Source organism: Macaca nemestrina, chromosome 13 (genome assembly GCF_043159975.1).
Source record: "Macaca nemestrina isolate mMacNem1 chromosome 13, mMacNem.hap1, whole genome shotgun sequence".
In the NCBI taxonomy this organism is placed as follows: domain Eukaryota; kingdom Metazoa; phylum Chordata; class Mammalia; order Primates; family Cercopithecidae; genus Macaca; species Macaca nemestrina.
Genome location: NC_092137.1, coordinates 56,049,177 through 56,309,326, shown reverse-complemented (window position 1 = coordinate 56,309,326; position 260,150 = coordinate 56,049,177). Strand labels below are relative to the sequence as shown.

The following is a 260,150-nucleotide window of genomic DNA, read 5'->3' as shown; positions in this document are numbered from 1 at the left end:
CCCTAAAGACGAATCACTGGACTCCAGGCTCTTCACATTGCCAAGTTGAACAGAGTTCAAATGTTCTATCTAACCAAACTCTAACTTACAACAAAGCCACATATAGTAGATGATGTGTAAGATATTCCGAAAATACCAAGGCAACAGGGAAAAAAATCTGTGTCATCAAGAGGTCCTCCCAGAACGTCTTGTAATCTAGAATAATCATTTTTATCAAGCTCCTGTAACCTAATCATAGCACACATGTGTATATATGTATGACTAATAACATAAATCAACTTTCATTTTAATAATGTATAACTTAAATTTTCTCACATCCAAAACAATTAGTGTTGCCAAATTTAAGATTATTTCTCTACTTTAGACATCAGAACATGCACAAAGACTTGAGGAATACACAAACCCAAGAAAACAATCTTATCCTGATAAAGTAAAAATTTTGAATAAATTCATAAATCATTTAAAACACAATCTTATGAAATTAGCCATTTCATAGTATGTTATGAATGTAAAAGCAGAACACAGAAAAGGCATTTTCCAAAAAGATATAGGACTTACTAGAATTTCCTTTTATGTTAAAAAAATGGCCCATGGAAGAGCAGTTTTCAGAACGACCAGGGCATAGTCGGACACCTCTTTCATTGGAAGCTTCACCAAAGAGCACACTTCTCCTGAACTCAGAATTTTGAGTCCAGACCCAGCTCTTGCCAAACTTCACTGGGAGTTTTGCTAAGCTTCAAGGCGATCCCACCTCAAAGCTCTTTGGAGACAAAGTTAAGGTAAGTTCCCCTTAATATTTCCAGAACTGTATGAACATATAAGCAAACTGTGTAAGGCTACATAGAAATGATTGAATTTTGATTTCTTCAAACTACAAACACTTTAAAGACAAGGATTCTCCTCTCCATTTATTTTGTATTACTGGCACCAAGAATAATGCATAGCACATAGTTGATACTTAATAAAGTCAATACTTGTATAAATAAACTGAAAAATTCTCACAAGACCAGTGAGGGCAGTTTTACGAATCTCCCTGTAGCCCTGCAATTTTCAAAGGTTTCATCACGTAATTCCCCTCACGACTTTTTGGTTCACTAATCATAAAGCCACACAGGCAGAAAGGAAAGAAATTCCAGAGACCAAAAAGCCGTTTGTTTTGTCCATCCGGTCACATATGTATAGGGTTTTAGAGCTAAAAGTGGTATTAGAAGTTGCCTTTGAGCAATCTCATTTTACATGTGAGAAAACTAAAGTCTAAGCTTTTGGGTTAAGTGACTGAGCCTTGATCACCCAGCTGACAGGCACCAAAGCACTTCCCGTTATTATTTCCTACATGTTCCTCTGCAGTTAGCCCCCACCACCTCCACCAGAAAGTATTTGTCTTTAGGTATTTCCTTTAAAAGTCTCAGATGACTTTACTTGGGGTGTGGTGGAAGGGACCACGCTTTTATTATAATTTACCAATAGCTGGGAGTTTTGCTCCATTAAAAAGTATGTATTGACTGATCTGCTGAATCTTGCTTTGGGGGAAGGTTTTTTTTTTTTTTGAGCCCATTTGAAAATGTTAAATTTTTCATTACTCTTAGATTATTAAATGAATAACTCCAGGGAAAAAATGTATCATTGGTTTCTTACGAGTATCAAGACAAAGAGGCAAAACTTTCAATTTGGCCACAAGAGGGCAGCTACAACATTTCCTCCTAGGTCTTTGCGGTTCTAAACAATGACAAACAGCATTTGGGGACTCAGCTTGCCATCGACTTCCTAATAATACCTTTCAACTGAATTCCCAATATGTCACAAAACATTCTCTCATGGTGTTTCCTGGGACGTTTTTTGTTTTGTTTTTAAAGAAATTATTTTCCAACTTCTTTCCAGATCTAGAGAGTCCTCTGCAATAGAACTCTGTGCCAAAGTCACCATCTACAAAGATCTTTGGAGACCAGTAAATTGTTAGGCTAATTAGAAAACCCACAGAAAATGTTTTATTTTAATTAAGTTTGACTCCAGATAAAAATAAAAACTGTAATGATTATCTGATTCCACCACACTTAATAAAGCTTGCTCTAAGTGCTTCACAGGATTTGCCAAATATTTGCCTCATCTCAGCCTTCATTCGTCATTCCCATTTTCATGATATCCTAAAATCTTTCAAGTCAAAATTTATTGTGGAATTTTATCACTGAGCTAAACGGTGGGAGGTCTGAAAACAAAAAAGCAGAGATTAGTAATAGCTACATTCCATATTCTTATAGTTGCACAAAAACATAAATTCAAACTTATTTCATCTTTTAGGTGCATAAAGAGTGGGGAGTTAATTTGAAAAGTAAGTGCTATATTTTATATGTACATATGTGTATGCATCTGTGTGTAGGTGTGGCTGTGTTTGTATACTCATTAATTTTTTTGTTTTTTTGCTAGTAATTATAGATAAGTACTTTGGAAATTTAATATTGATGTTTGTAGATTTTGAAGATGTACATAGTGATGTATTTCCTTCACATTTACCGTGGAGCCTTTCCCCTAACCATCTTATTTAAAATTGCAATCCCTGTCCCCCTTACCCCCACATATCCTGTCCCAATTCCCTGTTGTATTTTTTCTCTTATCAACATTTGACATACTTTATATTTTACTTGGTTTTTGTTCGCCTCCTTCACAAGCACCCCCTCCCCAACTAGAATAAAAGCCCTATGACGAAGACAGAATTTTTTCTATTTTGTTTATTGCCATGTCTTCAAATCTTACAATAGTGCCTGACACATCAGGGGAACTCAGTAACGCAGCAACATAATAAAGTCACAAAAATTAAGCATTTTTACTAGAAACTGATATTTTAAAATATCTGGCATTGCTAATTTACTTGAGTACACTTAAGGAGACCTCCTAAAAAGAGATAATAGCCCACTATCAGAACTCAAGCACATTTCCTAAAGCAAGTATCTGAAACAATACTTGGGCTCATGATTATGGCTGAGCGTATATTCTTGAATGCTCAGACTCAGCAGGTCCTGTTTCCCAAAAGTCAATCAGACCTGGACTGAATTATCAGCAAAAGTGGCCTCCAAGAGTTGTCACAGTATCACACAAGCAAAGCAGTGAGATAAAGGAAAGAGCAGTGACCTATCAATAAGGAGCCCATAGTTCTAGTTCTGCCTCTGCCACTAGCTAGCCAGGAGTTAAACCATCTATTTACATTGTTAGTGCTTCGATGTCCTCTAAAAAATAATGGATATAACACCCTGTTTATATCAAAGAATTTTGGAATCTAGTGAAATGTGAAAGTATTTTAGTAAGTATGGACTATTTTTCAAGTAGAAGATGTTATGAAAATCAGTGTTTCCTGTACTGTGCTATGTAATGCCACCATATGGTGTGGCCAATCAACAATTTAATGGTTTAATGAATAATTCTAGGTTGGATCCAGTTCTATCAGTCAAGTGATGGTTTGTCAGGCCCTTCTTGGTACTGTAACCCCTAGGCCTTCTTCTTTCCACTGTTGGGTTTATTTGACCCCAGAAGCTCTGCCCCATCCTGCCTCTATGATCAATCCTAAATAGAAACAAAAGACACTAAGGGAGTTCTATCTCCATAAGGAGGAATTCACATCATGTCACCATACTTACTTAGTCCAGCCCTGATCATATGTCCCAATGCTGATAACTGGGCATCTTCTTTCTTCTCTTTCTGATAATCACATCAAGAATTCGCCTCCTCTTGGAAGCATTTTCACAGTAGGTAGAAATATTTGCTAAAGGAATGACAAAAAGGCTTTATGCCAGTGTCCCTCTTGGTTTAGAGCTCTGCCAGGTCCTTGTCAGTACATCCTTTAATCCCTTACCTCTTCGCTCCTGGCAGCCTTCCCTGATGCTGGCTGACCATCAGTAGCCTATATCTGAGAGCATCAGAAGTACAAGATATCTTCCTCGATTCCTACTGGTATGTTCAACCACCTTTAGGACTTCTCACTTATTCCATTAGACTCTGTAAAGCCAACTGCTTTTCTGATCCATGCTTGGTTGCCATACCCAGTGGACACCACCTTCTATTTGCCAACTGTCCTCTCTCACGGTCTAAAACAGGTCTCTATCCTCAGGGCCTGCCTCACTTGGTTCCTGTTCCAGCTCGTGGCTTAGCCATACCACAGGACTGTCACTGGGTTAACTGGAAGGATGCTGTCGAGTCATGCCTACCCTGGCAGAACCCTGATGGCACACAAAGCAGTACAAGTAATGCTCAGCTTCAAAAAATGTTACACTCCAAAAATATGCTTGCAAATAGACTCTCTAGCACTTGGGAACGCATATCTCTACACCAACAACTCATACACTTCAGGAGTCATTCCTTCAAAGACATTCACCAAGTATCTTCTTACTTGGCACTGTTCTTGGCACAGTAGAAGAGAAAGTGAGACACAATCTCATTCCTCCAGAAGTTCACAGAAGAACAAAGGAGACAGTGATAGAAATGATACGTATGCAAGGCAGCATGTGGAAAAATAGAGGACTATCCACAGTACAGTGAGAACAAGAAAAAAGAGGTGAGCCCTCTGCCTGGGCGGATCAGGAAGGTTCCACAAAGAGACATTCCACTGAGGCCTAAAGAATGAGGAAGTATGGACCAGGCAGATGAGTGGAGAAGGGTGTTCCTGGTATGTGGTTGTCAGGTTGCCAGACCAACACCCAAGTGTCAATTTAACCCCAACTGTAGCTCCACCAGTGCTGCAGGCTTATGTCAGAAACAGAAATGGAATAGGTTTTTGTAGGCCAGCCTGGAAATACTTGTTTCTGTTGGGAGATTAGTTCTAAGACCCTTAATAAAAGAGAGTTGGCCCTGGGCTTATGCCAACACACATGTACCCACTGCCACTACCACCAATCATCACCTGGGGCAAACAAGAAAAGCAGTTAAGTGTCAGGAGGAACAATTCTTGCACTTCCACTTTCTTTCACTAGCTGATCTTATGAATGCAAGGTCATGAGTAAGGCCTGTTGGGGACTGCACGTACGAGACAGATCCACACTCCAAGGAGCTTAACAACAGGCTATGCTAGGACAGGCGTGGTGACCCACACTTGTAATCCCAGCACTTTGGGAGGTCGAGGCAGGAGGATCATGAGGTCAGGAGTTCAAAACCAGCCTGGCCAACATAGTGAAACCCCATCTCTACTAAAAATACAAAAATTAGCCGGGTGTGGTGGCACACGCCTGTAGTCCCAGCTACTCAGGAGGCTGAGGTGGGAGAACCGCTTGAACCCGGGAGGCAGAGGTTGCGGTGAGCTGAGACCACACCATTGCACTCCAGCCTGGGTGACAGAGACAAAAATAAATAAATAAATAAATTAATTAATTAAATAAAATAAAAACAACAACAGGCTATGCCGGCAAGACCTGTGCATATAAAATAACTGAGAGTCCAAGGCAGTAGCTGCCAAAATAATGATGCATTCTGTAAGTACTATACTCCTAGCCATCACTGCTTTATGGAGAGAATAATTCAGCTTAGTTCAACAAGTGTTTTACATTAAATGCCCACTAAAGATCTGTTGATTATGTAAGGCTGCATTCTGAATTTCACAAGGCAGGATCCACCAAGTTCCATAAATGCAAATCAGTTTTCCTCCCAAAAGTAACAGGGTAAGTCAACCCTGGAAAGACTGTGGGGAGTTTAATTAATAGGAATTCTGGTTTACTCAATACAAGAAACACATCAAACTGAAGAGGTATGAAAAAGAATTTCCCACCAGTTGAAGCTGTCTGAATTAAAATGAACCACCTTGGGAGGTAATAAGTTTCCCATCAGGCTAAATAATTACTTGGCAGTGATTTGGTAGGGGTGATGCAAGCATTCAATGACCAGTAGGCTCCCTTCCAGTCCTGCAATTGTGTGAATTTCTGCAGCTCCCCTTTAATAACACAATAAACAAACCTGGGAACCCACAGTACAAGGTTGTCAATGTTGAAGATTAGCCATGGGTTAGGCTTACTCAGGGTACCAGAGCCCATTCTGAATGGTGGTGAGGAAACAGAGAATGGGAAGGTCGAACTTCTACCGAGAACTTGACCAAACTCCCAGGGTGCTAGTCAGTATCTGGGAGAGCTTCAGAATGCCAAAACTCATTAGTGCTCAAAAAGGGTCAAAGTTATTAGACAAGGGCACTCCAAGATGAAGACGTAACTAAAGAACTAAAAAAACAGCTCCTTGAAGAAGAGATGTGTAGGATTCTAGAGTATTTTGAAAGGCTCTTCCGATGCTGACTCCTGAGGGGCCCTCATGAATGTTAGGACATTCAGATTCTTGGGAAGCTCCAAGCAAAGCTGTTGTCAAAGATGTGCCCAAGAAGAGTACCTCCAAAAGTAAACAAGCAGGGGGTAGACAAGACAGTTATAGAGGTCAGCTGAGTAAAGTATACAGGACTGAGATGGTGAATGCAGAAGAGGAGTAGCAGCCTGGGGGGTCCTGGACAACCAAGAAACAGGTTGTTTAAAATCCTGGCATCAGGCAGTACCTCAAAGCAAATTGCAAACGATGTCATTGGCTGAGCCCTGGGTATCCTGCCTCTGAAACAATGCCACTGTGTAGGAAAAACAGCCCATGTTTGGATCCATATTCAACCAATGCCGGGCTCTATAACTGATACAGTTTTTAAACTCCCATGGGCTTCAAAAATCAGGGGACTGAATTAAAAATTTTTCACAAAGTCCCTATAAGTCCCTTATAGATCTAACTCTAGGATCTATAATCCCCATACACAAAAGAGAACATGTTATAGGAGAAGAAAACAGTTATCAGCAGGTCATTCCAAAACATGCTGGAAGAAACTAAATAAAGCAAAAAGTCTTGATTTCTGATCTTGTATCTATGACTTCTCATTTTTTTCCATTTTGGGACTAAATTGTGGTTTAAGTAGTTAAGCCAAATGAATAGAAGCGAAACCAATACACTACACACCAGCAGCATTCTTATTTTTGTGGAGAAAGAAAACAAATATGTGCTATTTGATCGTGCAAGAAAGATAAATCTACAAAGCTTCCACAGACAAAGCCCATTAAATCAATAGAGGTTCTGCCCAGTGCCCAGGGAAACCCATCAAGAGAAGCCAAATTATTTCTTTAAAAAAAAAAAAAAAGCTATCAACTTAACATTACAAATCATTTGCTGTTCTCAAGAGAATTGCCTAGTATTGCAAAACTTGATAATTACTGATTCATGACTGATTTAGGAAAAACATCGGCTTAAGTAATCAGGCCAGAGTACTGCTGCTGACCGCAAGGCTGGCAGGAAACCTAGCCTTTCTTTCATCATTTCTTTCATGAATGTTTAACATTTAACAAAATTTAGCTTTTAGCATATCACCAGTGGTTTGATTTTTTCAAAAACCTGGGAATACAGAACATACCAGTTATGTATTATCAAGCACCTAGCTTTTCTCTAACTTTTCTTCAAGTATCACTAACCAGAAATGCAGTGAATTATGAGAAAGTGATTCAGAAATCAGACTTGACATGGACTCTTTGCTATAAAATGGTAGATCTCAGGCTCTTTGAAAGAACTCTACAAACACTATAAACTGACAGTACATTCTGTATAAAATAGCAGGAAGAATTTAATTAATGTTCTGAGCCAATCCTACACGCCACAGGCTACACATGCCTACATTAGGACAATACATAAAACCCTCATGTAAGCTTTGCTAAACAGTCACTTCACGTGGCCAGCAGAAAACAAGTATATCAGAAAATGTTCATCTGTACATGCCCCGGGAAGATATTTTCTATAAGGATACATGAATATCGTATCTGCATAAAGAAAACTATTCCCTCTCTGTTGGAATTGTTTTTCTGCTTAAAATTAAGACATTAAGAATATTTTCTTATTCTGGAGAGGAATTACAGAGAAATGTTATCCTACAGATTCAGAAACTGCCTCTAATACCATATCAAATTTTCTTTTCAGATCTTTTCTTTTTTCTCTAAGATTCTGCTTTCAAGTAAACATGCTTTTGTTAGTAAAAGCCAGATTCTTGTCGACTTAGTTTCTACTAACAGTCCTCTTTCTCTCTCTCTCTCTATATATATATACACAATAATTTTATATATTTTGTAATATATCTCTATTTTGTAATATATAGATAGATATACATGACAAAAATATCCAAATTCTAGGTCTCTTCACTAAGAAGACCTACATCATCAATGTTCTTGCAGGAAAAAAGTCAAGTATTTAAAGAACAGAAAATTTAAGTAAGCATTTAAGGGCAGTGGTAAAACAAGTACTTATAAACTGCTGATGTGCAATTTGGTATAGAACACCATATAAGCAAATTGACAATATATATGAAGGTGTAAAATGATTATACCCCAGATCCAAAAATTCCACTTTGAAGGAGATATTATTTTAAATACAACTACAATAGGAAAAATTTTATGCACAAAGATATTTACTGCAGCATTATTTTTAATAGAAAAACAGAGAAACAGCATTTATGTTGAACAGTAGGAAAATGATTAAGGAAAAAAATTACAAAATCTCTCAACAGATTACTATGTAGCTATGAGAAACACCTATGAACACTGGTAATAACATAAAAATGCTTATAATATTTTAAAAAAGAGAAAACAAGCCAATATTATAGATACACATACATATATAAAAATGTTTGCTTATAAAAATAAACAAAAGAAAACCCTTCATGTAAAAAATAGATGAAAGGAAATATTGGATGCTTTTTTTCTCCTCTTACTTCTTCCGTATTTTCTAAATTTTCTTCAATAAGCTCCTTAAGGAAACATTTTGAGTAAAACAAAAGGAATTCCAAACAGACATGGATTAGAATTGATGCTTAATATTCCTGACCAAAATTATACTAGGTCTGAGAGAGGGCAAATTTGAAGAAATTTTTGTGGCATTACTGTTTATTGAATTAATTCATAATTAATTCATTCAATGAATAGTTATATAAATTGTCTGAGGGAGAGCGGGAGGGAATCATAGAAGTCATTGTTAACCCAAGAAAATCATCTCGTCTGCATTATTCAGCAGCAGGAAGAATGAACCCTAGAGGGACTGAAATGTAATTTAAGAATTGAAATAATATAGCAGCAGAGAAGTCATACAAAGAGAAACTTCGAATAAAGCAGAGAAGATCAGAAATGTTAGTGCTGCAGAGATACACTGAGGTCAAGGAAAACAAGGAGAAACAAAAAGGCACAGGAGTTAACAAGTTAAAGACTACTTGGGAAATTAAAGCTAGAAATCAAGTCCTGGAGGGTGAGTGGTGAGGAACTGGAGGCAGTGGGTGCAGAGGGAGATGAGAAGGCAGCAGATTAGACCCAGGATCATTTGCTTCATCCTTTGCAGAATAGGGGGTATGGGCCTGAGTTTGGAAGCAAGAGTGGGGGAGACAGAAGATTGGAAATGTGGAAACAGCCCAGAACCATCCTGTCCCCTGCACGCCCCCAACCATCAGAGGCTGCCCATGTACCATATATGGCTGTGCCTGGCACGGAAGTACACCTCAGCTGGCTCTAAACATCTTTGAGACTTTATCTCTAAACCATGCCTCACCACAAGTCATCTCTCCTAATCAAGCCATTCTTGTGCTACTCCCCACCTGCACACACATAGCCTTCTCTAACTCTGGGAATGTTCCTCCTCTGCCCCTTTCTCACGTCCTCATTTCCTGCTATCCTTAACTGTCAGATTCCAGGGCTCATCCGTGGTCCTTATATTAATCTTCTAGGGCTGCCATAACAAAATACCACAACCTGGGTGGCCTAAAACAACAGACATATTCTCTCACAATTCTGGAGGCTAAAAGTCTAAAATCAAGGTGTGGCAGAGCCATGCTGTCTCGGAAGGCCATAAGGAGGGTCCTTCCTTGCTTCCTCTTACCTTTTTGGAGGTCCTGGAAATCCTTTGTGTTCCTTAGTTTATACATGCATTACTTCAATCTCTGCCTCTATCTTCACATGGCTTTCTCCATTGTGTGTCTGTGTCTCTGTTTTCTCTTCTCACAAGGACATTAGGCATTGGATTAGGGCCCACCCTAATCCAGTATGACCTAATTTTAACTTAACTAATTACAACTGCAGAGACCCAATTCCAAATAAGGTGACAGGATATGAGGGCGATCTGGCCGCAACATCTGTCACCCCATTGATCACCAGGGTTGATTCAGCTGATCTGGCTGGTTAGGCAGGTGTCTCCTTCCTCCCACAACTCCATGTGCATCCCTCCAGAAGCTGCGCACTCGGGGGAAGAGGACGACCATCTGGATAGAGGAGGACCGGTCTTTGGTCAAGGATATACAAGTAGCTGCATTCCCCTGCTAGAACCTCCAAACAACCCCAGATAAGGTAAGGATCTTAGGTTCTGGGTAGACATAAAATCAAGGGTCGGCGGCGGGGGGGAAGTCTTCAACCCAGTACAGTCCTCATCCAGCCCCAGAGAATGGCCATTCCCCTGTGGTCTCATCTGCTCCCAGTCCATCTATTCCCTGCTTGTTACTATGAAATCTGAATCCCTGGCCTCAAGTTCAATGCCACTCTTTGGAGCCATGCTTCCCACTGCCCGCTGGACATAGTTGATTCAGAAATCCACAGGCCCTTTAAACAAAACAGCCACTTCCAAAAGAGAGTCCAAATCCCATCATGGCTCCTGTGTTTTCTATTTTAATTCATAACAAATCTATCTGTCCTCCCAAGTTAAGAAGCCTTGGCATTATCTTCAACTTTCTCTTCTTCCTATTCCCCTCCCACCACATCTGATCAGAAAAATAGTCCCTGTGGATTCTACCTCACAAACCTCACTCAAATGTGACCTCTTCTTTCCACTTCCGTTGCTAAGGCTTTAGTTTGCTCTCAACCTTTCCTGGTTTGCTTTCCAACCTTCTAAGGAAAGGTTGCCTATATAGGCAACACAAAGGCTCAATTCAGTAAAATATAGCACACCTATGTGCTAGGTGCTGGACATACCAAGAGGAATTCAACACAATCTTGCCCTTGTGTAGCCCTCAGCCTCTTATCTGGTCTCCCTGCCCCTAGGCTTAAATGCATTTTCTTGTCAGAAAACAAATCTTATAATGTCATACTGTGGCTTCCAATTCTCTTTTCACTCTCTTTTTCCTACAAGGTGAAATGCAAATCCTTCTACAGTCATGGAAGATATTTCCCAGTCTGCTTCCCCCTGTGCCACACCCTTCTCATCCAGCACTTCATCTCTGCCATGGTGGGCTTCTTGTTCTTTCCAGATTTATTCCTGGGAGCAGTGTTTTCATTTATCCAAAGAGCCTTTTCTCCCTTCATGCCCTGGGAAGCTCCTACCTACCTTTAAAGTGCTGCCCAAATGACCCGTCCTTTCTTACCTCTTATCAGAATCCCACAGAGTTCCTCCACACCCCATGCCCCTATAAGACTTTGTTCAAATCCCTGTATAATCACATTTGCCAGATTGTTGAAATTTGTCTTTTTCACGGTGTGTCTCCATCACTAGACCAGGAGCTCACAGAGGACCAGTACCAGGCAGCATTCATGTATCTCAGTCTGAATGAATGAAATTATGAATGCACCCTGCTCTCTGTGTCTTAATCCTACCCAAGGTTCCAAGCCTGGCTCAATCCCAAGCCCCTTCCCTGGACTTTCTCAGTCACTCACTCCAGGCTATGAGTGTCTCCCTTCTCTGAAATGGCCACAGTACTTACTCTATGTATCACCAGCTTGATGCTTACAACATGGTACTTTGTGTGATTGAATGTCCCAGTCTTCCCTTTTGATACACTTCAAAGTTTCTTTTCCAAACTTAGTCCAATAATTTGCACCATAGTACATGTTCTGTGAATATTTGCTAATTGGTTTTTCAGTTTGGCAATGAGGGGGTGGAGTCCTAAAGAAAATGAGAAAGGGTGAGTCCCAGAACAGGTGGTAGTATGGGCTATAGAACAGGTAGAATATATTTTCTCCCACGAAACTAAAAGGAAGGGAAGAAAATTATAGGAAAATTGTAGAGGAGAATACAAAAGTCCTAATTAGGATAGCCTTGGTCTTATTTTAAAAATAAGCATGGAAAAATAATATGCCGATTTAAGTATGCTACATAAATCTTAAATACAGCCAAATAAAAACAAATCAACATTTACCATCTACAGCTAGAAAAAGAGAAGGCAAGAGTGTGTGTAGTTTATATAAAATGGAACACATCATGTACACACTTTATGTAAACTTGCCTCTACACGCTTATTGGAAAAGATGTGAGTAAAAGAACTGTAAAGTGTAGGCAATTCTGCCCTCCGGTCCACTGAAGGAGCATTCACTCCCCATGTGCCCCTCGTAGTCTAAGCAGCTCCTGATGCTGATAAAGTCAAGCCCCCTTCTTTAGTGATCTGTGTCTACAGCAAAGGAAAAACTAACTGTACAGCACTTGCAGAGAGAGAGTGTTAGTATCTAATGTAGCACATATTTGTGATGGGATATACTAAAATTTATGAGCAGTTTAATAGTCTTTCAAGGATATTGACTTTGCATAATTTTCATATTGTATATTGACTTTAGTACCAAACCCCTAAGTAAGATGTGACTCCACTGTGTAAGTCAACTGGCCTCTACTGATACATAACCCCCATTAGGAACTTTTATAGTATTTGCTATTTATACTACTCATTTTGGCATATAGTTGTATGCTGAACTGCTGGAAGTTCAGGTGTAAATATGATCTTGTTATCTAGACTATAAGTTCACATTATCTAGACTGTAAGTTGGTGACTGTAGCCACATCTTAAGCTTTTATACCCCACAGTGTGTATGGCACAATGCCAAGGACCAAACAAAAGTTCTTAATTACTGAAAGGCCATTTTATCAATGTCACTTTCTCTCTAATCAAACTCTGAATCTAAAAAATTACTAAACATGTCTTATATTCTCTGTTATGCTTTCTAGGGTCCATTTTTAAGGAAGAGGCCCTTGTTTAACTCAAAGTTACTCCTTAAATATTAAATAATTGGCTGTTATCATATTCAATTAGGGAGGCATGCAGAGGTTCAGTACAAAGAGTAATTTAAAAAGTTATTGTCATCAGCATTTTTCTAGAAAGATAATAAAAATCACTTGGGAAACAAGCCTGCCTTTATTGGTGGCCTGGGAAGAAACATCAAATCAAGCTAAGACCCACCCACTCCTTTACAGAAAATATAAAACATGAGAGTAAAATCTCCATGGAATAATCAACAAAATACAGATATTTGAGAAGATGAATCAGGATTTCTTCAGGTTTAAATAAATTATCATGTATCATCTCTAATTTAAAAACAACATTTTTAAAGTAAAATGAGCCTTTCATTGCTGATTCCTAGCATACTATTTCCTTAAATCCTTTCATTTCATTAATATAACTCAGTTCACAGTGCAGTGGGGATCAGATGAAGATTGAGCAATTACTGAATGTCATGGGATTATAAAGATAAGCTATTTGGATAATTTAAGCTAAAAAAAAAAAAAACTCTCCTTTATCTCCAGGGTGGGTTTGGGAACTTTGGTTATTCACTGAATTTGGCCAGCCTACATTTTATATTACCAGGAAAAACATTCTAAATGTGCTTCCAACATTAGAAAATTATTTCTGTTTTCAACATGTTCTGTGATGAAGAGATGTAAGATTAAATATCATCCCAGTTAAAAGTAAGTTTGCTGCCATTTTTACTTTATTGGTCAGCTAGCTCCTTTTAACTCTTGAGTCAAAGTTTGGGGAATTAAAACAAATAAATTCACTGTTTTTTCAAGCATAAATGATATGCAATAAGCCTCAGAGAACAGAGGTTACTCACTCTGGTTATGTTTTACTTTCTTGCAAACACATACTCATGCTCAACTGAACTGCCTCCAAGTGATTTTTAAGCATTAAAGGTGAACACAGCCCTCATTTTTCAGGGATATTTTGGGCAGCTGTTGTAAAACAAAATGCAAATCATTAAAAAAAAAACCTGATGTTAAATTAAAAAGCACTAATCAAGAAATTACCCAAAGTTTAAGCTCACATAAAAACCACCTAAAATGAATGATGGGTAAATGCCTTGTAACATTGAACAGGAAAAACATTTAGAACTCTTGACAACGGGTTCAAATGTCCTGACCTGCTGGACAAACTCCCCTTTCCACATCTTTCCTAGATTCCATCAGATCCTGTTTTTCTCTCTATAATAAACTGTCATTTATCTAGAATGCAATCAAGCAGAAAGTTAAAATAAACAGGGTGGTGTTTTCCTATGCTCCCTTTTCCGTTAATTTGCAGGTGTTTATTGAATGCCTACTATGTTCCCAACACTGTGTTGGACACTGGGCATATGAAAGATGTTGCAACTGTTGCTTAGAATTCTAGAATTCTAAGAATTCTGAGAATTCTTAGAATTCTCTTTAATGACGAAAGAATAACAAGCAAACAAGCTTTCAGAAATGTAGTCCATAAAGCAACTTCTAATACGTCTGTAAAAGCAATCCTGTTTGCATCCAACCTCTAACTGCCTTGTTCACCTATAATTACCAGGCTAAGCAGTAACAGTCAAAGCTCTCTGACTGTAAGTAGAAAATACTGTAAAATCCAGAAGTTCCAAAGAGGGTTGAGTCTCTTCCATACAGTTTTAGTTTCAAATGTATTTCTATTTTTTGACTTTGTTAATGTGATTAATCATTCATATGTTCTATTAATAAAACTAACCTGTTCTCCCACATTATACATAAATGAGGACTGAAGTCTCTTCCTACTCAATGCAAGGCCCAGCATGGAGTTTCAAAGGATCAACAAATAATTTTTGAATGATAGAGATTATGTCCATAATGCAAAACCCACATTATTCTTATATGGATCTGTGGCAATGTAAGCTACAAGTTTCAATTAGAAGTTAAATTTTACTTCTCAGTACAGTGAATTTCTATTTTGCATGGAAATAATTGCATGGGAAAAGGGAAACTTGACAAAAAAGCACAAATTTAATCTATGAGGAAGGGCATAATAATATTCCATAGGGGTTATCCATGCACCTCTGTCTCCATCCTCATAGCCCTCATTCCTGGGAAAATAAGAAAGTCCAATTTTCCCCATCCAAATTAATACATATCTGTTTCTAATTCTCTACTAGACCACCAATAATTATGTCACATGGGTAAATTCAATATATACAAGGTTCCGATTTTAGGAAAACAAAAAACATGGAGTCAGCAAAAAATCTTTTGCTCTCCAGAGTCTCCTATTTTAATGTTCCATTTTATAGTATACTGGACATATTTTAGAAAAAAAAATTTCTGTTGGAGACACTGGTGAATAAACCAAGGAATTGAAAGTCCACCCTCTTTCAAAAAGTACAAAGGAAATCAACATACTTTTAAAAAACACAAAATCATTCATTTTCACAATTGGTTTTCTATGTTATGCATCTAACAAGTATGCTTGTAACTTCAATTGAAACACAATCCTTTTCATTACTAGTTATACCTTTAGCCATTATTATTTTATATTTCTATTTTTTAACAAATTACCTAGATGTTGGGACAACAAGTTAACTATCTGAGAAAATAAAATAAAATTAGATTCCTACTTTTCACATTTCATCGAGATTAACTCCAAATGAACTAAATATTTAAACACTTAAAACGTAAAACCATGCAACTACAATAGGAAAATACATGTGAACATTTGGATATTCTTGAAGTGGAGTAGGACCTCGCAAGCTTAACAATGAAAACAAAATTCATAAAAGAAAATACTGATACACTTGACTACCTCAAAATTTTAAATTTCTAGGTTTATAATTCTAACAATATGGTGTATCCCAAAGAATTTTTCTGTACAGGATACCTAAAAATTCTGAACAAAACATTTTTTAAAACATTTTAGAAGCATAGCTTAGATGGCAAGAAAATAAAGGAATTTGCAGAACCAAAAATGATTTAAAAGCTAGAATCCAAAAAGGTAACCAAGCACTCAACAGCACAGTTGCCTGGAGGCATTTGCAGAAATTTGTAATTTCTTACAGTTTGGAGATTTCAATTTTAATGAGGAATAGGAAACAGGACCAACCTAAAACAGAAATTAAGATCAAGACATTTCCACAAAGCTGAAATAATGAAAGGAGATATTCTCAATGGAAAAGGTAAACTAAACAAACAAACAAAACTATCCCACTTACTCACAAAGCAAGGGCTCTGGATTCTGGTTTCTGCATAAAGGAAAAAAAAGAAGAGAATTCCTAAGAACTTACAGTCTCAGGCAAACTTTCATTTTGGTTTGGTAACAAGACTCAAATTATCTATGCAGAGGAAAATAAAAGATTACAGACTAAAGTAGCTCTTGATTTCATTTCCATTTGGCTTGCAGAAGCAAATTTAAATTCTTTCTATGGAAGGTAACTTTAACCCAGGCCTCAGATTTCCCACAGATAGAGTTCTAGTGATTATGAGCTCACAAATAAAAATCACAAAACAAATAAGGAAACAAGCCACTATGAACAAGAGTCAGCAGAATAATTACACAATTCAATCAGACTCACAAAAATTTCTGGTATTGGAATTATCAGATATTATATTTAAAAATACATGAGTTTAATGTGTTTACAGAAAACAATACTGAAAATGATGAAGAAACAAGGGAGTATAAAAAACTAGACAGTCGTGAAAAAGACAAAACGTTAAACTGGAAACTATTGTAATATTAGAAACTTAATTGTCAAGCTAATCTTCAAGTTAGAGCTGAAGAGAGAACCCATGAGTTAGTAGATATATCTGAGTACCCATATGCAGCAACAAGAATCAAAGATTGACATATAAAAGAGAGGTCAAGAGACTTGGAGAAGAGAGTCAGAAGAGAGAGACATATTTAATAGGCTAGTCAAAGATAACAAAGCAAATGAGGAGATGCAAGAGAGTGGAAAGGCATAAATCTTCAGATTCAGAATTATAACAATGCCAAGAAGGAAAAATGAAAATAAATCCACACCTAGAGACATCACGAGAAATTACAACATACCTGAGTTCAAGAGATCTTAAAAGAAGCCAGAGAGAAAAGAGAGATTATCTACAAATGAACAATTATTAATAAAATGATTGCTGACATCTTAGATCAACCATGAAAGCCAGAAGATTGTGGAATAACACCTTCAACATGCCAAATCACAATAACTCTCAATTTGGAATCTTATATCCAACAAAAGTATCTTTCAAGATAAGCATGATGAAGACATTTTCAGACAAGCAAAAAGGGAGAGTTTACCACCCATATATCCTTTCTAAAGGAACTTCTAATGGAAACACTACAGAACAAAGAAAGATCTGAAATTCAGAAGGAAATACCAAGAGAGAATATACTAAACATGTGGATGAAGTTAATAAACATTAACTGCAAGGACAACAATGTCTAAATTGTGGGATTTTAGAAAGATAGAACAAATATAAAACAACAGTAAAGGAGATGGTTATCAAAGTTAAACTGTTCTAAGGTCCTGAAGATAGCGATGTCCTTTGAACATTTTTAAGCTAAATATGCATAATAAAAATTTTAAGATAACCACAAAATTAATAGAAACAGTAGGTACAACTAAAAACAAGAAGAGGAAAAAGTAGAATGGAAAAAACAGCATAACAACAAACCAATCTGAAAGAATGAAAAAAAAAAGCAAAGAGAAAATGAAAATTAAGATGGTAGCAATGAATTCAAAAGCAACAATAATCACTATAAATGAAAATGACTGAACACTCTCCTTCAAAGAACATACCAGACATGAGGGATAAAAGACTACAAATTGGCCAGGCGCGGTGGCTGATGCCTGTAATCCCAGCACTTTGGGAGGCCAAGGCCGGCAGATCACCAGGTCAGGAGATCGAGACCATCCTGGCTAACACGGTGAAACCCCATCTCTACTATAAAAAAATACAAAGTTAGCTGGGCACAGTGGCAGGCGCCTGTAGTCTCAGCTACTTGGGAGGATGAGGCAGGAGAATGGCGTGAACTCAGGAGGCGGAGCTTGCAGTGAGCCCAGATCATGCCACTGCACTCCAGCCTGGGCAACAGAGCAAGACTCCATCTCAAAAAAAAAAAAAAAAAAAAAAAAGACTACAAATTGAGTTCACTGTATACTGCTCAGGTGATGGGTGCACCAAAATCTCACAAATCACCACTGAAGAACTTCCTCATGTAACCAAATACCACCTGTTCCCCCAAAAACCTATGGAAATAAAACATTTTTTTAAAAAAGAACATATCAGACAAATACTAACCAAAGAAAACCAAAAGACTTGAGTCATTGCTATATAATAAGAGAGACAATTGGTTTTTATACAGGAAAAAAATGAAATTGGATCAATACCTGTATCAGATAACTATTGTTACAAAACAAACCACCTCAAACTCAGTGGTTTAAAGCAGCAATGGTTTATTATCACAGAAAACTCTACAAGTGACCTGGTGTTCAGTTGAAATCAACTGGGCTTAGCTTAGGCTGTGTGGCCGGTATAGCTCACCTCCTGGGCCTAGTGGACTAGCTTAGACATATTCTTCTCTGAGCAATGGAAGAAGCAGAAACACACAACGCCTCTTAAGGCCTGGGCTTGGAACTCATGTCTGTCTTCTCATTCTCTTAGCCAAAAAAAGCCATGTTACTAAAGCCAAGAGCTAGGGAAGTATCATCTAACTTTACAGGAGAAATTTGAAACCACATGCCAGAGGATATGGTTACAGGGAGGGGTGACAAATCGGGATCAATAATACAACTACCACAGTGTGTGAAACCATGTACAAAAATTGCAGATGTGTAACTGCAATTGAATAATACAAAATAAATAAATGTGAAAGACAAAATTTTACATCTTTCAGGAACAAACAGAAGAATATCTTTATATCCTCAGGGTGGAAAAAGGCTTTAAACAAGAAATCAAAAGCACAACTCATGAAGTAAAGCTTGATAAATTAAAGAACGACATCAAAAGATATCAAAGGAAATGGAAAAAGTAAGTCATAAACTGAGAGATGGCATTTTCTGTGTTTTGGGGGGTGGTGTGTGTGTGTGTGTGTGAGAGAGAGAGAGAGAGAGAGAGAGAGAGAGAATCTTGCTCTGTTGCCCAGTCTGAAGTGCAGTGGGAGTGATCACAGCTCATTGCAGCTTCAACCTCCCAGGCTCAAGTGATTCTCTGACTTCAGCCTCTCGAGTAGCAGGGACCACATCCAGTTAATTTTTACATTTTTTTGTAGAGATATTTTTATGTTGCCCAGACTGGTCTCAATCTCCTGGGCTCAAGTGATCCTCCTACTTTGGTCTCCCAAAATGCTGGGATTACAGGTATGAGCCACTACACCTGGTCAGATGGCATTTTCACACATAAAACTGACTTAGGATTAGTGTCCAGAATTTATGAAGAATACTTTGGAATCAGAAAAGCAAAGGAAAAACAAACAACCCAATAACAAAGTGGTCCAAAGACATGAAAAGACATTTATCAGAGGACCAATAAATAGATGAAAAAGATGCTTGCCTAATCAGTAATCAGAAAAATGCAAAGTAAAACCACCATGAGTTAGCATTTTACAGCCACCACTGATTTTAAAGTCTGAAAATATCAAACATTAATAATAACGTGAAACAACAAGAACTCTTAAACACTGCTGGTGTGAGTATAAAATGATACAAGCCCTTTGGAAAACAATTTGGCTATTTTTAAAGAAGAAAATATGCATCTCTTATGAGCCAGCAATTCTAATCCAGGAATACATCTTTTGCACATATGTACAAGAAAGTTTATTGTCGCATTTTTGTAATAAAAGAAACTGGAAACAACAGAATGAAAAGTGATATGACCATAGAGCATAATAACATGCATGCATTAAAAAGATGCATCAACACGGATGATACTGAAAGGATAATGAATTTCCAAAAAAAAAGGAAGTCACAAAAGAATTTGTAAGATATGATTATAATTACATATAGTTCAAAAATGAATAAAATTAAATAAGACATTGTTTAGGAATTATCTATATGTGGTTTCTAAAACTACAAAGAAAATAAGAACAAAATTCAAAACATCCATTATCTCTGGAGAGAAGAGGAAATGTGATATAATAGGAGTTCATACAGGCTTCAAAGTTTTGAAAATGTACTATTCCTAAACTGGAATGTGAGTATAGGGTTACTTGTGTTATTATTATTCAAAGAGTACATGTATGTTATTTATATAGTCTTTTGTATAATTTATATATTTAATTTTAAGGTAAATGTTAAAAGTTTAAGCTGTATATAAAAATATTACAAACATTAAGACTAATGAAAAACTGAAAAATTTTTGTATAATGTCTAATAAACAAAGAGTTGTTACTCTTTAAAATTCTACAAATAGATTCAATAGAAAAATAAGCTAAACACTGAAAAAGATAATCCTTCACAATTACAGATATACAAATAAATATATGAAAAGGCATTCAACCTTGTGACTAATAGAAATCAGAGCAACCAAGTATATGAGTGAGTATGAGTGATGAGTATGAGTGAAAATGACTCTTGCCATTTTCAACTGCGAGAATATCTTAAAAAGAAGAGTATGGAATGAATGATCACTCATACTCAGGAGGAGGGATTATCCATGGGTGCAGTATTTCTGGGGAACAATTTGGTGAGATAGCTAACCTCCTGCCTTGGCCTCCCAAAGTGCCAAAATTACAAACGTGAGCCACCATGCCTGGCGTCCACTTTAAAAATGTATATATTTATATGGATAAATAGAAAGATATTAAAGGATGTATTTCAGAATGTTCACACTTGTTACCTTTGGATGGTGAGATTTGAGATGATTTTAACTTATATCTTTTGGCTTGTCATCATCTTCGGCATAATCACGTATAAAGAATAACTTTTATGATGTTAAATGTAGTACTTAGGAAAATAATATTGTGTGTAAAAAGCACCAGAAAATACAACTTTTTAAAACTTTACACTTGTCTTTATGGTGAAGCTGGCACTTTTCAAAGGGAAGACCTTCAGGCTCAAGAAGGATTGTGGAATTTCAGAATAACTACAAAACATAATGAAAGTTACCAATGAAATGATTTTTAAATGCCGTAGCATCGTATGGCCACAGATTGAATATAAAGGAGCCAAGAAGTCATAAAAATTAAAATTCACTATCAGCGAAACAATTAGAAACTCTGCAGAAATTTAGCAAATTAAGAAAAAGTTATCTAGAGTTCAATGATACCATGTATTAAATATGAGCACCCTAAATATAGAATGAGGAATAATTCTAAGTTATAAATTGGTTATGCCTTGTGCTTCCATAATGGGAGTCTGATGTATCCCTTGATAAGACACTGTTAATAGTGTAATGAGAAGAAAAACAGAAGGAACCTAAGAGGCTAGGGAGATTAGTAATAAGACCTATGGACTTTCACTACCAGTTTATTGTTTGGAATTTAGCCTAGATCAACAATGACTTAGAATTATAGCCTGCACTTCATTCCCAGCAGTTGCATGGCCCCCTGCTCAGAGAAAAAATATTCAATCCAAAGAGCTACCTACCAAGGTGGTTCTTCTACCAGTACCCCACAAACACTGTAGAAATAAAAAAGGTCAATCCTGACTTTTGCCCATTCTCTAAATAACTACACATATGCGAAAAGAGGAAATAAGGACATGAAAAGTTTGGTGTGGGTAGCATAAATTCCAAGCAATACAATCATCCAGTTTTAACTTTTCACACAAGTGTTGGTAACTTTTCATAAAACCATTCAATGAAAATGAAACAATTTTCATTCTAAACCACACTGTAATTAGAAGACAAGCCTGGTCAGTTCAAATTCTTTTTTTAGATGTCATTTCAAATTTGATGCCCTATTATAAAAAGTCCAAGATTTATATTGCATTTAAAGCATGGCATAAACTCCCCAATCATTAACTCCCAATAAGTATTCCCACTCACATATTTTATATATTCATAGCAAACATTTTCCCAATTGAATTAAAAGTTTTTTTAATCAGATAATGAACAATCATACTGCAACTTGCTAAAAAACATTCCTTAAAGTAAAAACCCAATTAGTTGAGTCCATTTGACTCATGCTGGTTTTTTATTCAGAGACTGAATTTATGTGGTTGACACCTGTTCTTTCCTACAGATATGACTTTGAATGGTGATTGAATAATGCAAAGTACATATGGCTAGGATCCCAAAATCTGACAAATTGAGATTATTGCTTATAGAAATTTAAATTCCAGCTGAGAGCATCTCACAGTTCCCAAGGGCCATCACAAACTGTTATTTATCCATGACTAACTAAGGCAAAATTAGAAGGTAGGGGGTAAGGGGGCAGGGATGGGAGGTTATTGGAGGGATAAATCTGTCAGCTATTTAGGGTAAATATAACATTCAGAAGCCATTCTTTCAGCTATAAAATGATTTGGTAAATTTCTAACAGAAGACTTTTTTTCTGGTTATTTACGAAATACAAAGACCTAAAAAAGTATCATAGAATAACATTATAGAGTGCCCTCAAAAATTCACTGGTTTCAAACCAATATCCTACCAAACTTCTCAAGAAAACTGTATAATCAGAAAAGAAAAGGAAAAAAAGACAAAATCAACTAAACCTACTTAAAAGAAAGATGTTACTAAAACTAAGTAGATTTTGCCTGACCCCAAATGTTGACTTTTTATTTTTTTCCAAAAATCAGACCTCAAATTTGAAATGTAAAAATGAACTATGCTTGGAGTGTGGAGTGCTCTTTAAAAATAAAGTATTGCTGGGAGAAATTGGGAGTGGGGAGTTTAACAGTCTTGAAAAGGCCTGTAACAAACAACTAAACCCCTTCCAGGCTTCTAGAAAGCATTCTGAAGACCAGGGACCAGCCTGAAAATTCAATCACCACACAAGGATTCAATTAAATATACCCTTGGTTCTATAGAATAACATGACTCCATTTGGGCAATATAAATATTTTGATGGCTAGGCAAAAAATGGGATGAGCTGTTCTTCAGGTACTCATGGATGGCTTTAGAATAAATGAGATTCCTACTCTGGTTATGTCTATCACAAGCCCTCCTCACACTGAGTATTCCAGTGACAAAATCAGTCTTAGGCTGTTGTGTGACAACAGGTATCTGGGTCATATAAAAAACTACTCAAGGAGATTTTTATTGAACGTTTTGTGTTTCTTTTTTCCCATTACCGTAGGTAATTTGGCCCCATTTCTTTCATTTTATTTTCCCTGTACCCTTCCTTTCTTAAAAAGTTCATTTCTTGGTAATCATTCAAATCTACTAACGCGATTCTGATTATGGACAACCAGTGGATTTTGGGGTTGTCTGATGCCCTCTTGGGTAGAAAACAACAAAACCCCTCTGGTATAAAAAAGTAATCTAAAATGTGCCAATGTAATAAGTTGTCTTTCATATATGCCAATAATGCCACAGATGGCTCACTCTTAAAGAGAAGTATGCCTGGAGTCCCTTTTCCTGTGTGGTCCTGGATACGCCCTGAGTCAGCCATGGCCTCTAATAGTTCCCTCTGACCAGAGGCACTTGACTTTAGGTCCATTCTCTGTGAAGTTAAGTTTCTTCAGGTATCAAACAGACAACACTGACCATTTTAACAGTGTATATTGACCATTTGAATAATATTGTACACAGCAAAGTTAAACACATTCTTAATAGGCAGGCTCAGAGTCTCAGTCTACAGGCCTCAGCTTCCTTGCCTGTATAATGCAGATAGTAGAAGGCCCCACCTCATAGCATTGCTGTGATTAACTGATGCCTAGTGAACAGTGAGCCTCAAAAATTGTGGGCTCTTCCCAGATAACAAAGCTATGCAACAATAAAATAAATTAGTTGTAGGAATTTCTTCCTTTGTTGGTTTTCAAGAATATTCTCTACTGATTAGCACCTGTTGAAAACTTAAATATGTTTCTCTCTTCAGCAGTCTACGTCTGTTTTCTTAATAAAGTTCAAAGTAGAAGCATTAAATAATTACATAAGATTCTCTATGCAGGCATTGTCTGTTATAAAGAAATCAGGGCAGACCTAGATATTTATGGGTTTGAAGCATATGCAATTTGGAGGCCCTCTTTACAAAAAAGAATAAGAGATTATAAATATAAAATTAGGTACAAGGCCTTAGAAATTAGAAATACAAAATTAGGTACATACAAGTAAGGGGCCCTGAAGTTTCATTAACTTCATGGTAAATCTACCCCAAAAGCAGTTTTCACATTAGAAGCATCATCTATTAGTTGCATTTTTTTAATGCTTATAACTTGAAAAAAAGATAATTTGTATTGAAAGGTAGGCAACATAGAACCTGCAGCACAGATAGGCTGCTTTGCATAATATTGTGAAAGTGGAATTGTTGTTAATCAAATAATTTTACATGTATAAAAGAGCCAAAGAAATTCTACAGCCAGTATCTTTTATAATGTCAAAAATTCTTGCATGAAATGAGTTGTCTACTTTCAACAATTAGATTTCTATGACTTGTTTTGTTTATTCCTGTGACTATAATCTACTTTTGAGTTCTCTCAATTAGTCACTATGAGACAGAACTTCATGGAAACTTATTTAATCTCATATGCATCATAATTCTTAAATAAAAGACATTAGCCTTGATCATAAAAAGATACTTGATTTTGGAAGAAACATTTTTTATCACCTAATTTTTTAAATAATGGTCTTGGAAAATAAAAGTGGCATACATTAAGAGAGACATTTACATCTTCTTCAGAAGCGGTCCATAAACTCTGATTCTGAGCTTATTTATTTCAGGTCAGCATCCTCCATTCTCATGCAGTTAGAAAAATGATTAAAATTAACAAATGACAAGAAACTGATACAAACTATTGTGTATGATGGTAGACCTATCATTTGTCATTATAGTCAACCTGTAGTTCCATACCTAATTCTGAATATTTCATGACATACCAACCTTAAATATTTCATAAATCAAACAATTTCTGGACTTGACAACAACCACTGTCTTTACTCCATCAATTTTTATTCACTCTTCAACCTGATACAGTCTTGTTTCCACTCCCAGTCCTCCATACACACAAACTGTTCTCTTCAAGGTCAACAGTGACCACTGTTTCTAAATCTAGTCTACACTTTTCAACTGAAAAAAAAAATCTCCCTGAAACCCACAATATCACCCTTTCCTGGATCTTCAACTTCATCCTCCACTATTCCCCTTACTTTGCGCCTACATTTAAACAAAACCCAATACAGCACCTATACAGAACCATGCAGGCCAGCTTGCCTAGTTTAACAAACAAGGGCCTTCATGACCAACCCCAGTTTACTTCTCTGGCCTTATTCCCGTTTTCCCTTCTTCAATCTCTCTCCTCCTTTCATGATGAACTGCTTATGGATCTCCTGAAGGGTCTCTGCATCTTCATGAAGTCCTTTCCTCCCTTGGCCTGGTTGATGGTTAATATTGAGAGTCAACTTGATTGGATTGAAGGATGCAAAATACTGTCCCTGGGTGTGTTGGTGAGGGCGTTGCCAGAGGAGACTGACATTTGAGTCAGTGGACTAGGAGAGGCAGAGCCACACTCAATCAGCTGCCAGCACCATCTGATCAGCTGCCATCATGGCTAGGATAAAAGCAGGCAGAGGAACGTGGAAGGACTATACTGGCTAAGTCTTCCGGTCTCCATCTTTCTACCGTGCTAGATGCTTCCTGCCCTCAAACATTGGACTCCATGTTCTTCAGGTTTTGGACTCTTGGACCTACGCCAGTGGTTTGCCAGGGGCTCTTGGGCCTTCAGCCACAGACTGAAGGCTGCACTGTCAGCTTCCATACTTTTGAGGTTTTGAGACTCAAACTGGCTTGCTTGCTCCTCAGCTTGCAGAAGGCCTATTGTGGAACTTCACCTTGTGATCGTGTGAGTCAATGCTTCTTAATAAACTCCCTTTCATGTATACGTCAATCCTATTAGTCCTGTCCCTCTAGAGAACTCTGACTAATACGCCTGGATAACTTGTCCCCAGGACTCCTCTTAGACGTTCCTCCTTATGGGAAGCAAGCATTCCCTGGACTCCCAACGTTGAGTTGATTGCCTCTTCCTTGCATTCTCTGTTTGCCCCATCAAATTGAGTTATAATTGCCTGCTCAGATGTTTGATAACTCCTCCAGACTGTAATATCATTAAGAACAAGGTGGTAAACCCTGTGTTTTCCAAATATCTGTAGGAAACTAAAGGCCCAAAAAATTTTTAAAAAACAATCGTAAGTATAATAACACAAATCCACACACACAAATCATCCAGATGATTTTACACAGAAATTTGACTAAGTTTTTTCCTTTTTTTTTTTTGAGACAGAGTCTCGCTCTGTCGCCCAGGCTGGAGTGCAGTGGCGCGATCTCGGCTCACTGCAAGCTCCGCCTCCCAGGTTCACGCCGTTCTCCTGCCTCAGCCTCCCGAGTAGCTGGGACTACAGGTGCCCGCCACCATGCCCGGCTAACATTTTTGTATTTTTTTATAGTAGAGATGGGGTTTCACCATGTTAGCCAGGATGGTGTCAATCTCCTGACCTCGTGATCCGCCCGCCTCATCCTCCCAAAGTACTGAGATTACAGGCCTGAGCCACCGCACCCGGCCCTATGTTTTAATTCCTACTCATAAAATTCAATTACAACAACCAAAATATATTTAACAATTTCAAATAAAATGCATTAGCAGTTAGCCAGCACATAATCACCTAATTAATTCTGATTATCAAATTAAAAAGTATCTCTGCATAGCAGTAAAACCAATAGTTTAATCTACATGACTGCCCATAAATAGTTTGACTATTAGGTTTTCTTTTTCACAGAATTTACTGACTTAATAAGCTACTTGAAGGTCATACAGTCATTGGCTTTATAATGATTTTATAATTTAGGAACAGCCTATTAATCAGTTTCAAATCTATAATTCAGAGCTTTCTCATGTAAACCTTATTTCCACAAATTGGAGGCTAGTCAGACTTAATGCATTACTGCTTACAAATAATATTGGAAATACGAGTTCATTTTAGTTTGCAAAGGACTTTTGCATATGGGTGTGTCTTAAACATTCTATGTGTTTTAAAATCTCACCATCGTCCGAATGAAATAGGGACTCAAAAGAATAAGACACATTTGGAAATATGCACTTTAAGAAATCTAACTGGAAAGACTAGGCCGGGCATGGTGGCCCATGCCTACAATCCCAGCCCTTTGGGAGGCCAAGGTGGGTGAATCACCTGAGGTCAGGAGTTCAAGACCAGCCTGGCCAACATGGTGAAACCCCATCTCTACTAAAAATTCAAATATAAGCCAGGCATGGTGGCAGGCGCCGGTAGTCCCAGCTACTTGGGAGGCTGAGGCAGGAGAATCACTTGAACCAGGGAGGCGGAGGTTGCAGTGAGCCAAGATTGTGCCACTGCACTCCAGCCTGGGCAACAAGAGTGAAACTCCATCTCAAAAAAATTTTAAAAATCTAATTGGAAAGACCAAAACATATACAAACTGATGCTATCACACTTCCAAGATCCATTAAGCAAGCAGTCTCTTCAGGTTTTTCAATATTTCAAAGAAAATGGTAGCAAACTGGAGTCACAAAAGGAAGATGATAAACATTTGTTAAAGTTAATTAACAAAGGAATGGGATAAAGGAAGCAGTTTTCTTGACAATATCTTCATGTTGTGCATTCTGTGAGATTCTTCAATGAAACCACAGCTTCTTAGACAAACCTAACTAGTCACTCAATAATTCATCAAATAAATTTTTGTTGAGAACCTATTTCATGGCAATGACACAGAAGTAGACAGGACAGAAACAGCCCTTGCATTCACAGAGTTTAGATTTAGATGTAATGAATATCTGACAGCAGCTTATTACTGCAAAAATCAAACAATCTCTTCACTCTTAGTCCAATCATGTGCCTTTATCATTTTATTCTGTTATTATAAACAATTCCTCAGGGCTGGATAACTATCTTTCAAATGCATATTATGTGTCTTTTTTTTTTTTTTTTTTTTTTTTTTTTTTTGAGACAGGGTGTCACTCTCTCACCCAGGCTAGAGTACAGTGTTGTAATCATGGCTCACTGCAGCCTTGACATCCAGGGCTCAAGCAATCCTCTTGCTTCAGCCTCCCTAGTCGCTGGGACTATAGATACACACCATTATGCTGGGCTATTTTTTTTTTTTTTTTATAGAGACAGAATCTCACTATGTTACCCAGGCTGATCTCAAACTCCTGAGTTCAAGTAATCCTCCCACCTCAGCCTCCCAAAGTGCTCAGATTACATTTGTGAGCCACCGCACCCAGCCTATGTGTCTTAAAGCCAGTATTTTAGACCCATTTCCAATTAGGAGAATAAACAGTCCTCAGTGCTCAGGAGACTTCAACGGCTTTTCTCTCCTTCTCTTTCATTCCCAACTCTTTTTCTTCTCTGGTTCTTCCTCTAGTCTACTGGCTAATAACACCGTCATCCACCTGTTCTCCTGAGAAAGAAACCCAGGAGTCATCTGAACTTTCTTCCTCTAACTAGCATCATGTCCTGAACAGCCTGCTTCCTTAACATACCCCAGCTCTGATATCTTCTCTCCATCCATTATCTGAAAATTTCAGATAGGTTTCCAACTGCCTCTAACCTCACACCTCTTCTCAAGAATTCACCCACCACTCCCTCTACCAGCACTGTAATATTTATAACATTTAAGTCTGAGTTATCAGTCCTCTTTCTAAACTCTTTAATGGTGCCCATCAACCACAGACAAAGTCCAAGCCATTCCTCAGGACCCACTAGTTCATGCTTTCCTGGATTTTCAACTTCATCTTCCACTATCCCCTCTACCTTGCACCTATATTGAAATAAAACCCAAGTGTTCATGGTTGCCATAAGAATGTTCCGATGTCTTTGTGCTTTTGCACATGCTGTTTCCTCTCTCTAAAACATGCAATAGAGGGTTTGTGTGGTAAAACCCTATCTTCCTGTGAAATCGGTTTCTGAATGTGTTTGAAAGAAGACTAAGTGAGAGAAACTCCGCATCGAGCATCACTTGCTCTACTAGCCTTTGACTCCTCAAATAGAATTAAGCATTGTCCATCTCCCCTTCCATATTAGGATGGGCCAGAGACTGGGCCTTCTTCGTATCCCTCACACTCAGATGAGGGCCTGGAGCAATGCAGGTGCTCAAAAAGCCCTCAAGTATGAAGGGAGGGATGAATATTATATGAGATAAGAAGCAAGAAAATGGGATTCCTGACCCAGCTCCGCTATTACATGTGAGAGTGGGTATGTGTCTGCCTGTCTGCCTGTGTTTCAGAAATTCTATACAATGGAGGAGTGGTATTAAAGCCTTCAGATCTGAAGTCGAATCATAAAAAGAACACTAATGGCTTAGGAGGTCAAAGAATTAAAGATCTAGTGCCTGTTTAATGTCGCTGGGACTTTGATAAATATGAGAACATTGGAATAAGAGGGGTCTGAAAAATGATCCTCAGGCTGAAATATAGGAGACAGAAAACCAGCTCCTTTTACACAACTATGCAATGTTTTATTTCACTTAAACTAATTAACTTCTTCAACTCTAGTTTCAAGGTTAATTTTAGAGAAAGAAGTAAGAAAAAAGGAACAAAGGTAAGCCTTATTTTCCATGACCCAGTTGTTACTTATGCCATGTAGGTGCAATGATGTTGGTTTAAGAAACCTGGCATTTAGGCCGGGTGCTTTGGCTCACGCCTGTAATCCCAACACTTTGGGAGCCTGAGGCAGGTGGATCACAAGGTCAGGAGGTTGAGATCAGCCTGTCCAACATAGTGAAACCCCTACTATTTTTTAGTCTCTACTAAAAATATATAAAAATTAGCCGGGCATGGTGGCATCCGCCTGTAATCCCAGCTACTTGGGAGGCTGAGGCAGAAGAATTGCTTGAACCCAGGAGGTGGATGTTGCAGTGAGCCAAGGTTGAGCCACTACACTCCAGCCTGGATGACAGAGCAAGACACCGTAAAAAAACAAAAACAAAAAAAACAAAAAAAAACAAAAACAAAAAACAAAACAAAAAAAAAAACCCAGAAATCTGGCATTCCTCAACAGCTAGTAGAAAAATTAATGAAGGGATAAAAGATCTTAGGAAGGAAAGACACATAGAAGATGCTATGAAAAGGAGGAAGATATAGTGATTAGGCACGGCAAATAAGAGCCAGCATATAGCCAGAACAGCAAAACTTCTCAAAGATAATCTCAACAGAAGTCTGAAATTCACAGATATTCAAAAGATCTTCACTCTGTGATAAAAGTTCAAAATCCTATTTTTTATCACCAACTAATAGGTCACCTTGCAGATTCAAGTATAATTTGATAGAGATAGTTAAACCATGTTTTCCATTATAATTCAGACATATATGAGTTTGAATTGAACCAGTGTGGTGGGCCTGCTGCAAAGTTATTTGCATTAAGAAACTTGGAAACCTCTTAGGGAAAACCCACGCTTGATCCAATAACAGACACAGCTGTTGGGAAGGAGGAAAAGAAGGTAGCACCATGAACTGAGTGCAACCCAGGTTTGTTCCCCTGGCCAAAGCATCACACACTGGTTCTTAAGGAAAGGTGCTTATGAGCCGCTAGGTTCAAGAAGGTGTTTCTGCTATTGACTATGTAAATAGTGACATCTAGTGCAATGCCACTTTGGTGCCTATGTGACTTTGTACACAGAAATACATACATAGAATAAGTATGGAGAGAGAGAGGAGAAACCCAATGGAAACACACAGAAACTCTGCAAAGAAATACAACAATGTTAACAGTGGTTAATAGTATTAAGCCATTTTTATTATGGATGATTTTAATTTACATCTTTATACTTTTGTATGTTTTATAAAATGTCTACATTGAACATCTGTTACTTTTATAATCAGGAAAAAACAAATATTGCTAATGAGTCAATAGGAAAAAGAAAGCTACAGAATATTTAGAAACATAAGTTCATTTTTAAATGTTGGCAAACCGTGGAAAATAAACTTTTAATCAAGGTGGTCATTTTTAAGACTATTGTTATACTTGCTTAATATACTTCAGAAGAAAAAGAAGTACTATTTTGTCTAAAATATAGCTTATTCAAACATTATTTTTAATTTGGTAGTTATTAGTTATGAATTAGCTCTAGCCCCGGATTTCTGGAAGTGTTTGAAAGAAGACTAAGTGATAGAAATTTACCATATATGTATAGTATAAATTCATTTTCTTCACTGATTAGATAATTCCTTGGAGAGAAAAGAACTCCTTAATATAGCATAAATTTATATTCAACTAAGTCTTCACAACACACAGATGAGAAAAATGCAGTTATTCATACAATTTTCCAGATATTTAAACCAGCTATCTGGAATTTTAAGACTCAGATTAAGTTTTATTTATGAATCTGAGTGTGACCAACTGAACCATAAGCTATTTTATATCACACGTGTGGTATGTAATATGGTCTCTCCTAGCTAAACATTCAATTTAAAAAAAAATGAGGAGGATGAGGACAAAGATGACATCATGAACTATCTTTATGATTTATTTTAATAAACATTTGTGGAGTATCCACCAAGCACCAGGTCATGTGCTTTTGCTCAGCAATACAAAGATAAGACTATCAATTTCAGCTCCCAGACAGGTGAGGCATGGGCATTAGTATAGGCTGGGGCCAGTGTCCTGGAAGTTTGCAGCAGGGGCAGACATAAGGGTCACTAGCCCAAGGTCTGCAGAGCAGAGCATTGAGCAACAATAATGTCAAAGGTCATCTCTAGGAGAGATGCCAGAATTAAAGCCAGGCTGGCCAAGTGAATTGTCTTACAGAGGGGGTATAAGCTGAGAAGAAGACTCCTAGTAGGAAGCAATGGGACAGAAATCAAACAGACAACAGGATTCATAGTAGAGGGTCAGGTGGAGAAATTTCCCAAGCAAAGCGCATTCTGCATGAAGCTTTGTCGAGCATATACTGCAATATGGGCTGCTAAGGAAGTAGACAAATATAGTCCCCGCCTTCCAAAAGATCACAGCCTAGCAGAAGAGAGAGATAACACCCATTTCATTCATGTCTACTCCACCCAACAGCTCCCTAAGGGCTGGAAACATGCCTCAGTCAAATGTGAGTTGGATAGATGGATGATGATAAAGAAGATTAATTATGTCAAATAAACAAAAGAGGCTGTAAATAAAGAGAGAGGGCAGGGAAGTGGGGAAGTGGAATGCTCCAAAAATGAGGAATTAAGACTTGTGGTCCTACTCTTGGTTCTGCCACTTACTAGAGTTAACTTGGGTAAGTCGTCTAAGCTTTAAATTTCATGAGGGAGTTGGAGAAAATGGCTGCTAAGATCCCCTTTTTGTTCTTTTTTCTTTTTACCATAAAATGAAATTCACCAGTTTTAAAATCTGATTGAAAAGTCCTTTCTGATCCCAGCATTTTTCCAACTGAATTGAACAAATTGAAGTGTTTTATAAATCTTGGCCCTTTTAAAAATTAACTATAATTGAAGCATCTACTTGAACAGAGTTCTTTACAAAACACACACACACACACACACACACACACACACACACACTTAAATCCAAGCAATTTCCTTGCAGTATCTCTCTGTGGATATATAAACTTTTAACCTCTTACCTTGAATAGAGTTTCTACATTTGCCCTATTTAGTCAACAATAAAAGTCAAATATGCCATTTCTTATAAATTATCTGCTAGCAGCATATTATAAATTTCAAGCAGGAAGGTTTGTGGGTTATTTTTCAAGTCTTTCCACATTCTACAGTGAGACAGAAGTTAGAAGTTAATGCTAGTTTATCAAAATAATTTATGCTTTAAAGTTCCTTGAAGAGCAGACAGAAAATAATAACATCCATTCCATTTTTAGGCTTTGGTCTCAGCAGTTCCACTGGTATAGGATATGACATATTAAAAGGAAAAAAATCATAAATCAGTCTTACTAATGCTATATATTTTTTTAATTCTAAATATCAGCAAACACAAAATATCTATGATTTTGTTTAAACCATTGTTCTCTAAAAATTAATTTAAATATTTTCAAAGATATTTTAAAATCTGTTTTGTTATCTGAAATCAGCATCAAGATATAAGATTAACTATTCACAAAAAGACAGATGAAGAGCATTTCTGTGCTTCTCATCCACTAACTGAAGGAAAAAATAATTCAAGTAAGGTAAAATAAAGTTGGAAAGTAGACCAAAGAAAATTCTAAAAATCAACAAAATACTATGAAAAGGTTCCAAATTGGCAAAAGTGGAGTGATGATCCAGTTCTTTAAATTACATATTGAAATAAAATTACTTATTTTCATGGATATTATTTTTAGTTTCATGCTCCATAATACAATCATCCTGAAACCCCATCAGCCTTGATTAACCAAATGAAGTTTCCGGAATATCTAAGTTTGAAAAGAGAGAGAGAGGAACTTGTAGCTGAAAATAACAATTAAAAAAAAAAAAAGTTTCACATCTGTGTTCGCATCTGAAGTTGCTCTGTAAGATCTGATAACTTGTTAGAAAGCAATCTTTTTTGCAAGGCGTGGATTTACATCATACATTTTTATCTCTCCAAGGAAAATCTAATTACTGGTTCCAATCATTTCTGATTGATTTGCTTTTTATTCTTCCAAGGTATTCTCTGCTTTATGATGAAATCAAGGCTTCAATAAAATCCCAAAAATTTTAGAACAATTTACAAGCTCCAGATGACTGAAAGTTTTCTCATGTCCGTTTGGCATTCAGAAAGAGAGTTTCACCAAATATATTCTGAAGAAGAATACATCTGGCACTCACTAAAACAAAGAACTCACCAGTGACATACTTGAGGCAAATTAATGTTGCATAAATGCAAATTTGCCAATATTCTTTAAGGCCAAAGCTGCACTCCAACCTCCATGTATTTCAATGAGTTCTCTTCTAATGCACAGGCCACCAGTCACATGAGTGAATGTTGGGGGCATATTTTAGCAATCAATTTAATAACTACACATTATCTTCTATGTACAAATTTAAAATTGCTTATGTGTAATGTGGATTTTTTAAAGAAAAGACTTAGCATCTGTTGAAGGCTCACTTAAGTTCATCGCTTCTCTTGGCCTGATGCAAACTCCAAATCATTGACAAAAAGACAACATAGAAACAAAGAATTTTAGCCCTAAAAAAAAAATTAAAAACCATCTCTTTCAAAGACTTGTTTCAGTCATATACAGTATATCAGAAATCCAAATGTGTATTCATCATGAGAATATTTTCATGGATAATAACGGTAAATTCTGCTATTCAAAAATACTGAATTTTTATACATCAATAAGAAAGCAGTCCAAGAAAATAAATTTTTTTTTTTTTTTTAAGGCGGAGTTTCACTCTTGTTTGCCCAGGCTAGAGTGCAATGGCATGATCACGGCTCACCGCAACCTCCGCCTCCCAGGTTCAAGTGATTCTCCTGCCTCAGCCTCCCTAGTGGCTGGGATTATAGCCATGTGCCACCACGCCCGGCCAATTTTGTATTTTTAGTGGAGATGGGGTTTCTCCATGTTGGTCAGCCTGGTCTCGAACTCCCAACCTCAGGTGATCCGCCCGCCTACGCCTCCCAAAGTGCTGGGATTACAGGCGTGAGCCACCGCGCCCGGTGAAAATAAATGATTTAATCAACATTATTCTTGCAAGAGTCCATTACAGGGCTATCAGCAGTCAATGATCCATTTTTATCAATTCAGTAAGAATACAGTGTTTTTAAATGAATTCTTTCTGTAAGAAGGAGAGGGTTTTTTCCATCAATTCTAGTTCCAGCCTTGGCTTCTTCTTCAGCAGTTTCCTAGGAGAATACACTTTTACAAATCAAGTGGACCCAAATGTTGCCTGGTTTGGATACATGGCCAGAAACTGCAGGCTAATTCTGTGATTCATATCTTGGTCTCTAGCATGCCAGAGATGCCCAATGTGGGTCCCTGTTGAATACAGTTATTCTACACCTTGATTAAGCACTCTTAAGACTCAGCCACACTGAGTGTGTGTGATTCAGACACACACTCCAAAGGATACAGAGACACAGAGCATAGTGCTCAGTGTGTGATCATCAACATCTGTGAATCTCTTCTAAAATTATGAATTTTTGTCACCAAATACATTTTCAAATCTTTCTCTCTCTCTCTCTCTCTTTTATTTTTTATTTTTTTTATTTTTTTTATTTTTTTTTTTGAGACAGAGTCTTGCTCTGTCACCCAGGCTGGAGTGCAGTAGCGCAATCTCGGCTCACTGCAACCTCCTGAGTAGCTGGAATTACAGGCGTACACCACCATGCCCAGCTAATTTTTGTATTTTTAGTAGAGACGGGGTTTCGCCATGTTGACCAGGCTGGTTTCGAACTCCTGGCCTTAAGTGAACCACCTGCCTCAGCCTCCCAAAATGCTGGGATTACAGGCGTGAACCACCGTGCCCAGCCCAAATCTTTAAAATCTCAGATTCCTCTGATCTCAGAGCAATTTAGGAAGGTGAATTTGCTGCAATCTCCACTTGCATTCTGCTCAATCCATGCATCCAGTTTGAATCCATAAAGTTGGACTCCATTAAATAAATCATCCAGCAGGGTGCGGTGGCTCACTCTTATAATCCCAGCACTTTGGGATGCCGAGGCAGATGGATCACAAGGTCAGGAGATCGAGACCATCCTGACCAATACGGTGAAACCCTGTCTCTACTAAAAACACAAAAATTAGCCGGGCGTGGTGGTGTGCACCTGTATTCCCAGCTACTCAGGAGGCTGAGGCAGGAGAATTGCTTGAGCCTGGGAGACGGAGGTTGCAGTGAGCCAAGATCACGCCACTGCACTCCAGCCTGAGTGACAGAGCGAGACTCCAACTCAAAAAAAAAAAAAAAATTCATCAAAATTTAAAATGTTTGCTCTCAAGAGACAGCATTAACAAATTGGAAAGACAAGACAAACACCAGAAAGAATGTTCAAAAAATATAAATCTGAAGAGGACTTGCAGGAAGACTATTTTTAAAAACTCTTACAACTAATAAGGCCAAAAAATAAAGAAATGAACAAAAATTTGAAAGAAAATATATTGATGGACAATAAGCACATGAAAAGCAAAATTCAACATCAGAGACATCTGGACATCAGAGAAATGTAAAATAAAACCACAATGAAATACCATTTATACACCCACCACATTGGCTAACATTGTAAATTACTGACAATACCAGGAGTTGGCAAGGATTTCGGGCAAATTGAATCTCACATATTGCTGGTAAGAACATAAAATAACACACTCACTTTATAAAACAGTTTGACACTTTCTTATAATGTTAAACTTACTCCTACCATATGACTTAGCAATTTCACTCCTAAGCGTTTATCTAAAAGAAAACATATCCCAACAAAGACTTATATGTGAATGTCCGTAACAGATTTATTCATAAACAATCCAAGTATCTATTAAGATGTAAACAAACAAATCAGGGTACATACACACAATGGAATACTACTCAGCAATAAAAAGGAATGTGCTTCTTATACACCTGATAACAAGGATGCATCTCAAACATGCTGAGTGAAGGAAGTCAGACCCAAAAGAGTATGTACTCTATGATTCCATTCATATGAACTCCCACTGCAAAAAGGCTGCAGGAGAACAAGGTTGTAAACAAGGAGACCAATTAGGAGGATGTTGCAATAATACAGGTGGAAAATGGTGGTAGTTTAGACTAGAGTGGTTGCAAAAGAGGTGATGAGAAGTGGTTCCATTCTGGATATATTTTGAAGGTGAAGCCAACAGAATTTTCTGAAGGATAACATGCAGGATATCTCAGAAAAAGAGAAAACAAGGATGACTCCATGGTCCTGAATCTGAGCAAAAGCAATGATGAAATTGCTTTAACTGAGATGGTGAAGGTGGGTGGAGTAGGTTGGGGGATGATAATAGCAGTTGCGTTCAGTTTGAAACATCCATTAGATGCCCAAATGAAGATAGCAAGTTGGCAGTTGGATATATAGGAACAGTTCCAGGCTGGAGATATAAATTTGAGAGTTTTCACCCCATTTTTCTGGAAAAGTGGCTGAGAACAGGTAGAAAGGGTTTAAGAGAAACAGGAAAAACCATGTGCACAGATCTACTTACTGTACAAAAAGCAAAGATTCATTTAAAAAAATCTGGAGGTCATTAATGACTTGGGGAAAACACTTACTAGAATTTTCATAGTAAAAATATTCAATACCATTACCAAAACCCTGTATACTCAAGTAATGTTTACGGAGGGTTGTACACCTCCCCTCTGATCTCGTCCAACACTGTGTGGCTTGCTACCAAACTGGCAACGTCTAGGTAACCCACACTGGATACCCTAGAGATAAAGAGAGCAGCTTCCACTTGATAACCTCCCTCTCCTGCAGTCTCTACCACCCTCCCACCTTTGGTCAGCAGGAAAGGAAAGGAGCTGTTCCTCTCCTCCTAAGCTCTGCCTCCTGCTCAAGGACAGAGTCAAAGTCTTTAACCCCTTCAGTTTGTAAGTTGTCTCATTCATGAAATTCTATTTGGCCATTTGCTTCCTAGAAGACAGATGCCTTAGAAGCAAGCTATCACTGTGACTTTAGAGTCGGAGCCTTCAGAGGTAACTGCAATTTGTGTGGTATGATTTGGTAAAGACAGAAAAAAAGATTTTTCTCTCCAGATTCCTGAAATTCCACTGAGTATGAAAGGTGAAAGTGAAATGCCCAACTTTGAAAAAGCAGTATTGGAGATTTCACTAAGTCAACAAGTGAAGAAAAGAGAAGCTATAGATGAAAAAAGAAAGCCATAAAAAGGGAGGCTTTTTATTATATATTGACAAATTATAGTCATATATATTAAGAGGGTACAAGGTGTTATGATTTTTTAATACAATGTGGAATAATTAAACCAAGCTAATTAACATATCCATCACTTCAAATATTTGACATTTTTTGTGATAAGAACATTTGAAATTTACTCTCTTAGTGATAATGAAATATACAGTACTCAATTATTGGCTTTATTAACAACGCCGTGCAATTGATCTAAAAAAAAAAATCAAACTTATCCTGTCTTTTTTTTTGAGATGGAGTCTCACTCTGTCACCCAGAGGGACAATCTCAGCTCACTGCAATCTCTGCTTCGCAGGGTTCAAGCGATCATCCTGCCTCATCCTCCTGAGTAGCTGGAATTACAGGCACACGCCTAATTTTTGTATTTTTAGTAGAGATGGGGTTTCGCCATGTTGGCCAGGCTGGTCTTAAACTCCTGACCTCAGGTGATCTGCCCACCTTGGCCACCCAAAGTGCTGGGATTACAGGCGTGAGCCACCGCACCCAGCCCTTACTCTTCCTATCTAATTGAGGCTTACATTCTGTTATCTCTCCATTCCCTGCAACCCTAGCCTCTGGTAATCACCATTCTACTCTCTGCTTCTATGAGTTCAATTGTTTTAAGTTACATTCAGATACTTGAGAACATGTGGTATTTGTGTTCCTGTATTTGGCTTATTTCACTGGGCATAATGTTCTCCACTTCCATTCATGTTGTCACAAATGACAGAATTTCTTTTTTAAGGCTAAATAGTATTCCATTGTGTGTGTGTGTGTATACACACGCACACACACACAATGGAATACTATTCTCTTTTAAATTTTGTATGCCTAATAATTCGTGGTTAAAGGACAAGATAATAACTATTTTTGAGTACCCCACTGTGGAGACACGATTTCCTTTGATCCTTGCGGCAAAGTGTAAGGTAAGTGGCATCATGGTAGAACTGAAGATCAAAGAGACTGTCTAACTTGCTTAGGGCTACATAGCCAAGTGGTGAAGCTAAACTCAGTCTAGGCATACTTAATAGTACACTGACATTAAATGTCTAGAAGTAAATACCAAAAACAAACTGCAAGTCTTCTCTATTTACTCAGTTCACAGAGTATTCAAGTGAACTGCCATTTTTGCCGGGCTTGAAAGATACTTTTCAAAAGAATGGGCTCATATACACACAGGCACACTCACACACACACAATGGAATACTATTTAGCCTTAAAAAGGCATATATATGTGTGTGTGTGTATAGATAATATATATAGATAGTATACACACACACACACATATATGACACATTTTCTTTATCCATTTATCCCTTAATGGACACTTAGGTTGATTCCATATCTTGGTAATTGTGAATAGCGCTGCAATAAACATGGAAGTACAGACATCTCCTCAACATACTGATTTCAAATCTTCCCAGTAAATACCCAGAAATGAAATTGCTGTATCATATGATAATTCTACTTTCAGATTTTTGAGAAACCTCCATACAATTTTCCATCATGTGTGTACTAATTTATGTTCCACCAACAGCGTACAAGCGTTCCCTTTTCTCCATTCTCGCCAACACTTGTTATCATAAAGGGAGGTTTGAGAGACCGTAAAACAAACCCCACCTCACAGTTTTGTTAGTGCAAGTTCTATTTGGCCTATACCCAACACTTAGCACACAGTAGGTGGCAAACATTTGTTGAATGGATGAATTCTCATTTTTCTCCATTTGTGGAAGCAGACACCTCAAAAAAAAATCTGAAAGAAAAGGTAAGGAAACAGTTCTATGAATGGGGTTAATTTACTCTCCTAGCATTCACTTACTGGGAAAAAAAATTAACAGCAATTTCTAGAGACCCTCTGGTCTCTGAGGGAGACCCTCCTTGGAGAACAAGAAAACGCACTAGAGAGTGGGAGCATCCCCAGGCTGAAGCACACCCAGGACATCACATGTCAACGTGTCCTCTCTGGCCTGGGGTCCCCGCGAGTCTGGGAAACGAGGGGCTGGCAAGGGAGGGCAGGCTGGGGCGGCAGAGAAGGCCCCTGGCGCAGGGGGCGCAGACCTCGCTGCGCTGCGCGCTCTACCGCCCGGCTCGCAGCGCTTGGCTCAGCGCTTGCGCCTCCCTCAGCTCTGTCCTCCGCCCCCCTTCGCCCTCCCCCTTTCCCTCCCTTTCTCCTCCTCCTCCTGCTGCCGCGGCCGCTGCCAGACTTCGCCAGATCAGACCCACGGGGCTGCCCTCCCCTGCGCACTCCCCTCGCCGCCCGGGCCCGGAGCGCAGCGCGGCCGCGCAGGTAGGAGCCCCTGACGGGGTGTCGCCCCGAGCGAGCCCAGTGCTCACGGGGCCGCGCGCGGGAGAGTGAGTGAGGTGGGGTGACCTGAGGGGTGCTGAGTACTCGAGAACTGCCCTGGACTGTGCAGGGTGTCTCGGGCAGAGAGGGAGGTGGAGGTGTGCAACCTCGGAATGCGATCTGTCAGCAAGTGCGAGCACTCGGGTGACATCTGTTGGGATGGGCATGTGTGTGCGCGCCCACAACCAGCCGGCAGGGCTTTGCCCATAAACGTGGTTTTGAAAGTTTAGGGGACCAGTGTGCAAGATTTAAGCCGCACCTGGATTCCACAGGAGCTGGTCAGAAGCTGGGACGGTGAGCACCTCCAGGGGACCGCCGCGTTAGCTTGCTGTTAAGAAAGGGGACCTCATCTCCCTCCCGCGCCAGGCCGCCCGCCAGAAGCTGGTACCTCGGGTGGCGGTGCGATCCCTGGTTCCGCTCCTAGGCAGCCTGATACCAAAGGTAGCATGTCGGGGACCCAGAGACTAATAAGACAAAAGAGAAGCACTCGCTTTGGGCTGCCCCTCCACACAACCTGGGACTTTTAAACAAAGCTGTGCGCAAAGAAAGGCGTGGAAATGCCACTTTGAGAGGTTGTGCTGGGGGATGTGAGAAGCTCTGAGAGATGTGAGGTCTAGTGTTCTACTGGAACTGGGAGATCGCTCTCTGAATTTTGTATTGTTATTTTGTTTAAAAAATGAAAAGCCTGAGGCCAAGGCAATTCATATTGGCTCGCAGGTATTTTTGCTGATCTGTGCGAGGAACCTTGCTAGCTCAAGGTGAGCATACTGGGAAAGCCTTAACGTTCTAGAGAATAGAGTTTTGCAGCCCCACCTCCATCCCCGGGGGTGTGGGATTGGGGGGCAGGAAATGCACCGTCCCCTTTGAAATGTACTGTTTTTTCCTTTCGACCCCCTCTTTCTGCAGCCTGGTTTGTAGGTGCAATATAAAATGCACGCTGAATGTCTTTTGTATGTAAACAGCGTAGCAGGATGGAGTAACGTGAAATGCAATTCTGCAGCAGTTTTTACGTCTTTGCTGCCTTGTTCGTTGGCTACCGAGAAGGTTCAGGAGGGGGAGGGGAGATGAGAAAGCAGATTGGAAGTTGAGTATGGTGGAGCCTCAGCCTCTCCCACTCTCCCTTCCTCGCTTGTGTTCACTGCTAAAGTTTTGTTACTTTCCCCGCAGCAGATACTAAACATCAGTTTGTCCTGTATTTTCTTTGAGATTCACAATGTTGAAAGCCCTTTTCCTAACTATGCTGACTCTGGCGCTCGTCAAGTCACAGGACACCGAAGAAACCATCACGTACACGGTAAGGGGTGATGGAATTTGAAATAAGTACGGTTCAGCGGGATTCTGTGACCAAAAAAAAAAGATTTTACACACCCCTGCCAGTGTATTTGGCCTATACTGTGCGGAGGGTGATAAATTAAACAACACTTTATTCATGCTTCATATCTAAGATTCGTTGTAAATTGCCCCCTTGATCCTTTCGAAAGTTCACTGGGCTCACCACCTAAGATAGGGACCAACATGTAATCATTTGTGCAAGTCTAAAAATGGGATCCGTTTAAAAACTCAAACCAAAGAAAGTTACATATTTCCAAAACATTCAACAAATTAATGGGTGTAAGGAACTGGAAAACCTGGATTCCTACCACATGCAGATAAAACCAATACGTGCAGAATAAGACTCAAGTCAACTAAGAACATTAAACACCATAAAGACACATGGCCTCCTTTGTGTACATGACAGACATTCTCATGTAAGTGGCCTTTATTGAATTTATAAAGGCTGTATATTCATTCTTTTTTGTATAACTGTAATTCTAATAAATAAAAGCAGACACACTTTATGTGTTACCAGGATGCATACTGGCTAAAGTGGTTTTCAAACATAATGTGTGCAACTCTGTTTTGCATTTTCTAATTAGCATCTCTGATATTTCCAAGTAATATTTGATTAGTTAATTGCATAGGTGTAACCAATGTTTAATAAAATATTAAAAAGATCATCTGACCCCTCCCACTGCTACAAATAGCTGTGGTGAGAACAGAGAAGGACAGTACTGACTTCACTTCTGGTGAGTTTGTTTGCACCTCTGTTTTGTGTTTTCTTGTCTTTAATCAGCGTGAGGCAAATGACATTTGTCCTGGATAGGAATATGAAAAACACATTTTTCTGCTGCTCCCAGTTTAAAATTAAGTAATCCTACTGGAAAGAATGTGAAAAATTTCTGAAAAGAAAACTCTTAAAAATGAACTAATGTCAATTACTGATAATAAACATTATCTCACTTTTTGGTACCACATTATCCCTAGAATGTTAGTATTCATCTGGCAAATGTTCCTTTCTGTTGTTCAGATCCACTATAAATAAAATAGCTTAATACAAATATTTTGTTAACTTCATGTTAAATGCAGTTGCTTCCTCTGCTGAAGATAAATAAAGCAAGAAAAATGAAGGCATGTGCTGTTTATCTTAAAATGAAAATGTTTTGTTATTCAGACTAAACTTACTGCCTTCTCATGGAGCTAAAATTAAATTCACTACCCACTTTTATAATAATCTCATAAAAGATTTTACTTCTTTTCCAATTGCTTATCTTCTGTGCCCTTCCCTTTGCTAATCACCTAAATCTTACCCATTTTTACCAGAGAAGGTTCCCTGTGGCTTAAACATGGTAGTTTTAAAACCACTAACTAAGGTTCATTATTATTGTAACAAATTTTCCAGATATGTTACCCTTTTGTGCTAAGATTGGGCCTATTCTCCTTTAAATTTTATATGCCTAATAATTCATGGTTAAAGGACAAGATAATAACTATTTTTGAGTACCCCGCTGTGGAGACACGATCTCCTTTGATCCTTGCGGCAATGTGTAAGGTAAGTGGCATCATGGTAGAACTGAAGATCTGAGAGACTGTCTAACTTGCTTAGGGCTACATAGCCAAGTGGTGAAGCTAAACTCAGTCTAGGCATACTTAATAGTACACTGACATTAAATGTCTAGAAGTAAATACTAAACAAACTGCAAGTCTTCTCTATTTACCATACAAATTATTCAAGTGAACTGCCATTTTTGCCGGGCTTGAAAGATACTCTTCAGAAGAATGGGCTCCACAAAATAGCCTCAAGTCCTCTTCCATATTAAAGATGGTGTCCATTCAGCTATTTACTCAACAAGTATCTGCATAAGCAATTCTCAACACTATTAAAATAATTTATTTGTTTACTAAGAAAATTCAGCCCCCTCTTGGAGAATTTACCCTGGGAAGACAGTGTTGAAAACTACAAAGTTCCTAAGCAAGTACAAATGATACTGTTATACAGATTATACAAATTGCCAAGGAAATAGAAAAGCAAGGAGGTGATTAATGTTGGTGCCAGCATATTAGAGGAGACAGAACTCTGTGCTGGTTCTTGAAGGAAGTGATGACCTCAGTTGGATTGATCTAGAAAGGATAAAGAGGCACCTGAGTCAGAGAGTGGCATAATCAAAAGCTAGAGCCGAAAGCACCTGAGACCAATCCAGGTGGGGATAAGGTCAGATCAGCTGGAAGTGGGTAGTGGAAAGAACCCAGAGATGGTGATGATGAGAGACCTAGAGGTCACTGTGAGGTCTCAGAGAGAGGAGCAACATAACCAAGAGCACAAGAAAGACCATCATGGGGTGTGTATGCAGCATGTAGAGATACGGGGCCTTGCGTACTCATGGGCCAGCAGAAGACTTACATCTACATGGTAGATGTAGAAATGGACACAAAGTCAGCAGAGATGGAAGGAAAATAAGTGGAGATTCAGCACTGATGTTAAAATGGAATCCTGGGTTTCAAGAAAGGTGCTGGTACCTTGAACACTGTTTGGGAAGCAAGAAAAAAATTATTCTGAGAGACAAAGTGAATTTAGTTCTCACTCCAGTAAGTTTCAGACATCAGTAAAATATCTAAATGGATCTCTGGGCTTCCATTCAGCTATTTCCTTGTCAAGCATCCATTGTATATACATAAGCAGCTCTCAGTTATATTAAAAGAATTTAAGTTTATTTGTTTGTTTACTCCACTTTTGCTCAGTCCTTCCTTAGGCTTCTTCCTCACAGTGACTTTCCCAAGTGAGCGTCTGATCAGATTGCTTTCTGAGCTTAAAAATTCTTCAGAGGCCTCTTATTGCCTATACCTACATTTCTCAAGAAGTAGTTCCTAGACAACCTGTATGGGAATCACCTGGGATACTTGCTAAGCATTTAGATTCCAGGCCCCCTACCCAGACCTACAGAATCAAATCCTTTGGGTGGGCCCAGGAATCTTCATTTTAACAAGCACCCTGAGTGATCCTTAGACACAATAAAGCTTGAGATTCATTGACCTTCAGGGTAGAATTCAGGCTTCCATTCCTAAAGAAAGGCTTTCTTGATTTGGCTCTGCCTACCTCTGTAACCTCGTCCTCCACCTACCCAGAACTCCTTGCAGCTCCTTCCCTTTTCAACAATTTTATGCCTTTGTCACAATAGCCTGTCTTCCTAGAATTCCCACATTCATCTGGAAAAATCCTGCTCATCCTGTAAAGCCTGATTCACTGTCACCTCCTCTGTCAAGCCTTCCCTTCTGCCCTGCCATGCTCACCCATGCCCCGGAGCAGAGTCCATCACTCCTTCCCGTGTACACTTGTAGAAGGCACCTGCCATCTTGCGCAACTTGTCTACCTGTCTGTCTCCTCTTCTGGTCTTTGAGCTGGTTGAGGACAGGGACAAAGTCTGCATCATCTTTGCATCCCCAGGCCCTAAAACTGCCTGGTTTCAGAAGGTGCTCCATAGGCTGTTTGTTCAGTGGGTGAACTAGAGAGGAGACTGAAGCTGGGAACTGCTAGGAGGAACACATTTGTTCCCTAGGAACTGAAGCTAGGGAACAGGCCAGGGTGTGAGATGGAGGTAAGAATGGTAAAGAAAGCTAGGTGTTTGCATGCTGCAAGAGGATTTAGAGAGAGAGAGAGGAGCCCAGCACTGGTGGGGGCGGGGGTGGGGCGGGGGAGAGGGCGAGGAAAGAGAGAGAATTTGGTCTTTTTTTTTTCACATTTACAATGTGGGAAAAAGGCAAATTAATAAAGAGCAGTCAGAGAAGTTGGAGAAGATTAGTCTCAAAACAGAAAAGAAGATGGTACTGGGCAACTGTACCAAAAACAACAGAAGAGTTTAGGCAGCCGATGATTGAGAATGGACCCCTGAAGTTGTCCAATGCACAGAGTTGTCTTTTAAAAAAAAGCGATCGAATGTTAAACCACCCATCTCATCATATATCTAGGACTTTAGCGCAAGGATTGTTGCCGTAAGAATGAAGCTTTTAGAGTGATTTCTTAGGGAATGGACACACCAATTAACTGTCTCCTGGCCCCACCTTTGATGTTTTCTTTGCAGCAATGCACTGACGGATATGAGTGGGATCCTGTGAGACAGCAATGCAAAGGTGAGCCAGCTTCAAAACTTCCCATGTGATCATTGGCCTTCTGTCTCCATCTCTTGTGTCACTCTTCCTATCCTGTCTGTGTTATACCAAAAAGGCATGAGCATTATATTTACATGTTCGATTTTTCCCTCTTAGAAGATTCCTGACTTATTTTATTACTGACCACAGATATTGATGAATGTGACATTGTCCCAGACGCTTGTAAAGGTGGAATGAAATGCGTCAACCACTATGGAGGATACCTCTGCCTTCCGAAAACAGCCCAGATTATTGTCAATAATGAACAGCCTCAGCAGGAAACACCACCAGCAGAAGGAACCTCAGGGGCAACCACCGGGGTTGTAGCTGCCAGCAGCATGGCAACCAGTGGAGTGTTGCCCGGGGGTGGTTTTGTGGCCAGTGCTGCTGCAGTCGCAGGCCCTGAAGTGCAGGCTGGCCGAAATAACTTTGTCATCCGGCGGAACCCAGCTGACCCTCAGCGCATTCCCTCCAACCCTTCCCACCGTATCCAATGTGCAGCAGGCTACGAGCAAAGCGAACACAACGTGTGCCAAGGTAGGAATAACTTATTTTCCTAACCATCGAAAGCTTTTGCCCAAGTGCACCTCGTGGTGAGGATGATAATAATTCACAATTTTTTTAATTTATTATTATTATACTTTAAGTTCTAGGGTACATGTGCATAACGTGCAGGTTTGTTACATATGTATACTTGTGCCATGTTGGTGTGCTGCACCCATCAACTCATCAGCACCCATCAACTCATCATTTACATCAGGTATAACTCCCAATGCAATCCCTCCCCCCTCCAATAATTCACATTTATTAAGGACTTCCCGCATGCCAGACATCATGCTAAGTGCTTTGTCTGCATTATCATATTTAATCATCACAATATTCCTAAAGGGTAGTTGCTGTAGATGTCATCATTGTTTTACAAACGGGAAACTGTGGCTTAGAAAGTTCATCAGTGGTTCCCAACCCTAGCTGCCCATATTTAGAGTTACTTGGGAACCTTTAAAACTTCTCGATGGCCAAGCTACATCCCAGCCCAGTTAAATCACAGTCTCTGAGGGTGGGTTCCAGGCATCAGCTTTTTTTTCAGTTCCTCATGTGCGGCCAAGTTTGAGAACCAGACGTCACACAGGTGCTAAGTGCAAAGCTGACCTTCCAACCCCAGGAAGGCAGGTGCCAAAGTCACAGCTGGCAAAAGTTGCTGTCAGGTTATTCATTGGGAATTTGAAATTATGCTGTCAAGCTACTCCACAGATATACCCCTTTGGTTTCTCAAGTTTCTTTTCATCGAACTTGCCACAGACTTACTTTCCTCATTCAGGAATAAAGAAATGGGGCTCCTGCTTCTCATTACCTTGGAGGGACTCTCCCCCACTCACATTTATATCTCTTTTAAAGCTCTCATTTGACCACATTTCACTTATATCACTTGCACCATGGCATCATCTGCCTAGGTTTTTCTGTTTATTTTCACAGAGCATACACATCACTGTGTATTCTAGAAACAGCTGTAAGCTCATACTAGCAAAGTGATAAGAATCTGGGGCTTTGAAGACATGTAGGATATTAGCTAACTGAACTGTGCTAAGAGATTGTTTCCCTTTCCTTCTTAGCAAACCGTTTCAGAGCAGCCTGGTGTGGAGATTGTGTTCGTGAAATGGGGCCATAGGAGCCTCCAGACAGAGGCTGACTAGGTAGACCCCATAGTGCAGAACTCCATGTCACCACCACATACGTGTATGGCACACATGAGCCAATGGAAAGGGTCCAGGAGTTCCCACTTTCTAACTGGTCATATGTGAGGAAGAGAGCACCTTCCTCCCTTAACACCAAGGGTTTCAATAGAGACCACTGAGCTGCTACATTAAATGAAAGATGCATTTTCTTGTGCCCTGGGTTGGGGTTGTTGCCCCTTATTCACCCGTGTTTAGTTTTATCTTCTGTATAAAAGATACTCGAATTTAAATGGCTTTAAAATGAAGCAAGGGGCTGGGCATGGTGGCTCACACCTGTAATCCCAGCACTTTGGGAGGTTGAAGCGGGCTGTTCACCTGAGGTCAGGAGTTCGAGATCAGCCTGGCCAACATGGCAAAACCCCATCTCTACTAAAAATACAAAAATTCTCTATGAATGGTGGCACATGCCTGTAGTCTCAGCTACTGGAGAGGCTGAAGCAGGAGAATCACTTGAACCTGGGAGGTGGAGGTTGCAGTGAGCCGAGATCATGCCACTGCACTCCCGCCTGGACAACAGAGTGAGACTCTGTCTCAAAAAACAAAAAAAAAATGAAGTAAGGAAACTTGTCATGCTCTAACTTATTTATTTCATATTTTGTTTGTAAGTTTTAAGTACCCCACATCAAGACCTAACCCATGTTGTGATGGTGTCACTTTTCAGAGGGTGCATGGTATTAGCATCTGTTTTGTGTTACTGTCATGAGTCAGAATTCCAGTATTGATGATGAATGCTTCAGCATCTGCTTGATATTCTGATATTGAATTTAAGGATTATGTCAAGGAGATAAAACGATGAGGTTATTCTTATACATGTATTTGGGTTAATACTGATAAAAAAATATTGAGTTTATTTAAGATACACCAGCTTTTAATTGTGTTATTTAGTTATATAACTAGACTGGAAAGTTTGGTGGTATTTTTCCCAAAATCAAAAAATTTTGCTGAAAAATTATCAACTTTTATATACTGAATTATTTTGAATACTTTAGATGTATATTTTAATGGTACTTGGGAGGGAAAAAAAAAAAGATAAATGAATGAGTCATTTCCCAAAGTAGTTTGTAGACCGTCATTGATATTTATGGTTGAATTCAAGAACAATGCCCAGAACTAAATGAAGAGGTCCTAGAATAAAATATATTCAAGACTTACAACATGCATTGGTTATGGCAGAAACTGTACTGTGATTAATGAGAATAAAATCCTATTTAACTTTTCTCAAAAATATTTAGACTACCTAACTAAGTTACGTTTCACATAGTAAAACATTTATAGTTCTTACTTCTTTGGGCATTTTTTTTAGTTATAAGCAGACTATTAAGTGCCTTGCTTATGGAATATGCTAAATACCTACCTGTTGACTGTGCGCACACAGGTTATTTCCAACCCAAATTGTTCTGTGTAATGCAGCCAGTTTCTAAAATTTGAGATTGGTGTCTATACCATTGAAAGCAGGGTTAAAAGTTTTTTGGAAGGCCTAAGGCTTAAGTTGGATTTCTTCCCACCTCACAATTTTGCAAAGTGCCCATAAATGTGGATTTACTTAATTGTTGATAAAAGGGGGTTATTTCATATGATAACAACAGGATAATCTGTCTAGGGAATTTGACTAACATAAGTCGAGTCACACTTGTGCCCGTTTCTTATTGAGCTAATCAAACATGCAGTCCAGCTTCTTCTAATTGCCTGCAGATGTATGACATTCTCATTCCAGGCCAGCAGCACAAAATAATGTTTTATAACCAATGTGGAAGTATGGGGACCTCTGTTTAGAACAATAATGTGCTCCAAGGACCTATATTATTGACATCATCATGGAGTTTGAGGAGTCTTCTGTTTTAATAAAGATCTCCACTCCCTTTTAAATGTTGCATATTTATGCCCAGTAATCCAGACACATTTCCTATGGTCCACTGGATAGAATAAATGAATCTTACAGATGAGTCTTATTTGCATAAAAATTATTTCTGTTTTCTGTGTATATTTTTCAGCAGGTATAGTTTATCATTATATAACCTAAAACTGAGGACATTTTAAATGTAAGAACTGAAATCTGTACTGTGCTTCAGTCTTCAAATCAATTGTGCCTTTGAATGCACTATACCAGTCACAGATGGCTTCTAATTTAAATAATACCACTAGATATTTTAAATGTACACTATTTTATAAATATATATTTTAAATAGCTGTCCATTTAACTGTTGAGTGAAAACATGATATTTTTACTCCTCGTCATGTATTTTTTGGGGGGTTTTCAGTTCTGTACAAAAACAAGGAGTTCGAAATGCAACGTAACATTCAAAGATCAGGTCATAGTGAGCAGGTGTTTTTCAGGTTTTTTGCTACATGAGGATCATGCTGTGGGAGCCAGTAACACTGAGAGTTTCCCATGACTGACATTTTTCTTGGCATCTATAAAATGAAGATCATTTCAGTGTTACATACCTGGAGCCACGTATAGATAGAGTTTTCGAAATTAATTGTTTCCATGAGAGACCATCTGCCTCAAAGACAACAGATACTCATCTACACCAAAAAGAAGTTGAATGAATGGGGAATATATTATAACCTGTTGATGGCTCGCCTTTAGTTTTCTACACCTTTACTGCATAGTCTCTATACAATCTTTCTCTTTTTTTTGAGACAGAGTCTCACACTGTTACCCAGGCTGGAGTGCAGTGGTGCTATCTTGGCTCACTGCAACTTCCGCCTTCTGGGTTTAAGCAATTCTTGTGCCTCAGTCTCCCGAGTAGCTGTGACTACAGGCGTGTACCATCACACCCTGTTAATTTTTATATTTTTAATAGAGACAGGGTTTCACCATGTTGGCCAGGCTAGTCTCCAGCTCCTGACCTCAGGTGATCTACCCACCTCAGCCTCCCAAAGTGCTGGGGTTACAGGCCTGAGCCACTGTGTCTGGTAATAGTCTCTATATAATCTTTCTAAAGGAGATGGAGTTAGAAATTACTAGACAACATTGAGAAAGGATTTTTTTAAATCATATATAACTTTCTAAGACTTCCATTCCTGTATTTTAAAAAAAGGAAAAAAAAAAAAGTCATTTGGGAACTGACAAGAAAGAGAAAGCATTGATTGCCCTAATTGAAGAAACTTGTTTATTTAATTGAACTTTAAAAAAATTAAAACACCGGGCATTTTGCATAGCTGGTAATTAAGCCACTACTAAACTCTGTTAGGACTTACAGGCATGACTACTAACTTGGTAAAGAAACTGTGCCATCAAGAAGTGAACTCAGTACGAATGCCCAATAAAGTTGATTGAAAAACCAAATCAAGTACAGTACCTGGCTTATATTGTATAAAGTATCACTGAGAAATATGAAAAAAACATACCCTAGGGTTTCCACCATCTCTGTCTACCAGGACTTTCCGGTTTCAAAACCAAAAGCTCCATGTTCCTGGAAATGCCTTCGTCCCAGGCAAATAGGATGGTTGAGCCCCTAGCATACCCACATAGCCAAATTGCCTGCACCTCACAGACAAGAGTGAAGAAGTCCTAACATTAGAGCCATTTTTTCAGGTTGAGGCATTGCTTGTCCAGTGAGACTATTTTTACAATTTGTTTTGTACTTTCAAAAGACAAACTGCATTGATTTTTAAGTAGTTGGACAGAGTCTTTCTTTGCAGTTGTCGGGATCCCATTTGCCAGTTTGCCAATGAGCAGGTTTCTACATTGTTTTAGATGTTTTAAGTGTAGGATAACTGGACATTAGAACCTGCACACTTAGTTATGTGTCAATTGTGTCATACCATGGGAAAGTTAGCAATCTTTTCACATTCCCACATGGAAAAAATTTCACCACACAGCCAAATTAAATACTGTGTTTCACCTATAAATTTTTCAGTTTGCTAAAATGTTTTTTTTCCTCAACTTTCAGCTATATTTTCAATCATTTTATTTTATCATTATTACATGTGATACAGGACTGATTAGAACACTAAAAAATACATATTTGCCTCCTGTAAAGTCTAAAGGAACAAATTACAGTGTACATAGGGTTAAAATTTAAAAACCTCTATAGTCTTAGGGATCATCCATTATATTCTACACATTTCTTTATAAACATAAGGGTAACTAAACTACTCTTTTGAAAAGGAAAGAAGTTATTATCTGTACATCTACATTTGCAAAGAGGAACTTGAAGTAACATATACAGCTTCTCAGATGCTAGGGATATCTTTCTTTGACTTCTTTCATTTTAAACTTAAATGATCTCATATCCAGAAGAGAATTAGAAAATCATAGTGTAACCAAGTGGCTTAGATACCTGACATTGTCATTACCAAACAGCTTTCAAACACTGCCCCTTTTGTTGATTCTCATTAATGTCATTAGGGTTGCTGGCTGCATGGGTTAGTTTTGTGAGGAAATGCCTAATTATTCTTCCATATAATTATACAGCCCAGTGAAGACCTGTGATCTCAGAAAATAGATATGTTGCAAAAGGAAGACTATAATTGAGTAAATCATGATGTTAACCTTAAAAAAAAGTATGTCAAGCAGTAAGAAAAATGGGCATTTAGCCTGCTTACAGTTCTTCATTGTTTTTGGTTGTTAATTACCTCAAGTACCTGAAAATTCTCTAAAGTTATATAAATGGATAAGAGTTGAGTTTACAGCGGAGACTTAATTATTTTTCAAATAAGCCGATGCAGTGTATAGAAGTGATTGATTTATTCCTAAAAAAAAAAAAAAAAATCTAGCATTGTTTCATAATTTACTTTTCAATATACTGCAGCCATTGAATTTCTAGTCAATTTATGTCATTTTACTATGCATTCGTGAACAGTATTTATATGTATCTGATTCATACACAGTCAGAAAGTGTTCTTAAAATTCCTTCAGAAAAATTGAATGACAACCGTTTGAGGTGGAAGGATACAAGAAGTCAGTATGATCACTCTCCTGCAGCAAGACTGTGCTACGCACCTCCCTAATTCAATGGTTCTCAAAGTGTAGTCCCTAGACCAGATGCATCAAGCATCATCGGGTAACTTATTAGAAATGCAAATTTCCCAGGTCCCATCCCAGATCGACTGAATCAGAAACTCTGGGGCCAGGCCCAGCAATCTGGTTCTGGGATTATATTGTCTTAACAATATATTATATAACATATGTTGTTATAATAAGACAATTAAATATATTGTTATAACAATATAACTACATATAGTTATATAACATATAACTATATATTGTTTTAACAATCCCGTAATATTGATGCCTCCTCAAGTCTGAGAACCAATGCCTTAACTTAATCTTAACTTCTGCTATATTAATCAGAGGGCAGGGTCAGAATACTTCACATGGGATATGGGAAGCAGTGAAACAAAACATCAAAAATATACATTCTGCCTCTAGGGTAACTTAGTATTTCTATTTTACTTTTCTCACTCTTATTACTGTCATCCTCAGTACTCTGATTCCTAAACATGGGTGGCCATGAGTCCTGATTAAGACTGTATCCCCGAACCAAGGATATGATGTATGCAATCTAAAGGAAAAGGGGACATATTAACAAGAAAACAGGATACACATCTCTATAAAACCTACAAATATGCAATCATATAACTATTCTTAAATTGTCAGTAGGTGAGACTCTAATTTTTGTTCTGGCTATGGCAATGACTGGTGCTAAGTGATACCTATATCTTTTATAAGGCTCCTCCTTAAGTTCATGGCACAAACTTGTGAGATGAGGCAATGCTGTTTGGCGGTTCAGTTTGTGTAGAACCACAAAAGAGAAGGAGATTGACTCTGACTTTGACTGTAAAGCATCCTTCAGTCACCAAAGTGATATGAGATCCTTTCAATATCAGATGCACAGCTAACCATCTCTTTCCATTTAGACTCTGTGAATATCAGATATTTGAAGACTATTCACATAAGCATCTTCTTTCAATTTAAACTTTATCAGAAATTTACTTCCTATCAAAGACGAGGAGATTCTTTTTAAGACTAGTTAACACTTAATCTGTGGAATGAATTTCCTCCTCCCTGTTGAAGCAAGAAGAAGTAGATTAGAGTAGAATTGCAAGCCCGGGTAACTTCAGGAAAGTGCACTGGTACTGGCTCATTATTTATTTCTCCAGCAGGAAGTCTCAAGCTATATTCCCTGAAATCAACAAGTTGCCCCGTTTTGTAAGGATTGCCTTTTCACGTGTTGAATTGCTGGCACAATTTTATTCTTTGAAACCAAAGAATAAACAAAAATTTTCCCAATGTGTTATATTTTGCACAAATGTACAAATAAGTAATTCACACCGCATCTGAAATTCATTAGCATGTTGCTTTTTCCAGGAGGTAATTGCAAATTGCACACTCAAAATAAAACTGATCAAGAAAACTGCATTTCAAATATTGGCAAAAGAAAATGCTGTCATTGCAGAAATTTAAAAAGAATTGCAGGTTTGTAGTTTAAACTGAAATGATTTGTAAACATTTAATAAAAATGAAGTGAATAAATGACATGAAAGGAAGGCCGAATGCCGAGCTATTAGCATAACTACAGTTTAAAAGAAGAAACAGTTAATCAATGCATATAAACGTATACTAAATAGACTAAAAAGCTTGAGATTTGCACTAAGTCAAATTTTAAAACTTCAACTACCTTTCAAATGATTGCACATCTATCCCAGTCCAAGGTAACTAGGCAGTATTGCAAGTGAAATTGATAAAATGGAACACAAAACCATTCCATTCCATTAGAGTTCAGTGAATTCAGTCAAGTTTGAGAACCACTTTCTGTTGTAGCTTAATAGAATCAAAGTAGAAGGAAGGAATGCTCATAGTCCTTAGGGAATTTGTCATAACTGTCCCATGAGTTATCAAATAACAATAAAAGAAACAAACAACAGTTCAATAAAGTAAAATGGGACATCACTAGAAGTACATGATGAATTGCCAAAAGAAGATGTAAAACTAGTATGTGACACAGGTAGCACCACAAGTTACTAAAATACATATTTGGACAGAAGAAAACGTGTTCTCAGAAATGTGGTTAAGGACAAAAGTCCGTTTCCTCCCTGGAATGGGGCATTTGGGAGAGAATGATGAGGAGACATTGGGAAATTTGACAAGGAAATTAACGTCCAAACATCAGAAGAAGTAATCATACCGTAGCTGCACAGAACAAAAGAGAAGCATTGTATCATGTCCACATTCCATCTGTCCTAGAATGATTTCCCAGGAGAGGTCCCCAGAAACAGTGTGCTTCTGACTGGAATGCTAGCAAGATAAGGTGGGGAAGAAAACCAAGTCAGAAAGAACAATCAGTGAACCACTCTGCAGAGCAAACATCTATGACTGGTTCCATCCTCAGTAACTCCACCAAAATGCTGATGAGTTCATCTTGCTCTGTCTAAACATATTCCAGAACTGCATTCTGTTTTACTTATTATTGAATAAGCAATCAGTAGATGTTGTTCGTATAAATGAATAGATTTTAATCATAGGAGAACTCAGACTTAAACCATCCTTGAAAATAAGTTATCGAGCACCATGTGTGTATAAGGTATATTTCCCAACTATAAATGTTATACAATATTAGTGTGGTCCATGAGTAATTTTCGAAAGAGACTGTTCTGTCCCTTTAACACGGAGGTCTCAGATACCTTGTCTCCGTTTTAAGCTTATGCTACTTGAAAGAAGGATTCATAAAACCTATTCTTTATATCCTGGATTACTAGATTTTCCATAAATATTAATGACTAAACAGGTTGATGTTATTCCTAGAGCAAGACTAGTAATTGGGAACACTAGAATTATTTTTTATTTCCCAATAAGCCATTTAACCAGGGAATGCATTTCTGTATCAAATATATCCTTCCTCAGAAATCTCATGGTGAATAAAATGAAAATACACTTTGTTTGGGAAAGTGTTAATATTTATGATACTTGAGGTCAGATAATCATAAGGCTGAAAAATAGTTTTGTTTTTATAATTTTATTTTTAATTGAAAAATATATATGGGGTGCAATGTGATGTTTTGATATATGTATACACCATGGGATGATTAAATCAAGCTAATTAACATAACCATTACTTCACTTGTTTTTTGCAGTGTGAATATTTAAAATCTACTTGCTTAGCAGTTTTGAAATATACACATTATTATTAACTATAGTCACCATGCTGTGCAACAGATTTCAAAATCTTCCTGTTTCACTGAAACTTTGTACCCTTTGACTAACATCTCCCCATCTCCCTCCATTCCCACCCTCAGCCTCTGGTAACCACATTTTTCCCTCTACTTCTATGAGTTTGAGTTTTTCAGATTTCACATTTAAGTGAGATCATGCTGTATTTGTCTTTCTGTAAGGCTAGAAAACATTGATGTGAGCTCTCTGATACTGTGAAGAAACTCAAGGCTTTTGATGAACTTCTGTAAAATAACATGAAGGAAGAAGGACTCTGAGCAATCCATCTTATCTTGGACATTTCCCTGGCTAGAAATTATCCTTCTCAAACCTGTTTTTAGAATCCAAGAAAGTCACTTAGTTGGGTACAGGTGATTTAAAAGAAGAGTTTTCTGATCTTGTCGCAAAGTAGAGAAGCTCGAGGGAGCTAGATAAGTGAGAAGGAAAAGTCATAGTTCTCAGGAACCCAGGAAGAAAGAACAGAGTTTACTGAGAGCCCATTGAGAACTGATAACTAGCTGAGACTTGAACTGTTGGTGAAATAAGAGTGAAGTAGGGAAGGGAATCCAAGACAGCCATAAAAATTGCATGTGCTTTTACATGTGCCTAGTTAAAATGAGAATCATGACAGGAGCTGGAACTGCATATAGTTAAATCGTTGTGGGGAAAGTGGTGAAATAAGTTTTCACTCTGAACAGCTTTGTGTGTTGTGAGGAATCTAATCCTATTCCCTTGAGTGAAGCCACAGAACACAATCCAAAGTGGGAAACAACTCTTGGGGTCCAACTCACTGCCCACCTTGCAGACCAAGTCTGTCACAACCCGGGTTATGGAAGAATTTTTACTCAATGATGACGTTAGATTTCCCTTGTGAAATATTTTGCAGCAAAGCCCTCCTCTTGTACATACATTCACACCAGCATCCCATTAAATGAACACCTATACTATTTTCTTAAAACTTATGTATCCCAGTATTTTCTAATATACCAAAATTACAAAGGGCAGTATAAGTCTGTTTTTCAGAGTTTGCTGTTGAATCCTCAGAACTGTATTTTTACAATTTGTAAATGTGTGATATCAAAAGATCCCACTTCTAAAAAAGAAAAGAATATCCCAAGAGAAATAACTAAAAGACACTTTAGAAACCTGCCTATGCAGGCTAAATACCCCTTTTCTTGCCTAGTTTATTCTAGCTATTTATGCAACACACGTGCACACATACAGATACCTATTCAAGTACATGCCTATACACATGCATCTGTACAAACATGTGCACACACCATTATTTTCAGTAGGAAGGTACCATGTACCAAAATGAAACTGATCAAAGTTGATGATGCTTCTGAAATAACTGAATGCAGAGAGAGGTTTCCTCCCATTTTTCTGGTAACATTAACACTGGAAACTGCTTTCTGAATACATGTGTCTACCTATCACAAGAGAACAGGACACCTTCAACACTTCCTACACTTTTTGCTGAACAGAGAATTGTGTTCGATGGATTAAATAGAAAGGGTTGACAAAAAAGAAGTGAAGATGCTGAGGTATAACCTCTGAGGCTTTGTCATCATATACTTCTGCAGCATGATGATCACTTCATTACTAATCTTTCTCAGAGATGAGCCTGGATTTCATCCTGACCCATTATTTTATATTGAACAACTTAATTTTTGGCAAAATTGACATTTTTAATGAACTGTCGTTTAAGATGGATTCAAAAATGACTTATCTGGGACTGACACTGAATCTCCAAGCTTTTTCATTCTTCAGACTTTGGTAAATTGTATAGTCAGGAAGTAGTCTGGAATACAACTCCACTCAACAAGCAAGGCAGAAAATTCCAGTCATTCATGATGAATTAAACTTTGCAGTAAAAGCTGTGGGCACCTTTTGTTAAAACGGTTCATGACCTGGAATATCAGAAGAATCTTAATCCAGAGAGGGAGCCAGAGAAAAAGTCCTCCCATACAAGCTGGTGAAAATGACGGGTTTTGGCCGGGCATGGTGGCTCACGCTTGTAATCCCAGCACTTAGGGAGGCTGAGGCAGGCAGATCACTTGAGGTCAGGAGTTTAAGACCAGTCTGGCCAACATGGTGAAACCCCGTCCCTACTAAAAATACAAAAATTAGCCGGGGGTGATGGCACATGCCTGTAATCCCACCTACTCAGGAGGCTGAGGCAGGAGAATCGTTTGAACCCGGGAAGCAGAGGTTGCAGTGAGCCAAGATCGCACACTGCACTCCAGCCTGGGCAACAAGAGCAAAACTCTGTCACACACACACGAAAAAGAATTATTGGAAAATCTGTTTATAGTTTCCAAGTCAGAAACAGGCAGACTTTATACATTACCAAAAGTATTATGAACTTATTATGAAATTTTCTTAGTAAAATACATGGTTTCTGGTTTCAGATTAAGAGAAAAGTTTATAGTGACGAGAAAAGCAGGCAGATCTTAATAAAGAAGATTACAGTAAATACTTAATTAAAATGTGAATGGTATTTTGCATTTTCTCCATAGCTTAAAAAAATTGAGTAAAAGTCCTGAGAAGCAGATAAAACTAACTGCAAGCAACAGACCTGTTTATTTTTCAGTGTAAATCTTGACAGGCTAAGAAGACAGGAAAAGAAGAATCAGTGCAGATTCAAATTCATACCAAGCCTTTGCAATTGGAGACCCTAAATTTTGTAATTATTCTAATAGGTAACATATTATTGTTATGGCAAAGCTGTTGCTCAGCAGAAAAAAAAATGCCACTATCCCTTAGAAGAGAAGACATAATTTCTCTGTCACAGTTAGGTGAACCTCTGTATTTAGTCAAGGTACTCCAGGAAAAAGACCCAATAGGATACATGGAGAGAAAAAGAGGAAGAGAGATTTATTGTGAGAATTTCTTATGTGATTATGGAAGCCAAAAGTCTCATCATCTGCCATCTACAAGCTGGAAAACAAGGAAAGCCAGTGGTGTAATTTGCTCTAAGTCTAAAGGGCTAAAAAGGGGGTGGGAGATGGGACCTGCTAATGTAAGTCCCAGAGTCCAAAAATCTGAGAACCAGGAGTAGCTCCAATGCTTTCTTAAGGGCAGGAGAAGATGGATGTCCCCTCTCAAGAAGAGAAAAAGAAAATTAATCCTTCCTCTGACTCTTTGTTCTATTTGGGCTTTCAATGGACTGGATTACATCTACCCACTTTGGTGAGGGCCATCTGCTTTACTCAGTCTGTCAATTCAAATGCTATATATTCTGGAAACACCATCACAGACACACCCAGAAATAATGTTTTAACAGCTATCTGGGCATCCCTTAGCCCAGTCAGGTTGACACATAAAATTAACCATCACAAATTCTTAACCACAAAGATCACAACCAGGTAACAGCAATTGCTGAAAATTCATGACTTGGTGTTGCTTGCCCATTGGTCAATTTAAAAAATATATACTGCATGTTATGATGATGAAAAACTCAAGCTATTGATGGTACTTCCTGGATCTTTTGCAAATCTCAAGTAACAGTGATACTCACCCTCTAGCACCACCTACCACCACCACACAGCACTCAGGTATGAAAATCAGTCTTCTAAGGAAAAAGCAAAAATTCAGGGAGTACCTGCTAGCGTAGGGGCCAGGACTATATTCAAACATACATTTGTGGAGAAAAGGCAAAAACGGAGCAAACAACTGAGCCATACTTTTATCTTCCAGGAGCCTCCTCTTACCCTGAAAGACAGGACCACCTGTAAGAGGAATGACAGGTGGAAAAAAAGATGTGGAATGGAACTGGGAGGGAGATTAAAAGAGAGCAAGACAAGGGAGTAGAGGACAATGAGCAGTCACAAGACTATACCAATCAAAAGTAGATTCTCCTAAAGTATCTCATAAGATATTGTAATTACCAGCTGTCCACTCATATATGTGTGTATGTATACATATATATGTATAAATGCATATATATTTGTATGAATGCGTATGTTCCTCAAAAGACTGATGAAGGAAAGTAGAAAAGGTGACACCTAATAAAATCAATTTTGCTGTTTTTATAAAATTGGCTAAAGAAGTCTTTAAATTTGGGATTCAATTGTTTAATATTTTTTTAGAATCTCCTATATGCTATGCATTATAGATCAGTGCTTCTCAAACGTTAATGAACATATCAGTTCCCTGGGGATCCTGTTAAAATGAAATTCTGATTCTGGGTAGGTCTGGGTTAAGGCATGACATTATACATTTCTAACAAGCTCCCTGGTTTTGTTGATGTATGTAGAACCTGTCTTCCAGTAGCTGACAGTATCCTTCCTACCAAGAAACTGATATGTCTAATGATTCTTCATCCTCTACTTTCTGCAGCACCAAAATGGGGTATAAATTGGATATTGTCAAATTTGCATGCAGTTACTTTTCAAAAATACATTTTTCTCCTTTGGTTAGATACTCAGTTTCTCCAATACAAATTACATTGTAACAGCTATAGCTATAATTCACAGATATTTCCCTCTCTTACTAATTAATAGAATTTTCTCCAGTAGTGGAATGTTTTTATGCTTGAATGCTCAAGAGAATTCCAGAAAGTAGTCTTTGGCAGCAAAGAGTGGTGGAACCCCCATGAAACTAAGCAAGAGACAAAAGTTCCCATTTGGGTCTTCATTTAATAAAGCTGACTTTATTAAATGAGTTCATCTTGCTGGATCTCAGTTTTCTCAGCTATTAAAATTAAGAGTTGTCCTTTCAGCTCTTACTTGAAATTATTTACAAAGAACAAGAGAAAGAGACAGAGAGAAAATGAGTGCACTTTGTCTAGGCGGTAAGCCTTGTGAATGTATGGTAATGATATGGTTCTTGATTGACATATGCCTGACATTTAAGCTGTTTCCATTGATAGGAGTTCATCTTTGCCTTCTGGATGGCATTTTTATCAGGAAGACATACTGAGGCAAGTTAAAATCCACCTTGGGAAGAATGCAGGTGCATTCTGTGATTATAATAGCATTAATGACTCAGAAGCAAAAAGCTAGTCGGTTCTAATCACCTGAAGCTTTACTGACAAAACAGTTCACACCTACTATTAGTTTTTTGCTAAAAGTCTGGACCAAATCACTGAAGCTTTAAAAGCTAGATCACTGCAGTGTTTTCCCCAGGCAATGACATGGGTAATTACGGTATTGTGGTTCATGCCACAGCCCCAGACTTAATTACGGTATTGTGGTTCACGCCACAGCCCCAGACTTCTTTTTCTTTCTTATTTTTTTTTTTTTTTTTGAAATGGAGTCTGGCTCTGTCGCCCAGGCTGGAGTGCAGTGGCCGGATCTCAGCTCACTGCAAGCTCCGCCTCCCGGGTTTACGCCATTCTCCTGCCTCAGCCTCCCGAGTAGCTGGGACTACAGGGGCCCGCCACCTCGCCCGGCTAGTTTTTTGTATTTTTTAGTAGAGACGGGGTTTCACCGTGTTAGCCAGGATGGTCTCGATCCTCTGACCTCGTGATCCGCCCGTCTCAGCCTCCCAAAGTGCTGGGATTACAGGCTTGAGCCACCACGCCCGGCCAGTCTTCATTTTAATCCTAGGTTGGAAAGGCGTTATTTTTATTTTGGTGCACAGTAAATAAACTTTTTGCATAAATTAATATAAACCCATTTAAAATGCAAAGGTGCCAGCAAATGTGACCAGCCCTTTATTATGTTCTTGATTCTTGAATTAAGGTTTCCCATCTTCATTGGAGACAAGAGTGCTTTTCAGCAAAGAACTATCTGTTTAAAGTCTATGAATTAGTTCTTTTCACCTTTTGGAATTTCTTTCAGCCTCCAACTCAAACCATGCTCACAACCAAAGCAATGACTCTTGCCTGAGTTTATGTATTATTTTCCATCACATATGAACCATAAGGAAGTCTATATGCTAGTTAATCTGTTGGTGCATAACGAATTACTCCAATGCTTAGTGACTTAAAACAACAAACATTTATTACCTCACCTTTTCTCTGGGTCAGGAATCAAGTTGTGGCTTAGCTGCGTCCTCTGACTTTGGGTCTCTGACAAGGCTGCAGCTCATTCAAAGCTTGATTGGAAAGGATCCACTCCCTTGCTCAAATACTAGTGGTTGCTGGCAGGATTGACTTCCTGCCTCCGTTTCTCATAAATTCTTCCACCTTCAATTCCTTGCCACGTACACTTCTCCATAGAGCATCTCACAACATGGAAGCTTTCTTAGCAAGTGAGGGAGCAAGAGAAGGTTCCAGCAAGAGAGAGGATGCTAATAAGACCAAAGTCGGAGTCTTTAGTAACCTAATCATAGAAGTGACAGCCCATCAATTTTGCAGTATACTGTTCGTTGGAAACAAGCCCCTGGTGTGAATGCCAAGATGCTGGCATCATTGAGAGCCATGTCAGAAGCTGCCTACCACAATCTAGAATTAAAATTCTCCCTGAGTTGACTCCAACCATTTAGAGTTAAACCTAGAATTTTAAATGATTTCAAAACGCAGAATAGGAATTCAGAGCAAAATATGCCCCCTCCCCAGCAGTGCAAGAGGCTGTGTGACTCAGGCAGATAGGCAGCCTAATGGGTGTGGTCAGTAGCACAGGCAAAGAAGAACCTGGCTGTTTCTAGAAGCTACTTTGGAGTAAACGTAGCCTTTTCTTCACTGACCTGAGTCTTATAAAATGCTATCAATCCTCCCCAAAAATACTCATAAATGATTCCATCTCCTTTGATTTTAAAACTTGTTTAAAATCTTTTACTCCACTCTACAAGTAATATTGATGGAACAAAAACTTTAAGGGCAAGCATAAAAACTCTCTTCATGGCTGATTAACATGTACTCACATGCTTCTTACATAAAAGACATTTAATAAACACTGCTCTTGCTTTATGTTACCTTTTGTCCTAGACATTCTGATATTTGTGTTTGTTAGGAAATCATGGATATCATGTTCTTCATCTCTCCCCTACAAATCCCTGTTCTGTTCTGCTCACATTTTTCTTCCCACAGTCTATTCAAAAACCTGCTCCTAGAATCATCACCTTTATGTTGAAATATGTTTACATCGTTTCTTTTGCCTCAAAAGTCTACTAGGAGACACGCACTGAAGATATCCTAAGATTACAACAAATAGGTTGTGTAAGAGTTAAAACTTCAGAAGCAACAAAATCCAACATGAATTTTCTTGGGGTCCCAAGGAATAGGTATCTCAATAAGAGGCAGGATAGTGGCTTATTTTTCAACAAAGGGGCACTAATGAAGTAGGATAGCACTCTGAGGAAAAGAGGAAAGATATATGACTAAAAATCAGTGAAGGTAGAAACCAATTTAGCAATAATACCAGGACCTATAATATGAGGTGGAGACAAGAAGGGACAGCTGCTAGCCACATCCACTCTCCCCATGAAGAATATTCTAGTAGCCAGATTGTCAATTAACCAGAGAGAAGAAAATGGAGAAAAGGCTAATGCAGCTATTAGAAAATATAACTAAAATCCAAAGGAAAGTTTTTGGTTTTTTTAGTAAAGAACACAGAAATAGACCAAACATTCTTAAATTGCTTTTTAAAGTGCATAACACAGCTCTCTGTATGGAGCACAGTACATTTTCTCCTTAGTTTACTGTCCCCCAGATTAGTTTCCAGGTTTCTCCAGGTGTTTTTCATGCCAATAATAAAAACCACTGTGAGCCAGTTGCGGTGCCTCGCAGCCAGGTAGAGGCCAACCCGGAGCATCCCGGGAAGGCTGGTCTAGTCCACGAAGAAGGCAGTGGGGGTGCTCGTGGGGGCAGTCAGATCTGATTCCCTTTACGGTGAAGCCCAGAGGGAAAAAAAGCATTCTGTTCGTAAGATTTCCTCATATTCAGCCATCCATTTGCTAATATATTCTCTTGACATAAGTAGCACCACTAAATTCCTCTGTCCTCATCACTAACTCTAAAATGACAGTTTAAGGATTATCCTTTCTGCCACTTACCATGAAACTCAGCTCCAAGCCAGTTTGTTGTAGGTTTCTGAACTTAACCACATAGCTCACAACTGAGTGGCTAATCAATCATTCTATGACTGAATCCATCTGGAACAAATTTCAAGAAGTGGCCATGTAGGTTTCTTTAGGGGGGAAAAAAAAAAACTAAACTGAAACCAGAGTTGATTTTTTCAAAAGTTCAGAAGAAAAAAAAATTACAAAACTTAGCAATGACATTCCCCCCGAAATTGTTCATGCTCTCTGAATAAGACTTATTCTGTCCTGCCCCATTCTGCATTGCACTTAATCCTTCAGAGAGGTGACCTGTGAATGTGTTGCAGCAGAGTCCACTTTTCTGAGAATGAGTTCATGGTCATTCCTTGCGTAGAAGGGAAGAGGGATATGGTGTGGCCAGGTGGTCACCATAACCTCACGTTGCTCTTAAATTCCCAAACACACAGGGCTCAACTGAGAGATTATGGAACCAAAAGAGCCTGTTTCTGGTCATTTCTTGCTAGATCACTGGGTTTTGCCCCATAGGCATTAAAGGATAATTTAAATAATGCAGCCAGGTAGATTTAAGTACTAGATGGTTTTTAGAACTCCATCTTTCCTTTCCTTGCTAGACCCAAATTGTTAATGCAAGTTTAGGATATATTTCTCCATATATACCCTTAAGTCTGCACCATTCATGCATTTGTTTAATTTTTAGTGATTTATTCACCAGTTCATGCATCAATGCATTCAATTAACATGTGTTCAAACTGTACACGAAGCCTAGGCACACCATCTTTCTTGCAAGGACTTTCCAGTCTGTCTGAAGATGTAACATAAGGTCAGACTTTTAAAAATTAAATGATACAAATAATTCAGCTCAATGATTCAAGTCAACAGAACCTAGTTAAGAGCCTCCGTCCCCACATCATCAATGGTAAGTGGTGATTACTGAAAAATTCTGGAGAAGTCAGAGGAGGGATTGGTGCTGCCATCAGGTAGCCAGTTTAGGACTTTTCTGAGAGAATGGATGTGATCTAGTTCATGAAGGATGAACCAGAGGTGAACAAACCTGAGAAGAACAGGACAGGCTTGGTGGGTGGACACCCTAGATGCAGCATAATGTTGACAGTATTGTCCTTGTGTATCAAACTCTCCTTTTATGCCTCTTACTAGCGTAGTTACCGTATATACAGTACTTGAAAGTAATGCAGTTGTTTTTTGAGAAACTCACTCCCTTTTCCATAAATCAGACTGATGTAAGCTCTCACACCACTGTTCCCCACCCCAGTCCCAGTGTCACTGTTTGGGTTGAGGCAAGGCAGGTACTGCGGGTGCAGCAGGAAACAAGATTGGAAAATTCCATTGGAAGACAGTTTAGGTAGGACCCAGAATTCTTGGTTAAGCCATTTAAATTTATTACTGTCACAACTAGTGACAGATTTTGAGCAAAAAGTGACATAATGAAAACCCTATCTCCTGACAGATGTAGGATGAGAGGGAAAAAAAATACATATATACATATGGTTAAATGTGTTAAGTCATCCTAATGGGACTGAGGTGGGGAGCACTGGTGGTGAGGGCCTATGTCAATCTGATTTATGGAAAAGTGAGTGAGTTTTTAAAGAAAGCATTGCATTACTTTCAAGTACTGTACATAAAGTACGCTAGTAAGAGGCAAAAAAAGAGAGTGTGATACATAAGGACCATTTTCTGGATCAGAATAATTAGTTTAAAATTATTTCTAATAGATAATTCATCATTTTGCCACAGAGCAGCTTCTCCTGTGTGAAACAGTGATTCTAAACAAGTTTAACTCTAAGAGTGAACAGTTTGTTTCTAATATTCTTGAGCAATATATTTATTCATAGGTATTACAAAGATAAGCATCAATTACAAGTTAACAAGTTGGTGTAATTTCACCCCCCACACTTCATGAAATAACCAATTTGGAGTTAAATAGGCCCTTCAATGATCTACTGAACAATCAGCCTTTCTGCCTCTGCCCACATTCATTAAACTGTAGAATGTTCATTAATCGTAATGTATGACTGAAGGAATATGGAGCAAGTCTCCAACTATAAACTATGTCTAAACAGGCTGTTAACAGCAGTTACTCTTATTTTAGCATGTATAAGGCAGTCACCCTGCAAAATACAATGAATTCAACGTAAGCAGAGTCATTGTAACAAGGTTTTTGCAATATTGGAAATTATGGCAGGAGGCAATTATCCATAGGCCCATTCTACCCCACAACCCCCTACCATCCATTCTGCAAATAAGCATGAACTAAAAAGTAATCTGATTGTAGACAGAGGAAAGCAACAAGTTTTCCTGATATATCTAGGGGAAACATTTTCCAGTTAAAAGTTATTTTTATTTAAAAGTAAGAATTTAAAAGGGGTACAGAAAGAGGTTTGGGAGTAGGAGTGAGGCTGGACTGCCAAGCTAATAAAGCAAGAATTTAAGAACATAAGAATAGATAGTTTCATTTATGGATTGATCCAAAAGAATTTTAACTGGATTTAGATCTCACTTCACTAAGTCTCAACTTTTTTTCTTGGGAGACCCCACAGCTAGTTTGCAAAGGTAAAACACCTGGTTTATCCATTTATTGACCTATTTAAGTTTCCATTCTGAAACACTTCATTAACAATAGTCATACCTGTACTTTTCCTTCTCAGTGGTGGGGGTCTGCTGGAGATGATTTGTTCATTATCTGGAATTTACTTTTTTTTATTTTCTAACAGATTTAGGAATAATAAGATCGGGGAAAAGTTAATATTGCTTTGTTAGTTACAGTTTGGGAGATAGCACAAAACCCAGTCTAGGTATCCTGTAGCTGAATCCCTAAACATCATTTCAAAGTGTGAGACTATTCAATAAGCCTGAATTAAGTAACTAGTATGTGCAACGCATAGGGGGTGCTGAGAATACAAAGATAACAGCTTATGGGGCCTACCCTCAAAGAGCTCTCAGTCTTTGAGGAAGCAGATAGTAATTACAATGTGACATTTTAAGTCCCATTTTAGTGACTTCCTAGAGTCGGTGACACCAGGCTTCAGTCTTGGGAAGTTGTGGCAATTAGACTTTAGAGAAGTGGGGAAAGGAGAAAGAATGTTCCTGGCAGAGGCAGCAGCATTTGCTAAGGTCATGAGAAGATGGGAAAAGGGAAGAGCAAGTTGTTCTGCATAACTTCAGTGTGCAGTACATGACGATCAACAAGAGTCAAATCATGAAGGGCCTTGCCAGTCATGTTTTAAAGTTTGGGTTTGATCCTCAAGATGGCAGAGAGTGATGTAATCAGCTGCCCTTTATACAAAATGAAAGATGCCCTGTATCAGTCTGAAACTTGTGTGTGCAAATTCACATGAAATCTGCCCTTTTTGCTCACAAAGGAATTAAATGCATCATTTACTTTTAAAATGTATTTCTGAGTTCTCATCTGTTAACCTGTCTGGATAATTTTATTGTAACTAATTACAACTGGTTTTATTCTCTTTTTATAATAGTTCTGCAGTGGCAAAATAAATATGCATTTCATTCAAGAAATAGCACAGGTCTGTCTGTATGCTTAAATTTTTATCAAACATAAGGAGTAGGGAAAACATTTTAGCTCAAGGAAAAGCTACAGAAGTCACACCAGCCTTAAAAATTGAGTCAACATTTAGTGCATCATTTTGGGCCATTTCTGGTTTTTCTCCACAAAGAATATGACTGCAACTCTTAAAGGATTTTTACTGTTTGAGGTTTGCTCCATTTTAGAGTTTGTGATACCACTTACTGGAAGACTGGTTTGAAAACAAAATTGTAATTCAACCTTTGCAGAAGTTGCAAGAAAGTTTTACACATTCATGTGTTTTGCCAGAACATCTCCTAATCTTGTAAGACAAAATGTTGTAACGATGATATAATTGTATAAATACTATGGAAGCGTCAAGTGTTATTTATCTTAACTGTTTGCCAGTTTATAACATAAACATGCTAGAATTTATACATCCAGCCTAATGGATAGCTCAATTGCCACCTTCAACAAGTTGAGGCTATAAAAATTATATAGGCCACAGATATGTGCCTGGGGTTATCCAGCTGTTAGTTTCCCAGCGGAGAATGCCAGACTTTGGTGGTCAGAGCAAAACTCATTTAGGACGCTGAGCCAGCCAGACAAGGTGCTTCATCCTTAAAGGGGCTTTAATTGAGGATGAGGTGGGGAACAGCCATTGCCCCAAGTCAGTAGAGATTCCAGAGATAGTGAGTTTGCTGCAATTCTCTTTCTTAAAAAAGATGATTTGTGGACACAGCTGTCCCAAAGGTCACCTGAACAAGCTACTTTCTGTGGTGACCTGGAGTTGAGCTGGACCCCCAAGGGGAGTCTTTACTGGTAAAATAGAGAATATAGAGGGAGGCTTACAGACAAAGGCAGACAAGTGGCAAGAATCTGTTGCACGTGGCAGTAGGTGGCCTGGCAGATGTAGAGGGCCATGTAAGATGGCACTGATGAGATGGAGCCCAAGGAAAAGACAGTTTTATGTATGGAACCTCCTGTTATGTGGCAGTGAAGGTTCAGACCAATTATACAGGACCATCTGCATTTTGTTAACACTTGTGTGCACAGTCACAGGCAGGTCTTGGAGCCCTGGGAGCCTGGCAGCAGCCCAGCATCACTACAAAGGTGAAGATGGCAGGGACAGCCCTGCCAATCCTGCAAGGAGTGCACTGGAGAGCCTCAGCACTGGGCCAGGGAAGCAGCCAGGGCCTACAGACCAGTAGGAGGCAGTCCTCACACCACTTTAGAGATAGCAGCAGTCGGAGTTCTCAAGTTGGAAGAATGGTCTCCAGGGCAAATGCAAAATTCGGTATTTAAGTAGGAAGGGGTCAGAAATGTAGGATGATGATTGATAGGCTAGGATGACAACAGAGAAGGAGTCAGCCTAGCCACGTGATTCATCACCCTATTACCATAAGCATGGTGCTTTTCCTTGGGCCTTAATTTCTTTCATTTTTCCTGTTTGTTAATACTCTCTCTTACAAGAGTAACAAGAAACAGTCATGTATGCACATATAATTTACCTTCAGCTATAATGAAGGCATTTGAAGAAGGTCATTTTATGTTCAAAGAAACTAAAATTAACTTTCCAAAAGAATACTTTTCTAATATGCCATGGTTTTACTATATTACTAGCACAGCATTTAAAAAACAAATATTGGCCCAAAATTAAACTCTCCTATCTGATATGACTGAATGAATGTTTCATTAAATACAAGTGGTGTAGATCACCATTCTGCTTAGTGAAGACTCTCCCAACCTGCTCATTTGAAAAGTCAGGCATACAACATTTTCATCTTAAAGTCTAACTCTAAGCTTTGTCCTTAAGAACAAATGACCAAAAATCCTTGTCCTGGCTTTATATGCATTTAACTCTATGACATTTGAAAATATTCCCTGTTTTTTCATAGTTCCGATTGATAATTTTATTACTGTCCTGAAAGAGGGTGACCACAATGTCCTTAACATTCTCAAAAAAATAAATAAATAAAAGTTGCTGCTGAAATTTACATTTTTCATATCTTTCTCATAGCTAGAAATTGTTCACACAATAGTTCTCTCTCAGAGTTACATGTAGGTTCTAATGAGAGCGCTAGTTAATGTTATGTGTGCTAGGTAGTCTTTATAAATATTAATACTTCGTTGCCATGAAGCTGTCCTGTAGCCATCAACAGTCCTTTCCTCTGACAGGACTGATTTTATGAATCAAATATTATAAAATGCAGAAGATGCTAGATTTGTTTTATTTTGACAGATTTTTTTTTGTTTGAATGTTTGCAATTTTCCTAGTGAGAAATAACTTTTAGCAAGAAAGGCTGTGTTTGCCTGTTCTTGTATCCATTCATCTGGAATATGCCAAAGGAAGGCAAGGTCATACTATCATGCTCCTGCTGATTGGGTGTTAGTCATAAAGACCATATTGAAAACATGACACTAAGCAACAAAACAAAGGTAGGATATTTAATAATGTGAAAGTATATAGAAAATTATATTAAAATCCCCAACTTCCTGCAGTTTTCTTGCTTCCTTCCATCTGTATATAGCAGAAGTACCACCCTGATTCCACTACCAGTTTAAATCTTCACACTGTTAAGTATAATTTATTGAACACTTACTGTGGACCAGGTACATCCATTTTGAGTGTGTATTGTTTCAATTAGTCCTCACAGTATCATTATGAACTGAACATTCCCCTACTTGATAGATGTGGAGTGAGATGTGGAAGAGTAGAAAAGTTAAATAACATTCCCAGGACACATAACTAAAACGTGATGTTGCTTGGATTTGAACTGAGACCTATTTGACTCTAAAACCTGTGATCTTACCCACTCTTCTGTCTCAAGCATATTTCTGTCAGTGAGTTGTATAAGAGAAAGAGTTATTCCGTGATTCTCAGACTTTCTATAATGATCAACAAGTCCTCCCTTGAACTCTAATTCTTGGTATAATAAATTATATATAAACATTAATTCTTGGTATAAGGCGGCTAGTAAAAAGCTAGCATAAGCAACTACAGAAAGATACAATCTCGAATAAAATAACTTAGAACTTAAAAATACTAGCTGTTAGAGAATAATATGATTCCTCTAATTCTGAAAATCATGAAAAGAGATTCGTAATTGAAGGTCACTGACAGGGTACCTCCTTACACCTATCTGGCAGCCTCAACAGTCATCCACAATAACCGCATATGTGCCTGAAGTCAAAGGTTTTCACTTAAAAGTTTCTCTAAACAAATTGTTACATTTCTAGGGGAAAAATAATCCTAGGCTAATTTTAAAATTAACAATCTGAAATTGCTCAATTTTTCCATTTTCTTTCAAATTGAAAACTTGGAATATGATAGACTCCATGGATGTGCTCCATACAGTAACCATTTTAAGTATATATAACAGATCTAAGAACGTAGAGTTTGGTTTTTTTCATCTGTTTATTCATGCCAAGAAATTATCTCTAAGATTGACTTAGTTTGGCATCAACCTTTAACACACTGACTGCATAACTGGCTTGGGTCCACCTGCCTTTGTACTCTGCAGACACACGAACCATGTATAGGGCATGTTTCTCCACCAGATTTTTTTTCAGAATTTGCACTGCCAAACAGACATTAAGCTACTCTAAATTCTTGACAAGTATGTAACTTTATAGGTACACAGTAGTGTATTTAAACATTGAAGAGAACTTTCTATTCATCCCACTCTGCTAATAGAGCCATTTAATCCTATCCAGAAAGATGAGTCCATTTTCAGACTCTCCTTTGATCCTACAGATTAGAGGGAGAGAAAAGTCACCACTGAAAATGAAAAAGGAGGGAAAAAGAAATGGAGATCCATGACCATGGCCCCAAGAAAGCAACAGCATATTACTCAGGTTTCCCAGGATCCAAGTTAGAGAGGAGAGAAGAGATTAGAGCTAGAAAACAAATACTTTTAAAAACAGCATTTTGGAATTTATCAAAGTAGGCTTTAATTTCAGATTCATAAAACTGAAACAGATCTCAGAGAATGTGTTTTCTGAGAAACTTATTTCTGTCCCCAATGGAAATGTAAAGTAAAATGCCCCAGACTCATTTTAAAGTCCAAAGTCTATTTTATATGCTAGCTTTGAGAAGCCTTTAGAATTGCAACACTGACAGGGTCAGAAGTTTTTTTGAACAGATTTTCTTTTGTCCCTTATGGCCTTTAGGCACTCCTTGAGCTAATATTCAGGAGTTATTTGAATGCTGTTGCTTCACAACACTGAAAGTGTTCTAACATAGAGGGAGGAAAATCCCACAGCCTATGTCAACATAATTTATCAACAAATTAAGTCCAAGAATGCATGATAATTTATGGATAACTTGGAGGAAATGGTAACTGTGGTATCAATTTGGAACAAAACCAGGAAGTCAAATTTCACTTGGTTTAATGTTATCTGATGGATTTGGGCACAAGTTTAACATTTTGATCACCGAATAATCTTATGCCTTAACATGATGAAGACTGAGTCTTCCTTCCTGAAAAATCCTTAATACAAGACAAGGAATAATGAGTCTAAAATTTTGTAACTGTTTTCCTGCTCAAGGAAGAGGGAAGGAATAAATAACCACTTACAATGAAACCTTTTCTTGCTACACTTTATCATGAGGCAAGTTTTTCAGATGTTGGGAGATAGATTGTAAAGGTGTAAAAGTTAACTTCACAGCTATACAAAGCTGTATGTATGTGCACCATGTGTCAAATGAGACAAAGTATAGATATTCAATGTTGTTGAATCCTCACAATTTTCTGTATTAGAGTGGATGCAGCATCTGTTTTTCAATTTTCAATCATCAACATTATCAAGCTTAGAGAAAAGTTAACCGTACAGTACAATTTACATGGAACACCCACCATTCAGATTCAAAAATTATTAAAACTCTATCATATTTGCATGTAGCATGTTAACACTGTTTTTAAACACAGATGACTAGCCAAATCCCCCACCTCCTGCTGGGATCCACATTGAATCGTTTGTGTATTTCCAGTGATAGGAAGCTCATCATCTCCTATCAAAACATACATCAAAACAAATAATAACCACATTTTCTCTTACACTGAGCAAAAATCTGCCTTTCGTGCATTTCTAGCAATTTATTCTATTTCTGCTTTTTGGAAATACATGGTCAAGATCTTTTCCTCTTCCCAGGGAGAAGAGCAGAAAAAATAACTATTGAGTACTAGGCTTAGTACCTGAGTGACAAAATAATCTGTACAACAACACCCCGTGACACAAATTTACCTATATAACAAACTTGCACATGTACCCCCGAACCTAAAATAAAAATTAAGATAAAAACATCTTTTCCTCCTTCCCTAGGCTCCCTTTCATAACACTGAAGACTATCTCAGATGTAGATCTCATCTGCATTTTCTTCTCTCCTAAACTTAGTACAAAGAAAAAGATAAGGATGATGTGAGGAGGTAGGGTGGGGCTATGGGCCTTCTTATGGGCTGGCATTTTTTTCCACAAATTTTGATCTGTAGTATTTTCATTTTCATTCAGTTTCAGATTTCTCAAATTTCAATTTTGCTATCTTTAAACCATGGGTTGTTGTGAAATATGTCCAATTTTCCAAAAGAAGGGCTTTTTCTGGTTTTGTTGTTGTTGTTGTTTCTATCTTATTTGCATTGTAATTGGAGAACATAATCTGTATACTGCAAATCTTTGAAATTTATTTAGACTTACTTTAATGCCAGCATATAGCCATTTTCTTTTAATGTTCCCTCAATACTTAAAAAGGCTATGTATTCTGTACCATGCTCTATACGTGTCAATTAGTTCAAAGGTTTTAATCACATTTTCTATTCATTTCTGAAAACGTGCTTATTCTTTCAATTACTAGGAGAAGTGTGTTAAAATCTTACTGTAACTGTGCTTGTCAATTTTTCCTTTTAGTTTCATTCATTTTTTTATTTGTCTCTACTGAGGCTATATTATTAAGTGCATTTAAATTTAGAACTTCTACATATTCCTAGTAAACTGAAACTTTTATCATTAAGTAGTATTTTTTTATTCTCTAATAATCTTTTTTTTCCTTAAAGTCAACCTCTTCTAATACTAATATTGCAAAGCCAACTTTCTTTTGGTGTTTGCATAAATATTTTCCATCTTTTTCCTTTTAATCTCTGTATCCTTGTATTTAAATTATGTCTCTTGAAACAGTATATTTGGGTTTTGTTTTTTAATCAATTCGACAATTTTTGGTTTTTAGTGTGGGGATTTAGTCCATTGACATTTACTATAACCAGTGATATGTTTAGGTTTAAAACTACCTACCATTCTATTTGCTTTACATTTGTCCTGCACATTTTAGTTTCCTTTTCTTTTCTTTCTTGCCTCCTTTCTAAATTGATGGAGTATTTTGTATTATTCCATTTTCCCCTCTGTTAGCTTTGTAGTTGTTTTTTTTTTTTTTTTTACCATTCCTTCATTGTTTTTCCTAGGGATCATTTGAACATGCATCTATGACTTATCAAAATATAAGATAAATTAGTACTTTTAACTCTTCCTGCGTGATTGAAGGACCTTAAAATATTTAAACTCTATTCCTCTTCCTGCCAAACTATATATGCTATTATTCTCATGTATTTTAATTCTAAATATTTTGTAAATCCCAAAATACTTTACTATTATTGCTTTAGGCAGTCAGTATTTATTTAGATTTATCCACATCTTTATTCTTTTCATTGCTTTTCATTGTGCTGGAATTTTGAATCAAAAAGAGAACAGAAAAAAGAATTTAGTGCAAATAAGGGCCTGAGGCATATGGAGAAACACTGCGCAGAAAGATCATAAGTAAGATATAATGAAATGGGCAGGAAAATACACACAAGAAAGTAACATTCTCTGAAGGCAAGAGGCACAAAGATATTCTTTATTGAAAAAGCTTTAGGCAGTTAATGAGTTGGAGAAGGATTGCCAAGTTACACTCACCAGATTTAGTAGTATGCCTCAATTTAGTGGGCACAAAAGCTGCTTATTGTTGAATGAACAACAAGCATAATGTAATTGGTTTCATACAATTAGGAGGTCAGCAAGCCATGCTTGTTATAATTGGCACTGCCATAGCCAGGGGCTTATGCGACCTCAAGTGATGATTTGCCTGAAGGAATAAGCCAGGAATGTGTGTGCTTTGGGCTCCAGAGACTTGACTAATCTGGCTGCAAGGCCTCAGGGAGGGAGGCCAAGAATCAAATCACAGTGCTCAGGCAGGGCTTGGTAGACTCAGTTGAATGTAGTCAGTCTCCATTCATTTCATCACTCACCAGTGTTTGATCCAGAGCCGGGGAAGTGGGAGATAGAGGAGAGGAGAGATGAAGTGGCCAGGAACCAGGAAAACACAACTGAAATGTCAGTGCAGAGGCATCCCATAATAGGATGGGATCTTAATTCCTCCCAAGGCCATCCACTTTGAAACAGGCCTCCAGCCTGTATGGAATGGGCTTAAACCTTCACACAAAGGGTCTTTAATTCCTAGTACTGAGCCACTGTGGAGCAAAGACTGATGGTGCTGTTTGTTTCAAAATATAGGTTTACCTCCACAAGCTAGCAGATTTGATGATAGGTTGTTAATATCCCAAATATCAGGGTTATCTTTTCCCAAACATTTTCTAAATTAATAATTAAGTTTAAGAAGGCCTGTAATCCCAGAACTTTGGGAGGCCAAAACGGGTGGATCACAAGGTCAGGTGTTCGAGACCAGCCTGGCCAACAGAGTGAAACTCCGTCTCTACTAAAAATACAAAAAATTAGCCAGGCATGGTGGTGGGTGCCTGTAATCCCAGCTACTCAGGAGGCTGAGGCAGGAGAATTGCTGGAACCTGGGAGGCGGAGGTTTCAGTGAGCCGAGATCACGCCACTAAATGCCAGCCCAGGCGACCGTGCGAGGCTCCATCTCAAAACAAAAAAAAAAAAAGAAAAAAAGTTTAAGAAGGAAAAAAAGAGAGTTTAACTGGGTATGACATATTCACAAAAATGCCAGAAAATACTCCTAACAATTAACAATCGTTTATCAGTAGACAATGTAGTTTCCTTGAGATTCTGAAAGCATAAGGTTCACGTTGCCAGTGAGCAAAAACAGCTGAAGAATGAGAAGTAAAGCCTTTATTTCTTTGCTCTTCTTCTGTTTCAGCCTATGACCCATTGGTTCATCTGGTTTGAGTGTAGTACAGATGAGTCACAGATTGGTCGTTCACATGTATTAGTTGGTTTTCTTCCCCATGTTCATGAACTATACGCCTAACCTCATCCAATCATCTGGCAAATAAACACTATTGTCCACAGAGGAAGCTTATGTGGGGGGGTCCATTTGCAATGCAAATCCATCATCATTGCTAGAAAAGCAATTCGAAGTAGCATGATTTTTTTCCTACGAGAACAGCATATTGTAAAGTTCTGATAGAACATAATGCAATGCCAAGGACTTCTAGGACACTTGATTCGCCACACTCTAAAACAAAGAAATGAACTATCAGGGAGGCTGATAATTTGTTGATTTTGGTGATATTTTTGTTTATCATTTAAAGCACACCAAATTATTAACAATCTGTTTTGCCAGAACTGATAAGAATCTAGAACTATAAATCTACTGCTGGCCATCGATTAAGACAGTTCTCTCTTGTTACTTAATATTAGTATTTATTTTCTTCACTAGAACTGCTTAGCTTGAGTGAATTCTAGCTGATAATTTCAGAAGGGTGAAAAGCTAACTAGAACTGGGCATTTGGCCCAGATAAATCTGATTCCAGTACTATGAAAGAAACAGCAAGGGAACTAGAAAGTGTTTGACAAAAAATTGTTGATAATTGGCTAAAAACTGGGGAGGGAAACAGAAAACTTGGAGAGCTATGAATGTTATTCTAAGTAGAAGAAAGACACAAGGGAGGAATCAAGGTGCTGTGACATTAACAACCCTACCTTTAAGGCTAAAAAAAATTAAAAACACCTATGATTTCACTTAAAACTGGTCTCCAGAACTCTTAGGAAACAAGTCTTCCTCAAGACCTAAATTGCAGAAACAAAATGGAAATCTTGGGTTTGAATCTCTGCTCTGTGTGACCCTGGGCAAGTTCCCTCAACAGAGTCCACATTTCAGTGACATCCTTCTTCCTCATCTGTAAATTGTGGATGAAGTAACCACCTCTTCCACAAGGCTGTTATTAGGACTAAATCAGAAGCTTTGTAATTCTGCTTTCCGAATCAAATAACAGATCTTTTTATATTGCTAAGAATTTACCTATTTTTATACCAATTAATTTTAGAATGTTACCAAGTTTGTATATGAAGCTGTATAAAATATTATACACTTTCTTCTAAATCAGATTTCAATCTACATAATTTATTTTATTAATTACTTAGGTTATCATTATCAATAGCAATTATTGGATGAGTAAAACAGTAGTAAACTGCAGTGCCCTCAGCTCTTGCTGAAGTAGTTCTTACCTTCCAGGATTATACTGAAAAACAAAATACTGCAAATACCTCTAAGACCTTCACTCAATGAGTCCCTTTTATTTAAAAAGTTTCACAGAGTAAGTAAAAAGAGTACTTTGGTAGGAACTAGTTTATCACCCTGTCCCTAGAAAGGATTGGGAGCAATCATTTTGAGCAGGTGGGTATCTAAATCATTAAGAATGTTGGGAGGAAGGAGGTCAACAGTAAAGAAGCTCCTCCTTCTAACAAACATGAATCCTTGACCGTGACCTTTTTTCTACTTTACTCCATTTAGGAGATTAAATCAGTTTAATTGAAGAAGCTAGGTATAATAAGGTTTCAAATCCACACAGATCAAGAAGTATCACCGACTTGAATATAACCACTATCTTTTCTTTAACCACAAGAGTTCACAGGATAGCACCATTAAATAATATTTGCAAAGCATGCACCGTGTCCCACACAGAACTAGTAAAGATACGGTTATTTTACTACAGGAATTTACAGTCTGGAAACAAAAAAAAAAGTATGTTGTGAAGAATCTGAATACTTTTAAAAATCTGTGTGTTATTGTTAAGGATAGACTGTCTATTTTAGAGATGGAGAAATAAAGAGAAAAAAATGGATGCCATGACCCTAGATCACATAGGGAGTGACAGATTCAAAATAATTTCAGTCTTCTTTGTCCTATTACTAGTGCATTCTCATCTCTAGTCTACAGTGGCTTATTCAAAAGTAGTTCTAAATTATTTCTTAAACCAGAAGCAGCACAAATTATAAAAGTCTAAATGGTCCTCAACACCATTCAAGGTGCAGATAATTTTTGCCCATGAAAACATGCTGAAGGGACTCCATGTCGTGGTAAGTTATCAAATTATGGAAAGAACATTGCAGAGATTAAAATGTTGCATAAGAGAGAGAAAGCAGCATGAGTCAGGGGTTTGGGAAATATGAGTCAGACTGAAGGGAAGGAGCCAAAAACATAGAGAATGAGGGCCTAAGCAGGGACTTAATGGACACCACAGAGATGTGGACATAGTTGCCTCCATTAACTTTGAGAGAAAATCAAATGTGCGGTTCCCTAGACTTGGGGGTCAGTGTGACAAAGAGGCTAGAAATGAGAGCTGAGCAAAGATTAGCCTGCATTATTTAAAGCAACTAATGGTGCCAAAGTCAGCAAGAGAGGGACCTACAATAGTATAAATCACTAGGAGGGAGTGCGTGGGCACATTTTTGAAAAATGAGGGCATCACCAAATATTGCCATTAGCTATTCTTAATGTATTAGAATGATGAAATGTGTTGTGATATTTTAGGAAGCACATTCTATTATTTTGTTCTTTGGTAATGTTAACATTAGGCTCTGTCTACATAGTTCAGAGAGACTCCTTATGTTGTTCAATCCAGACTCTCTAATCTTGCCTTTAAGGCCTTGAATTTTGCTCATGACAGAGCTAGCATTTCATGATCCTCTTCAACCAGGCACTGTACCAGGCTCCTCACACAGAGCCCCTGCAGCTGTGCTGGCTCCATCTGTCTGCCATTCTTCTCATGGAAACCAGTTTTGTCTTATCAGCATTTTCTAATGTGAGCCGCTTTCTGCCTAGAAACAGCTTCCTTTTCCTGGCAACCCATGTATCTCGTCTTCTTCAAAATGCAGTGGAGAACCCACCTCTTCTGGCAAATCTGCTTTATACCTCATAGCCTCTGCACTCCTGAACTCAACTGCTCAACATTATTTTTCTTTTACTGACATCTTACTGATTTTGCTGTGTTTCTCAGATATTACCTGTTACTCTGCTTTATACATTTTTAGCTCCATTAGGTAAAACACTGATCCTACTTTTCCTGAAACTTTAGATACCAATTCTCAGCAAACGGTAATAACTCATTTATCCATTTATTGAACAAATATTTACTGAAAATCCACCATGTTTCATGCATGATCCTAGGCACTGGGAATATGGGGGGGCAAATAAGACAGATCCCCCACCCCCACCCAAAGAGCTTGGGTCCAGGGCCCAGGAAATTTATTAACTGACTGCCTGAAAAACCAAGTGAGCTTAACTGTCAAGGATAAATTATAATCATGCAAAAACAACAAAAGATTTCTCCCCATAGTAATTTGTCTTAGATTATCAGGAAAATCATGGCTGACCTGAGTAGTTTCCCTTATAAATAAAGCATTGCTTTTGCTAATGCAGACATTCTCCCATACAAATGTAGGAAACTGATTTTTCTTACACACCATGGAGATACCTACAAAAGGCTGTGTTTGCACTATGGGAAGTCAGGAGCAAGTAGAGGGCAGTGGACTGTCATCAATGCTCCTGGGACAGCCAGCTTTTCCAGAGCATCTGCACAGGGATGGGTATTCTGCTTTGAGTTTCTGACATCATTGTCCATTTTAGTAATTTTTGTATCATAGTGAGCTTTCTGGTATTTACGACAAATGGAAATGCACAGAAGTAGAAAAGCCAAACATAATAGAATTTAACAATGTATAATAATTTTGTATGACTTTGTATAGATGTGTAAATAAGTAATTCCAGGATCTCAAAGTACAATTTTCAAAATAAAATTGTGTTATTTAAATAAACTAATAAATTGACATTAATATCATTGAAAATAGGTCAAAGAAATTGAGTCTGTTTATAGCCTTTAGCATTAGATAAACCGCCAACAGCAAGAGAGAGGATAAATATTCTAAACCACAGTCAGAGAAGCCATAAATGGAAATGTAGTTAGTAGCTGCTTCCTGGTCACAGAGGTCACTTTTTTGACGATTTTATGAGTCCCGGTAAGTAAAATGTGTAATCACCAGTCAGTCCTAGGTGAGGCAAGTCTTGTTGCAGCTTTGTTTGGGTTTTGATGGAGAAAGGGAAGGAAAGTAGTGGCATTGAGCACAGTGGTATTTTATTTGTTTTTGTTGTTGTTGTTGTTTTTATTAAATTAATTTAACTCACCTAATATTTTTATTAAATAACCCACTCAGAAGGTAAACAGACCTCATTCTTAAGAAGGAGTAGCACAGGATTTTGTGTTTAAAATCTATTTAATGATACATTAATTCCACTGGAAATGTTAGCCTATTTATGAGACACTAAGAAATGAGCGACAAGAAAGTAGGAAGGAAGTCATAGGGCATCAGTTGTAGGAATGCAGCGGGGTGGAGGCAGTTTGCAGAGAGATGTCAAAAAGAAAAACCTCAGTCACTGCTGAGGCCTCCCTTAGAAAATGCAGCAGCCAGCCCAGGGCCTTGATCTTCTGCCAGAGGAAACTTGCCACATCTGAATCTAACATTGCCATATCTCTCAGGACTGTTATCACTGCAAATGCTGGCAAATGTTCTTGACATAAAACAATAGAAATTCTGCTGTCATTTCTGCATTAACGAGTCATAAAGCTCTGAAGAAACCCCAGTAGAAAGGTTTTCATCAAGTGCATCTGAGAAAATAATAAAAGACACAAGGAACAGCAGATAATTTCAAAGCAAGATTGTTGCACCATCGCATAGTACCTAAAAAGGACAGTTTGTAATCACTGACTTGAAAATAATACTAGTAGTAATTATAATAAATTTCAAAACAAAGTAACAAAAACCTTAGCCAAAACTTTAAAACCAAGTTCAAAGAATTACGTAAGTGGATGCTTTATAGATTATTATCCAATAAATAGCCATACATCACTCAAGTATTTTTCATCTCCCCTCCCTCTTTCTTATGGAAAGAATCTCTCTTATCATTTCCACACCCAGCTAAGTGAAGCCGATTTCTGAGGACAACCCTTTTACAATCTCAACTTTATGTATTATTATACTGCATAGTGTAAATGCGGCAATCCTCCTTGAAAATACAGAAAAGTGAAAGGCAAACCAACCTCAGGGGCTACTCTCTGAGATTCTCAGAGGGAAGACAGAAATTGGGTCAATTTTTTATTATTGATTCTTTCCCTACTTTTTCTTCCAAAATACTACCCTGGGTCTGCCACAGTGATTATCTAAGACCCCTGAAATCTGCCTCAGGGATCTTAGATCATCACTGTGGTAGACCCAGGGTAGTATTTTGGTTTTTATGCAAAAATTGTCATCTAGGAATCACAAGTTTTATGACATTTTTTAGTGAAGCTTAGAGTGGTTGTTGAAGAATGATGAAATTATATGATCCTTTCTTGTGTGCTACTTAACTTCATGATATAGGAGAGCTGAATGAATATAAAGGTGATACAGATAAGGTAAAATTAGATTTTACTTATAAATGACTGAAAATATGAATGTACACACACAATTTTATATCACCATTTGATCCCAAAGAAATTTTTTGTAACTGGTTTATTATGCTATCACTGGGCATTTTTTACTTTTCTAGAACTGTAACCTGCATACTCCTTAAGGCACATTTAGCAAATTATTCCCAGAAGTGTACTGCTTTGAGAAAATATGGATTTTTAAACTACACAGGCTAGAGAAACACGATCAAATTGAATCCTTTGCATTCTGAAATTTGCAAATAAAAATGTATACGTACATGTTACCCTGCTGTTTGTAAAAACAAACAACTACAGGGAACGTATAATATTAAAGGTTGATTACACTGTTATTGCTTAGAAATTTGTCAATGAAAATTATCTCAAATACAATATATTGGATGGAAAAAGCAAGTATCATACAATCTATTTAAATGTTTTAACATACAAAACAATATCATATGTTCTAATGGATGCATCCCTGTCTAATGAAAGTACAAAAACATCTCAGGGAAGGATTCCTTCCTACTGAGACAGTGGTAGGTGACGGGTCAAGGGATGAGGATGGTGTGAGGCTTTAGCTGTATCTGAAATGTTTCTTAACAAAACAGAGTGAGCCAAGACCAACATGGCAAAATGTTAGCATTTGTTAAATCTGAGCAGTACTTATTGGTATTTGCAAAATTATTTTCTGAACACTTGAAATAATTTATAATTTTAAACATTTCCAATGTAAGAACATTATAAGCTTTTAAGAATAAAGTAAAAATTTAGCTTAAGAAGTGGCAAAATGGAGGCAATATCAACATCTTCACAACTGACAATTCTTTCTGTGTTGCGTGTCTCTGACAGACATAGACGAGTGCACTGCAGGGACGCACAACTGTAGAGCAGACCAAGTGTGCATCAATTTACGGGGATCCTTTGCATGTCAGTGCCCTCCTGGATATCAGAAGCGAGGGGAGCAGTGCGTAGGTAAGTACCACAGTGCAGTGAGCACGGTCCTGTCTTGAGTACCTTAACTGTTTCAACCTCAAGCATTCCAATGAAAGCATTCATATTTCTTTGGAGAGTGGTAGCCAATAACTCCTTATTCTTTCACAGACTACCAATCCATTTTCCACAATAACAAGAAACAACCTTAAAGGTTGAGCCTATTGTGGATAACAAAGTGTTGGCTAAATGTTAGACGAAGCAAGAGCAGAAATTTGGGGTATGAATGGGAACATAAAAACAACCACAAAGAAATTTAAATTTGCTGTTTTGGGGGCCATTGTGCTAGCACACTGGTACTGTGGGCTTCATTCACCATCCACTGCTGCAGAGCATAGCATAGCACAGCACATAAAGCAAATGGTGGAGTTGCATTCCAAGCACCAACCCCAGTTCACTTTGAGACCTTGAGTAAGTTACTTAAATCCTGTGTCTCACTATGTTCACTTGTATTGTGGACATAGTACTGGTCCCTACCTCCAGAGCTCATGTAGGGAATGCTTAGAACAGTCCCTGTCCCTGTTCTAAGTCAACAGATGGGTATTAAAGGCTCTTTATGCTGCAAGCCTTTGTGGGATACCAGGAGTACAAAGCCAACTTCACCATGTGCCTGTGTTGGAGGGCCTAAGAGCATGAGCTCCCTGACAGCAAGACCAGGTCAGCTTGTGTCACTGTGGTCTCCCCAGTCCCTGAAGCATGCCCACCATGTGATGGAGGCTCTATGCATGTGTTTTGAGTGAATGGAAGAACAAAGTGTGAGGAAGCCAACTGGCAGACAGTGAGGTAAAATACAGTACTCTGGGCTCAATCATGAGGCCCAGCACTAGGCATGAAACTCTAACCGACTGTCCATTTATTTACATACCCCCTCTTATCACAGACCAGTGAAGAAGCCTTATTTCCTCTTAGGAACAGAGAGTGAGGATGTGGGGACAGACAACCAGCGTCAGTTTTTGCCTGAGAATGTGAGCTGTTGATGTTCACATGTCAACACTGAGTTCCATGTGGGCCCCCGCCCAGTTCTGCCTGCCATAGGGCTGTCCCTAGATGCTGGGGTTAGTGCCCAGCCTCTGAGGAAGGCCCAGGGTTGGCTGTAATGAAGCTGAGATTTAAAAGAAGAGTGCGCAGAAAACTCCAGAGATACCAAAATTTTGCCATTGTATTAGACAGGAAAATAAACATTTGAGGGCATAAAAAGTATAGAAAAAAAGAACTAATCCAACTTAGTGTGGGGTGAATCAAAGATAATGGAACATATGGTCACAGCCCTTTTAATGTGGTAGGAGGAAATATTCCTAAACTCAGATCTAATCATGTGTCTTCCCTCCTGCTTCTCTCACTGAGAGAATCAAGTCTACATTCCTCGACAGAGCATGAAAGGTCTTGCTCAATCTGATCATTGTCCATTTCTGTTGCATAAACACCTCTCCCCCACCACAAAATAATATTATACCCCAGCTTTATTCCACCAGTTCCCCACACACATCACACAGTGTTACTTACACTTTGGTGCCTCTACACAAGCTCTTTACAGCACCAAGAACATTCCCTCATGGCAAACTCTTATTTCACTACCAAATCCTAGCTTAGGATCACTTCCTCTGGGAAGCCCACTATGATCTACCCAAATATAATTAGTTGCTCCCTCCCCTGTGCCAGTGCTTCTCAAATTTAGGATGAAGGATACTTTTTTGTAAATTTCCAATCTGTGGCAGGCCAATACTTCTGTAAAGTACAATAAAAATAATGTTGCAGTAATGTCAAATTGCTATTTATAAACATGTACTCTCAGTTTCTGTATTTAATCATTGCAGACTGGTCCAAATAGCCCATGAACCAGCAGCAGTCAGCAGGCCACATTTCAAGTAGCATGGTGCTCCCTGGGTCCCTTACACTCCTTTCTACTGCTGATCTTCTCATTCCATGGAATAATTTGTTCTATGCCTGTCTTTCATACCAGACAGGGCAGAACATAAGTATAGTGATTATCATTATAAACTTGCGGTACCAAACACAATGCTAGCAAATAACAATGGTTCAATGAATGTTTATTAGTTAAGAAGACATGCATCATTTATTCACCAAATAGTTATTGAGGGCTTAATGTGTAACAAGCATTGTTCTAGACACTGGGATAGTAGTAAACAAATTTTACAAATTCATAGTCCTTGTGGAACTATTAGAAAGTATACTACCACTCATACAAATTAGCTATCAATACTAGCACCTGATGACAGTACTGAGGACTAGGAAGCACTATGCTAAAATTGCTCTTAATTAGTGTGAAGTTTCGATTCATTCAAATAGTATTTATTGAGCACCTACTATGCGAGGCCCTATTCCAGATCTAACAATGAACGGACAAAAAACCCTCTATCTCAAGGGGAGAAGACAGTTGAGGGGAGAAGACAGTTCTTATTTGCCATGCACTATAGTGAAGGAACACACAAGAAGCAAATAAACACATAACACAATGTTGAGTACTGTTAAGGACTACAAAGAAGTCTAAAGCAAGGTAAGGAAATAGATAGGGCAGAAGAACCTATTTTATATTGGTGGGAAGGGTGGCCACCCTGAGGAGGTGACATTTGAATGGACACCTGAACAAAGTAAGGGGAAAGCCATGTGAATATCTTCTTACTATTTATTTCAATATTCAAGTTAAATTAAATATATCTTGCAGCTTATTAGTTCCCATTTATGTTTACCTGCTTTGTGCCAGGAACTTTGCCTACATTATGTCACATAACTTTCCCAATAATTCTACTTGCAGAAGAGGAAATGGAAGTTCGAGAGGTTAAGACCAAGCTAGTAATTGCCAGAACAAAGATTCAAACTCAGGTTATCCTGAGGCCACTTGAGCACACTACTTCCCATAATTTTAGTTATTAAAGTACCAAAAGAGCCCAGCATAAAGGTTTGTTTTGTTTGGGTTTACCACAAGGCAGTGTCACTATATAGCATTACATTGTATATGCATAATGGTTGTTTTAAATTACACATGCCATGTTGAAGTTGTCACAAAGTGTAGAATCATGAATTAACGAAATTTTATTACACTTCTAAGATGTTAATCCTCCTTTGCAAGTTCTCATTTGAGCATTTTATAGTTGAAAATATTTATATGAGAAGGACACAGGCTGGAACACTTCATCAAAGTGTCAAAAGAGCACTCTCAAGAGGTAACTTATTTAGCATCCTATTCTTCCACAGTGTTCTTTTATTTGATATACAAAAACGTCCTAAGATACACATGGCAAGCCGTGCTATCCACATCTTGCAGAACAAAAAAACAAGATACTGAAGGCATAAGTGACTTAGCCAAGGTCACCAGTTGAGCACAGCCCACAACTCTTTCTTCTTTGTTTCGTGCTGCCCAATGTGCTTCAGTAGTTCTTTTTCACTTCTGTAATTATACATAAGCTTTTAGCTCCCCAAACTGACATCTTATATAGATGTACAATAGTCTCAATTATTTTTTTTCTTTAAATCTCAACCCACCCACCAAGTTTATTTACCACTGAATGGCATGAACATTGAGTCTTTGTTCTTAACATCTTAACTGCAGAATATGAAGTATATTTAAAATATATATATATATACCCTAATTTTAACAAAATAGAGAGGAAAGTATTCCTTTTAAAAAGAGATTTTCTCTAGATAGGTTTTCTAGATAATGCTTTACAGAGAATTTGAAAGCAAACAGCAATGCTAATTCAATCATTTTGTTCTCTTTGTGTATGTGCCTGATAACCTAGACATAGATGAATGTACCATCCCTCCATATTGCCACCAAAGATGTGTGAATACACCAGGCTCATTTTATTGCCAGTGCAGTCCTGGGTTTCAGTTGGCAGCAAACAACTATACCTGCGTAGGTAAGCCTTTTGAGAACTTGCTGATTTCTGTCTTCACAAAAGGAAACCCCATGCCATGTTGCAGTATTTCCAGTTTTCTATGTTCTTGAGTAAATAGTTTCCATCGACTTCCCTTCAGCAATCATAAAGCTTAAAAGATAATAACCAATCTGTGTCTTAAAACACATCAAGATGTGAATGGAAAACTTTTTAACTTTGGTTTTAGTTCTCCTTTGTGGCTATATCGACAAATTTAAAACTACAAATCAATTGATATACATACACCAATTAGTCAAAAGTGTGTGATATAATACTGAAAGTGCCAAAGAGGTTACTACCAGTTCAAGTATATAAACTTTCCACTGCAAGTGCATCTGATTTTTACATGCTTCTTCTCCCCTTTCAGAATGCAATGTCACGGCACACAATTAAAAGATTGGCATGACTTGGAAAAAATCTAGTGTAGGAAAAATGCCTTTTCACAATATTTTCAGTGCTTTAGAGCATTGCAAAACTCCGTATGGGTCTCAAAGGCTTATGTTATAATTGTAATGGAATTTAACAGAACCCATTTAAAAAGTAATAAATAGCACAGATAAATCTTCAGTACAGCATGCTGAGAGACCATATCAGTGTAAGTGTCTTATATCAATTATTTATAGAACTGGCATTTTGTATCTGCACAACAACAAAAGAAAATAGATACTGGAATGTATATTTATTAGAAGCATTAAATTCCTTTGGAAAGATTCATCAAACATCAAACTAACTGTCATTCCTAGAAAAAATATTTTGGTATTTCCAAAAGAAATATATGACAGACGTTTGAAGTTGTTCCAACAAATATGAAACCTAAATGGATGTTCTCCAGTGAGCTTCTGCAGGGCAAATAATTCAGCTAGGGAATTATTTATCAGCAGATGACATAGGTACAAAAGAGCAAGGATGTATTTAAAGTCTCTCTCTCTCTCTCTCTCTCTCTCTCTCTCTCTATATATATATATATATATATATATAAAACTTTTTTTCAGATATAAATGAATGTGATGCCAGCAATCAATGTGCTCAGCAGTGCTACAACATTCTTGGTTCATTCATCTGTCAGTGCAATCAAGGATATGAACTAAGCAGTGACAGGCTCAACTGTGAAGGTAAAACTCTTCCCAGATAGTATGGAATAAAGTCCAATCCCTGTGATTGCTGTTGTTTTATCTGATTATGTACCCATTTATGAAAACAAATGTTTACCCATGGGAATTCTGTTCTGAAATCCAGTTAATGTAGTTCAGTTGTTACATTGCCTTTTTAGTGTGTTACCAAGAAAAAGGAAAGGAAGTAAAATAACTGAAATATTAGGTGCAGGCTGGCCCTAATAATTAGAAAGGGTGCTCTAGCATGTTGCTTCTCAGTGTATTATCCAGTGACCAGGTGTGTCAGCACCTCCTGGGAGCTTATGAGAAATGCAGAATCTCAGGCTCCAACTCAGACCTTCTAAGTCTGAATCTACATTCAACAAAAACTCCAGGTGACTGGTGTGCACATTTAAGTTTCAGAATAGCCAAGTGCATGTCAAAATATTAAAATAAAAATCAAGAGATCTGGCTTCTGGTTCTATGCCTGCTACTGTGTGACTTGGGCACATTTCTTAAGTCGCCTGGGTTTCACTTTCCACATGAACAAGAGGAGGGTCATTTAACTAGACTGATGACCTTCAGAGTCCATTGCATGTGCACATTTTGTTGTATAATTCAAAAGGTATTAGACATCCTGAGGGGGATGCCACGGACACTTGATGTCCCTGACCTCCTCACAGTTCACTCAGCTTTACACAAAGCTCGAACCCTAACGAGAGAAGCCTCACATCATGCCATTACGCTCAAAACTGAAAGAGGCTACCTCAGGACAGCTGCCTCTGCCCTTCTGAGTAAACTGTAGGGACATCACTATTCAGAAATGCAAAGCATTCTTCCCCTGAAGGCCAGCTCCTGCCAAGTTGTCATTCTGGAAGCTTGCACAGGTTAGGGGACTTGGAGTTCAAAGCTCAGATGAACTTGGTGTCAAAGTCACCCAATTTCTGAGAAGACAAACATGAACTCTACATCCTGGATGGGTCTGCAGAGTCCAAAATGAAGACCATCAACCACAAGCCAATTCATTCAGTAGTGTAGTTAGGTCCAGGATTAGCCAAATTGTGAGTAACGATTCAGTAAAAGTCATGATAAGAAAAATTCTTTGTGCTGTGAAGTCATAGAGGGAAATAAGCTGATATTGTTAGAATTTACCTTTCAGCTGCTTATAAAGTTTTGTATTTCTATTTCAGAATTTGCAATATTTTTACTCTCTTTAGCTCACCTCAAAAGTATATTACTTCCCTGGGACTGTTGAACAGGAAAAAATATATATATATGTGTGTGTGTGTGTGTGTGTATGTGTGTGTATACGAAACCCAGGCAACTTAAGAAATGTGCCCAAGTCACACAGTAGCAGGAATAGGATCAGAAGCCAGATCTCTTTATATATACAGATATAATTTTTCTCCTTAAAATATAATTTTAATTATATATAATTATTTTAATATAAATATTTTTAATCTTTATATGTGTGTGTGTGTGTGTGTGTGTGTGTATATATATATATATCCAAAGTAGTGGTGCATAAGCTTTTCAACTCTGTGTCCTTGCTCTTGTCTGATTCGACAGACATTGATGAATGCAGAACCTCAAGCTACCTGTGTCAATATCAGTGTGTCAATGAACCTGGGAAATTCTCATGTATGTGCCCCCAGGGATACCAAGTGGTGAGAAGTAGAACATGTCAAGGTAAGTTTAATTTTTTTTTCATATGTTAGGTATTTAGTTTTAACCAGGAAGAGACGAGAAGTTGTTACAGGATTCTCCCATAGACTTTCATTTTTCCCACTTTGAATATACAATTTAAGCTCTTTTTTCCCCTGTTCATCATAAAATATATACATCTCATAAAGAGGCAATTCTATGCTTATGCCGACTTTCCTTGAAATTCAGAGTAATCATTTTTCATCCTTAAAAGATAAATAATTTTAATAAAATATTGATATTTCTTCTATGTAACCTACATAATCTCTTTGAGATACATCTTCAAATCATCCACTGGAAAAGATTCAGTTATTAAAATGTTTCACCTGTGAGTTTGAGTATAGAGCATAAGCTCAATATGTAAGTTAAACATATCTCCATCCAGTCTCAGTTCTCTAAAACATGAGAATTATGAATTGGGTAAGAATGTAGGTGCTGAGAAAAGTCAGCCTAATATGTCGTAAAATATATTTGAATATTTTAGAGAAAAACTACTAACCCCAAAGTAGCTAATGACCTTGGGTCTAGTTTCAAAATAAACATTCAGATGATCTTCACAACTATACAAAAGTGGAAGAGGCCACTCCCTATAATGGTATGATTTCAGAGTCTCAGAAAAATCTAAAAAAAAGGACCCTACCTCCAATATTGCATGTAGTTGAAAATTTTCTTTACAGGGAAAGGACTGTCAGATAAAATCAAAAATGTAGAAAATCCTGGAAAAGTTAGTACAAACACTTAAATTTACACAAAGCAACAAAAGAATGAAAAAAATGACCGAACTTGAGGACAAAAAACTTGTTTGAATCCCAGCTCCACTGTATTCGGTCTGCACAATCTTGAACAAATTATCAAACTGCTTTGAGCCTCAGCTTCCTCATTTGGAAAAGGGAGTTGTGGGAATTTAGTGGAATGACATACATAAAAATAATTTGCAAACTATAAAGGCTGTACAAGTCAAGGTGTTTTTATGAAATTTACTTACCAATGTAACTGGTCAGTAGTAAATCTTCTGTAGAGAGTCCTTTTTAATCAGAGTTGGAGTAAAGGCACACAAGGACAATAAAGATCCTGTTAAGAAAAGAAAAGATCAAGGAAAGGAGACACTGGGGATTCTCAGTCTATATCATGATTTTACAGGAAAGTATTAACTCAGAGGAAATCTATGACCTGGGATTTTATAATAGGCACACAATTATTCAACTGGACTCCTACCAATGAGTATGAGCATAATCAGAATGTAGTTCATTGCACAATGAACATCTTTATAACCCGTTCCAGGTTACTACACACTTTATAAATGTTAATTGTGGGAAAACATTGCATTCCAATGGTTTTACTTACTGAACCCTAATTGCGACTTTCAACATGCATATTATATGCAAGAAAATGTTAGCTAGTGGAATGTCTTAACAAATTTCTCTGGAGTCCTTCAAACAAATATCTATGTGTTTCTAATCAAAAATTGATTTGATGCTCAGCAAAAGATAGAAGCAGATTAATGCACAGTGGGCTCCTACCTGCTTAGCCTATCTATCTGGAAACATTTATATCTATTGTAATTAAAGGTGGAAAATGCACTAAAGTTGCAAGTGGGGGATTCATAAATGTTGTATGTTGAAGATATGCAGCTTCAGAATGTTTGGTTAAGCCAAAACATTTTTTGTGAAAAAGAGTTAGCATTCTTCTAAAGTATAAAGCAATTGCTTTCCCCTACTGAAATCATTCCTTTTGAGCCTTGTCCACAGGAATAAAATGAAATTGAAAAGGTTTGGATTCTTAACTTTCTCCAAAGACTTATTTTGGGGATGAAATAACTGTTCTCATTTCACAGGCCTATACAAATGAAAACTCTGTGTGTGTGTGTGTGTGTGTGTGTGTGTGTGTGTGTGTGTGTGTGGAGAGAGAGACAGAGAGACAAAGAATACACATACACATAGACACACACTCATCAAATATTTTGAGAGTATTAATTTCTGAAAATTTTTCCAGAATGATTAAGGTGATGATTATGCTAGGCTCTACATTACTGGAAGTAATAAATGAAATTATAAAGTTGTCTTTTGCTTCTGTTGGACTCCATATAACAAATCAGTATTAGTTTTCCCTGTACCTAAACAGCATCTGTATTTTTCAAAAAAGTGGAAAATACTGAAAGGATAAGTCAATTGTGATTTCATCCGAAGAATCTAAGTTTTCTTTCTTTAGCCATAGCCAGCCCAAGAAGACACTTTTTGTAACTGTCTCCTGGAGACTACCTGGCTTTTCCAGTCTCCTCTTGAGTTCCAGATAACTTTAGCCAGTTTAGAAGCTAAAATACTTTTTTTTCCCTCCAAAGTCAAGGCATGAATTATTTAGAGTATGTGAACTAGAATGAGCCACTAAACCCTTATTTGTTTTTCATCCATATCAAGTGAAAATATCTTTCTCACCTACCTCCACAGAGTTTGCGTGAAGAGCAACTTAGTTCAATTTATTATTTCTTAAAGCCAGGTGCTCTATTGCATTAATGCTAGGTGATTAAAGGATTAAAAGATGGGTACAATAACCGTTGCCCTCAAGGAGTTTACAAGCTAATAGAAGGGTTAAGCTAGACATGCAGATTTCAATAATGCAAAGCAGAAAGCAATAAAGGCCCTTTAAAAAGAACACCAGATATGAGAATTCAAAAGAGACCATATCCCAGCACCTAGCCCATGCTTGGCTTAAAGTAAGGATTCAGTAAATTACTTACAGAATTAGTAAATTCATGAATGAAAATATCTCATTGTGGAGAAGGAATGATTCAGAAAAAGTTTACATTGAATAAAATATAAATCACTATTCAAATGTAAAGGGAAACAGACATAGAGATGTAGATATTAATTTTATTTGTATTGTTGTTATAAATGTAATGGCTCTCTAGTAAAACTGTTCTCTCAGATGTCATCTGGAGGCTTCTGATTCACAAATCTAAAGTCAATCTTTGTCCAGCCTGAGGTAAACACAGCCCTTCTTCCCGGGACTCTCTCTCCCTCTGACTTCTTTGGCACTGCCTTTTCCTGGGTTGTCTCCCTCCACTGACAGCCTCTTCCTTAACTTCCTCTTTTTCCTTACAGTCCTAAAATTGCTATGCTCTACGAGGTGGAACACTTCATAGTTTCACTTCTTGTGCTGTGCTTCCTCTGGACAGTAATAATCCACTCCCAGCATGCTTCAGCTTACTGAAACCACATTTCTAGCTTTCTCCTTTCTCCCGAGTTCCTGAACGAGATGGTAAGCTGCCCTCCATAGTTTATGCTTGCTGATTTCTCAGCTTGGAAAGGCTTCCCTGCCCCAGCCATGAAAACTCCATCTAACCATCACCCTTTAAGACCACGTTGAGATGCCTCTTCCTTCCTTCAGCCTTCCCTAATCCCTCTGGCAAAATGACCCAACTCTGCTCCGCATCCCCCAGTATACTTCCCTGTCTCTTACTTAATTCCATTTTACCTTCTAAGTAACCATATACATATTCCCTTAATTATAATGTCCCTGAGGACAGGAACTGGTGTTTATTTAACTTTTATATAGGCAGAGTCAATGGTTAACATTGGGCTTTGAATTCAACAGATGAACAAGAGGTGCTGGATAAAATATCACGAAATGACACATATTAATCTGCCGAGAATGTCTCAGCTCTATCTGTCCTGAATTCAATGCAACGAACACCCAGGCTTGTGTCTAAAAGCAGGTTGAACACAGTCCAGATGCCCTCACACCTCCTTCCTTGCAAACAGAATCTGCCAGTAATATGATTTAATTAGATCAGTTCATTAGTTTAGTTAGTAAACTCTTTGACCCTACATCTCTACAGATATAAATGAGTGTGAGACCACAAATGAATGCCGGGAGGATGAAATGTGTTGGAATTATCATGGCGGCTTCCGTTGTTATCCACGAAATCCTTGTCAAGATCCCTACATTCTAACACCAGAGAAGTAAGAAAAATCAGAACTTTTGAAAGTGAGGATTTTCTGGTCTTACCAAGCCAAACTGCTAACTACTTTTGTTTGTCTCTGCAGCCGATGTGTTTGCCCAGTCTCAAATGCCATGTGCCGAGAACTGCCCCAGTCAATAGTCTACAAATACATGAGCATCCGATCTGATAGGTCTGTGCCATCGGACATCTTCCAGATACAGGCCACAACTATTTATGCCAACACTATCAATACTTTTCGGATTAAATCTGGAAATGAAAATGGAGAGTTCTACCTACGAGTAAGTATCCTGAAGGCAGCCTTAACTATTGAGAAAGATGGGAATTTGTTGTTGTTGTTGTTGTTGTGTGGTATCCACATGTGGAAGGAAAGCAAACATTTGAAGAGTCTTATGTGTAGGCATTGTGTAAGCCCTTCCAGGTACATTATTTCATTTATTCCTCTTGGTAACACTGCTAGATAGATATTAATATTCATCCCCATTTTTTACGGAAGAGAAAAGTGAGATGCAGAAAGTTTAAGTAGCATCCCTGAAGTCACTCAAATATTAAGTTTGGCAGACTCTGATAGAGTTGTGTGTGACTACCAAAATACAAGCCTCCCATCCCCCCACCCCAAACACCCCCTAAGTAGGTATCACTAATCACTGATGGTTAATTAATTATATATAGGCATACATATAATTCAAATCCAAAATAATTACTGGAGCTCCTAAAGAGTTTTCCAGAAATCATGAATTCATCATTGTTACATTCACAAGTCAGTTTACATTCACACCGAAACTGAAACCTGCAAGTATGTGAGAAGTGACCCCACCTCCCCGCACAGTATGTGTCAGTAGTTGTACCATTCTTGCAAACTTCTGGGCTGACAGTATGGAGTCACCTTCCTATCTTTCATTGCCTGTGTGAAATCTACTTTCTGAATTCTGCCATTTCCCTCTTCACACTGTCTCCTGGGTTATCTTTGCTTCCTCACATCCCTATGTCTCTTCCCATAAACTGGCTCCTGTCATTTCCATGATCCCTTCAGTGGCTTCTGAGCTGGTCTCCCTGACCCCAAAGCCTCAGCCTTCCAGTCTCCCTACAAAATCTCAGCAAGTTCATTTTAGGTTAAAATTTGGACATATTTTAAATACGGCTCACCACTTCATGTGAAAATGATGGCACCCTACCAAGTAGTTTGCAGAGTTACGGTAACTGTTTCATGCTAATGATGTTATTCATCCAGTTACAATTTTCTCAAAACTCCTTTGGGCACTCTTTATTTTTAATCAAATTTTAAAGCCATTATTTCATTTTGAGAATATGAATTAAATTGGGAAATTCGTCCTTGTGGCACAGTTTACAGATTTTTAATGTTTACCCATTTATCCTGTTTTTTGATATATTAATTTCCCATATAGCTCCAGAGTTATGTGATACTATTTCTTTGCCAGTATATTAGAAAATGATTAATTTCTCATGACCAACTTCTGAAAAGAAAGACCCAATGCAAAATGCAATCTATTACAATTATTTTTTCTAACAAAAAAGAATATAGTTCTTTAACATTTGATATTTTAAATTTGACATATTCTTGCTATTTATAAGAAATTTCCACTGAGTAAATTTTACACAGTTCAGATACTGCCAATTAACTAATTCTAGCCTAAACAAATAACATTATTTTTAAATAACAAAATCTTTAAAAATAATTTTCTATTTTGAACTTTTAGCCATAATGTAAGAAAATAAAATTTTCTAGCAGAATAACCAAAGAGTGAAACAAAGTTCCAACGTGTTTTTTCTTTGCAATTAAACATGGCACTTTTACAGTTACTTACTATTCATATCAGTGCATTTACTGACTTGATACTTTCAAATAAAAATACAGTGTTTTTCTCCAGTGAAATCCTTATTCTCATGACTGATATAAAACATTGCCAATTTTGATAGTTCCAGAGTTAAATAATGTTAAATTATTTGAAAAAAAAATTATTTAAAATAATAAAAATAGACATTTCAAGACTATTTCTTGTCACATAATTCAAAAAGTACTTGGATCAAACCCTACAGTTTCTCCACTAAAATTCTACTTGTGCAGAGGGCATTGAAATGCATCAACAGCAGGTTAAATAAGTTAATTAGGTTAATTAATTAGCTTAATTAAGCACCTACTACATGCTCAGCTCTATGCTAGGTGTCATGAGGAATTAAAAGGACATGTAATGCACATTTTCTGATTTCAAGGAACTTTAAATATTATTGTGTAGAAAAAATTAACATCTATGAAAATAGAAAGGGGGCAATTTTGTGCTCAATTCCAGGGTCCAAATAAAACGTGGGCTGTCAAAGAAGGTTTCTTGATAGTCATGAGTAGCCTGATTCTTGAAAGGATATGTGGAATATAAAATTTGATTTATATTCCTTTTGAGAAAATGCTGAGAAAACCATCTTCCCTGGAAAAGAGAACATATTGTAAAGAAAGTACATGAAATTGAAGGTTGAATATCCAACATACCCCCCAGTACCCCAGTGTCTCTTCTCCCTTACTGAGCCTTACTATTATTATTCATAGCCCTATCACTGCCTAGTCTAGTGTTCACTGAACTATGTCATCCACTAGAATATGAGCATAATGAGAGCAGAGACTACACCTGTCTGTTCACTCTTCTATCCTCAGCACATGGAATGGTAGCTGGCACATAGCAGATGCTAAAAAAATATTTTAAATGAATAAATTAATTCAATCAACACCTTCAAGGTGTTATTATTACCTACAACTATTGTTTACAAGAGGTATGCACCATGGAAGAATCTGGAGACATAAAAATGAATAAACCCAAGCCAGTTCCTGCCTCCATGGAGCTTGTAGTCAAGACACTGAACAAGTGATCAGAAAGATGCTGACTGCTGCAGCAGAGGGTCGCAAGCTGCTCATGAGTATATAGCAAGTAGACCTAACCAAAGCATTCTCTCCCTTGGTTTAATGTCCACCCATTGAGGTAATTGCTAAATCCTAATCCATGACTCTATCCCTTGGCATTCAAACTCACACATACACTTACCTGCCTCTCCAACCTCATCTCCCTCCACTCACAAGAACCCATCACATTCTTCATCAAAATGAAACTGCACCCAGTTCTTCTGAACATATTACTTTACAAAACTTTCAGTTGTCCCTGGTGACTCTCCTCAGGCATTCAAAAGCTTTCTGTCAGTGCTTCAGGGCTCTTCTTTGTCTTCCCTGTATACATACACATTTATGTATCTTCATACGTGCCCTGGGTAACCCCGTATATCTTAGCATTTACCACATTCTGTTGAAAAACTGTTTCCATTTCTCTTTACTTACTAGAATGTAAACAGATGCACGATGTTGAGAAAATGAAAAGTGACAACTTTGTTTACAAGTTCAGAAATTATCAGATTCTCACTTAAGCTCTAGTCTCTGTAGAGTCCACAACTTCTCAATAAAAGTGAAGAAAAATGTTAACAGAGAGGGAGGAATCAAAAACAAAGAACTTTTTTTTTTTTTTTTTTTTTTTTAAAAAAGTAAGTCCTTGGAAGTTGGAACTAATGACTGTATTAGACAAGGGATAAGAGCCAAGAAGAGTTGAAACCAAGAAGGGACCAAGTAGTGGCTCTTGTATACCACCCTCAAAATTCTCCCCCTAATTCTTATAGGAGGTATACTAACAAAGCATAGAAACTCCAATGCAAGGAAAATTATTCTTTCCTTTCTCTTTTTTCTTTTATTTTAGCAAACAAGTCCTGTAAGTGCAATGCTTGTGCTCGTGAAGTCATTATCAGGACCAAGAGAACATATCGTGGACCTGGAGATGCTGACAGTCAGCAGTATAGGGACCTTCCGCACAAGCTCTGTGTTAAGATTGACAATAATAGTGGGGCCATTTTCATTTTAGTCTTTTATAAGAGTCAACCACAGGCATTTAAGTCAGCCAAAGAATATTGTTACCTTAAAGCACTATTTTATTTATAGATATATCTAGTGCATCTACATCTCTATACTGTACACTCACCCATAATTCAAACAATTACACCATGGTATAAAGTGGGCATTTAATCTGTAAAGATTCAAAGTTTGTCTTTATTACTGTATGTAAATTAGACATTAATCCACTAAACTGGTCTTCTTCAAGAGAGCTAAGTATACACTGTCTGGTGAAACTTGGATTCTTTCCTGTAAAAGTGGGACCAAGCAATGATGATCTTCTGTGGTGCTTAAGGAAACTTACTAGAGCTCCACTAACAGTCTCATAAGGAGGCAGCCATCATAACCATTGAATAGCATGCAAGGGTAAGAATGAGTTTTTAACTGCTTTGTAAGAAAATGGAAAAGGTCAATAAAGATATATTTCTTTAGAAAATGGGGATCTGCCATATTTGTGTTGGTTTTTATTTTCATGACCAGCCAAAAGGTGGTTGTTCATTACATAGTAATAAATCATTGTTGTACAATATGCTGGTTTCTGTAGGGTATTTTTAATTCTGTCAGAAATTTTAGATTGTGAATATTTGGTAAAAAACAGTAAGCAAAATTTTCCAGAATTCCCAAAATGAACCAGATATCCCCTAGAAAATTATACTATTGAGAAATCTATGGGGAGGATATGAGAAAATAAATTCCTTCTAAACCACATTGGAACTGACCTGAAGAAGCAAACTTGGAAAATATAATAACATCCCTGAATTCAGTACTTCCACAAGATGCAGAACAAAATGAATAAAAGGTATTTCACTGGAGAAGTCTTAATTTCTAAATAAAATTTAAATCCTAACACTTCACTAATTTATAACTAAAATATCTCATCTTCGTACTTGATGCTCACAAAGGAAGAAAGTGATGATGGTTTTTATTCCTGGCATCCAGAGTGACAGTAAACTTAAGCAAATTACCCTCCTACCCAATTCTTGGGAATGTTTGATACATCTCCTTGTTTAAAATGTCACTGCTTCACTTTGATGTGTCATATTTTTAAATAAAAATAAATATTCTTTTAGAAGATCACCCAATCTTTGGAGGTTTTTCAGTGTAGTCAACAGCCCCCAGTATAATTTTTATATCTGGGAAAAACATCAGTTGTAGGTGCCAGCGCAAGAACTACTATTAGATTTTTTTTAATAAATAAACTGGGAGATGAGGAAGCAAAAAGACAGTTAAAATCATGCCACAAAACAGGCAACTTTTTCTTACATCTAGTTTCACAGCATATATGAATAACCTCTGTCACCAGGTAATCTTGCCGCTAAAACAAATATCTCTCAAAGATTTGACTAGTGTGCAGAAATTGCCAAAAAGAAAGTTCACCAAGAGCCTAAGGAACAAAACACAAACTCCTTGTGTGAGAGTAGGGGATGGGCTCTTAAAGGTTAAAGGGGTACAGAAACAGGAGAGAGAACAGATCTGACCAAGGGACAGGACAGAAGCAGAATCAACAGCCACAACACAGCAAGACTGTTGAGTTCATTCCTCTTACCCTGTCTACATGATTGCTTACAGTCAAGATAAATTACAGCTTGATCTAAATGTTTCCATTTTTAATCAGTCTAGTGATTTTCCTACATACAAAAACAGTTCTCAAGTGAGAGCTGGGAATAGCAACAGTTAAAGAAAAAAAGCCTAAGACCTTCTTCCAACACATTTTTCCCTCTTAAACAAGACGACCGGTCTTGTCTATAGCTCCCGAGGGAATTGTAGAAGAAACAGGAATCTCTGAAATGTTTATGCTAAGCTCTGGCCCTCAATTTCTACCTCCAAATATATATATGTATATTCTGGGCCTACGGAAGCCATTAACTGCAGACAAGATGTTTGCCCTTTTATCCCAAAGCCTAGTCCTACCCACAAATCACAGACACATGGAAAGGGTTGATACTGAAGTTTCACTGAGGCAATTTCTTTGTTTTGTTGTGGTAAAATTTACCATTTTAGTCATTTTAAAGTGTACAGTTCAGTGGCATGGAGTACACTCAGAGTTTTGTGCAAATATCATCACTATCTGGTTCAGGGGTCCCCAACCACTCCTCCAACAACCGGACTGCAGACTGGTACCTGTCCATGGCCTGTTAGGAACCGGGCCGCACAGCAGGAGGTGAGCAGTGGGCGAGCATTACCACCTGAGCTCTGCCTCCTGGCAGATCATCCCAGCATTAGATTCTCATAGGAGCATGAACCCTATCATGCATGCAAGGGATCTAGGTTGTGTGCTTCTTATGAGAATCTAATACCTGGTAATCTGAGGTCTGAGGTGGTACAGTTTCATCCCAAAACCATCCCCCACCCCTCCCCACCCTCACCCCCCACTATCCCCACCCATGGAGAAATTGTCTTCCACCAAACCTGGTGCCAAAAGCTGGGGACCACTGATCTAGTTCCATAACATTTCATCACTCAAAAATAAATCCCATACCTATTAACAGTCATGCCCATTTCCCCTTCCCATAAGCCCCTCTGGGAGTTAACATTAATCTACTTTCTATGGATTTGCCTATTCTGGATGTTTTATGTAAATAAGTTCATACAATAATATGTGGCCTTTTGTGTCTGGCTTCTTTCACTCAGCATGTTTTCAAGGTTTAGCCATGTTATAGCATGTGTCAGTACTTCATTTCTGTTTCCAACTGAATTATATTCCATTACATAGATCTGTCACATTTTGTTTATTCATCAGTTGATGAACATCAGCTGATAAGCTGTTTATACCTGTGATTATTCCTTTTCAATTTGGGGTGTCGAAAAGAAACTGTTTCCTAGACTATTCACCCACTAGTTTCACAGCCTAAATTCACCCACTTTTAGTTTGACTTTTGACTAAAAAGAATAGCAAGTTAAAAAAAAAACTTTTTTTAATTCATGGAAGCAAAAACCTAGAAAAAGCTTTGAGAAGCTAACACATGAGTTCCTTTACAGGTGCAGTCATCCTCAGTAAATGTAAATATCTCATCCTCTCTTACTTTGAAATCGAAAATAAATATCATGTCTAAAAACAAATCAAAGCAGTAAGACAAAATTCTGCTGTTTTCAAACTACACATGATTCTTTCCTTCCCTCCATGAAAATCACTGGTTTAAGCCTGCTCCCATAGATGAAAATTATGGAAATAATTTATTGTCATTTATTATTGTAATTTTTCTCAGCATTTATTGAGAAAATCCTAAAGTAATTCCTTCCAATGTCTAATAGTGCGATGGTATAGAAGAACCAAGAGTCTATTTAGTCTTGGGGAAGTCACTTACCTTCTCAGTACCTTGGTTTCATCTATAAAAGTGGGATATTGAAACAACATGTTCTTCCAGCTTTGAAAACCAGGTGTGGTGGCTTCCACCTGTAATCCTATCACTTTGGGAGACCGATGCAGGTGGATCACTTGAGCCAGGAGTTCGAGACCAGCATGGACAACATAGTGAAACTCCATCTCTACAAAAACATACAAATATTACCAAGGTTTGGTGGCATGTTCCTGTAGTCCTAGCTACTTGGGAGGCTGAGGTGGGTGGATGGCTTAAGCCCAGGAGGCAGAGGTTGCAGTGAGCTGTGAGTGCACCACTGCACTCCAGCCTGGGCAACAGAACAACACCCTGTCTCAGGAAAAATAATTATACATATATATATATATCCCAGGAATGCACCATTGAAAGAAGCTGTATTTGCCAAATCTTTGAAAGCATCTGAGTCTTCTTTGTACGCAATGACTATTGGAAGGCATTAGTCATTGGTGGAATAAAAAAATGAATAGTGCCCACCCAAAAAAACATATCTTCACTTTATGGGCTCATTATTAACGCTGAGGACATAATAATCCAATTTAACTATGTTTTTTAAATTGCAATTCAAACAACAATTACTGTTAGTATTCATTCTTATGCATGTTTTTGCTCCTTTCCACTGAAACTAATTGCAATCTGATTACTCATGTTAAATTGGAAGTCATTTTACCTTATTTCACCAGTGGAAAAAATGGCTAGTCATGAGTTCCCACACTTCCAAACATGCTTTCAGGGAATGTTTTTACTCAGTGAGCCTCAGTAATGAGGACTGACGTAGATGTTTCCAACACTTCACTGTTCTAATACCTGTGGCCTGGGCTCTGAGACTTCCATGCTCTCTGACTGGACACAGTTGTTTTTTGACAGTGGTTAGGAAAGACCTCTTGCTTGTTAAGCTCTCAAAAAGAGAGTAATTTCCCTTCAGCTGCCAAATTTCCCTCTTAACTAGTTTCTTTAACAACTGGCAATCTCCATCTCCTCCAAACATAAAATATCTCCTATTTCATTCCCTTATTTTTAATAATAATAGGATTCTAGAACTTAGGTACCATCCTGTAAAAATCTCTTATTTTTAAGACTTTCACAACATCACAGTTTGTTGAGCAAGAGTGCTATGCCTAGAATGCAGTTCTTATGACTTAGATTAGAGCTCTTTTCATTGGTCATACTCCAAATTTCAACACCAACGATCAATGTCTTTCCTTTTAAACCCCTTCTTGAACAGTGTTCACTCCACATCATGGGCCAGCCTTGCTGGTTGCATGACTTTTTTTCATCACTGCTTTCACATGCAATCGGATGGAAATAACATAGATACCACCAACCTGATTCTTACTTACTTTCTTGAACTGTAGCTTATTGTTCTCTTTAACTCCAGAGAGGCAGAAGTAATCGTGTTACCCAAAATACTCCTGAATTCTGGAAACTGAAATGCACAAACACCAGTCATGTACACCTCACTATACTTGAGAGGACAGCAGTTTCCAGAAGAAAAGAGGCTATTAGTAGAGATCCAAATGGATCTCTACTAATAATGGGGAGCTTTGAGAGCAATAGTGATTGATATGGTTTGGATGTTTCTCCCCTCCAAATCTGATGTTGCAATGTGACCTCCAATGTTGGAGGTGGGGGCCTGGTGGGAAGTGTTTGGGTCATGGGGTGGATCCCTCATAACTGGCTTGGTGCCCTCCCTGCAGTAACATGTTCACATGAGAGCTGATTATTTAAAGGAGTCTGGCTTCTCCTCCTGTCCTTTGCTCCTGCTCTGGCCATGTGATATACCTGCTTCACTTTCCACCATGATTGTAAGCTTTCAGAGGGCCTCATCAGATGGTGATGGTGGTATCACGTTACCTGTACAGCCTGCAGAATCATGAACCAATTAAAGCTCTTTTCTTTATAAATTACCCAGTTCAAGTATTTATTTATAGCAATGCAACAACAGCCTAATACAGTGGTGAAGATAGAATGAGTCTAACACTCCCCTGGTCCAGGAGCTGGACAAAAAAGCATACAGTGTCCTTCCTGCTGTAAGGATTATTATAAGGTCAAGGGTTAATATAAAGAACATTGCCATTCCTTGACACTGGTTAACATTTATTAGGTGATTTTCGAAGGTGCAAATATGTACAAGGAACATCATCACCCAATGGCTTCTGTTTTAGAGGCCTACAGGAAGACAAGATACCACACTATTAACAACTCAGTCCTCAATGGGGCTTTCGGTTCTTTCACATGTGAAAATGGCAAAAACACATAGGTATTTTTTAATCATAATGTAAAAATATAAGTATTGAAGAATAGAAATCAGCTAGAAACCAATCCCCATATCTAATACATGTAGTAATTTCTACCACTCTTCATTTACAAGGGAGATGCTTTAGTGAATTCAAATGATAGAAATGGAAAGATTGTTCAATACCCCAAGGCCACCTGAACACAGCCCAGTGGGATTATTATTTTTGGGGAAGTTTCACAAATAAAAGTTTATTGTTGAATCTTGTTTCCATGACTTCAAGCAGTTGCTTGTGTTTTGAATAGCTATGTATGCTTCTAACTTTCTCTCCTTTTAAAATCTAGAACAGCTGCTGGTCTGCTCATATGTTATGCATAAGCAGCCCACAAGGGACAAGGCCCTCTGTTAATATGTCGAATTATTTTTAACACAGTTATATTTCTATCCCAAATCATCATCTCTGAAAGATGGCAAGCTTCCATCTTCCCAGCTGGGGGGAGCACCTGCAAAATTCAAACCCAAATTGTGACACATCTGGTACCAAAAAACCAGTCTTGTTTCATCTGGCCAGCAGACTAAAATATCAAGATCGTTGAACAGAAACAAGGCAAAAAGTTAACTGCCTCTTATATGCAGTCAACGCAGATGTCTAGTTAAGCTGTTTATATAGTAAGCGCATGTGTATGTTAACGGAGCACAGACCCCTTTAATAAGCCAGAGTTGGAATATAAATGCAAGAGAATTTTAAAGACCTGAATGCAATAATTCAGTTCTTTTTTATCTTCCCATAGAAACTAGTTTCTGCAAAATCTCAGCATGATATTTAAACAGACGCATATAACACAAACAAATGATTTTGTTGAGTTATTTGAGTATCTCCAAACTGTTTATTTCCTTTAAAAACTCCATTTTATGTTTTTGTATTTTAATATTTAGATTATGTTTCTTTAAGTGGTAAATTACTTGCATATGACTTAAACAAGGTGTCTTGGTTTGTGTTGCCCCAAATGCAGATTCTGACATAAAAACTGAGTTCTGACATAAAAACTGAGTTCTGGTAGGTTGAGAGGTTGGGGAAAGTGACCCAGGGAAGGGAAAGATGCCAATGAATTAGTGAGTAAATAAGTGGATCATCTCCATGAGCAACTGTAGCTCAATTCCTCTGACAAACCATATGGAACTCACCTGAGAAACATTCCACTAGAGGCCACATGGGCTGGAGCATTTATCCACCAACTCCCATCCCTGTGGTAAGTGTTTCCCATACACACTGCATGCAGGAGGGTGTGCTTCCTCATACTGGAGAAGGCCCTCAGGCAGAGGGTAAAAAAGACAGGGGTTTGACAGGGGATGCTGTTGGCAAACTAGAAACTTCTACTGCACCATGCAGCAAACTCATGTGGCTAGGGAGATCTGGGGCAGACATTAACATTCACTAATTGAGGCCAGTGCAATGCTTGATGATTCTGACAAATGGAGCTTCTGTTACTTAATGGCTTGATGGCTTCATATCACATAAATCTCTTCCTTGACCTTTTTCTGTTCATTCTTCCATCTTTACTTCCTTTTCCTCTCTCATTCTCTTCTTCTACTCAGGCACTAACCATGTCCGAGACACATGATACCGAATTAGATTCAAGGACACATATAATACTATGCAAAGTGGTGTTGTTGAGCATATCTGATTCTAGAGCTCATCACAAGTCCAATTGCACAGTACTAAATAGAATGAGTAGTCCTTCAAAAGTGAATCTTCAGGGAAGCTAATGAAGCTAAAGCTTCAAGGCTCCTCCCTTGCACCAGCCCCTTCCAAGGTCCTGAAAGGGACCCTATGTTCACATAGTCATATATTTTTGTAAAATTTGTATAATACATTTTAGCCGAATTGGTTAGAATTGCTCTTTCATCTTGGGCTGCCCACATCACACTTCACATGTCGCGTGGCTCTGAAGTGAGTCAAAAGTATGTTTGGGATCCAGCCTGGGAAAGTTGAGTTAGGAGAGTACATTTAGTTTGGATTTAGTAGGCTATATTTATATAGTTAACATTCATTTCTATGTATGGTTAATTTGAGCTCCTGTCTGGGGTAGGAATATTCTAGAAATATTCCCACCACCCTTTGTGTTGACCATAGCTGATAGCATGCCCAAAAGTTCAGGGCCAGGAGTCCCATCACACTATAACATTCTACAGCATCCAACAATGGATGTAAACAGCAGAGGATAAACAAGTTTTGAAATATGCAGAGCTATAAATTAAGGAAAATTTTTCCATTCACCAGACATGTAAAATAATAAGCAGAAGATGTGGTTTTTAATCAATGCCTAGTCATGAATATACCTAACTATGCAGCATATAAAATTATAATGCACCATACCATGAAAATATTTTCATATATTTCTCTAGGAACTCACCAGAAATTATTCTGAAAATAAAAAGTGACTTGTAACCAAAAAGATATTAAGATAATACCAAAAGTGATCATTTTTGAGAAGAAGAAATAAATTTCAAATGGAATTAATAAATAGACTCTTGAGTTGATTGATAAGTTAATGGAGAGGACTGTGAATCATATGAACACACTGGGGAAGAACATAAATGTCCTGCTACTTCGATCTAGAACACTAATATCAGTGAAGGTAACAGAAAACTGGTAATTATACACCACAACAGGACATCAACAACTCACTGGCTAATGAGTGAGACCATTTCAAAGGATATTTAAGATTAGTCCCTGAACAAGAACACTTGGAGTGATCTGAACTCGTATAGATCTGATATGACAGAAACCCGATAGAGGTTTCCCAAATCTAAGAGCAATATTAAAAATTTACATGATATTGTAATAATGACTTGTGAAGTCAAAGAAACTTTTATAAACTACCAATTAAAAAAAAATCTTAACCATGCTAGAGGAAAACCTGGATTATTTTACTGTTCTTTCTGTAGAAAATAATACAAAATTGCATTTATTGGCAACCAGAATATGCATCAAAAAATGTAGGGAAAAAAAGTATTACAAAAGAGTGTTAGGCAGCTAATTAACAAAAAAAGTTATTTTCCCAGACTTTGAGATTTTTGCTGTATTTGTCAGCTTTTAAAATTTATAATTTATAATTTCTTATGTCATTCTAAATAAAAATGTACTTTCGTGTCTAATTTTGTACTTACAATTTTATATTTTTTTCCTCTAAAGTGAGCCTTCAAATACATATAAGCTTCATTCAAAACCTGGATATATCCCTGGAATAAGAGCACAAAGCAGTTCTGCCACTAGCTTAAATGGTGCTTTTGTGCAAATTAAAAAGGACATATATTCTGGGCCTTACAATATTCGACGAGGCAGAAAAAAGGTACATATTGCAGGTACACGAAGTGGCCCTTTATTTCAAACTTTCCCCACTGCCTATAGCATCATTTACTCTTGTTAATAGCAATTGTAGATTTAAGAGTTACTGATGTCTGACTCAAGTTCAAGAGTTGAAAAATGTATTTCAACCCTTGGTCTCCACAGATGAGTTTTTCTCACAGTGCTTCAACATTCTGTTACCCTGCTTGTCTCAGCAGTGATTATCCTTGATTTCCCTTTAAGATCTATTAACCAGCCATTAAAAAAAGGCAAGCACCTCAAAGAGGTCAATCTGTGACTGTCTAAACCCCTGATCATACCCCAGCTCCTGGATCTTGCCTTATAATTCTAGTGTCATTCACTTCAATAAACATTTCACTGGGCATCTGCCATGTGCCAGGCACTGTGTTAAATACTAAGGAAACAAAGATAAAAATGGCATGGTCTCCGACCTCAAAAAACTTACAATGTGGTGGGGAAAATAAACAATTTTGGGGGTTCAATTTTTTTTAAGTCACTATTTCTCGAGCATCTATTATTCATAAGCTGCTTTCAAACCATTATCTGACTCCTCACATTCACCCTATGAAGAAGGGATTATTAGTTTCATTTTACTGGTGAAGAAACGGATTCAGTGATTTGTTTAGGCCCAAATTTCAAGCAGGGGCAGAACCAAGACTGGAAACAAGATCCATCTTTCTCCAAAGACTGAATATATTCTTAGGGGAGCATAGCTGAGGGCAGTTAACTCTGATCAGAGCAGGTCAGTGAAAGCACGACTGTGCTGATCTTAAAGGTAGAAGAGAGTTTCTTCAAGTAAGAAAAGGGTGTTTCAGCAGAAAGGAATTTATGCACAAAGGCAAGGAAGCAAAACACAACAAGAAACATGTCAAGAAGCCTCGTAAACCTTGTTGTTCCAAGCACTCAACCAAGATCCTGATTCCTAATAATGAATCATGTGGTGAAAAATCTCACTCCGGAGATCCATCAGTTTATTTCCCTAATCTTTTTTCTCTCTTTCCTTACTCCTCTTCATAGTTCATTCTTTCTACAAACATGGATACAATGGCTGTTTAAACATCATAGCTACTTTTAAGGAATAAACAGTTTATTGGAGAAACAAAATCAATCAAATAATCCCACAGACAAATATAATTTTTGAAATTACATGTAAATATACTTTGCACATTCCAACTGTGACAGGTGCTACAAAAAAAGGAATGAGGTGCTACAGGAGACTATAAGGAGAAACTCAAATGACCTACTTATGCCTCCCTGGAAAAGTGTCTCTTGAACTGATATCTTAAAGATGAATAGGCGTTAACTACATAAAATAGGTAGGGAAAAATATTCAGAAAGGGATCTGCTCATGCAAACACCCTTTGGAGGGAGGGAACATTTTCTGGGACCCAGTCCAATCAACCAAAATACCAGTGTAGCTGGAGCCACAGATAAGGCTGGAGAGATAAGTAGATACCATTGAAGAAGTTGTGTCTTCACTCTTATATCAATGGGAATGTATTTAAATATTTTAAGCAGGTAAGCAACAATCAGATTCACACTTTGGAAAAATTCCCTTTAGCCTGGAGATAGGTTGGAAGCAGGCTCAGATGGATGCAGGCTAGAAAGCTATTTCAGCAGCCAGGGGAAAGATGACATGTTAACTTGGGCAGGAGTGTTGCTAGAGAGCATGAGAAGTGAACAGATTATACTGTATACAGGAGATGAAAACTAGGACTTAACAATAGATTGGATGCGGAAAGTGAGGCAGAGGAACATGCTGAGAATGAGTAGAGGTTTCTGGCTCCCATAATCTGATAGGCAGGCAATTGTTTCCAAGTAGAGTTTCATGGATCCATCTGAGCTTCTCCCATGTTGGGGCTCTATCGCCTTCAACAGCTGACTTCCAAGGTCACTGTGCTCATCCTACATCAGGAGGTGGGTGGGAAAAAGCATGAAGGATAGAATCTGAGAACTTGTTAGGGGGAAGGTATGGAAGCTGTTTACATCACTCTGCTCTTCCTCCTTTGGCTGCAAGGAAGGCTGGGAAACAGAGTCTGGCTATCTGTCCAGGAAGAAGAGCAAACAGGTTTGGTCACTAGTTAGCAGTCTCTGCCTCAATGGGCAAGCTAGAAAATGAGCATATTCTTTTTATTCTGGTCATGGAAGTGTTCCATGGGGACAGAGAACAGTTTTCTACCTTTCAGATTTATGTTTACATTCACTTATTTCTCCTTATTCCTATAGCTCTTTTCTTTACAAAAGTAACTATAGAGTTCTACACTTGGATATATTCATTTTTAATGGAGGCAAATCACCTTTCCAATACTATATGTTCACTTAGTAGATATTTAGTTGTCTGCTATCTTAGACTAGTTGTTTACTTCATGTCTAAGGATGGCAGGAACAAAGACAACTAATCTTTTATCCTTAAAAAAGGGGGAGGGGAGGGGTAATTACAACTGGGTTTTTAATTTATAAGAAAAAAGTATGCACAAATATCATTTCCTTAGTGTTATTTCTAATGACCAAATAAACAAAAACAGTTTAAATGTACAATAATGAGAAACGGCTAAGTTAAAATTATGGTACACCCCTACGTAGAATATTACACAGTGATTAAAATCATATTTATAAAGAGATTTTTTAGAGTGGGGAACGTTTACAATATAGTGTTAAGTGGAAAATAGCAGGAAGTACTATCTCAATTACATAAATATATATGTAAAGAAGACAGCTAAAAGAAAAGATTTTGAATGTTCCCAACACAAAGAAATGATAAATGTTTGAGGTGTTTTATATGCTAATTAGCTTGATTTACTCATTACACATTGTACACATATATGAAAATATCACTCTGTACCCCATAAATATGTACAAGTATTATGTGTTAATTAAAAATAATAATTTAATTTTTAAAAAAAGAAGAGCACACAACCAAATGTTAACTGTAGTTATTAGGTTGGTGCAAAGTAATTGCAGTTTTTGCCATTAAAGGTAATGAGGTAAGATTATATTTCTGAGGTAGGATTAAAGGAACAGTATATTCCCCGATGTACTTTCCTATGTCAGAAACTTTTTTGCAGTAAATTTCAGATCAGATTTAAAAGTTCTTTTTAAAAAAAGTCAAAGAAATTCAAGGAAGCCACAGCCTTGTCATATGTATGCTTCCCAGGCAAAATGGGCATTAAACTAAATTGGAGGTTCAGTCCCAAATCTTCCACACCAGAATCTTCCATATGAGTGCTTGTTCAGTACTGTTGTAGTATAGATTCCACCAGTCCCATTAACTGAGGACTTTAACATCATAGTATCATACATGGAGTCCATGGACAGATCCATCAATTCTGACCTGGCAGAGAGGGCAAAGTGAAAAACAGAACTCAGGCCAGAGGGTCAGGCTTGGTGATACGTTTTGGATCTGTGTCCCCACCCAAATCTCATGTTAAATTGTAATTCCCAATGTTGGAGGTGGGCCTGGTGGGAGGTGATTGGATCATGGGGGTAGTTTCTCTTAGTTTAACACCATCTCCCTTGGTGTTGTCATAAGAGTGAGTTATTTCAAGATTTAGTTGTTTAAAAGTGTGTGGCAGACAGGGGCGGAGCAAGATGGCCGAATAGGAACAGCTCCAGTCTCCAGCTCCCAGCGCAAGCAACAGAGAAGACGGGTGATTTCTGCATTTTCAACTGAGGTACCGGGTTCATCTCACTAGGGAGTGCCGGACAATCAGTGCTGGTCAGCTGCTGCAGCCCGACCAGCGAGAGCTGAAGCAGGGCGAGGCATCGCCTCACCTGGGAAGCACAAGGGGGAAGGGAATCCCTTTTCCTAGCCAGGAGAACTGAGACACACAACACCTGGAAAATAGGGTAACTCCCACCCCAATACTGCACTTTACCAACGGTCTTAGCAAACAGCACACCAGGAGATTATATCCTACACCTGACCAGGAGGATCCCACGCCCACGGAGCCTCCCTCATTGCTAGCACAGCAGTCTGCGATCTAAGGGCAAGGCAGCAGCGAGGCTGGGGGAGGGGCACCCGCCATTCCTGAGGCTTAAGTAGGTAAACAAAGCCGCTGGGAAGCTCGAACTGGGTGGAGCCCACAGTAGCTCAAGGACGCCTGCTGTCTCTGTAGACTCCACCTCTGGGGACAGGGCACAGCTAAACAAAAAAAAAAGCAGCAGAAACCTCTGCAGACACAAACGACCCTGTCTGACAGCTTTGAAGAGAGCAGTGGATCTCCCAACATGGAGGTTGAGATCTGAGAATGGACAGACTGCCTGCTGAAGCGGGTCCTGGACCCCTGAGTAGCCTAACTGGGAGACATCCCCGACTAGGGGCAGACGGACACCCCACACCTCACACGGTGGGGTACACCCCTGAGACGAAGTTTCCAAAGCAAGAACCAGACAGGAACACTCGCTGTTCAGGAATATTCTATCTTCTGCAGCCTCTGTTGCTGATACCCAAGCAAATAGGGTCTGGAGTGGACCTCAAGCAATCTCCAACAGACCTACAGCTGAGGGTCCTGACTGTTAGAAGGAAAACTAACAAACAGGAAGGACACCCACACCAAAACCCCATCAGTACGTCACCATCATCAAAGACCAGAGGCAGATAAAACCACAAACATGGGGGAAAAGCAGGGCAGAAAATACTGGAAATTCAAAAAATAAGAGTGCATCTCCCCCTCCAAAGGAACGCAGCTCATCGCCAGCAACAGATCAAAGCTGGATGGAGAATGACATTGACGAGATGAGAGAAGAAGGCTTCAGTCCATCAATCTTCTCAGAGCTAAAGGAGGAATTACGTACCCAGCGCAAAGAAACTAAAAATCTTGAAAGAAGAATGGAAAAATGGATAACTAGAATAATTAATGCAGAGAAGGCCATAAACGAACTGACAGAGATAAAAACCATGACACGAGAAATACATGACAAATGCACAAGCTTCAGTAACCGACTCAATCAACTGGAAGAAAGAGTATCAGCGATTGAGGATCAAATGAATGAAATGAAGCGAGACGAGAAGTCTAAAGAAAAAAGAGGAGAAAGAAATGAACAAAGCCTTCAAGAAGTATGGGATTATGTGAAAAGACCAAATCTCCGTCTGATTGGGGTGCCTGAAAGTGAGGGGGAAAATGGAACCAAGCTGGAAAACACTCTTCAGGATATCATCCAGGAGAACTTCCACAACCTAGTAAGGCAGGCCAACATTCAAATTCAGGAAATACAGAGAACGCCACAAAGATACTCCTCGAGAAGGAGCAACTCGAAGATACATGATTGTCAGATTCACCAAAGTTGAAATGAAGGAAAAACTGTTAAGGGCAGCCAGAGAGAAAGGTCGGGTTACCCATAAAGGGAAGCCCATCAGACTAACAGCAGATCTCTTGGCAGAAACTCTACAAGCCAAAAGAGAGTGGGGGCCAATATTCAACATTATTAAAGAAAAGAACTTTCAAGCCAGAATTTCATATCCAGCCAAACTAAGTTTCATAAGTAAGGGAGAAATAAAATCCTTTACAGATAAGCAATGCTTAGAGATTTTGTCACCACCAGGCAGGCCTTACAAGAGACCCTGAAGGATGCACTAAACATAGAAAGGAACAACCGGTACCAGCCATTGCAAAAACATGCCAAAATGTAAAGACCATCAATGCTAGGAAGAAACTGCATCAACTAACGAGCAAAATAACCAGTTAATATCATAATGACAGGATCAAGTGCACACATAAACAATATTAACCTTAAAAAATGTAAATGGACTAAATGGTCCAATTAAAAGACATAGACTGGCAAACTGGATAAAGAGTCAAGACTCATCAGTCTGCTGTATTCAGGAGACCCATCTCACATGCAGAGACATACATAGGCTCAAAATAAAGGGATGGAGGAAGATCTACCAAGCAAATGGAGAACAAAAATAAGCAGGGGTTGCAATACTAGTCTCTGATAAAACAGACTTTAAACCATCAAAGATCAAAAGAAACAAAGAAGGCCATTACATAATGGTAAAGGGATCAATTCAACAGGAAGAGCTAACTATCCTAAATATATATGCGCCCAATACAGGAGCACCCAGATTCATAAAGCAAGTCCTTAGAGACTTACAAAGAGACTTAGACTGCCACACAATAATAATGGGAGACTTCAACACCCCACTGTCAACATAAGACAGATCAACGAGACAGAAGGTTAACAAGGATATCCAGGAATTGAGCTCATCTCTGCACCAAGCGGACCTAATAGACATCTACAGAACTCTCCACCCCAAATCAACAGAATATACACTCTTCTCAGCACCACATCGCACTTATTCCAAAATTGACCACATAATCGGAAGTAAAGCACTCCTCAGCAAATGTATAAGAACAGAAATTATAACAAACTGTCTCTCAGACCACAGTGCAATCAAACTAGAACTCAGGACTAAGAAACTCAGTCAAAACCACTCAACTACATGGAAACTGAACAACCTGCTCCTGAGTGACTACTGGGTAAATAACGAAATGAAGGCAGAAATAAAGATGTTATTTGAAACCAATGAGAACAAAGATACAACATACCACAATCTCTGAGACACATTTAAAGCAGTCTGTAGAGGGAAATTTATAGCACTAAATGCCCACAAGAGAAAGCTGGAAAGATCTAAAATTGACACTCTAACATCACAATTAAAAGAACTAGAGAAGCAATAACAAACACATTCAAAAGCTAGCAGAAGGCAAGAAATAACTAAGATCAGAGCAGAACTGAAGGAGATAGAGATACAAAAAACCCTCCAAAAAATCAATGAATCCAGGAGTTGGTTTTTTGAAAAGATCAACAAAATTGATAGACTGCTAGCAAGACTAATAAAGAAGAAAAGAGAGAAGAATCAAATAGATGCAATAAAAAATGATAAAGGGGATATCACCACTGACCCCACAGAAATACAAACTACCATCAGAGAATACTATAAACACCTCTACGCAAATAAACTGGAAAATCTAGAAGAAATGGATAATTTCCTGGACACTTACACTCTCCCAAGACTAAACCAGGAAGAAGTGGAACCCCTGAATAGACCAATAGCAGGCTCTGAAATTGAGGCAATAATTAATAGCCTACCAACCAAAAAAAGTCCAGGACCAGATGGATTCACAGCCGAATTCTACAAGAGTTACAAGGAGGAGCTGGTACCATTCCTTCTGAAACTATTCCAATCAATAGAAAAAGAGGGAATCCTCCCTAACTCATTTCATGAGGCCAACATCATCCTGATACCAAAGCCTGGCAGAGACACAATTAAAAAAGAGAATTTTAGACCAATATCCCTGATGAACATTGATGCAAAAATCCTCAATAAAATACTGGCAAACCGAATCCAGCAGCACATCAAAAAGCTTATCCACCATGATCAAGTGGGCTTCATCCCTGTGATGCAAGGCTGGTTCAACATACGTAAATCATTAAATGTAATCCAGCATATAAACAGAACCAAAGACAAAAACCACATGATTAACTCAATAGATGCAGAAAAGGCCTTTGACAAAATTCAACAGCCCTTCATGCTAAAAACTCTCAATAAATTCCGCATTGATGGAACGTATCTCAAAATAATAAGAGCTATTTATGACAAACCCACAGCCAATATCATACTGAATGGGCAAAAACTGAAAGCATTCCCTTTGAAAACTGGCACAAGACAGGGATGCCCTCTCTCACCACTCCTATTCAACATAGTGTTGGAAGTTCTGGCTAGGGCAATCAGGCAAGAGAAAGAAATCAAGGGTATTCAGTTAGGAAAAGAAGAAGTCAAATTGTCCCTGTTTGCAGATGACATGATTTTATATTTAGAAAACCCCATCATCTCAGCCCAAAATCTCCTTAAGCTGATAAGCAACTTCAGCAAAGGCTCAGGATACAAAATTAATGTGCAAAAATCACAAGCATTCTTATACACCAGTAACAGACAAATAGGGAGCCAAATCATGAATGAACTTCCATTCACAATTGCTTCAAAAAGAATAAAATACCTAGGAATCCAACTTACAAGGGAAGTGAAGGACCTCTTCAAGGAGAACTACAAACCACTGCTCAGTGAAATAAAAGAGGACACAAACAGGCCAGGCGCGGTGGCTCAAGCCTGTAATCCCAGCACTTTGGGAGGCCGAGGCGGGCGGATCACAAGGTCAGGAGATCGAGACCACAGTGAAATCCCATCTCTACTAAAAATACAAAAAATTAGCCGGACGCGGTGGCGGGCGCCTGTAGTCATAGCTACTCAGGAGGCTGAGGCAGGAGAATGGCGTGAACCCAGGAGGCGGAGCTTGCAGTGAGCCGAGATCGCGCCACTGCACTCCAGCCTGGGCAACAGCGTGAGACTCCGTCTCAAAAAAAAAAAAAAAGGACACAAACAAATAGAAGAACATGCCATGATCATGGATAGGAAGAATCAATATCGTGAGAATGGCCATACTGCTCAAGGTAATTTATAGATTCAATGCCATCCCCATCAAGCTACCAATGACTTTCTTCACAGAATTGGAAAAAAACTGCTTTAAAGTTCATATGGAACCAAAAAAGAGCCCGCATTGCCAAGACAATCCTAAGCAAAAAGAACAAAGCTGGAGGCATCACGCTACCTGACTTCAAACTATACTACAAGGCTACAGTAACCAAAACAGCATGCTACTGGTACCGAAACAGAGATATAGACCAATGGAACGGAACAGAGTCCTGAGAAATAATACCACACATCTACAGCCATCTCATCTTTGACAAACCTGAGAAAAACAAGAAATGAGGAAAGGATTCCCTATTTAATAAATGGTGCTGGGAAAATTGGCTAGCCATAAGTAGAAAGCTGAAACTGGATCCTTTCCTTACTCCTTATACAAAAATTAATTCAAGATGGATTAGAGACTTAAATTTCAGACCTAATACTATAACAACCCTAGAAGAAAACCTAGGTAATACCATTCAGGACATAGGCATGGGCAAGGACTTCATGTCTAAAACACCAAAAGCAACGGCAACAAAAGCCAAAATTGAGAAATGGGATCTAATTAAACTAAAGAGCTTCTGCACAGCAAAAAAAAACTACCATCAGAGTGAACAGGCAACCTACAGAATGGGAGAAAATTTTTGCAATCTACTCCTCTGACAAAGGGCTAATATCCAGAACCTACAAAGATCTCAAACAAATTTACAAGAAAAAAACAAACAACCCCATCAAAAAGTGGGCAAAGGATATGAACAGACATTTCTCAAAAGAAGACATACATACAGCCAACAGACACATGAAAAAATGCTCGTCATCACTGGCCATCAGAGAAATGCAAATCAAAACCACAATGAGATACCATCTCACACCAGTTAGAATGGGAATCATTAAAAAGTCAGGAAACAACAGGTGCTGGAGAGGATGTGGAGAAATAGGAACACTTTTACACTATTGGTGGGGTTGTAAACTAGTTCAACCATTATGGAAAACAGTATGGCGGTTCCTCAAGGATCTAGAACTAGAAGTACCATATGACCCAGCCATCCCATTACTGGGTATATACCCAAAGGATTATAAATCATGCTGCTATAAACACACATGCACATGTATGTTCATTGCAGCACTATTCACAATAGCAAAGACTTGGAATCAACCCAAATGTCCATCAGTGACAGACTGGATTAGGAAAATGTGGCACATAGACACCATGGAATACTATGCAGCCATAAAAAAGGATGAGTTTGTGTCCTTTGTAAGGACATGGATGCAGCTGGAAACCATCATTTTCAGCAAACTATCGCAAGAACAGAAAACCAAACACCGCATGTTCTCACTCATAGGTGGGAACTGAACAATGAGATCACTTGGACTCGGGAAGGGGAACATCACACACCCCGGCCTATTATGGGGAGGGGGGAAGGGGGAGGGATTGCACTGGGAGTTATACCTGATGTAAATGACGAGTTGATGGGTGCTGACGAGTTGATGGGTGCAGCACACCAACATGGCACAAGTATACATATGTAACAAACCTGCACGTTATGCACATGTACCCTAGAACTTAAAGTATAATAAAAATAAATAAATAAATAAATAAAGTGTGTGGCACCTCCCCACTTTCTGTCTTCCCTGTCCTGCTCCAGCCATGTAGGACATGCATGCTTTCCCTTCACCTTCTATCATGATTGAAAGTTTCTTAAGGCCTCCCCAGAAGCCATACAGCCTGTGGAACCATGAGTCAATTAAATCTCTTTTCTTTATTCATTACCCAATCTCAGGTATTTCTACACAGCAGTGCAAGAACGGACTGATACACTTGGGTAGATGAAGTGGGGTAAAAAAGCCAAACTCCTTGTTAAGGAGAATCAAGGAGAAAGGACAGAGATTGGCTACAACAGAACAGTCAAGAAGGACCAGACACCAAACAGGCAGATCCAAGAGACAAAAGCCGTGGGAGCATATTGAATTCAGAAGTGTTAAGTGAGGTTCAGGAGCAAGGATTCAGGTGCTGGGCAGTTCACATTAATTTCCTAGGATGAGATTTAGGCTAGTGCCTTACTTAAACATCTAAGGCCCACATTTTCTTGCCTTCAAACTTCATACAGAAATGGCTTAGTGTTCAAATATCTGAGTAAGCATTTTCCAAGAAAGGCATATCTAATGCCTAGATATTTAAATAGTAATAATAATAGCAAACATTTCCTGAGCACCTGTTATGTAGTGGCTTCACACTGTGCTAAAGGCTTTCTGTGCTTTACTGATACTATCTCATTTTATTGCCATGAGCACTTCCTTCCCATTTTAAAGATAAAGATACTTGGTCTCAAAGAAATAAAAAACTGCCTAAGTCAAAAAACTAGAAAGGGGTGGAGCCAGGTTTGAACCTAGGTCAGTTTCACTCCATAACCTGCAGTCTTAACCATGCCATTACTGATCAATGGCTAACTCTTTATGATCATTGATGTTATCTGAGTTTCTTTTTAAAAAAATTTGATGCAAAAGTTGTCACAATCAAGATAGTCACTTATGTTAAAAAATAATAATAAACTTGACAAATATAGCCAAGGAAGGTCATGAAGAGAGGTCTCATTCATAAGAGACTAATAAAAACTATCACAAAAGACTGCAAAAACTGCAAACTTGCACAAAAAATACTTCAACGTCATTTGCCCAGTAAGTGCTTGTGCAACTTGCATTCGTGTCACCCTTGTTACTGATCCTCATAGCCAAGGACACCTATTTCAAAACAATTATGTAATCCTCCTCATTTTTCTTTTAAAAGTATTTGTCTTCCATTACTTCCTGAATATGCACATAGTTTATTGTGGTATGTGTGTTTCCATTGCGATACTCTATTCTCAAATAAATATCATTTTCTTTTGGAGAGCCCCCCTCTGCTCTTTATTTAGATTGACATAAATGGTGTCAGAAATGGGACCTGGAGGAAAATGACTACTAGAAGGAATAGATGATTCTTGAAATGTGTATGGAGTACTCATATGAGCCCTTTGAGCTCTCTGCTTCCATGGCTCACCTTTTCTGCCCTGATGGGTCTTCTCTCAGGCAAATCCTCCCTCTTTCTGGTAGAAGATCTTAACTTCATTTGGGATCTCATTTGGATAAGGCTGCTTTAATAAAGGACCTTTCATCCCTCCTGGGACGATAAAAGACATTTTATATTTTCTGGCAAGTCTTTTCTGGTATGAAGACAAGCGTCTTTCTGGTTTGAGTACTCTGGTTTCTACAGAATTTACATCCTGTCTGTAAGGCATGTCTTTTCTACTGAATTTACTCTTGGTTCTTTCTGGATGCCTAATTTAATATTTTGTTTTATTCACATACCTAGGTTAAAATTTTTGTGAACACTCTTATCTTAGTTTATTTTGGTTTGGTTACGTGCATCTGTAAATGATTTGTCTCTTTTCCCTTGCCTGTATCTGAAAATCTTCTTAGAGCAAAATAAACATTCTAAATGGTAGATGCAGGATGGCTAAATAAAAGCCACTAGGATGGTTGACATCATCTTGGTACAAACTCCTGACATTCTCTAACAGAATAGACAGGATTTTATTTGCTCTTGATAGATTAGTAAGAAATAGAATGGTATTCCTAAATATTAAGGCATGCCAAGTTTTCTGGAACTCTAGCTGGCTACATATATTGCTCATTGTCATGCACATTTTTAAACTGATGGACAAATTACATTGAGAAAAACTGAGAGCTCGAATGATTAATGTTCAAATTATTGTTTTAAAACCCTGCAACTACAAAGTTAACATGTACAGCCTTCTGAGTTCTTGTCTATCTCAACTTTCTTCTGCCTACTGTGAATATGCTAACTTTTTCGCTGGTATTGAGATAAAACTCACTGTTTGGCTCTGAAATTGAGGCAATAATTAAGAGCCTTCCAACCAAAAAAAGCACAGGACCAGATGGATTCACAGCCAAATTCTACAAGAAGTACAAAGAGGAGCTGGTACCATTCCTTCTAAAACTATTCCAATCAATAGAAAAAGAGGGAATCTCCCTAACTCATTTTATGAGGCCAGCATCATCCCGATACCAAAGCCTGGCAGAGACATACACACAAAAAAGACAATTTTAGACCAATATCCCTGATGAACATTGATGCAAAATTCCTCAATAAAATACGGCAAACTGAATCCAGCAGCACATCAAAAAGCTGATCCACCATGATCAAGTTGGCTTCGTCCCTGGGATGCAAGGTCACTTCAAACAATGAACGTAATCCATCATATAAACAGAAACAAAGACAAAAACCACATGACTATCTCAATAGATGCAGAAAAGGCCTTTGACAAAATTCAACAGCCCTTCATGCTAAAAACTCTCAATAAATTAGGTATTAATGGGACATATCCCAAAATAATAAGAGCCATTTATGACAAACCCACAGCCAATATCATACTGAATGGGCAAAAACTGGAAGTATTCCCTTTGAAAACCGGCACAAGACAGGGATGCCCTCTCTCACCACTCCTATTCAACATAGTGTTGGAAGTTCTGGCCAGGGCAATCAGGCAGGAGAAAGAAATAAAGGTATTCAATTAGGAAAAGTGGAAGTCAAATTGTCCGTGTTTGCAGATGACATGATTTTATATTTAGAATACCCCATTGTCTCAGCCCAAAATATCCTTAAGCTGATAAGCAACTTCAGCAAAGGCTCAGGATACAAAATTAATGTGCAAAAATCACAAGCATTCTTATACACCAGTAACAGACAAATAGGGAGCCAAACCATGAATAAAATACCTAGGAATCCAACTTACAAGGGATGTGAAGGACCTCTTCAAGGAGAACTACAAACCACTGCTCAGTGAAATAAAAGAGGACACAAACAAATGGAAGAACATTCCATGATCATGGATAGGAAGAATCAGTATCGTGAGAATGGCCATACTGCTCAAGGTAACTTATAGATTCAATGCCATCCCCATCAAGCTACCAATGACTTTCTTCACAGAATTGGAAAAAAAACTGCTTTAAAGTTCATATGGAACCAAAAAAGAGCCCGCATTGCCAAGACAATCCTACGCAAAAAGAAAAAAGCTGGAGGCATCACACTACCTGACTTCAAACTATACTACAAGGCTACAGTAACCAAAACAGCATGGCACTGGTACCAAAACAGATGTATGGACCAATGGAACAGAACAGAGGCCTCAGAAATAATACCACACATCTACAGCCATCTCATCTTTGACAAACCTGAGAAAAACAAGAAATGGGGAAAGGATTCCCTATTTAATAAATGGTGCTGGGAAAATTGGCTAGCCATAAGTAGAAAGCTGAAACTGGATCCTTTCCTTACTCCTTATACAAAAATTAATTCAAGATGGATTAAAGACCTAAATGTCAAATCTAAAACCATAAAAACCCTAGAAGAAAACCTAGGCAATACCATTCAGGACATAGGCATGGGCAAGGACTTCATGTCTAAAACACCAAAAGCAATGGCAACAAAAGCCAAAACTGAGAAATGGGATCTAATTAAACTAAAGATCTTCTGCACAGCAAAAGAAACTACCATCAGAGTGAAAAGGCAACCTACAGAATGGGAGAAAATTTTTGCAATCTTCCCATCTGACAAAGGGCTAATATCCAGAATCTACAAAGAACTTAAACAAACTTACAAGAAAAAAATCCAACAAGCCCATCAAAAAATGGGTGAAGGATATGAACAGACACTTCTCAAAAGAAGACATTTATGCAGCCAACAGACACATGAAAAAATGCTCATCAGCACTGGCCATCAGAGAAATACAAATCAAAACCACAATGAGATACCATCTCACACCAGTTAGAATGGGGATCATTAAAAAGTCAGGAAACAATAGGTGCTGGAGAGGATGTGGAGAAATAGGAATGCTTTTACACTGTTGGTGGGAGTGCAAACTAGTTCAGTCATTGTGGAAGACAGTGTGGCGATTCCTCAAGGATCTAGAACTAGAAATACCATTTGATGCAGCCATCCCATTACTGGGTCTATCCCCACAGGATTATAAATCATGTTGCTATAAACATACATGCACACGTATGTTTATTGTGGCACTGTTCACAATAGCAAAGACTTGGAACCAACCCAAATGTCCATCAGTGACAGACTGGATTAAGAAAATGTGGCACATATACACCATGGAATACTATGCAGCCATAAAAAGGGATGAGTTCACGTCCTTTGCAGGGACATGGATGAAGCTGGAAACCATCATTCTCAGAAAACTATTGCAAGGACAAAAAACCAAACACCGCATGTTCTCACTCATAGGTGGGAATTGAACAATGAGAACACTTGGACACAGGATGGGGAACATCACACACTGGGGCCTGTCGTGGGGTGGCTGGAGGGGGTAGGGATAGCATTAGGAGACACACCTAATGTAAATGAAGAGTTAATGGGTGCAACCCACCTACATTGCACACGTATACATATATAACAAACCTGCACGTTGTGCACATGTACCCTAGAACTTAAAGTATAAAAAAAAAAAAAAACCTCACTGCTTATGGCATTTCAGCAAAAAGAGAGAGGGAAACAAGTCTTAAATAGCTTTTAAACTAGTTACAAACTATTACAGCTCCATAGTAATCAACAACCCAGACCTAAGAGTTACCACTCCCTTTTTTTTTGAGACATGGTATGTCTCTGTCACCGAGGCTAGAGTGCAGTGGCCAGATCATAGCTCACTGAAACCTCTAATTTCTGGACTAAAGGAATCCTCCTATCTCAGTCTCCTGAGTAGTTGGGACTACAAGTCCATGCCACTAATACTGGCTAACTTTTTTAATTATTTTTTGTGGAGACAAGGTCTCACTTTGTTGCCCAGGCTGGTCTTGAACTTCTGGGCTCAAGCAATCCTCCCAGCTCAGTCTGCCAAAGTGCTGGGATTACAGAAATGAGCCACTGCACCTGATCCTTCCCTTTTAATGTAAATTTAGATTTGCCTAGCTAACAATTTTTTAGGGGGATGGAAGAGTTAATTGAAGAATTGACAGTCTAAAAAAGAACTAGATAAATGCTTATACAAATTAAGCTCTTAGATAAAGCAAGTCAAAATCTTGAGCTCACAGCAATAATATAAGGTATCTCTGTCTAGCATAAAAATTGCTTTTGTTCACCAGGCAGGGATCAAAAAGAAAATGGCAGGAAAAAAAAAACAAAAACCCTTTTAAAGTACTTCTTTACCTGTATTGACTAGTCAAGAAAAACAGAGCAGCAAACAAAAAAATAGATTCAAGGCTACTTGAGAATTTTGGTTTTTTATACAATTCAGCCAGTCTCAGCTAAAATGTAAACATTGAAAATTTAACCCTAAACTCATCTGAAACTAAAAAACATGTTGGGGGGACAGCTTTTAAAACCAAACTGGTGTGGTAACTGCTTTAGTCAAGATTTTAGTCCATAGCTTTCATTACATTACCTATTTGGACAAAAAAAGTTTAGCCATGTGAACAAATCTTCTTTTTTCAGAAATATAATTTAGATCCAACTATCTTTTATAAACCAGTGAATTTGTACATATTACTAATATTCTAAAATGAAACCGATAAGATCTTTATGTGTGTGTGTATATATATATGTTTATGTGTGTTTATACATATGTACATGAATTATATGTTGCGTCTACATGGTGAAATAGGGCATTGTTGGCCAAAAATTCCCTAAGGAATTCTATTCAGATTGGCTTAAATGAGCACTTATATAAAATACATACTGATTAACTTAAATGCATTTTAGTTAATGTGACTTAAGCAAATCTTTAATAAATAAGCTGGTTTTAAAATTATTGGCAAAATCAAAATAGAAATGTCTTCAGAATTGTCAGCACACATTTTTTTCCTGGGTTTACTGATCAGACGATTTTATACATTTGTCCTTGCTAGATGTTTTAAGGTTATCAAAATTTGACACAAAGTTTATAAAATTATAAGCCCAGCCTAAAACAGAATGATCTCTGCTTGTGCAATTTTTTGAGAAGACTAATTTAATATTGCTGGCTTAATAAAAATGACTGTAGCTTCTGAGTTGTCAACAAAATACCAATGTATTTAACTTTAAGGTTCTTACTTGGGTGAATATCTGATATTAACAGGCTATAAAAATGTTTAACAGGGATCATTTTAAATGACGACTAGCTTTGTCTAATATTTCAATTTGTGCACATAATTTAGGTAAATTTTTAAAAAACAAATAAATTAGATAATGTAAAAGAGATAAATGTTTATCAATAAACTTTTCATGTAATCTGAGATTTTAAAGTTACATTGAATTAAGCAATAGATATCCACTAAATGTCTTGGATGAAATTTCCAAATAAAACCAAAGCTAAAACATAAATTTCTCCAGCCTGGACAACATAGTGAGACTTCATCTCTACAAAAAAAGAAAAAAATTTAAGTACCTGAGCATGGTGGTACATGCCTATAGTCCCAGCTGCTTGGGAGATTGAGGCAAGAGAGGATTGTTTGAACCCAAGACTTTGAGGCTGCAGTGAGCTATGATCACGTCACTACCCTCCAGCCTCAGCAACAAGAGTGAAACTGTCTAAAAAAAATTTTTTTAAACTTTAAATTGCTGAATATAAATATAAGGGTTTTTACAGAAAGACTAAATATATTTGCATTTATTAATATACATAAAAATTATGTTGTAATTATAAAATGGTTCTCATCTATAAAATATTGATATGTGACAAAGAGTTCAAAATTACTCAGGACCTTATTCAAGATTACTAAGAGCTAAAATTCTAATTAATATACATATAATTCTGTATACAAAGTGTACCAAAAAATATGGGATGAGAAAAGTTATACAAAAGTCATTAAAATATGTGTTCTTACTAGAAAGAAGTAATTTTGTCTAATTCAGAGGTTATTTAAAGGTTGTTTTAAAATATGGATTTAGGAAGAAATAGAAACAAGATATAAAGAAAACAGTAAGTAAGAGTGAGAGATATGAAGCAAGTTATGGATATTAAGATGTATTTTTAGCAAGGAAGTTTTTTAAAAAGAGAACAATTTTGTGTGAGGAAGAATCTTGTGTGATAACTTTTTGTCCTAAAGTAAAATGACTAACCAGTCATTTATGAAAGAGGAAATACAGGACAAAGCAGAAAGTCTAAACATGTCACATAAGCTCTCAGTAGGACATAATAAAGTTTATGAAGGATGAATTATGAATTTATGAAAGAATTTTATATATGATCTAATTGGCTATAATCAGAAAGGAATTATTTATGTCTTTCCAAAAATTGCATGTGATGTTAAAAATACACTAATACGAAACTAAAACTGTGGTCCTCTGTGTTAGAACAGTTTTTTTTTTTGAACAGAGTCTTACTCTGTCATCCAGGCTGTAGTGCAGTGGTGTGATCTCGGCTCATTGCAACCTACGCCTCCTGGGTTCAAGGGATTCTCCTGCCTCAGCCTCCTGAAAACAAAAACTTTTTTTAAAGTATTGATTTCCTCATAGTAAAGTTGCAAGAGGTTTTGATTTTAAAATCTAAAATCTGTCTCTTTTATGGCCATCTTCTAAACTGCAGACAGTTTCCAAGTCTGCCACATTTCTTTCCTGAGTTCAATGTTTAATTTCTCTAGTTTCAGGGTGGGAATGCTATTCTCTTCGTTTAGAGTAGTACTTTCATTTATTCAGGTAAAATTTTCCTCATAAGCTTCTCCAACTCATAGCTCAGAAGTTCAACCTTTGCTGTGTCTCCAATCACGTGATTTACAGGTTATGCATCATTGCCTTCAGCTCTTTCTCCCCTTGAGAAGCTCCAGAATGATAACTTTCTCCTCCAACCTTTCATTAGCTGGTGGAACATCTTTCTTCCCACTTCTAACTCTACTGTTATTGCTTGACACTAAAATGTTTATCTTGAAGGCCCAGAAAAGCAATGTTTTGCTCCAGTATAACTTGATTCTGGACTCTTGGCATTTGTTGATGTGTATGAATTTTCCATGTAACCAGTAAACTTCCTGTGTTGTTACTAAGAACCATATATTCCCCTGCTCAAAGTATTAGTTTTCTTGTTTACATTCCTCTATAGTAAAGTGTACACTTATGACCTTGGACATACTTCTTCCTGTGTCTGATTAAATTCAGATACTCTTTTTTTAAAATCAAGTTCACCTTCCAGTTTATCTAAATGAGCTTCCTATAAGAAAAAGCAATCACCTTCCTATAAGAAAAAGCAATCACATTGCAGGGGATTTTTCTTTCCCTTTTTTGTAACTGGACTAAAAAATAAGAATTTATATTTCATTAGGATAATTTCCTGTGTCCTCTTTGTTAGGTATTTTATTACTTAGAAAAACTGAGCTTTGAAATAGTTAAGGTTTTGCATACACCTAATTTTCTGTGCTGTTTTCAAAGACTTTTGATTATCACTTTAAATAAATGACTTATTTCAGCATGACCTGTGATCCTCTTTTGAGTGGGTATTTTTGACCTTTTAGTATTTTTGTCAGGCTTACCCAGGATCACAATTACAAATAAGGTCTTTTTGATCCAGAATTCACTTTGAGACTTTCCAGTTGAGCCCCTGGAGAGCCTCAAAGAATATATCTCTTATCTTGTAGATATATTAAGTGATTAGTATTATTTGGTAAATTATATAGGGAACACTGTCAAATAATAGGTGACTCTGTATCTTCTTTCAGTTACATTTATGGGTATATTATTGAAAAAAGTATTTGGGAAATTATATAAATTCATAGAAATATAATACGTTAGTGATAATTTTGGTTATGTTAAATTTTCTTAAACGTTATATTTGTGTTGATGTTGTTGATGTGAATATTCTAAAGATTATATGGAATTTATAAAAGTTTTAATGTAACTCAGTCATGATTCTGGTTGTTAATCTTAAAATATGTAATAGAAATAACTAAGTTGCCTTGCCAACTGTGAACTCTCACCAGTTTTAACTATGACTATTCTAAGCTTTTGTCATCCACAGGTATTGTTTTGATTTTTCTCTAAAAGCAGCTGTGATCAGCTATAATTGCTTTTTTTTTTTTTTTTTTTTTTTTGAGACAGAGTCTCACTCTGTCACCCAAGCTGCAGTGATCTGCAGAGCCACAATTTTGGCTCACTGCAAACTCCACCTCCCAGGTTCAAGTGATTCTCCTACCTCAGCCTCCCAAGTAGCTGGGATTACAGGCACCCGCCACCATCCCCAGCTAATTTTTGTATTGTTCATAGGGACAGGGTTTCACCATGTTAGCCAGGCTGGTCTAGAACTCCTGACCTCAGTTGATCCACCCACCAATACCTCTCAAAGTGCTGGGATTACAGAAATGAGCCACCACACCTGGCCTATAATTGCTTTTCATGAAAAAGATTCTAACAGTATGTTTAAGATAACATAGGTTTCCAATAACTTTAAGATGAATAGACTAAATAAAATTTTCAGAACTATAATAAAGAAACTGCAGAATCGTGAAACTGCTAATCGAGATCAAACAGAACAAAAATTAATTACACAAGATTAAGTAACTAATGAAAATAATGTTTTTATTACTGTTACTAAAAACATTACTGCTTCTATACATAAATGTGTTGTTTTCCAGATTTAAGGAAATTTTCTCTCTTGAGCTATCTATAGTTTACAGCAATTTGGTAAAATATACTTTTGCAAACAAGAATGAAAGCATTTGCTTTTGTTCCCTACTTGATTCCTCCAAAATTCAGAAACTATTTGTAAGTATTCTGATGGCAATATGGTTACTTGCGTAAGTCTAATGAAAAGCTGCTCTCTCTTTATAGCAGGATGCAACTGGAAACATTGGTTATATTGCCAAGACTTTAGTGTCATATTTGAGAATGTGCATAGAATACCTGACTTCCCAGCCTTACAGTGAGTACATTTAAAATGTCACTCTCTGACAGGCCCAGGAACCTGAAGACTGTAGATAAAAATCTAAAGTCTGCCTTGGCTTGGCTGCCTAGCCTCAAGAGGCTCATAAATCTGAAGTTTCTATGTGATCAACATAGAGAGAAAAAGTTACGTTTCTAAAGAAAAGCTGCAATACACTTGTTATTAGATTGTAGCCCTGTGCATTGGTTTTGAGTTCTTGCTATCTGTCTATAGGCTAGACTATTTTCTCTTTTTAAACTTTGTGTCTGGTACTTTGTTAAATTTTTGCAGAAATATAACTCCTAAATGCTGTCCCAGTACTTTGAGATGATGGGAAAAGACTACAGAACAAATTTAAACTTAACAAGTAGGTTTAGCCTGAGAACCTCTCCCTTCAAATCTCCTTTGTTGCTCAAATGTGGCTAAAAGAGTTTTAACACTGACTGCTAGCTGAAATTCACTCTCTCCAATATGGGACCAGACAAGACACCCAGGACAGGCCCATCCTGGCACAAAGGGTCATCAAAATCTAACTACAGGATGATTGATCAACAATGTGTTCAGAGAGAGATCTTGATCAAAACGGGGAAATCGGCCAGGTGCAGTGCTCACGCTTAAAATCCCAACACTTTGGAAGGCCAACGCGGGAGGAGTGCTTTAGGCCAGGAGTTCAAGACCAGCTTGGGCAACATAGAAAGATCCCATCTCTACAAAAAAGTAGAAAAATTAGCTAGGTGTGTTCACACACACCTGTAGTCCTAGTGACTCAAGAGGCAGAGTTGGGAGAACCACTTGAGCCCAAGAGTTCAAGGCTACAGTGAGCTATGACTTTTCAGCCCAGATGACAGAGCAAGACTTTGTCTCAAAAAAAAAAAAAAAAAAAAAAAAAGGCAGCAGTGGGTGAAAATCTGAAAGTTGTTACAATCAAAATATAGTCACCCATGTTAAAAAAAAAAAAAAAAAAAAAGCCCTAACAAATAAGGCCAGGAATAAATATGAAGAGGGCAGTTCTTACTCATAAATGAATGATAAAAACTATCACAAAAGATTTTGCAAAAACTGCAAACTTGCACACACAAAAATACTTCTTCAAGGACATTTCCCCAGCAAGTGCCTGTCTAACTTTGGGCTGCTGTCATCATTGTTGTTGATCCTTGTAGCCAGGGATAATTATCTCAAAACAATTATGTAATTCTCATTTTTCCTTTAAAAACTTTTGTCTTTCTTTACCTGCCTGAGTATGCACATAGTTTACTATGGCACATGTAAAGCAAAGATTGCCTCATGAAAGTTAAACAAAGACTGTGCAATTCCCACTGCAATGCTATATTCCCAAACAAATAATCATTTTCTTTTAGAGGGCCTCTCTCTGTGATTTAGACTAACAGCAATAAACCAAAAGTAGGGCTGGCAGACATCATGAGTAAGTAAACTGCATTAAGGTCTTTGGTCTCTGGCAAAGTAATTGTTTCTAATAGAAACAAAGTAATCTATTAATAGAAAACTATTTATGAAAGTTAACTTAGGAAATACAGAAGTCTTTTCAGCACCCCTAACATCACATGATGGGGACTGGAAATGACTCTTCTTCCCCATCTCTAGACAAGGCAAATAGGGAAAAAAACTAACTTTACACTAGGAAGTGCATGCCTCTAGTCCCAGCTACCTGAAAGGCTGAGGCAGGAGGATCACTTGATCCCATGGTTCAAGGCTGCAGTGAGCTATGATCGTATCAGTGCACTCTAGCCTGAGCAACAGAGTGAGACCCTATCGAGGAAGAAGAAGAAGGAGAAGGAGAAGGAGGGGGAGGAGGAAGAGGAGGTGGTGGAGGAGAGGAAGAAAGAGGAGGAGGAGAGGAAGGAGGAGGAGGGACAGAAAGAAAGAAAAAGAAAAGAAAAGAAAAGAAGGAAAGGAGGGAGGGAGGGAGGGAGGAAAGAAGGAAGGAAGAAGGAAGAGAAAGGAAAAAAAAGGAAAAGGAAAAAGGAAGGAAGGAAGGAAATATCTAGGCAGCTACGAAAATTAGTCTGTTTTCAGGAAGGATCTAAATGGAATAGGTAAGGCATTAAGCAGTTACAATGTCTAATTTAAACTGAAAACACAATACACATACCTTTGAGATTCTTTTTTAGATCACTGAAATGCACTTCCTTTAGACCAAACATCTAAAGGACACTGTTAAATATAAAGTTTAAACATAAAAAGCCCTTATAATGCAGTAAACATTTATGTGGGCTGAAGAATATATTCAATTGTGTAGGACTGAAGAATTGATAAAACAGTAAATGCTCCTTTGTATGCTACTTAGAGATTAATATAGAGCTGCTGAATATCAGTTGCAACTTAATAACATGCTCAGATTTTTGCGTTTTTTTTTTAGTTGCTCAAGATTTGGCACATTTTTTTCTGTTGCGTGAAAGCCCATGCATGCAATTACCTGTGAGGAAAGCTACAGACAAGGTAGGGCCATTTTGCCTTAACAGAAGTAGCTGTACATTTTAAATTGCATATTCTCCATCTCTGGTCCTAAATCTAGCAGGCCATCCCAAAAGCTTCCATGGGGGCTTCAGCAGGTATCATTTACTTTCTGTTCAAAAAAATAGTTCCTTAAACAGCAATTCTCTTCCTGTTGCCAAAAACTGTTTCAAACACTCTATGATGAAATTATGCAAAGGAAACAAAACAAGTGATCCTGTGGATGTTACAAAATGGCAGTCAGGAAGTCTAATAGCAGCCTAAGACCACTTGGAAGGAGGATAAAATTAAACATCTGCTCAAAGACACAAAAGAAATTTTGTTGACAATGTTTTTTTAATGGTCCAAGTGTTGATCTGAAGATTCCATTTTGAAGTCACTGAAGTTATATCAAGATATATTTTTTATTCAATGAGAGTGCTCAGAGGTGGGTGGGGCAAGTTTCCATGTCAAACAAATAAAAGTAGATGATAAATAAAAAGAAGAAATGAAAAATGATGTAATACAAAGCAATTTAGCTCTGCCAGATGCTTCTGTAGCAAACAAGGAATCCCAGCAAGTCAAATGCATGTCCTGTTATCTTCCCAATAGCTTCAATAACGAATTATTTGGTGTGAAAGCAACTTGGGCCCCAGCTCTTGACAGTTTTATAGTCCTTGGTCAAAATTTTCAACAGCGTTTAGGGCAAGCGTGACTAGGCAGCTAGATTACACATACTGAATTTCCACTTACAGATACACAATATTTACTTTTCAGGGTGAGCCAGTAAACCAGATCACCAATTAGGCCACACATTCTTTGTGCCTCATGAAAGTTAAGCAAAGACTGTGGATGTAAAAGCCTCAGAAACACATGCAGCTGGAATTCCCTCCAATGTGCCTTCATACAATCTCCATGAAAAAGACTCTCAGTGACCAGTAGTCTTCTATATCAAAAGCACTTAAGTGTGAAAACACTGAGAGTGTCTCTCAAGTGGAGAGTTCTAGTTACATGGGTTCTGAAGACCCAAATCCAGGCAGCTGAAAGGATCAAACTTCAGAAACAGAGGCAAAGTTTTACCAAAAAATTACCTAAACTCTTTATGCTCCCTATCACTTAGCCTGTCATTCAAGTTTCTCCGCAATCAATTCAACTTTTTAAACCAAAATTTCCTTAAATGAATCTTATGTTCTAATCAAACTGATCTTCTCATGATCTTCTAAATATGTAGTATGTATTTCTACCTCTCTGACTGTGCTCAAATCATTGGCTCCACTCAGAATGTCATCATCCTGCCCTCCCTATCTCTTCTTCCTCATCATAAATCTAACACCTGCATTTAGACGCCGTTCAAATGCAACCTCCTCCATGAACACTTCTTGGCTACAGTGATTTCTGTCTTCTCTGGCCTCTTGTAGCATTAACTGCTTTTATACAAATTTGATGCTAATACTGCTACATGAACATCTTCATATCATTATAGAACTTTGTGTGTGTGTGTGTTTTGCCCTCCCAAAAAACTGCCCAGCCACCTGTAAGCCAATTCTACTTGGGTGGCTGTCATACTGCAAATTCAACAAATATACACCAAACCTATATCCTTCTTAAATATCTACTGCAGAACCATTATTCATACATTTCAGCTAGGCTCAAAACCATGAAATCACCTTTGATTTTTCCATATTTCCCATATTCAATTAGTCACCAGGGCCTGGGAATTTTAGCATTGTCGTATCTCTTGCAACCACTGCTTTTTCTATTTCTGCTGCCAACGCCCCTGTTCAGGCCTTTATTTCCTCATCTGGACTATTTCAATAGTCTCCCAATGGCCTCTCTACCTGCAGTTTATCTACCACCTCCAATCCAATCTGAGCATACAACTAGACTAATCTTCTCAAATACAGCTCTGACTCACATTATTTCTCTGTGTAAACATCTCCAACGGCATCCCAAGGCCTACCGAAGAAAGCAAAAATTCCTCAATTTGGCCTGAACCAGGCCCAGTGTAGTGGATGTGGTCATGCCACCCAGATCCTCCTCTACCAGGATGATCGTGCCACTAGATACCAGCAATGTTGGCTTCTGCCAGGTCATAGTTGAATCCCTTGCCAGAAATCGCCCTTAGCAAAAGGAGTAGTTTGTCCTGAGTTTGCCCCCTCCCCAGAGGTAGCCCACATTCAATGACTGATTGCTGTGAAGATACACAGCCCCAGCCCCCTTGCCTCAATTCAGAACTTTATAAGGTTATGCCAGTTTCTTATTACCACATGGGATCAGCTGAGAGCCCTGTTGCAATTTCATTTCAGTTCAACTTCACCCTCTGCCATATCCTGCCCCCATCATTCCCTCAGTCTCTCACAGGAGTTAATCCCAAGAGCATTCCCCAATAAACTGCCTGCACTGGAATCTTCATCTCACAGTTTGTGCTCAGGAAACACAGTCTAAGACACCCAACCACCTTTCTTTCATATCTTCCACTCTTGTCTTTTGTATATCCTCCATTCCAGTCAGTCTGGGTGATCTACCATTCCTTTAAGCCATCTCATGCATTACCACTCATTCATCCAAAAAGTGTCTACCGATTATTTAGAATGTTCCAGACTCTATAAGGAGTATTGGCCTAAATGAATATAGACAAACAGGTCAGTAGGCTACAGTAGAAGCAGTGATTTCCCAGTTGAGACCAGAGAAAGAGCAAAGGAAAAGAGTGTGCTAGATAGGGAAGAGTGTGCATGGAGTCTGAGAGACAGGAAAACCTGCCTGGTATGTGAGTAAACTGCAGGTTCACTTCAAAATGTCTGAAGCTCGGGGAGCTTGAGGAATGGTGGCAAGAGATGAGGCCAGAGAGGTCAGCAGGTCCAGAATGAGAAAGACAAAGAAGCCTTATTGGGGACCTGGACACTATCCTTAGAGCAAAGGGGAGATACTAGAGGGCTGTAAGGAAAGAAAACACAATGATTATATTTGTGCCCTAGAAAGATTCCTTTGGCTACAATGTAGAGAAAGAATTATCTGGAGGAAAAGTTGAAGGGAAATGGCTACTGCAGTCATCCAAGCAAAAGATGATGGTGACCTGACCCAAAAAGGTAGCAATAGAGATAGAAAGACCTGGACAGATACAGAGATATAAAATACAATAAAATATAAAAGATCTAGTGGTTTCTTATATGGAAGGTGTTGGGGAGGGAGGAGTCAAGGTTATACCATGGTTCTGAATTGAATAGCTGCGTGTACATTATTCACTAAGATAGGAAACTGAGGAAGATGCAGATTTGAAGAGAAAGATAATGAGTTTCTTTTTGGACATGCAGAACTTAAGGCATTTAAGTAAGAGTTGTATATATGAATGTGCACAGCAGAAAGTTAGCTATATAGGTCTGAACTTCAAGAGGGCAGCTTGGCTAGAGACATAGGCAAGGCATGATCAGTACATATATACAATCATAGAAACCTGGAGATGAGATTGAAAACAGCCATCAGAAAAGCAGAAGTAAACACAGCAGAATGTGGTGTCCGAAGCCAAGAGAATACTTCAAGATGAAGCAAGTGGTCAACAGCATCAAATATTGCTCAGGCCAAATAGAATAAGGACTAAAAAGAGAGCCCACTGATTAGAAAAACCTCTGTGCCTTTGCTCAAACTATTCCCCTGGTTTGGAATGTCCTTTCCCACAACCAGAGACCAAAGAAACATTTTCCATCTTTCAAGGATCTGCTCAAGTTACCTCACATTTGCATATGGCAGTTTAGTGAACATCATTACATGTTACCTCATTTACTGACAGTAAGATCTTGAGGGTTAAGACCATCTCGTAGGCATCTTGGCATCCCCTTCAGCTCATTAAAATGTAGATGCTGTAGGTTCAGAAAAGGAGTCAAATGTGCAGGAAAAAGTTCATGAAAGAACAGAATCTAAGAGTTGGAAGAGCTTATCCACAGGGCAGAACCATTGCCTGTCCCTGTCAGCAAGAGTGCACACATAGGACAAGCCCCTGCCCATGTGGGAAGAGTGATGAAGAAATTGCCTTTACTGTTTAGAAAGGAACTCTAGACAGTCTTTATCCTTATATGCAAACTTAGTAAATGAAATGGTAAACAAGACTTTCCTGGCTTTTCATTGTGACATTAATGTTGTGGACCAGTTTAGTGCTAGATCTGGAACAAAATACCCACATCTTCCAAAGCCTGGCTGACATCTCTTACCCAAAAGGGAGGCCATGAATAGCCACTGATAGCAGGCATTCATCTTCTGAGAGTTTTTTGTTTTCTTTTTTTTTTTTTCTGGAGCATAAACATCTAAAAAGGAAAGCCTTTTTGAACTAGGTGCAACTGCCAACTTCATTTACCCCCTCATATTTAATGAGCCTATTTTGTTTTATGGGTACTTCAAAAGAGCTGACAGAGAAGAGGCGGCTATGAATAGAAAACATGAAGCAACTTGCTGAGCCCTCATTGTGAGATCGACAGCTTGCTTTGTCACACCCTCACAGACCTATGTTTTCATGATTCCTTTTTCAAACACTTATCGAAATCCGAACCAGAAGAGAATTCTTGATCTCCTCCAACGTGTCAACATGAAAGAGAATATTTTAAGGCAGCCTGAGGGAGATGCGGTCACCAACACACTAACAACAATCAAGGCGGTAGTAATGTGGTACATTTTTTTGGAGGCATTCAGCCCAGGCCTCCAAAATTTGCTGCACAGCTGCAGGGATAGGAATTATTCTGTCCTTCCCCCATTCCTGCCTAAGCAACATTCCTGTTGAGTTGTCAAGAGGCCCTGGCATTTAGAACATTGGCAAATATTTACTCAACACCAGTAGAGTACTTTAAATACGGTGAGTCCTCAATGGTGGAGACACTCAGCACTGCTAACAAATAGCCCTTTGAGCAGTAGCTTTTTATAAATGTAGGGAGGATAGAGTAGAGGAGATAAAAATTAATAAGGGTAGAAATTCCCAGCAGCTTCAATCTGGAATACGATGCCTAAAGGAATTTCAAGTTAGTAAGTTTGTAAATATCTATTAACACTAAGTACTGCAGGATTCTGGGTGGCTGCCTCTTTTCATCACCTCATTTTGCTATTTTGGCACTGCTTTCATATTAATATTGTGTATAATATTGCACACTTCAATTCTGGGTGTCTTTACCCCTTATAGTGTGGTTTCCACTGACAACCTGAGCAGGTTAAAAACAAATGATCCACTTCACACTGATCTATCCTACAAGTGCTCAAGGATGACTAGCATCATAAAAGTGGAACAAGCTGTATAAGGAGAGCATTTCAGGCAGGAGAAAAAGTCTGCTAAATCTGACACCCAGGAAGGAAATTAGGATTTAGTCCAATGCCAGTATTTTACATGATTTTTTTTAACTTAACAAGCTGAGACATGAGTTTTACCAAGATCATATAATTACAAGCATCTTCTCAGAATTAGTTTTACTCTCTGTGTTTCCTCTGTTTTTAATACCTATAATATTAGAACTCAATCACAATATAATTGCATGCTACACTTCACAATCTTGTTTTAAAAAACTTTATTTTAGGTTCAGGGGTAAATATGCAGGTTTGTTATATAGGTAAATTGTGTGTCACCGGGGTTTGGTGTACAGATTATTTCATTATCCAGGTAATAAGCATAGTGCCCGATAGGTAGTTTTTATATCCTCTCCCTCCTTCCACCCTCCCTCCTCAAGTAGACCCCAGTTTCTGTAACATGCAGTATTTGACATTCTGCTTCTGCATTAGTTTGCTTAGGATAATAGCCCCCAGTTCCATCCATGTTGCTGCAAAGACATGATCTCATTCCTTTTTATGGCTGCACAGTATTCCACGGTGTACCACATTTTCTTTATCCAGTCTACCATTTGATGGACGTTTAGGTTGATTTCATGTCTTTGCTATTGTAAATAGTGCTGCCATGAACATACATGTGCATGTATCTTTATAGTAGAATAATTTACATTCCCTTGGGTATACACCCACTAATGGGATTGCTGGGATGAATGGTAATTCTGTTTTAAGTTCTTTGAAAAATCACCACATTGCTTTCCACAATGGCTGAACTAGTTTACATTTCCACCAGCAGAGTATAAGCATTCGTTCTCTGCAATCTCATTACCATATCATTGTTTTACTTTTTAATAGTAGCCATTCTAGGCCGAGCATGGTAGCTCACACCTGTAATCCCAACATTTTGGAAGGCTGACGTGGGTGGATCGCTTGAGCCCAGGAGTTCAAGAGCAGTCTAGGCAACATGGCAAAACCCTGTTTCTATAAGAAATACTAAAATTAGCCAGGTGTGATGGCATGCACCTGTAGTCCCAGCTACTTGGGAAACTGAGGTGAGAGGATTACTCAAGCCCAGGAGGAGGAGGTTACCAGTGAGCCAAGATTGTACTGCTGGAGTGCAGTGGTACAATAAAAAACAATAATAATAATGACCAAGTCCATTCCAAGATGGTCAAATAAGAACAGCTCTGGTCTTCAGCTCCCAGCGTGATCGACACAGAAGATGGGTGATTTCTGCATTACTAACTGATGTACCTGGTTCATCACATTGGGACTAGTTGGACAGTGGGTACAGCCCATAGAGGGCTAGCCAAAGCAGGGCAGGGCATCGCCTCACCCTGGAAGTGCAAGGGGTTGGGGAATGTCTCTTTCCTAGCCAAGGGAAACTGTGACAGACTGTACCTGGAAAAACGGGACACTCCCACCCAAACACTATGTTTTTCCCATGGTCTTAGCAACTGGCACACCAGGAGATTCTCTCCTGTGCCTGGCTTGGTGGGTCCCATGCCCAAAGAGCCTTGCTCACTGCTAGTGCAGCAGTCTGAGATCGACCTGCAAGGCTGCAGCCTGGCAGGGGGAGGCGCGTCTGCCATTGCTAAGGCTTGAGTAGGTAAACAAAGCAGCCAGGAAGCTCAAACTGGGAGGAGCCCACCACAGCTCAGCAAGGCCTACTCCGCTATAGACTCCACCTCTATGGGCAGGGTACAACTGAACAAAAGGCAGCAGAAACTTCTGCAGACATAAACGTCCCTGTCTGACAGCTCTGAAGAGAGCAGTGGTCTCCCAGCATGGCATTTGATCTCTGAGAATGGACAGACTGCCTCCTCAAGTTGGTCCCTGACCCCCGTGTAGCCTAACTGGGAGACACCTCCCAGTAGGGACCCAAAAACACCTCATACAGCTGGGTGCCCCTCTGGGACAAAGCTTCCAGGGGAAGGATCAGGCAGCAATATTTGCTGTTCTGTAATACTTGCCATTCTGCAGCCTCCGCTGGTGATACCCAGGAAAACAGGGTCTGGAGTGGACCTCCAGCAAACTCCAACAGATCTGCAGCTGAGGGACCTAACTTTTAGAAGGAAAATGAACAAACAGAAAGGAAAGCAACAACATCAACCAAAAGGACATCCACACCAAAACCCCATCTGTAGGTCACCAACATCAAAGACCAAAGGTAGATAAAACCACAAACATGGGGAGAAACCAGAGCAGAAAAGCTGAAAATTCTAAAAACCAGAGCGCTTCTTCTCCTCCAAAGGATTACAACTCCTCACCAACAACAGAACAAAGCTGGACAGAGAATGACTTTGAGGAGTTGACAGAAGTAAGGTCAGTAATAACAAACTTCTCCAAGCTAAAGGAGCATGTTTTAACCCATCACAAGGAAGCTAAAAACCTTGAAAAAAGGTTACACAAATGGCTAACTAGAATAAACAGTGTAGAGAATACCTTAAATGGCCTGATGGAGCTGAAAACCATGGCACAAGAACTTCGTGATGCATGCATAAGCTTCAATAGCCAATTTGATCAAGTGAAAGAAAGGATATCAGTGATTGAAGATAAAATTAATGAAATAAAGCAGGAAAACAAGATTAGAGAAGAAAGAGTTAAAAAAAAACGAACAATGCCTCCAAGAAATATGGGACTGTGTGAAGAGACCAAATCTACATTTGATTGGTGTACCTGAAAGTGATGGGGAGAATAGAAACAAGTTGGAAAACACTCTTCAGGATATTATCCAGGAGAACTTCCCCAACTTAGCAAGGCAGGCCAACATTCAAATTTGGGAAATACAGAAAACACCACAAAGATATTCCTTGAGAAGAGCCACCTAAAGACACATAACTGTAAGATTTACCAATGTTGAAATGAAGTAAAAAATGTTAAGGGCAGCCAGAGAGAAAGGTCGGGTTACCCACAAATGGAAGACCATCAGAGTAACAGGAGATCTCTCGGCAGAAACTCTACAAGCCAGAAGAGGGTGGGGGCCAATATTCAACATTCTTAAAGAAAAGAATTTTCAACCCAGAATTTCATATCCAGCCAAACTAAGCTATGTAAGTGAAGGAGAAATAAAATCCTTTACAGACAAGCAAAGGCTGAGAGATTTTTGTCACTACCAGGCCTGCCTCACAGGAGCTCCCGAAGGAAGACTAAACATGGAAAGGAACAACCGGTACCAGCCACTGCAAAAACATGTCAAATTGTAAAGACCATCAATGCAATGAAGAAACCATCAATTAATGGGAAAAACAACCAACTAACATCATGACGACAGAATCAAATTCACACATAACAATATTAACTTTAAATGTAAATGGGCTAAACACCCCAATTAAGAGACACAGAATGGAAAATTGGTTAAAGAGTTAAGACCTATCAGTGTGCTGTATTCAGGAGACCAATTTCATGTGCAGAGATACACATAGGCTCAAAATAAAGGGATGGAAGAAGATCTACCAAGCAAATGGAAAGCAAAAAAAAGCAGGGATTGCAATCCTAGTCTCTGATAAAACAGACTTTAAACCAACAAAGATCAAAAGAGACAAAGAAGGCCATTACATAATGGTAAAGGGATCAATTCAACAGGAAGAGCTAACTATCCTAAATACATATGCACCTAATACAGGAGCACCCAGATTCATAAAGCAAGTCCTTAGAGACCTACAAAGAGACTTGACTCCCACACAATAATAATGGTAGACTTTAACACCTTACTGTCAATATTAGACAGATCAATGAGACAGAAGGTTAACAAGGATATCCAGGACTTCAACTCAGCTCTGCACGAAGTGGACCTAATAGACATCTACAGAACTCTCCACCCAAAATCAACAGAATATACATTCTTCTTAGCACCGCATCGCACTTGTTCTAAAACTGACCACATAAATGGAAGTAAAGCACTCCTCAGCAAATATAAAAGAATAGAAATCACAACACACTGTCTCTCAGACCACAGTGCAATCAAATTAGAACTCAAGATTAAGAAACTCATTCAAAACCACCCAACTACATGGAAACTGAACAAACTGCTCATGAATGACTACTGGGTAAATAACGAAATGAAGGCAGAAATAAAGATGTTTGAAACAAATGAGAACAAAGACAGAACACACCAGAATCTCTGGGACACATTTAAAGCAATGTGTAGAGGGAAATTCATAGCACTGAATGCCCATAAGAGAAAGCAGGAAAGATCCAAAATCGACACCCTAACATCACAATTGAAAGAATTAGAGAAGCAAGAGCAAACAAAATCAAAAGCTAGCAAAAGGCAAGAAGTAACTAAGATCAGAGCAGAACTGAAGGAGATAGAGACCAAAAAAAAAAAAAAAAAAAAAAAAAAAAAAAAAAAAAACTTCATAAAATCACTGAATCCAGGAGCTGGTTTTTTGAAATGATCAACAAAATTGATAGCCCACTAGCAAGACTGATAAAGAAGAAAATAGAGAAGAACCAAATAGACACAATAAAAAATGATAAAAGGGATATCACCACCAATCTGACAGAAATACAAACTACCATCAGAGAATACTTTAAATATCTCTATGCAAATAAACTAGAAAATCTAGAAGAAATGGATAAATTCTAGTACACATACACCGTCCCAAGACTAAACCAGGAAGAAGTTGAATCTCTGAATAGACCAATAACAGGCTCTGAAATTGAGGCAATAATTAATAGCCTACCAACCAAAAAAGTCCAGGACCAGATGGATTCACAGCCAAATTCTACCAGAGGTACAAAGAGGAGCTGGTACCATTCCTTCTGAAACTATTCCAATCAATAGAAAAAGAGGGAATCCTCCCTAACTCATTTTATGAGGCCAGCATCATCCTGATTACAAAGCCTGGCAGAGACACAATAAAAAAAGAGAATTTTAGACCAATATCCCTGATGAACATCAATGCAACAATCCTCAATAAAATACTGGCAAACCAAATCCAGCAGCACATCAGAAAGCTTATCCACCATGATCAAATTGGCTTCATCCCTGGGATGCAAAGCCAGTTCAATATATGCAAATCAATAAACGTAATCCACCACATAAACAGAACCAATGACAAAAACCACATGATTATCTCAGTAGATGCAGAAAAGGCCTTCAACAAAATTCAACAGCCCTTCATGCTAAAAACTCTCAATAAATTAGGTATTGATGGAACATATCTCAAAATAGTAAGAGCTATTCATTACAAACCCACAGCCAGTGTCATACTGAATGGGCAAAAACTGGAAGCATTCCCTTTGAAAACCGGCACAAGACAAGGATACCCTCTCTCACCACTCCTATTCAACATAGTATTAGAAGTTCTGGCCGGGGCAAGACAAAGAAATAAAGCAGGCCGGGCGCGGTGGCTCAAGCCTGTAATCCCAGCACTTTGGGAGGCCGAGACGGGCAGATCACGAGGTCAGGAGATCGAGACCATCCTGGCTAACACGGTGAAACCCTGTCTCTACTAAAAAAATACAAAAAACTAGCCGGGCGAGGTGGCGGGCGCCTGTAGTCCCAGCTACTCGGGAGGCTGAGGCAGGAGAATGGCGTGAACCCAGGAGGCGGAGCTTGCAGTGAGCTGAGATCCGGCCACTGCACTCAAGCCTGGGCAACAGAGCGAGACTCCGTCTCAAAAAAAAAAAAAAGAAATAAAGCGTATTCGATTAGGAAAAGTGGAAGTCAAATGTCCCTGCTTGCAGACGACATGATTGTATATTTAGAAAACCCCATCGTCTCAGCCCAAAATCTCTTTAAGCTGATAAGCAACTTCAGCAAAGTCTCAGGACACAAAATCAATCTGCAAAAATCACTAGCATTCCTATACACCAATAACAGATAAACAGCCAAATCATGAGTGAACTCCCATTCACAATTGCTTCAAAGAGAAAAAAATACCTAGGAATCCAACTTACAAGGGAAGTGAAGGACCTCTTCAAGGAGAACTACAAACCACTGCTCAACAAAATAAAAGAGGACACAAACAAATGGAGGAACATTCCATGTTTATGGGTAGGAAGAATCAATATTGTGAAAATGGCCATACTACTCAAGGTAATTTATAATTCAATGCCATCCCCATCAAGCTACCAATGACTTTCTTCACAGAATTGGAAAAATCTACTTTAAAGTTAATATGGAACCAAAAAAGAGCCCGCATAGCCAAGACAATCCTAAGCAAAAAGAACAAAGCTGGAAGCAATCACGCTACCTGGCTTCAAACTATACTACAAGGCTAAAGTAACCAAAACAGCATGGCACTGGTACCAAAACAGATGTATGGACCAATGGAACAGAACAGAGGCCTCAGAAATAATACCACACATCTACAACCATATGATCTTTGACAAACCTGACAAAAACAAGAAATGAGGAAAGGATTCCCTATTTAATAAATGGTGCTGGGAAAACTGGCTAGCCATATGTAGAAAGATGAAACTGGATCCCTTCCTTACACTTTATAGAAAAATTAATTCAAGATGGATTAAAGACCTAAATGTTAGAACTAAAACCATAAAAACCCTAGAAGAAAACCTAGGCAATACCATTCAGGACATAGGCATGGGCAAAGATTTCATGACTAAAACACCAAAAGCAATGGCAACAAAAGCCAAAATAGACAAATGGGACCTAATTAAACTAAGGAGTCTCTGAACAACAAAAGAAACTACCATCAGAGTAAACAGGCAACCTACAGAATGGGAGAAAATTTTTGCAATCTACTCATCTGACAATGGCTAATATCCAGAATCTACAAAGAACTTAAAGAAATTTACAATAAAAAAGAGCAACTCCATCAAAAAATGGGCAAAGGATATGAACAGATACTTTCAGAAGAAGACATTTATGCAGCCAACAGACATATGAAAAAAATGCTCATCATCTCTGGTCATCAGAGAAATGCAAATCAAAACCACAATGAGATACCATCTCACACCAGTTAGAATGGCAATCATTAAAAAGTCAGGAAACAACAGATGCTGGAGAGGATGTGGAGAAATGGGAACGCTTTTACACTGTTGGTGGGAGTATAAATTAGTTTAACCATTGTGGAAGACAGTGTGGCAATTCCTCAAGGATCTAGAACTAGAAATACCATTTGACCCAGCTATCCCATTACCGGGTCTATACCCAAAGGATTGTAAATCATGCTACCATAAAGACACATGCACACGTATGTTTATTGCAGCACTATTCACAATAGCAAAGACTTGGAACCAATCCAAATGTCCATCAATGACAGACTGGATTAAGAAAATGTGGTGCATATACACCATGGAATACTATGCAGTCATAAAAAAGGATGAGTTTGTGTCCTTTGCAGGGACATGGATGAAGCTGGAAACCATCATTTTCAGCAAACTATCACAAGGACAGAAAACCAAACACCGCACGTTCTCACTCATAGGTGGGAATTGAACAATGAGAACACTTGGACAGGGGGTGGGGAACATCACACTGGGGCCTGTCGGGGGATGGGAGTTGGGGGAGGGATAGCATTAGGAGAGATACCTAATGTAAATGATGAGTTAATGGGTGCAGCAAACCAATATGGCACATACCTATGTAATAAACCTGCACGTTGTACACATGTACCCTAGAACTTAAAGTATAATAATAAAAAATAATAATAATAGCCATTCTGACTGGTATGAGATGGTATCTCATCGTGGTTTTGATTTGCAATTCTCTAATGATTAATAATGTTATGTTTCCATGAGCTTGTTGGTTGCAAGCATGTCTTCTTTTGAAAAGTATCTGTTCACATCCTTTGCCCACTTTTTAATGAGGTTGGTTGTTTTTGCTTGTTGATTTGTTGTTAAGTTTCTTATAAATGCTTGTTACTAGATCATTGTCAGATGCAGAGTTTGCAAATATTTTCTCCCATTCTGTAGGCTGTCTGTTTACTCTGTTGATAGTTTCTTTTGCTGTGCAGAAGCTCTTTGATTTAATTAGGTCTCAGCTGTCAATTTTTATTTTGTTGCTATTGCTTTTGCCATCTTCATCATGAAATCTTTGCCAGGGCCTATGTCCAGAATAGTATTTCCAACATTATCATCCAGAGTTTTTATATTTTCAGGTTTTACATTTAAGTCTTTAATCCATCTTGAATTGATTTTTGTATATAGTTTAAGGACAGCATCTAGTTTCAATTTTCTGCCTATGATTAGCCAGTAATCCCAGCACCATTTATTGAACAGGAAGTCCTGTCCCCATTGCTTGTTTTTGTCAACTTTGTCAAAGATCAGATGGTTGTAGGACTGCGGCATTATTTCTGACTTTCTATGTTGTTCCATTGGTCTATGTGTCTGTTTTTGTACCAGTATCATGCAGCTTTGGTTACTGAAGCCTTTATTGTTTGGAGTCAGGTAACAAGGTAACAAAATGCCTTCAGCTTTGTTGTTTTTTTTAGGACTGCTCTGGCTATTCAGGCTCTTTTGTGGTTCTCAATGAATTTTAAAATAGATTTTGTAATTCTGTGAGGAATATCATTGATAGTCTGATAGGAATAGCATTGAATCTGTAAATTGTTTTGGGCAGTATGGCCATTTTAACAACATGGATTCTTCCTATCCATGAGCATAGAATGTTTCCCCATTTGTTTGTGTCATCTCTGATTTCTTTGAGTAGTGTTTTGTAATTCTCATTGTAGAGATTTTGTACCTCCCTGCTTAGCTATATTCCTAGGTATTTTATTCTTCTTGTGGTTATTGTGAATGGGACTGTATTCTTGATTTGGCTCTCAGCTTAGATGTTGTTGGTGTATAGAAATGCTATTGACTTTTGTACGTTAATTTTGTATCCTGAAACTTTGCTGAAGTTGTTTATGGGATCTAGGAGTTCTGGGGCAGAGATTTTGGGGGTTTCTAGGTAAGAATAATGTCATCTGCAAGGAAATCGGCCTGAAGTTTTATTGTTTGTTGTTGTGTCTCTGCCAGGTTCTGGTCTAAGGGTGATGCTGGACTCATAGAATGAGCTGGGGAGGAGTCTCTCCTCCTCAATTTTTTGAAATAGTTTCAGTGGGAACAGTATCAGCTCTTCTTTATACATCTGGTAGAATTCAGCTGTGAATCCATCTGGCCCTAGGCTTTTTCTGGTTGGTGGACTTTTTATTACTGATTCAATTTCAGAACTCATTATTGGTCTGTTCAGGGATTCTATTTCTTCCTTGTTCAATCTTGGAAGGTTATAGGTTTCCAGGAATTTATCCATTTCTTTTAGTTTGTGTTCATAGAGGTGTTCCCAGTAGTCTCTGAGAGTTCTTTGTATTTCTGTAGGGTCAGTGGTAAAGTCCCCTTTGTCATTTCTGATTATGTTTACTTAGATCTCCTCAATTTTTTCCTTTATTCATCTAGCCAGCAGCCTATCAATCTTATTTATTCCTTCAAAGAACAAACTACTGCATTTGCTAATCTTTTGTATGGTTTTTCATTTCTCAATTTCCTTCAGTTCAGCTCTAATTTTGATTATTTCTTGTCTTCTGCTAGTTTTGGGGTTAGTTTGCTCTTGTTTCTCTAGTTCCTCTAGATGTGATGTTAGGTTGTTAGTTTGAGATCTTTCCAACTTTTTAAAGTGAGCCTTTAGCACTATAAACTTGCCTTCTAGTACTCCCTTAGCTGTGTCCCAGAGATTCTGGTATCTAATATCTTTGTTGCATTAGTTTCAGAGAATTTCTTGATTTCTGCCTTAACTTCTTTTTTTACCCAAAAGTCATTCAGGAGCAGGTTAATTTTAATGTACTTGTATAGTTTTGAGTGATTTCTTAGTATTGATTTATATTTTAATTTTTCAATGATCTGAGAATATATTTCATATTTCAGTTTTTTTGAATTTGCTGAGGACTGTTTTATGGCCAATCGTATGGTTAATTTTAGAGTATGTGCCATGTGCACATAAGAAGAAGAATGTATAGTCTGTTGTTTTTGGGTGAAGACTTCTGTAGATAACTGTTAGGCCCATTTGATCAAGTGTCGAGGTCAGGTCCCAAATATCTTCATTAGTTTTCTGCCTCAATTATCTAATCCTGTCAGTGGGGTGTTGAAGTCTCCCACTATTATTGTGTGGTTATCTAAGTCTCTTTGTAGGTCTCTAAAAACTTGCTTCATGAATCTGGATCCTCCTGTATAGGGGGAAAATATATTTAGGATAGTTACATCTTCTTGTTCAACTGAACATTTTACCACTACATAATACTCTTCTTTGTCTTTTTAAATCATTATTGGCTTAAAGTCTGATTTGTCTGAAATTAGAATAAGCAACCCCCGATTTTTTGTTTTCCATTTGCTTGATAGATTTTTCTCCATCCCTTTACTTTGAGCCTCTGGGTATCATTGCATGTGAAATGGGTCTCTTGAAGACATCATATAGCCAGGACTTGCTTCTTTATCCAACTTGCAACTCTGTGCCTTTTAATTGGAGTACTTAGCCTGTTTACACTAAAGGTTAATATTGATATGTGCAGATTCGATCCTGTCATCACATTGTTAGCTGGTTACTATGCAGACTTGATTGTGTGGTTGCTTTATAGTGTTAATGGTCTATATACTTAAGTGCGTTTTTGTGGTGGCCAGTAATAGTCTCATTTCCATATTTAGCATTCCCTTAAGTACCCTTTGTAAGGCAGGCAGATCTGGTGGTAACGAATTCCCTTAGCATTTGACTTTCTGAAAAGGATCTTATTTTTTATTCACTTATGAAGCTTAGTTTGGCTGGATGTGAAATTCTTGGTTGAAGTTTCTTAAGAATGTTGAATACAGGTCCACAATCTCTTCTGGCTTATAGAGCTTCTAGTGAAAATTCTGCTGCTATCTTAATGGGTTTCCCTTTGTATTAATAGGAGACCTGCCCCTTATCTCTAGCTGCCTTTAATATTTTTTCATTCATGTCAACCTTAGAGAATCTGATTATATGTCTTGGGAATGATCATCTTGTATAATTATCTCATAGGCTTTCTCTGCATTTCCTGAATTTAAATGTTGGTCTTTCTAGCAAGGTTGAAAACATTTTTGTAAACAATATCCTCAAATATGTTTTCAGAGTTGCATATTTTTTTCTTCCTCTCTTTCAGGGACACCAGTAAGTCATAAGTTTGAAACTGTCATTGCAAAATTATAACTGAGACAGTGAAAGAGATCTGACCTAACCGAATCCATCTAGGCTCTAACCTCCAAGCTGTCTTTGTTCATTCCTAGGCAAAGGCCAAACTAACTTTGGGAGGAACTTAGTTTATAGTTCAGCTTTGAAACAAAGATGATAATGCCCTTTCCCCAACCCCCTTCCTACCTGGGGAATAGACTGTCTTTGCAGGACTAGCAAGTTAGCCATGAGATTAGAAATTATGGTTTAGGAGTCATGCAGCTGGAGGCTGCAAGATTCTAAACCTCCCCAAATTGCTCCTGTGGATAACACCACTATTACAAAACCTAAGATCAGTGCTTGAGATATTTTGCAGACCCTGTACTCGATAGATCAGCTGGTTCCACCTAGATCAATAAACTGGCCCATCTGGTCTGACTCAGGAACTGACTCAGCACAAGAGGACAGCTTCACCTCCCTATGATTTCATCTCCAACCTGATCAATCAGAACTCCCGATTCACTGCCCCCCACCCACCCACCAAATTATCCTTAAAAACGCCAATCCCCAAATTCTCAGGGATACTGATTCGAGCAATAATAAAACTCTGGTCTCCCACATAGCCAGCTCTGCATGAATTACTCTTTATTGCAATTCCCTTGTCTTCATAAATCAGCTCTGTTTAGGCAGCAGGCAAAGTGTAACTGTTGGGTGGTTACAGGTTTGGTCTCTTCACATAATTTCATATTTCTTGGAGGTTTTGTTCATTCTTTTTTCTTTATTTCTGAGTTAATTTGAAGACCCAGTCTTTGAGCACTGAGATTCTTTCCTCAGCTTGGTCTATTCTGCTGTGAATACCTGTGATTGCATTATGAAATTCTTGTAGTGTGTTTCTCACCTCTATCAGATCAGTTCTTTCTTATAATGGCCATTTTGTCTTTCAGCTCCTGTATCATTTTATTCTAATCCTTAGATTCCTTGGATTGAGTTTTGACTTTCTCCTGAATTTCAATGATCTTCATTTCTATCCATATTCTGAATTCTATGTCCATCATTCTAGCCATTTCAGCCTGGTTAAGAACCCTTGCTAGGGAACCAGTGCAGTCATTTGAAGGAAAAAAGACACTTGGTTTTTTGAGTTTCCGGAGTTCTTGCACTGATTCTTTCTCATCTGTGTGGGCTGATGTTCCTTAACTGTAGTGTAATTTGAAAATATAATCAGTTGACTTCATTTCTGAATGTTTTCAGCATTCCAAAGCTTTGTGCAGGGTCTTTATTTTAAGCTGAATTCTTGTCCTTGGTTTCATGAGGGGTTGTATTAGCAAAGTATTTTTGGTGTTGAACTTTGGACTGCGATCCGGTAGATGGCGGTAAACTTAATGGCCAGTAGGTAGGCGCTTGCTCAGTCACATGGCTCCTCTGCATCTCATGTTTGCAGCTGTACTCTCTCTCAGTTCTCTTAAGAGTGTGGGCTCCTCTTCCACTCAAGTGCTGACTGCAGATCTTGGCTTGGCACTCCTGGGCTGCATACTGCAGCACTCGAGTCAGCTCAGGTTTGACTTTCCCTCCCCAGCTTGGAGGCAGCAGGGGAAGTGATCTTGGCAGTGATGTGGCAGAGGGCCTTTCATTTATCTCCTAGGGATCCATCCCAAAGAAATGCAGAGCCACTACCAATTGGTGCAATCAGTCCAGGGTGGGGCTGCTATGTTGTGGGCCCAAGCCAGGAGGCCCTACCTGGTGATGAGCAGGAGGGTGCAGGGGGCTCATAAGGGAGATGGACTGGCTTCTCCTTAGGGCAGCTGTGGCTTGCTGGAAGTGTAGGTAAAGCACTTAAGGTCTTTGTTCCTTCTTCAGTCCAAGGTCAGCAGGAGCAGTACCAGTGCAGTCAGTGGCAGTGGCAGAGGGGCTTTCAATTGCCCCTGGGAGCTCCACTTCAGAGAAGTGCAGAGCCGTTGCCACTGGGAATGTTCAGTCAGCGCGGTGAGGCGGCTATGCTGCTGGCCCAAGGTGGGGGGCAACTGGTGAGGAGCAGGCAGTTGGGGGCTCACAGGGAGCGCAGACTGGGCTCCCCTCCATATGGCGACTTCCGCATGCTGATGCCACAAGTAAATCCCTCAGGCTCTTTGTTCCTTCCCCAGTCCTAGGACAGCGAGGGCAGAACCGCTGCAGTGGCAATGGGGCTGTCGGTTGCCTCGGGGAGCTCCACCCCAGGGAAACACAGAGCCACTACCAGTGGGAAAGCTGAGCTGGGAGTGGGGTGGCTGCTCTATGGTCCCGAACTGGGGGGCCCTGCCTGGTGAAGGGTGGGAGGTAGGGGCTCACAGAGAAGAGAGACTGGGCTCCTCTCTTTATGGTGGCTGCAGCATGCTGGGGGTTCCAGCAAAGCAACCAGGTCCTTTGTTTCTTCCCCAGCCTGAGGGCAATAAGGGCAGTGCCACAGCAGCTGCAGGACCCAGGGACTGTGGATCATCTCTGGGATTTCCTCCCCAGAGAAACGCAGAGCTGCTACCAACGAAAGTGTTCAGCAGGGGCAAGGTGGCTGTGCTGGGGGCCCAAGTCAAGAGATCCTGCCCAGTGAGGAGTAGCAGAGACAGGGACCAGCATGGAAAACTGTCTCTGCTTTTCTGTAAGCCAGCTGCACTGTGCTGGAGCCCTGTGTGAGTCCCTAATCACTGCACTCCTCAGCCTGAGGGCAACAGGAGTAAGGGCTGTGGAGCAGCGAAAATGGCTACCCACCTGCTACCTCTGGGAGCTCCATCCCAGGTAAGTGCAGAACTGCCACCAGCCCAGTGGTCCAAGCAAGGGGTGGCTGGGATCCCAGGTCAAGAGTCCCTGCCCAGTGGGAAGGAGCAGGGCTGGGGACCCATGTGTAAAACAATCTGGCCGCTTTACTGTAAGGCAGCTGTGCTGCACTGGGGGTCCCTGTGAGTCCCTAATCACTGTGCTCCTTCCGGGGCCTGAGGGCAACAGGAGGGACTGCTGTGGAGTAGCGAAAATGGCGGCCTGCCTGCTGAGGTCCGTCCCAGGGAAGCGCAGAGCAGCTAGTGGCCTGAGAGATCAGCAGGCGCTGGCTTGGCCACGCTAAGGTCCCAGGCCAGTGGACCTTGTCTGAGGAGGTGCAGTGCAGGGGAGGCCTGCAGTTTGTCGACTGCACAGCCCCATGGGTTTGGTCTTTATCCTGGTGATGTGGGAAGGAGCCTAGCCTTCCGCGTTGCCGGAACTGCAGCCGCTGCTGTCGGAGTGCCCTGGGATCCAAGGCCACCAGGACTCTGCATGTGCCTGAGTGGCGGCTCCACCCAGACTCCACCTAGCTCTCGGCGTCAGTCTGCAGGCCCCGGTTGGGAGAGGTCACGGGTGTTCTCCTGAGCCCAGTGTTGCAAAAGCCCCCTGGCAGAAGTGTGGGTCCCCAGGCACTCTCACTCACCATTTCCTCATGTTGGGAGCCTCCCCTGGCTCCAGTGGGCGGTTGTCCTGTCTCACTCCTTTCTGTTCTCCACCGGTGGCGTTGCTTCCTTGCTGAATCCCAAAGCGTCCACCTGGATGATCTAGTTAAAGAGCTAGTGTCTACTTACCAGTTTCTTCTGTGAGTGGCGCACACTAGCTGTTTCTAGTCAGCCATCTTTTTTTTTTTTTTTTTTTTTTTTTTTTTTTTTGACACGGTCTCACTCTGTCGCGGAAGCTGGAGTGCAGTGGCGAGATCTCGAGTCACTGCAGCCTCAGCCTCCCGGACTCAACTGATCCTCCCGCCTCAGCCTCCACAGTGGCTAGGATGACAGGCACGCAACACCAGGCCTGGGTTTTTTTTGTTGTTGTTTGTTTTGTTTTTTTAATTTCTTGTAGAGATGAGGTTTCCTTATGTTGCCCAGGCTACTCTCGAACTCCTGGGATCAAGCACTTGTCCCACCGGGCCTCCTAAAAGTGCTGCTGGGATTGGCATGAGCCCCCGCCCTGGCCTAGTCAGCCATCTTAAGTAGAGGGATCCACAGTGTATTTTCAGTTTTCTAATCTTAATCACGCCAAACACGCACAGCCCACAGCTGACTCAGAGGCCTTCAGGAAGAACATGGACATAAAGAATAAATAATTTAGGCAGGAAAGAACATTCTCAAGACACCAACTATATATTAAAATGAAGAGAAAGTTATTTGAATTAAGCCAGAACATTCTCTCCTATAGCTAGCAATAATAAGTAGAAATTTTTAGATGCATTATGACATCTAATCCTGACTAAAATCCTGTGAAGTAGGACTGTTACCCCCATTTTAGAAATGAGGAAACCAAAGCCTGAAGAGGTTAAGTAATTTCCCAAGGTCTTGGAGGTCCTGTAGCTAATAAATGAGAATGCAAGGATTTGAATCTAATCAGTCAGGCTCCAGTGGCTTCCTCTTCACTACTAGGCTGCACTGCCTAGGTTTAGGCTTAACATACACAAGTAAACAACATGCATGAAAGTGATTTGCAAATCAGTTTCCCAGAGCTTAAAAAAAGTTTAATTCTACATACAGAATTTGGAAATTTCCTTATTTTATAGTATGCCATAAAATTGCTGACCTAAAACAATAGAATAATTTCAACTCACAATTCTCAAGCTGCCTTTTCTATTGATGTGCATTTTATTTCAATTGCTAATTTTTATAACTAATTAATATGATTGCTCCCAGCTTAAGAACTATAGCTATGTGCTTATTTTAACATTTTTCAAGAACTTGGATTTTTTTCTTTACAAGATTGCTTTTGTTTAACTAAACATTTAGCATCTATATCTTTTGGTCATCATTCATAACTTGTTCTATTTCTCTTAATTTATTAGTGGACACTGCTTAGTTTTAGAACAACTCATGCAGATTGGAAATGGGTTTACTTTCTATTAAGGGTAAATGAAAGATTTTGATAGTGACCACTTATTTTACCAACAGGAAATTAACTATCACTGTAAGTGAGCCCTTTGAAATGGAATCTGAATTTTTTTAATGGACAAAATTGGAGATGACTTCTTTGTCAAATACTTATCTTGTACTTTTAAGTTGATCAGAATCCTCCAAATTATGAATCACTGTTAAAAATTATAAGTTCACTTTCAAATTATAAAATAATTTAATTCAATAGAATTTATTAGATGACTATAATGTAACTAGTAAATAGCAGTCCCAAACAAGTATCTACATTATTTACAAGCAGAAATAAGAGTTACTTATTGATTAAATGTTAAAGATCAGCCTCTTTTTAGCTCTTCCTTTCCAGGTCGGCTATGGATCCTGACTAGTTAATTTTTTACTAGTTTTCCAAATAAGATAAAATAAAAACTTGACTTAAAGAAAAAGAAATAAACCAGGCATGCCAATTAGCAAAGTACTTGTGATGAACAGGACCTCATATTAGATGCTGGTAAATATACCTAAAAATTCAAAAATAGGTCCCAAACAATTTTACCAGGTGTTGCAATTTTACTCTGCATTTTTTATTGCCTTAAAATTTTATATAGCTGAAGTATACAACTTGATATTTTTATACACATTATGAAATAATCACCATAATCAAGCTAATTAACATAGCCATTCCCTCATATAGTTTGTGTGTGTGTTGGGGGTGAGGGGCTGAAAAACATCTACTGTCTTGGAAGTTCAGGTGTATAATACAGTATTTTTAACTATAGTCACATTGCTGTCATTAGATCTCCAGCACTTATTCATCTTGCAAAACTAAAACTTTATACCCTTCAATCAACATCTCTCCATTTCTCCCACCCCCAATCCCCTGGCAACCACCATTCTACTCTGCTTCTGTGCGTTTGACTATTTTCAATATCAGATAGAAATGAAATCATGCAGTATTTGTCTTTCTGTGTCTGGATTATTTCACTTAGCATAATGTCCTCCAGGTTAATTCATATTATTGCAAATGGCAGATTTTCTTCTTTTCTAAGGCTCAATAATATTCCATTGTGTATAATATATACTACATTTTATTTATCCATTCATCTCTCAGTGATATTTGTTTCCATTTCTTGGCTATTGTGAATAATGCTGTAAAGAATATGGGAGTGCAAATATCTCTTCAAGATGCTGATTTCAGTTCCTTTAGATATATACCCAGAAGTGAAATGGCTGGATCGTATGGTAATTCTATGTTTAATTTTTTTAAGGACCCTCCATACTATTTTTCATAATGGCTGTGCCAATTTACATTCTCACCAACAGTGTACAAGGGCTCACTTTTCTCCACATCCTTGCCAACACTTGTTATAGTTTGTCTTTTTGATAGCAGCCACTCTAACAGGTGTGGGGTGTTAACATATGGTTTTGATTTGCATTGGCCATTTCATTATCTTCTCTTTGAGAAACATCTGTTCAAGTCCTTCCCATTTTTTAAATCAGGATATTTGTTTTCTTACTATTCATTTGTAAGAGTTCTTCTTTATATATTTTGGAAATTAACCAGTTATCAGATATATAGTTTGCAAATATTTTCTCCTATTCTCTAGATTATCTTTTCACTCTATTGGTTTTTTTCTTTGCTGTGAAGAAACTTTTAGTTTGATGCAATCCTACTTGTCTATTTTTGCTTTTGTTGCTTTGTGCTTTTGGTGTTATACCCAAAAAATCATCACCCAGACCAATGTCAAGAAGCTTTTTCACTGTTTCCTTGCAGTAGTTTTGTGGTTTCAGGTCTTACATTTAAGTCATTAATCCATTTTGAGTTCATTTTGTATATGATATGAGATAAGGGTCCAATTTCATTCTTCTACCTGTGGATATCCAGTTTTCCCAACACCATTTATTAAAGATATGATCCTTTCCCTATTGCATGTTCTTGGCACCATTATTGAAGATCGGTTGACTATAATGTGTAGATTTATTTCTGGCCCCTCCATTCTATTTCACTGGTCTATGTCTGTTTTTATGCCAGTGCTATACTGTTTTGATTACTATCACTTTATAATATATTTTGAAATCAGGAAGTGTGACACCTTCAGCTTTGTTCTTTTTGTTCAAGATTCCTATTGTTTTTCAGGGTTTCTATGGTTCCATGTAAGTTTTAAGATTTTTTTTCTATTTCTGTGAAGATTTTAATTGGGGTTTCATTGACTCTATAGATCACTTTAAGTAGTATGGACATTTGAATAATATCAGTTATATCAATCCACAAACACAGGATGTCTTTTCACTTATCTGTGTTTTATTTCACTTCCTTCATCAGTTTTGTAACTTTCAGTCTAAAAGTATTTCACTTCTGTTTTTAGTTTATTCCTATGTATTTCATTCTTTTGCTGCTATTGTGAATAGAATTGTTTTCTCAGTTTATTTTGTATGCAGTTCATGGTTTGTGTATAGAAATTGAACTGAGTTTTGTATGTTGACTCTGTAACTTGCAACTTCACCGAATTCACTTACAGTTCAAATAGTTTTCTAAGTCCTTAGAATTTTCTACAGATAGAGATGATAGTACTTCTTCCTTTCCAATTTAGATGCCTTTCATTTTTTTCTTGTCTAATTGTTCTGGTTTGAATTTCCAGTACTATGGTGACTAGAAGTGGCAAGAGTGCACTCTGTGCTATTTTGATCACCTTTTTATGGTGAGAGATATACTGAAGAAAATTTCACTAAATCATTACAATTCTTTGACCAAGTTTCTATACACATACTTACAGTATTTCTAATATTTCCATTTTTCTTTTTATTTTCTGATACTATTTTTATCAGGTCCATTCTCTTGGGGGTAAATTTTACAACAAAGATTTTATTCATTTATGAGGTTTTCATCTATATCTAGTTTTCTTGATTCTACTGATTTTATCTTTGACCATTTTGCTTTCTTTTTGTGACTGCTTTTTCATACCAAGTAAGAATTTTGCCATCTAAGTTTTGCTAAGAGTATTTTATTCATCTGTTAAATTTTGTAAAAAATACATTTTATCTGCGACGTTTTAATTATTATAATTATTTCTTATTCATTACGTATTTCTGTAATATTCATTATTGATTAGAAATAACTGTTGATTCACGATAATATTGTGAGAAATTTCTCTCAAATAATCCAGGATTGACCTGTCATTAACGGTTAGCCAGTTGTGTGGTCTGAATACTTCTAATCACTTTTGTATTCTGTGAACTGCCTATGTTACTGACTGAATTATTTTGGCCGATTTGCCTAACCTAACCACCTGACTGTGACTGAGTTTTCTTATCTATAAAATCAGGTCAGCAATAGTGTATGCCTTATCAAAAGTATTACAATAAAAAAATGCATGTAGAGCACCTAGAATAGAATCTGGTATGTAGTAAGTACTTAATAAATAATAGCTATTATAACTCTTAATACTGTTAGTAGTGGTAGAGAAAAGAGAAGATGGAGGGGTCAAAATGTCCTCAATGTAAATATGATGGAGTCAAAATAACAAAATCAAAACAGCAAGATCAAAAATTGGGATCAAAATATTCTACTTCATTTACACATGGTGTCTCATTTGCAAGACCCCCTTGAAAGAGAAAAAGAAGAAACTTTCATTATTACCTTCTCTGTCATAACTTAGCAACCGTTTCAGTTTTAGGAATAACTCTATACTAAGTTCATTAAGCTAAAATATAATGCAACATTGTAATTCATAGCAAAAACTGCTACCTCTTCATGCTTTTTTTCCTATAATAATTGCTCAAGGTTCCTAAAAATTTCAACGATAATGTCTACTTGTTTAGCAGTCTGCCCTTCTCAGTATGTTTTCACACCCATGGCCCCAATTGAGTCTCACAACCACCCTGAAAAGTTGATGAGGGCATCAGAGAGATATGATAACTGGACTCTGGGGAAATTAAAGATTTGCCTAAGTATGTTTTCACACCCATGGCCCCAATTGAGTCTCACAACCACCCTGAAAAGTTGATGAGGGCATTAGAGAGATATGATAACTGGACTTTGGGGAAATTAAAGATTTGCCTAAGGTACACAATTACCTAGGAAGTAAGCCAAAAGTGAAAGTCAGCTCTTAAGAAATATATCTCAGTTTCAAATGTTTGAGGTCCTCTAATAAATCTCATGTTTCCTACGATGTCAAAGTAAAATATTTTTGACATGTAAATCTGATCACCTCTCCTAGCCTACCCCCAAAAGTATTTTGATGACTTCTCATTGTTCTTAGGATTTAAGAGCAAAATAATCTGTAACATGGCCTTTGTGCCCCTGGATGACCTGGCCCTGCTGCCTTCTTATTGTCCCCTGTGGCTGGCTCATCCTCACTCTATTCCAGCTGCACTGGCCTGCTCTCTCCATCTCTCCTATCCCAGAGCTTCAGCACTTGGCCACTGCCTCTCAGGAGCTGCTCATCCCAACCTGCAACCTCCAAGTAAGTCCTCTTCTTCCTTCACTTTTCTTCTATCATCTCAAGACTATGTCAAACCCACATATTACATGCTCAAATAGCTCCATGTGCTTCCCATTTTTAGCTCTTATGACTGATAAAATTTTTCATGTATATTTGTGGTCATGTGGTTACTGTCTTCTCCACTAGACTATATATTCCAGGAAGGTGGGAGCACCATACCTGGCTTTGCTCACCACTGTTCGCCACTGTTTAACAATGTGCCTGGAACAGAGTAGGTGTGCTGTGGAACAAACAAGTACATGAATTGCCTCAACAAAATAAGCAGATTCAAACTGATGCTTATCACTTGTGGTATACAACTCTGCAGTCTCCCTTTCCAGTAGCTCCCATTTGGGCATGATTTCATAAGAGGCACCAGCTCTTTCACCCTGAATGAAGTCTCACCACAGGAATCCCAGGGAGGGCATGGCTTGCTGCAGATACTGATGACCTCTAATTTCCCAGGAAGGCTTAAAGTTATCATATTGGTGGGAAAAGCCAAGGTGTGCCAGAGAAAGGCCTTTTAGTTGAATTCAGAGTTACTCTTCCTTCTGAGAGTTAATCTCCTCTCAGATAATATAAGGATTTCTGACCATCTGATAATATTGATCTTTTGGTTTCTCTAAAAACAGCTAAATTTCCTTATGGCTTGGGAATTTTTTTGTCTGTTTGTTTTTCAGTTCAGTGGAACTTACGAGGTTCAACTATAATATTTGAGTTGGAGAATCTAAATGTACAAAAAGAGCTTACCTGACCCACCAATCCAAAAAGTATTTCTTCATGGAATCATGGTATCCTAAGGGAAGAATGGACCTAAGAGAGATCCTAATCCACCCCCTTTCACACCTGCAAGTCCAAGTCATTCCATGTCTCACTAGAGTTCCCTTGAGCTGGGGCAATCTGTTCCATATACTTTAGGGGGACTTGGAGCAAAACTTCATGACAGTTCTGTGATAAAATAGCAAAAGAAGGTTGTGTCTCTCTCCAAAGGTCTAGAGAAATTAGAAGAGAGGGCAGAGAAAAGGGAGGATATGTGGAAACAGGAGTTGAGGAATGGATAACAGGAAAAAGAACAACTAGGGAAAATAATAAAAATGGAAAAAAAAACTTTTAAAAATTCTGGAAACATGTGCAAATTGAGATAGCCCAGGATATGAGTCAGAGGAGGCTGGGTTTAAAAGAGAAAAAAAAGAAAAAGAAGGAAAATGGCTTTGCTATTTTTGTTGTTCTCTTACAAGTGTAAGTTTATAGTTATTAAGCAAAACAAAAATTAGAATTGTTACAAGGTACTGTACATGTAGGGGAAAAATTTTTCAGGTAAAATATGAGAGTCTAACAATAAATGTAAATCATATTTTTTAAAATGAAGATGCAAAATAAACATATCTTACATTTGTTTTTAAAGAAATCACATTGAGCAGCTAAAAAGATCCCTTCCAAAATGTTTCAGTTTCCTTCTCTTCACTGGCTTGCTCACAGTGTGTTCACCCACACACCCTGATGTTACTGGCACGTAAATCAAATCTTTCATAAAAATCAGAAATAAAAAGTATATGAGCACAGGAGGTTCCTGATATTGGCAAGCCTCCAATCCACACATACTCCTGGGCCTGATCCACTAACATACTTCAAGAAGTCAGTTTGTTCTTAATTCAGTGATAAGGAAGGTGTTACCAGCCCTAATTTGTGCATACTAATGTACTCTCCATAAGTAGCAAAATTTCTCTAACAAATTACTATAGAATTGTCATATGGGATATTGCTGCAAGGTGTATAAATGCTTCCTAACTACCAATTTGCAAGCAGGCAGTGACTGAGGCATCAGAAGATTTGGAAAATCTGGCTCCATGTGTTTGTGACCAACAGTAACATAAGAGCCTATGAAAGGATGTACCATTGCATTGGGTATGACATCAGAAGAATGAAGTCATCTCTAATGAGAAACTTGCATGCAATACAGACCACTCCACACCTCACGAAGATCTAACGATGACCAATAATAAAGCAAATAAGGATTCTCTCAAAAAACAAACAAACCAATAAAATCTTTGAAAGGGACAAGATGCAGATCATATAGAATAATCTTAGCTGAAAAAATGTCCAAAAGGAGTAACTCCCTTCTGCCAGAGGCTGACTCCCAGGGAGGGGCTCCCAGAGCAGTCTTCAAGTCTGTTGACTTGTTTTTTCAAGCTGTTAATGTAACTCGCAGCTACATTGGTTTGTTTTGTTGTTGTGACATGGTCTCCATAGATGTGCATTGAAATTGTGCCCAGCTGCACCAAAGCCAAGAACCATGCAATCTGGAGGTTGTGCAAGCAAGATTACAAGGCTCCAAGGTATCCAGTGCCTGTGCTGCTCATCTCTTCTGCTTACCTCGAAGCTTTGCATATTCAGCCTGGGCAACTGAATGCTGCACTGGCACCAGATGCAAATGCTGCAGGAAAGTGACCACATTTGCAGAGAAGGAATAGGGCTTTATCTTCCAATCAGGGCGTCATTTGCATGTCTAGTAAATAGTCACTGATAACTGGGGTGAGTTTAGTAATGGGATTTTTTTAGTTACCACTCTTCCTTTCTGTACATTGCCCAACTTGCTCATCTTCATTTCTCTCAGAAGTCCATCATCCTTATGTTTTCTTCTTCCCCAGTCCTTCTCAAGAAACATATTCTCAAGAAATATCTTGATCAGCTCATTCATATCAGACTTAACAAATACAAATACAGGACATCCAGTTAAATTTGAATTGCAGATGAAGAACAAATAACGTTTTAGTGTAAGTATGTTCCATGCCACATTTGGGACATACTTATACTATAATTTATACTAAAATTTGTCACTGCTTATTTGAAACTCAAATATAACTGGTTTTCCTATATTTTATGTGGTTGCCCTGCACTAAAGAGTTAATGACTTGTGGTATTTTTACCTCTCCTAAGGATACTGACTGAATCTTAACTTAGGGTCAAAGTCCCCATACCATAAGCTAAATTAATAATTAGGAGATTTTTGCAACAGACTGGAAGAAAAATATACCAGGTAAGCAATCACTTATTCCTAGCCATAAGGAGTCATGTTTTTTAAATTGCAAAGGCCTCTACCCTAGAGACAGAAAACATAGTTTGAGTCTTACCCGTTTGGACTTAAGGCTAGTTATCAACATTTACTTCATATCAGACAATGGGATTGTTCATGTTAGCTGGTGCTCTGTTCATCTAGATGGAGAAAACATTATTCAAAGATATAACCCTGTGCCCCAAAATATCTATTCCCATAGTGTCTTCAGCGGACTAGAGACACAGATGGTGACAGGTGAGTATCCTAGGCCTTAGCTCTCATCAACAAAGACTTTTCATGTTTCATGTGCATGGACAGGGCCAAGTATGAAATACCTTCAAGTCCTCAGAAAACCTATAGTTAGAGAGTGAGAGAAGGAGGATGTGTGAAAAGAATGGTAATGAGAGAGAAAATAGGGAGGAGAATGGAAAAAGACAAAGAAGAAAATAACTAAATTATTAAATGAGTAAATAGGGAGTGAAAAGGACACTTTGGCCAACCCCAATTGCCCAGAATAGGTGGTTACCCATTGGTGTGGGTTGAGGATCTCTGGGAAGAAACTTATGGAAGATACCAAAAATGGGCTCATTCAATATCCATTCCAATCTCCTTCTAAAATGATGTCCTGTGTATTACAGGGACTGGTAAGCTAAAAACTACTTTTCTTCCAGGCTCCCTTGCAATCTGGGGATGCTTTAGGCTGCATTATCAAATGCACTTTCAGAATTTGAATTCAGAACTGGGTGAAGCAAGGAAACAGGCTGGGCATAAGTTGTCCTTCCGCTACTGCAGAAGGCTTCTTAGCTCCCCAGATTAGCAGAATTGGCTTCCTGACCACAGCTTCTCCATTGACTGCTAGTACCCAGATCAAGGTAAGTGAAGCAGTTCCTTTGATGACTCAGTTGTGGTATAGCTTCAGAATTCATTTCTGGAGGCTCCACCCTAGAGTCTGTTTCTTCAGCCCACAGACCAGTTTTATAGACCATTAAATACTCTGTCGTTAATGCATTTCAGCTTGAGCCAGGTATGGTAGGGTCTGTTCTCTGCACCTGAATGCTGATACAAGCCACTGCCCCTAAAATATCTATTCCACTAGCCAAACAGTCCTAAACCAGAGATAATTTTGCCACCTACCCAGGGGACACTTGGCAATGTCTGGAGACATTTTTAGTTGTGACTGCTGGATGCTGGGTGGGGGAGTGGTTGGTAATAACTGTTATTGGCATCAAGTGGGTAGAGAGAGGCCAGGGAGGTTGCTGAACATCTGACAATGCACAGGACAGCTGCCCACAACAAAGAAGTATCCAGCCCTAATTGTCAATACTGCCAAGATTCAGAAACCTTTCCCTAGCAGAGTATCCAGTTTGAAAATGTATCCTTAAAAAAGCAATATTTGCAATATTTTAGCTTTGAAAGCATCCTTTTTGATAATGCAAATAGCCATCAAAAAAGTGCAGGCAAAGTTTTTTTTGTTTTGTTTTCAACCAAGGTGATGTTATATTTTTCTCTTTATTCCAAGATTTACATGATTTTTACATTTTAATATTTCTGAAACCATGGCATGACCTAAAATTCAGGTGTACTCATAATGTGGTGATATTTTTTCTTGTTCCTTTTTTTTTCTTTTAGATAGAGTCTCACTCCATCTCCCAGGCCGGAGTGCAGTGGCTTGATCTCGGCTCATTGCAACCTCCGCCTCCTGGGTTCAAGCAATTCTTCCACCTCAGCCTCCCGAGTAGCTGGGATTATAGGCGTCTGCCATCACGACTAGCTAATTTTTGTATTTTTGGTAGAGATGCGGTGTCACCATGTTGGCCAGGCTGGTCTCGAACTCCTGACCTCAAATGATCTGCCCGCCTTGGCCTCCCAAAGTGCTGGGATCACAGGCATGAGCTATCATGACTGGCCTCTTGTTCATTCTTTTTTTAATCGAAAAGCTGTTATTCAATCTATAGTATATCTTAGAACCGGTGGCATCTTAGAATCAAGGAACTAGAATGACTTAAGCAGGTTGTTTTCCTGAGGACAAGTTTGCCATGGTACATGCAGAAGAGGAGCGCGGAAGGTGGGTAAAGGCACCTGGGGCTCATCCTGGTGCACAATAGAATTGCCGTGACACTTTTTGTTCGTTTTGGTAGGAAGCCCAGGCATCAGTATTTTTTCAATGCTCTTTGCAAACCAGGGTCAAGAGCCACTACTTTAGGTCACCTTGAAGGAGATGGAGAAAAGGGAAGAAAAGGGTGCCACTATTAGGAAACACAAAAAGTGATGGCAGACAACCAGACAGACTTCAGAACTTCACTCTCCTGTCCAGGACCAGGCTTCATTACTATCGCCAATTTGCTAACACTCCGGCCTTACAGGTCCTGAGTAACTTTCATGATCTCTCTAGGGCCCCAAGAAAATTACAATTGAAGAATTTAACTAAGAATGGTTTCTGACAAGAAGAAACCAAATATGCTTTTACCTATTCCAAACTCAGCACATATTCAGAAGCAAGATGTATCTTATAAATACATTTCCTATAACTTGTAACACCTCATTTCCACCATAAAGTCAAGCTCCTGGCTTGAATAAAGAAGTATTTGCTGAATTGAATTAAATTCACAGTAAAGGTGTTACTGTCCCTTTTAAGGGAGAACAAAATTCGAGAGACAACAATAAGGGGTGAAAAGGAACTAGCCCATTGTAGTTACCTTCTTTACCTAGCAACAGGAAGAGATCTACACAGGTGCAAATAAACGTTGCCTCAGATATTTGCTACCATTGCCAATATCCCCATGTATTTGTCAAATACAAAAAAAGAAAAAAAAAAACACAATAAATTTTATGGTGTCTCCCAACTGTCTCAAGACCCAGAGTATAGACTTCTAAACCCAAACACTGGATAAGATTCTCAAGCCATGCTTTGCTATACCATAGGATGTGTTTAGGTGGACAGTCCCTGATATTGCCAAGGAGTTGATTTCAAGCAGTAGAGTCTGAAACTTTATCCTATCTTTTCAGAAACAATAATTCTCATAATTCCAGCAGAGTCGGTTTCCCTTTGTTTTACATTTATTTATTTAGAGAGTTCTAAATATATGCTGGTCTGTTGAAACAACCTCTGGGACCAAGTACAATAAAAACATTAATTAAAACACACAATTAGAAACACCCAGCAGCGAGCCTGGAACAACATCAAATGAGCTCTGCCGTTTAAGTGTCAGTCATAGAAGATAAAGCCTGCGGGTGACCTGCAATGTGGTCCCCTGGCTTTTCTGTGGATTCTTAACTGATGCTGAGGTGAGCACTCTGTGCCGATGGATGCCCATACCCAATCAGTCCATTTCTCTCCTAACTCTTTATTTGGCACAGACTATTCCTGTCTCCTCCTTTATTCTGCAATGGACTAACGAGAAATTCACAGAATCCCCAAGCTTGGCAGAGATCTGGGCACGAGAATCTTACATAACAGTTGGGCTTTGGCAGGGCAGGACCAGAAGGGCTGGGAGCCCTCAACTGAAGTGTGCTCTGCAATTTGTGGGCATTGTCACTGTCTCTGAGACTGTATACCCTTGCTTATGGCTCTGAACACTTCAGAATCCAAAAGCAGCAGCAGAATTAACATGGAATGCACACTGCAAGAGTGAAAGGGAACACTAAGGGAATAGCATAGATTGAGAAAATGCGAACACTTCAGATTTGGAGGTGGTGAACCCATCTACAAAAAATAAAAATAAAAAGAGGTAGGAAACCTTCACTCCCTTGTGACATAGAAATTCCAAATTTGTTTACACAGTTAATTAGGCATGAAATTTTTGAATCTAGCACAGACCTGTTAAGAAATAACATCTTGTTATTTGCAGACATGTTCTGTCAAGGGATTGTAACCTGTGAAGGATGCCATCAATGGGAAATATGATTTTACAAATTCCATCTTTTTCTTAAAGGCTCTCAAGTAAAACAAAAGCAAAAGATTTTGGCTTCCTTCTTTTATGTATAATTTCCCACAAACCTCCCATCTTAGAAAAACAAGAAAAGAGATGTAAAAAAAAAAAAAAATAGTAGATCAATTCTAGGTAGGAATAGTATTTCAAAAGTGGTAGGAACTTATTATTTACTGTTCCACTGGATTCTGTATTATTCATTCCTCTTTATTTTTCCTTAATGACAAATGTGCCAATATCCTATTACAAAGAGGCTACCACCAAAGTAGATAAAAACTGCCTTCTATCAAACATCTGGCCCACATTACATCTCTGGAGCCCTTTTCAATCAGCCGCAGTGTTTTTTACAATTTTGTGATTTTGTCAAATTGGCTGAGTCTCATGTGCTGCCTGCTACTACATTCTGAAGTGCCAGGCTGGTACCTACGAGGAAAAATAACATTTTTCTTCACTCTTAACCCATATTCTGACTTCTCATGCTGAATTCAATCCTCAGCTAATTAGTTCAAGAGCAAGCAACTTTAACCAAGATTCGGTATTACTTTCCTGTTTCTGAGAGCTGGGCTTTCCCCAAATGTAGCTCTCTTGTTACCCTTTGCATTTTAAATAAAGCCATTTTGGAGCATAGCTCTTGTTTTTCCTTTAATATATGCACCCCTTGGGGCTGTGCTGAAGCTTGTGATGGCTCTCTGCCGGCAGTCAGGGCAACAGGACGTCTGCGAGACCCAGCTTTGTCCTGCAGTTGGCATTCATTGCACAGCCCAGGCTGAACAGGGACATTGCAAGTCAATTTTCTCAGAAATGCAGGGTCCCTAGTACTCTAACATAAGAGTCTCGAATCTCACTTAGTTTCTACCATTTCATTTTGTTTTAAACATGTAATATTTCCTTTATTGATTGTTTATGGAATAAAGTTATTCCACAGAAGTCAATTTTCAGATAACTGAAAACTCAATGTAAGAGTTTGTCGGAAATTCTCGAACAATGAATAATTTCCTTGGGTCTCAAACAAGGTACACTAAATGTGTCTAACTTTTTCTTGATAATTTAGGGTCATCTTTAAACTATCAGTCATTACATAGGGGTATAAAACAATAACAAATGCATATAATGAGTTGCCCCTACATTAAATTGCCCCAGGACACTATGCTTCATTACTTTGGCAAATTTTTGTATTTTATTTCTCTCCTTCTGTACTATCAAACCACCCATAGTCATTCTACATTGATGTTCACGTATCAGTCTAGGAACAAACTTTGGGTTTATTGCCTCCAGTTTGCAGATGGCTAGAAACCTAAATAAACATATCTGTTGCAACAACATCTGCATTAAAAATAAATCAGTTCTAGAGTTATCAGAGGTCCTATCTTCTCATCTAAATGCACATGCTTCAGCGTATAAATGCACGACATCTATTCTGGTTGTATAAAGGTCTTGAGGACTTAATTCCAGCTCCTTATTCATATTCCACAGAAGAGAAGTTACCAAACACTTGTCTCTGGATATTTCACAGTTAAGTTCAGTAGTCAGCGATCAGTTTGTTCACCATCAAAGTTCTCCTCTTTCCTATTTGTTCTTATCTTCTCTTTGTCTTTCTGAGTCCTGCTTTGAGTGATTTTCAGTAAGCATTAAATTATCCACCAACACAAAAGAAAGCACTAAGGAAAGAGCGAAACATTTTAATCTATGCAAATTGAACTTCAATTTTTTTTGTGGGGGAAGCATGAAAGTACATTGAAATTTGAGATTATTTGAACATTTTATTTTTTTAATTTGCTTCTCACCAAAATGGAAGCCTGAAGCTTGGCTCTACTGACACAGGCACCTACCACTCTTTTTTTTTTTTTTTTTTTTTTTTTTTTTTGAGACAGAATCTCCCTCTGTCACCCAGGCTGGAATCCAATGGTGCAATCTCAGCTCACTGCAATCTCCGCCTCCTGAGTTCTAAGCAATTCTCCCGCCTCAGCCTCCTGAGTAGCTGGGATTACTGCTGCCCGCCACCACATCTGGCTATTTTTTGTATTTTTAGTAGAGACGGGGTTTCACCACTTTGGTCAGGCGGATCTCGAACTCCTGACCTCAGGTGATCTACCCGCCTCGGCCTCCCAAAGTGCTGGCATTACAGGCATGAACCACTGTGCCCAGCCAACCACTCTTATATGTAGCAGTCTGCCCTGCTTATAAAAGTCTCAGCCCCTTTGACTAAAATCCCAACAGCTTTTTGAAATGCCTGTTCAAGATGACCCAGGCCAAGTTGACTTGGAGTGTCAAAAGAGCCCCATAGAAAGATAAAAGCTTTTATTCAGCACCACACTGTATGATGTTGGCACTGGTCAGGAATAGGATGACCAACTCAACCTGGTGTGCCAAGGACCATCCTAATTTGAAGTTGAAAGTCCCACACCCTGGGAACTTTCTCAGGCCCAGGCAAATTGAGACAATTGGTCACCCTACTGGAAGGTGAACCCTCAAAGGTCTCTCGTGTTTTCCCCCAGGTGGAACTTTTATCTTCAAAGCATTTCTGAGAATTCAAAGACATCCATCTTCTTTTCTCTTTCTGCCATGTCAGTCTGGCTAATTCTTTCTTAGAAACACGTCTAACATCAATCCCCTCTTTTCCTATTGCCACCAACTTGGGCCTTTATCCTCTGGTCCTGGGTTACTTCCATGAAGTCTGCCTGTCTTCTCTCCAGTAAACATGCTACTCTTGGATTAATCTTTTTAAAACCCTGTTTTGCACAAGGTTCAATTAAAGTCCCGGCTCTTCCATAAAGTCTGTCATCTTCCTGGGCAGGAGGGGAAGAGTAACCAGGGCAGAAGAAAGGAGTGGCAAGAGGTATTAGCTGCTCAGTGCTGGTAAGAGTGCTGCGGGGCCAGTGGAGGGGTTATTACCTCCCAGAAGTTGCTAAGGAGCAAAATCAAGACAGGCTGCAGAGCAGAGACAGGCAGGGCACTAAGGTCAGTAATACACAAAAGAGATCTGAGTCAATCACCAAGCCAAGGAATCCTAGTCACAGACACAAAACCCCATTATCAAGGTGAATACCCAAGAGCCAGGGTGCGCTGAGCCCAGCACAGGAGAAGCAAGAGGGTCATACCAAGCAAATCTGTAAGAGAGCCCACTTTGCCCTACAGCTAGTTCAAGGCGAGGCTGACTCCAGCAGAAGGGGAAGCAAACTGCAGTAGCAGGAACTGCCTGTGTTATCCTCTCTGCAGTTAGCAGGTACTAATTTGGAAAGCTGTTTATGTTTTAATGTATGCATCCCTTAAATGCAAAGACTACATCTAAGAATTCTCTGTATTCCCCACACCTAGCACAATGTGTAGTCAATAAATATTTTATTTAAACTATAATAAAAAATGCTCCCACATTCTAAAGGCCATGTGTGCAAGAAACCATGGGAAGGTTACAGTGACTCCACTTCTGTTTAGGAAGTCTGGAAGCCATCTGCCTGGTTGGTGGTTAAGATACACTAATCAGCAAGTACAGAGTAGACCAAAATCCTCCCTTTTCTCTTTTTAAAACTTCAGGGCACATTTCAACTTTCCTACTTCCTTTTGTATCTTAGTTTGAACCCTACATACACAAAGAAAAAAAATTAACAAAACAAACTACCTTTCACCAAGGCTGCAAACCAAGCCCCAGACCCAAAATATCCATATGTTTTCATGCTATAGTGTTTATTAGTACTTGAAGTTCAACCAGAGGGAATGAAAAATTGATCTAGTTGTTCAGTTTCTCAACTTGAGAGTTTCCAGCACACATGCTAAATCACTTCTTGAGCATATGTTGTGATGTGTTCATGCTGAGAATCCCTTTAAAATGATCCAGTCTTAAAAGACTTTGCTAAGAATATATTTTTCACCAATAACATTTTTTAAAAGATGTAAGTTAAAATCAAGGCCTATTATTCTAGCTTTATAAATGCAATTGCCCTTCTTTATTGACTTATTTATGAAGTCCCTTGAGTAAACGGGGGGGGGGGGGAGGAGTGGAAAAAGTGATAGTTAAGACTTACAAATAATGTACTGTTGGAAATAGCCTCAAGTGAGAGCTTTGTTTTAAGTGCCAAAGTAAACACCTGCAACTATAAAGCGAGGCTACTGTATTTTCTCTTCTATCCAAAAACATGTTTCAGGTAATTTTGGAAAGTCTCTGGAGAAAACGAAAAAGGAGGGCCTCAAAATAAACCTCTGATAGGAATCTGCATGTCATGCATAATGCTGGAAATATTATTCACCTGAAGAAGACAACTACGCTAAACTTTGTAAATCATCTAAGTCAGGATTTCTCAATCTTAGCACTACTGGCATTTTGGACCAGAAAATTCCTTTCATTGGGGAGGAGCTGTCCTGTGCATCGCAGGGAGACACCAGCATCCCTGGCCTCCTCCCTGGGTGCCAGAGCAGCTTCACCTCCTCCCACCACCACTAGTGGTGACAATCAAAAACGTCTCCAGACACTGCCAAATGTCCCCCCTGGAGGCAAAATCAACCCCTGTTGAGCACCACTAATTAAACCAGAGAAACTTTTCTTAAATGTAAAGGATCTTGAAGTATCAGTTTGGGAAGGGCACAGCAAAGAAGTCAGCAATGCCACTAACAAGATGCACTAACAAGACAACCAGCTTGGACAAACAACAGAAACTATACGCAGCTGTAAACATACCTGAAGAAATGGAGCCATAAAGTCTAACTTGCAAGAACAATGGTATATGAAGAAAGCCAGAAAAGCTGGCACCAGTGGAATATTTGAATTTGTTTAACCTGAGGGAAAAAAAAAAAAAAAACCACATCCATCTGGATGAAAAAAGTCAGCTATACTCTAGTATAAAGAGAAAATCATGACTAAACAAATGTTTTCTTTCTTCTATAAAGTATTTTAAACTTTACTTAATTTTAGAATTTAAAATAATATTTTAAAGAATAGTTCTATATATCTGTGCTCATGCTTTTTTAAAAAAGAAAATTGATTAATCAGAATATGCTGAGTTAAAATTATCTTCTAACTTTGTTTTTAAAAACTTTTAAACTGAAGGCAGAGGTACTTCTGGGGTCATGGAAATACTCTATTTCCTAATGGGGTGTTAATTACACAGGTGTATAACTTGTCAAAACTCACAATTTGTTAATTTAAGATCTTGCATTTCACTATAAATGAAAAACATTATATATAGTCTCTATGCACATACAGATAAATATATATATTTATCTATATTTATGTATGTATATATGTTTATATTTGCATTTATGTATCCTCAGTATTATATTCACATGTATACTCATATAAATGTTAAACTTTTTTTTTTAATATAGCTATAAATTTATGTGGCCCAGTTATTTTTCCTCTCCCTCAAATTGGTCTTTTTTTAATCCATTTTTTTAACTTTTATTTTAGGTTCAAGGGTACACGTTCAGGTTTGTTATATAGGTAAATTGCATGTCCAGGGGGTTTGGTGTAAAGATAATTTCACAGGTAATAAGCATAGTACCTAACAGGTAGGTTTTGTTTTTGTTTTTGTTTCGAGATGGAGTCTGGCTCTGTCGCCCAGGCTGGAGTGCAGTCGCGCAATCTCGGCTCACTGCAACCTCCGCCTCCCGGGTTCAAGCTATTCTCATGACTTAGCCTCGCGAGTAGCTGGGATTACAGGAATGCACCACTACACCTGGCTAATATATACTTTTTTTTTTTATTTTTTAATTTTTTTTTTATTTTTAGTAGAGATGAGGTTTCACCATGTTGATCATATGAATGCATGTGTCTTTCTGGTAAAACAATTTGTTTTCCTTTGTGTATATACCCAGTAATGGGACTGCTGCATTGAATGGTAGTTCTGTTTTAGGTACTTTGAGGAATCTCCAAACCGCTTTCCACAGTGACTGAACTAATTTACATTCCTAACAACAGTGCATAAGTGGTCCCTTTTCTCTACAACTTTGCCAGTATCCATTATTTTTTAACTTTTTAATCATAGCGATTCTGACTGATGTGAGATAATATATCTCACTGTGGTTTTAATTTGCATTTCTCTGATAATTAGTCATGTTGAGCATTTTTAAATTTTTTTTATCTCAATAGGTTTTGGGGGAACAGGTGGTGTTCGGTTACTTGAATAAGTTCTTTAGTGGTGATTTCTGAGATTTTGGTGCACCTGTCACCCAAGCAGTGTACGTCGTACTCAGTGTGCAGTCTTTTATTCCTGACTCCCCTCCCACCCTTTCCCCTACGTCCCCAAAGTTGTATCATTCTTATGCCTTTGTGTCCTCATAGCTTAGCTCCCACTTATGAGTGAGAACATATGATGTTTGGTTTTCCATTTCTGAGTTACTTCACTTAGAATAATCGTCTCCAATTCCATCCAGGTTGCTGCAAATGCCATTATTTTATTCTTTTTTATGGCCGAGTAGTATTCCATGGTATACATATACCACATTTTCCTTATCCACTCGTTGATTGATAGGCATTTGGGCTGGTTCCCTATTTTTGCAACTGTGGACTGTGCTGCTATAAACATGCATGTGCAAATATCTTTTTTGTGTAATGACTTCTTTTCCTTTGGGTAGATACCCAGTAGTGGGACTGCTGGATCAAATGGTAGATCTACTTTTAGTTATTTAAGGAATCTCCACACTGTTTTCCATAGTGGTTGTACTAATTTACATTCCCACCACCAGTGTAAAAGTGTCCCCTTTTCACCACATCCATCCAACATCTATTATTTTTTGATTTTTTGATTATGGCCATTCTTGCAGGAGTAAAGCGGTATCACATTGTGGTTTTGATTTGCATTTTCCTGATAAGTACTGATGTTGAGCATTTTTTTACATGTTGGTTGGCCATTTGTGTATATTCTTTTGAGAACTGCCTATTCATGTCCCTAGTCCACTTTTTGATGGAATTGTTTGTTGTTTTCTTGCTGATTTGTTTGAGTTGCTTATAGATTCTGGATATTCATCCTTTGTTGGATGTATGAATCGTGAAGATTTTTCTCCCACTCTGTGGGCTGTCTGTTTACTCTGCTGATTATTTCTTTTGCTGTGCAGAACAAAAATCACATTATTATCTCAATAAATGCAGAAAAAGCATTTAACAAAATCCAGCATCACTTTATGATTAAAACCCTCAGCAAAGGCCGGGCGCGGTGGCTCAAGCCTGTAATCCCAGCACTTTGGGAGGCCGAGACGGGCGGATCACGAGGTCAGGAGATCGAGACCATCCTGGCTAACACAATGAAACCCCGTCTCCACTAAAAATACAAAAAAATTAGCCGGGCGTGGTGGCGGCGCCTGTAGTCCCAGCTACTCGGGAGGCTGAGGCAGGAGAATGGCGGGAACCCAGGAGGCGGAGCTTGCAGTGAGCCGAGATCGCGCCACTGCACTCCAGCCTGGGCGACGGAGCGAGACTCCGCCTCAAAAAAAAAAAAAAAAAAAAAAAAAAAAAAAAAAAAAACCCTCAGCAAAATCAGCATAGAAGGGACATACCTTAAGGTAATAAAAGTCATCTACGACAAACCTACAGCCAAGATTATACTGAACAGGGAAAAGTTGAAGGCATTCATCCTGAGAACTGAAACAAGACAAGGATGCCCTCCTTCACCACTTCTATTCAACATAGTTCTGGAAGCCCTAGCCAGAGCAATCAGATGAGAGAAAGAAATAAAGGGCATCCAAATCAGTAAAGAGGAAGTCAAACTGTCACTGTTCGCTGATTACATGATTGTATACCTAGAAAACCCAAAGACTCATCCAAAAAGCTCCTCAAGTTGATTTGCATTTCTCTAATGATTAGTGATGTTGAGTATTTTTTCGTACGCTTGTTGACTGCATGTATGTCTTCTTTTGGTGTCTGCTCATGTCCTTTGCCCACTTTTTAATGGCATTGTTCATTTTTTGCTTGTTATTTTGTTTAAGTTCCTTATAGATTCTGGATATTAGACCTTTGTCAGATGCATAGTTTGCAAATATTTTCTCCCATTCTGTAGGTTGTCTGTTTACTCTGTTGATAGTTTATTGGGGTGCAGAAGCTCTTTAGTTTAATTAGGTCCCATTTGTCAATTTTTGTTTCCATCACTATTGCTTTTGGCATCTTTGTCATGAAATCTTTCCCAGGACCTATGTCCAGAATCGTATTTCCTAAGTTATCTTCCAGAGTTTTTACAGTTAAACCAATTTTAATGGTGAAAATAATAAATAAACAAATAAATAAATAGAAAGTTCATGGAAACCATGTAAATAAAAAGAAAAGAATAAGTACAACAGCCTTAACTCCCAAGATCACCAGCTAAATTAAAAGATAAGATTTCATTTTCATTGTTTTTGTTGCTGTTGTTATTGTTGTGGTCTTACTTCTAATTGTTGTCTGCAAGAGAAACACATCCAAGACACATTAATAATGGTTCTTACCTATTTGGTAGTTAGGTTGGGGATCCTTTGAGTCAGGGTGGGGAAATGCATATAGGAATATACAGAAAAATTTGGAATACAATTTTAGATACCTTATAGGCCAAGTTAAAAACCGTTCAACTGAAAATTATCTAATGGTCAAAGCCATCATCTCTGTATGTCTATAGGAGAAACATAGATTATTATCCTAGTAGCCCATAAGGGTAATTTCTTAAAACATATATTATTAATAGAAATGAATATGGTTACTATATAGTGGATAATATAGATTAACAATGAAACCTACTAATACTAAATCTACATATTGAAACTACATAGCAAGAGCATATGTAAAAGAAATTTGACAAAAATGCAAGAAGAAATTGAAATGAAATTATAACTACCAGACAGAGAGTCAAACAGTTTTTTCTTAGAGAAAATTAAGGACTAAATGATAGAGCAACAATAGTGAATGTAAGCAATATCAGTTATTTTTTAATTATACATTTGCCGGGCATGGTGGCTCACTCCTGTAATCTCAGCACTTTGGGAGGCCAAGGCGGAAGGATCACTTGAGGCCAGGAGTTTGAAACCAGCCTGGATAACATAGCAAGACCCTCATCTCTGCAAAAATTTAAAAATCTTTTTAAACCAAATATATATATATACACACACACATTAGATCAGGTTGTTGTGCTTTGTTTTTAAGTGATATAGAACAGAAGGCCCAGGCTCGGTGGCTCATGCCTATAATCCCAGAACTCTGGAAGGCAAAGGCAGGCAGATCACCTGAGGTCGGGAGTTCGAGACCAGCCTTACCAACATGGATAAACCCCATCTCTACTCAAAGTATGAAATTAGCTAGGTGTGGTGGTGCATGCCTATAATCCTAGCTATTCAGGAGGCTGAGGCAGGAGAATCGCTTGAACCCGCGAGGCGGAGGTTGTAGTGAGCCGAGATCGCTCCATTGCACTGCAGCCTGGGCAACAAGAGCAAAACTCCATCTCAAAAAAAAAAACAGAAAGGAAAAGAAACAAATTCAGGTTCAAAATTTTAAGAAATTTTCAAAATGGAAATTTTTAGGTCTCAAACATAGGAATAAACAAAATTGAAAAGAAAAGACAGACTTGAAAAGACCAGTAGTTGACTGCTGGAAAACAGCCTTTTGTCACGACTCCCCAGCACCTCTGCAGCCTCATTGCCTCCTTCCTTCCCCATCAAACCAATTTAGCAGAAACACTGAACTTGCGTTCTTTATAATGCGTCACTTTTAAAGATAAATGAATAGCCAAGGATTGCCAGATATTTGAAGAAAAGTTATTTTTTAAAAAGAGACCAATTATTTTTCTGAGGAAAAGTAATTTTAACATCAAACTACGTGAGGATAAAATGAAGTCATTTTCCAACATAGAAAGTCTCATGCAAATTCCTAGGCACCCTTTCTCTGGAAGCTACCGAGAAATGTGCTCCACTAAAACCAAGAAAGAGGAAGATCCAGCACAATAGAGAGAGAATTCCTTGAAAGAGAATTCTCAAGATAGTGTCAAAGTGAAGACCTAATAACATGTGTAGTAGGTTCAAAAAGCAACCAATCCTAATCAAAACACAAGGACAAAAGGTAGGAACAAATTCCTCCTAAATGGAATTTGCAGATTATCTTACAAATTTTACCTTGTAGAAAGTTATAATGAGAGCTGCTTTACAAAAAAGTTTGTAGTTTCCAAAAATATAAAAACGAAGCAAGTGAAAAAAACCAAGCAAGTGAAAAAATTAAAAAAAACATTAACTCCAAGAAAACAGAAGTTGTATAAGAAATGGAATTATAGCATAAATTATATACTACACATACATATATACTATGTTTTAGCTTATTTAAACTTTACATAGTATATACAGTATAAACTATACATAGTTTATCTTATAATCCATATATGGTACAAACTGTATGCACATACTATGATTAAGTAGTATAAATATATAGTATAAACTATATAGATAATACATATAGCATAAATTATATATACTACATAGTATATATAATTATATATACACAGTATAAACCATATATTATATATATTCCCACAATCTATGTATATATTTAACTACAAAATGGTTATAATAAATTGATGAGTATAGATTCAACCAAAAATTGTGATAGTTCTATTTTACAAAGAATGGATTGAAGAAAAGAGCTATAAAAGGGCCAAAATAAATAATGCTTTAAAAAAGCAATAGCAGTATTCACACAGCATTTTGTTATTAGAAGAAGTGAAGATTTTGAAAATGGTTACCTGAGGGAGGTAGGAGTATTCAGAAGGACAAGAGGCAATTTGAGGTGGAGGGATTAAGAGAATATTGGTTTTTGCTATAAGCCTCTTAGCCTTATTTGACTTTTTAAACTTGTACTCGTTACTTTGATGTTAAAAAAAGGAAAATATTAATTTTTTTATAAAAGGAAAGAAAGAAGGGAGGGAGAAAGGAATGAAGTTATTTCCTTAAAGTAGATTTATGTGCATGCTGTAATACTATAAAAATATTTATACAACCACAGTTCTAGAGACTACAACTGTAGGAAAAAAGCAACTGCCCCAACTTATTTTTTCAAACATTCACCTTTAGAGTTAAGTATTCAGGTTTAACCCAGGTGATTATATTAAGTCCAAAAACACCGGTTGGTGATTAGTAGGAAGGAATTCTGGCCTGGCAGGCTTTAGTTACAATTACTTTTCACACCCTCTCCTATGTGTTTCATGAGGGTTTGGGTCACATTCTTCCAAAGGGATCAAGGACATAGGACACATCTAACTGCTCTGGCAATCCTCACAGCAGATAATTCGAAATTTTAATTTCAGGTACAAGAGGGTTCAGACTATTTAATGCAGACAGGAAGATGGAAATCAGTACCTTATTCATAGGGATACAAGAAGAGAATATATCATTCAGATAATATCATTGTAAGCATTCCCAAGGATAAATATGCATGTTCATTACTGTGTAATCCTAGGAGCAAAACAAACCCTCTGTTACATAACTCTTATTTTACCTTTCTTAATCTTTGAGTAATTAACATGGAAAAAAAGTTGTTTTCTGGGCCACTCCACAGACAAATAGTTTCCCAGCAGAAAGAGACAAGCAAATAAGCCTGAGCATGTGATGGACTTGGAAAGCAATGAATCTTAACAAATTTGCAGTTGAATTATTGAACTGTTAAGACTGCAGAGTTAAACAGAAAAGATCCGGATGAATAAATGGGGTTTTGTTACCTTTGTTTCTTTGCTTATTTTATTTGTTGCAGCTGTTTGTTGCCATGAGCACCAAAAACTATGACATTGCCATTCACACTGAATATTTTTATTTGGAAAATAAGGTTTCACTTACATAGTTGAGGTTCATCAACCACATGAACTGAGAGTGGGAGGTTTATACACACATACACCATAGATTTATTTGCTAAACCACTGATCCTTGTTTATTTTTAGATGAACTACAAAATGGTAGTTCTTCAGTTTACAGAGTATTTTATCTGACTCATTCAACAAATATTTTTTGAGTATCTACTATGTGCTGCATGCTACTATGTACTATATGCTCTAGGCCCTGAGCTAGGTGCTAGAAATAGGTGCAGGGTGGCCGGGCGCGGTGGCTCACGCCTGTAATCCCAGCACTTTAGGAGACCGAGGCGGGCGGATCATGAGGTCAGGAGATCGAAACCATCCTGGCTAACACAGTGAAACCCCGTCTCTACTAAAAAAACAAAAAATTAGCCAGGCGAGGTGGCGGGCGCCCATAGTCCCAGCTACTCGGGAGGCTGAGGCGGGAGAATGGCGTGAACCCGGGAGGCAGAGCTTGCAGTGAACCGAGATATCACCACTGCACTCCAGCCTGGGCGACAGAGCTGAGACTCCATCTCAAAAAAAAAAAAAAAAAAAAGAAATAAGTGCAGGGCAAAACAGAGTATTTACAATCTTGTAGGTTAGTTGTACAGTTAAACTATTAAACAAGCAATTATAGTAAGATGAGTTAAGTGCCTGGAACACATATAGCAGACACACTCAATATATCCTGGGGCTCATGGGTAGGGAGGGCTTAGTCAGTGAAGCTTCCCAAGGAAAGTGACATTGAGTGGCACTTGAGGAATGACTAGGAGTTATTCATGCCAAGGAAGATGGAAAAGAGGCAATGAAGTTGAAGAAGGCCAGATACCAAAGAGAGCAGTGAGAAGGCCAGTGCAATAATGGAAAGGAGAGACAATGGTAGCGTGGACTTGGGAAACGGCAGTGGTGTTAGAGAAAAAGAGATGGGTCTGAGAGCCATTAAAGAGGCACAATTGGCAGGATTTCATGATTTACTGGATGTGAAAGATGAGGGAGAAGGAAACACAGTTGCAGGTTTCTGATTTGGACAACTGGGTGCATGGTGGGTGTTATTCACTGAGCCATCACTTACAGGAGGAGCAGGTTGAGGGGGGCAGATTATGAGTTCAGTTCTGAATATGTTGAGTTTGAGGTACATGGCAGGCATTGAACTGGAGATTTCTAGCACATAGTTGGACTATAGGGTCTGAGCTGCAGATATAGATTTGGAAGATAATGATCTCAGAGCAGATAGCTGAAGTCATGGGTTTTCATTAGATTATCCAGAGAAAGTCTACAGACTGGGAAAAGCAGAGGTCTACTGGAGTCTACTGACCTTTAGGGAACCAAGCCAAGGAAAGATATCAAAAAGAAGCCTGAGGCCGGGCGCGGTGGCTCAAGCCTGTAATCCCAGCACTTTGGGAGGCCGAGACGGGCGGATCACAAGGTCAGGAGATCGAGACCAGCCTGGCTAAATACGGTGAAACCCCGTCTCTACTAAAAAATACAAAAAACTAGCCGGGTGAGGTGGCGGGCGCCTGTAGTCCCAGCTACTCGGGAGGCTGAGGCAGGAGAATGGCATAGACCCAGGAGGCGGAGCTTGCAGTGAGCTGAGATGCGGCCACTGCACTCCAGCCTGGGCGACAGAGCGAGACTCCGTCTCAAAAAAAAAAAAAAAAAAAAGAAGCCTGAGAGGCCGGACACAGTGGCTCATGCCTGTAATCCCAGCACTTTGGGAGGGTGAGGCAGGTAGATCACTTGAGTTCAGGAGTTCGAGATCAGCCTGGCCAATGCGGATAAACCCCATCTCTACTAAAAATACAAAAATTAGTCATACATGGTGGCACGTGCCTGTAGTCTCAGCTACTCGGGAGTCTGAGACATGAGAATCACTTGAACTTGGGAGGTGGGGGTTGCGGTGAGCCAAGATCATGCCACTGCTCTCTAGCCTGGGTGACAGAGTGAGATTCTGTCTCAAAAAAAAACAAGGAAGGAAGGAAGGAAGGAAGGCCGGCCTGAGAAAGAATAGAAGAGAGAGACTATCGTAAGGCAGGAGAGACAAAGCATTTATCTATCCTCTTAGGTTCAGTGGCTAGGGCCCTAAAAATTAAACTGGTAAAAGACAGACAATTGGTAGAGAAAAAGCATATGAATTGTATTTGATGCGTAGTTTTTATGTGACACAGGGATCTTCCTACCAAAAAAGTGAAGAACGAAGAAACAAATAGGTCTGAGAGTTTATATACCATTTTTAACAACGAGAAAGATAAACTGCAGAGATAGGAAAAGACAAAGGATGAAAAGTTTTTAGGCTTCTAAAGGCTGCAAACTGTGGGAAGGTAAATATATAGAGAAAACTAATGGAAAATAAGGGCTATCTTAGCAAGCTTTGTTTGTGCAGGTCCATCTTGGTGCCAACTTTCCGTCTTCTTCACAGTCATAAAATTTGCCCAAGAAAGGGGATTTATGGCAATCCTCAGTTCTCAAAAGTTTCTGCTTTTAGTCAGATAATGGGAACTCTAGAAGGAATTCATTCTGTGTCTGTTGATTCTCCATTTTCTTCAGTTCAAAATGATCCCTGTGCCAAACTGGCATATTTTGGGTTGGCATAGTCTAATCCCCTTCGGTGGTAAAGTCTCACACACCACAGAGAGATCAATTCAATTCAAACAATATTTATTGAGCACCTGCTATGTGCCAGGCATGTGCTAGTGGGTAATGAGGATAGAGCAGTGAAAAATGCAAACCCAGTCATTATCATCAAAAGAAGAGAAAAATGGCCATGAAATTTAAGATTGTGGAGACCATCTGCAATTCACAGTAGCAGTTTTAATGGAAGGGAAGCTGAGAGGCTAGGTTAGAGTGGAGTGAGGTGAGACTGGAGTGAGGAAGGGCATTGGAAAATGGAGACAACTCTTTCAAGTGTGATCATACAGAAGACAAGAATAACGAATAGCAATTAAGGAAGATGGGGAGCCAAGGATGAGGGGTTATTTTGTTGACTTTGTTTGTTTCATATTATTTGAGAATACTGAACATGCTTATATGCAAAAATAAATGTGCCACGGAGAAAAATGGGTTAATACAGAATATAAAGAGGTAGGCCGGGCCTGGTGGCTCATGCCTGTAATCCCAGAACTTAGGGAGGCCGAGGCGAGAGGATAACCTGAGGTCAGAAGTTCAAGACCAGACCAGCCTGGCCAACATGGAGAAACCCCATCTTTACTAAAAATACAAAAATTAGCCAGGCATGGTGGCAGGCACCTGTAATCCCAGCTACTCGAGAGGCTAAGGCAGACAGAATTGCTTGAACCCAGGAGGCAGAGGTTGCAGTGAGTGGAGATTGCGCCACTGTACTCCAGCCTGGGTGACAGAGCTAGACACCCTGAAAGAAAGAAGAAAAGAAAAAGATGTAGTTTATGAAGATGATCTCTGAGGGAAAACAATGGGACATGGATAGGGAAATATGTAGCTCACCTTGCAAGTCTTACCTGTGTCATCTCCTGTCCTGTCCTAACCTCTTCCCAGCTCTGGAGGGAGCATTCAGCTATATAAACACCACCCCCACTTCATTCCTGTAATCCCTGACCAAGAGCTTTCAGTACCTAAACCCTAGGAATTTGGAAATAATTGGTAGAACTCTTAACACCTCAGAGTCAAAGCTTGGGCATTTCACAGGGCTATCAAAAGCAGCCTTTCTTTCTCATCCTCACCAACCTCTGAACTGTAGGGTGATCAGATCACCTTTCTGCCCCCTCCACCCAGCCTTTAGCAAGGGTGAAGTTCCTCTGTTTTTCTTATATCCCCAGACACTAGTATAAAGAGAGGGGCAGGAAAGTGAGGAGAGACTCCTGCCTTATATCCCAGGTACCTGATCAGGTACACACACACATACACACACACACACATCTCTGCAAACTTATGCCCTGGGCCTGGATCCTACCCTATTCCTCATCCTGGCATAAGCCTGCTTTGCCTTGTTCCATCAGCATTGCTATTCTGCAATTTGAAATTATTTCCTATGCCAATCCACCTGAAGGAGGCTCCACTTGGCCCTCCAATGCCAGCTTGGAGCTGGACCACATTTCTCTCACTCCTGCTTGACTTCATCTACCTTCCTGTAATCTCCCATCCCCAGCTCATGCTCTCCTGGGTTCACAGCATGCCTTGAGGTCAGTGCTGTCAGCACCTCCCAAGGGATGCCAGGGCTGATAAGGAAATTTGCAAGGTCTTGACTCTGAAGTCAAAACACAAAACATGTTTAAATGAAATTGCCTCCTTTTGCTAGCCTAAAATCTAGATTTTTACATGTTTTTGAGGAACACAAAAGTGTTTCTGTGGGCAGTATTGAGCAGGGACTTAATTAATTATTAATGGGTATAAAGGAAAGAACACTGAATCAACCACAATTCAGGTTCCCACTTGCCTTTTTTTTTTTTTTTTTGAGACGGAGTCTTGCTCTGTTGCCCAGGCTGCAGTGCAGTGGCAGTGCAGTGGCGCAATCTCGGCTCACCACAACCTTTGCCTCCTGTGTCCAAGTGATTCTCCTGCCTTAGCCTCCCGAATAGCTGGGACTATAGGCACACGCCACCATGCCCAGCTAATTTTTGTATTTTTAGTAGAGACAGGGTTTCACTATGTTGGCCAGGCTAGTCTCGAACTCCTGACCTCGTAATCCGCCTGTGTCAGCCTCCCAAAGTGCTGGGATTACAGGCATGAGCCACCACGCCTGGCTGCCATTTCTTAATTCTGTGGGTTTTGGCAAATGCTCAAGGTCTCTGAGCCTTAATTTTCTTATCTGCAAAATGGGGATGATTATAGCTATGTTCTAAATACATCATGAATGACCTCATGTAATCCTCACAACAACCTGGTAAGATAGGTTCTATTGTTAACAATACTTGATGATCAACGTTTAAACCAGCTAGTCTTATTGCAGTGCCTGCTCTATTAACCACTGTGCTCTATTGAGCCAATAATATCTTCCCTCCCACTTTCAGGGATATCAAGAAGAGCACATGAAATAATGTGTAAGAAAACACTTGGTAGATTTGCTTAATGGGTACAAAGTTACAATTTTGTAAGACAGTAAGAGTTCTGGAGATGAATGGTGGTGATGGTTGCCAACAATGTGAATGTACTTCATACTACTGAACTATATGCTTAAAAATGGTTAAAGTGGTAACTTTTGTGTTATATGTATTGTACATTAAATTTTTAATTTAAAAAATACTTGATAATTATAAAGTGCCGTGGAAATGCAAACTATTAGTGATAGTTTTAATTCTTTTTCATTTATAAACCAACAGGTTCCCCAAAAGATTTTATCTGACTATTAATCCTCTGAATGCCTAGAAGAGATGATGGAAAAAGAGGACCCCTAGCATAAAATGACAGCATCTCTACTCAGCAGCTTCAATGGCAGAACAGAAATGAAGAGGGAAAAATGAGTCCAGGGCAGAGCCTGATTGCAAATACATTCCCTGGCCACCTTCTGCATTGTCCACTGGGTCACTTCCAAGAGGAAAGATTATTGCTGAGGTTCAAGAAACCACATCAGCGTTAGCCAGGTTGCTCATCTCTTCATTTGTGTCCATACCTTTTCAGGCTGAGGCTGAAGGCATCACCAGTGATTTTCAATTATCACATGTGACTCACTCCTGGCAGTGTGCATATTTCCCACCCTTGGTCTCCATTGCAGTGGGGCCTTATATAATTTATTATACTTATGTTATTATATTCCCTGTAATGGCTTTCTTCTTCCCTATAATGTCTTTCCTTTCTCCTAAAAACAAATTTTAATAAAAAGTATATATTCATTGTAGAAAATTTAGAAAATATAAAAATAAATTGCTCTTGGCTAAGTATTAGATTTTGCCCAATAATTGAAAAAAAATGTTTTCTGATTCTCTCCAGGGAATAAAAAAAAAAAAGTGAAACTCTGTCTTATTTTAAGGAGGCATTAAGTTCCAAAAATTTCCTTAAAGGTTTATTATCTGGCACTCTGGTTGCATTCTCCCATTAAAATAATGTCAGGAAGGGCTAGTAGGTTTCCAGATCAGACTGCGAAATCCTCCTTGATGCATAATGGAGCTGAACTCTAGCTTGGTGAAGCTAGAACACCAAGCCACCAGCCTCTAGGCTCCCACTAGGAGGCAGGGACTTTGCCAGCTATTTCTGAACCTGTGGCATTGGCACCCATTGGATTCCAAACAACAGTGATTTCCAACTTCGACTTTCCACAGACAGGAACTGACTTTGTGGGTACTTCCTCCCTCAAACAGCACTAACAAGAGTACCCAAGGTTTCCATAGTCGGAAGGAAGATGAAACTGCCTGGTTAAAGAAGGGGACAGTAACCTTTAGTGCATAAAGCTCATTGGTAAAGTGACTGCCCACAAATTAGTAGCTGCTTTCTAGAATATGTTGAAGAACTATTTCAGCATCTTCTCTTTCATTGAGGATATATACAACCAACAGCTAGTCATATTTATTAAATGCCTTCCTTCTATTTGTTAACCAACAAATTTGTGCTGGAAAGGAACATGAAAGTGTTTTTGTGGCCACAAGTCACCTGATTCCAGTAAACTTTCTCCTTTCTGAGACTACAACTGTAGGCACAAAAGGACTGGAAAATAACAAACTTACAAAGCAATACAATTTAATGTAAGAATAATTCAGGTAACTTGGTCTTTGAAATTGATTAATTTCTTAAAAGTTATTTGGCACTCACTCACTAGCACATTTTCTTTTTTCTTTTTAAGTCACTCAACAAACACCTGCCTACAGTTTCTATGTGTCAAGTGCCAGGCTAGGTTCTAGGTACCCAGCTGTGATCCCATCCGCTCCTGGAGTTTCCGATGAGTAAAATTAGAAGACTCGCAGGGAGCAAGTACCAAGCAAAGAAATATACAGTAGTCCCAAGACCCCTGTGAATGCCTAAAAACCACAGATAGTACTGAACCCTAGATATACTACGGGTTTTTTTCCTCTATGTATGTACCTATGATACAGTTTAATTTATAAATTAGGCACGTGAAGAGTTAACAACAACTAATAATCAAATAGAACAACTAGAACAACATACCGTAACAAAAGTAATGTAAATGTGGTCTCTGTCTGTCTCTCCCTCTCAAATAGCTTATTGTACTATACTCACCCTTCTTCTTATGATCTGCCAATCTGATTACCTAGATGGCTGCTAAGTGACTAACAGGTAAGGAATGCAGACAGTGTAGATCCGCTGGACAAAAGGATGAGTCACAGCCCAAGCAGGATGGAGCAGGATGGCGAGAGATTTTATCACACTACTCAAAATGGCACACAATGTAAAACGTATGAATAGTTTATTTCTGGAATTTCCCATTTAATATTTTCAGACCACAGTTGACTGCAGGTAACTGAAACCACAGAAAGTGAAACCACAAATAAGGGAGTACTACTGTGCAAACTGTGTGTGTGTGTGTGTGTGTGTGTGTGTGTGTGTGTGTGTACATTTCCAATCTGTGATAGATGCTGTGATAGATTTATGTGATGGGGGATAGCAAGAAGCACCTACTGAAGGGGGAAAGGAGTGAAAAACATTAAAAGCAGAGGCAGCTACATGTGTATCCTGAAGGAACTGAGGGAAAGACAAACGTGGCTGAACAAGTAACCAGTGGGGCCACTGGCAAGAAACAAGGGGAGAGGTATGTGGGGGACAGATAGCACAAGACCTTGTAGAAATGTGGATTCCGTTCTAAGTGAAGGACAAAACAGGGGATGTGAGGGGACATCACCTTGTTTATGGTCGCTGGATGAAGAACAGATATGAGGTGGTTCAAGAGTAGAAACTAGGAGACCAACTAGGAGGCTGTTGCCTTCTGAGAAACCAAGGTTTGTTTTTAAAAAAAAAAAAAAATCATAAACGATAAAAAAAAAATTCCCATCAAAATATGTCTTGGCATTGGGAGAGCTGGAACTTCTTCATATTACATAATATTGTCAGATATCATAGTATGTTTATTAATTTATATGATTGTTTATCTGTTCAGCATCTATCTTTCCTATTAGAAAGTAAGCTCCGTGAGGATAGGAACTGTGCCTTGTTCACTCCTGAATCCTCAGGATATAGAACCACACCTGTCACACAGATTCTCAATAAATACTTGCTGAATGGATGAACCATATATTTAATCCTTTTGTAAAGCAAGGCTCCGTTGTGTAAAGCAAATCATCATCCTCTTTCTTATCCATTTTGCAAGTCTGGGTCTTTATATCAACTGAGAGGAACAAAGAAAGAGCGAACCAAGTCAAATGAAGTCTATTGTTCCAAATCCAGTGACTTCACAGAATGTAAATCCCAGAAAGACAGAGAACTTGAATGTGCTCACTGTATATTTTAATGATTAAATTAATGAAACCAGAGCTCAGGGCACTTATCTGTGGCTTCCAGAATTGTACTCTTTTAGCAGATTTAACAACTTTACATTTTAAGATGGTATTTTAGCTGTCCATTAAAGCATTTAAACTCATTTGATTTGACAAGTATCATGCCAAGCTGGTCGGCATGAGTTGTACAAAAAGGCTTCCACCCATTTCAGAAAAAGAACAGTATCATAGCATGGTCTGCAATAAAACTGGGAGAGTGATCCATCTATTTATCCATGTCAAAGGTGTCTGCTCCCTTGACTCCAGAAATCCCAACATCAGGCTTGAACTGTAGAGGATCATCCCTGGGTACTAAGGTCAGCAAGTCAGCAAGTTTCTGAGCCCCTTCAACTAAAACTATTCCTTGATGTAGGCTCTACAAGGTTGTATTTTCTATGGCTGCCATAGAAATGATCACAAACGTGGTGGCTTAAAATAACAGAAATATATTCTCTCACAGTTTTTGGAGCTACGAGTTTAACATAAAGCTATCAGCAAGATTTGATTTCTTTTGGAGGCTTGAAGGGAAAATCCATTCCATGCTTCTCTTCTAGCTCCTAGTGATGGCTGGTAATCCTTGGCATTCCTTGGCTTGTAAGTGCCAATCACTCCTATTCTCTGCCTTGTTCTTTAGACCTCCTTCTTATCCGTGTCTTCTCCCCTTCTCTTCTTTTATAAGGACACTTGTCATTGGAGTTAGGGCCCATACTATCCAGGATGATTTCATCTTAAAATCCTCAACTTAATTACATCTGCAAAAACCTTTTTTCCAAATAAGGTCCACATTCACATGTTGCAGTTGGACCTATCTTTCAGGGGACTACCATGCAACCTACTCTCAGGGCTGAAGCAAAATTAAAACTAAAAAAAAAAAAAAAAGTGCAATTCTAATGACGTAGTAATCTAAACATGACCAGAGAAGGTTTTTTGCAGGGGAAAAAAAAGGCAAATCGTCTTGGTTTTGTGTTGTTTCATCTTGTTTTAGTTGAGCATGAAGTCACAACTTTTTTTTTTTAATACAAAAAGAGAGAAAGGGGGTGCCCACTTATTTAATCAATTCTGATGAATCAGTATCAGAGTCCCTTTGGGGAAACCAAGTTAAGGCCAGGGTGGGGCTGATCATGGAAGTGGGTAGGTGAAGGAGGAAGCCTTACCAGGTATTCTAGGCATGACACCAAGCTCTCCAGGGCATGTCAGGTCCATCAGCTCTGGACTACGTTGCTTTCCCTGCCCTCAGGTTTCCAATCTGAGTTTGGAAATGTCTTCTCCAAAACTCAAGCTCATCCCTGAATTGCAGGGTACCCAACTAGCAACCTATACCTGACTAGATGTTGACCTCTTGTCTAATCCCTTAATTTAGAGTGCCTGATACTGAACTACATCCCTACTGGAATGAACTCATCATAGCAGCTCAAGGTGAAAGACCTAATCCCTTTCTCCGACCATCAAATCCCAAACCTCGTGTTTTCTCTTTGATCTGTAGATGCAATAGGTTGTCCCAAATTGAACAGATGTTTGTGTGTTGTCCAGAACCTCTTCCTTTACACACTTCCTTGCAATTTGATGTGGAGGAAATAGCCAACCTTGGCTGAGAGCTTGGGCGACATTACAAGGCACATGAGGCAGGAAGAAGCACTGCCAAGATTTCATTTCTGTTTGTGCTGGTCTCTGCTGTGGTTTCCAATGAAAAGAACAGTTTTAAGAAGGTAAAGTTGGCAGAGCAAAACTCCGTCAATGGGCTACTTTCAGCTTTGAGGAGCGCAGCATTTTTTTTTTTTCTAGGGGTACAGTCCTCTGGAAGGTTGAAACTTTTCCCTGGCATAGTATTTCACTAGAATCAATTGTGCATGTTTAAAATTGTGCTTTTCATGTTATTTTAAGTACCTATTTTATAATTTCAATAAAACCACTCTCAAGCATGAGGTAATGCTGATTAATGACACTTCTCTGGTACACCAAGAGCTCTCAGTTCTGCTTTGTGCCTCTATGCTCACCTGAGGCATCCCATTAATCACTGTTATGCCACAGTCTGTCCTATCATATTGCTTAATTACCATTTCTGTTACTCATTCATCTACTCTACTAATCCCCACAGAACAAATTCATCAAACCCTGGGGCCCTGAAGCAACAGTGTTCCTGGTCTTGCCCAGAACCTAGCCCTAGAAGCATCTTCTTTATAAAATATGGAAGAATCCCAAGTCTCTTGATACTCAAGAAAAAACAACCGTAATACACATTGTCTGTGCATGGGAATCTTGTCTCCCTTCCTTTTTTGCAGACCCAAATCTCATCTACCTTTCAAGGCTCAGCCATATCTCTGCATCCTCTATGAATTCCTCCTTAAAGGTCTTATTGTCAATATCATAATCTATATCACCTTATTATTTTTATTCTATTATTTGTGGCTTGTATAAACAATAATTCAGCTAGACAGTAAATTTGTTTAGGACAGACTTCATGTTTAATGATCTTTGGTAGTAACTAATAAAGTATGTAATAAATAAAAATAACACCAACTATTGTCTCTTCATTATGTACCAGGAACTGGGCTCAGTGGTTTACAAGATTATCTCAATGAATTATATCAACGATCTTTGATGGAACTTCTTTTACTGTCATCTTCACTTCACAGAGGTGAAATTGCCCTTGTTCACATAGTTAATAAGTAGTAAAGCCAGTGTACAAACCTAGGCAACCTGAGTCCAAAACCCAAGTGCTAAACCACTAAGCAGCACTGCTTCTTCTCATAACCTTCACAGTGCTGGGCAGTATGTTAATCACATTACTAATTACTAATTGTGTAACTTAGATGAAAATTCTTGCTCTGCAGAGTTGAAAAAAGGAGAACAAATATGTGGGTCTAGATTAGAATAAAGACAAGAGAGGGGAAAAATTCTAAACCTGAAAGACAAAAATAAACATCAGGTATTTGAAGTGGGAGAAAAGTATTCAAGAGACCAGGTATACAGAATTCTACCTCCTACAGAAGATATTTCCATATAAAAATGTAAATAAAGTTTTGAAATTTAATAGTAGTATAGTGAAGCCATAATGTTCCTTGATAATAAACTTTTGTTCTAGGAGACCTAATATGAATGGACTAATAGATTAGAACATGGATGTTTCATCACTGATGAAGTGAACCAGTCACTTCATCACTGACTTATAACCAACATCTATCAATCCTCTTCCCTCATACAATCAATAGGAATCATATTTTGCTACTTCTCCTTGTGAGGACCTAAAGGCAAAAATGCAAGTGCTCCGTTCTCTTCCACCAAAAACTGTGCAGGAATATGTGCCAAAATACGAAAAGACTTTCTAGTCGTGACAATTTATATTCTCATATAAAAATCATCAGGAATAACCATTTGTATTTCACAATATTTAAGACAGACAATCATTAAATCACAGAAGATAACTGTATAGCACAATGTATTTTAAGTTTCTGAACCCTTATGCAAACTCTCTTACCATTAGGCAAAACAAGTTACATAGTTGTTAGGATAGGCTACCTCATAGAGGGCTTCAATTTTACCAGCAACACCTCATATCCCATTTTCGTGCATATGTATGCATGTATATACAAATAGGAAGAATTTTCACCAAAGTGTTCGTAGTGGTTATCTTTGGCAGATGGAATGTGGGATGTAGTTATTTATATCATTGGAATTTTTATAATGATCATGCATACATTTTTACAAAAACAGTACATCTATAGACCTTTGACTTAGGAAGTGGCTTAGACCAGTTGACCAGTTAAAATTAAAAACCTGCTTCAACACCTACGAAAAGAAGAGAAAAAAAATTGAAAACCTGCTGGGTATCTGGAACAGTCGAGGCCAGCATCAGACCCATATGCCTTATTATGAAGGGTGAGAGAGTGGGTTTTGTCAGGAATTATCGGAAAAGAACAAGACGACTTTCACTTCTGGGAGTGAGCTGAGGATGGGAATATCACCCAAAACGGGAAAGGACCTATCATGCAGAGCCAAGGAACACCACCGATCTGCTTTGCCTCCTTCGCATTGTTACATAAAACTGGCATTGTCAGGAAAAAGGAAGTTAGCATACTCAAACTCTAATTCAGATTCCAACACTCATTAATCATAGAAATTTGAAAATTAGACACAGTGAGGACAAAGAGCACATTCTAAGTGAATACCAAAAGAACACTTACTATCTCCTTCCTCAATTCTACGCATTTTTGCTTTCTTTGGTGTATGTGACAACTGATTGCTCATGCTCACAGCAAAAGCACTAACTATGCATACAATCACTCAGTGTTTTGGTTTTATATTGCCTCTTCTGTGTATGATTTTTTTCCCTTAGCTAATTGTTGTCTTCAGAACCTAACTACATTTCAGGAAAGAGCAGATTTCCTCACACTGGCTACAAGAGGGCAGGTCAACATAAGAGGCACCAGGTAAATACCATTTTTCATTAATACCTAGGATTTTCTTTTTCTCATTCCTCCAAGGCACAGGAATGAGAAAAAGAAAATCAAGTGGGAGAATTCAATTCTGTAAACAATTCCTATAGCCCTAATAAGCACATGGTATTGTGCTGTAGCCCTGTCCTACAGAGGTACATAAAAAGCTTTTCAGTCATTGTCATATAGGTCTTCAGAACACCCTGGTGAGATAAATTATCAGCAAATGAGGAGCTGCAATAACTAGCATAAGCCAGTGGAGAGAGAACTTGCCCTGTATATTTGGGGACTTGTGGAAAACGGAAGCTTCCTATCTCCCAGACTTATATTCCATCCACTTTGGAAAAGCTTCTCCAATTCCAATTTGTACCCTAAAATCTATCCCAAGAGTCATTTATTTCTAGTCATTCCTGACATTGGCACAATTAGAGGACCTCTGAAAAATCTTCTAAACATTTGCCTCTTGTATATAAAATCCCATTCAGAATAATGATTCTAAATGCAAGGAAACTTTGCTGATTACATCCCTACTTTAAGTAAATTATTATTCAATGCTCTCGTTTTCCATAAACTTTTCTTTAACCTCCTATAATTACTGTAGCTACAAAAAAGCCTTGTATTAGCTAACTTGTGCCATCTAAAGGTTATATTAAGAACTTCTTTAGCCAAGAAAAAACAATAATTTTTTTCTGCAAATCTTCGCAGCAGACTTTCTACAAAATGAATTTGACAAAATTGTTTTGTGTAAGGTTAAAACATAAAACAGGTAACAAGGGTTTGAGCATATGTTACTGATATTATTTCAAATTAAGATAAAGGAGAAAATCAAGAAACCTCTGAAAGTCTTAGCTTTATCAATTGTGGGATCTTAGGCAAGTTATTTTAACCTCTCTGACCTCATTTCTCATTTATAAGACAAAAAGGCTGAATATAATTTCAAAAGAAACTTGCTAATGTAATTTTTTAATTTTATGAAATCAAACACTTAAATTTCTAAGTACGTGAAATTCAAGGAAATGGGTAGGTTAAAAGCGGGTTAGTGTACTAAGACTAAGTGAAATAAGCTCAAAGATTTTATACTCCTTTTTCTTCTTTTCAAATAAATACTGTAATTCACAGGATCCCACGTGTGTGTGTGTGTGTGTGTGTCTGTGTGTGTGTGTGGTGTTGTATATAAACACTTTGACAGATACTGGCCAGCTGTTTGTCAAACAATTGCCTCTTTTCTGGGAATATGGTGGTGTACATTTTCCAGGCTCCCTCACAATTAGACTCTGACAATGTGATTGAGTTCTCCCCAAAGGAATGTAATTGGAAACCTGTATGCTACTTCCATGTTAAGCCCATAAAAACTTCACATGTATGACTGTCCATGCTCTTCCTCCTTCTGCTGCGTGATGTGGACATGTGTGACAACTTAGAGAGGAACTGGGTATCCCAATTACCATTTGGAGGAGATTCACCTATCAACCAGAAAAACCCATTTAGAATTGTATGTGAACAAGAAATAAACTTATTTTATGTATTAGCCATTATATATCAGTGGCTTTGTTACATCAGTTAGCCTCTAATAAAACAAGGATTTTGAATTCAAATTGGCCAAGGGCAGATTTACGCTCCTTTCTGGGATCCCCTTAAAAAAATGCCAGATCTAAAATCATGTGAGACATATGACTTTCTAATTTTACTTGTGCTGTGAACTTAAATAAGAATGTGCAAATCTTGTCACCTCAAGAAAAAAAAAGGAGAAAGCACCATGAGCCACTTTAAATAGGATAACACAATCCGAGCTAAAAGGAAAGCAGAAACAGCCTCTAAGGTAGCCCTGAAGTGGCTCAGTGCCTAGTACAATGTCTTCTTGCACACAACTGACATTCAAAAATATTTCTTGAATGAAACAATTAGTGAACGAATGAATGGCTCACAAATCTAATTATTTCTGAAGTAGACTATGAAAAAAGGATATATTATGTGTACCATAGAATGGTTAGATTTTAATGCATTCAGGACAAGACTGTTACCAGCAATATCTGTCAGCACAAAAGAAAAATTCTATTCATAGTCGGTCATGGTGGCAGGTGCCTGTAACCCCAGCTACTTGGGAGGCTGAGGCAGGAGAATCACTTGAACCCAGGAGGCAGAGATTGTAGTGAGTCGAGATTGCATCACTGCACTGCAGCCTGGGAGGAAGAAAGAAGGAGAGGAAGGAGAGGAAGGAGAGGAAGGAAGGAGAGGAAGGAAGGAGAGGAAGGAAGGAAGGAGAGGAAGGAAGGAAGGAAGGAAGGAAGGAAGGAAGGAAGGAAGGAAGGAAGGAAGGAAGGAAGGAAGGAAGGAAGGAAGGGAGAAAAGAAAAGAGAAAAGAAAGAAAAGATTCTATTCCTAATCCATACTCCACTGACTTGTTGGTCCATCAGTAAGCTGGGGTATTTGAACATTCACTCAATAAACCCAGCCTAAGCTTCCACCATGAGCCAGGCTGTGTTCTGCCCCCAGGGGAGCACATTCCCTCTCTCTAGCGCTCCCCACTTGGGACCTGAAAACTTTTCAGGGAACCTCAGCAGGCTTCCAGCCTCCTCTGGGTTCTTCAGTATTATCACCTTCATGTGTAGAGTAGGACTGGCACAATGATTCAGAGCACAGACTCTGGAGTAAAAACACCTAGATGAAAACTTGCCTCTGAAATTATTATTGGGAGTTTGGGAAAGTTACTAAAGCTCTCCTTCCCTGTAAGTAGGAATACTAACAACACCCACTTCTCTGGTTGAGGATTCTTTGAGAAACTTCAAGTTTAGCACACTGCTTGGCACATACTAAGTTAAATCTCAGTGACGCTTAGATACTATTTCTCTTCTTTGAGAGATAAGACTTTAAAATGGCAAGAACCAGTTGAAGTAACACCAGAGAGCAAATCATAATTCCTAGGTTATAGTTTCAGGACTGCTGCTAGATAGATATTTTAATGTCATTTAATGTCCCTGAGTCTCAATTTTCTTATCTTTTAAATGAGAGGGATAGCCAGACAACTCGTATTTCTTCTCTCAGCTCTATGATTTCATAACTTATGTCTCACTCAGGTCTCTACAATCTAAAGCTCAACACTTTGTTCTATTCTATACATAAAGTACTAACAGACAATTCCATAACCTCCCTCTGACACCTACTCCAATTATTTTAAGCCATGAAAGTTCACTCCTGGCATCTCTGCCATATGGCAAAATGTGTAAGACAAAAGGCAGGTGGAGCCCAACAGAACTACAGTGCTCTATCAAACACCCTGAGGGCAGATGTTATGGCCAAGTGTGTGGGATCCACAGACACATCTGCAGAGAGCATCAGTATCTCTCAGAAGCTGCCACATTCATCTCCTAGCAAAGTACCTCAGGCATAAATAGTAGAATTCTAAGCACAGAAAGCACTCAAGAAATATCCGTTGCTTTGCTTATGTAGAACCCTCATTTTCTGATCCTAATGAACTGCATTTAAAGAAACTAGAAGAATAAGTATGTTTCTTCCTTCAAGTAAGGAATTATATAATTTGTTTTCCTAGAGCCAGCACATAGTAGATTCTCAATATATGTGTGTTTAATGAATTGAATCATTCTGAATCTTCTGGCCCTGTGTTGAAGAATTCAAGCTACTAGAATCTTAATTTAGGATTTATATCTCTCCTAATAGAGCTTGTGGTTTATCATTACAATAATGTGCCTCAATGAATCACTTCTCCCTGTGCCTGTGCCCCTTTTTCAATGTGATATTGCTGTTTCTCCGATGAAAAGGTGAGACTTTTTCCCCACCCCTTTGAATCTGGGCTGACTTTGTAACTTGCTTTGACCTTTAGAATGTAATAGAGGTAACACAGTGAAAGTTCCAGACCTCTGACCTCAAGACTCCTTAGAGCTTCTACCTTTGCTCTGTTAGGACCTAGCTACCATGGAAAAAATCTTGGGGTTAAATGCCAAGGAGAGACTATGTGAAGAAGGAGGTCCTACCTTTGCAATCATCCCTGTCAAGGTCCCAAACACGACAGTGACACCATCTTAGACTCTCCAGCTCCAGTAGAACCAGCTCTGTGAGGGAGTCTGAGTAAGACCAGTAGAACTGCCCAATCTGCAGAGTCATGAGATACAGTAAATTGTCATTGCCTTAAAACACTGAGTGTTGGGGTAGCTTGTTACACAGTAATAAATAGTCAATACAAAACTATTTCTGAACCCTAATCAGAACAGTCCCCACATAAGAGGTTTTATACGAATTTGATTATAACAGCAGTTCTATGAGACAAAGAAAGGAAAAAAGGGGCAAAATATCAAATACATAAAATGCCAGATTAAGTCAATATGCAAATTATGCAGGAAATAAAATTCAGAAATTAAATAACATACTATATTATTTTTGGGGCTCCACAGAAAACAGTTTCCAAACTGTAGACTTTTTTATTAATCCATTATTTATTAGTTATTACTCATTGTTTTAGTTATCTATTTCTGCATAACAAATCACCAAAAGCTTAGTGGCTAAAAGGATAATAGTCACATATTATTCTCGTAATCTCTGGGGATCACCTATATGGGGGAGGCTTAGTTGGGCAGTTGTGACTCAGAGTGTCTCATAACTTTGCAGTCAAGGTGTACGTAAGGACTACAGTCATCTGAAGGCTTGACTGGGGCTGGAGGATCCACTTCCAGATGTCTTGCTCATGTGGCTGGCAAATTTGCTCCTCTCCTTTTGGGCCTCTCCTTGCAGCTCTGTGTGTCTTTACCACATAGCAGCTGGCTTCCCCCAGAAGCAGAGAGATTCAAGAGACCAAGGCAGAGGCTGAAATGCCTTTTATAACCTAGCCTCCAAAGTCTCACATCTTCACGTCTGTCTATGTTCTATATGGGCACACAGAGCAGCTCTGACTTAATATAGGAAGGTACTACACAAGGGCAAGGATTAGTGTGGATCCTGTTAGGGGACCTTTATTGCCAAACAAATTGAGAGCTCATACTAAAAATGCATATGCATCAAAATCATTAAAAATAATATTAGAAAGTCAAATCAGAAACCATAAACAGGCAAGAAGGGAGCTATTTCTGCCTGGGCCTTCAGGTAAGATATTTATTACAAGTCTACAATTTCTTAAGAAAAACCCTTGAGAGCAGATATGTTTCAGAATTTAGAATTTTTTGATTCCAGAAAGGTAAGGAGACACATACACCATATATTACACAATACCCTCCAGTAGGGCCAGAAGCAACAATGTAAAATCAACCACATTGTTATTTATACAGCAAAATGTGTGAATTTTAAAACTAAGTAGAATAAAGACTTTAAGTGGTCTGACAACCATTTAGATCAGATTTTGACAACAAAAAATTTTTTAAGCCTAGGTTTTTAGAGCTTTTTGGATTTCTGAATTGTGGACAAAGAATTGTGAGCCTGGAGAAGTTGTAAGTTCACAGGTTCGGGACATATAGCTACAGACTGCCCTAGATTTCATGCATCCATCCCTATTTCCAGGCCTTGCTTCCCACCAACACCCTTGTACTGCTGATCAAGTTTGTCACAAACTCAAATTCTCAAAGCTGACCCATTCATATTTAGGGTCTCCTGATGTCATACTTCTCTGCCATAGATTTTGATTTGGGAGCTAGATTTTCATAGCACCCAGCTTAACCCCAGTCAAGACAAAAAAGCATAGAAATTGTTTGAGAGAAACCAATGTTTTCCTTACATCAAATCCTGATAGGACTTTAGTCAAACGTCCTATCATAAATACATACTTCTAGTCTGATAATGGACACATCCAAAGCAAGACACAACGTCCCCACAAGTCACAAAGTAAATGATTATTCATTTGTATAAAATAAAAGTATGAAATTTCTAAGCAGGGTTAAAAGACAAGTGACAGACTTGGAAGTTTTACAGCATGTAAAATAAAGAAAGAATTAATGAGAGCTCTCCAAGTTAACAGGAAAAGAACAAAAAACTAATGAACAGGAAATTCACAGGAAATACATTCAAATGCCAGATAAACACATGAAAAGATTCCTGACATTGCTAAGAATGAGGAAAATACAATTTTTTTAAGTGAAGTACTATTTTTTATTCATCAGATGGGTGGAAATTCAAAAGTTTGATAATATCAAGTTTTTACAAGGGTGCACGGAACAGCACTCTCACACTCTTATCTGTGGACATATAAACGGTACAAACTTGGCAAAGGTTAATTTGGCAATATCCATCTCAATATAAATACAAAACCCTTTAACCATTGATTAAACTTCTAGGACTTTATTAGCATATGACATGGTTTGGCTGTGTCCCCACCCAAATCTCATCTTGAATTGTAACTCCCACAGTTCCCACATGTCATGGGAGGAGCCCGGTGGGAGGTGACTGGATTATGGGGGTGGGTCTTTCCTGCGCTGTTCTCATGATAGTGAATGAGTCTCAAGAGATCTGATGGTTTTAAAAACAGGAGTTTCCCTGCACAAGCTCTCTGCCTGCCGCCATCCACCATAAGATGTGACTTGCTCCTCCTTGCCTTTAGCCATGATTGTGAGGCCTCCCCAGCCAGGTGGAAATGTAAGTCCACTAAACCCCTATCTTTTGTAAATTACTGAGTCTCAGGTATGTCTTTATCAGCAGCATGAAAACGGACTAATACAGCATATATCCACAAAAACACAAGTAGTCGGATTTTAACTACAGCATTTCTTGAAACAGTGAAAAATGTGAACAATCTAACTTTCCATTAATAATGAAGTATTTAAAAAAGAAACAACTATGATATAGCCCAGGAGTTAGAAATCTATCGGTCCCTGAGTCAAATGTGGCCTGCATCCTGCCTTTGTACTGTCTCCAAGCTAAGAAAGGTTTTGAAAGAATTGAGGACAAGGAGGACAAATAAGAGGAAGAGGAGAAGGAGGAAAAAAAAACGAGAATATGTGACAGAGAGCTTAAGTGACCCAGAAAGCCTAAATATTTACTATCTATCACTTTACATAAAATATTTGTCATAACCATGAAGATGAAGAGAAAATTAGGGTAACTATGATTACCCTAATTGCCAAGCAGTGAAATTAACAAATTTATCCTATTCCTATCATCTTTAAGGCTACTGTGCCACTATCCGATAGCATTTAAAGATATAACTCTCTCAGTGCCCCCTTTGAAAGTTCGTGAGGCATTTAAAACATAAGCCCCATTTAAAAACACACACACACACATTCAAAGTGGCTGTCTGTACTGATCACTACCACTAGCGAGTGGTTATCTAAGGCTCATGACTCTCAGTTGACCAATGCTGATATCAAAAAACCATAGTTTCACAGGATTAAGAGACCCCAGAAACTCATCTAGTTTGAATCTTAATCTTATGCCTGGATCCTCTTCACAGAGTTCCTAACAAACAGCTGGCAAGAACTTACTGTGATGAGGGCCATTCCAGTATGAAACAACTTTGAATGGGGGAATGGTGCACGGATGCACATACACCAGGTACAATCAGAGACTTGTGAAATGTTCACATTCTGGTTTATTGAATGATTAACAAGAGAGCAGACCCTAAACACCTGAAGTAAAAAGAGGCTGCCAAGGGAAATTTTGTGGGGAAAATCTGCGACACTCACTACTTACTTCACATAAAAGCAATGAATAACCTGTTTCTGAAACTATAGAAATTAACCCAGGTGTTCTGGATGTGGTGATCTAGGGTCAGCATATGCAATGCAGGTGTTTCAGGGTCTGTTAGAGAGAACTATTATGGAAGGTCCTTTTATTTCAAAGATTTTTAGTTATCATTTGTAGATTAGCCTCAGTGGTTGACTCAGAAGGTGAGGAGACAGATCGCTCCCAGGTCGGGGAATGCAAAACTAAGTGATCCGTTAGAAAAGAGACATCTCTGACACCAGGACTTGCTTTGGTGTTTTGCAATAGGAAGAAGATTGCTCTTGGAGATGATTCTGCTCCCAGCTCCCCACTCATGGCACCCTTCTGCAACTTACCAAGTGTAACCTCTTAGCCTCTGTTATTTTATCCATAAAGTAGGGATTTATACCTTGCCTGGCCAAAGGTGGGATTAAGGCAGATGACTTCATGAGGGCCTACCTGACAACAAGACCTATGATTCTGGCTTAAATTCCAAAGTTACCACTTTTAACTTTTTGCCACAAGACAGGAGCCATTCTCTCCTTGTTCTAATGATTCAGTAATCCTAAGCAAGGCAACAGGCATGAGTTATGCTGACTATTCACGTCTTCTTGATTCATGAGTTTGTGAATTTTAATCGTAATCACTTTTCGCTAGAGGCAGATAATCTAGTAAAGTGAGTAGTAGTAGGAAAAACCCTAAACTGTGTTCTGTTTACCCCACAAAAAAAAAAAAAAAATGGTTGACATTTTCTTACTCAATAATAGCACTTTGCCTGTAAAGACTGCTTCACAACTGACAAGATCTAGGCAAAATAAGCAGCCGTGTCTCTACTTTCACATGTGGAAACTAGTACCAGCTCTAGAACCTAGATCTCCCAGCACCTCTGAGAGCTATCTTTCCATTATTTTCACCTCCAGACTTCCATTAAATGATCCTGAACTACTAAAAATAAGAATTTAAAGACTTTCAGGGGGAATAAAACTCAAAATCTATTCTGGTCACTGTGCTGAAAAAAGCATAAACCTTCGAGAAAGACAGACCTAGTGTTCCTCACTCCCACTTACCTTAAATACTTCTAATTCTCTGAGTCCTCATTTAATTTATAAAATGAGGCGTATGATACCTCCCTCACATGGTAGTTAGCAGAATTAAATAAGATGATATATGTAAGTGTAGGTACCTAGTGGATTCTCTATCAATACTAAATCCCTTAATAATCTCAGCATTCAAGAAATTCGACTTTAGGCCAGGCGGGCCTGGATTCACGCCTCCAAACCCAGCACTTTGAGGACCAAGGCAAGAGGATCTCTGAGGCCAGGAGTTCAAGACCAGCCTAGGCAATATAGTGAGACCCTCACCCCCGACTCCATCTCTACCAAAAAAAAAAAAAAAATTTAAAACTAGCCAGGCACAGTGGCACGTGCCTGTAGTCCCAGCCACTCAGGAGGCTGAGATGAGAGAATCCCTTGAGCCCAGGAGGTCAGTGAGCTGTGACCATGCCACAGCACTCAAACCTGGTTAACAGAGAGACCTGTCTTTAAAAAAAGGAAGGAAGGAAGGAAGGAATGAAAGAAAAGGAAAGAAAATAAATTCTACTTTATTTTGGGCTTAAATCTTTCCTGTCACATTTTTTTTTTTCTTTTAACACTATGGAAGATGTGTGTGTTGAGGGGGGAGGGTGTGTGTGTAAATCTTTAGTACCTCAACGTACTGTAAGTTTTAGAGTATGAAGGGAGGCTGGGCATGGTGGCTCATGCCTGTAATCCCTGCACTTTGGGAGGCTGAGGCAGGCAGGTTGCTTGACCTCAGGAGTTCAAGACCAGCCTGGGCAACATGGTGAAACCCTATTCTACAAAAAAATATAAAAATTAGCCATGCAAAGTGGTGCATGCCTGTAGTCCAAGCTACTCAGGGGGTGAGGCAGGTGGATCAATTGAACCCAGGAGGTCAAGGCGGTAGTGAACTGTGATCGTGCTACTGCACTCTAGCCTGGGTGACAGAGCGAGAAGAAAGGAAAGGAAGGAAGAAAGGGAGGAAGAGAGAGAGAGGAAGGAAGGAAGGAAGGAAGGAAGGAAGGAAGGAAGGAAGGAAGGAAGGAAGGAAGGAAGGAAGGAGGGAGGGAGGGAAGGAAGGAGTGAAAGAAGAAAGAAAGAAAGAAAAAGAAAGAAAGAAAGAAAGAAAGAAAGAGAAAGAGAGAGAGAGAGAGAGAGAGGGAGGGAGACAGAAAGAGAGAAAGGAAATGTGAATATAAACTCAACGTCAAGTTAGCGATCCTGATCTTTAGCCTACCATAGACAGTATGATACTATATATCTCATAGAGTAAAATATCTCTTAAACACCGCATTTATGGGAGCCTCCTTGTGTCATATCAGTACACAGGAAGAGAAGCCCTGAATAACCAAGAAACAAACAAAAAAAGGAGACCTGAATCACTTGCTGTCGGGTTTTTTGTTTATTTGTTTAATAATTGTAGCAGGAGAAAAAGTAGTGGAAATATCCTAACAGGCAAAATGCTACCCATCTGCGTCTTGTATGGCATTGCTTAAACTCTGAGAACAGGCGGAACTGATTCCTCTGCCCAGATTTCCCATGATAGTGGCAGTTTTAAAACAAAACAAAACTGGACTTGACTCTCACAAGGTATTTTTCTTAAAAGCCTTGCAAAAGATCCTAACGGTTTTCAAAGGCCAGGCCTCAAAAGCAAAACGATTTTGCAAAAGCCAACTCTGGTTTTGTTGTAACTACCATGGCCAAACGAAAACTTCACCAATCTTTCATGAGTTAAAGCAGCTCCAGAGCAGCATACCAAGCAAATGGCAAGGCTACGGTCAATGTAACTTACTTTGAGAAAATAATGACAGTTCAGATTTGAAGGAGCTCAGAGTCAGGCTTTATCCTCAAACAGAGACTCATTAAGCACACAGTGTACTAACTACAGCGTACCCTACAGGAATAAATTCAGAGCTCTTGGCATATGAGATGTTAGGGCTGGAGCAACTCTGAACTTCTTTTATAAAGGCATGAAAAACATGAGAAGCATGCCTCTGAACCTGAGCCAACACATAAGACTGCCATGCCCTCCTGTTTGGGCAAGAAATTGAAAAACACTTAACCTTCAGGTAGTTATCTGTCCTTACTGTGTTATTCTAATCCGTAATATTCTGAAGATAGAAAACTAAGGCTAAAATTTGAGTAACTGGGAATAGGGTGAGGAAGACCCTATATCTAAACCCAACTTCACATTGCCAATTACTATCACTAATATTACTACTCTTTCCTCTCCTATCAGTAGACTTCAGCGTGTACTATAGGTTTATTTGCCAAAAAATTGTATAGATCTGTTTTGGAAGAAAATGCTGTGTTTGAGGAGCAAATGATATGAGGCAACAATGCTTGCTGGAGAAAAAACAATGAAAAGAAAAAGGAAACAACAATCCAAGGAAATTGAAAAACCAGGAAAAACAAAGTGAGTGATGAAATCACATAACGAGGAAATCCGTAAAGCAAGATTAGGACATGCACACAGAGAAATAAATATAAAATGGAGAAGGGAAAAAGCAAGGAGCAAACATAAGAAAAATGTTTAAATGACAAAAGAAGAGAAAAGGGCATAGGAAAACAGGGTTAGAGGAACTGAGGGACTAAGCACTTGTAGGACAAGATAACACACTTGCAAACATTTCAGAAAGCACCTAGGTAATGGGACAAAATTATCTCGGAAAATGTTTGTCTTTGAGATGCTTTACATTTGCATTATTTGGTCCTGTATTAATTGCAGCAAATAAGGTATTTTTAATTGTGTTCAGGTACTAGGCAATGTAAGTCAGACTTTTTAAACTATCAATGTATAATTATGCCTCGGAACTTTTTCCCCAATAAGCATATAAGCAGATGAAGTCAATATAAAGTTACTATGATGGAAAAATACAATGAGTATTAAGGAGTCCTGTGGGGGTAATTATGCGTGACAAAACACAAAAACACCTAAGCTTTCCCCTTAGAGAAATATTAGGAATTTCAAATAGAGGAGAACACAGTCTAAGGGTCAAGCAAGCTTAGTATCTTGGCCTGATGCATAATAGAAGCAAAATTAGACTCATACTTAACTGGTCCATTTCTCACAGAGGAAATTATTTCAGTCATACCATTCTAAAGCCATCTTAATATAGAAATTCTTAACACAGAAACTTAAAGACTGTAGCCAGTAAGCCAGTCACAAGGGCACACATGTGCAGTCCCAGCTACTCAGAGTATTGCTTGTGCCCAGGAGTTCGAGACTGGCCTGGACAACGCAGTGAGACCCTGTCTCTTAAATAAATAAATAAATAAATAAATAAAGCCTGCAGCCAGTAATGTGAACAGATAAAAAAAATTAACTTCTAATAATATCTTCCCAAATTTTGAAGCCAGCTTTTCTTATTTAACTTCTAAAATGTTGTGGTATGCAAAATTTTGGTCTGCATGGTCTTTGCCCCGGGCTTACTCCTACGGTATGGTTCATTACATGGTAAAAGGATGTTAATGATCTAATGAAGGTTTCTAATCGGCTGACCCTAAAATAGGGAAATTATTCTGGATTATCCAAGGGGACCCCAAATAATCACATTTACCCTTAAAAGCAGGAGAGGAAGTCAGAGAGATGTAATAGAAAAGGAAGTCAAAGGAATTGAAAGTATGAGAAAGATATAATGTGCTGTTGTGGGCTTGAAGGTGAAGGGGGCTGTGTAGGAGGCATGAGAAGGAACTGAACTCTGCCAACAACCTGAGTAAGTTTGTGCTTTAAAATGTAAGTCCTATTATTATTCAGATATGGTGGGCCAAAAGATCAGAAGATAGTTGCCATTGAAAAGACAGTTTGTTACTCACAGCTGCCAAAAGGAGCGGGCACGTCACACCACACAGGGAAGCACCAGGGTTGGTCAGGACACAAGAACCCTAATTGTGGTTTCCATAGGAAGAAATGAGTGAGGCGGAGTATGTAGGTTTAGAACTGGAAGTTAGAAAAATTACACTGGGTTCTGGAGAATAGAGGTTTTCCCCACGTGCCTGGTACCTAGGCCCTGGGATAACTGAGCAAGTGGAAAAGGGTCCTGAATGTGAGTCTGATAAATGAAGTGGTTCTGGTGGGTTTGCTAATTTGCATATGAAAGGTACACTCAAAGGCAAGTCATTTACTATCTCTAGGAATTGGCTAGACCTGGGAGGTACAGGCAGGGGAGCGCCAGCAAAGTCCCAGATGTCAAAGCATCAGAAATACAGAAATAAAAAGGCATGATTAATACCTTGGATACAGCTTGGATATAGATTCTTCCCAATAGCCACCAAAAATGAATGCAGCCCTACCAACACCTTGATTTTGGCTTTGTGAGATCCTGAACAAAGAATACATGCCATGCCATGCCAGACTTCTGTTCTACAGATCTGTGAGAAAACAAATGGATATTGTTTTAAGCTGTTAAATTTGTGGCAATTTGTTACAGCAGCAAGAGAAAACTGACACATATGCCAAATCTTCTTTGGGGTATGCTTCCAATTAATTCTCTGGGCATGCTATATCCTGCAAGACTTTCTGCCCTTTCACAATTACAATCATACAGAAAAAGGCTAATTAGACAAGCTATGTTTGATGACTATTTTTGGCAGGTTTTCATCAAGTTAAATATAACATGAAAATTCTAATGCTATTCACCATTAGAGTATGGAGGAAAATTAAATCAAGATGTGCTTAGGAAATTACTTCGAGTTTGTGAAGCTCAAATTCTTAAAAACTTTAAGCATTTGAAGGTTGTGTGAGATAAGGACTGATGATGCAGCACATGTGATCCATTCCTATTAGGCAAAAAGCTAACTGTATTAATATATATACATTTAGCCACAACTTCAGATCAAGATAATGTCATAAATTCATGTTTTGGCCCCTCCCCACCCCAAATAAGTTTATAGCAATGAAAGATAAAACAGAAATTTGAAAAAAAAAAAATAATTGCAGCCAAGCTTACAAAAAGACAAACATTTCTGTGGGTCAGAAACCAAATATTCATTCATTAATTTACTTAACAAGCTTTTATTTAGCAACAATGTGACAGACATTGTTCTACACAAAGGATGCTGAGCTGAAGAGAATAAAGTTCCTGCTCTTATGAAATTTAGGTTGCAACCGAAGAGAATTCTAACAGAAACACAGAGCAATAAACTGGTGGATGCAGTAGGCAAAGGCAGACAGGAATTTACATCCTTAAGGGAAATCAAGACTATGCATCCGATGTGAGGTAGAAGATGAAATACAGTCACACTGCTTGAAGTAAGAGACTAGGGTGGATCCCAGCACTTTGGGAGGCCGAAGTGGGCAGATTGCCTAAGGTCAGGAGTTTCAGACCAGCCTGGCCAAAATGGTGAAACCCCGTCTCTACTAAAAATACAAAAATTAGCTGGGCATGGTGGCACATGCCTGTAATCCCAGCTACTCAGGAGGCTGATGCAGGAGAATCACTTGAACCCAGGAAGTGGAGGTTGCAGTGAGCCACGATCACACCACTGCACTCCAACCTGTGCAACAGAGTAAGACTCTATCCAAAAAAAAAAAAAAAGAGAGAGAGAGAAAATGGAAAGGAAGCTGGAAAAAGCTACATTTCTGTACCTTCCTCTAAATGTTGCAGTGAACCTGAAACTTTTCCAATAAAATTGCCCTTTTAAAAAATTACTGGCCGGGTGCAGTGGCTCATGCCTGTAATCCCAGCATTTTGGGAGACTGAGGCTGGTGGATCACGAGGTCAGGAGTTCGAGACCAGCCTGGCCAATATGGTGAAACTCCGTCTCTACTAAAAATACAAAAATTAGCCAGGTGTGATGGTGCGTGCCTGTAGTTCCAGCTACTGGGGAGGCTGAGGTAGAAGAATGGCTTGAACCCAGGAGAGAGAGGTGGCAGTGAGCTGAGATCGGGCCATTGCACTCCAGCCTGGGCAACAGAGCAAGACTCTGTCTCAAAAAAAAAAAAAAAAGAAAAGAAAAGAAAAGAAAGAAAAAAAGTTACTGATTTGGGTCTGCATCTACATCAAATTTCATGTTGAATTGTAATCCCTAGTGTTGGAGGTGGGGCCTGGTGGTAGGTGATTAGATCATGGGGGTAGTTTCTCATGAATGATTCAGTACCATCCCCATTGGTACTGTCCTCATGATGGTGAGTTTTCATGAGATCTGGTTGTTTAAAAGTGTGTGACACCTCCCCCCACCTCCTCTCTCTCTCGTTCCTGTTCCTGCCATGTAAGATGCACCTTCTCCCTCTTTGTCTTCCACCATGAGTAAAAGCTCCCTGAGGGGCCGGCCACGGTGGCTCAAGCCTGTAATCCCAGCACTTTGGGAGGCCAAGATGGGCGGATCACGAGGTCAGGAAATCCAGACCATCCTGGCTAACACGGTGAAACCCCGTCTCTACTAAAAAAATACAAAAAACTAGCCGGGCGAGGTGGCGAGCGCCTATAGTCCCAGCTACTCGGGAGGCTGAGGCAGGAGAATGGCGTAAACCTGGGAGGCAGAGCTTGCAGTGAGCTGAGATCCGGCCACTGCACTCCAGCCTGGGCGGCAGAGCGAGATTCTGTTCCAAAAAAAAAAAAAAAAAAGTTCCCTGAGGGCTCCCAGAAGCAACTGCTATGCTTCCTGTACAGCCTGGAGAACCATGAGCCAATTAAACCTTTTTTCTTTATAAATTCCCCAGTCTCAGGTATTTCTTTGTAGCAATGTGAGAACAGACTGATACAGCGAGAAATCCTGGAAATGAAAAATTAGAGTTTAAGTTTTCAAAAACCTTAATAATTGAGATAATGGAATCCAGAATTGATATACTGAAAGAGTACTGGGAATTTACCCAAAACCCATTTTGGTGGAATAAAGAGGTGCAAACACATTATAAAAAATACGGAAGATCCACTGGGCATCTCCAACATATATATAATGGGAGCACCAGAAAATAACATTGAAGAAATGGCATAAACTTTTCCAAAATAGAAAAAATACAGCGGCCTTCAGATTAAAAGCACCCACCAAGGGCTACACAGAATAAGTGGGCCAAATTTATGCTAAAGTAAAAAATCTACCCTTAAAATACCTATTTATATTTAAAATCTTTAGAAGTCTAAATATAAGAACTTATACAATGAGTTCAGTGTTCCTTAGCAGCTCCAAAACTCAATGGAAGACACATGTAAGTAAATTTTGAATTTCCAGTTAAAACTGGTTTGGAAATTGTATCTAACAATGTTAAATTTATCATGTCTTCCTATTAATAAATTGCCTATCCATTTCAATGATTCTGTGAAGTAATGATGTTGAAGTAACTCAAAAAGTTAAAATGGAGGAAAAAATAAAGTCAGCCATAGTGGAAATGAAATACTACTAACAAACTGCCTGTATTACCTGGAGGAAGGGCAAAGTTTTTATTAACCTTAGATTTTGATAAGTAAATTAGGCATGTTATAATGTATAGTGTAATTACTAAAAGAATAAAACTGAAGTATATAACTACAAAGTTAATGATTTTAAAAAATATTGCCAGTCAATCCGGAAAAAAAGCAAACAAGGAGAGAAAAAAATGGCATGTCAAACATAAATAAATAAAATAAAATAAAAATAACATAATTAAATAAAAATATATCAATGTTTACCTTCAATGTAAATAGACTAGATGTTCCAGTGTTAGAAACAAAGATTTTTAACCTGGATTTTTAAAACGACATTGAGAAATTGAAAATTAAAAGATGCAAAAATCATAAACCATGCAAATAACCATAAAAAAGCTGTGTGCACTAATGTTACTATCACACAAAATCAACTTTAAGGAAAAAAGTGTCCGGGTACTGTGGCTCATGCCTGTAATCCCAGCACTTTGGAAGGCCGAGACAGGTGGATCACCTGAGGTCAGGAGTTCAAGACCAGCCTGGTCAACATGGTGAAACCCTCTCTCTACTAAAAATACAAAAAATTAGCTGGGCATGGTGGTGGGTGCCTATAATCCCAGCTACTTAGGAGGCTAAGGCAGGAGAACTGCTTGAACCCAAAAGGCAGAGGTTACAGTGAGGCGAGATCATGCCATTGCATTCCAGCATGGGTGACAAGGCAAAACTCCATCTTAAAAAAAAAAAAAAGTATTCTAAATAAAGAGGCTTCCTAATGATAAAATTTCAATTGACTAGGAAGATAAAATTTTAAATTTGTACACACCTAACATGGCCTCAAAATATGTGAAGCAAAAACTGATCTACAAAGATAAATAAAGGAACCCACAATCATGCTAGGAGATTTAGCATACCTCTCTCAGTAAATGACAGAACATTTACTATCAATATTAAGCCATTTAACATTGGCTGGGCACGGTAACTCACATCTGTAATCCCAGCACTTTGGGAGGCCGAGGTGGGTGAATCACTTCAAGTCAGAAGTTCAAGACTAGCCTGGCTAACATGGCGAAACCCCATCTCCACTAAAAATACAAAAATTAGCCAGGCATGGTGGCATGTGCCTGTAGTCCCAGCTACTCGGGAGACTGAGGCAGGAGAATTGCTTGACCCTGGGAGGAGGAGGTTGCAGTGAGCTGAGATCACCACACTGCATTCCAGCCTGGGCAACAGAGCAAGACTCTGTCTCAAAACAACAAAAAAAGACATTTAACATTAACATTAAAAAGATTACATTTCTTCCCCAATTTATGTAAGACAAACATAGAAAAATGAGGACAAAAGATCTGAACAACACAATTAACAAACTGACTTACTAGATGTACCAGACATACATAGAACACTGACTCCAAATGTAGATGTACACAAGAAATATTTACAAAAATTGCCCATATACTGGACCATAAAGCAAGTCTTAACAAATTTCAAAGGACTAAAATCATACAAAGAATGTTCCGTGACCACTATACATTTCGGAAAGATAACTACAAAAATTGCCATTTTTTTGAGAAATTATGAAATGGGCCAAAGAAAATAAATAATGAGAGAAATTAGAAAATAATTTAAATTGAATGATAATGTACAAACTTGAATACCAGAACTTTAAGATACAACTAAAACAATACTTAGAAGGAAACCTATAACTTAAACTGAATATGTCAGGAAATTATAAGGACTAAAAATTAGTAAGCTACACGTTTGTCTCTAGAAATTAGAAAAAGAAAAAGAAAACTGAAGAAAAGAAGGAAATAAATAATAAGGACAGAGTAGATAGAAATTAAATAAAAAACAATGGACAAAAGCCAATAAAGTCAAAAGGTCTTTCTTCGAGAAAAACTAACAAAATTGACAAAGCTTTGGTGAAACTGATCAGGAAAAAATAAAAAAGGAATGAATAACAAATATCAAAGGTAAAGAAGGGAACCGCTACTTATGCTACACACATTAAACAAATAATAAGAGCATATTATTGACAGATTTTTGTCAATAAATTTTAAATTTTAGATGAAATTTTATAAAAACCTAGAGGAATATCATATATAAAACTGACATCAGAAGAAATAGAAAATATTGAATCCTATAAACAGTAAAGAAGTTAAATCAGTAGTCAAAGTGTGCCCACAAAGAAAACTCCAGGTCCAGATTATTTTACTGGTGAGTTTTAACAAACACACAAAGAATTAATAATTCTCATTATATACAACCTCTTTCAGAGAATAGAAAAATAGAAAATACCGTCCAACTCATTTCATATGGCTAGCATAATTGTGATACCAAAACCTAACAATGATATTATAAAGAAAAGAAAATTACAGGCCAACCTCACTTATGAGCTATGATGGTTAATTTTATGTGTTAATTTGGGTGGGTCATGGAGTGCATGGATTAAACATTGTCTCTAGGTGTGTCTGTAAATGTGTTTTTGGATGAGATTAGCATCTGAACCAGTGGACTCAGTAAAACAAGATTGTCTTCCGCAACATGGTTGGGTATCATCCAATCCACTGAGGGCCTGAGTAGAATAAAAGCTGGAAGGAGGAGGAATTCACCCCTTTTTTCCTGCCTTACTGGTTGAGTTGCCACATCTCATTTCTTTTTTCTTTTTTTTTTTTTTTTTGAGACAGAGTCTCACTCTGTCCCCCAGGCTGGAGTGCAGTGGCGTGATCTCAAGCTCACTGCAAGCTCCGCCTCCCGTGTTCACACCATTCTCCTGCCTCAGTCTTCCAAGTAGCTGGGAATACAGGCACCAGGCACCCGCCACCATGCCCAGCTAATTTGTTGTATTTTTAGTAGAGACAGGGTGTCACCATGTTAGTCAGGATGGTCTTGATCTCCTGACCTCGTGATCCATCCGCCTTGGCCTCCTAAAGTGCTGGGATTACAGGCACGTGCCACCACGTCCAGCCTTTTTTTTTTTTTTTTTTTTTTGAGACAGAGTCTTGCTGTGTTGCCCAGGCTGGAGTGCAATGGTGCGATCTTGGCTCACTGCAAGCTCTGCCTCCCAGGTTCACACCATTCTCCTGCCTCAACCTCCCAAGTAGCTGGGACTACAGGTGCCCGCCACCACACCTGGCTAATTTTTTTTTTTTTTTGTATTTTTAGTAGAGACGGGGTTTCACCGTGTTAGCCAGTATGGTTCTCAATCTCCTGACCTTGTGATCCGCCCACCTAGGCCTCCCAAAGTGCTGGGATTACAGGCATGAGCCACCACGCCTGGCCTGCCACATTTCATTTCATCTAATCTCATCAGGCCTTTGGACTCTGACTGAATTACACTACCAGCTTTCCTATGTCTCTAGCTTACCAACAGCATATCGTAGGACTTCTCAGCCTCCATAATTGCATGAGTCATTCCACATAATAAATCTCCTTTTGTGTATATATTTGTTTTGTTTCTCTAGAGAACCCTAATATATGAGCATAGATGCAAAAATCCTGAGCTAATAGTTTGCTCTACTGGATTTGCAAATACAATCTAGCAACCTATAAAAACAGATCATGATCAAGTTGGATTTATCCCATTTATCCCAGAAACGTATGGTTGGTTTAATATTCAAAAATTAATTAATGTATTTCACTATGTTAACAGATTAAAGGAGAAAAAAGTCATATGGTCATCTCAATATAGGCAGATAAAAGTACTTAACACACTTTAATATCCATTTACAATTTCATCAAATAAAGCTCTGCGCAAACTAAGAACAGAAGAAATCTTCTTTAATTTGATAAAGGATATTTGTAAAAACATACAGTAAACATCATACTTAAATGCTGAAAGTTTTTCATTTGAGATCAGGAACAAGACAAGAAAGTCTGCTATCACTGTTTCTAGTCAACATTTCACTGGAGGGCCCAGCCATGAAGGAAAAAAAAAGAAATTAAAGGTAAGAAATTAAAGGAAAAAACATAATTATGATCATTTACAGCTGATAATGATTATACACAAAAATCCAAAAAATATATATAAATAAATTGTTGGCATTTAGAACAAGCAAGTTTAGCAAACATTTTAGATAATAAATCAATATATAAAAATCTATTTATACCACCAACAAATAGAAATTTTAATTTTATAAAAGATACCATTTACAATAGCATTAAAAAATTACCAATTACTCAGGAATAAATCTAATAAAGATGTTTAAGTCCTTTATAGAGAAAATTATAAAACCTTGTTGAGAGACCTTAAAGAAGAGTAATATAGAGGAGACTGTCCAAGGATTAGAACAGTCAGTATTAAAAATGTGGCATTTCCCATCCTGGCTAACCCGGTGAAACCCCGTCTCTACTAAAAAAATACAAAAAACTAGCCAGGCGAGGTGGCGGGCGCCTGTAGTCCCAGCTACTCCGGAGGCTGAGGCAGGAGAATGGCGTGAACCCGGGAGGCGGAGCTTGCAGTGAGCTGAAATCCGGCCACTGCACTCCAACCTGGGTGACAGAGCGAGACTCCGTCTCAAAAAAAAAAAAAAAAAAAAAAAAAAGTGGCATTTCTTCCACAATTTATGCAAAAATTCAATGCAATATTATCAAAATCATAAGTTTTTATGGAATTTGACAAACTGCTTTTAAAATTAATATAGAAATGCAAAAAGCCAAAACAAGGCACTTGTATTAGTTTTCTAGAGATGCTATAACAAAGAACACCACACCCAGGTGGTACTGGCTTCAAAAAGAAGTTTATTGTCCCACAGTTCTGACAGCTACAAGTTCAAAATTGAGGTATTTCCTGGTTGATGCTTCCCCTGAAGCCTGTACAGAGAATCCTTCCTTGTTTTTTCTCAGCTTCTGGTGGTTTCCTGGCAGTCTTTAATTTTCCTTGGCTTGCAGCTGCATAACTCCAACCTGCCTTCATCATCGCGTAGTATTCTCCTTGTGTGTTTCTGTCATCACATAGCCCTCATCGTACAAGGGCATCATTTGTGCTGGATTAGGGGCCCACCCTACTCCAACATGTCCTCATTTTAACTAATGAGGACATTATCTGCAATTACTTTATTTCCAAATAAGGTCACATTCTGAGATATGAAAACTTCAACATACGTTTTTGGGGGAGACACAATTCAGACTATAACAAAACACTTGAAGACAAAGAACAAAGACAAAGATGTGTGTTACTAGACATCAAGATATATTATAAAGCTATAGTGAGTAAGACAATGTGGTATTGGCACATGCATAGGGAAATAGATGAATATACACAGAAAGACAACTCACAAACAGCTCAGAAATAGACTTGTCTGAAATTTGATTTATGACAGAGATGTCATTGCAGAGCAGTGGAGACGGAATGGACTTTCCAATAAATAATACTGCACAATGAAAAAATGAAATTAGACCCCTCTTTCACAGCATATGGAAAAATAAAACACAATGGATGTGAGAACAGAATACACACAGAATGGTTTCTTCTTGACCTTGGACTAGGGAAGGATTTCCTAAATGAACACAAAAACACTCATTATGAAGAAAAAGACTGACAAAATTAATTTTAGAACTTCTACTTACAAAAGGCAATACAGAAAGAGCAAAAAGTCAACCCTCAGAGTAAGAAAACATATTTGCAACATATATACGGGCATAACTTTGGAGACAGTGCCAGTTCAGTTACACACCACCTCAATAAAACTGATATTGCAATAATATGAGCCACACAATTCTTTTAGTTTCCCAGTGTATATGTTGTATTTATATTATACATAGTCTAATTGAATGTACATGGCATTATGTCTGAAAAAAACAATGTATGTACTTTTATTTTTAAAAATGCTTTATTGCTAAAAAGTGCTAATGATCATCTAGGCCTTCAGCAAGTAATAATCTTTTTGCTGGTGGAGAGTTTTGCCTCAATGTTGATGGCCGCTGACTGATCAGAATGGTGGCTGCTGAAGGTTGGATGGCTGTGGCAATTTCATAAAACAAGACGACAATGAGCCAGGCGTGGTGGCTCATGCCTGTAATACCAGAACTTTGGGAGGCCAAGGCGGGAGGGTTATTTGAGACTAGGAGTTTGAGACCAGCCTAAGCAACATAGTGAGACCCTATGTCTATTAAAAAAAAAAAAAAAAAATTAAATAGCTGGGTTTGGTTGTACGTGCCTGTAGTCCTAGCTACTTGGGAGGCTGAGGCAGGAAGATTGCTTGATTCCAGGAGTTTGAGATTACACTGAGCGATGACTGCACCACTGCTTTACAGCCTGGGTGACAGACAGCAAGATCCTGTCTCAACAACAATAACAACAAAAAAAAGACAACAATCAAATCTGCTTTGCTGCATTGATTAGCTCTTTTCTCACACACACACACACACACAAAATGTATGCAATGTTGTTTGATAGCATTTCACCCACAGAAGAACTTCTTTCAAAATTGGAGTCAATCTTCTCAAACCCTGCCACTGCTTTATTAAGTAAGTTTATGTAATATTATAAATCCTCTGTGGTCATTTAAACAATTGTTTACAACATCTTTAGCAGGAGTAGATTCCATATCAAGAAACCACTTTCTTTGCTCATTCATAAGAAGCAACTCTGCATTTAAGTTTTATTATGAGAGTCCAGCAATTCAGTCACATCTTCAGGCTCCACTTCTAGTTCTCTTGCTATCTCCACCATATCTGCAGATACTTCATCCACTGAAGTCTTGAACTCCTCAAAGTCATCTATGAGGGTTGGAATCAACTTCTTCAAAATTCCTGTTAATATTGATATTTGACCTTGTCTCATGAATCAAAAGTGCTCTTAATGGCTTCTAGAGTAGTGAATCCTTTCCAGAAGGTTTTTCTTTTTTTTTTTCCAGCGTCTGATGAGGGCTACTCTCTGCTTTAAAAGTGGCACCTTCCTGTTGCATCCTCGCATGGCAGAAGGGGAAAGCAGTCTCCCCACAGCCTCTTTTATAAAGGCACTAATCCCATTTGTGAGGGCTCCACCCCTCTGCCCCAATCACCTCCCAAAGACCCTACCTCCTAGTACCATCACCTTGAAGGTTTTCTTTTTTTTTTTTTTTTTTTCTCTTCAACTTAAGTTCAGGAGTACATGTGCAGGATGTCCATGTTTGTTACATAGGTAAATGTGTGCCATGGTGGTTTGCTGCACAGATCATCCCATCACCTAGGTATTAAGCCCAGCATCCATTATTCTTCCTGATGCTCTTCCTCCCCCAATCCCCCACAACAAGCCTTAGTGTATGTTGTTCCCCGCCATGTGTCCATGTGTTCTCATCATTCAGCTCCCACTTATATATAAGTGAGGACATGCAGTGTTTGGTTTTCTGTTCTTATGTTACTTTGCTGAGGATAATGGCTTCCAGCTCCATCCATGTCACTGCAAAGGACATAATCTCATTCCTTTTTAGGACTGCACAGTATTCCATGGTGTATATGTACCACATTTTCTTTATCCAGTCTATCATTGATGGGCATTTGGGTTGATTCCATATCTTTGCTATTGTGAATATTGCTGCAGTGAACATACATATGCATATATATTTATAATAGAATAATTTACATATTTGGGGGTACACACCTAGTAATGGGATTGCTCAGTCAAATGGTATTTCTGCCTCTAGATCTCTGAGAGGTTGCCACACCATCTTCCACAATGGTTGAACTAATTTACACTCCCACCAACAGTGTAAAAGTGTTCCTTTTTCTCTGCAACCTTGCCAGCATCTGTTGTTTCTTGACTTTTTAATAATATCCATTTTAACTGGCATTAGATGGTATCTCGTTGTGGTTTTGATTTGCATTTCTCTAATGATCACTGATACTGAGCTCTTTTTCATATGTCTGTTCATGTCCTTTGACCAATTTTTAATGGGGTTGTTTTTTGTTTGTTTTTTGAGACGGAGTCTCACTCTATTGCCCAGGCTGGAGTGCAGTGGCGCAATCTCGGCTCACTGTAACCTCTGCCTCCCAGGTTCAAGTGATTCTCCTGCCTCAGCGTACCAAGTAGCTGGGATTACAGGCGTGTGCCACCACGTCCAGCTAATTTTTGTATTTTTAATAGTGAAGGGGTTTCACTATGTTGGCCAGGCTGGTCTCAAACTCCTGACCTCAAGTAATCCTCCCGCCCTGGCCTCCCAAAGTGCTTAAATTACAAGCGTGAGCCACCATGCCTGGCCTTGTTTTTATCTTGTAAATTTAAGTTTCTTGTAGACCGGATATTAGACTTTTGTCAAATGGATAAATTGCAAAAATGTTCTCCCATTCTGTAGATTGTCTGTTCACTCTGATAGTTTCTTTTGCTGTGCAAAAGCTCTTTAGTTTAATTAGATTCCATTTGTCAATTTTTGTTTTTGTTGCAAATGCTTTCGGCATTTTTGTCATGAAATTTTTGCCTGTGCCTATGTCTCGCTCTGTCATCCAGGCTGGAGAGAAGTGGCGCGATCTCGGCTCACTGCAACCTCTACCTCCCGGGTTCACGCCATTCTCCTGCCTCAGCCTCCTGAGTAGCTGGGACTACGGGTGTCTGCCACCATGCCCGGTTAATTTTTTTTGTATTTTTAGAAGAGACGGGGTTTCGCTGTGTTAGCCAGGATGGTCTCAATCTCCTGACCTCGTGATCCGCCCCCCTCGGCCTCCCAAAGTGCTGGGATTACAGGCGTGAGCCACCGTGCACGGCCTCTTCTAGAGTTTTTATAGTTTTGGGTTTAACACTTAAGGCTTTAATCCATCTCGAGTTAATTTTTCTATATGGTGTAAAGAAGGTGTCCAGTTTCACTTTTCTAAACATGGCTAGCCAGCACTCCCAGCACCATTTATTAAATAGGAAGTCCTTTCACCATTGCTTGTTTTTGTCAAGTTTGTTGAAGATCAAATGGTGTAGGTGTGCGGTCTTGTTTCTAAGTTCTCTATTCTGTTCCATTGGTCTATGTGTCTATTCTTGTACCAGTATCATACTGTTCTGGTTACTGTAGCCTCGTAGTATAGTTTGAAGCCAGGGAGCATGATGCCTCCAGCTTTGTTCTTTTTGTTTAGGATTATCTTGGCTATTCGGGCTCTTTGTGGTTCCATATGAATTTTAAAATAGTTTTATCTAATTCTGTGAAGAATGTCAGTGGTAGTTTAATGGGAATAACACTTAATCTATAAACTACACTGGGCAGTATGGCCATGTTCATGATATTGATTCTTCCTGTCCAATGAATGTGGAATGTTTCTCCATTTGTGTCCTCTCTGATTTCTTTGAGCAGTGATTTGTAGTTCTCTTTGAAGAGGTCCTTCACTTCCCTTGTTAACTGTATTCTTATGTATTTTATTCTTTTTGTAGCAATTGTGAATGGGACTTCATAATTTTTAAGGGCTCTGGGATTTAGGGAATGGTAAATGAGCACAAGCTTCAACTTAAAGTCACCAGCTGCATCAGCCTTTAACAAGTGAGTCAGCCTGTTCTTCGAAGCTTTGAAGCCAGGCATTAACTTCTCCCCTCTAACTGTGCAAGTCCTCATGGCATCTTCTTTCAATAGAAGGGTGTTTTGTCTACATGGAAAATCTGTTGTTTATATGGCCACCTGCATTAATTATCTTAGCTAGATCTTCTGGACACCTTGCTGCAGCTTCTCTATCAACACTTGCTGCATCATCTTGAACTTCATATGTTAAGGAGATGGCTTCTTTCCTTAAATCTCATGAATCAACTTTGGCTAGCTTACAACCTTTCTCCTGCAGCTTCCTCACCTCTCTCAGCCTTCTCAGATTTGAAGAGAATTAGGGCCTTGATCTGGATAAGGCTTTGGCTTAAAGGAATGCTGTAGTTGGTTTGATCTTCTATCCAGGCTACTCACACTTTCTCCACATCAACAATAAGGTTGTTTCACTTCCTTATCATTCATGTGTTCACCACAGGAGTACTTTAGTTTTCTTCAGAACTTTCTTTCAATGCACAATGAACTGTTTGACACAAGAGGTTGGTCTATCTTGGCTTTAAGCATGCTTTCCTCACTAAGCTCAATCATTTTCAGTTTTTGATTTAAAGTAAGAGACGTATGACTCTTCCTTTCATATGAACACTTAGAGGTCATGGTAGGGTTGTTAATTGGCCTAATTTCAATATTACTGTGTCTCAGGGAATAGGGAAGCCCAGAGAGAGAGAGAGATAGGAGAACAGTCAGTCAGTGGAGCAGTCAGAACATACCATTTAACTTATCTCTAACTTATTTATCAATTAAGTTCTCTATCTTACATGGGCATGATTTATGGTGTCCCACAACAACTACAGTGTACCATCAAAGATCACTTATCACAGATCACCAAAGCAAATATAATAACAATTTAAAAGTTTGAAATATTGCAAGAATTACCAAAATATGACACAGAGACACAAAGGGAATCCATGCTGTTGAAACACCTGCTCAATATGGAGTTGCCACAACCTTCAATTTGTAAAAAAAAAAAAAAAAAAAATGCAGTATCTGTGAAGCACAATAAAGCAAAGCTACAATAAAACAAGGTATGCCTGTAACTGACAAAGTATTAGTATCCAGGACATGAAGAAACTCCTACAAATAACAAGGAAAACCAGGAGTAAAACTAGTGAAAAAGACTTGAACAAACACTTCTCAAAAGAGAAAATCCCAACAACCAATGCCATATTTTTAAATCTTCAGTGTCATTATTTGTCAGGGAAATTTATTTTAAAGCCACAATGAAATACTACTATTCATCTATCAGATGAGCAAAAATATAAAAGTCTAATAATACAGACTACATTATACAGATGGAATTAACTGTATTAACTGTAATAACTGTGTTACCAAAATATGGAGCATCAGGAACTTACATAATGTGAATGATGTAAATTGCTACAAATTATTTGAAAATGTGTTGTATTATCTAAACAAGTTGAAGATATGCTTACCTCATGACCTTGAAATTCTACCCCCAAATCTTTATCTTAGAGATTATATGTTTAAATTTACCAGGGTATATGTACAAGAATATCCCAGCACTTTGGGAGGCCGAGGTCAGGAGATCGAGACCATCCTGGCGAACACGGTGAAACCCCGTCTCTACTAAAAAAATACAAAAAACTAGCCGGGCAAGGTGGCGGGCACCTGTAGTCCCAGCTACTCAGGAGGCTGAGGCAGGAGAATGGCGTAAACCCGGGAGGCGGAGCTTGTAGTGAGCTGAGATCGCGACACTCACTCCAGCCTGGGCGACAGAGCGAGACTCCGTCTCAAAAAAAATAATAATAATAAAATAAATAAATAAATAAATAAAAGAATATCCACAGAAGCATTGTTTATCGTCACCCAAAACTGGAAACAATTCAAATGTCCATTAGCAAAAGAATGGATAAATAAAGCATGATCTTTTTTTTTTTTTTTTAGCAACAGTGTCTCACTATGTTGCCTCTCTCTGGCCTCAAATTCCTGAGCTCAAGTGATCCTCTTGTCTCAGCTTCCTGAGGAGCTGTGATTACAGGAAGCTCCTCTCCACCCAGCAAGTGTGCCCCTAATCAGCAATGAGAATGAACAATTCATAACTATAAATAATAATCGGAATAATTTTTCATTCTTCTGAGATGGAGTTTTGCTCTTGTTGCCCAGGCTGAAGTGCAGTGGCATAATCTCAGCTCACTGAAACCTCTACCTCCTGGGTTCAAGCGATTCTCCTGCCTCAGCTTCCCAAGTAGCTGGGATTACAGATGCCTGCCACCATGCCCAGCTAATTTTTGTATTTTTAGTAGAGACAGGGTTTCGCCATGTTGGCCAGGCTGGTCTCGAACTCCTGACTTCAGGTAATCTGCCCACCTCAGCCTCCCAAAGTTCTGGGATTATAGGCGTGAGCCACCGAGTCTGACCAGGAATAATTCCTAAACAAAGTCAATAGAAGAAAAGAAAAGTCACACAGAGAATACATACAATAATGACTCCATCTATATAAACATCAAAAGCAGGCAAACACAAACTATATTACTCAGGGGTATATACCCAAGTAGTAAGATGATAATGAAAAACAAGAAAAGTATTTCTATAAAAGTCAGGAGAGTGATTTTCCCTGGTGAAAGAAAAGGAACTTGGGATTGAGAGAAGGACAATTGGGAAGACAGACATAGGAAGCTTCCTATGTGTCAATAATGTTCTATTTCCTCACCTGGGTGGTAGTTTTCATGGATGTTCACTTTCCAGATATTTGTTAAGCTATACATATGAGTTGTATGCACTTTTTGTATCCTATATTTCACAATATTTAAGTTGTATAAAACATTTTTAAGCCCAAATTGTCTGGAAGAGAATAAACAAGTGAAATCTTTTGGTCAAGAGAGAAGCCTGTGATTTTGAAAAGAGACCCCTCTAAGTGCCATAAGTGGATACATCACTGAAGATTTTCTGAGCAGGGAATAATAATAATACCAGACTTGGGCTTCAGGAAGCTAGAAACGGGACAGTAAACAGTCTGAAGGCAAGAAAATTGTAGAGAGATGGGGGCTCAGAATTGGATTGCATCTGTTAGAACTGGGTACGTATGAGAGCTTGCAGGGAGGTAAACTGTATACAACTTAGCAACTGGTCAACAGAGCAAAGAATAAGGCAGAGGAAAATTAAATATGGCTCGAGATCCCAATCCTGGGTGACTTTCATGGATGGTTCTATCATTAACTCAAAAGGGAGTCATGCAAGGTAGGGCAGATTTACGCATATAGATGACAAGTTACATTTTATACATAATGATGTAGAGGTACTGGATAATATCCCACTGCTGATATTTTGCTGACCATTAAAGTCATAGACCTGTTAGATACTGGATAAATATGGAAGAAAAATAGGGAGAGATATTCATTTATTAGAGAAGGCTGGGCTGTATATACAGATTCAGGAGCCAATCACAGACAGCTAACAATGGATCCTCATAGACCAGGTAAGTCTGAAATTGGATTAAAATGGGGAATAAGAAGAAAACAATGCCAAGATCAGATCCTTAAGAAACAACTAAAGTTATAGAAGAAAGATGAAACAGAAAAGGTGCTAGCAGAGAAATGGGAAAACCAGGAAAATATAAAGAAGCCAAAAGAGAAAATGAGTGATATGGTTTGGCTCTGCATCCCCACCCAAATCTCACCTTGAATTGTACTAATCCCCACACGTCAAGAGTGGGACCAGGTGAAGATAATTTAATCATGGGGGGAATTCCCCCATACTGTTCTCATGATAGTGAGTGAGTCCTCAGGAGATATGACGGTTGTATAAGGGGAGTCTCCCTTTGCTCAGCACTCATTCTCTCTCCTGCCACCCTGTGAAGAGATGCCTTCTGCCATGTGTAAGTTTCCTGAGGCCTCCCCATCCATATGGGACTGTGAGTTTATTAAACCTCTTTTATTTTTAAATTATCCATTCTTGGCTATTTCTTCATAGCAGCATGAGAATGGACAAATACAATGAGTTTCCAGATTTAGATAACAGCAGGGAAGAGAAGTAAAAGTGCATTGTACTTAGTCACTGACCAATTCTCAGTCAACTTTATAAGAGTGGTTTCAGTAGATGTTTGGGGGCAAAAGCCAGGCTACAAATGGTTATGGAATGTTGGAATTCCTCTGGATTGAAATAGAGGATTATTTCAAGACTTTTGTTAATGAAAAGGTGGACTAAAGGAAAGTAACATGAGAGATGAATAAAATCAAAAGAAAGACATTTGTGGTTTTAGGCAGATAGGAAAGCTACCACAAAGAAATACTAAAGCAGCAAGATGGGGTCAGAGTAGATAAGTGAAGAAACAATATTCTGGGAGCTGGAAGAATACAAGTACAGGAACTAATCTTTGAAAGAAGGAAGAACACATCCTTGTCTGACGCAGAAGACCTTGGATATTAAAGTGTGCAGTATTAAAGGAAAAGTCAGAGACAAAAGTACTAGTAATAGGCAAGTATTTTTACTTCTAATGTCTTGAAATGAAGTCTAGTCTAGTCTAAAAGACTTCGCTCCATAAACAAAGAAAAAGCAGATATTTAAGGGGAGAGATGCAAAGTTACCAAGATAACAGTATGCCTATTTATGGCAAAAGCAGCCATTTTCTCACGTGGTTAGCGTATCAGCAAGGATTGCCAACTATCTGTAGATGGCAGAAGACGGGGTACAATTGCTTCCAAACAGGAACTTTACAGAAAGGACTCAAACAAGGCTTCACTATTTCAGGGCTTATGTTAGACGAAGCGTTCTTGCTTTTTGTTTTGTTTCGGTTTGTCCTTTTTGTGGTTCAAGATGTACTGTTTATGTTGCTCTCAGAGTTGAGGTCATCTGCAGTAAGTATCACATTGAAAAAGTGTTGAGGAAAACACAAAATGCTTGAGAAGGCCAGTGTGAGAAATATGAGAGAATAATTATAGATTTCAAAGATTCTAAAGTATCAGAGATGGCCTATAATTACGCTTGTAATTCTAGCACTTTGGGAGGCCGAGGCAGGTGGATCACTTGAGGCCAGGAGTTCAGAACCAGCCTGGCCAACATGGTGAAACCTCGTCTCTACTAAAAATACAAAAAATATTAGCCAGGCGTGGTAGCAGGTACCTATAATCCCAGCTACTTGGGAGGCTAAGGCAGGAGAATTGCTTGAACCCAGGAGGCAGAGGTTGTAGTGAGCCAAGATCACATCACTGCATTCCAGCCTGGGCGACAGAGTGAGACTGCATCTCAAAAAAAATAAAAAATAAAATAAAATATAAGAGACGGTGAAAACAGGAAAGTCATCCAATCCACCCTTATCAATATATGTTTGGGAAAAATGAGGCCTAGAGAAATGACTTACTGAAAAGCAAAGTTTGAACTATACGGCTATCAACACATAGGACAGTATTCTTTAAGCCTTACCATTTTGTCATGTAAAATCAAAGTCCTTTAGAGCCCAATTTCTTCTTCATGAGTTATGTAATACATGCATAGAACAGAATCCTAGCATGAGCAGTAAAACAAGCATTTCCCATGCTTTCAAATGCAAGTTAGGTACCTTGGATTATACTTCTTTTGGTCTTGGCCAGACTTTCTGGTGTGGGGGATTGGGGAGAGGAACACAGTATTTCTTTTTAAATTCATTTAAGGCCGGGCGCGGTGGCTCAAGCCTGTAACCCCAGCACTTTGGGAGGCCGAGATGGGCGGATCACGAGGTCAGGAGATCGAGACCATCCTGGCTAACACGGTGAAACCCCGTCTCTACTAAAAAATACAAAAAACTAGCCGGGCGAGGTGGCGGGCGCCTGTAGTCCCAGCTACTCGGGAGGCTGAGGCAGGAGAATGGCGTAAACCCGGGAGGCGAAGTGGCAAAGCTTGCAGTGAGCCGAGATCCGGCCACTGCACTCCAGCCTGGGCGACAGAGCAAGACTCCGTCTCAAAAATAATAATAATAATAATAATAATAATAATGATAATAAATTCATTTTTAAAAGTTATAAGTGTTGTAGGGATAAATTTAGAAGAAAAAATTATCTAATAATTTTATATTAAACTGGTATTTTAAGAAATATTTCTAGCTTCCGAATTTCTAAATCTAATCAAGAACTCACTTTGCATTAAATTAATCCTAAGAACAGCTAAAATAAACGTACTTATTTAATCACAGAAGTTATTAAGATACTATTAAGATATGGGAAAATTTCAAATCTCTTGCTAATACCAAATCACATTATTAAGTTGTTTTGATAATGAAAAGAAGTTTAAGTGCAGCTTGAAGACAAGACTAAAAGGGTAAAGAAACACTTCACTAGTCTTCTACCACATTTTAATCATACCAGAGAATAGTGAAATCTGTTAATATGTGTAAAATAGCCAAATGAGGCTAATCAAGTCATAAAAATGAGGAAGCCACAGAAAATATCCGTCTATAAAACTGGGGTACTAGTTTTAAAATAATCAGTTTCTGTTTTTAATTATCTTCTAATTTACAGAAGAGCAATCTGAATATATATTTTAGGAAAAATTGTAATTAGATAAGGCCCATTTTCTTAAAGTTGCCCATTTTAGATTCAAATGTGAAGAATTGTCAAAAATAATATGAAGGCAGCTGTTTCCAATTATACTTATTTTGACAACTGAAAATGAGTAAACAAACCAAAAATAGTTTAATATTTTAATCAATGTAGCTTCTTAATACTAAACAAAATAATTATGCTTTAAAGTACAATTTAAGAAACACATGTTAATGTTTAAATAGAAAGGAATTATTTTCCTAAATTCTCAGAAATTCATTTTTATACAAATTCAGGTAAACAAATTCAGGCAGATAAAGTATATCTTCATAAACACAAACATTCCAAAGAAGTCATGCCCAGTCTCTAAGTCAGATATTCAAATTCACTCAGCACAAGTTCATAAAAGGTTTCCATAATATTTGTTACTTGAAAGATAAGTCAAAATAGAATGTCAATACAATAATAGTATAAATGTGACTCAGTTCTCCTAAATATTTTCCATTCTGCCAAAGGTAGATTTCTACCCTAATTCTTAAAAAACAACAAAACTATTTTCTAGTAGGAAAACTTCAACTTTCTGACTTTCTACTTGGAAGGAATGTTTTTTCATGCATCAAAACAAACACATAAATAATAAGGACAAGGCAAAAAGAAGGCAAACATGAGCAAGAGAATTAGTTGTCAATCATATAAGAGAGCTAGAGTAATACTGCAGAAACAATACAGGATCTGGATTTTTCTCATCTAGACTGCTATGAAATATTTGGAACACCATTTAAACACTTTGTATTTTTTGGTTAAAACATCTTTCCAATAAGGACCCATCCTTCTTTCATTACAAATCTGCATTTTTCTTTGAAGCTTTCATTAAGACCTTTTAATAGAAGGAATAAGGATTTTTCTCAAGAGAAAAGAAGTGAAGATTCAAAGGCAGCTCTAACCCTGTATATATTATGGGACACTAGAAAACTTGCCTGCTCCCAGACAGACAGGTTCAATTTGCCTGACATCACCTAAAATTTCCACAAACTGGTTACACTTACAGAATTTCTTTGGGGATCAGAAATTAATTCTAAAAGATTCCTGTTATTAAAGTGCAAAATGGTATATTCCTGCTATTTATCTTTCCAGTAAGCTAGCCGGCTATGCCTGGTTGGGAGCAAATACATAAGCGAAGGGGACACTCAACTATTTCAGGTCAGTGGCTGGGCACTGTGGCTCACACCTGTAATCCTAGCACTTTGGGAGGCCGAGGCGAGAGGATCACCTGAGGTCAGGAGTTCAAGACCAGCCTGGCCAACATGGTAAAACCCCATCTCTACTGAAAAAACAAAAATTAACCAGGCGTGGTGGCAGGTGCCTGTAATCCCAGCTACTTGGGAGGCTGAGGCAGGAGAATCACTTGAACCCGGGGGGCAGAGGTTGCAGTGAACTGAGATTGCGCCGCTGCACTCCAGCCTGGGCGACAGAGCGAGACTGTGCCTCAAAAATAAATAAATAAATAAATAAATAAATAAATAAATAAATAAATAAAAGACTGTTTAAGGTCAGCAGCTGTCCATCCTTACCAAGGACAGTAATGAAGAGACCCAGAGCATGGGGTATGGTCTAAAGGCAAATCTGTGAGGGTTTTGAGGGGGGTGTCCTCAAACAAAGCTATGTGGGAATAGTCACGTTATACCAGAAACTTGGGGACAGTAAGAAAACTAAAAAACACCATTTTCATACTTTACCATTTGATTTCCTAAATACTTTTCATTGCCAGAGGTAGCTTCATTCACAGTATAATGGTATCGATTGAATGCACCAGAAAAAAGCAACATGCTACGGTACTGTAAGTTTTTTATTTCTCATGTTTGGAAAAGGAGCTGTTTCTTCATATAAATCTGTGCCTTGTTTTCTGCCTTTGAGTAGTAATTCTGCTTTTCCCTAATTCCTTATCTGCCTAGTCCTGCAGCAGGTTAGGTATAAAACACAGGCCCAGTGAGGACCATTCCACCTTAACATTAAACAATCAGGCCAAGGGCAGGAAGGAGCCAGGAGTAGCCATCTTTGCATATTTCTAAAACGAAAAGCCATGACTTTGCTTATTTAAAGTGTCAAGCCATCTCATGGACTAACATTAGGATCAAAACCAGATGGTTAGCCTGTTTTAAAGATTACCCTGTTTTTCCTAAGAAAAAATAACCCTAGTTAGCTTAAAAACTATAATCTAATTTTTATCTTAAAAAAATAAAAAACTCTTGAAAGTAAATTATTTCACACACACAGACCCAAAAACACCATAGTTTACTTGGGTGGAAGGGAGGGGAGGGAAAGAAAAAGAAAAAAGACATAAATTGAGGTTTGTGTGGAGCATAAGTAATTTGAACCCTGGACACGGGCATAGATCTTTACCATTAGTAGTAATTCTGCTATTCCGGGGGAGAGGAGAGATAAAGCTAGGGCTGAAAACAATTCAGGATTGACCAGAGATTAAAGCACTAATTCCAGTGCGGGTGGGGGATCAGATTCAGAAATACTGGAAAGCTTTGTTTTCCTCACCCTGTGTCTTGGAACTGCCGGATCAGAAGTTGGCAACTCTAGATTAAACATCATAACAGCTGGGATGAGGAAACTCTTCACAGAAGGGCCACCCCAAAAGTCAGGAATGAAAAAATGCTAGAGGAATAAACACAAGGAAATCCCTCAGGAAAACATATCTGGCCACTGGGTGGGTATCAGCTTTGTGTCATATTTGGTATGCGCTGGAATTTTTTTTTTCCTTTAAAATAAGGATTATTTTTCCTTTCAGAAAGTTTTCTCATTTTTAGGTATTCACTCATCTTTCCTAGAAACTTCAATTCTAAGTATATATTGCTTATTATAAGGCTTTATTTTGAGGGGACCTCTGAGGCCCCTCAAGTGATATGAAAACAGAGCACTTAGAAGGTATAACAAGGCGGGAACCAAACTCATGAACAGGTAGTCTGAGACCCTGGAAAACAATCCTTGGTCAAAACAAGGATCAAAATCAAGGGCAGAGAGAGGTCTAGAAAAACAATAAAATATCCTGCCGGGCGCGGTGGCTCACGCCTGTAATCCTAGCACTTTGGGAGGCCGAGGCAGGCGGATCACAAGGTCAGGAGATCGAGACCATCCTGGCTAACACGGTGAAACCCTGTCTCTACTAAAAATACAAAAAAGCCAGGCGTGGTGGCGGGTGCCTGTAGTCCCAGCTACTCCGGAGGCTGAGGCAGGAGAATGGCGTGAACCCGGGAGGCGGAGCTTGCCGTGAGCCGAGATCTCGCCACTGCACTCTAGCCTGGGCGACAGAGCAAGACTCTGTCTCAAAAAAAAAAAAGAAAGACAATAAAATATCCTTAATTTAGCTTTTTAACCTTAAAGAGAAATCCAGAAAAACAAAGCTTTCTATATAGAATGTGCTTTTCCCCCGTTGAACAATGAATTCTCTAGGTAAATGTCAGAGAAACTACCAGAATACCTTCACTTTAAGTTGCCACATAGACAGACACATTTCTTCTGTATACTAAGAAGAAATAGAGCTCTAGGCCGGGAGCGGTGGCTCGTGACTGTAATCCCAGCACTTTGGGAGGCCAAGGCGGGTGAATCACCTGAGCTCAGGAGTTCCAGACCAGCATGACCAACATGGAGAAATCCCATCTCTACTAAAAATAAAAAATTAGCCGGGTGTGGTGGTGCATGCCTGTAATCCAGCTACTCAGGAGGCTGAGGCAGGAGAATTACTTGAACCCGGGAGGCGGAGATTGTGGTGAGCCGAGATCGCACCATTGCACTCCAGCCTGGGCAATAAGAGTGAAACTCCATCTCAAAAAAAAAAAAAAGAAAAGAAAAGAAACAGAGTTCTAATACAATAGATGACGTTTGTATTAGACTTTTTTTTTTTAACTGACTTTAGGTGAACAAGTCACTGGAATATAGCACCAAAACATCTTTTCTGGAAACCTAAAGAATCTAAACTAATTATTGGACAGGGCTACCTGGAAAATCTAGATGAGAGCTCCTTTAAGCCAGGGAAAGACTATACAATGTTTTTGAACACTAGCTTGGCAGTCGAGCATATGCTGGATGTGAATTATGCTTCTACCAGTCGCCATATCTGTGATCTCAGGCAAGTTGGTTAGCCTCTAGAGGCAAAGGTTTCTCAGCTATGAAAATGGAGCTAATACTAAGCTCCTCAGCAGGGTTGTTATGAGAATTAAATGAAATGGTGTGTGTAAGTTCTGGTATAAGACAGACAAATAATAATAAAGCTAAACTGTATCTAGTGATAGCTAAGTGTCAGGCACTGTTTACCCGTATTCTTAATTTAAACTTCACAGCAATCCTATATGACATGCTATTAGTAGCCACATTTCACAGATGAGGAAACTGAGGTTTAAGTAATTTGTCTGTGGTCCATCAGGAAGTAGTAAAGGTAGGACCCAAACCCAACTACCCTTACCCACTATGTAACTACTACCATTCAATACTCATCAGTATACCCCCAGTACCAAGCACAAGCCTAGCTTATTAGGCATTCAATAAATAATGTATTGTGCTGAATTTAATCTCTCCGCATTACTTAGCGCTGAGACTGGCAAGCAAGTGAACTGTCCAGGCCAGGCGCGGTGGTTCACGCCTGTAATCCCAACACTTTGGGAGGCCAAAGCAGGAGGATCGTTTGAGCCCAGGAGTTCAAGACCAGCCTGGGCAACACAGTGAGACCTCACCGCTATAAAAAATCAAAACCTGAAGTGGGAGGATCGCTTGAGCCCGAAAGGTCGAGGCTGCAATGAACCGTGATCGCACCACTACGCTCCCACCTGGGCGACAGAGCAAGACCCTGTCAAAAAGAAAAAAAGGAAAAGGAAAAGGAAAGGATGGGAACTGTTCAAACAATCAAATAAATGGTATTCATATTTACAATACCAAAAGGCATGATTGTCATTTTCTTCATTGCTTTTTTCTTTTTTTTTTTTTTTTTTTTTTTGAGGCGGAGTCTTCACTCTGTCGCCCAGGCTGGAGTGCAGTGGCACCATCTCGGCTCACTGCAAGCTCAGCCTCCCGGGTTCGCGCCATTCTCCTGCCTCAGCCTCCCGAGTAGCTGGGACTACAGGCGCCCGCCACCTCGCCCGGCTAATTTTTTGTATTTTAGTAGAGACGGGGTTTCACCGTGTTAGCCAGGATGGTCTCGATCTCCTGACCTCGTGATCCGCCCGCCTCGGCCTCCCAAAGTGCAGGGATTACAGGCGTGAGCCACCGCGCCCGGCCTTGTTTTTCTTAATTTAAGTGAACTGAATAAGAGGTTGGGTAATACAGTACACTCTAATGTTCATGAATGTTACAAGAAAACCACAGACCTGGAGAGGCACAGTGGCTCACGCCTGTAATCCTAGCACTTTGGGAGGCCAAGGCAGGCAGATCATTTGAGGTCAGGAGTTTGAAACCAGCCTGGCCAACACGGCGAAACCCCGTCTCTACTAAAAATACAAAAATTACCCAGGCATGGTGACAGGTGCCTGTAATCCCAGCTACTGAGGAGGCTGAGGCGGGAGAATTACTTGAACCCAGGAGGCGGAGGTTGCAGTGAGCTGGGATCACGCCACTGCACTCCAGCCTGGGGGATAGAGTGAGACTTCATTTCAAAAAAAAAAAAAAAGGAAAGGAAAAGAAAACTACAGACCAATATTGCTTAGGAAAATAGAAATAAAAATCATCAACAAAATACTAGCAAACCAAATCCAGCAACATGTATTATATACTGTGATTATATATTGTGAATATTATATATTGTGAAAGAATTATATATCATGATCAAGTGAGATTTATCCCAGAAATGCGTAGCTGAAAATCGATGTGATAATCATGAATAGCCTCAAAGATATGACATGCAGCATTTTGTCATTTTACTAAGAAGCAGATTTGAATCACACACAACACGAGATTGATGTGTACAGGTTAGGTGTAGGAATGTGTTTGGTGTGTGCACTGAGAAAGGGCCCACTTGGAAGGCAGATTTGCCCTTTTCTATAGGTCATTATCTTGGTAATAATTCCTATGAAGTTGTGGCGGGAGAGGCTTCTTTATGGAAAAGTGGGCCTGAAATGTCAGCCAGAGACAGAACTATAGCAGTATTCATGATTGGGAATTCAAAAGAAGATGGGGAAAATCCCTAGTAGATATCATACGGAATTTGATAACCATGAAAACTAAAATCAGATCAAGTCAGAGCCACCCAGATGGAAGACCAAATAAATTATCTAACAATTACCCAAAAATTCTGATGCAAACTTTCAAAATCCAGTTCCTCTTTCTTATAATTTTTCCATAGTTGTTACATAAATACGATATATTCATGATTTCCCATTTATCTTCAGAAACTTTTTAAAAAACTGTTACATTTTTGCATTTTCCAAATAGCACAAGGAATCAGATATCAAACCAACCATAATAAAGAATTTAAAACGGACATGAAGAAAATAAGAAATTGCTTTGCATTGTAACATGAACTTAACCACATTCCAGAGTAAATATTGTGTTCCCAGCCAGAATATCATAAGAGTAAACTAATGGCTCAGAAACAACATGTGTGATCTGACTAAATTAGTGTTACTATGGAAACGTGATATTTTCAATTTCCTGACCCTTAAGGTTGATTTCAGCACAGCAATGTACTGTGTTTTCCATTTTGCTGCTATAGTTTAGTACAGTAGAAATGCACCCTGCAAATCAAAGTTATTAAACACTATAAACTACAACCAGGAAATAAAAGTAGGAACAACTATATTCTCTTAAAAAGTTCACTCATATGTCATCTATGGTTCATTCCATAACCCAAGTCCTCATCTGGCTTGTCTTTATTTTTCCCAACAGTTTGCTGGCAGATTAACAAACTCAAAATAAATAGAATTTTTCCACTATCTAATTCTGAATTTGGCAGAGGAACTCAATGATGAATCTATTCCTACCTCAAAAAAAAATGTTTTCTTTCATACATTTCACTCACCCATACATGAGTCTGTAGACTACAGGAATAACATAACTTTATTATGGGGGTGTTTCTATCATGTTTTTCAGAAATAAGTCAAATGCAACTTAAATCATAATATCTGAAATTTCAAATAGGAATACTCAGTTTTGCTACCATTTTCCATTTTGGATTTCTTCCAGGCCATCTGAGAAGAAATCTCATAGGCTTTATTCCTCATATCCTAAACTAAGAAAAGCCCCTCACAATAGCGGATAGTGCAGTGGCTCACAGCTTTGCCTATCCCACAACTCGATCCTGTTTAAAGTACAAATGTTTCACAGCCCATACGACCTTGTAGCTAGCTAATTTATGCAGGACTTACAACAATAATTTAAACAATTTTTTAATTTTTTCCTTCACTATGTATAAGTGAAGGAGTATAGTTATCCAAAAATGCTTTCTCTAGTAATTTTTTTCTCACTTTTTCTATTTAAACTTAGTCCCAGTCACTGTCCACCTACCAAGTCTACTTCTATTACAAATCTTTCCAAAAGAGCCTTAAAGCTTTTTCATTCTAGTTTGGAATTAATACCAAGGAAGTGACACAATGTGAACCACCCTGCTAGTTCCACGTAGGTTCCTGGAAACAACTTATAATTTATATTTGGAAAGAGACAAACCTAGATTATACATGGTCTTTTACTGTGGAATCAGTTAACATTTCTGTGTCCCCAGGGCATTATTTCAAGGGGATTTATTAATTTATACTGCATAGTGCCTCCAAAATTAAGTTTACCAAAATCATGTCACTACCTTGTGCAAAAACCTTCAATGATCCTCTTTCTTCCTCCATTGCCTACAGGCTAACATTCCAAAAGGCCCTCCACAATCTGGGCAATTAATGATGGGAACCCTACTTTCTATTCTTGCTACCCAGACTCTCTTACAACCAGGGTAGGGAGAACTTAAAATTCCTTTCCACCAGGATGTAATATGTGCTGTGGACCAGGGAAACTGTGTATTGTGGTCCATCCACTCTTCCTAATGAGTGTTTTATTGAAGTTATCCTATTCTTTATTCACAATTCCATATTAGTTATGTTAGATGTGGACTCCTGAGGCCGGGCACAGTGGCTCATGCTTGTAATCCCAGCACTTTGGGAGGCCAAGGTAGGTGGATCACGAGGTCAGGAGTTTGAGACCAGCCTGACCAATATGGTGAAACCCCATTTCTACTAAAAATACAAAAATTAGCCGGGTGTGGTGGTGTGCATCTGTAGTCCCAGCTACTCAGAAGGCTGAGGCAGAAGAATCTCTTGAACCCGGGAGGCAGAGGTTGCAGTGAGCCGAGATCGCACCACTGCACTCCAGCTTGGGTGACAGAGTGAGACTCCATCTCAAAAAAAAAAAAAAAAAGTGGACTCCTGAAATCTTTAGACTGTGAAAAGTTGTATCCAGATCTGATGGAGAAGAAAGAACAACACCCAGAGAGCCTGGACTTGGAACCTGAATTAGACTTTGGATTGCCTCATTAGAGAAGGGTCGTAACACACGTGACCATGTGACAGTCTTTGGGTAAGCATCCTCACGCCGAAAAGCTCACATAGATGGATGCTGAGGACTTTGCAGTTGCCTCCCCACATATTATCCACTCCTTTCTATGAATCAACCATGCTGTTCGAACCATGCAGCAACCCACAACTCTAGCTCTAGATGTATCCTAATTTGTCTAAGCCAGTCATCATCATCCTATTCCCCTTGAAACAGACATTGGCTCAGTAACCTAGACCTAAGCCACATAGTAGCTGTTATTCTCCCAGCCCCTGTGTTTAAAGATGGCACAATCAGAGAAAATCTGAGAACTTTTGTTCAATGGCTAAAAGAAGCAACTTTATTCTGGATATAAATAAGGAATCCTATAGGCCAGATGTAGTAGCCAGCCTCTAAGATGGCCCCAATGATTCCAGCCTCCTGATATTTGCACCTTTGAATAATTCCCCCTCACAATATATCAGGGTTGGTCTGCATAATCAATAGAGTGCGAAGAAGTGAGGGAATATCACTTCCGAGATTCTGTTATAACACACACCCCTCTCCCTCATCATTTGCTCTGAGAGAAGCCAGTTACCATGTCATGAGAAACTGTATAGAGAGGCCCATATAACAAGGAACTGAAGTCTCCACTACAGCAGGATGAGTTACCTTGGAAGCTGATCCTCCAGCCCCCATAAAGTTTCAGATGGTCAGCCTGACTGATATCTTGATTGCAGCCTCACAAGAAACCCTGAGACAGAGCCACCTACTAAGCTGCACTGAGATTCCTGACATTTATTCCAGAAAATAAATGTTTTGTTTGGTTGTTGTTGTTGTTTTAGACAGGGGCTCACTCTGTCACTCAGGCTGGAGTGCAGTGGCAGAATCTCTGCTCACTAAAACCTCAACCTCCTGGGCTCAGGTAATCCTCCCACCTTTGCCTCCCAAGTAACTGGGACCTCAGGCACGTGGCACCACACCTGGCTAATTTTGCATGTTTTTGTAGAGATAAGGTTTTGCCATGTTGCCCAGGCTGGTCTTGAACTCCTGACCTCAAGTGATCCACCCACCTCAGCCTCCCAAAGTGCTGGGATTATAGGAGTGAGCCACCGTGCCCGGCCTGATGATGTTTATTGTGGCCAGGCGTGGTGGCTCACACCCTTAATCCCAGCACTTTGGGAGGCCAAAGTAGGATGATCACTTAAGCCCAGGAGGTAGAGGCTGCAGTAAACCTGTTCATGCCATTGTAACAACAATAACAAAAACAGTTTACTGGCCGGGTGCGGTAGCTCACACCTGTAATCCCAGCACCTTGGGAGGCCAAGGCAGGAGGATCATTTCAAGTCAGGAGTTCGAGACCAGCCTGACCAACATGGTGAAACCCTGTCTCTACTAAAATACAAAAATTAGCTGGGTGTGGTGGTGGGCGCCTGTAATCTTAGCTACTCAGGAGGCTGAAGCAGAAGAATTACTTGAACCCAGGAGACGGAGGTTGTAGTGAGCCAAGATTGTGCCACTGCAGTCCAACCTGGATGACACAGTGAGATTGTCTCAAAAATAAATAAATAAAAATTTTGGCCGGGCGCGGTGGCTCAAGCCTGTAATCCCAGCACTTTGGGAGGCCGAGACAGGCGGATCACGAGGTCAGGAGATCGAGACCATCCTGGCTAACACGGTGAAACCCCGTCTCTACTACAAAATACAAAAAACTAGCCGGGCGAGGTGGCGGGCGCCTGTAGTCCCAGCTACTCGGGAGCCTGAGGCAGGAGAATGGCGTGAACCCGGGAGGCGGAGCTTGCAGTGAGCTGAGATCCGGCCACTGCACTCCAGCCTGGGCAACAGAGCGAGACTCCGTCTCAAAAAAAAAAAAAAAAAAAAATTTAAAAGTTTACTGCTTGACCAGGCACAGTAGCTCACACCTGTAATTCCAGCACTCTGGGAGGCAGAGGTGAGTGGATTACCTGAGGTCAGGAGTTCGAGACCAGCCTGGCCAACATGGTGAAACCTCGTCTCTACTAAAAATACAAAAATTAGCTAGGCTTGGTGGTGCGTGCCTGTAATCCCCGCTACTCGAGAGGCTGAGGCATGAGAATCACTTGAACCCAGGAAGTGGAGGTTGCATTGAGCTAAGATCGTGCCATTGCTCTCCAGCCTGGTAGACAGAGTGAAACTCTGTCTCAAAAAAAAAAAAAAAAAAAAAAAAAAGTTTACTGCTTAATCTGCTAAATTTGAGGGGGCTTTGTTATGCAGCAATAGATAACCAATACACCCAGGGAACCATCTAACAACCAAGAACACCAGGCTGAAGGTAGAGAGGGGCAGTGAGGCTCACAGAGAAACAGAGCTACAACCCAAATTAACCCACTCCTGCACACTCTACCTCTAGTACTCTTTACTTATATCAACTAATAAATGCCCTAATAAAAGCCAGTTTTAGTTGGGTTTTCCAGGAGTTGCAAAGGATGCTGTTACAGAATTTCTTTGAGGGGGACTCTGTCCCCAAATGTGACTTCCCAGCTACCCTGATCTCTGCTCATTTGCTCATGTAGCAGCCCTTTAGTCTCTGCCCTCTTATTCTCACCCATCCTTCTTGGCACCATTCGAGCCTCACCTTTTCCGATCAGGCAACCAGTGCAAGAGGGTCTCTAGGTAATCTGAAGTCATACATTACCTTTGCTGTCACTTTGATTCACTTTGCTGTCACTTTGATTCACTTGGCACTTGTTATACGCTACCCTATCTTTAATGAGTATACGTTTATCTACAGTAGGTTTTGTTTTGTTTTGTTTTGTTTTTTGGTGAGATAGGATCATAATCTATCACCCAGGCTGGAGTACAGTGGCATGATCATGACTCACTGCAGCCTCAACCTCCTGGGCTCAAGTGATCCTCCCACCTCAGCCTCCTGAGTAGCCGAGACTACAGTTATGTACTACCAAGCCCAGCTAATTTTTTGTATATCTTTTAGAGACAGGGTTTTACCATGTTTTCCAGGCTGGTCTTGAATTCCTGGACTTAAGTGATCCACCTGCCTTAGCCTCCCAAAGTGCTAGGATTACAGGTGTGAGCCACTGTACCTGGCCAGGACCATTTTTTATATACTCTTTCATTCCTATGGTATTCGCCATGGAAGATACTAATTGAATACTGACTAAGTCTATTAGTCTGTGAGTCAGGATTTCTTAACATTCTGGCAGGTCAGATGCCAACATATCTGCTGGGGCAAAAGGAAAACTCAGAAGAAAAGAGGAGGTTACCTTTTTTTGCTGGCCCATGTTTTCTTAATTTCATCACTTGGATATGCAATAATTTTTAAAATGCTACTTGGTTCCTGACAATATCATCCCATAAGACTTGCTGCATATTTGAAAACAATGCAAAGCTATCAATAAACATTATTATATTTATATATAGAGAGAGAAGCATATGTAATGTCTATTCCACCCAACCTGAATTCAGTAGAGTAAAAGTATAAAGTATCCTTTTTTCCCCCAATCACTACCTTAACCGTGCTCTGCTGAACCTCCCTTTCTCACCACCTAACAACATTCTGGGCAGCTCTCACAGCTTTGAAATGAAGAAGTCCAATCCTCCCTTCCTGTAGAGAGCTTAAGCATTTGTGGCCAGGGCCTGAAATGGAAAAGGGGTGCAGTCTCCACCTTCCTTCCCTCTTGAGTTGTTGGCTTTGGGGGTGGTGGTTTGTAGTAGATGCAGAGACAGAAAGGAACTGTCTCATTCAGTGCTGCAGCTGTGGTCTTCTCTTGGCTGGTGCTGTCGATTAGTCTCTGTGTGGTGCGTGTCCCAACACAGGCTCTTCCATGGGCTACATTAGGGACTTGCAGGAGTCTCCCCAGGGCAGAGTTTCCTGCTGTGGGAGCACCCTCCACCTGGCTCTTCTACCACCCCTTCAATGCTTCCCCTGGCATTCCCCCAACTCCTTTTGAGTAGAGTACTGGCAGGTTAAGTCAAGTCCGGCTACTTCCATGGCGGCTTTTTGACCCCTGGAAGACCCATACAGAACTGCCATACCACCAGGTGGGTGCAGCCTGCTCCACTGCCTCACTTCCCTCTGCCTCATTATCTCAATTCTCCATTCCCTTACTCTCAGAGGCACTGGGGTCAGATCAGCTGGTGTGAGCTAAGAAATAAGATGTCATTCTTCTCATTTAGTCCCACTCCCTGTAGGTGGTCCTCAGGGCGCCCAGTCTTTGGCTTCAAAGCAGGAGCCACTGTACTTTTCACCAAAGACTTGAGACTCTCATCACATGCCTATCTTCCCTGTCTAGTCAAAAGTGTAAACAGATTGGGCATGAGGAGTGGTTGAGTCTCAGATGATCATTAGGGGAATGCCCAGTCAGTTTGCCTGACTCTTACTAAATCCCAGAGAAGGTACTTGGCCTCCAGTACTCGGAATGAGGTTCTTGGTGCCTCTCTGTCCTTAGCTTTGGATCCAAGTCACCAATTGCCCACTCCACATTCTGAGACACATGTCAGAGAAAAAGAAGCTAGTGTGGTGAAAAGAACTGGCTTCTTGCCTCTGCTCATCATTGTCAGCTAGCACAGTACTACTATGGGAGTCTTTAACTCTCCATGTCCATATTTTCTCATCTGTAAAATGAGAATACTATTTACTTAACCAATCAACCTCATACATCGCAATGTGATACTATCCTAAATACATAAAATCATATTGATTTTATTTTTTAGGTTGTGTCTATAGAAGAGCATGCAGGAAAAAAGTCAGTTATGCCAGTTTCTTAGCACTGATTTAAAATGCTAGCTTGTCACATATTATGTAAGAGGTAATAGGACTATTGTGAGGATTAAATGTGATCATGCAAGAGGAAGCCTTGGCATAGAGTAAGTGCTCAATTAATATTATCCATCATTATTATGTTTATCTCTGTGACCTTAGATAAGTCATTTAAGTCCTCTGAGTCTCCATTTCCTCATTTTAAATTGAGGGTAATAACAGAGTTCTGAGGATTCTATGAAATCATGTTATCTGGAAGCAATTGTAAATTTCTTTGTAAGTGTTAGATATTATCTATGAAACAAGGACATTGAACTTTTAAAGTATTTTCCTCTTCTAAAATGCTATGTGTTTACTAATTGGTGTTACAAAGAAAGAAAAGAAAAATGTTTCTTTTTCAATAGAGTGTGTTGGAGTTATCAAAAAATAAAATCAGGAAACACTGCCTCATTTTATCCATGAACTCACAAATTTTCACAGATAGTAAGAGACTGGTCTTTCTTTCTATCATAGTTTCAATTCTTATCTGTTCTCCAAAATGTTTTATGTCCTCAATGTATATACATTTCAAGTACTATCACATAAACTAAAACAGAAAGGAAATTATTTAAGATACAACGGAAAACTACCAAAGAATCAACCAATAAAATTTAGTTATAGGGGTTATTTATTCTAATTCTTGGCATCTAAGACCTTGGTGGAAAACTTTCTTTCATCCCACCTTTAAATATGAATATTAATCATATCACAAAGATATCAGCTCCATTTTGGAAATTCCAAATTGTACCATATTCCTTTCCTATTGAATAAGGTACAGAGAATATTCAAAAACTAGGGTTTGGGTGGGTTAAGTGGCCCAGGCTTGTAATCCCAACATTTTGGGAGGCCAAGACTGGAGGATCACTTGATCCCAGGAGCTCAAGACAAGCCTGAGTAACATAGCAAGATCCGGTCTCTATTAAAAAATAAATAAATAAAAAAAATTTAAAAGTTGACCATTTATAATTCTATATATGTAATGTGATACCAAGTGCTATTACGGTCTTTGAATACAATGTGAAATAACTGAATCAACCAAGTTAACATACACATCACCCCACATATTTAACATTTCTTGTGGTGAGATCATTTGAAATGCACACTGTTAGCAATTTTGAAACATACAATGTTCTATTATTAACTATATTCACCATGATGTGCAATAGATCTCAAAAATAAACATATTCCTGCAGTGTAAAAAAAAAAAAAAAAAAGAATAACACACTATTGTTACAGGCAACAAAATGGATGAATAACTTTGAGTAAAAGAAGCCAAGCATAAAAGGTGACAACATAGTGGATGGTTTCATTTGTAAAGGTTTAAAACAAGAAAAATGAGTCTCTGATGACAGAAGTCAGAATAAAGGTTTTCTTCTTGGGGTGGTATCTGGAATAGGGAGGGGCTTCTAGATGCCAGACATGCTCTATTTTCTTATCTCACTGTCGATTACATTAGGCCTATTGCATTTGTGAACATTCCTCAAAATACTGATGATTTAAGCACTCTTTTGTATGTATACATCAGTAAAAAGCTTACTTTATTTAAAGAAAGAAAAAATTTAAAACATAGGTTGTGTTTTTAAAATAATCTATGTAATATACATTCATTGGCTAGTCTTCCAAAAAATATCTTGACTGCCTCAGCACAATGAAATTTGCAAGAAACATAAATCTAAGTTTCTATTGTCACAACATATCATAATTATTTATTGCCATCTTTAAGTACAAAATTGAAACAAACTCTACAATGTCTGCCCTTAAGAAATAAAGTAGTAGTTAATGTATTTTGGCTACTAAAACCATTCAGACTCACAATTATTTCCAATTATTAAGCTTTGAAACGGGAGACTGTCTTGGAAACAATTTCAAGTTTTAAAGTTAGCACCTCAGCGCAAATTAGCAAGTGGCTCCATTTATTTATAAAGCAAAATATCTTTTGAACAACCTTCCCTATATATTTTTATGGACCTTTGCAATTGAGAAGGGCTTTCTCATGCATTTTTTTATTTTATGTGTGAGATCATCTGGGAGAGAAGCAGAGTATAAATAAGGAAAATGAGGCTCAATGACTTGCTCAAGAGCAGAGGAACTGGTAGAGCAAAATGCAGAACGTGGGTTTCTTTAGTTCCAGCGCAGGAATCCTTCTGCCATAACAGGCTGCTTCAGACATCCACGGACTTATCTGAAATCCTGAGAGAACACCTCGTCTATCCCCGAACATCCACCAGTTAAAATCACATCCAAAATAAATAAATAATAAAATAAAATCATGTCCAGTGTGGGAAAAATGCTTACAAAATTCTTCATTTACTTATTCACTCCTTCAAAAATGATGTGTTGAGGGCACACTATGTGTCCAGCATTGTGCTAGCACTTGGCATCCAGTTGTGAGTAAACCAGACACAGCTCCTACTCTCCCAGAGCTTGCAGTTCAGCCACAGACAGAGACAACTCACACCATCACACAGGTAAATGTATAATTACAGACCATGAGCAACACGGTACAGAGTGAGCACAGCACACTTTGAAAGCGTCTAGCAGGGAGTCCTCACCTTATCTGAAGCATCAGGGTGGGCTGGGATGGGAGGAAAAGGTAGGGAAAGGAGGAGCAACCCAAGCCAGAGAAAGCCGTGCCCAGCCAAGAGAATCACATCTAAAGCAGCCCTGACGCAGGAAGGAAAATTAAACGTGCGTTATGATAGCAATTTTATGTAAGCCAAGGGGGAAAAGTCTAGCAGGAAATACTCCAAAACATGAATGATGTTTTCTTCTGGAGAAGGACTGGCGATGTTCATTTCCTCGTTTATGCTTTATTGAATATTGCACATTTTCTACAATAAAAATATAAGCTTTGTGATCTGGAGCGAAAAGATTAGGAAATCTGGCCCAAAAGACCCCTGTGTGAGAAAAGGAAGAAAAATAGGACCCTCTCCCAGCCACTCCAGAAATCCAGGAGCTGGAGTGTGAAGCTGGAAGTAAACAGTACAAGAACATAATTCACTCTGATGATTTTTGATTTTTGATTATTTTTATTTTATTTATTTATTTATTTATTTATTGCCTAGGCTGGAGCACCATGGCAACAATCATAGCTCACTGCAGCCTTGAAAACCGGGGCCCAAGTGATGCTCCCACCTTGACCTCCCAAAGTCCTGGGATTACAGGTATAAACCACCAGTCCCAGTCCACTTTGACAATTTAAAAGGGCCCTGAATACTCAAAATGTACAAAGCTTTGAAAGAAAGGGAACTAATGTGTATCTAGCCCTATCATGTGGCTAGAACTACCCTATTAACTCTACAGCATTTCCTGGAACAGTAATATACAGATAATGGTGCCTTATTTCCACAATTTACCTTCTGATTGTATTCCTTTCTCTCACACTAACTCTGTTAGATGATTATTATCATTCCTATTTTGCAAATAAGAAAAAGTAAAATTTAAAAAGAGGTTTAGTAACTTGCTCACAGTCAGTCCTATTAGGTGGGAGAGCTGGGATTAAAAGAAAATTCCAGGCTGGGGTGCAATGGTGCAATCTCGACTCACTGCAACCTCTGCCCCCCCACCTCCCCAGGTTCAAGTGATTCTCCTGCCTCAGCCTCCCAAGTAGCTAGGATTACAGGCACCTGCCATCACGCCTGGCTAATTTTTTGTATTTTTAGTAGAGATGGGGTTTCACCATGTTGACCAGGTTGGTCTCAAACTCCAGACCTCTGGTGATCCACCCGCCTCGGCCTCCCAAAATGCAAGGATTACAGGCATGAGCCACCGCACCTGCCCATAAATTCTTAACTGTCATGGTGCCCTCTATATGTGAATGGTCTACGGACTGGTGCCCCTGCTGAGACTGGTGAAAGACAAGTTCTCTTTAGAAACTTGAAGCAGGTAGAAAACCACCCTGACCCTGACTGCCATTTGCCTAAGGGTCTGAGACCTAGCCTGGAGGCAGTCTGTTCCTGATTCTTAGAGGGGACACTAACTGATAAAACCTGGGCTCTGATTGCCCAAAAGCAGTGTGCCCTGTAAAAACCAAGTATCTAAGCTAGTGGGTCTCAAACTGTAGCATTCATCAGAATCACTCAGAGAAATTGTTCAAATGCAGACCAATGGGTCCACTCTCAGAAGTTCTAATTCAATAGGTCTGGGGTGGGGCCCAAGAATTTCCATTCTAACAAGTTCCCAGGAGATGCTGATGTTGCTTGGTGGGTTGAGAACCATTAGCATAGTCTAACGTAAGGCAAGACTCACAAAAGTGTCAGTGCCTTGCACCAAATTCTGACACGGAGAGTTTATCTCACCCTGGCCATCCCACCCCACCTCCACCTTCTATAAAGTGGTTCTAGAGTAGGTAAATAATGGAGAAGACACTGTGGCTCTCAAACCTGCGATGAACCAGGACCAGAAATGTTTGCTGGAAAACAAAAACGATTTATTTGGGGGATGGTGGAAGTTTATTTTTTTCTTTTTGGAGGGAGTTTTGATTGTTGTCATTTGGGTAATTATTTTTAATACAAAAGGAAAAACAAGACACCCCCAAGCTTTAAAATGTTGTTGCTACATTAATCCTAAAATCTGAGTTAAGTTCACCCACAAATATAAAAATTAAAATTCCATTTTACAGTTTGAGTTACAAAAGAGGTCCCAAAACCTAAGAAGTGAATTAAGCAACACCTGAGCGCCCTCTAGTGGGAAACGAATTCTCCTAGTGTCCGAAGGTTGTATAGTACGCCAAACAATAAATGAGACTGCCATTATTTTATTTTAACCCTTTGAAGCTGGTGAATGGTTTGTGCCTTAAAAACAAATATAAAGAAAAATAGGCCGGGCGCGGTGGCTCCAGCCTGTAATCTCAGAACTTTGGGAAGCCGAGGCGGGTGGATCACGAGGTCAGGAGATCGAGACCACTCTGGCTAACACGGTGAAACTCTGTCTCTACTAAAAATACAAAAAATTAGCCAGGCGCGGTGGCGGACGCCTGTAGTCCCAGCTACTCGGGAGGCTGAGGCAGAAGAATGGTGTGAACCCAGAAGGTGGAGTTTGCAGTAAGTCGAGATCGTGCCACTGCACTCCAGCCTGGGCGAGAGAGCGAGACTCCCTCTCAAGAAAAAAAAGAAAGAAAAAGAAGAATAGAAGAAAGCTAAATTTTAGATCATGTAAATATCTATTACTCTTCAAAAGTTCACCCACTAGTTTAAGCATCCATTGATGATTCTTGCTTGCCTCAATCAATTATTTATGATGGCAGAAAGTATCTTTACTTACATTATAGAATCCAAAGCACTTTAACAATATATTAATTTATTAATACAGAATTCTAGTAAACTCTTGAGATTACCTCAAGTTGTAAATATTATGCTGGTCTCATTTGAAAACACATACGACTTTTGTAGAAATCACTGGTCTTGTGGCCGGGTCCAGTGGCTCACACCTGTAATCCCAGCACTTTGGGAGGCCAAAGAGGGTGGATCACCTGAGGTCAGGAGATTGAGACCAGCCTAGCCAACAAAGCGAAACCCCATCTCTACTAAAAATACAAAAAGGTAGCCAGGTGTGGTGGTGGGCACCTGTAATCCCAGTTACTCAGGAGACTGAGGCAGGAGAATCACTTGAACCTGGGAGGCGAAGGTTGCAGTGAACCAAGATCGTGCCATTGCACTCTAGCCTAGGCTGTAAGAGCGAAACTCGAAGGAGGGAAGGAAGGAAGGAAGGAAGGAAGGAAGGAAGGAAGGAAGGAAGGAAGGAAGGAAGGAAGGAGGGAGGGAGGGAGGGAGGGAGGGAAGGGAGGGAGGGAAGGGAGGGAAGGGAGGGAGGGAGGGAGGGAGGGAGGGAGGGAGGGAGGGAGGGAGGGGCCTTGTTTCCATTTACCTCACATTTTGTAAAGCTAACTTTTACACTTTGTAAGGTGTCTCGACCCACTACATGGATCTCTCTGGATTCAAATTAGTATAGCACGTACCTAAATGTTCAGAGCCAGATCTAGGGGTTCAGTATAAACCTGTTTTTCTATTAGACGCCTTTATTTCTATAGAGGCAGACCATCTTCTCAATCCCTTGTAATCCAACCATCTGTAACCTTTGACCTGAGCCACACTCTCAAATGCAATAACTTCCCGCTCTTCTTCATCACTGGTCCCTCCTCTCCATTCCTGTTTCTGGCATCCTGGTGTAGTGTCCTGACTCCTCTCTGCCTTTAATTTTTCTACCTCTAATGTATCTTATATAATACCTGAGATTATTTTTCCTTAAGTGTAGTCCCATTCAAAGTATTGCCTAACGCGAAGCCCAATGCTCATTAGAGACAGAACCCCAGAGCCTTTCAGGACTTGGCTCCGACGTACCGTGGCAGCCACATCCTCCTCTTCTGGCTTTAGCTTACTCTATCGTCACACAAACAAGAAGTCTCAAATTGTTCCCACAACAATATCCTGAGGGTGACTGTGCCTTCACTTGGACAATTCCCTCCCATCATATCCCCATATCCAAATCTTACCAATCCTTCAAGGCCTAGACCAGTCCTCTGTGATTCTGAGAGGTGACAACGTGCTAGCAGCCCTGGCTCCCGGCGCCTCCTGGGCCTCGGCGTCCACTCCGGCGTCGCTTGAGGAGCCCTTCAGCCCGCCACGGCACTGTGGGAGCCCCTCTCTGGGCTGGCCGAGGCCAGAGCCGCCTCCCTCTGCTTGCGGGGAGGTGTGGAGGCAGAGGTGCGGGCGGGAACCGGGGCTGCGCGCGGCGCTCGCGGGCCAGCGCGAGTTCCGGCGGGCGCGGGTTCCGCTGGCCCCGCACTCGGAGCGGCCGGCCGGCGCCGCCAGCCCAGGGCAGTGAGGGGCTTAGCACCCGGGCCAGCAGCTGCGGAGGTTGCGCCGCGTCCCCCAGCACTGCTGGCCCGCACGCACCGCTCTCGAATACTCGCCGGGCCTGAGCCTCCTCCCCGCGGGGCAGGGCTCGGGACCTGCAGCCCGCCATGCCCCAACCCCCCACCACGGTGGGCTCCCGCGCGGCACGAGCCTCCCCGACGAGCGCCGCCCACTGCTCCGCGGCGCTGGGTCCGGTGGACCGCCCAAGGGCTGAGGAGTGCAGGCGCACCGTGCGGGACTGGTGGGCAGCTCCGCCCGCAGCCCTGGTGCAGGATCCACTGGTTGAAGCCAGCTGGGCTCCTGAGTCTGGTGGGGACTTGGAGAGCTTTTATGTCTGGCTGAGGGATTGTAGATACACCAATCAGCACTCTGTGTCTAGCTAGATACTCAGAGTATCTAGCTAACCTAGTGGAAACTTGGAGAACGTTTCTGTCTAGCATTCTGTGTCTTCCTCACGGGTTGTAAACGCACCAATCAGCTCTCTGTAAAATGGACCAATCAGCAGGATGTGGGTGGGGCCAGATAAGGGAATAAAGGCAGGCTGCCCCTGCCAGCCAACTGCAACCCTCTCAGGCCCCCTTCCACACTGTGGAAGCATTATTCTTTGGCTATGTGTGATACATGTTGCTGCTGCTCTGCTCACTCCAGATCCATGCTGCCTTTAAGAGCTGTAACACTCACCACTAAGGTCTGCAGCTTCACTCCTGACAGTGAGACCGCGAACCCACCAGAAAGAAGAAGCTCCAGACACGTCTATCTGAACGTCTGAAGGAACAGACTCCGGACACACCATCTTTAAGAACTGTTAACACTCACCGCAAGGGTCCATGGCTTCATTCTTTTAAGTCAGTGAGACCAAGAACCCACAAATTCCAGTCACAATTCTATCTTTCCTAATTCTGAAAACTAGAAATTATTTATTCTCTTCTGAGTCCTATTTTTATTTTATTCCTCTGAGTTCTATTTCTGTTTTCTCTGTGTCATTTATTACTTTAAATCTTGTGTTATAAGGCAAGGTGGTTAACAAATACCTCAGACTTGGCATGACCAAAAACTGACATCATGGCTGGGTGCGGTGGCTCATGCCTGTAATCCCAGCACTTTGGGAGGCCAAGGCAGGTGGATCACCTGAGGTCAGAAGTTTGAGACCAGCCTGGCCAACATGATGAAATCCCGTCTCTACTAAAAATACAAAAATTAGCCAGGCATGGTGATGGGTGCCTGTAATCCCAGCTACTTGGGAGGCTGAGGGAGGAGAATCACTTGAACCTGGGAGGTGAAGCTGGCAGTGAGCCGAGATCATGGCACTGCACTCCAGCCTGGGCAACAAGAGCAAAACTGTCTTTAAAAAAAAAAGACATCATCTTATCTCACACTCTAAATCTCTCAGAAACCTGGGAGTCATCCTGGAGTCCCCCCTTCCCCTCAGCCTTTACTGTAATCATAAACCAAATTCTGGATGCCCTGAACATCTCTAACATTCACACCTATTCTGCCCTCTTGCAATGCCCTAGTTCTTGTCATCCTCATCACTCACAGAACTACAGCAACTAGTCTCTTTCTTGTCTTCTGATCTTACCCCCTCAAGTTCACCCTCCACACTACCACAGGAGACATCTTTTGGAAATTCAGACCTTTACATCTCTCTCCTACTTAAACCCACTTATAGTTCTCCACTGCCTACAGAGTGCAGTCCCGGATCCACAGCACAGAATCACCCATCCTCTAGTTTTGCATTTTACCACTTTCCACCTTAATTTTACAGTATAGTAATAGCAAACTGATTCCAGTTCCCTAAACACACTCTGCTATTTTACAACCCTCCACCTCTGTTCTACCTGGGCTGATCTTCCCTTCAAGACTCCTCTTCCAGAACTGCCCCATTGCATTACCCCAGGAGCACTAGTCACACAGAATACAATGAGTCGGGCCAGCAGTGGCCTCTGGCACCCTCAGCTCCACTTCTGTACCTGGTGATGTCATTCTGGTTCAGTTCAAAATTCATCTTTCTCAGGAAGCTTCCCTGGAATTCTTCAGCGAGCAGAAGTCTGTGCACATGGCTTCTATCATAGCACATTACCTTGTTTTTTTTTGTTTGTTTGTTTTGAGACAGTTTAGCTCTGTCACCCAGGCTGGAGTGCAATGGCGTGATCTTGGCTCACTACAACCTCTGCCTCCTGGGCTCAAGCGAGCCTCCTGCTTCAGCCTCCAAGTAGCTGGGATTATAGGCACCCGCCACCATGCCCAGCTAATTTTTGTATTTGTAATAGAGACGGGGTTTCACCATGTTGGCCAGGCTGGTCTCAAACTCCTGACCTCAAGTAATCTGCCCACCTCCGCCTCCCAAAGTACTGAGATTACAGGCGTGAGCCACCATGCCAGGCCGCCATGCTTTCTTTTGAAGATACCTGGCTGTGTGTGTGTTTCTTTCATTACCAGAGTTAAGGACAAAGTCCATGACTTACTAATCTTTGTAGCTCCAACTCCTAGCCCAGTGTCTCATACATTCAATAAATGTTGGTTAAACTGAAATGTTATGTTCATGCCATCTCACTTTCAGGACTGATTTGCTAGAGAAGAATTCTGACTTATAGTACATATCTTTACATCATCTACAGTCATCATACACAAAGCTGGGTAATATCAGAATCTCCTGAAGAGTTTTTTGTTTTGTTTTGTTTTAAATATAACTTCCTGGGCCAGGCATGGTGGTTCACCCCTGAAATCCCAGCACATTGGGAGGTCGAGGCAGGCAGATCATTTGAGGTCAGGAGTTTGAGAACAACCTGACTGACATGGTGAAACCCTGTCTCTACTAAGAATACAAAAAAATTCGCCAGGTGTGGTGGCACACACCTGTAGTCCCAGCTACTCAGGAGGCTGAGGCAGGAGAATGGCTTCAACCTGGGAGGCAGAGGTTGCAGTGAGCTGAGATCATGCCATTGCACTCCAGCCTGGGCGACAGAACGAGACTGTCAAAAAAAAAAAATTCATATGTATATATACAGGAATTGAGCGTATTACAAAGATGCCATTTCACATCATGGGGGAATGGATAGCAACCATTTCTCCAGTAGTGCTAATTTTAATAATTTCCCTAGGCCATAATGTGATCAGTGTCATGCACATCTGTGTGAAGAGACCACCAAACAGGCTTTGTGTGAGCAATAAAGCTTTTTAATCACCTGGGTGCAGGCGGGCTGAGTCCGAAAAGAGAGTCAGCGAAGGGAGATAAGGGTGGGGCCGTTTTATAGGAGTTGGGTAAGTAAAGAAAAATTACAGTCAAAGGGGGGTTGTTCTCTGGTGGGCAGGAGTGGGGGTCACAAGGTGCTCAGTCAGGGAGGTTTTTGAGCCAGGATGAGCCAGGAAAAGGACTTTCACAAGGTAATGTCATCACTTAAGGCCAGGACAGGCCATTTTCACTTCTTTTGTGGTGGAATGTCATCAATTAAGGCGGGGCAGGGCATTTTCACTTCTTTTGTGATTCTTCAGTTACTTCAGGCCATCTGGGTGTATACGTGCAAGTCACAGGGGATGTGATGGCTTGGCTTGGGCTCAGAGGCCTGACAATCAGTAGTTTAAAAATTTGATTGTGATAGAGAACTAACGCTGACTACTTGGACAACATGTATACAAAGCATAGGACACAGAGCCACTTTGCTGGAATGAATGGCTACTCTCAGGTATTTATTCACCTGTGCAATGCATTTGCTCTTATGTTTATCTTTGATGTTTATGAGGTGTGCTGCAAGTAAAATTGCCAGGTCAAGGCCAAAGATTAAAGAAAATAATAAGTGGAGGGAGTAGAATGGAATGAAAGTGAAGAAGTTGGCCGGGCGCGGTGGCTCAAGCCTGTAATCCCAGCACTTTGGGAGGCCGAGACGGGCGGATCGCGAGGTCAGGAGATCGAGACCATCCTGGCTAACACGGTGAAACCCCGTCTCTACTGAAAAATACGAAAAACTAGCCGGGCGAGGTGGCGGGCGCCTGTAGTCCCAGCTACTCGGGAGGCTGAGGCAGGAGAATGGCGTGAACCCGGGAGGCGGAGCTTGCAGTGAGCTGAGATCCAGCCACTGCACTCCAGCCTGGGCGGCAGAGCGAGACTCCATCTCAAAAAAAAAAAAAAAAAAAGGAAGTGAAGAAGTTTATTTTGTCAGTTTTAATATAATGTATCATTTTTAGCATCTAATAACTAAATATACTTATATTCAAAATTCCTTTATTATTGAAATCCCTGCAGCAAAAATAACTTTGATATTGCCCCTCTAAAAACTCTCTAACTCCTAATTTCCTTAATCTCCGGAGACAATGGTTTCGATAATATACTTTTTGTAGTAATAAGCATCTTAGGAATGATACTATTGACTTACAGCAGAATAAGTTATATTTAATAAATAGTATTGCCTGACTTCATAGAATTTACAGATGAAGGGAAGAAGAAACCATTAAACAACATCAACATGACCAAACCTGAACTCACCTTTTTTCTCCCAAATCCAGACTTCTTCACATTTGTGTAAGAGAAGCATATCATGTCTTACTTGACTCTGGCCGCTACATATTTCTCTAGCCTCATCTCTTGCCACTTTTTCCCTCAAACATTCATTTCCAAGCCTCGCGCAGTGGCTCACGCCTGTAATCGGAGCACTTTCGGAGGCCAAGGCAGGTGGATTACCTGAGGTCAGGAGTTCGAGACCAGCCTGGCCAACATGGTGAAACCCCATCTCTACTAAAAATACAAAAATTAGCCAGGCATGGTGGCATGCGTCTGTAATCCCAGCTACTCAGAAGGCTGAGGCACAAGAATCACTCAAACCCAGGAGGCTGAGGTTGTGGTGAGATCGCGCCACTGCACTCTAGCCTGGGTGACAGAGCAAGATTCCATCTCAAAACAACACAACAACAAAAATTCCTTTCCAGATACAATAAAATTACTTCACTCTTCTCACTTCCTGGTTTTTATATGTGTTGCCTCTGCTTTAATCACCCTTTTCTACCCTTTGTCACTTGCCTACTTAGCAAGCAGCTCTTCACCCACTCTAGGAAGCTTGACCTGACACCCTCCCCACTAGTTATTGTTGGCCTCTTATCTCTCTGCTCCCTATGGCACCCTGCACTATGCCCGTCATAGCTGCTACTATGCTGAACTGTATTTATCTGGTTACTTATCTCCTTCACCACCAGACTATAAACTCGTTGATGGTAAGGATTGTGCCTATTATGTTTACTCCTATACCTCTAGGCTTAACACAATGCCTGGGACATGGCAGGCATTCACTAGTTCATTGGTTAAATGGATGGATGGATGGATGGATGGATGGATGGATGGATGGATGGATGGATGAATGAACAGCGCGGTAAGTGTTAGAGAAAAAAATTATCGAAGAATGTCAAGATCACCTTCAGGTTTGATGATTCACTGGAAGGACTCACAGGACTCAGAAAAGCTATTACGCTCACAATTATGGTTTACTACAGCAAAAGAATGCAGACTTAAATCAGAAAAAAAAAAAGGTGCATAGGGCAGAGTCCATGAGACACCAAGAACAAGCTTCCAGTTGTCATCTCTCAGAGGAATCTCACAGACAGCACTTACTTCCACCAGTTGAACAATGCGTGATAACAAGCGCAAAGTGTTGCCAACCAGGACCCCCCCAACGAAGCCTTGGTTCAGGGGTTTTTATTGGTGTCAGTCACATAGGTGTGGGATTCCTGCATGACCAACTCTAGTTACTCTATCTCTGGCCTCCGTCCAGAGGTAAAACTGATACAGTGTGGCCCAGGACTTCAGGCACACAAAAACAGGCATTCATCATAAATCACATTGTTAGCATAAACAATCCATGTAAACCAAAGTCTCAGGTACACAAAGACAGTCTTGTCAGAAAGGATATTTCAAGGGCTCAGAGGTTACCTCCCAGGAACTATTCAAGGACCCTTCCTGAAGACCTTCGGAAAATGCAGAGTTTGAGGAACCCAGGCCTACTGAGTTAACCCTTTACTTATTACAGAAACTCGGTAGACTGGGGTAGGCTAAAGCAGGTCTCCCAACAGAAACAACAGCTGAGCCGCATACAAATGTAGAAGCAGCATGAGCAAAATCACTGAGGCTTGAGTGAATATGGCTCTTTGGGGGACTGAAAACTCATTCAGCTCAAGTCTCCTCTATTACAGATCCTCAAGTTTCAAGTCCCTACTACCACCCCTCCCCAACCTGCGTTTATCTTCTCTCTAGACTGTCTTTTCAAAATACTGGAAAAACACTCCTCACATAATTCCATATTCTTCTTAATCTACTTTTTATGCCATGCAGAACTTTATGCCCCTTGTCTCACAAAGCATTTCTTTCAAAATATGGTCTGTATCTATTTTGAAACTCAAAAAGTATTTATTATTTTCTTTCTTCTTTTTAACAATCTCTCCTAGGGGCACTTAAAGTAAAGTACCCTAGTTACTTCCTAGGTTGGGGAGAATGGTAGGATAGCATAAAATATTAGGAGAGAGGAATAAGTTTATATCTCAAAATATAGTCTCATTATACTCATATGTCTCCTTGCAAATTTCTCAAGAGAAAACAGAGTCTCGCCAGGTGCAGCTCACGCCTATAATCCCAGCACTTTGGGAGGCCGAGGTGGGTGGATCACCTGAAGTCAGGAGTTTTAGACCAGCCAGGTCAGCATGGTGAAACCCCCTCTCTACTAAAAATGCAAAAAAATTAGCCGAGTGTGGTGGTGGGCACCTGTAATCCCAGCTACTTGGGAGGCTGAGGCAGGAGAATCGCTTGAACCTGAGAGGTATAGGTTGCAGTGAGCCGAGACAGGAAAGAAAGAAAGAAGGAAAGAAGGAAAGAAGGAAAGAAGGAAAGAAAGAAAGAAAGAAAGAAAGAAAGAAAGAAAGAAAGAAAGAAAGAAAGAAAGAAAGAAAGAAAGAAAGAAAGAAAGACAGACGGAAAGAAAGAGAAAGAAAGAAAGAACGAACAATGTCTTCTATATCACTTGAATTCCCAGTTGCACATTGCTCATGAATTTATATTAGGCCAAGTCTGCATGGCCATGCTCCCCTATTCTCTACAATTAAATAAAATGATAAATGTGAATAGTGCTGCAATGAACATACATGTGCATGTATGTTTGTAATAGAATGATTTATATTCTTTTGGGTATATACCCACTAACGGTATTGCTGAGTCAAATGGTATTTCTGGTACTAGATCTTGAGTCATGGAATCAACCCAAATGCCCATCAATGATACACTAGATAAAGAAAATCTGGTACATATACACAATGGAATACGATGCAGTTATAAAAAGGAATGAGATCATGTCCTTTGCAGGGACATGGGTGGAGCTGGAAGCCATTATCCTCAGCAAACTAACGCAGGAACAGAAAACCAAACACCACATGTTCTCACTTATAAGTGGCAGCTGAACAATGAGAACAAATGGACAAATGAGGGAAACAACACACACTGGGGTCTGTCAGGGTGTGGGATGGGGGAAGGGAGAGTATTAGGAAAAATAGCTAATGCATGCTGGGCTTAATAACTAGATGATGGGTTGATAGGTACAGCAAGCCACCACCGCACATGTTCACCTATGTAACAAACCTGCACATCCTGCACATGTACCCCAGAACTTAAAATTAAAGCTAAAATTAACTTTTTAAATGATAAATGTGAAAACAACATACTGCCTACATTCAACAAATTCAATAAATTATTGAAACCAAACCCCGATTTTTTTTTATTTTATTTTATTTTATTTTTTTTGAGATGGAGTCTCGCTCTGTGGCCCAGGCTGGAGTGCAGTGGCTGGATTTCAGCTCACTGCAAGCTCGCCTCCAGGTTTACACCATTCTCCTGCCTCAGCCTCCCGAGTAGCTGGGACTACAGGCGCCCGCCACCTTGCCCGGCTAGTTTTTTGTATTTTTTTAGTAGAGACGGGGTTTCACTGTGTTAGCCAGGATGGTCTCGATCTCCTGACCTCGTGATCCGCCCGTCTCGGCCTCCCGAAGTGCTGGGATTACAGGATTGAGCCACCGCCCCCGGCCCAAACCCCAATATTTTAAGCATCATTTCCAAATTTACCTCTTCATCAAAAGGGATAACAATTTCAGTGTGTATAGACCTCAAGTCTTTTTTTTTTTTTTTTTGAGACGGAGTCTCCTCTGTCACCCAGGCTGGAGGGCAGTAGCATGATCTCGGCTCACTGCAACCTCTGTCTCCTGGGTTCAAGCAATTCTCCTTTCTCAGCCTCCCCAGTAGCTGGGACTACAGGGGCCTGCCACCACGCCTGGCTAATTTTTGTAGTTTTAGTAGAGACGGGATTGCACCTTGTTGGTCAGGCTGGTCTCAAACTGCTGACCTCAGGTGATCCAACCTCCTCGGCCTCCCAAAGTGCTGGGATTACAGGCGTGAGCCACCGTGCCCAGCTAGAGCTCAAGTCTTGAGTGAAGTATACTTTCTTAACATTCAGAGTATTTGAAAAATTTAATTAGGAGGTCATTAGGCTGAAACAACTCCAGCACCATGGGTCCCTTACTAGTAAACCAAAACCTAACTCAATGTCAACAGTAAAATGAAACTTAAGCTTAATCAATCAGAAACCACCAACTAACCTCTAACTAGGGACTTTCCACTTTAACCAATCAAATATTTTTTTTGTCTTGCTTCCACAAACACCTTATAAAAGTTTTCCCATCAAACCCCCTTGGTGGAGTCCTGGACTGCTTGAGGTCTGGCACTGCCCAATTCATGAATCTCTGCCTGGACAAATAAATTCTTCCAAATTTTAATGTGCCTAAGTTTATCTTTTAACAAAAGCAACCAAATTTTACAAAAGTTAAAAACTAAAACTAAAATTTTCCACAGGAAAATATTGGGGCAGGGGAGGTAAGTTAAACTGGGTTGTGTAGCTAAAGCCAAAACCAGATTAAGTGAGGCCTAATGAGAACGAGGCAGAGGCCTGAGACAAATCTCGTATACCCTTTTCACCCTGGCATTGCTTTGCTTAGAGTCCATCAGAGTCTGTATTTAAAGTGATAAAATGTGAACACATTTACTAAGGAAATTCCTGTGCTTTCTCATGTAATGATATAGGCTCCATGCATGGTTAGTGGTATTGAGAATGATGCATAAGAGGCCGGGCGTGGTGGCTCACACCCATAATCCCAGTACTTTGGGAGACTGAGGTGGGTGGATCACCTGAGGTCCGGAGTTTGAGATCAGCCTCAACATGGAGAAACCCCATCTCTACTAAAAATTCAAAATTAGCCGGGCGTGGTGCTGCATGCCTGTAATTCCAGCTACTTGGGAGGCTGAGGCAGGAGAATTGCTTGAACCTGGGAGGCAGAGGTTGCGGTGTGCCGAGATTGCGCCATTGCACTCCAGCCTGGGCAACAAGAGTGAAACTCCGTCTCAAAAAAAAAAAAAAAAAAAAGAGAATGACACATATGAGAACCAGGAAAAAAAGAGACAAGGATTGCTAAAAGAAAGAGAGACTGCAAATGTGGGTTTGGGTGAATTTCTGTGAACTTAATACTTTTTGAAAGCTGTATGAGAGACTGAAAAGGATAATAAAACATTAAAGTTGACCAGGCGTGGTGGCTCACACCTGTAATCCCAGCACTTTGCGAGGCTGAGGCAGGCGGATCACCTGAGGTCAAGAGTTCAAGAAAAAAAAAAAAAAAAATTAAAGTTGATATTACTGCTCAACTTCAAAGCCACCTCTCTCACAAGATTAATTCACAAGCAAAAGCAGAGGCTTTATTTATTTAATTTATTTTTATTTTCATTTTTTCTTGAGATGGAGTCCCACTCTGTCACCCAGCTGGAGTGCATTGGGGTCATCTCGGCTCACTGCAACCTACGGCCCCCAGATTCAAGCGATTCTCCTGCCTCAGCCTCCCAAGTAGCTGGGATTACAGGCACCTGCCACCATGCCCAGCTAATTTTTGTATTTTTAGTAGAGGCAAGGGTTTCACCATCTTGGCCAGGCTGGTCTTGAACTCCTGACTTCATGATCCACCCGTCTTGACCTCCCAAAGTGCTAAGCCACCCCGCCCGGCCCACGAGGTTTTATTTTAAATGTAAACATTTCAAAGACTACAGCATGACCTTGAACATCATCTCTTTAAAAGAAAACAAGCTGTGAGAAGCTAAAAGCTTGTGATTTTAATGAGGGTTAACGATGATAACGTAAAGCTTTTTTGCATATAATAGTTCATTTATTACAACAGCTCATGCTTGTCTGCTGAGCCACCTGTTTCATATCCAAGACACAGTAAGTATCTTTTAGTAGAAAGTCTTAAGTTACTCTAAGACATTCTAAATTTGGATCAATGTTATCATCTTACACAATGAGCCAAAATTCAAATGTATGGATTGCTTCTCTCCCCATCAGCCTTATGTCGATCGTCAAAGGAAACCAGAGAAAATTGGGTGAAGGATGGTTTCCACATTATCCCGGAGCTAACTTTAAAGATAGCCTATTCCAAAATCAGGTCAAAGACATAATTATTCTGTTAGCAAAACACGGAAACACACAACAATTTTAAGGAGCAAGAGAAAATGTTAATATGTTCTGAAATTCCCACTAGCATAACTGACCAAAACAATCCCAAAATTCTCCAAATTTTAAATCACATTAATTACAAATGACAACCACAATTAATATAAACTGTAATGGTCTAAACTAATTTGACTAAGCATGCAATGCAATGTTGGCAAGGTCAGGCTTTTGTGCTCAATTACTGTTCATTCATCCTGATTTTAAAGAAACTGTTTTGTTTTGTGAGAAGGAACAATGATCCCAATATCCTAAGAACAATGAACCAACGTGAAAAGTTAGACAACAATCCAGTGGCATGGGATGTGGAGGGGGGGCGCTGCACTTAGTTAAAATCCTATGAACACACAAGTAAACACCGAAGATCACTTGTGAATTGAGTCTGTTTATCACAAATCAGTAAATCTGTCTCTGTAGCAGTTTGTGACTCAGTTGCATGTATGAAAGCATCAGAAGTGTGGTCAGCACAGGAAAAATCTGTTCCCTGGGAATAATGACAATGATGGGTGGTGGTAGAAGTAGCAAATAACCAAAATGGTCATTGGCGGTGGCATGACACAGAGTAACACTCGTGACACTGAGGGTCTAGACATTGAACCTTACTGTTTTACGATCTGGAAAAATTAGGGGTGATCCTTTTTGGAGGCAGACCCTTTCTGATTCTCTTCTGTTGGAATGAAGGAAAAGTTCAGTATACCAAGAGACAAAAACAGGCTGAAAGAGGTTTTTATTGTCAATTAAAAAAACAAACAAACAAACAAAAAAACACTGCAGCAAGTATCTTCCAGGCATATCTAACCTGCTGCTATCCTCTGCCTTAAAGTAGGAGTTTTTAGTTATCCAATTGGTCCAGAACCCCAGAACTGCGCAGTTTGTTCGTTCTTAGGGAAGATACAGAAGAGATATCTGCTACCTGCACCAGCAGGGCTGGGTGACCATTCCAAAGGAAGGAAATGTTCTAACCTCTGTTATTGCTTTCCTCAGAGCAGAAACCGTGGGCCAGCGGTGCTATCTAGTCACAGCTTTCTTACTGAACCATGACAATGAGGAATAGGTGGGTTTGTTTCTTAAATAAAAATATTAAAAAGTAAAACACAAAAATTAAGCAGGAAAGCGTAATTTTTAGATAAATGCTTACTTTTCACACACAGTGAAAATAGCAGATATCGCTGCTATTAGTAGCAGATATATATTCTGTATCTTCCCTAAGGACAAACAAACTGAGCCGTTCTGGGGCTCTGGACCAATTGGATAACTAAATGCGTGAACGTACTCTTCCTCGATTTTCCCAAGTACACAGACTGTATTCTGGACTGTGCAGCAGTGTCCATTACATGTATAATCCCTATAAAAACTCTGTGCAATTGACATTGTTATGACATTCACACTCACCAGTATGTGAAACTTTTTAAACTGCAAATGTCAGAAGCCCAGTAAAAATTAACTGGGAAAAAAACAGAAAATCCAATAATTCACATTTCTGCAAACAAACCAAATGCCCATCAACTGATAAATGGATAAAGAAAACAGGGTATATCCATCCAATGAAGTATTATTCAGCCACAAAAAGGAAGAATATAGTGATATATACTACAACATGAATGAACTTTGAAAACAACCACCACCTTTTATCCTCATTGCTATAATTCAACATTTGATCCATTGATCCCACCATTTCTCACTGTTCATCAGCTTTCTCTTGGCTTCATGTCCAGAGCGCCTTGTCTAGCCTAGATTTCACGGTCCCCTCCTTATAATCACTCTTCTGCAAACATCCATAACTCCTTTGCCCCTCTTTCCCTCAGTCATCCTTGCCTAGTGTGTTAGTACACTTGGGCTGCCATAACAAAATACCATAAGCCGGGTGATTTAAACAACGGAAATGTATTTTCTCACAGTTCTGGAAACTAGCAGTCCCAGATCAAGGTCTGGTAGAGTCTGTCCTTGGAAAGGGCTCTCCTCCTGTCTTGTAGATGACTGCCTTTTCACAGTCCTCACATGATGAGGAGAGAGGGAAAGCCCAAAAGCTCTCTGGTGTCTCTTCTTATGAGGAACCTAATCCTATCAGAGCTCCACCCTCAGGATTTTATTAAACTTAATTACTGCCTTACTCCAAATGCAGCAACATTGGGGGTTGGAGCTTCAACATATGAATTTTTTCTTTTTCTTTTCTTTCTTTTTTTTTTTTTTTGTTTTGAGACAAGGTCTTGCTCTGTCACTCAGGCTGGAGTGCAGTCACCCAATCTTGGCTCACTGCAACCTCCACCTCCTGGGTTCAAGTGAATCTCGTACCCCAGCCTCCTGAGTAGCCGGGATTACAGGCATACGCCACTGCAGCTGACTGTTTTGTATTTTTAGTATAGACAGGGTTTCACCATGTTGGCCAGGCTGATCTCAAACTCCTGGCCTCAAGTGATCCTCCCGCTTCAGCCTCCCAAAGTGCTGGGATTACAGGCATGAGCCACCGTGCCAGCTGAGCTTCGGCATATGAATTTGAAGGATGGAGGGACAAAATTAGTCCATGGCACCTGGAAAACCCCAACCCCAGATGAATCCTACCATTCGCTTTTTCCATGCCTGCACCAAACAGGTACAAATTTGCTAGAAAAAAAAGTCACCCAACTGAATAGACTGGTTTCTCTTGAAATTCATGATCACAAACTTCAAAGGGCATGTAGCAAGGCACCACTGTCCAGCAATCCCACTGTGTTTCTTGAGTAAACTTACTCTTCCATCTCCCAAAATAACTTCCTCCCTTAACTTCACATACCTTCTTTTCCCCATTTATTCTCAGCTGCTCCCCTTGCCTCAAAATTCACTAGAGACTGAAGCCAAATAAATTTTTCCCATCCTCCCTTAAGCAAACCTTCTAATTCACCTGCATCTGGCTAGGCACAGTGGCTTATGCCTGTAATCCTACTACTTTGGGAGGCAGGTGGATCACCTGAGGTCAGGAGTTTGAGAACACCCTGGCCAACATGGTGAAACCCCATCTTTACTAAAAATAAAAATTAAAATAATTAGCTGGGTGTGGTGCCACACACCTGTAATCCCAACTAGTAGGGAGACTGAGGCAGGAGACTAGCTTGAATCCAGGAGGTGGAGGTTGCAGTGAGCTGAGATCATGCCACTGCACTCCAGCCTGGGCAACAAAATGAGACTCTGTCAAAAAAAAAGAAAGGAAGGAAAGAAGGGAGGGAGGGAGAGAGGGAGGGAGGGAGGGAAGGGAGGGATTCACCCGCATCTGTTCTCAGCCTTACACTCTCTGATATCCCAATGAAAGAAATTTCCCTCCTCCTCTGTGTATAACTGGATGTTGAATGAGTGCTTTTCCCATCATCTCAGAATTTGAGTTAAGTTAACTGAAAACAATGAGTAATAATTGCCCCCAACACTCTGTAAAATCTAAGATAGCAGAATTAGTCCATAATTATCAACTCCTATCACTCATTGCAGCCAAAAAGCTGAATAGTAGAAATTTGGAACATGGATTGATGAGAGGCATTGAGGTAGAGAGTTGCCAGCCTAGTTAGAAATGATGTGACATTTTTCTCCCCTCTGTGGAGGAAGACAGAGTCCCTCTTCCCTATCTTCCCCTCCAAACTAAGCAATAGAAGCCTAAGAGAACCACAGTAGAGAATGAGGAAAAGATTGGCATCTCCCTCTCCAACTAGACATTTATTAAGCTGTACAATAGTCCTGTGCTATCATGAGTTAGAAGCCAAACCCAGGCCCGGGAAGAGAGTTATCAGGAAGTCTTGCCACATGTCCCCTAGAGTTAGACTAAGTCTTAATATAGTTTAAATCCATTTTTTTTTTTTTTTTTTTTTTTTTTTTTTTTTTTTTGAGACTGAGTCTGGCTCTGTCGCCCAGGCTGGAGTGCAGTGGCCGGATCTCAGCTCACTGCAAGCTCCGCCTCCCGGGTTTACGCCATTCTCCTGCCTCAGCCTCCAGAGTAGCTGGGACCACAGGCGCCCGCCACCTCGCCCGGCTAATTTTTTGTATTTTTTAGTAGAGACGGGGTTTCACCGTGTTAGCCAGGATGGTCTCGATCTCCTGACCTTGTGATCCGCCCGTCTCAGCCTCCCAAAGTGCTGGGATTACAGGCTTGAGCCACCGTGCCCGGCTTAAATCCATTTTTTGATGTTTGATTCCTGGTCATTTTTAATGCTCACCACTTTCTCTTCCCCTTGTGGCCCACATCTGGGCAAGCTGATAAGAAAGCTCAGGTGCTCCCTCCTTTGGCACTCGTGGGAGATTCTAACCACACAAGCCTCTGCCTCCCCATACGCAGGGACCCTCACCCCCCCAACCCCACCCAATTACCAGAAGAAAAACTCCAAGCCAATCTCCCTTTCCTACTCTCTCAAGTCACCTTTAGACCAGCTTGTGAAGCCTGTCCTGCTCTCCCTAAGAAGCCTCATTATGAAAGAAATACACCTGGCTGGGGGAAGTGGCTCACGCCTGTAATCCTAGCACTTTGAGAGGCCAAGGCAGGCAGATTGCTTGAGCTCAGGAGTTCAAGACCAGCCCGGGCTACATGGTGAAACCCCGTCTCTAATAAAATACAAATAATTAGCCAGGCGTGGTGGCATGTTCCTGTAGTCCCAGCTACTCGGGAGGCTGAGGCAGAAGAATCACTTGAACCCAGGAGGCAGAGGTTGCAGTGAGCCAAGATCGCACCACTGCACTCCAGCCTGGGCAACAAGAGCAAAACTTCATCTCAAAAAAGGAACAAAACGGTACAATAGACCCCCAGGAGCAGAGGCTGCGAGAGTCACAAAAGATCACCCAGAGAGCACCCACATTGGAAAACAGTGTAGTTTGGCAGTCCTAGCAGAGGTCACCATGTAACCCATACCTATAACCCATATCATGGCCAGATTTTGGATGTCTGTAGTAATGGCAGAAATGGAAAACATCCAGTGTTGTTCAAAGAATTCCATTGGCTCCAGAAATTGAATTATTTCAACCTTCCTCTATTCTATTATCCTATGTCTCAATCCTGAATTATGGAGGCAGGAGGAGGCAAAAAAACCAAAAAACAAACAAACAAAAAAAACTCGTGAATGAACAAATTAGACTCTTTCTTCACCTCCCTGAGTAGTAGAGAGGAGAGGTCTTGAATTGCATGAGAGGCCTGTGGCTTCTGCTTAGGCTTAAAAATCTGGAGAGAGCATCCCACTCTTAGAGCAACAAAAACAATCACAACAGTAACAACAACAAAACCAGACCATCGGAAAATTCACAACTCTTCTTGAACCCATCAGAGAGCTGAAGAGACAGAAAAACCTACTAACCAGAAATCTTAGGAAAGATGGGCACCTGCAAAGGGAGCTGGGGCATGAGCTCTTGCCACCTAGCGCAGTCACCACCAAACACTGGCAAGAAGAAGAATTCAACCAAATGCTTTAATTGCTTAAACCTGAGTATGGGCTACTATGAATTGTGTCCCTCCACAATTCATATTTTGAAGCCCTAATCCCCAATATGATAATGTTTGGAGATGGAGCCTTTGGGAGGTAATTAGGTCTAGAAGAAGGTGTGAGGGTATCTTCATACAGGGATTAATACCCTTATAAGAAAAGACTGGGGAACTTGCTCACATTTTCTCTATCTCCCTTCCATCCTCTGTCCCTCCTTCCCTCTCTCTCCTTCTCCTTCCCTGCTTTCTCTTTCCCTCTCCCTCTCTGCCTCTTTCTCTCCCCTATAACCCTGCTCTCTCTTTCCTTGTAAGGACACAAAGAGAAAGTGACCAACTACAAGCCAGAAGAGGATCCCTACCAGGAACTGGATTGGCCAGCCCCTTGATCTTGGACTTTCCAGCCTCCAGAAGTATAAGAAATACATTTCTGGGCCAGGTGCGGTGGCTCACGCCTGTAATCCCAGCACTTTGGGAGTCCAAGGCGGGCAGATTACAAGGTCAGAAGTTCGAGACCACCCTGACCAACATGGTAAAACCCCATCTCTACTAAAACACAAAAATTAGCCCAGCATGGTGGTGCACACCTGTAATCCCAGCTTACTAAGGAGGCTGAGGCAGGAGAACCACTTGAACCCAAGAGATGGAAGTTACAGTGAGCTGAGATCACACCACTGCACTCCAGCCTGGGTGACAAAGCAAGACTCTGTCTCAAAAAAAGAAAGAAAGAAATACGTTTCTGTTGTTTAAGCCAACCAGTCTATGGCCTTCTGGCTCAAGCTGACTAAGACAGCTACCCAGAGAATATAGAATCCCTGGGGACCACAGACACAAGAGGAATTTGCAATCACTCAAAAGCTCATCTCCATGGACCTCACTGGACCTTACAAAAAAGACTCAGGTAAGAGCAAGAATCCTGAGAAAGTGTCCCTCGTGGTGTAGGCCTGGGGAAGGAGTACACAGTCACTGCGGGAAAGGCAGAAGCCTCACTGGATGCTTCTTCCCCATCTCTCCAAAGGAATAGAAGCCTTAGGCGCTGTGGGAAGGCAATAAACACCATTAGCCCAAGACATTGTGAAAAGCAGCCACACACAGTGGAGCATGCCTGTAGTCCCAGCTGCTCCAGACGCTGAGGTGGCAGGACCCCTTGAGCCCAGGAATTTGAATCCAGCCAGGGCAACATAGTGAAACCCCCCCTCCCCCAAAAGGAAGAGAGAGAAAGAGAGAAGGAAGGAGGGAAGGAAGGGAGGGAGGGAGGGAGGGAGGGAGGGAGGGAGGGAGGGGAAGGGAAGGTGGGAGGGTGGCAGAGAGGGAGGGAAAAGAAAGGAGAAAGGGGAGGCAAGGGGAGGGGAGAGAGGGAGGGGAAGGGAGAGGAGGGGAGTGGAGAGAGAGAGGGGAGGGGAGGGAAGGGGAGAGAGGGAGGGGAGGGGAGGGGAGGGAAGGGGAGAGAGGGAGGGGAGGGGAGGGGACGGGAGAGAGGGAGAGGAGGGGAGGGAAGGAAAGGGAAGGGAAGGGAAGGGGAAAAAAGGAAAAAGAAAGAAAAAGCTGTGGAAACATTACAGCTCAGGGAAGAAACAGAACAAGACTCTCTACCCCTGGGGAAGGGGCAGTATGAATGCTGGGCTCAGAATGACAGCTGGGATGGGAGTATGAACCCAGAGAATGCCACCGGCACCCAAGACCCTGAGACACAGTGCCTGCCTGAGACTGAGGGTTAATCAGAACAACAGACAGCACAAGCCCCTGACTTCCCACCTCCAGGCTAACAAGCTGCTAGTGACAAGTAACAATGACCTCCTGCTAGGAGAGAGTATGGATAGGTGTCTCTGAGGTGGCAAGGGAAGCAGGAAACAGATTGCATACTCAAGTGAATTCTGAAGAGAATTTTAGTTACAGAGTGGCAGGCAGATTCCAGGACTAACAAGAGTGCTGCAGCACTGAGGGACTAGCGACCATGGGGAACTGTTAAGGCCGGAGCAGCAAGGAGGAGAAGCAGTAGAACTGGAGTGAGAGTTGGAAGCAAGCAAACAGGGCCTGCCTAGTAGGAGCCACAGTGGCAGAGAAATACAGCCACTAATACAGCCACTGCCTCGCCATAAGGAATTATGGCTTCCTAACTTTTAGTGTGTCTCTTCTCTTGTATCTCCCGCTGGTACTTCCCATTGGCTGATCCAACCAATAGCCAGAGGGCCAGGGAGTTGGGGCATTGCAATCCATAATGATCAGTTCCCTGGGGCATAGAGCAAAGCCAAGGAAGGTAGAGAATGGATGGATGGAAGCAAATGAAAATACCTAGCATAATACATGCTCACGCTCCTCCTGCATCAACACAACGCTGGCTCCAACTTCATAGCCATGGCAGCCTCTCCCTCCACAGGGTTCAGACCAGGCTGTCTTCTCTTTTCTCTCCACTCCCTCTCTCTAATCTCTACTCCCACAGTGATTACTTTTGTATTTACATTACCCTAGTCCTCTCCTCTGCGTCCTGCACTCAGATCCAACTGTCTGCTGACAGCTACACTCCGGTGCCTCAGACCTTGCATTTCTGACCCATCTGAGCCTATTAATGGTCTTAATTCTTCTCTCTCTGTATCCAATTCATCAGCAAGTCTGATCAATTCCACCTCTAAAATATATACCAAATCTGCCCATCCTTTCTTCTTGTCACCCCTGCCACCACATCAGTCCATGCCATCACATTACTCCTAATCACAACATTTCTCTCTTGTTCTCCTCTGATCCATTCTAGACCTGGCAGCCAGAGGGACCATCTTAAAATGTAGACTAGATCATGCTACTTCCCTGTTTAAACTTTCTGCTGTTTTCCCAAATCCCATGCTATGCTTTGCCTTCCTCTTCTACTTCGTACCCACCTGCTTACTACTCTCCTGCTTACTACTCTCTAGTGACACTGGCTTTTCCACATCCTCAGAGAAGCCAAATTCTCTCCTGACTCGGGGTGCCCCTCCCGCTACAAGTCACTGCTCCTGCCTGGCCCCCATGTTCCAGAAGGTGTCTTCTTCTTCTTCTCGTCCTTCAGATTGGCTAAAATATCTCCTCAGGAGTGCATTCCCTGGCCACTGTTTTTGAAGTTTGTCCTCTCTCCATCCCAGTATTCTCTTTTTACCTAGTTTATTTCCTTCTTAGTATTAACCACATAATAATTTATCTGTTTATGTTTGATTGTTTTTGTCAGTCTCTCGTTAGAATGCAAGCTCCATAAAGCAAGGATTATGCCCTATGGCTCTCTTGACATCTCTATGGTCTCAAGCCAACACAGTGCCTGGCATAAAATAAGTATTCAATAAATATTAGAGCACCTTATCATGCTTTCCATATGCTAGGGACTATCCTTAGTTTCATAAAAATAAGACTGCATTAAGTCTGCATAACAACCCTGGGAGGTAGGTATTTACTATCATTGCCATTTATAAAACAGGAAACTGAGGTATAGAAAGGGTAAGTACCTTATCAAGAGTCACATGTTTAGGAGGGGAAAGAGGTAAGATGCAAACCCAGGCAATCTGATGCCAGAGACAGCACTTTTAACCACTATGCAATACCTATTCCCACATTCACTTCCACAGATGAATTAATAACTACATAAATAAATTAATAAAGTGGAAGGACAGACATAGATTGTATCCATAAGTCTGCCTAGGGAAGTAAAGAGGATAGTACTGAAGACTGAGTTTGTCTGATTGATACATGTGAGGAGTGTGTGCCAAGCACAGAGAATCATACCTGCAAAGCCACAGAGGCAAGAGAAAGTGGTGCAAGGGAACAAGCAGTTCAGTTTACTTGGAGTATAAAGTGAAAAGAGGGCGGGAAGGAAAGGGTAGTAAGAAAAAGTTGATGAGGCCAATAGGAAAGGAAAGGTTTATAGTCCATGCAAAGCAGTTTAAATTCTATCCTTAAAGACTTAGGAAGCCACTAAAAAAATGTAATCAGGATGGAGACACAATTCTATTTGTGTTTGAGAAAGATCCTTCTGGTAGCGGTGTAGAGCAGACTTCCTTAGAGTTGAGTAGGCTACATTCTTACAAGACAAAAACTTTTTCCTGAACACTTCAGGGTCTGCTGATACTTTTAATTATAATGTTACTATATAACAAAATATAACTTCCATAGTGTTACAGCTTTCAGTCATAAAAGCAATATAAATGTATACCCTGTCTAAACTAAACTACAAACTAAATTAAAATGTAGTTAAAGGGCCGGGCTCTGTGGCTCATGCCTGTAATCCTAGCACTTTGTGAGGCCAAGGCAGGCAAATCACCTGAGGTCGGGAGTTGGAGACCAGCCTGGCCAACATAGTGAAACCCCGTCTCTACTAAAAATACAAAAATTAACTGGGCGTGATGGTGCACATCTGTAGTCCTAGCTACTTGGGAGGCTGAGGCAGAAGAATTGCTTGAATCCAGGAGGCGGAGGTTGCAGTGAGCCAAGATTACATCACTGCTCTCCAGCCTGGGCAACAGAGCAAGACTCCATTTCAAAAAAAAAAAAAGTAGTTAAACACAACTTAATGCAATGATGTTTTATTTAACTGTAGTTGCTTATTCAGAGCGTGTAGTGATATTAACTATTTTGATGCAGGTTCATTGGAGTTTGAAGAAAAGGGAAAAGGAGATCTGAGAAGTTGCTAGTGGATTTAAGTTGGATCATTTTTAATGCCCTTCAACAATCATAGGTAAATAAATTCCTTTTAAATTATATTTTGGCTGTTGAACTATACTTGAGGGAAACATAACTCTACTTCCAGAATAACATCTCAGACTGAACCTCATGGATTATAGCTTCAGTAGTAACAACTACAAGAATTTAAACGTTTTATATTTTTGTTTCTACGCTAATCTAAAAATGCTTCATATAAACATATAAACGTATTCTGTATCATCTATATCTTCATAACAAAGCTCTGCTACAAGATTTTAGTGCCTACATTTGCTTTTGAGTTTACTATCCAATTACTACTATTTGAATTATATCAGGTTTATGTGAGGAAATGGGGGTGGGGGATTCTTAATAGGTAAATGCTGCTTTCCATTATTTCTGGCTGGATGAAAGCTAACCGATTCAAGGAGTTCAAGGAGTTCTGAAGAAGAGAAAGATGTTCAGAATACCTGGAAACTGGAGGAAGAATTAACAAAACGCTGGATAAGGCCGGGTGCGGTGGCGCACGCCTGTAATCCCTGCACTTTGGGAGGCCAGGGCGGGTGAATCACCTGAGGTCAGGAGTTATAGACCAACCTGGCCAACATGATGAAACCCCATCTCTACTAAAAATACAAAAAATTAGCCAGGCATGGTGGTGGATGCCTGTAATCCCAGCTACTCAGGAGGCCTGCGGCAGGGGAATCACTTGAACCCTGGAGGCAGAGGTTGCAGTGAACTGAGATTGTGCCACTGCACTCTAGCCTGGGCAACAAGAGCAAAACTCCGTCTTAAAAGAAAAGGAAAAGGCAGGATAATAGCTAAATTTACCATTTATTGATGTTGACAATGTGCTAGGTACTATTATAAATATATCATCTGACATGTTTAATCCTTACAAAAACCCTGTTAGTTTCATGTTACTATCCATTTTTATGGGGAAACTGAGGCTCAGAGAGCTAGGGTCACACAACTGGTAATTAACAGACAAGATCGGAACCAGCTGGGACTAACTCCAAGTCTATGCTCTAAACTATTAGGCAATACTGCCTAAATGAAAATGATTACATAGTACTTAAGTATATTACCAAAAGATGATTTTGTGTTCTTACTCTATAAATCAAAAGTCATGTTCAACTGTGGCAAGTAGGTTTTCTGAGACATTTATCTTCATGACAGATTTCAATAGATTGATTGGTCTTGAAAACTCTGTGGCAACTCAAGGTAAAGTAAAAGGGAGAAGACGCAAAAACTGCTTTAACACTAAAAATCTGTAAACAAGGTTAATGGTAATCCCTCTATTGGCACGGAAATCCCAAATCAGTAATAATAGCTCATGAAAGCAAGGTGTCAGAAAGCTGCTTTGCCACCAAATCATTTGTCTGTTTAGAGTTCATCATTCTTTTTTCTTTTTTAAATCATGGATCAACATTTTTCTTTTCTTTCTTTTTTTTTTTTTTTTTTTTTTTTTGAGATGGAGTCTCGCTCTGGAGTGCAGTGGCGTAATCTCGGCTCACTGCAACCTCCGCCTCCTGGATTCAAGCAATTATTGTGCCTCAGCCTCCGGAGTAGCTGGGATTACAGCATGCGCCACCACACCCAGCTAATTTTTGTATTTTTAGTACAGACGCGTTTTCAGCCTGTTGGCCAGGATGAACTGGTTCTCCTGACCTCGTGATCCATCTGCCTCGGCCCCCCAGCGTGCTGGGATTACAGGCGTGGGCCACCGCGCCAGGACTTTTTTTTTTTTTTAGACGGAGTTTCACTCTTGTAGAAATGGCGCGATCTCGGCTCACTGCAACCTCTGCCTCCCGGGTTCAAGCGATTACCCTGCCTCAGCCTTCCGAGTAGCTGGGATTACAGGCATGAACCACCCCGCCCGGCTAATTTGGTATTTTTAGTAGAGACGGGGGTTTCTCCATATTGGTCAGGCTGGTCTCGAACTCCCGACCTCAGGTGATCCGCCTGCCTCGGCCTCCCAAAGTGCTGGGATTACAAGCCACCGCGTCCAGCCAACGTTTTTAATTCTGAAAACTGTGTTTGAATGAGTGTTGGGTTTTTGTTGCTTGGTTTTCTTT

General features: G+C 39.3%; 1 protein-coding gene and 1 long non-coding RNA gene across 4 annotated transcripts; one reads left to right on the top strand and one right to left on the bottom strand.

The window, feature by feature from the left end:
* The first annotated feature begins 40,007 nt into the window (after positions 1-40,007).
* Positions 40,008-96,731, top strand: LOC105465062 (EGF containing fibulin extracellular matrix protein 1). 3 transcript variants are annotated; one of them, XM_011713292.2, is made up of 11 exons: positions 40,008-40,123; positions 41,387-41,474; positions 45,574-45,622; positions 45,791-46,177; positions 81,554-81,676; positions 85,453-85,572; positions 86,583-86,702; positions 88,251-88,370; positions 92,221-92,344; positions 92,429-92,624; positions 96,090-96,731. In XM_011713292.2, the coding sequence occupies exons 2-11, from the start codon at positions 41,394-41,396 to the stop codon at positions 96,249-96,251; spliced, it is 1,482 nt and encodes a 493-aa protein (XP_011711594.1). In that variant the 5' UTR covers positions 40,008-40,123; positions 41,387-41,393; the 3' UTR covers positions 96,252-96,731. The 3 variants fall into 3 exon arrangements, with proteins under 3 accessions (XP_011711594.1, XP_011711595.1, XP_024643536.1); XM_011713293.3 differs by lacking the exon at positions 40,008-40,123 and adding an exon at positions 40,450-40,474; XM_024787768.2 differs by lacking the exon at positions 40,008-40,123 and adding an exon at positions 40,897-40,938.
* Positions 96,732-100,955: 4,224 nt separating this feature from the next.
* Positions 100,956-237,272, bottom strand: LOC139357852 (uncharacterized). Its single transcript, XR_011611738.1, has 3 exons — positions 237,066-237,272; positions 189,289-189,406; positions 100,956-101,041 (listed from the first exon to the last, which is right to left on the bottom strand). It is a non-coding gene; the product is annotated as an uncharacterized lncRNA (long non-coding RNA).
* Positions 237,273-260,150: the final 22,878 nt, after the last annotated feature.

Excerpts from the sequence above, each read along its gene's own strand:
- LOC105465062 (XM_011713292.2), top strand. The coding sequence starts at position 41,394 with ATGTTGAAAGCCCTTTTCCTAACTATGCTGACTCTGGCGCTCGTCAAG. Across the intron at positions 45,623-45,790 it reads TGTGAGACAGCAATGCAAAG|ATATTGATGAATGTGACATT; the intron begins GTGAGCCAGCTT and ends TACTGACCACAG. Across the intron at positions 81,677-85,452 it reads GCGAGGGGAGCAGTGCGTAG|ACATAGATGAATGTACCATC; the intron begins GTAAGTACCACA and ends CTGATAACCTAG.